General features: G+C 45.2%; 10 protein-coding genes and 1 long non-coding RNA gene across 58 annotated transcripts; 5 read left to right on the top strand and 6 right to left on the bottom strand.

The window, feature by feature from the left end:
- Positions 1-16840: 16840 nt before the first annotated feature.
- Positions 16841-27509, bottom strand: LOC129046565 (uncharacterized). Its single transcript, XR_008508201.2, has 3 exons — positions 27354-27509; positions 17926-18055; positions 16841-16980 (listed from the first exon to the last, which is right to left on the bottom strand). It is a non-coding gene; the product is annotated as an uncharacterized LOC129046565 (long non-coding RNA).
- Positions 27510-28688: 1179 nt separating this feature from the next.
- Positions 28689-95333, top strand: HNRNPC (heterogeneous nuclear ribonucleoprotein C). 15 transcript variants are annotated; one of them, XM_064570766.1, is made up of 11 exons: positions 28695-28844; positions 29476-29521; positions 33346-33509; positions 33839-33864; positions 55369-55646; positions 61137-61251; positions 61850-61897; positions 80510-80670; positions 81374-81487; positions 81729-81889; positions 81989-82359. In XM_064570766.1, the coding sequence occupies exons 5-11, from the start codon at positions 55406-55408 to the stop codon at positions 82070-82072; spliced, it is 924 nt and encodes a 307-aa protein (XP_064426836.1). In that variant the 5' UTR covers positions 28695-28844; positions 29476-29521; positions 33346-33509; positions 33839-33864; positions 55369-55405; the 3' UTR covers positions 82073-82359. The 15 variants fall into 15 exon arrangements, with proteins under 15 accessions (XP_045756453.1, XP_045756450.1, XP_045756445.1 ...); XM_045900486.3 differs by lacking the exon at positions 33346-33509; XM_064570769.1 differs by lacking the exons at positions 29476-29521; positions 33346-33509 and adding an exon at positions 34401-34574 and having other exon boundaries at positions 28700-28844.
- Positions 82737-202840, top strand: RNASE13 (ribonuclease A family member 13 (inactive)). 10 transcript variants are annotated; one of them, XM_064570784.1, is made up of 7 exons: positions 82737-85695; positions 179947-180157; positions 198041-199216; positions 200033-200345; positions 200589-200844; positions 200955-201024; positions 201310-202840. In XM_064570784.1, exon 7 carries the CDS (start codon positions 201315-201317, stop codon positions 201774-201776), a length of 462 nt encoding a protein of 153 aa, XP_064426854.1. In that variant the 5' UTR covers positions 82737-85695; positions 179947-180157; positions 198041-199216; positions 200033-200345; positions 200589-200844; positions 200955-201024; positions 201310-201314; the 3' UTR covers positions 201777-202840. The 10 variants fall into 10 exon arrangements, with proteins under 10 accessions (XP_064426854.1, XP_064426848.1, XP_064426845.1 ...); XM_064570778.1 differs by having other exon boundaries at positions 201307-202839; XM_064570775.1 differs by lacking the exon at positions 82737-85695 and adding exons at positions 95550-97878; positions 119423-119504; positions 155411-155538 and having other exon boundaries at positions 200589-202839.
- LOC123862381 (olfactory receptor 5AU1) lies at positions 104982-106506 on the top strand. The gene is given in 2 exon segments (XM_045901943.2): positions 104982-105948; positions 105950-106506. Coding segments are annotated over 2 exon segments (930 nt in total). The 5' UTR covers positions 104982-105096; the 3' UTR covers positions 106028-106506.
- Positions 126401-134375, bottom strand: TMEM253 (transmembrane protein 253). 2 transcript variants are annotated; one of them, XM_045900484.3, is made up of 7 exons: positions 134021-134363; positions 133758-133901; positions 133299-133409; positions 133149-133205; positions 132729-132839; positions 132478-132624; positions 126401-132115 (listed from the first exon to the last, which is right to left on the bottom strand). In XM_045900484.3, the coding sequence occupies exons 2-7, from the start codon at positions 133863-133865 to the stop codon at positions 132035-132037; spliced, it is 615 nt and encodes a 204-aa protein (XP_045756440.1). In that variant the 5' UTR covers positions 133866-133901; positions 134021-134363; the 3' UTR covers positions 126401-132034. The 2 variants fall into 2 exon arrangements, with proteins under 2 accessions (XP_045756440.1, XP_045756439.1); XM_045900483.3 differs by having other exon boundaries at positions 126401-132624; positions 134021-134375.
- ZNF219 (zinc finger protein 219) lies at positions 136080-144875 on the top strand. 5 transcript variants are annotated; one of them, XM_064570764.1, is made up of 5 exons: positions 136080-136135; positions 141322-141413; positions 141673-143094; positions 143411-143542; positions 143785-144875. In XM_064570764.1, exons 1-5 carry the CDS (start codon positions 136095-136097, stop codon positions 144384-144386), a joined length of 2289 nt encoding a protein of 762 aa, XP_064426834.1. In that variant the 5' UTR covers positions 136080-136094; the 3' UTR covers positions 144387-144875. The 5 variants fall into 5 exon arrangements, with proteins under 5 accessions (XP_064426834.1, XP_045756419.1, XP_064426835.1 ...); XM_045900463.3 differs by lacking the exon at positions 136080-136135 and adding an exon at positions 136581-136637 and having other exon boundaries at positions 141687-143094; XM_064570765.1 differs by lacking the exon at positions 136080-136135 and adding an exon at positions 137013-137047.
- Positions 145371-165446, bottom strand: ARHGEF40 (Rho guanine nucleotide exchange factor 40). 8 transcript variants are annotated; one of them, XM_045900459.3, is made up of 24 exons: positions 165176-165446; positions 162415-162612; positions 160559-161807; positions 160254-160421; positions 159992-160112; positions 159314-159410; positions 159127-159207; positions 158881-158997; positions 157188-157286; positions 156967-157082; positions 156516-156642; positions 154763-154885; positions 153236-153379; positions 152127-152737; positions 151771-152005; positions 151346-151432; positions 150572-150787; positions 149715-149885; positions 148350-148527; positions 147489-147593; positions 147118-147261; positions 146482-146612; positions 146030-146080; positions 145371-145899 (listed from the first exon to the last, which is right to left on the bottom strand). In XM_045900459.3, exons 1-23 carry the CDS (start codon positions 165176-165178, stop codon positions 146039-146041), a joined length of 4563 nt encoding a protein of 1520 aa, XP_045756415.1. In that variant the 5' UTR covers positions 165179-165446; the 3' UTR covers positions 145371-145899; positions 146030-146038. The 8 variants fall into 8 exon arrangements, with proteins under 8 accessions (XP_045756415.1, XP_045756416.1, XP_045756413.1 ...); XM_045900460.3 differs by having other exon boundaries at positions 145371-145894; XM_045900457.3 differs by having other exon boundaries at positions 145371-145781.
- On the bottom strand, positions 192096-193082 carry LOC123862136 (ribonuclease 7-like). Its single transcript, XM_045901765.3, has 2 exons — positions 193077-193082; positions 192096-192674 (listed from the first exon to the last, which is right to left on the bottom strand). Exons 1-2 carry the CDS (start codon positions 193080-193082, stop codon positions 192165-192167), a joined length of 516 nt encoding a protein of 171 aa, XP_045757721.1. The 3' UTR covers positions 192096-192164.
- Positions 202841-203250: 410 nt separating the features above from the next.
- On the bottom strand, positions 203251-206903 carry TPPP2 (tubulin polymerization promoting protein family member 2). The gene is made up of 3 exons (XM_045900482.3): positions 205126-206903; positions 204723-204876; positions 203251-203961 (listed from the first exon to the last, which is right to left on the bottom strand). Exons 1-3 carry the CDS (start codon positions 205296-205298, stop codon positions 203773-203775), a joined length of 516 nt encoding a protein of 171 aa, XP_045756438.1. The 5' UTR covers positions 205299-206903; the 3' UTR covers positions 203251-203772.
- Positions 206904-209061: 2158 nt separating this feature from the next.
- NDRG2 (NDRG family member 2) lies at positions 209062-218277 on the top strand. Of its 13 annotated transcripts, none has more exons than XM_045900467.3 (17): positions 209062-209144; positions 209718-209760; positions 211367-211433; positions 212157-212237; positions 212595-212636; positions 212909-213014; positions 213272-213392; positions 213577-213639; positions 214584-214644; positions 214853-214939; positions 215083-215139; positions 215322-215425; positions 215861-215905; positions 216197-216551; positions 216806-216841; positions 216994-217045; positions 217288-218277. In XM_045900467.3, the coding sequence occupies exons 4-17, from the start codon at positions 212163-212165 to the stop codon at positions 217452-217454; spliced, it is 1371 nt and encodes a 456-aa protein (XP_045756423.1). In that variant the 5' UTR covers positions 209062-209144; positions 209718-209760; positions 211367-211433; positions 212157-212162; the 3' UTR covers positions 217455-218277. The 13 variants fall into 13 exon arrangements, with proteins under 13 accessions (XP_045756423.1, XP_064426823.1, XP_045756427.1 ...); XM_064570756.1 differs by lacking the exons at positions 209062-209144; positions 209718-209760 and adding an exon at positions 210330-210423 and having other exon boundaries at positions 216197-216248; positions 216504-216551; XM_064570753.1 differs by lacking the exon at positions 209062-209144 and having other exon boundaries at positions 209392-209760.
- Positions 218278-224050: 5773 nt separating this feature from the next.
- Positions 224051-226501, bottom strand: SLC39A2 (solute carrier family 39 member 2). The gene is made up of 4 exons (XM_045901942.3): positions 226236-226501; positions 225926-226056; positions 225665-225715; positions 224051-225105 (listed from the first exon to the last, which is right to left on the bottom strand). The coding sequence occupies exons 1-4, from the start codon at positions 226348-226350 to the stop codon at positions 224476-224478; spliced, it is 927 nt and encodes a 308-aa protein (XP_045757898.1). The 5' UTR covers positions 226351-226501; the 3' UTR covers positions 224051-224475.
- Between the last annotated feature and the right edge of the window lie 40 nt (positions 226502-226541).

The following is a 226541-nucleotide window of genomic DNA, read 5'->3' as shown; positions in this document are numbered from 1 at the left end:
GATGGTGCCTCAAAAAGTTAAAAATAGGGGACGCCTGGGTGGCTCAGTCGGTTAAGCGGCTGCCTTCGGCCCAGGTCATGATCCCAGGGTCCTGGGATCAAGTCCGCATCAGGCTCCTTGCTCAGCAGGGAACGTGCTTCTCCCTCTCTCTCCCTCTGCTTGTGCTCTCTCTGTCAAATAAATAAAATCTTCAAAAAAAAAAAAAAAGTTAAAAATAGAACTACCCCATACTCCAGCAATTGCACTACTTGGTATTTACCCAAAGAATACAAAAATACAGATTCAAGGGGGTACATGCACCCCAATGTTTACAGCAGCATTATCAACAATCGCTAAATTATGGAAACAGCCCAAGTGTCCAGCAACTGAAAAATGGATAAAGAAGATATGATGCATATATATATATGACATTTATATACATACATACATACAATGGAATATTAGCCATCAAAAAAATGAAATCTTGCCATTTGCAACAACGTGGATGGAGCTAGAGTATATTATGCTAAGTAAAATAAGTCAGAGAAAGACTACTACCATATGACTTTACTCATATGTGGAATTTAAGAAACAAAATAGATGAGGATGTGAGGGCGATCTGGCTGCGACATCTGTCACCCCATTGATCACCAGGGTTGATTCGGCTGATCTGGCTGGCTAGGCGGGTGTCCCCTTCTTCCCTCACCGCTCCATGTGCGTCCCTCCCGAAGCTGCGCGCTCTGTCAAAGAGGACGACCTTCCCTGATAGAGGAGGACCGATCTTCGGTCAAGGGTATACGAGTAGCTGCGCTCCCCTGCTAGAACCTCCAAACAAGCTCTCAAGAAACAAAATAGATGAACACATGGGAGGGGGAAAAAAGAGAAAAGGAAACAAACCATAAGAGACTCTTAATGATAGAGAACTGACGGTTAATGGAGGAAGGTGGGTGGGGGATGGGGCAGATGGGTGATTAAGGTGGGCACTTGTTATGATGAGCATTGGGTGCTATAAGCAGTGAACCATTGAATTCTACTCCTAAAACCAATATTGCACTGTATGTTAACTAACTAGAACTTAACTGTAAATTTGAGAAAATAAATACTGTTGCTTCCAAAAATTTTTTTTTTAAAGATTTTATTTATTTATTTGAGAGAGAGAGAGAATGAGAGACAGAGAGCACGAGAGGGAAGAGGGCAGAGGGGGAAGCAGACCCCCCGCTGAGCAGGGAGCCCGATGTGGGACTCGATCCCGGGACTCCAGGATCATGACCTGAGCAGAAGGCAGTCGCTTAACCAACTGAGCCACCCAGGCGCCCTGCTTCCAAAATTTTTATCTCCAGCTCTGACTTTAAGATTTGTACATCTTCGGGGCGCCTGGGTGGCTCAGTTGGTTAAGCGACTGCCTTCGGCTCAGGTCGTGATCCTGGAGTCCCGGGATCGAGTCCCGCATCGGGCTCCCTGCTCGGCGGTGAGTCTGCTTCTCCCTCTGACCCTCCCCCCTCTCATGTGCTCTCTCATTCTCTCTCTCTCAAAAAAAAAAAAAAAAATCTTAAAAAAAAAAAATACCCCCTTTCTGCAGAAGCTAGCTTGACTTGTCAACTGAAAAGGCTTGTTTATAAGCTTACTTTGAACAAATAGAGAAATGTAATAGAGAAATTCTACCACTGGAAGAGAATATTAACATTTGTTGATCTACTTTCTAGACAATTTAACTTCAGTTGGACCATTCATATTCCATTCTGTAATGTCTCATTTTTTAAAAAACCGTAACAAGTGGAGAACATCTTTCTAATGACATAATTTTAAATGGATCTATACAGATTTTATAGCATACCTATTTTTTTTAAAGATTTTATTTATTTGACAGAGAGCGACACAGCGAGAGAGGGAATACAAACAGGGGGAGTGGGAGAGGGAGAAACAGGCTTCCTGCTGAGCAGGGAGCCTGATTCGGGACTCAATTCCAGGACCCCAGGATCATGACCTGAGCCGAAGACAGACACTTAATGACTGAGCCACCTAGGCACCCTACAGCATACCTATTTTAAAGAAACTAAATAATCACCCACAAGTGGATGTCTTTTCACATGTTAGACAATAGTCCTAAGATTAGAACAGAATGGAAGCAATCAAGGAAACCATTTTGTTTTAAAGTAAACCTCACATTCAAGGTAGCTTTTGCAAATTTGCTAAATTATCCAGTCTTCCCAGCCTCCTATTATAGAGAAGTAACATGAAGGAAGAGGTGAGGTGATTGCATTACAGGCCTTGTCCGCAGAACCTGAAGCCATTTGTAAAAAGAGAACTATAGCAGAAGAAGAGATCCTGTAGTTCCTTACTATTTGAGCCCAGAGAAGATTGTCCTCATTTCTGACCATTCCACAATACACCACCAAAGCTGTGTGGCACTGTGGAGCAACTGAAAAGTACTACTGAAAAAACAGAAGCTACAGAAGCTCCAATAAAGACATGAAGGCTGTCAGAATACCAGAAAAGAAAACCTAGGAGAGACAGTCAGTGGAGGCATGATTAAAGGAACATCCAAATCCAATGAAGTGGCCAGATTTAATCTCTCAGGGAAAAAGGATTGGAGAGTAGATGTAAGGAGGGTTTATCAATTGTTTTGAACTCAACGGAATGAAAAACTGAAAGAATTCCCTTGAAGTGATATTCAGAATTGCAGTGCACTGGGGCGAAGCTTGGGTGAGGGAGAACAAAGAATAACACTTTAATTGTGATAGATCCAAAAAGCCAGCTTGACGACAACAGCACTTAAAATTACACAGCCAGGGGCGCCTGGGTGGCTCAGTTGGTTAAGTGACTGCCTTCGGCTCAGGTCATGATCCTGGAGTCCGGGGATTGAGTCCCACATCGGGCTCCTCGCTCGGTGGGGAGTCTGCTTCTCCCTCTGCCCTTCCCCCTCTCATGCTCTCTCTCTCTAATAAATACATAAATAAATCTTAAAAAAAAAAATTACACAGCCAGCTCCTCTACCTCTGATTTTATACTCACCTCTGATTAAATCTGGAGAGAATGAACTGTAAATCGTGGCTATAATCAAGAGCCTAGGAATAAGAAAGACACGGATTCACATCTTTTCATCATGTGTGACCATGGACAAGTTATTTAACCACTTTCCTTAGCTTCTTGATCTATAAAACAGGGATGAAATACTAACCTCATATGGTTATGATGAGGATCAATTAATATAATGCCTATAAAAAGCTAAGCATAATAGCTGGTATTTAGTACAGTCTCCAAATTAGGTAAATGCTAGCTGTTTTTATTGTGTCCACTGAACTAGTCTCTGGCCAACTGATAAGTCTACACTGTATTTATCTGTATAAGGTACTGATTTATATTATGCTAGATATGATTTTCTCGTGTGTTGGTGAATATAAGTCAGTTCTCTATAGTGCTTGCACATCATGTCTCCTCACTAGTCCGTAAGCTCTTTGAGGACATCTTTGCATACAGAGTGCTTAGCACGGTGTCTGGTACCTGCAGATGTATAATAATTTTTCAGCAGATGCATTATTATGACATTGGCTCGTAGAAGAAATTGTTTTCCTTTTTGGAATTACTTTTAATGATTTTACAAAGTTTTGTATTAATTCCCGTCTATATCCAAGGACACAGGGAAGTGAAAGCCATAGTGGTGTCACTGATTGGAGTAGGAGAGATGAGGAATAAGAAAATTTCAAAAATCAAGTGGAAAATCTGCTCAAAGGAACACCAGTAGCATTTCAATAGTGCACAGGAAATGATGCTGCAAAAATATTCCCCTCTTTTAAAAATTAATGGATTAAGTACGCATGCATGACAAAATATAGAAGTAGGGTTTTAACTATTTCCAACTGAGTATGGATTAGGAATTCAAGTCTTCCCATTGTACAAGGAATTAACTCTAGCAGGCCCCAAAAGAGTCAAGTCCCTGAAAGGGGGGCTGCAGTGGGGCTACTTTGAGTTGAAGGTCTGTGGGCAGAAAGGAACAAATTATGAATAGACCTTTAAAAATATATATATTTTTTTATAGTGAGCAAGAGAACCCAGGAGGAGCTGATCTTATGTAAGAGAATAGAAGCAAATGAGATGTAAGTATTGAGAAAGAAACTTGGAGCAGAGATAAAGAGAGGCTGTGGAGAAAAGTGCAGGCTCTGTAATTGTAGCATTGGTTGTATGAATGCTCAGAAAAGATGACAGGAATTCCTGGAATTTGGATGGAACTTAATTTGACAAGTATTACTGTGTGCCCATTTTGTGCAGTTGCTACAGGGAGAAGAAAAATAGAGCCCTGGGCGCCTGGGTGGCTCAGTTGGTTAAGCGACTGCCTTCGGCTCAGGTCATGATCCCAGAGTCCTGGGATCGAGTCCCACATCGGGCTCCCGGCTCAGCGGGGAGCCTGCTTCTCCCTCTGACCCTATCCCCTCTCATGCTGTTTCTCTCTCTCTGTCAAATAAATAAATAAACAAAATCTTAAAAAAAAAAAAGAAAGAAAGAAAGAAAGAAAAATAGAGCCCTTGCTCTTAAGAGGTGAATAATTAAGAGGGGAAATGAGAAAAGCACATTCTTCACTGTAAGGTAAAATACAAAAAGTCAATCAGAGAAGAACAAAGCAAAATAAGACTGTAAAGGAAGACTCACATTCACTTGAAGGACCAGATAAAGCTTACTGGAGGGGGGATTGTTGGAGTCTGGCAGAGATTTTGGCAGGTGGAGATACAAAGTATTCCAGAGAGAGGGCAGTCTGAATGGACTGTGCAGGGGTGTGCAAAGAGCAGGGTGGTCTTGGACAGTAGCAGGTAGGCATGCTGAGTTTGAGAAAGAGAGCTGTGGGAATTTAAGTGAAAGGAGGCATATTTTGCAAGACCTTGCATATAAGTCAGAGGAGTTCTATTCATTCTGCAGATAATCAGCAGCGATTACATATTTTGAGCACAAGAGCAATAGAGTTAGAGCTGTGGAAAAGCTTTAGGAAGACTGATCTGGCATTAGTGAGTTAGAGAGACTGGCAGAAGGGAGGAATGTAAGGATATTGCTGGGGTTCAGGCAAGTGGCCTTGAACTAGGAAGGATGGTGGCAGTGGGATGGAAGAATGGGATGGATCACAGAGACACTGAGGAAGGAGAATGAAAAGATTTGCCACCTAGTTAAATATGGAATGGAGTCAAGAGGGTGACAGGATTAAAGATGACCTAGTGATGTGGTGCCTGGATGCCAGGGAGAGGGGCAACACAGTACAAAATTAATAAACTTATTTCACTCTTCTCAAAAACACCCTAGGGAAAGAAATGGGGGACTATGTGTGTTACATATAAACTTACAGTTCTTGCTTCCTCCAGAGAGCTCACTCTAATTCTTTTCTGACTGTTCCGGTGTCCTCTGGTCCTCTAGAATCCTCTTGTCCTCCTGGCTCATTAAGAGAGGAATTAATACAGTTCTGTTTAGCTCTTAAGATATTAACTCTTTGTAGATCTGAGCTTAAAGGCTGTGCTTTTTCTCTATGTGTGTCATAGTTGAAGAAAGTGCAGCTACAAGATTCCTTAACGTACCAGTTTCTCAACTAAAACTAAAGCTGAAAACATTTATTTGATTTGAGATAATAAAATTTGTTGGTATTGGGAGAATGATCTTTAAATCTCTTCCTGAAGGGCAACAACAGTGGGAGCCCTGAGATCTCTCTGGAGAGAACAAACCCTGATCCATTGGTGGAATCAAAGTGCCTGCTCAATCCACATGTGCCAGAAAGTAAAAGGATGTCTATCTCCCAGTTCAGTGTGACCATAGTTTCCAAACTGAACACTGGGCTGTAATTATGCAACAGAACTTGATATTTGAAAATTAGATGTTCTTAAAAATTCTGCATGGGTGATCACTGCATTCATACCATATATTAAATGGCAGACGGTCTCAACTGTCATATAAAATTCTCTCCTTTATGCACACTTGGTGTGTGCATTGGGAAACTCCATTCTGGTTACTGCCATGAAGTACAGATATTCCCAAGAGGGTGAGCACATGTTTAATGGGCCTCAGGTGACTTCCCCTCTATCCTATGAAATAATTAAAATAAAATAAAAATGAGGGAGATAAATAGGAAGTATATAAATGACCTAGAACACATAAATTTCCCAGTGAAAATAAGAAAATCAACATGTTTTCCCAAGTTTAAGTGACAGAAGCCTTTTCTGCACCTAAAATTGCTTCTTGCTCAAGCTATCTCACAAGAAATCTTAGGTCTTCTCTCCTTTTTTAGATGATCTAACTAGAGAGAGTGCTGGGCAAAATTTTGAAGTAGGCCAAGTTTGTATTTGGCGATCTTTCTCTCTCTTTTCTTTATCTCTGATTTAAAAAATTTTTTAAACATTTATTCCTGCCCCTTTCAGGCCTCCAGTTACCTCTTGCTTTTCTCCTTGCTATCCTCATTACATCTTAGAGTGAATTTAGACCATCTGATATTTTTTTCACTAGGCTTAATGTACTTTTTTATTTTTTAAAAAAGATTTTATTTATTTAAGAAAGGGGAGGGGGAGGGGCAGAGGGACAAGCAGACTCACGGCTGAGCAGGGAGCCTGACACAGGGCTCCATCACAGGACCCTGAGGTCATAACCTGAGCCCAAAGCAGATGCTTAACTGACTGAGCCACCCAGGCACCCCAGCTTAATGTACTTTTAAATGTGGAATGTAAGGCTTTGTTCCATGTTAAAGTCATTACAAAGGAGTTGGGAGATATCATAACATTTTTCTGATTGCAAAAGTAATACATGTTGATGGTAGACTTGAACAGAAAAATTTTTAAAAATGAGGTGTACTAGTAATCGTATCACACAGAGATAGCTAATGCTATCATTTTTGTTTGCATATGCATAAAAGGATATATAATATTTAAAATAAAAACAGGATCATTTATCTTACTTTTTAGTATTAAAAAATTCTAATTCTAGTAAAATACACATAAAATTTGCTATCTTAACCATTTTTAAGTATACAGTTCAGTAGTGTTACGTATTATTAAAAAACAAAACTCAACTGGGTAAATTTTAAAGATCTTACCGGCTTTTCTCAACAAGTCAAGAAACAGGCCACATCCAATCTTTTTGCTTGTGTATTTGTTCTTCGTTTTTTTTTTTTTTTAAAGATTTTATTTATTTATTCATGAGAGACAGAGAGAGAGAGAGAGAGGTAGAGGGAGAAGCAGGCTCCCAAGGAGCAGGGAGCCCGATGTGGGACTCGATCCCAGGACCCTGGGATCATGACCTGAGCCGAAGGCAGAAGCTTAACCATCTGAGCCACCCAGGCGCCCCCTTCCTTTTTTTTTAAAGTAGTTTCCACCCCCAGCCTGGAGCCCAAAGTGGAGCTTGAACTCGTGACCCTGAGATCAAGACCTGAGCGGAGATCAAGAGTCAGACACTTAACTGACTGAGCCACCCAGGCACCCCAAGCTATATCCCATCTAAAAGACAGAAAGGAGCTGCAAGAAGCTGTACAAAATGAAAGACTTTTATAGGCAAGAGAAAACAGGAACAAGGAAGTTAAACTAGACAAAAAAAAGCTGGTTGGTTATTATAAGGTCATTTTCCTACTGGGGATGGCAGGGGTCTACCAGACAGATTAACCAACTAGTGCTAATTAGGGGATTCCTGACTGGTTTAAGATTGCATTTCTGGGAAAGACAAAACTCTAATTAAGTCAAGTCTCAAGTTTGGTGACATGGGGTTTAGCATAAGTGGCTCCATTCGGGGCCCGTTTTGTTTTTAACAGTATATTCATACTATTGTACAACCAATCTCCAGAACCTTTCCATCTTGCAAAACTGAAACTCATTACCCAACCACTCAAGTTGAAACAACAACTCCCCATTTCCCTCTCCCCCTACCTAGCCCTTGGCAACCACGCTTCTACTTTCTGTTTCTATAGGTTTGATTACTCTAGATCATTTATCATCTTCTATTTTTAAAGTCATTATTTTTCAATACCAGTATGCAATGAACAAGAAACGTTTATAAGTGTTAAGTAGTCTACTATATGACTTTAAAAGGCTGCTTAATATTTCTATAAATACATAACTTATTTAATCATTTTGACTTTTTTGTCATTATAACCATATTGCATTAAAAACTCTCATAGATAAAACCTTGCTTACATCCATAATTATTTTTCTAAGATGAACTACTAAAATTAGGATTGCTAAGTCAAAGGGAATGCCTATTTTTAAGGTCTTTGGTACTTATTTCCAAAAGGTCATACCAGTTTACACGCCTATCAGCAGCATTCATTTCTTCTCTATTAGAAACATCTTTTTAAAAAAATATCTACTTCATAAGTGAAAATATGAATTCACTGTTCTTTTAATTTGCATTTCTTTGCTATTTGACTTGAACTTTAAAAATATCATCACTGTATATTTCATTTTTTAAACATTTTTTTTGAGTATAGTGACACAATGTTACATTAGTTTCAAGTGTACAACATAGTGATTCAACATCTCTATTACCTTATGTTATGTTCACAAGTCTAGCTACCATCTGTCATCATGCAAGGCTATTACAATTCTATTGACTACCTTCCCTATACTGTACCTTCTATTCCTGTGACTTATTCATTCCATAACTGGAAGCCTATTTCTCCCATCCCCCCATTATATATTTCTTTTAAGAGTCCCCGATATGTTAAGGATATTAATTTTTGCATGTTTTCCATTTTGGCTATTATATATATCTGTTGTAAGTATTTTGAAACAGATTTAAGAAAGTATTTTTTAGGGCGCCTGGGTGGCTCAGATGGTTAAGCGTCTGCCTTCGGCTCAGGTCATGACCTCAGGGTCCTGGGATCGAGTCCCACATCGGGTTCCCTGCTCAGTGCAGAGCCTGATTCTCCCTCTCCCTCTGCCATTCCCTCTGCTTGTGCTCTTCTGTCTATCTCTCTGTCAAATAAATAAAATAAAATCTTAAAAAAAAAAAAAGTATTTTTTTTTTAAGATTTTATTTTATTTATTTGAGAGAGAGAGAATGAGAGACAGAGAGCATGAGAGGGAGGAGGGTCAGAGGGAGAAGCAGACTCCCTGCCGAGCAGGGAGCCCAATGTGAGACTCGATCCTGGGATTCCAGGATCATGACCTGAGCCGAGGCAGTCGCTTAACCAACTGAGCCACCCAGGCGCCCAAAAGAAAGTATTTTTTAACAGCATGGAAAAGTTTTATGTACTAGACCTATGCTGTTCAAAATGGTACTGACTAGTCTCATGTGGTTATTAGGTACCTGAAATGTAGCTAATGTGACTAAGGGACTAAATTTTTAAATGTTATTTCCTTTTTTCCTTCCAGTTTCATTTTTTTTAATTAATTTTTTTTTTAAGATTTTATTTATTTATTTGACAGAGAGAGAGATAGTGAGAGCAGGAACACAGCAGGGGGAGTGGGAGAGGGAGAAGCAGGCTTCCCGCAGAGCAGGGAGCCCGATGCGGGGCTCGATCCCAGGACCCTGGGATCATGACCTGAGCCGAAGGCAGATGCTTAACGACTGAGCCACCCAGGCGCCCCTTAATTTTTTTAAAAAGATTTTATTTATTTATGTGACAGAGAGAGAGACAGTGAGAGAGGGAACACAAGCAGGGGGAGTGGGAGAGGGAGAAGCAGGCTTCCAGCTAAGCAGGGAGCCCAATGCGGGGCTCGATCCCAGGACCCCCAGGACCCCCAGGACCCCGGGATCATGACCTAAGCTGAAGGCAGACGCTTAACAACTGAGCCACCCAGGCGCCCCTCATTTTTTTTTTAAAGACTTTATTTATTTCTTAAAGATTTTATTTATTTATTTGACAGAGAGACACACAGCGAGAGAGGGAACACAAGCAGGGGGAGTGGGAGAGGGAGAAGCAGGCTTCCCACGGAGCAGGGAGCCTGATGCAGGGCTCGATCCCAGGACCCTGGGATCATGACCTGAGCCGAAGGCAGACGCTTATCGACTGAGCCACCAGCCAGGCGCCCCTAAAGACTTTATTTATTTGACAGAGAGAGCACAAGCGGGGGGGAGTAGCAGAGGGAAAAGAGGCTCCCCACTGAGCAGAGAGCTTGCCACTGGGCTCGATCCCAGGACCCTAGGATCAGGACCTGAGCCAAAGGCAAAGGCTTAACCAATTGAAACCCAGGCACTCCTTTCCTTCCAGTTTCAAAAAACAACTTTTTTGAGGTATATTTTACATACGGCCATTTCGGGGGTTAAATACAATGTTTTTTTAGTAACTTCACTGACTAATGCAGCCATCACCATAGATCAATTTTAGGTTTATTTACTTTAAATTTGAGGGGTGCCTGGCTGGCTCAGTCAGAAGAACATGGGGCTCTTGATCTCGGGATGGGGATCATGAGTTCAAGCTCCACATTAGGTGTAGAGATTACATAAACAAACAGATTAAATTTGAATTTGAAAACTGATACTTGATTCAGTTATTGGGAACCTTCTCAGACAAGCTTAATAAGGCTTTCTTTTGCTTTTGAGGAGTCAAATAAAAGAGAAGGGACTTTTGCCTATTTTTAAATTGGATTATTTGGGGTTTTTTTTTTTTTTTTTTTTTTGGTGATGAGTTGTATAAGTTGTTTATATATTTTGGATACTAACACTGTACTGGATATGTCATTTGCAAATATCTTCTCCCATTCTGTCAGTTGCCTTTTAGTTTTGTTGCTTGTTTCCTTTGCTGTGCAGAAGCTTTTTGTTTTGATATAGTCCCAATAGTTTATTTTTGCTTTTGTTTCCCTTATCCCAGGAGACTTATCTAGAAAAAAATTCCTAGGGCCAATGTCAAAGAGGTTACTGCCTGTGTTCTCCTCTAGGATTTTTATGATTTCAAGTATCACATTTAGGTCTTTCATCCATTTTGTGTTTATTTTTGTGTATGGTGTAAGAAAGTGGTCCAGTTTCATTCTTTTGCATGTTGCTGTCCAGTTTTCCCAACACCATTTGTTGAAAAGACTGTCTTTTCCTCATTGCATATTCTTGCCTCCTTCCTCAAAGATTAATTTGTTACGGGGCGCCTGGGTGGCTCAGTTGGTTGGGCGACTGCCTTCGGCTCAGGTCATGATCCTGGAGTCCCTGGATCAAGTCCCGCATCGGGCTCCCTGCTTGGCAGGGAGTCTGCTTCTCCCTCTGACCCTCCCCCCTCTCATGTGCTCTCTCTCATTCTCTCTCAAATAAATAAATAAAATCTTAAAAAAAAGATTAATTTGTTACAGAACCTGGACTGGATCGCCTGATGGAAGAACCAAGCAGCATCCAGAGATCTTGGAGAATAGGAGGTTTATTTAACGCCGGGGGGCTCAGAGGAGAGTGGTTTCCAGAGGTCTGAGCCCCGAGCACACACAAAGGGGGCAATTATACACTTCTACTTCCACATACTGGGCACTCTTGGCGCGTGCGTGAAGCGGGGCAGGGAGAGGAACCCGGATTGGCAAGCTCGGAAAGCAAAGCCGAGAGCCCCGGGGCAGGGGCTGGGACTCCCTTGCTGGCTTGGTTGGCCATCTTAGGACACAGATTTTTCCTTATCAAATTGATGATATGGTGTGCCTGGGTGGCTCAGACGTTAAGCGTCTGCCTTCAGCTCAGGTCATGATCCCAGGGTCCTGGGATCGAGTTCCGCATCAGGCTCCTTGCTCCACGGGAAGCCTGCTTCTCCCCTTCCCACTCCCCTTGCTTGTGTTCCCTCTCTCGCTGTGTCTCTCTCTGTCAAAAAATAAATAAAATCTTTTTTTTTTAAAGATTTTATTTATTTGACAGAGAGATAGAGCACAAGTAGGCAAAGCGGCAGGCAGAGGGAGAGGGAGCAGACTCCCCGCTGAGCGAGGAACCTGATGTGGGACTCGATCCCAGAACCCTGGGATCATGACCTGAGCCGAAGGCAAATGCTTAACGACTGAGCCACCCAGGCACCCAAAAATAAATGAAATCTTTAAAAAAAAAAATTTGACCATATAATTATGGGTTTATTTCAGGACTATTCTGTTCCATTGATCTATGTGTCTAATTTTGTGCCAGTACCATACTGTTTTGATTACTACAGCTTTATAATACAACTTGAAGTCGAAACTGTGAAACTGCCAGCTTGGTTTTTCTTTTTCAAGATTGCTTTGGCTATTCGGGGTCTTTTGTGGTTCCATACAGATTTTAGGATTGTTTGTTCTAGTTCTGTGAATAATGCTGGTGGTATTTTGATAGGGATTGCATTAAATCTGTAGATTGCTTTGAGTAGTATACATTTTGACGATATTTGTTCTTCCAATCCATGAGCATGGAATGTCTTTCCATTTCTTTGTGTCGTCTTCAATTTCCTTCATCAATGTTCTATAGCTTTCAGAGTACAGGTCTTTCACCTCTTTGGTTAAGTTTATTCCTAGGTATTTTAGAAAGACAAATACCATATAATTTCACATATATGTGGGATTTAAGAAACAAAACAGCAGGGGTGCCTGGGTGGCTCAGATGGTTGGGCGTCTGCCTTCGGCTCAGGTCATGATCTCCAGGTCCTGGGATAGAGCCCCATGCCGGGCTCCCAGCTTGGTGGGAAGTCTGTTTCTCCCTCTGCCTCTCCCCCTGCTTGTGCTCTCTCTGTCTCTGTCTCTCTCTCATGAATGAATAAAATCTTTAAAAAAAAAAAAAAAGAAACAAAACAGCAAACAAAGGGAAAAAAAAAAAAGACAAACCAAAAAACAGATTCTTAACTATAGAGAATAAAGGGATGGTTACCAGAGGGGAAGTAAGTGGGAAGGAATAGGTAAAACAGGTGATGGAGATTAAGTATACACTTATCTTGATGAGCACTAATATATGGAACTGTTGAATCACTATTTGCACATCTGAAAATAATATAACACTGCATGTTAACTACACTGGAATTAAAATAATTTTTTTAAAAAGGGAAGGGATTTTAATGATCAGTCCTCCATTGCTCAAATCTGCCAATTCAAATGCATGCTACCTTTCTTTGTGATATTATCCCCAATTTGGCATTTCTTTTCATTCCCCAAATTCACCACTTTTTAACTCCTACTATTCTATTTTCACCACTCTTTAGAAGGGAACAGTACTCAGGGTTCTTTGGACAATGAAGTGAGCAGGAGAGTACGTTCTGAATTTTAGGTTTCTGAATATAAATTGAAATGACAAAAAGGCAGTATCCTGGGGGAGGAATTGTGGAATAGGATAGATAAGAATAGGATACGATAAGAATCATTCTATTGAAATGTTCCTAAGACATTAAGACAGGTCTCAAAATTGTGTTTAAAAAATACCTGGGTAGGGACGCCTGGATGGCTCAGTTGCTTAAGCGTCTGCCTTCAGCTCAGGTCATGATCCCAGGGTCCTGGGATCAAGTCCCACATCAGACTTCTTGCTCAGCAGGGAGCCTGCTTCCGCTGCTCCCTCTGCTAGTGTGCGTGCTCTCTCTCGCTCTCTCTCTCGCTGACAAATAAATAAATGAAATCTTTAAAAAAAAAAAAAAATAAATAATACCTGGGTAAACTTTGTAATGGTCAGTCATGTGAAAGATAATTACTACATAAAATATAATTTCATATTTGAAAGGATCTGAACCAGTTCACATAGTAGTTTTATAACATTTAGATGTGTGCTCAAAAGGTCAATTTCTACCATAATAGAAATGTAAGGCTTGTCAACTGAAAAGCACTCTGTAAGCTGTATAAAGATTAGCCTAATGAAAAATTACCAGAGGATAAAATCTTGTTCTTCAGAGCCAGAAGAACAGATGGCAAGTGTGTTAAGAGGGCTTAACGTACAAGAAACCAGATTTAGGTCAATGATGGGATGAAAATTAGAAGAGGAGCAAAGAAGACAAAGGAAAAGATGGAGAAACATTTAGTAGGAAGGGGGAAAAAGAAATTAAGGAAATAAGAAATAGAAAGTTTTTTTCTGAAAGTTCTTTAAATTAAGTCATTTATTTTCACAATATTTCCTTGAAGGGGCAAGGGCCTATATTATACAGGCTCCACCGCACCCCATACTTATCTTTAGTAGCACTTAATACAATTTACTATAAGTAATTAATTATTCATTTAATACTTGACTATTCTGAAGGTCAGGGACCACAACTATTTTGTTTACTTCTATGTTCTTATGACCTGGCATAGTACTTGGCATAATACTTCTTACATAGCATGCACTTCATAAACATTTGTTGAATAAATGGATAGGATTTTCCATCTTGGCAAACTATTAATAGCTGTACAATGGTTATATGCACACACTCTAGAATCACACTTCCTAGCATCAGAATCTTAGCTACCTCAAAAACTGTGCCACCTTAAGCAAATTACCTAACCTCTCTGTGGTTTAGTTTCCTCATCTTTAAAATGGGGATAATAAAATCACCAGATAAACTAATTTGCATAAAACACTTAGAAAAGTGCCTGACACATAGTAACTGTTCAATAAAAGTTATCTATTATTATTATTTTTATTTATTTTTTTCCTTTGGTGGGTAGCAAAGCAAGGCTTATTGAGGAGAGTACAGTTTATTGAATAACAGTACAAAACTCCTGAGGAGGGAAGGAACCTGAGACGGTTGCCACCGAAGTTTCTAAGTCCAGGGGTTTAATGGGCTTGTTATCGGGCTGTTTTAATCTGATTTACCCTCCCTGCACCTCTCATCCAATCAGGCTTTTGTCACCCATCTATCACATGGGAAAGGGTGGAGGGCTCCTTCCAGGGTGGTGTAAAATCCTTTTAAGGATGGTTTCCTCTTAGGGCGGGGGCCCCTTGTCCCTGCCTGCCTGCCTTCCAACTATCCTTCATCAGTATTTGAATACTCCTATTCTTTTTGAATGGTTACCCACTCTATACTTTCCTCAAGTGATTAGAATCCTCTTCTGATCCCTGGGGTTTTAAACTTTCCCAGTGAAAAGTCTTGGAGTGAATGTGTTGGAGAGGGTGGGTTTTAGTCTGGAGACTCATAGTGCCGGGAATGGCCAGCAATCTCTGTACCCACAGATGAAAGATTACTCCAAACTTTGCCGTGAAAGAGAGAAGGCAAGGGGGTCAATGCTCAGAGACATGTCTATCTTAATTAAACTGACAAACTTAACTTAGTTCAAACACTGAATTATGTTCCACCTGGATCCTCTCCATTGTCAATTTTTACCTGAGACACTGGTGGGGAAATCTAGAGTGGGTGGTGTTAGGTCCAGGGGGTGTTCTTCTTTGCTCCTTGACAGTGAAAGGAGGAGCCATGGTGCCTGAGGCACCAAGGATGGTCTGGAAGCCAGTTATGCAGTCCACACCCAAGGTGGTGCAGAAACAGGAGAAGGGGGAGGGGGAGACAGAAGAGGCAAAGTGCTGTCAGAGGGCAGAGAAAGGGTTCCTGATTCTATGGAGCTCATCAGCTCCAACAGGGTAGCAGAGGTCATGTTTTCCCGCCAACAAGGAGGAATAGGTAGTCCATGTCAGGCCAGAGAAGACAGGGAATTTCCCCAAAACAGAGAGTTCTAGCAGCTGCTTGGGAATGTTCCTTAAAGTCCCCATCCCGAGGTAGACTTAATCACAGTTGGCTCCAATTACAGCCATTAACCCCGGAAATGAGTGAGGGAGAAGCCCCCACATCTATTAAGAACAGTTAGTGAGAGAGAGAGAGACAGGAGTCCCCTTTGTCTGGGATGGCCTGTGTTTCCTCCAGTAACCTGGGTTTACTTGGAGAAGGCCTATTTAGATAATTATCATCCAATATGTCAGGAGGGAGTTTACTAGCCAAACACATTCGGTAGAACATTCTGCAAGGCCCTCAGGTTGGGGTCCTGATGTAGAGCAATGAAGGCCTAGGTACAAGCAATGGGTACCTTAGGTCTATTTACCTTTTCTTACCGAAGAGAGCTGATAGTCCCACTAAGGCCATGCAGTGTTACAGGAGATCAATCCTTTACTAAATTTTGCAATCCGAATTGTTTCCAGTGAGTTAAAAGGTATCCCAAGGGAGAGTCCTTGGGAACTGAAGAAAAGAGAAGGTCCATTACCTAGAAAATTGGGGCACCTGGGTGGCTCAGTTGGTTAAGCGACTGCCTTTGGCTCGGGTCATGATCCTGGAGTCCCTGGATCGAGTCCCGCATCGGGCTCCCTGCTCAGCAGGGAACCTGCTTCTCCCTCTGACCCTCCCCCCTCTCATGTGCTCGCTCTCATTCTCTCCCTCTCAAATAAATAAATAAGATCTTAAAAAAAAAAAAAAGAAAATCCCCTTGACTCCCAGGTGGTGTCCCACGTGGGATATGTCAGAGGTTCCTGGTGTCAAAGCAACCTGAGGTGTCCCCCGAACAAAACTGCTATGACTACCGCCACTGATACAGGCCCCTGTAGGAGGGAGGCCTGCCCTACCCCTCGCTTCCCCATCGCATTCTAGACTAAGATGGGTGCCGGTGTATGGACTGAAATACCGTGCCTCGAAGGTCACACCTTATTTTACCTTGCCTTGAAGGTCATGCCATAGAAGGTCATGCCTTCCTTATGTTACCTCGCCTTGAAGAACCGGCCATTTTTTTTCGTTTTTTTTTTTTTTTTTAAAGATTTTATTTATTTATTTGACAGAGACAGAGACAACGAGAGCAGGAACACAAGCAGGGGGAGCGGGAGAGGGAGAAGCAGGCTTCCTGCTGAGCCGGGAGCCCGATGTGGGACTCGATCCCCGGACCCTGGGATCATGACCTGAGCCGAAGGCAGTCGCTTAACCAACTGAGCCACCCAGGCGCCCCCGAACCGGCCATTTTTAACGCAGGAAAACACTAGAAGTTTTACAAGGGGAATTATCCAATTTTGTAGCTTAAGTAGTTAGTAGAGGACATTGAAAGAAAACAGTAAAGGGCACCTGGGTGGCTCAGATGGTTAAGCGTCTGCCTTCGGCTCAGGTCATGATCCCAGGGTCCTGGGATCGAGTCCCGCATCGGGCTTCCCGCTCCTTGGGAGCCTGCTTCTCCCTCTGTTTCTCTCTGTCTCTCATGAATAAATAAATAAAATCTTTAAAAAAAAAAAAAAAAAAGAAAGAAAGAAAACAGTAAAGATAGAAATCCATCATGGTCTAAGCAACATTCCAACACACGTAGTCTTTACTGCCTAGGAAACAGTCCCCTTCAAGTATCGCTTCCCAGATGTAGCCCCCAGTAAGGGTCAACTAAGTGGGGGGCAAAGAGGGGAAGGTGGTGGAATTTCTTAGTTGGTGGGGAGGATGGAGCTCTTCTTCTTTGTTGGGTCTAACCTGAGAAGGGCTAATTTGGGGAGCTGAAGGAGTCATAGGTTCCTCTTCTTTTTCTTTAAAGACGTTTGAGGTGTCCTCAGTATGTAAAGAGGCCAGGGCAGACCTGACTAGACCCCACATAGTAAGGGAAGCAAGGGACACCTTTTTACCTTGTTTATGGCAATGTTTCAAGCTCTTTCCAATTCTCTCCCATACTTCTAAATCTAAAGTTCCCCAGTCAGGGAACCATGGGTTCTGCTCAATAACACCTGTAACAAACCCTGAAGTTGGTCCTCCATTACAGTGGCCCCGCTCACCTTAAGGAGCTGTTTCTCATTTATAGTAGCCCTGTTAGCCTTTAAAAGTTGCTTTAAAACCTTAATATATTGGGGCGCCTGGGTGGCTCAGTCATTAAGTGTCTGCCTTCGGTTCAGGTCATGATCCCAGGGTCCTGAGATGGAGCCCCACATCCGGCTGCCTGCTTGGCAGGAAGCCTGCTTCTCCCTCTCCCCCTGCTTGGGTTCCCTCTCTCTCGCTGTGTCTCTCTCTGTCAAATAAATAAATAAAATCTTAAAATAAATAAATAAATAAAACCTTAATATATTGTCTCTGTTCAAGAGAGAGGTTTTCTCCCCCCCATATCTGGAGTTCTTAGAGACCTTTTAATTCCATAAAAATACCCAAGACTGAACTTTCCCGAACTCGGCCATGAGCCGATGTCAACTTACTGTGCGCAGACTTTTTGTTTCCGGGCAGTCTGTACGATGTCCATTGCAAAATGGTCACACCAGGGTCACCACTTGCCGGGAATGGCCAGCAATCACTGTACCAATGGATGAAAGATTACTCCAAACTTTGCTGTGAAAGAGAGGAGAAGGCAAGGGGGTCAACACTCAGAGATGAAGACCTATTATTGTTTTTATTAAATTTTCTTAAGATTTTATTTATTCATCTGAGACACAGAGAGAGAGAGAGAGAGTGAGACAGCATGAGCAGAGGGAGAGGCAGAAGCAGACTCCCCGCTGAGCCAGGAGCCTGATGTGGGGCTCGATCCCAGGACTCTGGGATCGTGACCTGAGCGAAGGCAGACGCTTAACCATCTGAGCCTCCCAGGTGCCCCTACTGTTACTATTTAATCTGAAGGTGACCAGTAATACTCACAATCAAATACTACTCAAATTTAAAACCACTAAGTGGATGTTAGGATTCAAAAAAAAAATTTTTTTTTTTAAAAGATTTTATTTATTTATTTGACAGAGAGAGACACACACAGCGATAGAGGGAACACAAGCAGGGGGAGTAGGAGAGGGAGAAGCAGGCTTCCCACTGAGCAGGGAGCCCCGATGCAGGGCTTGATCCCAGAACCCTGGGATCACGACCTGAGCCAAAGGCAGATTCTTAACAACTGAGCCACCCAGGTGCCCCAGTATTCAAAATTTCTTTAATCTGTAACTTTTTCAAGCTTCGTGGATAAACATTTTTTTATTCTTTATTAAAATTTTTTTTTTAAGATTTTTATTAACTTGACAGAGAGAGACACAGCGAGAGAGGGAACACAAGCAGGGGGAATGGGAGAGGGAGAAGCAGGCTTCCCCCGGAGCAGGGAGCCCGATGCGGGGCTCGATCCCAGGACCCTGAGATCATGACCTGAGCCGAAGGCAGACGCTTAAGGACTGAGCCACCCAGGCGCGCCTTTATTGAAAAATTTTTAAGCTCAGGGTTTTGTTTATTAAGAAAAAGAGATGAAGGGTGTCTGGGTGGCTCAGTAGATTAGGTGTCTGCCTTTGGCTCAGGTCATGATCCTGGGGTCCTCAGATCAAGTCCCTGAGCTTCTTGAGCCCAGGGGCGGGCTCCCTGCTCAGGGGGTGTCTGCTTCTCCCTCTGCCCCTTCCGCCCATTCGTGGGTGGTTCAGTCTGTTAAGCAGTTAAGCATCTGCCTTCCGCTCAGGTCATGATCCCAGGGTCCTGGGATCGAGTCCCACATCGGGCTCCTTGCTCAGCAGAGAGCCTGCTTCTCCCTCTGCCTGCCACTTCCCCTGGTTGTGCTCTCTCTCTCAAATAAATAAACCCCTTTTTAAACAAAAGAGATTTAAAAAAAGCCCCTGATTACAGATTATGATAATATTTAGGTAAAAATAAATCCATATATTTTTTAAAGATCTTAAAGATGTACACTAAGTAGTTAAGAATGGTTGCTTTTGGAGGATGGATCAAATAGAAACTTTCACTTCATCTGTATTTCAAATTTTTACAAAAATCACATATTATTAGAAAAAAGAAAACAGCTTATTTTCATAGGGAAATCTTTAAAATAATGAAGGGGGAACCACTGGAAGCCTTAAGAAGGTATGTATCCAACCAGAGTGACCAATAATTTTACTGGCAATGTACAAGGTCTTTTTTGTAGAATCTGTACTCTAGAAACCAGATCATCAATAATCTATTCATTGGAGTCTAAATTCCAAATTTCCCTAGTATGATTTTACCCACTGCCAAAGGCCTTTGGAACGAAAACAGAAATAGGTATAACAAAATGCCATGTCAAACAGTGAGTCAAATCATCAGCCTATTAAATTTTATGATTTACACACATACACCAAGTACAAAATGGGATCCATAAATAAAAGGATTACAGAAAAAAAAAAAACAGTACTATCTTGTTAAAGGGTAAATAATAACTATGAAATGAGCCTGAGAAGGGGTACAAGGCTTGAGTACTGGAATTATGTTCTATCTAGTTTTGTGAGTAGAGAAAACAAAGTTAAAAAAAAACCCATGGAGTATTGGTTGATTGAATAAGCAGTTGAAGCATCTATATTCTTTAAAAACATTAACTGGGACTTGAGTTGGGTTTTAAAGAATAGTTGGACTGTGGGGAAAGAGAATGGCAGTCTGGCCTGTTGCAGTCCAAGGACGGCAGGTGCTGGCTAGGCGCAGGGTCTTGTGTGGGGTGGGTCAGCGGGGCGGGGAGAGGAGGATAGCATCGATAGGTAACATTGATAGGTAAGGCGGAGCCAGTCACGGAAGAGCTGTGAATGAAACAATGAAAATGTAGGACTGCAATAGAGAGCTATTATAGAATTCTAGTGTGGGAGTCACACACAAAAAAGTGAATACTTTCAGATGATTACCATGACAGTAATTTGCAGAATCAGCATGGGGGACAGCCTCAGTGTGGGAGAAACAGAAGGCAGTAAAAGAGGAAGGGTCTTGAAAGTGATGTGTAATATCTTTATCATGTTATTTTTCACACAGAATAAAGTTGCCTGTAGAAGATAGATTGCAAACATTGGGAAGGTTTCCAAATGACTGCAAAGAATTATAAAGTACTGTTGGGTACATCAGAGAGCTCTGTGAAGTTTAAATTAAGTGCTTTGTCTGGATTCATCAGAAACCACCTCCTCACTCTCCAATAGGAAGAACATCCTTGGCCAATGGAGGATGCAGAGGAAAAGAGGCAATGACAATTGACTAGTATAGTCCCATTTGACTTGTTGAATGGAATAAGGTAGATAATTAAGTACAATGAGGGCATGTAGGATGACAGATACTAGTACAACATTCAGCTAATAACTTAGGGAAAAAGTACATTATGTATTTCACAGCTATTGCTGCTTTTCCTTTCTTCTTCTTGGCAGGTGGCTTGGAATTGGGAGGAGGGAAGGTTGCAGGGGATACATTACCCTGGTAATGTATTTATTAAGGTAACTATTACCCTGGTAATAACTCCAAACCACATAAAGCCTTCTTCAAAGATAATTACTTCTTGAATTAAAAAACAAAAGTTCAGTTTTGCTCTGTTTTTTCTTTATCGCAAGGTAAGGAGTTACTGCTTCTCTGTTCCTTACCTCTTCCCCCACTCCACCTCCATTATTGGAGTCTGGCTCATGGCTTTCTATTATACACAACCACCAATAGAAGCAAGCATTCAACTTTAGAACTGTACGGTGTTTAGAGTAAGCAAAAGAGATCAAGGGCACTTCCTACTTTCCAACTCGCCTACCTAGGTTTACAAAGCCTTAAAAGAATCATAAATATTTGTCATCAACATGGTGCTTAGCATTCTGTCTTGTATTATGCTATTTTTTCACTTATTTTCCCATCCTTAGTAAATTCTAAGTTATTTGACAGAGGGATTGATTGTTAATTCTTCCTCTATCTTCTACTTCTACACCACCTAGCTAAGAAACAAACTCCTTGAAAATATAAATGGTCTCTTAAGTACTTCTCTCGCATCAAATACAGTGCTGGTTAATAAATAGGTCATGACAAAGATCACGCAGTAAAACAGATTTCTGGTAAAACGAAAGTAAGTAGGTTTCATTAATATTTTATAGATATTTTTATTCTACAAGAACAATGAGTAATAAAACATGTTAGTGTTGTTAAAAAACAAAATTCAACTGAGTAAATTTGAAGATCTAATTGACTTCATTCAATGATTCATGAATTGGGCAGCATCCTGTCTACAAATAGAAAGGAACTCCAAAGAGTTACAGGAAGGACAGGTTTTCAAAGGCAGAGAAAGGGTGAGATAAGGAAGACATACATGGGGGGGAAAAAGGATTATTTCAGGCTAGGTCACCTTCCTATGGAGGACAAAAGGGTCTATCAGGTGGATTACCTCACCAGTGCTGATCAGGCAATTTCAGACTGACTGGTTAAGATTATACTCCTGAGGGAGAACGAAACTGCAATTAGGTTAAGTATTAAGTTTCAGTTTGGTGGTGTGGGCTCAGCACAGGTGATTCCATTTGGAGACTGCTGTCTTTTTTTTAATTTTATCTATTTGTCAGAGAGAAAGAGGGCACAAGCAGGGGGAGGGACAGTGGGAGAAGCAGACTCCTGCTGAGCAAGGAGCCCAATGCAGGACTTGATCCCAGGACCCTGGGATCATGACCTGAACCGACAGGAGAGGCTTAACCAACTGAGCCACCCAGGGATCCCACATTGTCTCTTTTTAAACAGTGATTATTTCTGTTTACTTCAGTAGTTACATGAATTACAGGTCAACCAAGCCTCTGGTCCCTCTGAGTAAGTGCTATATAAAATATAATAAAGAAAGGACAGTTTACCTGTGTGTCCTGAGAAAATAACAATTTCTCCTGATAAATAAAAGTTACTGATTAATACAAATTTCAAACACTCTGTGTAAGGCCCTGGGATATGTAGTAAGTAAGGGGAATACAGAGAGTAATAAGAATTAAATCCTTCGGGGCGCCTGGGTTGGCTCAATCAGTTAATCATCTGCCCTCCGCAGGTGATGATCCCAGGGTCCTGGGATCAAGCCCCGCATCAGGCTCCGTGCTTGGCGGGAGTCTTCTTCTCCCTCTCCCTCTGCTCCTCCCCCCTGCTCATGCTTCTGCACTCCCAAGTATGCTCCTGCTCTCTCTCTCTCTTTCTCTCTGTCATGTCCTCTCTCAAATAAATAAATAAAATCTTAAAAAAAAAGAATTAAAGTCTGCCATCCAAAAACTTACCATCCAAAACCAAACAAAGCCCAAAGTTAGTAAAAGGAAGGAAATAGTAAAGATCGAGGTAGAAATAAATGAAATAGATTGAAACCAGTAGCTGGTTCTTTGAAAAGATAAACAAAATTGATGAACACTTAGCCAGACTCATCAAGAAAAAGAGGGAGGACTCTAATAAATAAAACTGGGATTGAAAGAGGAGAAGTGGGGCACCTGAGTGGCTCAGTTGGTTAAGCGACTGCCTTCGGCTCAGGTCATGATCCTGGAGTCCCTGGATCGAGTCCCCCATCGGGCTCCCTGCTCAGCGGGGAGTCTGCTTCTCCCTCTGACCCACCCCCCTCTCATGTACTCGCTCTCTCTCATTCTCTCTCTCTCAAATAAATAAATAAAATCTTTAAAAAAAAAAAAAAAAGAAAGAGGAGAAGCAACAACTGACACCACAGAACTACAAAGGATTACAAGCAACTACTACAAAAACTTACATGCGAAAAATTGCGCAACCTAGAAGAAATAGATAAATTTCTTGAAACCTACAATTTTGCAAAACTGAATCAGGAAAAAATAGAAAATCTGAACAGACTGATTACTGGTAATGAAATTGAATCAGTAATCAAAAACCTCCCCCAAACCCAAAGTCGAGGACCACATGGCTTCATAGGTGAACTCTACCAAACATTTAAAGGAGAGTTAATACCTATTCTTCTCAAACTATTCCCAAAAAACAGAAGAGGAAGAAAAATGTCCAGATTCATTCTACGAGGCCAGCATTACCCTGAGACCAAAACCAGAGAAAGACATCACAAGAGAAAAAAACTACAGGCCAATATCCCTGATGAACATGGATGCAAAAATTATCCACAAAATATTGGCAACCAAATTCAACATTACATTTAAAAAAATCATTCACCACAATCAAGTGGGATTTATTCCAGGGACACAAGGATGGTTCAATATCCACAAATCAGGGAGTGCCTGGGTGGCATAGTAGGTTAAGTGTTGGACTTTTGGTTTCAGCTCAAGTCATGATCTCAGTGTCCTGAGATCTAGCCCCACGTGGGGCTCCATGCTCAATGAGAAATCTGCTTAAGTTTCTCTCTCCCTCTTCTTCTGCACCTCCCCTCCCCCACCCAGCCATGTGCATCCCCTCACTCCCTCTCTAAAATAAATATTTTTTAAAAATCACAAATCAATCAACATATCACAATAACAAAATGAAGGTTAAAAACAATATGATCCAAAAAAACCCCCAAAAAACAATATGATCATCTTAACAGATGCACAAAAAGCATTTGACAAAATTCAACAGCCATTCATGATAAAAACTCTCAACAAAGTGGATTTAGAGGGAATATACCTAAAAATAATAAAAGCCATATTTGACAAAACCACAGTTAACATCATACTCAATGCTGAAAAACTGAAAATTTTTCCTCTAAAAATAGGAACAAGACAAGAATGTCAATTCTTGCCACTTTTGTTCAACATTGTCCTGGAAGTCCTAGCTGCAATAATCAGACAAGAAATAAAAGGCATCCAAATTTGTAAGGCAGAAATAAAACTGTCACTATTTGCAGATGACATGATATTACATAGAGAAAACCCTAAAGTCTTCACCAAAAAAACTGTTAGAATAAATAAATTCAGTAAAACTTCAGGACACTAAATTAATATACAGAAATCTGTTGCATTTCTATGCACTAATAATGAGCTATCAGAAAGGGAAATTAAGAAAACAATCCCATTTACAATTACATCAAAAAGAATATTGTGGGGCGCCTGGGTGGCTCAGTTGGTTAAGCAACTGCCTTCGGCTCAGGTCATGATCCTGGAGTCCTGGGGTCGAGTCCCGCATCGGGCTCCCTGCTCAGCGAGGAGCCTGCTTCTCCCTCTGACCCTCCCCCCTCTCATGTACTCTCTCTCATTCTCTCTCTCTCAAATAAATAAATAAATCTTTAAAAAAAAAAAAAAGAATGTGATTAACATAACGTAATAAAATTTTAAAAAAAGAATAAAATATCTAGGAATAAACTTATCCAAGGAGGTGAAAGACCTATACTCTGAAAACTGTAAGACACTGATGAAAGAAATTGAAGACATAAATGGAAACATATGCCATGATTGTGGATTGGAAGAATTACTATTATTAAAATGACCATACTAGCTAAAGCAATCTACAGATTTAATGCAATCCCTATCAAAATACTAAGAGAATTTTTCACAGAACTAGAACAAATAATCCACAAAAGACCCTAAGGAGCCAAAGCAATCTGGAGAAAGAAGAACAAAACTAGACATATCACTATCCCAGATTTCAAGATACACTACAAAGCTATAGCAATTGAAAAAATATGGTTACAGGGACGCCTGGGTGGCTCAGTCGGTTAAGCGTCTGCCTTCGGCTCAGGTCATGATCCCAGGGTCCTGGGATCGAGTCCCGCATCGGGCTCCCTGCTCCGTGGGGAGCCTGCTTCTCCCTCTGCCTCTGTCTCTCTCTCTGTCTCTCATGAATAAATAAATAAAATCTTTAAAAAATATATATATATATATATGGTTACAGATGCATAGATAAATGGAACAGAATAGAAAACCCAGCAATAATCCCATAGTGACATGGTCAATTAGTCTATGACAAAGGAGGCAAGAATATACAATGGGGAAAAAACAGTCTCTTCAATAAATGGTATTAGGAAAACTGGACAGCTATATGCAAAAGAATGAAACTGGACCACTGACTTACACTTTACTTACACAAAAATAAACTAAAATGGATTAATGACATAAATGTGAGACCTGGAACCGTAAAACTCCCAAAAGAAAATACAGGCAGTAATCTCTTTGACATCAGCTTGGGCAAGGTATTTATGGATAATGTCTCCTCAGACAAGAGAAACAAAAGCAAAAATAAACTATTGGAACTACACCAAAATAAAAAACTTTTGCACAGCAAAGGAAACCATCAACAAAAGGAAAAGGCAACCTACTGAATGGGAAGAGATATTTGCAAAACATATATCCAATAAGGAGTTAATATTCAACATATATAAAGAACTTATACAGCAGCATGCTTTGCTGGCTCAGGCAGTAGAGCATGTGACTCTTGATCTCAGGGTCATGAGTTCAAGCCCCTTGCTGGTCACGGAGCCTACTTAATTAAAAAACAAAAAACACTTAACACAGCTCAACACTAAAAAAACAAATAATCCGATTAAAAATGGGGAGAGGACCTAAACAGACCTTTTTCCAAAGACATACAGATGGCCAACATCACTGATCATCAGGGAAATGCAAACCAAAACCACAATGAGATATCACCTCACACCTGTCAGAATGACTAAAATCAAAAACACAAGAAATAAGAAATGTTGGTGGGAACATGAAGAAAAAGGAACCCTCCTGGCCTGATGGGGGAAAATGTAAATTTGGGGAGGGCGGAAAATGTAAATTTTTGGTGCAATCACTGTGGAAAAGAGTATGGGTGTACCTTAAAAAATTAAAAATAGAAATACTATATCATCCAGTGATTCCACCACTGGCTATTTACCCAGAAAAAACAAAAACACTAATTGGAAAAGATATATGCACCCCTATAATTATTGCAACATTATTTATAATGGCCAAGATATGGAAGCAACCTAAGTGTTCATCAATAGATAAATGGATAAAGATGATATATATTTTATATACACACAACGGAATATTTCTAAACCATTAAAAAGAATGAGATCTTGCCATTTACAACAACATGGATGGGCCTAGAGGGTATTATGTTAAGTGAAATACATCAGAGAAGGCAAATGCTATATGATTTCACTTATATGTGGAATCTAAAAAACAAAACAAAACAAACAGAAAAAGACTCATAAATACAGAGAACTGGTGGTTGCCAGAGGGGGAGAGAGTGGGTGGGATAGGTGAAATGGGGAGAAAGGGATTAAGAGGTACAGACTTCGATTTATAAAAGAAATAAGCCACAGATTCTAAAAGTATAGCATAGTGACTACAGCCTATAACATTATAATGACATTGTATGGTAACTACACTTACTGTGGGTGGTGAGCATTGCATAATGTATAGAACTGTGGAATCACAAGGTTGTGCACCTGAAACTAATATAACATAGTCAACTATACTTCAATAATAAACATTTTTTTTTTATAAAACCTTACCATCCAGGAGGAGAGATGAGTGTAAAATTAACCATAGAGCTGTGAGTTTCCAATGCAATGTGGCGACTGAGCTGGCATTAAGCACCTGGAGGATGATTACTTGTTCAGAGTTGACAATTTGGAAAATACAGAAAAGCACAAGCAAAAAAAAAAAAAAAAAAAAAAAACAAAAAGCACCTAATTCTCCCACAAAAAAAACCACTATTAGTATTTCGGTTTTTTTTTTTTTTTTACATGCTTTTGTTTTTGCTTTTCAGGTTAGCTTAAAAACAATACATGCATATGGCAAAAAAAAAAAATCTAGCAGTATAAAAAGGCATACCACTTAAAAAGGTAAAAGGTCCGCTCCCCAGAGGTACGTTAAAATAAATTTCTAGGTCCAAGATGGAGTCCCTCCTGCCAGGGGTCACGTCCCGGAAACCAAACTTTGGTGTTCATTTAAATTCTTCTTGACCGGAAACACTGTATCTTGTCAGCCAATCCCCAAAAGCCAAGTCAACGCTGGGCTCCCAAACTTACTTCCTTGCTCCTTGACCTTTATAAGTAAGGTCAGATATGCAACTCCAGGCCTGTTTTGATTTGCCGCGTCTAGCGTCTAGTGCTCTGTAAAAGTCGCTGTTGCCCAAACGCCCTCTAGTAGAAGGCTCCATTGCTTGTGAGGCACTGTATTCTCCTAATCCGTGGATGGTTTTCCCTTGGGAAGAAAGGACATCAAGCTAGTTACAAAATTGTTTGTTTTGTCATTTGACAGGTAACAGACAGCTTCGTTGTGAATCTATCTGCAATTCAGAATTAATGCAAAACTAATGCATAAAACTGCATTCACATATACATTTACCCCTTAAAATGGATACAGATGTAATCACGTTATCAGGTGTTCTGCATCTTCCTTTCCTTAACGGCACAAGGCAATCTCCCTCCTTCTTAGAAGAGCTAGACCTATTTCTTACTGCGTTCAGAGCTGCTGCAATATAACCAGAGGGACTGGGCAGGTGGTGACCCCACCCAGTAGACAGTAGGTCATTTCGGGAGGCGGGGGGAGACAGAGGGGTAAGCCAATTTGGTTGGCATGTAGGGTATCAGCAGGATGATTGGAGGCCAGAGGGTGGGCATGGTATTCCAGGCCAGCACTTTAGACTTCCTTTACTTCTTGTAGTGGAAAGGAATAAGTAAGTCAGTTGGTTTGGGTGAGATACGGTTTGTATGAAGGGCTTGACGGGCTGACAAGTGGATCCAGGAGGGAGCTGACATTTGAGTCTAGAACTGAGAAGGGATCTAGGGTCGGGAAAACTGTAGGGTTGGTTAGTTTTCTGCAGCCTGGTCTTCACTGCTCCCTCCCCTAAGAAAAGTCCTCTCTTTAGCTACATTCGGTGGAGGATTCACTAAACGCATCACCTTTTTCCTAGGCCGGGTGCTACAGCAGATCCTTCGAGCCGGTACCTAACAAAATCCCTCAGTCCTTTCCCCGTCCCCGGGCCGCGGGAATTCTGAGATCTGGGCGGGCCTTCTGCTAGGCGCTCTATGGAGCAGGGATAGGAGAATACAGCCGCCAATCAGACCTCCCAGATACCCGGATGCGAAGCGATGCGCGATACAAAGGCGCGTTACCACCCAGCGCTTCGTCAAGTACAGTGGCCAATAAGCACGTCTCTGGTGATAAATGACAGGAAAAATAGCCATTTACAAACTAGTTTCTCTCACGCATGTGGAAATTCTCCTGCATAGTCTAACCCACTACTGATTGTGATTGGGCAGAATTGTGAAGAGCGGTAGAACTGTCTAATTAGAAGCGGGAGCGAGAAAAGTCGCAGCCAATAGCACGATTCTCGGGAGCGGGGCGGGGGCTAGGCCTTCGCCTCGGCGGCAGAGGAGACTCGGGGGCCATTTTGTGAAGAGACGAGGACTGAGTGGTGTGGCCGCGTTGTCGACCTCCAGCAGCAGTTGGCTTCTCCACGTAGAACTCGGGAGTAGGAGATTCAGAATCGAATCTCTTCTCCCTTCCCCCTCCTGGTAAGTGGAGGGGGCAGAAGCAGGGCAGGCGCTGGGTTCCTCGGCGAGCGCGAGGGGGTGTGGGAGAGAAGACGAGGGAACCTTACCCTCGGTAGAGTAACCAGGCCTCCATTTATTCTCTTTACGTTGGGGCATTAGGTTTTATGCAGAGAGAGTTTTATAGGCCTCAGCCCTTGCGCAGATTTAATCTAGTGTCCTCTAGGCCACGATCGGCAGGGAAAACGTCCTTTTCCGCTCTATTTCTGTGTTAACGGCTGCTTTCCTTTCATTTTCTACGACCATGAGGACTCCAGGAGAGAGATGAAAGGGAAGATCGAGATGCTCATTAATACAGTTGGAAGTTCACGTAGTGCTGATGCCTTCTGTTAAATTTAAAAATTGGGCGGGGGATGGGTAAGGGTTACCAAGTAGATACTGTACCGCGAGCCTCTCAATTCTGGAGCGTACCGCAGGGCGTAAGTGTTGTAAATATTTTAACAATAGATTTAATGTTTTACTGATCATTTTTTGTTTTACACCTCTCTGAGCAACGGCGGACCTCGAAGTAGTTATTTTCAATTCTATTTTTTTAATATTGTAATCTCACTTACATATTAACAATAATTAAAGCTGGCTTACTTTTTATCTGCAGGTTACAAATCACTTGAAATATATAAGTTAGTGGAACTTTGCTTGAGGTAGGTACTACTATCTTTCTCAGACAAACTGAGAGGCACAGTGTCGGTTGCCAGGGTCATAATAAATCAGTAGCGGAACTAAGGAATTTGACTCTACTAGGTTAGTCAAGTGGTTTTTACCTAGCTTTTGGAATAGTAGGTTTTGATAGTACTGTATTTGAATTTTTTACGAGAACCTAATTACAGCAGTCACTAGCGGTAACTGGAAATTCCCAAACTGCACTTGGGAAAAATAATTACGAGAATTGGCAGTTGTTATTAATTTAACATTCTAATACAAACTTAAAATTTGACTTTCAGGGTATTCTGGCATTGATTTTCCAAAATATCTATCTGAGAAGTATGTAGTTAACCATACTTTTTATTAAGAAAGTAGTATTGTGCCCACTATTTGCTAAGTCCTGAAATTGAGGAAAATTTTCGCTACGTTTATAAAAAATTACATAGGTGTTTCTAAGTAGTATCACATTCACTTATCCAAGAAATCGCCTTTTTTTTTGGATACTTGGGGAAGGGGAAGATTTCTTTTTTCATAGTGTGTTCTCTCACAAAAACTGTTAGGCAAAGTTTAAACCAATACTGAAGGATAAAATCATCCCTTAGGAAACAGATACAAGGTAAAAGTACTTTTATCCGGAATGGTGAATGCATTTGTCAACTCCCTCACCATGTAGATAATGTAATAGGGATTAAAAGCATTGCTCTTTAGGAAAAACATAAACATGTATATTACTACATGCGCTTAAAACTAAAGTTTGTGTCACTGCAGAACTGTTAGAAATGAGATAAGGGCAGTGATTAGTTGATTTAACTCGTAAACGTAATAAAAATATCGTTGGCAAATAGAAATGTAAGGAATTAATATTTAATAACAGTAGATAAAAATTGAAAATAATTGGGCACTTTTCTTGCCTTGACCTCTTAGAAATACTGGGTTTCCTGGGATCAGCATGTACGAAGGAAACCGTTCCTTTGAGTTACTATCCATCTGGAAAGATCGGGCCCCAGAAATAATGTCTGAAACAATTTTAGAAGGGGTTTTCAGATAGGCTTTAATAGCATTTTCATGTGGCTAAAGAGGAAGGACTTAAGAAGGTTGCCTAAGTTGCAGGTCTTCCGACCTTTTTGTGTTTCCCACGCTCGTTGCACTGGAATGCTTGGTGTTGGTTGCTATTCCTTCTGTGGAGAATTTAAACATTCCTTATATTTGTGATTAGGGCTTTAGTGGGTTTCACATAGCACGCATCTTCGTTTTGGTTGGAATTGCTGTAAGAACAAGCAAGGAATAAATCCAAAATCGTTAATTCTAATAAAAATTATATTAGGTAGTCATTATCTAAGATGTTAACTGGGGAGTGACAGTTGAAAGAATCTTGGCCTGAGAGAAGAGAACTGTATCCCCATCTCCCTTACCCCCCCCCGTTATTGTATTAGGCAAATCAAAAGTTATGGATTTCAGTTTTATACTTAGAAGAGGGCTTAGACATTTTACCTATTTTAATTTCTGATTTCTACTCAAGTCATTTGTCAGAAGGCTGAAGTGTATAAAGTTTTATTAAAAGCAGTTTTTATATATTAATATCTAAATAACAGTCTTGAAATAGCTTTGTAATTGTCTTTGGAGATCATTATTTGCTCATATTTAATATGTATATTCATTCTGATTGGGGTCAGGGAAGATGATGGTTATTACATATTAGATTTATTAGAGAATTGACGGGTGAGAACCAGCACTATTTGATGTAGCATAAATGCAAGTGTTCTCTTAGATATTAGAAAGTTGGGGCTTATAAAGGGGAAAAAGGATTACCATAGGGTTTTTAAATTCTCTTGGTGCATTTACTATGGTAAGTCATGATCTTGGATTTACTTTATACCACTCTTAACTATGGGATAGGGGTTCCCCATTGAACTCTCATAGTGGTTCTTAAATGTGAACCAACCTTAGAATCAGTAACGGGAATAGTTAAAATAGATTGCTGGGCTCCACCACCAGTTTCTAATTAAGTCTGGTGTGGGCCTTGGTAATTTGCATTTCTAATAAGTGCCGCTTGGTGCTGGTTGGCAACCCACACTTAGAGAATAGTGCTTTAGAAGAAGGGATCCAAACCTCCCAGAGGTATAACAAAGTGTAACTTAGGTACACTGTTAATTGCAAAGTATTATAATTGGGCACTAAAACTGGTCTTTTTTTTTAATGAGTTGGTAGCTCATCAATTTAACGTAACTTTTTGGAAGACCTCTTGATGACTTTCAGAAATGTAAATGTTTCTTTTCATCTTCTTGGTGAGCGTTTGTCTTGCAACACGTGCAAAGGCTTTATTTGTAGATGAGCCACAAAGTTAATTAACGTACCCTGAAGATTTTGAGTACCGGGTTCAAGCTGTGACTTAAGAAAATTGAAAGTTTCACCATAACTGGACATCACAAACATTGCCGTAGAGATAATATTCAAATGTGTACGTTTTCTACAACTTTTTTTTTTATGGTTTGTATAATTTGTTTTGAAGATTTTATTTTTAAGTAATCCCTACACCCAACATGGGGCTCGAACCCACAACCCTGAGATTGAGTTCCACACTCTCGGAAAAATTTACAGTTAAAATTTTAGAGGTTTAGTACCTGTTATGTTGCTGTAGTCATCCACACATAATTGACTCAAGGAACACTTTTTAATTTTAATTTTATTATTTTTTTAAGTTTTTTTTTCTTGAGGGGGAGGGGCAGAGGGAGTGGGAGAGGATTCTTAAGCAGGCTCCAGGGCCAATGCAGGGCTCAAGCTCACAACCCTGAGATCATGACCTGAGCTGAATGAAATCAAGAGTCAGACACCTAACCAACTAAGCCACCCAGGCTGCCCTGACCTTTTTTTTTTCTCCCCTGCTTTTTGAAGTAAGCTCTACACCGAACGTGGGGCTTGAACTCATGGCTCTGAGATCAAGAGCCACATGCTCTACCAGCTGAGCCAGCCAGGTCCCCCTAGTTTACTGACATTTGTAAAGGAGAATAAGACCATTTGGCTGAATATTAAAATATGAGGGTGGTGATTTCCTTATTTTCTCAAAAAACCTACGGCCTAATTGAAAATCTTGTAGCTGATGAAACAGCCAATTTGTCATGCATGTTATTTTTTAGTGTGGTGGTCTGAGTCAGATTCTTAAAATTCATATCTTGAAATTAGCTCTGTATACTAGCTTATAAACAGACCACAGAAACAAATCCATTAAGGACCATAATTTTCACTTTATGACATTATTCAGTAACTAGTGAACTTTTCTCCTTCATTTGTGGTTTTTCATTCTGTCACTGGAATGATGAGCTCCTTATTTATTAATTTTTATGATGTGCTCCTTAAGTAAACATCTTTTCCCCCTATAGAACTTATCAGGTCTTGTAGTCTCATCACTTTACAGGTTTTGAGAATAGATGTCATCTCTAGTGTGTATCTTCATGGTAGACCATTCCCCTTCATAATCTTGATATTTGATACTTGCTCACTTCATCATCTCTGTTGGCCTGGTTTTTCTATAATTTCTTTGTCCAAACTGCTGATTATCAAATGAATGTTTGTAGATTTTTGTTTTTAAGACCCTTGTGGGAATGTAGGCATATATTTAGTAAATTTTTGTCACCTACTGATAACTGAATTGTGAAGACAGTCACTGGTAGAGGTGATGGTTCTATAGAGGCTCTTCCCTTCCCAGTGTAATGTTATGCTTTACCAAAATGTGTTACATGCATTGGACAGATGTTTCTGTCTTGGGGGTTTAGGGCACAACATTTCTGAGGAACTCTGACTCAATCTGTCCCTTCTCCTTTCACAGGGCAGCAAGGCGAACCCCATCCCTACTCACTGGAGCTCAGCTTTGATTTTTAACCTCCCTTCCCCACCCTTCCAGAACACACACATTCCCATTCCAAAATTGATTTTATAAAGAGATTTTAAACATAATGATGCAACTTGGTGTGCACTACGGCAAATTTACAGGTGTTTTTTTTTCAATTGTTTCCAAAAACGGGACTTGGATTTAAGATGTAATTTTTAAAATTTCTATTCTATTTTTTCTGCAGCAGTTGGGTTAGAGGAGGAGGAGCCTTTTAGCCTCTCATAAACTGACCTCTCTACTTCCTCGTGTATTTTTAAGATTGATTGATGATGTGGAAAGGGCTTTGCTTGTCTGCTACTGAGAACTTTACCCTTGCGGTTTTTGTGGAAACTGCTTTTGGAAAAAGAAAAGAAATGAACTTTACTGACTTGACATTTTTGCACCTCCCGTTTTTCTAATCTGGGCTATTTTTATTTTTGTTTTTTTACAGTGAGATTTTTTTGATCTTCAGCTACAGTAAGTTATTCCAATTTTTTTTTTACATTTTTCCTGACTTTCCGCTGATTTCCTTTTTATTGTTGTTACTAGTTACTATTATTATTTATTATTATTATACTTAATGATGGTGATGATGATGATGATAATGACACTGATGATTTTTAATCGGATTAAAATCGAGTTTTTCTGAATGTTCATAAGAATTTCTCCGGCCTCCTGATTGACTTTGGAGTTTTGCATCTTGGGAGAGAAGGTGAAGGCATTAGCATTTTTAAGTGGATTGATCACATAAACCTTTTCTCTCCCAACCCCACCCTTGCCCTCATCCCCTTCCCCAGGCTCGAAAGAATTTTACTGGCTGTTAAGTCTGTGACCTTATTTTTCCTGATCTTTAACTTAACTGTTTAAGAGCATCTCTGGACGTCTGTATTTTTTATTTTTTATTTTTGTTTTTTTTATTTTTAATCTTTCATTTGTTAAAATTTTTAAACTGTGCTGCAATAAAATGTGTGTGGTACTACTTAACACCTATGATGGTGATGGCATTTTCCCAGAAAGCCATTTTCCTCCTGTTTCCCTTGAAATCCCATCCTGCTTTTCCTGTACACTACTACCCCTCACAAACCACAAGCTGCAGCAACATGGATGCCCAGCCTGGAACAGCAGCAGCCAGGATGACCTGGAGCCAGGGGGCCTTCGGAACAGATGCACACCCTTCCTGGGTGATGGTAAGAGGTGTGAGGTCCACTTGGTTTCATTGCAAAGACTAGGAAATACACCCATTTAAGTCTAGTTGATACAGTGTAGGTGATAGCTTCTGGTAATGTTTGGGTTAAGATTTTTGTGTATCGAGATGTTTCCCAAAGGATGCCAGCTCAGTTTTTTATAAGCTAATGGAATTATGAGGTTGTAACTAACTTGGGCTGACTGAGAATTTTTGATAATTGGAAAGAGCAGCTGAAGTTTACATATACTTCAGAACGAAAATGGTTTGTTTTAAATAGCAACAAGACAAGGACATATTAGATGGGTTTATTCTTAGATTATTGCAAATTAGTAAAAATTTTCTGTCATTCAGAGTAATCTTCCTTGGGTTTGTAACAGTAGTTTTTGATTGTACTCCAGTTAGACTATTCTTACTGAAATTTAACATGAATCAAATCACAAGAAACATGCTGTAATATTAAATGCTATCTCACTGGGAGGTTTTTTTTTGTTTGTTTTAAAGGATAGGTAGATTTTTAATCTCAGAAAGCAGTGAAATCTCTTCAACCTGTATCCAAATCAGGAAAGGTGTAGAGTTGCTCTCTTTTTCAGTGGTGACTTGTGACCCAGCAAATGTTGGGGAATCTAATGTGTTCCCAATAGTGATAAGAAGGAATGAGTACCTAAAGAATTAAGAATTTTAGCAACCTGTAGTATTTAAAAGATGTATTCATTTTAGAAGGTAGGGGCAGAGGGAGAGAGAGTCCTAAGCAGACTCCACACTGAGTGCAGGTCTTGATCCCACAACCTGAGCCAAAACCAAGAGTTTGATGCCCAACCAGCTGTTCCACTCAGGCACCCCACAGCCTGTAGTATTTTACTGACTACAGTGGAATATTTTGATAACTCACTCTAGAGTTGCTGTAGATTTTGAGCTGAAAGAAAAAAATGATTTTTTTAAAGGCATATTCAGTGCTGTGTGTTACTAGGAGAAATCACATACTACTTCTTTATTTGTACCAAATGAATAAAATAACACTGAAGGCATCCTCAAAGGAAAACCGAATGGGAGAAAGTTATATAAAATGTCCTGAGGTTATCTGGAAGAGGAATGGAAAATTTTCTTTTATAGGTCCAAGTATTATTGATGTCCTCTGTTACATGAAAGCTATTTTTACCTGTTAACTCATCTGTCATAGTGTGGCTGCTGTTCACTATCGGTCCGTCCTTGTTAATTTTACAAATTCTTGTGGGTCATGTTCTGGTTTGGGGAGACACAAAAAGGTATGGTAGTTTTTCAGGGACTTGGAACCTTGTGAGGGAGACAGATGAATGAGACAATGTCATCATGTGATCAGAGGTAAACATAGAACCTATAGAAGCATGTAAAAATGAGTACCTGATTGACTCTTAAAAGGGCAGGAAATGCTTCTAAGAGAAAGGGAACTGAATTGAACCTTAGAATTAAGGCCAGATTATAAAAATTTTAATGCCATGCTAAGGAGTTTGTATTTTATTCAAAAACTATTGATGAGCTATTGAAAGGTTCTAAACCAGGGATTGAGATCAGATTTTCATTTTGGAAATGTCATTCTGATGGTGTGGAAATGGCTTGGAGGAGGTAGGTGATAAGGAAGATAGTAAAATACACAGAAAAATAATGAGCTGGCCTGGTCAAAAGCAATGGTATTGGGACTAGAGAGGAACTGATAAATTTAGGAGGATTTGATGGTTACTGTGATAATGAGGAGCAAGGGATTCAGTGTGACTCCCAGGATAGATGAAGGGAGCAGATTAGGGTAAGAATAGGAGAAAGCAATTTAAACAATTGGTTTTTTGAGGCGCACGTGGAACATTCAAGTAGAGATGCTTATGCATTAGACGTTTGAGTGCTTATTCTGAAAATCACCAGTAGGGTGGGGCATAGGGATGAAGAAAACATACTGTCCCCTGTCCTCTCTTGGACAGATCATTGAGGGGTGAAATTGAGTGACAGACCACTATATCTAGAAGGAAAGAACAGTAAGATTATAGAAAGGGAACCAAATTTAGAATATGGAGGTGGTAGGGTGCTTCCAGTGAAGTGACCTTGAATTGATGGTGAAATTAAGATCTAGAAGTGGGTTGTCCTACCTGAAAGCACAGGTAATGGAGGGAAATCTTGACTTCAGAGCAAAAAATACTACTGGAGAATAGTCACCAAGAATGCATAGAATAAGAGACAAAGTTGGAAAGATAAGCAATTAGCAAGCATGGTATACAGGTCCTTGTAGGATCCTTATTTAATATCTAGGTTGTCTTGGGAACAAAGGGAATCTTTTGAAGGACCTTGGAGGATGCTGAAATCCTATTAACTTTGGAATTTCCTTCCGGCTATTGTCTGGGGAATGTTAGTAATGAGGACAGAGTTCAAGGAGGACAGTATATTAGACCTATCAGACTAAGTCACTATCTTCTAATCTTCTAGAAAAAAGTAGTAATCCTAGGCCTGGGGATACTTGCCCAGTTGTTTCAAATGAGTTTTTTGTGTGTGTATTAATGAGCAGATGTAATTAGTTTGAAGAGGACAGGTTGATCAGACTCTAGGAAACTACTAATCACTTCTCTGTTTGAAAGGAAAAATGAAGTAGACTCAATTTTTTCCTTTTGGAAGTAATAATCTGGACACCTTATTGTGAATATGTCTGTCATTGTTAATGTTCCTACAGCTTTTTTAATCATCATAAACTTTGTGTATTATCATTAGAATTTTGGAGATGAGAATATGGAAACACAATTTTAAAAATTTGCTCAGTTAGACCTACCTAATAAATGAAATGGTGACACATGGATTCAACTCAGGCCATTAAGCCTACAGATTTCAACTCTTAATCATACTAGATTGTTCTTTATTTGACATAATGAAGTATTTTCGAAAAATCTTCAGTTGGGCTACAGTTACCCCTCCCCCCCCAAAAAGAAACTGCTTCAGACTTCTATTTTTAAAGAGTTTCCAACTAAATATCATCATTAATATATTTAGCTTAATTCTTTTTTTTAAGATTTTGCTTGTTTATTTGACAAAGACACAGAGAGAGGGAACACAAGCAGGGGGAGTGAGAGGGAGAAGTAGGCCTCCCGCGGACCAGGGAGCCTGATGCAGGCCTCGATCCCGGGACCCCTGGATCATGACCCTAGCGGAAGGCAGATGCTTAATGACTGAGCCACCCAGGCGCCCCTTGTTGTTTCTTCTTATCACTTTATTTTTTTTAAAGATTTTATTTATTTATTTGAGAGAGAGAATGAGAGCACATGAGAGGGGCAAGGGTCAGAGGGAGAAGCAGACTCCCCGCTGAGCAGGGAGCCCGATGCGGGACTCGATCCCCGATCCCGGGACTAAAGGATCATGACCTGAGCCAAAGGCAGTCGCCTAACCGACTGAGCCACCCAGGCGCCCTGTTCTTATCACTTTAAATGACACGATGAAGAGTTCAAGGTAATAACTTAGAGGTAGCTTTGTGGTATAATTTCATAAAATGTTTGGATGTGACCATATTCTAGAGAACTAAACACACTTTAAAAGTGAGTTTTAGTTGAAGAAATAAATAATTGCACTTGTGGTTTTAAAAAAATACACATCCCAGAGTGGTGTATTGCCAAATCCAGCAGTTGTCTTGTAGTCCTCATCACACTTGACCAGTTGGTGTGATTTAACCAGTTGGGCCACTTTCCTCCTCGAAATATTTTTTATATAGTTTTAGGTTTTTGTTCTGTATCTGGCTTTTCTTCAGCTCTGTTGGAGTACTCTGTGTTCATTCCTTCCACTTCTCTTTTTTACATTCCCTGGGTCATTTCATTCAATCAGATGATTTTCTATACCATCTATAAGCTAATGAGATTCCCACGCTTGCATCACCAGCCTGGACTTTCTCGAATGACATGCCAGTATGTCTAGTTACCTAGCTGACGACTCCTTGAATGTTAACTATTACCAATTTAAAAGTCCCAAACTGGGCTCCTGCTAGTCTCAAACCAGTGTTTCCCGTTTTGGTTAATGCCTGTTTTGGTTGCTGCTTGAAAATCAATAGCTTCCTATTTTCAACGTTAAAATTTAAAAATTCACTGTGATTTAATACCCTTCAATGATGTTGTGCTCCTCCTCCCTTAATAATACACTTAGTATATTCTGCTCTAGCCGCATCGCCTCCTTATTGAGTCTTGAATGCTAGATGGTCCTATCTCAACCTTTTCTTGGAATTTTCTTCCTTAAGACATTCCTAAGATTACTTGGTTGCTCATTTCATTTAGGTTCTTATCTCAAAGGTCATGGCCTCACCGATGGCTTCCTTCACTTAGCCCTTCAAGTTTCCCCCTCCCTATGGATACTCTAGCACATTGCACCATCGCACATATTATAGAAGTTTATTATCTATGTAAAGGTATAGGGAAATACCTTGAATGATACAGGTATAACAACATCGTTAGGGTTGGAAGGAAACTTGCTGTGTGCTTGAAGAGTAATATAACGAGCAACACGGTATTCTCATTTAAGTAAGACAAAACTTAGATCTGCTTCAATTTTTCTGTGGCTGGGTGTAAATGGCTACAGCCTATGTACTAGGGGTTTAGTAAATAGTTTTATAGTTGAAAAACAGCTTTAAAACAGGTCTGGCTGTGGTGGAATGGATCAAGTTTTCATTTGAGAGCATAGGCTATTGTGTTTCCTGTGATAGGGCTGCAGGCAATTTGGAAGAACTTCATTTTTTTTTAGTTACTCTCGTGAGTATGCATATAGGCTTTTCAAAACATACACATTCAAGTACAGAAAAATTTTTTACTTAATGTGAACATAATAACAAAATTAGTAGAAATCTGAAAATTTAAGTAGCTACATACATAGCATCTTTGTATAATATTTTACTTAAATAGAACTCTGTCTTGGGCCCTTAATGTTTTCCCATTTTTCCCTTGTATACATAATTGAACAGTCTAACAAATAAAATTTTGTAAATACCCTTAAGTATTTTATTTCTGGATCTGTGTATGCATAAATTTGGTGCTATTTTCATTTTTGTGGAAAACTTTGCAGAGGAGTATAATCTCCCTGAACTTGTCCAGCTTTAACAGTCCTTGGGTAATCTTGTTTCATCTATACCTGCATCTACCCTCTCTGCTTCATGTTATTTTGAAGTAAATCCTTTATATATTTTATCTGTAGATATTTCAGTATCCTATTTCTGAACGGTAAGGACTTAAAAATGCAGTAATTGTCACACAAATATTTAAGACCCTAAAATACTGTGGGGACTGAGAAAGGCATTTCCCAATTGTGTTTCATTTTTGTGGGAGTATTAACAAGGATGATTGATTTTTGCTTGCATGTTGTTTTTTGTTTAGTCTTTTCTGGACTTTGAGAAGTTCTTTTCTTAGAGATAAGTTTTGTTTTTTTAAGTTGAGAGAATCTTGGCATGTTTGTTCTCATTGGTGATAAAATTGAGGTCAGGGTAACAAAAGATGGGATTCCTCTCTATATTTTACTGTTAATTTGCAGATTTAGGTATAATACTATGTTCTAGCTGTTTAGGTCTGAGTAATGGAGAATGTTGTAAATTTAAGTTGGATTTCCTTATTAAAAATAATTTCTTTATACAAAATAATTTTCCTCTACTGGTCAGAGATCTTTTATTTACAATTCAGAAATCTAAAAATTTATGGGAAATTTTTTCAATAGTTTGACACTTAGTTTGGTGACAGCCTGACCTCAATTGACAGGAAATCATTTATGGTCTGTTAAATTAAGTGACTATGATTATGCATATGATTGCAGAAATACTAATATATTTGATTTGACAGCTGTGTGCTTCTCCAGATCCCACTGGGGTGTAACACAACAAAAAAGCACAGTATTGGTAAATTCTGTGGGAAACGCTGATTTTCCAAACATGTCCCCATGATAGACTTTTTTAAAGATAAAAGTATATTTTGTTGGAATTCAATGAAAGATAAAGATAAATAAAAATTGAATCTACTGTCAGTATTGTTGACCCTTGCTATTCAGAATATGGTCTGTGCTCCAGCAGCAGCATCATCACCGTCATCATCATCATCATCATCATCATCTGGAAGCTTCATAGAAATACACAATTTCATGCTCTGTCCTAGAACTGTGATGGGTAAAAAGAAACTGGTATAGACCACTTGCACTCTTTTTGTTGCTTGCTCGTGATTTAGAAATTTTGATGGGCTTTCTGGCAAGGGTTTTTGGTGTTGGGGGGGGAAGTTGAGGATCATGGTATGGCTCCATTTTATGTAAATTTGAAATAATGCAATGTAAAAACGGTTTTATGTGTAAGATTTGAACTAATGACTCTCACCAAATTGCAAATAGGATTTCAAGTAATTTCGGGCACCTGGGTGGCTCAGATGGTTAAGCGTCTGCCTTCGGCTCAGGTCATGATCTCAGGGTCCTGGGATCGAGTCCCGCATCGGGCTCCCTGCTCCTTGGGAGCCTGCTTCTCCCTCTGCCCCTCTCTCTCTCTCTCTCTCTCTCATGAATAAATAAATAAAATTAAAAAAAAAAAGTAATTTCAAATAGGCAGACTGGGTAAATGGTGATACCACTTAAGCTAGTAATCGAAATGAATGCCATCCTGAAATAGATGTATTTTGAATTATCAGAGCTTTTAGGCAAATCATATATCTGGTATAATGTGACCACTCTATAATTCTTGGTGGTATATGATAGCTGAAGAGAGTAATATTTTAAAAACATAATTTTGCAGGTCAGTGTAGATCTGATTATAATACTGTGAACATAATTTTCCGTTTCCCCAACATTTTTTTCCCCCAGTATTTTAAAGAAAATATTCAAACATACAAATAACAATGTAATTTTCTATATACCTTCCACCTAGATTGCCATGGTTCCATTTTCTTCCAGTGTCATTTGCTAAACCATTTAAAGGAAATTCCTGATTTAAGACAGACCCCTAAAATTTAAAGCATGAATCTCAAGTATAAAGATAGTGTTCTAACCAGGGGTTTATACAAATTAAACCGTATATTCTCATTCAAAAAATTTTAGTGTTAAACTAGAAATAAGGCCTTCCTGTATTTTTTCACTTACTTTTATATATTGCATATGTTCTTGATGTTTTAGTTCCCAGTCGAAATTTATTGACTTTACTGAAGTCATTTTGAAATGTTGATCTTAATTCTTTCCCTGTTAATAGCATTCTTTTACATTTTTTTAAAATATTTTTTTTGAGAGCGAGAACACAAGTGGGGGGAGGGGCAGAGGGAGAGAGAAAAGCAGACTCCTCACAGAGCAGGGAGCTTGAGGTGGGGCGCCATCCTGGGACTCCCAAGATCATGACCTGAGCCTAAGGCAGCTGCTTAACCAACTGAGCCACCCAGGTGCCCCTTAAATATTTCTTAATGCTTGATACTTGTAGATTTGGGAACCTCTTTTTTTCGAATGGCTTAAAATGTTCCCAGAGTAAATAGAAGTTTGTCAAGGGGAGTTTTGCTATATAGAAGCTGCTCTGGTTAAGAATATGATAGGCTGGGGCGCCTGGGTGGCTCAGTCATTGGGCATCTGCCTTTGGCTCGGGTCATGGTCCTGGGATCCAGCCCTACGTCAGGCTCCCTGCTCTGTGGGAACCCTGCTTCTCCCTCTGCCACCACCCCCCCCCGCTTGTGTTCCCTCTCTCGCTGTGTCTCTGTCAAATAAAATCTTTAAAAGAATTATATAGGCTTCTGAAATGCTGGGGTTTTCTTTTCTTTTCTTTTTTTTTTTTTAAGATTTTTTGAGCGAGCACAAGCAGAGGGAGCTGCAGAGGGAGAGGAAGCCCGATGCAATGCAGAGCTCGATGGAGAGCTGATCCCAGGACTCTGAGGTCATGACCTGAGCTAAAGGGGGGCACTTAACCATCTGAGCCACCCAGGCGTGCACCCCCCCATTTTGTTTTTAATTTTTTAATTTTTTTTTTAATTTTTAGGTAATCTCTGCACACAGTGTGGGGCTCGAACCCACAACCCCAAGATCAAGGGTCACATGCTCTATCAACCCAGGCAGCCAGGCCCCCTCTCCCCTCTTTTAAGTCTCATGTAATACTCTGAAGCAGACGAATACCGTTTAGTAATGGCACAGTTGAGTATGAAGGTTGAGACTAGAGAGAAGTGTCTATATTTGGTGGGACTACCAATGAGAGACCCCCAGTTTATGAAACAATATCCAGTGAAAACTTTGGTATAGAGATGACCATTTTCTTGTTATATAGTTTTTTTTTTTTTTTTAAGATTTTATTTATTTATTTAACAGACAGCGAGAGAGGGAACACAAGCAGGGGGAGTGGCAGAAGGAGAAGCAGGCTTCCCGCGGAGCAGGGAGCCCGATGCAGGGCTTGATCCCAGGACCCTGGGATCATGACCTGAGCCGAAGGCAGACGCTTAATGACCAAGCCACCCAGGCGCCCCGATTTTATATAGTTTTGAATTGCTCTTGTGGAAGGGAAGCACTCAACCTTTACAACCTCTGTTTAGAGGGTTATAGAAATCCTCACTGATTCTAGGCCAAGCTGTGTATCACAATCATTAAATCTCAAGGTAGCGTTAAGCTATCTTTGCAAAATGAAAAAATTATGAAAGCGGTGTGGTTGTTGAGGAAAAAGTACTTTACTACTACATCCTGAGATGTCTTACTTAATGATTTAGATAGCTTGTACAGTTGACTCTTAACACGGGTTTGAACTGTATGAGTCCACTTTTGTGGGATTTTAAAAATATATAGTACTGTATGTATATTTTCCTTAAGATTTTAATAATTTTTGTCTTAATTGCAAAATGCAGTATATAATACATACACAAAATATGTGTTAACTTACTGGTAAGGCTTCCGGTCAACAGTTTCTGGGGAGTCAAGTTACATGGGGGTTTATTTTTGACTGCACACTGGGGAGGTTGGTGCCCCTAGCTCCCTGTGTTGTTCAGGGGTCAGCTGTATGCTCCTTAGCATCTTGAACATCTCAGTGTCAATACATTGTCATTTTTATTTATTTTTTTAAAGATTTTCTTTATTTGAGAGAGAGACAGCGAAAGAGAGAACACAAGCAAGGGGAGTGGGAGTGGGAGAGGGAGAAGCAGACTCCCCATGGAGCAGGGATCCTGATGCGGGGCTCGATCCCAGGACCCTGAGATCAAGACCTGAGCCGAAGGCAGACGCTTAACGACTGAGCCACCCAGGCGCCCCAGTACGGTGTCATTTTTAAATAATTGTTGCTGCTTGTATTCAGTTGGATTGATGCACTGAAGTTCATTTAGCCAGTCCCATATTATCATACACTTACTTTCTAAATGTCGACATCCTTGTTTCCTTAAAATGAGTTCTCAAAAATGAGATTATAATAGAGTCAAAGAATATTCACAGCGTTAAGGCTTTCGATAAAAGTCCAATTGTCCTATAAAAGTAAGGTACCAATTCATAGAAATAATACATTAAAATGACTTTTAAAAATGTTTTTCCTTGTTTGGGAAGTGAAGTATGATAATTGATTTAATTCCTGTTATAGTGATGTTGAATTTTTTTAAAAATCTCCATGGACCTTTAGTATTATTTGCTAATAACCTGTTTGCATCCTTGCCCCATTTTTTTGTTGGTATTTGCCAATAATAGTAAATGATGTAGTAATAGCAGCAGCTGCAGCAGCAATACTTGCTATATGCCAGGGACCATGTACTTGATTTATGCCTCATATCTCACCTGGGAGACTAATACTGTCAATGATATTCATTTTACAGTTGAATCTGGTTTTTGAAGGAATTGGCTTCCCAAAGGATAGTGTACACTTTTCATAGGGGTTGAGTTCAAAATTGAAACAAGTCTGTCTCATCCTAAAGTCTCGGACCTCTTAATCATTAGGTTGTATTAATATTTTCATGCATTTTTGTATACATTACTAAGAACTTGAATTGTGAACAAATGTGTATTGCAGACATCGGGGGTTTTTTTAGTTTTTTTGTATTTTAGTGTGGGGATGTGTTGAATTTTTATGTTCAGAAAGTTCTCTTTAGTCACTATTTTAAGCGAAGTTGGTCATGGTGGATATGGCTTGAATTTGTGGGGATAGGTATTTTTTTTATCTTCCTTTGTGGTTTAAAATTGTTTTTTTAAATAGGCTTTACCTAAATTTTGTTCTGCAATTTTTTGAGTTATTAACCCATGTCCTGCTCAAAACTAAACCCGGGTAGGACTTTTCAGTATACAGAAAATATGCGAAAAGACAGTTGGGACTGACTTTGTTGGTTGTCATTGTTTTAAAACTAGTATATAACAGGGGGAAAAAATTTTGTTATTGAAGGAAAATTGTGTTAATAATATTAAACTTTTTAAAATGATAAGGGTAAGACTCCTCAGTATGGTGAACAAATCAGTGAAGAATATATAATTGTAAGAGATTGTTAATACTTAACAAAATCAAAATCTGAAACTTTCTTCATGCTGGAACTAGGGGCAGTGAACTATATGTAGGAGGATGAAATGGTATTTGAAATGTAAAGCTCAGGCGCCAGGGTGGCTCAGATGGTTAAGCGTCTGCCTTGGGCTCAGGTCATGATCCCAGGGTCCTGGGATCGAGTCCCGCATCGGGCTTCCCGCTCCTTGGGAGCCTGCTTCTCCCTCTGTTTCTCTCTGTCTCTCATGAATAAATAAATAAAATCTTTAAAAAAAAAAAAAAAGAAAAATGTAAAGCTCTATACTAGATGTAAAGAAACCCAACAAAGTAGTTGTCCCAATACAGGAAGTTAGCATTATATTAATAAATGTGGAAGAATTAGGGGTTTACTTAGTGAATTCTGCATGTGTTGACAATGCAAAAGTTACCAGAAACAGTAGCATCGGAGAGCATCCAGAGTGTGTTCCATTCATTCTTTTTTCTTTACGATTTTATTCATTTATTTGATAGAGACAGCGAGAGAGGGAACACAAGCAGTGGGAGAGGGAGAAGCAGGCTTCCTGCTGAACAGAGAGCCTGATGTGGGGCTTGATCCCAGGATCCTGGGATCATGACCTGAGCTGAAGGCAGATGCTTAACGACTGAGCCACCCAGGCGCCCAATGTGTTCCATTCTTGAAAGAGCAACCAAATTTGGATTGTTACTGTGTTCAAAGGGACATTGACAGATTAAATTGTTACAAGGCACCATTTTTTATTTTCGTAGAAGATGGTGAGGATAGGGAATGGTTTGAATAAGATGATTTACGTTAAAGAAAAAAAATTCAATACTAATGAATGGACACTAAAGGAAGGGTGGAACTAAAGGAAGAAATTAGTTAAAAGCCAATTAAGTTTTAGAATTGAATATCGTATTGTGAATTCCTTGACTTTGGTGGCAGTTCTCAGGAGGCTAGATTATTAGTGAGCAAGGATGTTGTAAGGGGATTCTAACATCCTCTGAAGATCTGTGGGGCAGTTGAACTACATGATTCAGTTTTTCCCTCTTTGAGATTCTGGGAATATTGAAGACCTTCATTTTAAAATTTGTCATAATATGTTTATACTTTGGCAGGAACAATCTTTTATGATAAAAATGCTTATTAAGGAAGACTTGAAGGAAATATGTATATAAAACAAAATATATATATATATTTTTAAAGATTTTATTCATTTGAGAGAGAGAATGGGGGAGAGAGCACGAGAGGGGGGAGGGTCAGAGGGAGAAGCAGACTCCCTGCTGAGCAGGGAGCCCGATGCAGGACTTGATCCCCGGCCTCCAGGATCATGACCTGAGCCGAAGGCAGTCACTCAACCAACTGAGCCACCCAGGTGCCCCAAAATACATTTTTTTAACCACTTAATATTTTGGTGTTTGGGTTCATCTCTTTATTACAGCTATAGGTGTACCTATATACCTGTATTTTCTGATACATTTTTAGCGAAATGGAATCATTACCATATGTGGTTTCAGAGTCTTTGTATTGTAAACATTTTTCACGTAGATTTCTATAGTATGTTTTTGTTAAGTGGTTATGTAATGTTTTTTGTTAACAGGGATTTTTAGAACTTAATAGATGTTCAGAGTTTTCTCTTTCAATTCCAAACATAGGATGACCTGAAATTCAACATTGCCAATTGCTTAATTAATGCAAGTATGTAGGCCTGCCCATTGCTTGGCACTTTTTAAGAATTTTCAGAGGAACCTACAGAAATGTGCTGGTTTACTTAGTACAGTCGTGGGAGTGCCATGTCTTTTAACCCCATTGGATGATCATTTTTATATTAGAAAATACGACAAAAAATACAATTTGATATTTTGTGGGAAGTGCTAAAGCGTGTGACCTGGTATGTATCATTTTTCCGTTTGCTATAATAGGAGCTTTAATAAACTTTGGAAAAGGTAATATTACATACGTAAAATACACCATCCGTTTTCCAGCCTTCTTGTTCTGGTAGCTACTGTGGATTGCTATGTTTGCTCTGTGTGTGGTGTTTTATTTTGGTTTTTTTCCTTCCCGAATGATGTTAAAGTTTTAGGCATGATACTTAGGCACTTGAACATGCCTGCATCTCCTCGAAGAATAAAGATAAGCTATATCACCAAAATAATTATCAAGCCAATGAAAATTAACACTGATTCAATTTAATATTCTCTTGTATACAGTCCATAATAAAATACCCTGTCACCAAAAAGTTGTTCGCAATCCAGTGTCCAGTCAAGGTTCACACATTGCTTTCTTAATCTAGAAAAGGCCTCTACGTTGTATGTATGTATGTATGTTTGAGGAGTCCCAACCAGTTAATATTGTTGTATAATGTCTCTACAAACTTGAAATTGTCTGTTTCCCTATGTGCAGGTTCAAATATTTTACCAAGAATATTGCATAGGCAATGTGTGTTTTAATTTTGTCACACCAAGAGGCATGTAATGTCAGATCAGTTGGTTTAAGTGGTGGCATTTATGTTTCCATTGTAAAGGTACATTTTTTCCCTTTTATAATCAGTATTCTTTTGGGTAATATTTTGAGATCCTGTAAATCCTTTTCTTCCCAACAAGCTTTTCCCCAATGATAATTAGCATGTATCGACAGTTGTCTGAATTAATTCTTAACAGTATTAAAATTTTTCATGTTTATGATTTGTTTTGCATTTCCTTCCCCTTTTCTTGTTCATATTTGTTGGGACTGTTGGATGTTTTCTGTTATTTAGGTTTTGACAACTGCGTATGTAGTTTTTTACATTTACATTTTGATCCGTCTATTAATTTATTTTTGTATACTGAGTTATGTTTTTCGAGGTTTTTTTTGGTTTTTAATAGCTATGTGCTACCATGGAATTATCTGTTTCTCTCTGTAATTTGTAGTATCTTGAGTATTCTCTTAGTTTTAATTCTTAGGCAAAGCAGTTAGAATAGCTTATCAAAAAATTGACCAGCACCTGGTTCAGTTGGCTAAGCGTCTCACTCTTGATCTCACCTCAGGTCTTGATCTCAGGGTCATGAATTCAAACCCTGTGTTGGGCTCCACCCTGGGTGTGGAACCTACTTAGAAAATAAAAATGGCGGGCGCCTGGGTGGCTCAGTTGGTTGAGTGACTGCCTTCGGCTCAGGTCATGATCCTGGAGTCCCGGGATCGAGTCCCGCATCGGGCTCCCTGCTCAGCAGGGAGTCTGCTTCTCCCTCTGACCTTCCTCCCTCTCATGCTCTCTGTCTCTCATTCTCTCTCTCTCAAATAAATAAAAATCTTTAAAAAAAAAAAAAAAAAGAAAAGAAAAATGGCCGACTTAGCTTTTTATGTCCTGAAAATGTCCTAAAGGTACCACGATATTCTATTTTTTCATGCTAGTAGTCTTGACCTTGATATCATATCTGTGTTTTGATGTATAATAAGTTTTGGGGATGGAGCAAAGTATACTCTTCTTTTTGCAGACACATGGACAGTTCATTTTAGCCAGAGGGAAATAATTGATGAATGCAATAAAGATACATAGGTAGAAAACAAAGGAGGGCCAGATAGAGTAATGTGAAAGAGTACCTAAATGGGCAAAATAGGAACTTCAGTTTGTTTGAGTGCAGATGATGATGCCCTAAGTAGAAGGGGAAATTTATAGTATCCAAAAGGTACTGACAAACTTTTGACATGTTGTGAAAGAAAGGCAGTGCGAAATAGAAAACCTTGGACTCCAGATTGTCATTTTTTTATAAAATTGCCAACTCGTTGCTGCCATCTAGTGATACTTTGCTTTTTGTATTCTTCACAGAAAGATGGGAAATAACAGCCATAATGGTAGTTGCATCTGATTCAAATTGAATGTATAGGCTAGTTAAGGGGTAGTAATGAAAATTCTAAGGTAGGGTTCTGAATTTTCTTGTCTGAGGCAAGTTATTTCCCTTGTTCTCTAGTTAGTATGATTTGACATTTCATAAGCCATAGAGATACTGTATTTGATTTTTTTTTTTTTCCTGGACTAACATAATGTGGTATGAGTAAGTATAACTGTGAGTAGCCTAGGTGAATAGGGTGAACAGGTAGAGGATTGGCTGAAATCTTCATTAGAAACATCTTGTGGTTTGTTACCTATTTTCTCTGATGGGCTTTTTTGTTTGTAGTAAATGTGCCTACATATGATACTGAACACAGTCTGAATAAGTGGCACTGTTTATGTCAAGTATTTGTCTTTCCAGTTAGTTTCCACTACAGGTGGAGTTTACTGCCCTGCAAATAAAGGAAAGGAAGCTAAAGGCTTGATTTCAGTTATAAATTGAATTTGGCCCTGCACCTAACAAAATCCAACACCTCTCATAATAATCAGATCATGCAGTCTGCCTCTCCCACCTTACTGCACCTCTTCCCAGCAGAATTTACTTGAGATTTAATGCTAACTTAAACGGGGTAGTTGTTACATTTACCAAACTTTTACCTAGATTGCAAATCCAAGATAGGTTTGTCTCAAGAGGGCAAAGAATGAGAATAGCACGAGCTTCAGAACGAACAGTTAAAAACAAAATTTTGACAGGTTTGACATTCTAACCAGATGTAGATTTTATTTACTGGTTTTAGGATGTAATTGGAATGGCAGGAGTGGAAATGGAAACATTTCTTTTTTTTATTTGTCAGAAAATGAACAGCAGGGGAGTAGTAGGCAGAGGGAAAAGCAGGCTCCCCGCTGAGCAGGATGCTGGGATCATGACCGAGCCAAAGGCAGGCACTTAACAGACTAAGCCACCCAGGCGTCCTCAGTTACTTTTTTTTTTTTTTTTTTAAGATTTTATTTATTTTTTAGAGAGCGAGCAAGAGAGAAACAGCATGAGAGGGGAGAGGGTCAGAGGGAGAAGCAGGCTTCCCGCCAAGCCGGGAGCCTGATGTGGGACTCGATCCCAGGACCCTGGGATCATGACCTGAGCCGAAGGCAGACGCTTAATCATCTGAGCCACCCAGGTGCCCCCCTCAGTTACTTTTTAAAGTAACTTAAATTCAGGGGCACCTGAATATATCCACAAATCTTAAGCATTTCTTGTCCTTCACACTGCTACTAAAATCTCTTAGTTTTACTTACTATTTAAGATCAAGAGAGAGCAGAGCAGGGGAGAGAACAAAAGGGAGCAGAGGGAGAGGGAGAAGCAGACTCCCCGTGAGATAAGACATGCCTTAGTGATCCTTTGATGATAAAAATCATGGGATGAGGGGCTCCTGGGTGGCACAATCAGTTAAGCATCCAGCTATTGAGCTCCGTTCAGGTCTTGATGTCAGGGTCATGAGTTCATGCCCCATGTATAAAAAAAAAACCATGGTATGAAAACGTGTATATATAAATGTAAAATATATAGTATACAAACACCTGTATTCATATGCACCCATGGACTACAGTTTTGAGTGCTACTACCCAAATAACCATTAGGAAAATGTTCATTTTATTCCATTGTATTGTGTTCAAATTCTGCTTTGCTGGAAACCAGATTCACTTAATCATCAGTAGTGAATTAAACAGGATGCACACACACAAAAAAATAGGATGCACAGTATCAATGGAACATAATCATTTCAGAAATCTACCCTCTTTATTTTTTTTTTTCTTTTTAGAGACAGAATGAGTTGGGAGGGGCAGTGAGAGAGGGAGACAGAATTTTAAGCAGACTGAACACCCAGCGTGGAGCCCAAATGTTGGATCCCACAACCCTGAGATCATGACATGAGCTGAAATTGAGTCGGAAGTTTAACCAACTGAGCCACCTAGGTGCCCCAGAAATCTACTCTCTTGATTTTTCTCTTTGAAACCAATTTTAGGAAAGAAACTTTTTTTATTCTGTGTACAAGTAGAATGAATTTGACTTAAAAAAATTTAGGGCATCTGGCTGGCTCAGTTGGAAGAAAAGGCAACTCTTGATCTCTGGGATGAGTTCAGGTCCCACAATGGGTGTAGAGATTACTTACATAAAGACATAAACTTTTTTAAAAAAATGATTTTTCTATTAACACCTGAAACTAATATATATTAACTAACTGGAATTAACATTAAAACTTTTAAAAAGGTTTTCTCTGAGAAAACTTAAAAGGATATGACTGGACTAATTTCGTCTGTGAGGAAATATTGAGTGTTCAGAACGTGCCAGAAACTTCTGGTTGTGGAATTTATAAACTGGTTTGAGGAACTGGACTTCTTGAGGAACTATAGGTAATAAGGATTAACCAAAAGCAGAGTCTTGCTCTTTCCTAAGTATGATTTTTATGTGAATAGTTTATGTATGTCTCCTGTTCCTGAACAACTGTAATACTGCTTTTTGACTTAAACATTTATTTAAAGATTTATTTATCTATTTTAGAGACCCCTTGATTATGCATGCACAGGGTGTGGGGGCGGGCACAGGGAGACGGGAAGGTAATTCCAAGTATACTCCCCACCAAGCGCTGACTCCAACAAGGGACTCAGTCCCACAACCCCGAGATCATGACCCAAGCTGAAACCAAGAGTCAGACACTCAACCATCTGAGCCACCCAGGCACCCTTTGACTAAACATTTAATCATAATTCCCACATTATTTAAAGTGATTTGCAGTTATTTATTTTTTTATATAGTAATCTCTTATAACCCTGAGATAAGAGTCGCATGTTCTCCTGATTGAGGAAGCCAGGTGCCCCTAAAGTGATTTGCAGATTATTCTAAAGACTGTAGTTGTTGGTAATTAGAATACCAGGTTGTTAAAAATTAAAAATGCATGTAGAATGTAATACGCTACAGGGGTAAGGTAAAAAGCAAAAGTTAACCCGTTTTCTTCTGAAACTTGCTTTATTCTTATTTTTTTACTTGTAAATTTTTTTAAAGATACTTATTTGAGAGAGAGTGAGCTCGAGCAGGGGGAGAGGCAGAGGGAGAGAGAAAGGAAAAAAAGCAGATTCTCCGCTGAGCATAAAGCAAAAACCCTGTAACTACTAAAGCCTGTAAAAACAATTTTGTCAGCAAGGTTTACAATTTAGAATGACCCTGTGACAGTTTGGAAGTAAATAGAATAATAACATATTTAAAGAAAGAAAATGCAATGCTAAATTTTATACCCAGCAAAACCAACTTAGAACCGACTCTAGAAATAAGAGGGCACAGGCAAACTGTTACCAACATGCAAGAGAAACTTGTTCTAAGTAATAGATTAGAGATAAACCCTAAGAAACTATAATACTTAAGGTGTAGAATTTAAGCATTAATAACCACAAAAAGACAATGTCATTTATATATAGTCTTCCAAAAGATTCACACATGGATCTGATCAAGGCTTTGGTCCCAGGTTCCAATTTCAGGGAAAAAAAACAAGAATATGTGGAATTGTACTAAGAGTATGAAATTGTGGAAAATCCAGATTGGGAAACTTCAGGTCGTGTACCCTGTATTCTTCAAAGAATAAATTTGAATTTAAAGGGATGGAAGGGAAACTTACCTAAAAGGGGTGCTTGGGTGGCTCAGTCAGTTAAGTGTCTGCCTTCGGTTCAGGTCATGATCTCAGGGTCCTGGGATCGAGTTCCTCATCTCTCTCCCTGCTCAGCCCTTCCCCTGCTTGTGCGCCTGCTCCCTCACACAGGTAAAATTAAAGTGATTACTATAAAGTTAGAATAATAGTTACTTTGGGGGTTGGAAAGGTTTTAAGAATGGAATGCTGCACGTGCGGCTCTGAGTTTTGAGATTTTAGAGACTAAGCTGCTCTGGCACCTTAAGACGTTTTTATGAGTACCATTGGGGTTCCTTGACACCCAAGTTTACTATCTAGTTGCTTTTATGTGGGGATTCAGGAACATTCAAAAACTGCTTTGCTGTTGCTTTTTCTTCTAGGAAACCCAGGGGTTCCCCCTGCCCGCAGTAGTTTCTTTGCATTTAGGATGCTGGCCATTTTACACCCCCCCCCAGCAGATATTTCATGGGTAAGGTGCCTTAATGATCAGAGGTAGGGTGAAATGTGACCTAAGCTCATTTGGTTATTTGTAAAATTTTGGGAAATATGTTCCTTCTTCAGTAAAATTTTAAACAGTGGTATCACTAGTGTGTAAACTCTGAGGAATCCTGTCTCTTCCTATTTTTCCTCTGAAGTGGCCTTGGTGTACCTAGTACTCAACAGATACTCAATAAATGTTCAGGGAAAAATTTATAAATTTGTAGTAATTTATTCTTTAGAAGATGTGTTCCTTGGAGCAACATTAATGGACCTTTGTGGGTTCACTTGTTTTTACTGTTGCTCAGATCTTGATTAAATTCTTAGAGTAAGTATGGGCATTGAAAGCTATTCCACTGACTTTAGCCAAGCTTTTGAGGTTGAGGTCATTATTATTTTTCTGTTAACAATTCATGATTCTTGTAGCAAATTTAGTAACCACATAGAATTGGAGAAAATAGATTATATACTTAAATTCAGAGATGGCAACCATTGTTAGCACCTTTTTACTTGTGTATCTGGATGTTTCTTTACCAGCCTTTCCAAATGGAGTTCCATGGGTATTAATCCTTAATATCCTAAGGCATTCTTTATATGTAATGAGTTGTCTACTTCTAGATTGGTACTAGCTATGTACCATCTTTGTAAAAAGTGAGAGAATAGTCCGATTTCCGTTCTGTGGTTCCAAGGAGTATATTTGAAGAGGACGTTATTGTTTGGTGTTTTACACTCTTGTTCAGTTTCCTGATGTCATGTAGAACCATCCTCTTTCCCCTCACAGGTAATTGCTAATTCAAATTAGGAAGATTTTTCCTATACTTATTATTATTTACTGTAATATGTAGAATATTTATTTTTGGTGAAAATATTTGTAGAAAATTGGCTTAAGTTCTCCCCACTTAAAATAATAGCATACCTTAACCAGCAAGTAATATTTGAAACCAGTTAGGCCTTTCACTACATTTTTTTTTTTGACATTCTAAAGATGCTTTCTGGGACTCAGAGTTGAAAGGGTGTTGGTGACTCTGTGCTACTGTTCAGTAAATTTTTATTGCGTAGTCTAAAAAAATTAACTATTGTTTATAAAGCTATAATTCAGAAACAAATCAAGTAAAGACAATTTCTTGAATTTTAGAAAGGCTAGGAGGGAAAAGCAATTGTTAACAGCTTTAAAAAATCTGGGTACTAGTTGTGAAATGAGTAGGTGTTTTAAGGATCAGAATATTAGTCTGTATAAATGATGTTATGCTACCTCTTTTGTCACATATATATGTATATAGAAGGTATTTTTACATAATCCATGAACTAGTTTGTCATTCTCCTGGGGATTGGAAAGATAATATACTAGACACTGGTACCTCATTTGAGTGTCAAAGGGATGGATGGGAAATAAATCTTAAGAATGCGGGCCCATCTTAAACTCTGTTTAGTTTTGGTAGTTGGAGTGGGAAGGAGCAGCAGATACAAAAGCTAAAAGAATGTCAAAATGTTTCCACTTGAAAAAGACCTAAAAGATGATAGTATCATGAATCTCCATGTAATTATGACTGAACCTTCATATACATAAAAAATTTTTGTTTTGAAACAATCTGAGGAAAGTTGTACTCTTAGTTCTCCTGGTCCTCTTTTGATTCATGCAGTGTTTTATCTGCTAGTTTTATCATCATCACCATCTAGTATTAACAAATATCCTAGCTGTATTTTGTAGATTATCACATAAAAAGTAGGTCAAGAGTCATTGCATTCTATAAAATGATGGTATTGTTACTTAAGGTATCTCTGGCATATTATAAATCAATTAATGTACCAGAAATATTTCCAGAGTGAATGATTTGGGTCTATATATTGCCTTAGTATAATAAAGTTAATTATACTTGAAGGGGAGAGTGTCTGTTGAACAAATTTAGCTAAAGAATGGTTTGTGGGCAGAATTTGGAGTTTTGTAGATCTTTGGAATAGGTGAGCCTCATTTTAATAATAGCAATGTATAAGAACGTGGAATTCTTGATATATGGCAGAGAATGGTTAGGTTAGTATGACAGGGAAGGTTAAAAATACAATGAAAAGTTGGTGGTAGAGAGCTTAAGGGATTCTGAATTGCTTGAGGACTTTAGAACAAAGAGGGCTCATTTGAAATGAATAATATCCTTAATTGTGTTGCTAGTCTTCCCCACCCACTGTCCCGTGAAATGGTAGTCTAGTGCTGCTGGAATAGACTAGGGAAGATGGAGCCTGAATGTGTATAAGGATGCATATATTCAGGAGCTCTCCTCTCTAAAATAGTAATGTACTTGCTGCCGTGAGAGCTCTTTATGTTCACTGATACTCTAGTTAGTCACAGTGGTTCAAAATAAAGAGTAGAAAGTTTTATCAAGGAGTATTTTGATTTTATCTTTTTTTTCCCCACCTGAATGCATTTTTTTTCCCTTCTAGTTTTTCAGCTTTGTGAGGAACCTTACCATCAAAGAAAATGGCCAGCAATGTTACCAACAAGACAGATCCTCGCTCCATGAACTCCCGTGTATTCATTGGGAATCTCAATACTCTTGTGGTCAAGAAATCTGATGTGGAGGCGATCTTCTCAAAATACGGCAAAATTGTTGGTTGCTCTGTCCATAAGGGCTTTGCCTTCGTTCAGTATGTTAATGAGAGAAATGCCCGGGCTGCTGTGGCAGGAGAGGATGGCAGAATGATTGCTGGCCAGGTTTTAGGTAAGATCTGGGTTGAATTTCTTCGTTGACTGTTTGAGATACAAGGTTTTCCTGTTCATGCTTCTGTTTTTCTCTCCATTAAGCTAAGTAAAAAAAATTTAGGTTATAGGTATAACTGGCTAAATAAGGATTTTATTCCTTTTTGTGTAGCAGAAACTGGATAACGAGTTGGTGGTCTTGAGTAAGGTCAGGAGGATAGGAATGATAATACTACGTCAGGTACAGTTACTGCCTAAATAGCTGTCCTCCCGCTCACAGTAGAATGGGCAGACTATAGCTTAGTCACTCATGGGCTGTGGAGTCAGATTACTTGACACAACTGTGTGTTGGGCAGTCCACCTAATTTGGTGAGTCTTCTCATCTGTTAAAACAGAGGTAGAGTACGTAGTCTGTTTTCTGTTCTTACCTGAGGTAATAGTACTTTGGTGTTACCAAGAATTTGGATTAATTAGGATGATTCATGAGAATCTTCTAATACAAGTCTAACATGTTACGCTCAATAAAAGATACTGTTGCATATGTTTTAGCATTAGCAGTACAAGCTGGTTTTGTCTTAGGTGTTAGTTTCCCCAATAAGGGGTCTCCTGATCTACCATGTTCAAATGTTTGGAAGATGAGATCTGAGCTCTGCTCAGATGTTTATATTCTAATCTTTAGAAAATCTCATTACATGTTAAGACTTTAGAGCACATAAGTATGTTCTTGATGATTGTAGAATTTCATCTCCTTGAATAGTCTTCTAACCACGTATCAGTTGCTAAGATTTGCTGTCAGAATCATAGTTAATTTTATATAGCTTATATTTTCCTGGGTGTGAATATTAGGGAAGCTGAAAGGTTTGTAAGACAAAAGTCTATTTCTTTTTGCTTTTTATGAATAAGAGAGAATAAGCACACAAGACCTCTTGAGTGCCAAAGAATGGCTAGTTCCATTGTTGATAAGGTATTGCTTAGCAGTTAAACAGAATTACTACTTTAGATTTATAAAGTTTATAGCAATTCATAATTGAGACTTTTTTTAATTGAGAGTTTTCTGATTTTTCCTGTGGTGGCTTATTTAAATTTTCATTTTGTTTTCAGCATATTCAGGAGTTTGTATTTGGTTTTTTTAAATGCATAATGTTCAAGTTTAATTCCACCTTTAATGTTTTATTTTCTACCTGGCTTCCTCTCTTCAGGTTGCAGTGGATTTTTGTCCCCTTAAGTGTTTCCATGTTGGTGTTTCCCTATAGTACTACACAAAACTTCAGCATTTCATAATGTTTGTAGCATTTAATAAATACTTCTTACATAACATGATTTATTGTAAAGTTTCAACAGTTCTTTTTTTTTTAAATAAGTGACAGCTCCATTCTTGTAGTAAACAGCATTACTCTTCATAGCAGGAGCAGCTCTTCTAAGATTTTTTGTTTTGTTTTTAATATTTTTTTATTTGACAGCACAAGCAGGGGGAGCACGGGAAGAGGGAGAAGCAGGCTTCCCACTGAGAAGGGAGCCAGATGTGGGTCTCCATTCCAGGACCCTGGAATCATGACCTGAGTTGAAGGCAGACACTTAACTTGAGTTCCCCAGGCTCCCTCTTTATTTTATTTTCGTGAGGGGGAGGGGGCAGAAGGAAAGGGTAAAAATCTGAAGCAGGCCCCCCTGAGCACGGAGCACGATGCCCTACGGGGCTCCCATCTCATAACCCTGAGATCATAACCTGAGCCAAAACCAACAGTCGGATGCTTATCTGGCTGAGCCACCCAGGCGCCCCTCACTTTTTATACTATTTTGAATGTTTGATTATGGTCTCTCAGTGGCTCTTTCATGCTAGAATAAAAGTTTTGTGTAATTTGTAAACACTTCTTAAATACTATTTTTAAAAATCCTAACCATACTGGGGGCACCTGGGTGGCTCAGTCGTTGAGCGTCTGCCTTCGGCTCGGGTCGTGATCTCGGGGTCCTGGGGTTGAGCCCCGCATCGGGCTCCCTGCTCAGCGGGAGGCTTGCTTCCCCCTCTCCTACGCCCACTGCTTGTGTTCCCTCTATCGCTGTGTCTCTCTCTGTCAAATAAATTTAAAAAAAACTTAAAAAAAAAAAATCCTAACCATACTGGATTGGGAAGGAAAAATATTGGAAGAGAGCCTTGTAATCCTTGACATTGAAGATACATAGAATAGTTGTAATTGAGAATACATAAGAAATTTTCATACCCATTTGTCCTATAACCAAAGAACAGGAAAATACATGTATAAAATTTGGGCATCTGTAAAATGGCTGCAGTGAAAATGAACTAAAACAGGAGTTTTGCATCATAAAGACAGGGTTTTTTTGATACTTGTTTTTTTTAAACTGTCATGGAAATGTAACACAAAAGTAGAATTTAATGAATCGTGTATAAGTACATCTCACCTAGTTTTATTTTTTTTTTTTTGTAAGATTTTACACAGGGAACACAAGCAGGGGGAGTGGGAGTGGGAGAGGGAGAAACAGGCTTCCCTCCTGCTGAGCAGGGAGCCCAATGCAGAGCTTCATCCCAGGACCCTGGAATCATGACCTGAGCCGAAGGCAGACGCTTAACAACCGAGCCACCCAGGCAACCCACATCTCACCTGGTTTAACAGATACCAGTATTTAAATTGTTTTCATCTGTTCTTTCTATTGGTTTTCTTTTAAATTTTGTTAGAGTAATTTTAAGACGTCGGCATATATCCAACCAGATAAGAAATTTTAACAAAAGGCAAACCACACTGCTCTTACAGCATATTAAAAAAACCTCACAGTAATTCCTTAATACCATCAAATATTTAATCCATATTTAGATGGCTTTATTGTCTCAACCTTTTTTTTTTTTAAGATTTTATTTATTTATTTATTAGCGAGCGAGAGAGAAACAGCATGAGAGGGAGGAGGGTCAGAGGGAGAAGCAGGCTCCCCGCTGAGCCGGGAGCCGTTGCGGGACTCCATCCCAGGACCCCGGGATCATGACCTGAGCCGAAGGCAGTCGCTCAACCAACTGAGCCACCCAGGCGCCCCACCCCTTATGTCTTTTAAATCTGAGTTTCCCCATCCCTTCTTTCCCATTTAAAAAGTTTGACATTTAATTTGTTGAAGAAAGCCTCAGTGTCTTCCATACTGTGTACTGATTTGATCCTTTGTGGTGTCATTTAATTTGTTCTTCTCTACCTCTGTTTTGTGTAATACTGCTAGATCTAGAGCAGTGCTGTCCAGTAGAAATATAAACATGTATACTTAAAATGCATCTGAATTGAGACTTGTGGCTAGCAGCTTACTATATTGGACTGTGCAGATCTAGAGGCTTGATTCAGTTACAGTGGATAATGTTAACGTATTTTATATTGTATCACACCTAACATGATTGCAACCTAACATGGTTGCCCATTTTTAGTGATGTTAAGGATATTTTGGGTTCAGGTTTTAGATCTTGATCCATCTGTGATAAAAAGTTTCCCATCAGTTTTTCACCTTAATGGTGATCATCCATTGATGATCATTGATTAGATATTTCATTAGGGGTTGCAGAAGAGTAGGTTTCTAGTTTCCTTCTGCATAACTTTTCTGAAATGAACAACTCACTAATATTTGCTTTTTCTGAAATACCATTTATGTTGGAAAGTTTTTAGCAGGGGGGTGGGGTAGGAGGGGCAGCAAAGCAAGGTTTATTGAGCAATAGCAAAGTGATAGTACAAAGCTCCCAAGGAGGGAAGGGACCCGAGGGGGTTGCCTAGCCTTTTTTTTGTGTGTTGTTTTTTTTTTAAGTAAGTTCTGTAAGCTCTTTCCCATCATGGGCTTGAACTCAAAACCCCTAGATCAAGAGTCACATGCTGTACTGACTGAGCCAGACAGGTGCCCCCATAATATTAATTCCTCTAATAATTTAAATTGATGTGTTTTAGTACATTCCATATCCTTCTTTAGAGCTCAAAATACTTCATCTGTGGCCAGTGTAACCTGTGTCCTTGAGACCTTACTTTTATAATTTCATTGCATCCTTGCTTTCTGGCACCACAAGATACTCCAGGTGATCTGATGTATTTTTTGACCTAAATCTCGATTTGCCACTTACTGAAATAATGGGAATTATATAGAAGCCACTGTCTGTACACCAGAAGTATCTATAATTCAATTTTAATTGCTTCTGTCTAGTTTTCAGGCAGAATAGGAAGCACTTTTTTTTTTAAGAAAAAATTGTGTGTGATTAGTACCACAGTTTCAAAATAACTATGCCTTTTTGTTTGTTTTTTTACTAAAATTAAGATTACTAAATGCATTTTTAGATTTGAGAGTGGGCCTGCTGGGAGTAGGGCTGGGGGACACTGCCTGGAGCCTACTTAAAAAATAAAAATAAAAAATAAAAAATAAAAATAAAAAAAGTCAACTGTAAAGGCAAGGTTGTTAACGTTGGATGCTAAAAATTGGAAATGAGTTTAGTGAACCAAGAACTCTGCAGATTCTTCATAAATGTAATGGTGTTCAGCAAATAGTGTACTAAAAATCTGTTTTTTAGTTGGTCATTTGATGAACTAAGTTTTGGAGAGCTGGCTTTTGACCAACGGATTCTTGTTAGAACAAGAAAGAGATATGAATTCTTTTGTTTGGTAGGCAGTGGGTGGCAGGGTTATATAGCTGGCCATGTTGGAATAGTTGTTTTTAATAACATTAGTTGTTTATGGAAACTAGGACTTTTCCTTTGTTCCCTTAAGTCTCCCTTGGTGTGTGTGTCTGTGCGTGTGTGTGCACACAGACAAGTGCACACACAAATGTGTATGTAAAGGTTCAGCAATTCACTGAATAGTATTTTTTTTAATGAAGTCTCCATTTTTTTTTTCTTTTTCAAAGATTTTATTTATTTGACAGAGAGAGAGACAGAGAGGGAACACAAGCAGGGGAAGCAAGAGAGGGAGAAGCAGGCTCCTGGCTGATCAAGGAGCCCGATGAGGCGTGGGACTCGATCCCAGCACCCCCAGGGTCATGACCTGAGCTGAAGGCAGACGCTCAACGACTGAGCCACCCAGGCGCCCCCTGAATAGTATTTATTAACTATTTTTATTCAACTTTTACAGCTGATCCTGTTTGTAAGGAGAATGAAAATTCGCCTTTGGGGATAATTTGAGGGTATCAATAATTCGTGAATTGCTATATATTTTATATCTCTGAGGTCATTCATTGATTCCTAATATATGCTCTTAATAGCAAGTTTCATTTAGCGGGAGCTGAGGGTAGAAGGTACCAAAGAGAAATGTCGTGTCTTATATATGAGTGTGTGTGTCTTATATATAATGAGTACTTTTTACGTTAACAGTACAGAGGACAAAGTATTGAAATACTAAGTACTAGCCTTACATAAGGAAGGATGAGATACAGTGTTCGGCCTTTGTTGATTTATATACTATGTACACCTTTAAATACTGTAGTTTAAAATTCTACCCTGTCCCTGCCCCAACAGAGTTGTCATTAAAAGTTTTTGTCTTCATTTTTGTTTTTTCAGATATTAATCTGGCCGCAGAGCCAAAAGTGAACCGAGGAAAAGCAGGTGTGAAACGATCTGCAGCGGAGATGTACGGGTCAGTACCAGAACACCCTTCTCCGTCCCCTCTACTCAGGTCCGGAACTTTATTATTTATAACTGCATTGTGTCCATCAGTGGGCATCTTCTCTATCTGTTTTCTGGATGTGGGGAGGGTTAACTGTAGTATGTTTTATCTGTGTAAAAATGCTTTATTAATTTTGTATTAGTATACCTCCTTTTCGCCCATTTCCCAGAGAATTACTAGAATTCCCTGAGATTTTTTACTTACTAAGGAGCAGTTTGCTATTTTTAACATACAATGAAATCTTTGAGAGTTGTTTAGTTTGTATAAGAAGCTGGGAACTATGAAAGGGAAGGGAGGGTAGCATAAGAATGTTTGGTTTACTGTTGTATTTTTCAGTGTTCTTATATTAGCTATTATGTTTTATGTTGAAATTGTAGCAGATTTACGCCTAAATTTGCAAATTAGCTGCTGCATGTCCAGTGGCTTCTAAGATGATTGGAATTTTAGTGATTTGTTGCTTAAATGATTGGGGATTATTCCATGCTAATCTCTTGATCTATTTGTTATGGTTGGTTTTGCATGGTTTTTTGTTTTTGTTTTTCCCATCTGCTATTGTCAATTTACATCAACAGCTCCAAATTAATCCTCTTCGGTATTTCTTTTTCAGCTCCTCTTTTGACTTGGACTATGACTTTCAACGAGATTATTATGACAGGTATGTTAAAGTTGTTTTGTCTATTCTGGTAAAAAGCCATTTAGTAAGAACCATTTATTTTTCTGTTTTGTAATGAACATTCTCTTTGTAGTAACGAACAACAAACATGTTGTCAAAGTCCCCCCCCGATAAACAAAATGAAAAATACCTTCCTGCAAATTGTCTGGGTTATACTAGGGTGACATTTCTGTTGATTTCAAAGAATCAGTTTATATAGTGTCAGGGCATATGGGAACATGTCCAGTATTATATTTGAGTTTGTGTGCCAGACTTGCCAAATGACAAAATAGGACTGAATTAGCATTTCCATGTTCTCTTCATTATTTCCCTATTGCATACTTGCCATTTGGCTTTGCATTGTAGGGCATTACAGCAAAACTACTTAAAAAAAGATCCGTAAGTCTCCCTTGAGCAAACCAACTAATAGAAAATAGGATACAGTAAGCATACATAAATGAATTAACAATATAAATTGCTTTAGGGTTATATAAAGTGTTGAAGACTTGTAGATTAGGGGTGGTGGTTGACAGCATTCTAAAAGCCAAGGTGGTAGGAACAATGGTTGATTTGTGTGTGTGTGTGCCTTCAGAAGAGCATTAGTATTTGTTGAAGAGACTTGAGAAATCGGAAGATGTGTGGATAGGGATACATTATGGACAATTATGAATTAGAGATTTAGATGTGATGATATAGGAGTTATTGTGGAATGACATAATACACAAAAGATACTAGTAACATTGGCATTCTGTTAACATTAGTCCTCGTGAACATTAAGAAAATACTAAGTTTATTTGGTTTCCTGCTTTTTTAATTACGCATTATATGGAGGTATATGGAGCATACCTCCTATATTGGACTTGATCTAGTATGAATTTTCCTTTGCTTTTTCATCTTAGGTTTTCGGTATTCCAATCATAAGTATGATGTTAATATATATAAGAATTTCAATTAGATCAATTTTTGCTTTGGAAATAAAAATAATGTCTTGATTTGGGAATGTTTCCCTAAACTAGAACTTTTGGAACTGAGTTGATTAGTCACGCCAAGGGAGTCGGGTAATGGAATCAAGTCAGTCAGTAAACGCTATGAGTAAGGCCTGAACATGTATACTTTTTGTGTTTGAGAGAGATATGGACTGCAACAAGCTAGTAATTAATAGGCCAAAAAAATAAGACTGGAAAAATAGTTTGGACCTACATTGTTAAGATCTTTAAATGCCATATTAAGGTTGCATGATTGACTATTCTTCATGCATCATCAGAATGGTTCTTTCATTTGTCCTTAGAGATTTCTTCACATATTTGTGTCTATTTATGTTTGAATACATATATTGAAAACTGGTGATTCTCATACTTTGAAAATATTAAAATATAAAATGAGAACAGATCTGGGCATCTCTTTGCTACTGAAAATGTGATCATTGGGTGAGTGACTTGAAGGCACTGAGACCTACTAAGTTAATCTGAAGCAGCTACCCTTCACCACACACTCTGCTTAAAAAATACTCATGCCCAGGGCGCCTGGGTGGCTCAGTTGGTTAAGCGACTGCCTTCGGCTCAGGTCATGATCCTGGAGTCCCTGGATCGAGTCCTGCATCGGGCTCCCTGCTCGGCAGGGAGTCTGCTTCTCCCTCTGACCTTCCTCCCTCTCATGCTCTCTGTCTCCCATTCTCTCTGTCTCAAATAAATAAACAAAATCTTTAAAAAAAAAAAAAAAAATACTTATGCCCAACTATACCTATAGGGATTCTGGTATACATGGTATATAGGTAGATTCTTCAGTATTGAGGTGTGTGTGTGTATATATGTATGTATGTATTTATTATTATGTTAATCACCATACATTACATCATTAGTTTTTGATGTAGTGTTCCATGATTCGTTGTTTGCATATAACACCCAGTGCTCCATGCAGTACGTGCCCTCTTTAATACCCATCACCAGGCTAACCCATCCCCCCACCCCCCTCCCCTTTAGAACCCTCAGTTTGTTTCTCAGAGTCCATAGTCTCTCATGGTTTCTCTCCCCCTCCGATTTCCCCTCTTCATTCTGTCCTTCCTGCTATCTATATATATATATTTTTTTTTTGAAGTTTTTCAAGAAATTTGATGTCAGAGTCGAGAGTAAGAAGGGATGGGGAAGTAGTTTCATTTCTGTAATTCTTAGCCTGTATCTTTGTTCATGGCCCCCTTTAGAAAAATTCTAATACATTTATATATATATATAATAAATAATTGGGGGTGTACCATAGACTGTCACACAAACTCCTGTTTCCTGTTTTAAATTGAGTGATAGAGAATTTTAACATGTACAATCCTACCTTTTTCATGAGAATAGCGATCTAAAGTTTTACTTTTTAGTTGTCCTGTTGAGGCAGCAAAACTTTGGACCGTCCCTACCATCATCCCACTATAAGTTCGGAAAAGATTGTTTTGAGTGAGGACTTCTGAAGGGTTAATTGAAAAGAGCTGTAAACAGCAGGGAATAGAGAAGAAATTTAGATGTTTGCAGAAATACCTTCAAATTTCTTTCCACTGCTATCTGATCCTAAAAGTTGGTGGCAGTGCCACTATTGGCCTCGCTCTTTCGTTTTTCAAGAGGCAAGAGAATAACTTTAGTCAGTCTGATGTATTGCTTGATTTTATATAGGGTTGGTGAAAAGTAATGTCTTTCTCCTTCCATTCTAATCTCAGCCAGTAGAAAAAGACTTCTGATAACTAATCGAGCAACAACCAGGCAGTATCTGGGAAAGAGCCGATTCAAGTATATTACTAAGGTCTGTGATGGGAAAATGAACCTGTTTGGTCAAAAAAAGAACTAGTCAGGAAAATTGCATTAGTTTCTTCTCAGAAGTCATTCTGAAGATAATTTGCAAGGTTAAGACTTTTGTTATTGTCTTTGTTGCTAACATAATGATCCTAAATCAGCTGTGTTGGATTCTTTATTAAAGCAGAATGGAAAATTGGCTCTGAGATGAGCTGAAAGCTCTGGGTCTTCCTATGTAAGTGGGGTTAAATCAGTGTCTACCTAATCTCTTTAGTCATACCCTTAAAAACATAAAATTCACATAAATGTTTCAAGACATATATGGCATTTCTTTAGGTTTGGGGGGTTTTTTTTGTTCTTTTAAGATTTTATTAGAGAGCTTGAATGAGCTGGGGGAGAGGGAGAAGCAGACTCCCTGCTGAGCATAAAACCTGACGCAGCCTGATGACTGGCTCCATCCCAGGACCCAGATCATGACCTGAGCCAAAGTGAGATACTTAACCGACTGAGTCACCCAGGTGCCCCAGATCATTTCTTTGTTATCTAGCTTTCTGCGATTTTGAGTTCTACTTATTCTTACGGTGGAGAGGCAGCTGATAGAGGGCCTAGGAAAGAAACAGTTGAAGAATCTAAAGGCGTATTTAGCAAAGAAGTTTATGACCGAAGTCATATGTAATCACAATTTTCTTATCCCTAAAATGGAAATAATGCTTACTAATAGAGTGGGTATGAAGACTAAAGGAAACCTGAAAGATAAGAAATTGCATTTTAAGGGCGTCTGGTGGCTCAGTCGATTAAGCGTCTGCTTTCAGCTCAGGTCATGATCCCCGGGTCCTGGGATCAAGTTTCACATTGGGTTTCTGCCCCTTCTCCCCTACTTGGGCTTTCTCTCTGTCTGTTTCTCAAATAGAATCTTTAAAAAAAAAATTAAAAATTGCATTATAAATGTAACAACGCCCAAATATTGTAACTATTAACAACCAATCAGTGAAGACCTTGAGGATTCATTCCTGTTGATTATCAAGATTTCTTACATGCTAAATTTGCTGAAAGTTATACTTCTGAATTAGTAGTTTTATTAATCCTATTAACACTGACACATACTATTTTGTTGACACTTAGTAAAATGAAGGGACTATGGATACCCCACCAGTGCTCTTCCCAAAAAACTGACATCTGTAGCATAACTTGTTCTTTATGTGTGACAGTAGTCTTACCAACTAATGCATAGTAAAATGAACAATGGTTAGTGTTTGTTTTCTAGACACCTTTTTATTTTAACTCTGTCTTCTAAAACATCTCAATTTAAATATATGTAAAAGAACAGATGGGGCACTTGGGTGGCTCAATCAGTTAAGCATGTGACTCTTGATTTCAGCTCAGGTACTGATCTCAGGGTTGTGAGATTGAGCCCCTCCTTGGGCTTCACACTGGGCGTGAAGCCGGCTTAAGATTCTCTCTCTTCCTCTCCCCCCACCCCCCAAAAAAGAATAGTGCACAGTAAAAGATAAAGACTGCTTTTATAAACATAATCCCAGTACCATTTATAGTTAAAATAATATTTCTTAATCTCATCTGCTTTCCACAGACTTGATACTGTGGGTTATATTTTAGCATGTTTCTCTGCCACCTGTATTTTGTCTGACCTGCTGGATAGATTTGCAGGCTTGATAAGATTTCAGGTTCTATTTTCTTTTTTTTTCCTTTCCTTTAGGGATGAGGGAACATGATGGGGTTGTGGGAAAGAAGAGCAGAATACTTCATTAAAGGCATTATGCATTTTAGTTATCATTAGCCTGATTTTTGACAAATTTTAAGAATGCAGGAAGCATTGGGTGTTGTATAAGGAGATATACTTTAGATATCAGGAAGTATGTAATTAACAGTTGTTTTCTTAGGAGAGTTAGAATGACCTGTATTTTTGTTTGGGGATGAGCGGGCATTTTTGATCAAGTCCCAAGGATTGTAAATACTTTACCTTTAAAACTGGAGGGTAATCAAATGTTAAGACTTAACCAAGTCACTTATATTTTAGTATGTTGTCTACTGAGGAGACAACGGGATCAGATTCTGTAGCTTTATGCTACATCCTGCAGTGATTTTAATTCAGAGTATAGGCGGAAAAGTTAAAACTGTTACCTGTGATCATTAAAGATTACCATAGTTTGGAAGGATTCTCAGTACAGGGTGCTGTTCTTCCAAAGTTAAATAAAGGTATTTCTTAATATCTTAGCATTATTACAGTGATCAGATTGTGCATTTTAATGATGTAAAAGTCAAAATGATTATTAGGTTTTTTCCGTAAGTTACCTTTTTCACTGATTACCTGAATTAGGCCTGTCTTGTTTTTGTTCCTAAGGCCATTCCTAATTTTATAGGTGTTGGACATTTTGGGATGAATTTTAATAAAAATTGCTGATATATGTTAGATGTATTAATATTTTGACAAACTGTCCACTCTGTTTCACATACCAGATTCATTAACCAAAACATTTTTTTCTGGTAGGATACAGCCCCATAAGGTAGTTTTTGTTGTTGTTTAATGATGACCATTGATGGGCATCTATGCATAAAACTAAGGGAGTTGCATCATCCCTGTGTGCAAAACATTACTGTTTGTTGATGCTGAAAGCCTGAAAACGTGTAAGCTTCTGACAGAGATCCAATTTCAGTTGTGTCCTATTGCGAATCTTGTTGCTTTTAGGAAAATTGTTGCTGTAGGACCTTGTGTGAGCAGTTGCTTTGAAATACTGAATTTGAAATTTATTTCTAATTTAATTAAAATCTCCACATTGAGTTTTAGTCATTCACTTTTGAAATTATGGATCATTAGAAGGCTGTATGTGTTTTCGTGCCAGAAGTGTTGTAATAAAAATATTTAGCTCTGGGCGCCTGGGTGGCTCAGTTGGTTAAGCGACTGCCTTCGGCTCAGGTCATGATCCGGGAGTCCCTGGATCGAGTCCCGCATGGGGCTCCCTGCTCGGCAGGGAGCCTGCTTCTGCCTCTGACCCTCCCCCCTCTCATGTGCTCTCTCTGTCTCAAATAAATAAAATCTTTAAAAAAAAAAAATATTTAGCACGTTATTGGAGATACACGGGCATTAAAGCTCTGTTTTTTTGAGGAATCTTAACCTTTCAAGCAAAATTGGAATATACTACAAGTAGATCTGAAAGTTCTTAGGCTGACATATGCACGGAATTGATGTTTGCCATACTTATACTGGCATTATTAAAATCATATTTGACTTGTGTTTACTGTTTGTGCACAAATATTTAGTGTTTCCTTAAGTAAAAAACCATCCATTTTTAGAAAAATACTGAGATTCTGTGGATTTTAATCAGTTGTGGTCCCACTTTTGTTTCCCTTACAAGATAACCCATGAAATTGTTCTGGAATTACATAGTGATAATGGTTGCACAAGTTTGTGCGCATTTATTCTATGGTATGAGAGTCATATGTCAATTTAAATGAAAAGGAAACTACCCAGTTATGGACAGCCACGTAATTCTCCTTATTCTATTGAGAACTTGAGAGCACAGGAAAAAGTGTCTTATTTGGTTTGACAGTAGGCTATAATATGAAAGCTGAGACACAATAAACATCTGGTAAGTGATGGTTCAAAAAGATCCTGATTTTAGTTCAGTGTGATCTGAGGACTTTATAATAAAAATCACACATTGCATATGGTATGTGAATAATAATGTAAACAGTGTATAAGTGATTGGACTGTAAAAATTCTTCCATCAGAGCTTTTTCAGAGTGCTATTTTTATTCCATATCGAAGTATATTAAGTAAATATGCCGGCACACCATGAATAAAAAGAATGGAATACATCAACTCACATATCAAATACAGTGCGTGTATGGCAAGCCATATGTTATTTAATGAAGAAACTGTTGTAGCAAGCATTATATGATACAGTGAAGAAAGTGATGTGGAATTAATATCAGCTGCTGTGTTCCCTTCATTGTATAGGATTGTGTCATAGGAAGATGAGTAGTGTTTCCTTTCGTGGAGCTCCACGCTCTGGTAAGATTTAAAGAGCCCCCAGGTAGTTTCACAAAGTGCTATATTTCAACTTGCTTTTGATACTAAGTAGGAGGTTTTGCCACAGATAGGGTAAAGGTACAGAGTTGTAAATACCCCTGGTTGTATTTGGGGAGCAGCCAGTTGTAATTGGAAAGAGTGTTGGTTGGGTCCCTGGGTGGCTCAGTAGGTTAAGCATGTGTCTGCCTTCAGCTCAGGTCATGATCCCAGGGTCCTGGGATCAAGCCCCACATCAGGCGCCCTACTCAGTGGGGAGCCTGCTTGTCCCCCTCTCTGTCAAATGAATAAATAAAATCTTTAAAAAAAAAATTATTGGTTGTAGAGGGCTTTGATGGCACGTTAGGCATATGTCCCGTAGGCAGAAATAACTTAGAAACAGCTTCATGGCTAGAAAAGAGAAATTGGAGGGGAAAAAAGATGTTTTAAGTAGTTAACATTGTAAATGTTGGAATGGAGAAGGAGGTATAGGAATTTCTGAGGTAGACTGGTCTTGGTGTGATTGAGTTAAAGTTATGAGAGTAAGTGTTTTGAAGGGAGAAAATAAGTATAGCTTAGATTTTTATCTTTTATGACTAAGATTATACTAGTAAAGGTTACATGAAAGGTTTAGAGGGCTTGAGTTGTTTGAATTTTGGGAAAAAATTTTGTTGATATTTCTCTTACAGCTTTTCTAGAAGGTATCCTAGTAGACAGTGGAGAAAAGTAGTTGAGGTGAAGTACAGTGGTAGAGAACTCTCCATTGAAATGCAAGACAAGGAAAGAGGCTAGCCATCATATTAAACCAGTATTTAAGCCCTTATTTTGTTCTAGGCACACAGAGTTTTAGGTTTTGGATTAATAAATTACAGAAATAGTGACTATAGATCATAGCCCCTCTCCCCCATGTTACTGGGATTAGTGGGGCTATCATCTTGCCTCCCCCTTTTTTTCCATTTTTCTGATATTCCTGAGTAGCAGTGGCCCTAAAGGAAGAGCACATAAAGTATTTAGGTTTTGAAGAATTGGGTGAGACCATCTGCTTGGAAAGGCATGTGATTCAGACCAACGCGGTTCTTAGCTACTTGGGAAAGCTAAGTGATGCCTTCGTAGATGTCATTTTAAGCATAAGGTGAAATTTTGGATTTCTTCTGAGCCCCTCTGATGGTTTTATTTTGCATTGAAACATGATCATGTCATTGTTGCTAGGAGGATTTTAGTTAAGGGCATAGTTTAGTACAAATATACTTTCAACATAAACCTGGTATTATTGACTTAAAATTTTGACAGTACATTCTTTATTTCACTTAGCATTCATTTTGGGCTGTTTGCTTATTTTTCTGTGTGTCTTGGACTCTTGGTAAGTAGGAGGGACATACTTTTTTTCTTGGGAAAACATTTGACCCTCAGTTATGGACAGCCAAGTAATTCTCATTCTTCTGTGGAGGACTTGGGAGTGCAGGAAACAATAGGTAATTATTAGATTTGACAGTAGGCTATAGTATGAAAGCTGAGACACTATAAACACCTGATAAGCAAATGATGGTTCAATAAGACCCTGAGAATCTACTATATGATTCTGAATTAAATGCTGTTCTAGTTATAACCTCTAATTGAAAGATAGCCTCTGCTGTTTTAGGATTCTGTTTCAGGATACTTTTAATTCAGGTAGATTTTGTCATTCTCCTTGACAATTTTTTTTCTTTTTAAAATTTAGCTTTATTGAGAGAGATGTATAGTATATATACATATTACAAAGTTTTTATTTTTAAAAAATTTTTAAGAGATTTTACTTATTTGAGAGTGAGAGCTGAGGTAGGGGAGGAAGAGGGAGTAGCAGACTCCCCACTGAGCAGGGAGCCCTAAGTGGGGCTCAATTCCAGGACCCTGGGATCATGACCTGAGCTGAAGGCACTTAAATGACTTGAGCCAGCCAGGCACCCCTATAAAATTCATTTTAAAGTATACAATTCAAATTAGTACACTTAGAGTTGTGCAGTCATGACCACCGTGTTCTAATGTTAGAACATTCCATCATACGAAAAATAAACACTTGTTAACAGTCATTCTTTATTCTTCTGTCCCTGGACCTAGCAACTACTAACCACTTTCTATCTATAGATTTGCCTACTCTGGACATTTCATATCAGTGGATTCGTACAGTATTTGTCTTTTATGACTGATTTATGACTCTTAATACTTAATGGTTCATCCACGTTGTACCATTTGTTAGTACTTCATTCCTTTTTTGTTTTGTTTTGTTTTTTAATTTTATTTGAGAAAGAGCATGAGCAGGGAGGGGGTGGGAAGGGAGAGGGAGAAGCAGACTCCCTGCTGAGCAGAGAATCCAGTGTAGATCCCAGAACCCCAGGATCATGACCTCAGCTGAAGGCAGAGGTTTAACTAACTGAACCACCCAGCAATATAATTGCTGGATTATATTCCATTGTATGGATGATACTGTGGATAAATATGGTTTATCCATTCATCAGTTGGTGGACATTGGAGATGTTTTCACATTTTGAATGATGCTACTGTGGACATTTGTATACACATTTTTTTGCGTAGCTAAGTCTTGTTTTCATTTCTCGGGTATATACTAAGAGTAGAATTGCTGGGTCTTAGGGTATTTCCATGTTTAACCTGAGGTACTGCCATACTGTCTTTCAAGGCAGTTGTACTATTTTACATTCCCATCAGCCACGTATGAGGGTTCTACTCTCCATATACTTGCCAGCATTTGCTGTATTATTATTTGTCCTTGTTATTTAACTACTAGCTCGAGGGTGAGCAGTGTTATCCCATTGTGGTTTTGATTTGCATTTTCTTAAAAACTAGTGATGTTGAGGGGCACCTGGCTAGCTCAGTCGAAAAAGCATGCAACTCTTGATCTCTGTTGTGAGCTCAAGCCCCACATTGGATGTAGAGATTACTAAGAAAAATAAACTTAAAAAAAAAATAATGACTTTGAGTATATGTGTTCTTACTAGATACTTGTTTATTTTTGGAGAAATGTGTTCAGATCCTTTGCTCGTTTTTATATTGGGTTTTCTTGTTGAATGTAAGGCTTTGTATATTGTAAATACACGTCTATGGATACCATATCTGACACTGACATTTTTCAGGTTTATTACTGTTTTCAGGTTTTTTTTTAGTTTCACCATTCTGCCTTGTGTTCACAGGAGATGTGTTAACTGTCACTTTATACTAAGGACATTTACTAGTTTATAAAGATTAAGGTTTTATTATAGACTGAAAAATTCTAGAATTCTAAGCTGTGTTTGGAAATTATATATAGGCAATACATACCTATGGAAACAAAATAGAATGGTGTCCGATAGAACTTTCTGTGCTGATAAAAATATTCTGTATCTACAAGGTTAGTGTGGTAGACTTTAGTCAGATACGGCTTTTATGCATTGAAAATGTGGCTAATGTGACTAAGGAACTGAGACTTTAATTTGAATAGCCACATGTGGCTAATGATTACTCAGCTTGACACTGCAGGTCTAGGGTGCTGCAAAGTTAAGCCTTACTGGGTCTAATGAATTTTGAGTAGTTTTGAGTATGAGAATTGTAATGACAGAAGACTTCTCTTCAAGCAGGAGGTTAGAGAACTCAGACTGCAGTTTTAGAACAAAGCTGACAAGGAATATTGATGGGTTAGGGTTATCCAAGAAACTAAATTTCCAGGGAAAGAGAAGGTACCCTTTGATAAATAGGATAAGATTATATTTTGATATGCCCTCTTAAGAACTGCAATCCAAGGAATGAAAAAGTCCAACAAATAGAATTTGACTTACTCAGGTAGATAAACTTTTTTTTCTAGAACCTTTATTACCTTACAATAATAAATGTACTTACTGTCAGATTAGTGGAGTTTAGCAAGGTAAAGAGATTCTTAGGGTACAAAATATGTAATAGCAGGAGAAACTTAGCAGTGGAAATTTTGTTTGTGATTTCCTTAAGGCAAGTATGACATGATAGTCTCATCACATCCATTATTGGAAGATCTGATTTTTATTTTGTAATAGCTTAGAGAATGATGCAATTTTGTGGTAGTTTATTATATTCAGCTTATTTTTGCCTGATTTTCCTAGGGGGAAACTCCCAGTAGTCTTTATAAAGCTAGGAAAAGACAAGGTCAGTCAGTGCTCCTGGCTTTCCAGCTATAAAGATAGTTTAGTGTGTTGTGTTGATAGTGTTGTTTGTGACAATTTCTTTCCTAGAGGCCACTTTAGGAGAGACATTGTTGTGTTCACCAAGGGTGCTGCGGTGGAAAATAAATGGTCTCAGAGAAGATGGGTTGGTTGAACACATAGCGAGATGGGAAGCAGTTGGAGAGTTCTGAGGTAATCCAGACAGATTTGCTTTACAGATCAATGTGAAGGCTGAGAGAGGAATCAGATGTCACCAAAGTTTTGGCCTGGACAACCAGAGACTTGGAATTTACAGAAACAGTGATAGGAGAACAACATGGGAACTAGATTGGAGAGTGAATATTCACAGATTGGTCATGGATATGTTTATTAGACATTCATTTTGAGAGATGTTAATTAGGCAGTTGTTTATACAGAGACACAGTAGTATCTGCTTATAGGTTGTAAAACCCACAATATTGGATGAATGAAGATAGAAAGTAGAGATCCCTGGAACACTGCAACTTTGCAAGACTGGGGAGGGGGGAATCAGTATGGGTAATTGAGAATGCCATAAAGGAAGAAACCTGGAGAAAAACCAGAAGCTTGAAGTGTCCCAGCTCTGTGAATATTAATACATATTAATAGTGTATTCTATTAATACATATTAATAGTGTAAAGAGTAGAGGGATGAACTGCAAATGTTAAGTAATACGAAAAATTAAAAATGCGTGGGGATCATTGGTGACTTCAACAAGGGTAGGTTTTGATAATGGTCGGGCAGAAACATTACAGGGAGGTTTCAAGAATGGAGAAAGATAAAGATAGGACACCTTGTTACATACAGCAGAATTTACTCTGTACAGTTTTAACATACATAGTATGAACAAGGTATAGTATCTACCAGTATAATCAAGATAGAGATAGTTCCATCCTTCCCAAAAATTCACCATGTAGCACTTTCCTAGTCAGTTTCTCCACCCTAGCCCTTGGCAAACCACAAATCTGTGTTCTCAGACAACTACTTAAAAGAAATTTTATTGTAAGCTAAAGAAGTGTACTCGTCTGGCCTGGCTTGGTAAAATGAGAATATAGGAATGAATGTGCTTACATGTTCTTAACATACGGTCTGTAAACAGTATTCTCAATAAATACTCTTTTAATTTTGGCTTTATAAAAAAAATAAAAAATTGTACCACACTTGACAGTTTTTAAGACATTATCTTTGTAAAAGACCCAATGGGGAGTAGTATATATGTTAACATTATGACAAATGAATAAGGTCATAATTCTTGGGAAATTGTGTCTATTAAAGATTGTCACCTGGATGTAAAGTTTGATATAAGCAGAAGCAGATTTAAAAAAAAAAAAAAAAAAAATTTTTTTTTTCTCCCTGAGCATAGTCTTCAATCCAGTACTGTTCCTGAATGGATTGATCAAAGCAACCCACATATTTTATCGCTCAGGTTATTTTTTGTTTAGAAAATTCTCAATTGAATTTTCAAGTTGTCTTTTCTGGAAACCCCTGATTTTGTGTTAACATAGCTTCCTAGATGAATCTGTCAAGACAAATCACTATATTTTCTTAATTTTAAGATGTATTTTTTTAAATACATAAAATTGGGTGCATCTTAAAATGAGTAGGTATAGTTAATTTTTTTCCCTCTCGCAGAGTTGTAAATAAATCAGTGAGGCAATTTTCAGTTGTATGTATTGAAATTTCAAATTTTATCTTTGAATTTGCAAAAATACCCCTAAATACTAAACCAACAGTTCTTTCTGAAAGATTGTAGAACCATTTATTCATTGGCAACATTGTTTCTACATCTACAGGGGCTGTTAATTCCTTCTTTTTGTCAGCAGGAATGCATGTGCTGTTCCCAGCCTTGATCATTGTTCTTTGGGCAGTGTTCTTAAACCCACAAAGGTGGCTAGGTAATCTTTGTTTTTCCTTTAGTTAACAACATTGTTTTTTCTTTAAAATTTAACAGTTTGGGTGCCACTATATATTGAATGATCCTTTGTAGCATACTGGTTTGTCCTTTAGTCCCTTTATCATAAAGGGTGAGCAGGGCTTGCTCAAGTTTTTCAGTCGTATAGATCATCTATATCTTTAATGGACCATTGGATAAAGTCAACACAAAGGTAAGGAACATAAAGTACAACTCTGCAAATTTATATTGGTAATTAGCACTCTATCCATAAATTGCATTAGCAAAACAAGTTTAAGTTCACAGTTTCAATTCAGCTTCTCCCAAGAAGACTCACCAAGGCAGCATGTTTGTGGAAAAATACCTGCAAATAAGGCTTAGAAATTGTTTCTTTAGAAATAAAACACAGGGGCGCCTGGGTGGCTCAGTCGGTTAAGCGACTGCCTTCGGCTCAGGTCATGATCCTGGAGTCCCAGGATCGAGTCCCGCATCCGGCTCCCTGCTCGGCAGGGAGTCTGCTTCTCCCTCTGACCCTCCTCCCTCTCACGCTCTCTGTCTCTCATTCTCTCTCTCTCTCAAATAGATAAATAAATCTCAAAAAATAAAAAATAAATAAATAAATAAAACACAAATTATAAAAATTTAGCTAGTTGATTTATTTTTTTTTAAAGATTTTATTTTTATTGGAGAGAGGGAGTACATGAGAGGGGGGAGGGTCAGAGGGAGAAGCAGACTCCCCACTGAGCAGGGAGCCCGATGCGGGACTCGATCCAGGGACTCCAGGATCATGACCTGAGCCGAAGGCAGTCGCTTAACCAACTGAGCCACCCAAGCGCCCTAGTTGATTTATTTTTAAGCACAACAAGCATTTCGGCAACATGAAAACAGGTTTTTTGGAATCCGTTTTTTTTTTTTTTTTTCATGAGTTTCATATTTACATTTTAATGTAAACCTGAAGTAAACATTACATAGACATTTTAAAGCTCCCCCCTTTATTCTTATATAAATAAAGCAGAATCAGTAGCCTACTCCTAAATCTTTGAGATTTAAAGAAATACTATTAAAATTACATTAGGGTGAACTTAAAAATTTTTAGTTTTGGGTGCCTGGGTGGCTCAGATGGTTGAGCGTCTGCCTTCTGCTCAGGTCATGATCCCAGGGTCCTGGTATTGAGTCCCGCATCGGGCTCCCTGCTCGGAAGGGGGCCTGCTTCTTCCTCTCCCTCTGCTGCTCCCCCTGCTTGTGCTCTTTTCGCTCTGTCAAATAAAGAAAGAAAAATCTTTTAATAAAATTTGGTTTTTAGTTAAGCATTTGTCTACATGTTAAAATGAACTTTATACCATAATCTTTAATTGTGCATTTAAGGTAATTTCATTGTGTTACTTTTACTACATTAAAAATGAATGACATGATTTTTTAAAAAGTCTGAGGGGTTGTACTATCTCTATGAAAAAAGTTTTGGTAGTTTTAAAAGATCATGGAAAATAGTTATCTAATCATTCAAATACAGTTTCTTAGAAGCTTTTATAAGGAATGGGAAAGAACTATCCAGAAATATTTTGTAATGTTCAGAGATATTAATTACTGAAAGCCTTGATTCTTGAATAGTATATAAGGAGTGCATGCTGAAGGTTTACCCTGGATGGTATGGTGGGAAACCTGTAGTTGAAGTTGTAGATTGTCACAGGAGAGTGAGCACACTGACAAGAATAAAACTTAAAACAATTGCAGTAGCAGAGAATCTTTACTCGGGGCTTTAGTTTCAACTCTTTAATTGTTGGTGCACTGGTTTATGTCTAGAGTCATGGTGGCTAGAGTTTGAGGTGAGTATCTCATCAACTGGGAGTTTATTTAACTAGTAAATACTGGAGATAGGATGCTGCTCTTTGACTCTTAAACTCTGTACATAATTTTTGCTATTGTTTCCCATGGTTTCCTCTAGATGTATCCCACAGACTACATTTTACTGATACTTCCTGGGATTTTGTTCCTATCACTTTCTTAAAATCCTTCTTTTTGAATCTCATGAATTTGTACTTAGTTTTGTCTGGACTTCTCTAAATTAAAGCACATTTTAGGTGGCTGGCTTAGTAGAGCATGTGACTCTTAGGTGGTGAATTCGAGCCCCATGTGTGGCATAGAGTTTCGTTTCTGAGAAATGAGCACTCATTCTAGATTTGGTCTTGTTCCTGCATCAGTGATTTTTAACTTGACTGTGAGTAGGTACGTTCATAGTATTTTAGCAGTTTGAGAGATCCTCACACATTCTAAAGCCCAAACAACATGGTAGCCTGTAAAATCAGTCCTAGGAAAATCAGGGGTAAGCAGGGAGAAACAACATCTTGAAATTTCATTGTAGATAAAAAATAATGAAGAAGAAGAAAATACTTCCTGACACTTGAATGAAATTATAATGGGATTGCATATTTAAACTGAATTTGATAAACCATTGTTGTACAGGGAGGAGGGAGTAATCTTACTAGATTGCTCTTACCTATAAATTACAGCATGTAGCTTTTTATTTTTTTTTATGATTTATTTTAGAGAGAGTACACAAGTGTCGGGGGAGGAGCAAAGGGGGAGAGAAAAGCAGACTCCCTGCTTTAGCCTAGAGCTGATGTCATGACCCTGAGATCATGACCTGAGCTGAAGTAGATGTTTAACCGAGCCATTATTTTATTTTATCTTATTTTTTTAAGTAATCTCTACACCCAACATAGGGCTGGAACTTAAAACCCCAAGATCAGGAGTTGCATTCTCTACTGACTGAGCTAGCCAGGCACCTCTGTAAACTTCTATTTTTAATAAATGACTTGTAATGCTTATGTTTTGCTTAGAGATTAGGGACAGTTTGTTTTATCTGTTCAGATAATTACCTAGCTAATGTGCTTCCAGAAGTGTTTTAATTTCTTTAAAATGGTATTTTAATGACCTTTTTTATTCGGGCTAGATTTTATACCAACACTTAAATGTCCAGATTTCTGATTTAGGGTGCAGTCGTAATTCTCTTAGGATTTAGTGCTTGTTCCTTTGGTAACAATGAAACTTTCATGAAGACTTTTTAATGACTTTGGCTTTATCACTAGGTAATCAGCATATGATACTGATCTTTTTTTTTTTTTAAGATTTTATTTATTTATCTGAGAGAGAGAATGGGAGACAGCATGAGAGGGGGGAGGGTCAGAGGGAGAAGCAGACTCCCTGCCGAGCAGGGAGCCGGATGCGGGACTCAATCCTGGGACTCCAGGATCATGACCTGAGCCGAAGGCAGTCGCTTAACCAACTGAGCCACCCAGGCGCCCCGATACTGATCTTGATAAGCAAGGTTTTCTTGTGGGGGAAAATGATTACTTAATTTGTAACTAGTTCTTGAAGCTGTAGTATTTCCTATCCCTTTGACCTTGAGTGTTGTCAGAGTAGGCATAGTTTTCTCTTCGTGTTTTCACAATTGTGCAGTTTGACATTTTACAAGGAAGATCTGCTTAAACTTCCTTAGAGGAACCTTTGTGTGAGTTTTTCAAGAGTCCATTTTTTGCTTGAGCAGCAGTTAAATTTCATGGCACTAAAAGCCCTTTAGCACTACCAGTTGGTCTTCTGAAACTTTTTTTTCTTCTGAAAACTAGAGCATTTGACTTCCTATTTGTATTTGTGGGACCATTACACAGATTTAAAACTGCATTTCTTGCCTCATTTTCATTGTGATGATTTACCTGCATCAGGTGAAATTGTATGGTTCAAAAGGAAGTTCCAGTGCCTACAAATAGAGGGAATCTGGAATGGCAAGATAATTGGTTTAGAGACTGGTGCCCTTTCCAGTGAGTGGGTTGGTTGGAAAGAGGTGGGTAGGTAGTTTAGATCCAACAGTATTGGGTCATGAGATGTTTCATGCCCAAAGATACAGATAACTCACCTTCGTTTACCTCCAGAATTGCTTTTAAAATATCATCATCTTGCACAAAGGAGAGTGGTTTCTGAATTATTTTATATTTTATTTTATAGTTTTGAATTATACTGTGGGACATTAATGGGCCAAAAGAAGAAAAGCTTTATGTATGGAAAGTAGTGATAATAAAATGTTATTATATTTTTTGCTTGTGCTAATTCCCATAAACCAATTAAAATTGACAAATTAACAACTCGTTTACAATTTGATGCAGGACTCCTGGGTGGCTTAGTTGGTTAAGCATCTGCCTTTGGCTCAGGTCATGATCCCAGGGTTCTGGGATCAAGTCCCACATCAGGCTCCTTGCTCAGCAGGGAGCCCGCTACTCCCTCTGACTGCTGCTTCCCCTGTTTGCACATGCTACCTCTCTCTCTCTCTCTCTGGCAAATAAATCTTTTTTTAAAAAATTTGCTGAGAAAAAACCTGTAGAAGCATTAATAATACTTTCTTACTTTCTGAATCCTACATTTTCTTATTTCCTGGGACTCAAAACTTACAAAGTGTTCCTTAATAGAACTTAGAACAAGAATTATGAGTGCTTTAGTAACTTAAACCACATCGTTGGTTCTTTAGTACTTGACAAATTAATAACTCCTGTGCTTCAAGGGGAAAAGTATTGGGTGGTCTTGACGAAAAACTGCTTGACTGAAAATTACTAACTTGTACCCTCACTTGTTCAGCAGTGTACCATGTGCTCTTTCTTAATTTAGGAAAATGTTCCTGTCGTAGCTACTCCTAGAAAAAAATGAGCTACTAGTATATTAAAGTAGGATGGAAAAAACATTGGGTTGAGGAAAGTTAGCTACTAAAAAGGTGCAGAACAGAATTAAAAAGATTTTTTTCCATGGTAGGTCTTACCTTCTTATGTTACCAGTCTATTGTAAAAATAAAAACATGGAATGTAGAGGTTTTCTAGAACTATTATCCATGTAAGTTTTTTTTGTTGTACTTTGAATTTTCTCTTTACAAAAATGAAAGTCATTACCAAGCCATCACTTCGAGGTGTATCGTTAGCAGTTACTGGGATACTTCTCCACTGGAAGCAGCAGTTAAGCAACCAGTGGTTTTGTGTTTGGTTTTTTTTTGAGAGCTGAATGTATGCTGCACAGTGGATTTAGGCACTAGTGAACAGCGAACAAAACAGACCGTATTCTCCATCCTGTTGTAATTGGAACTATGAGTGCATCCTCTGCTTAAATGTTGTTAGAATGGATCATGGCTTTTTATACAAAGTTAACACATATGAATGGCCCTTTGTTTTTGTAGGCCAAAACTGGTTAATACTATCAGTTCTATAGGGTTCAATTTAGTATCGCTAACTAATGGGATTTAACTCACAATAAACACCACTGTTTGCAGACTCCGTTAATTGCAACCCCTTTTTGTATTTTATTTGGGATTGTTTCTGTGTTTTATTAATTTATGAATTATTGTAGCATATAGAGAGTAAAATCACAAAATATGTATATTTTGTGTATATATATGTATATTTTGTGTATATATATATATACAAATACATATGTAGGCTGTTCATTGTACAAAGTAATGTTTTATTAATACTGCCAGAGTACAGAGGAATCTTTTATGTCCATCCCTTAAGGCCAACCAACTATCATTGGATATGCGTGTGTGTATGTAGTATTTTGAGTAGCTGCTGTATTCAAAACGGCAAAGAAGGTAGGTTTTTACTGGACTTTCGAATGAAATTAGCAAAAAGATACAAGTTGAGGGACAATGAACATTTACAAGGTCACTGATCGATCTTGCTGACTTAGTTGTGAAGGAATTCTGTTTTCCTTTTATCCAATAGGATGTATAGTTACCCAGCACGTGTTCCTCCTCCTCCTCCTATTGCTCGGGCTGTAGTTCCTTCAAAACGCCAGCGTGTATCAGGAAACACCTCACGAAGGGGCAAAAGTGGCTTCAATTCTAAGAGTGGACAGCGAGGATCTTCTTCCAAGTCTGGAAAGTGTATGTATTATTGCAGCTTTGTGATTCTGCTATTTCTTGTGTGTTGAAATAGGGAAATTGGGGTGCCTGAGTGGCTCAGTCATTAAGTCTTCAGCTCAGGTCATGATCCCAGGGTCCTTGGGATCCAGCCCTGCGTTGGGCTCTCTGCTCAGCGGGAGGCCTGCTTCTCCCTCTCCCACTCCCCCTGCTTGTGTTCCCTCTCGCTGTCTCTCTCTCTGTCAAAATAGATAAATAAATCCTTTAAAAAAAAAAAAGATTAAAAGAAATAGGGAAATTAATGTAGTTAATAATGTTCAGGGTTTGTACAAATGGCTTTGTATAAACAAAACAATGGAAGAGAAGATAGTGATTAAGGGGCCAATTAAAGTTTTAGACTTTAGGGAGCTAAGTACTTGTGAATTTACAAAATGTGTAAGTCAGTCAAACAGTACAAAAAGTGCTTTCAAATATAATTGAGGTCTTCAGTGGGCCTACGAAAGTACGAATACTGTTGCTAAGGGAGTAGACACATTAGATTTAGTTTTTAGCTACCAACTAAAAAAATGAGGATCCCCATGACTGGGACAGTACATGATCCTGGCTCCATTTCTCCCCCCGGGATCTCCTGCTGGCTATTGCCATATGGTTTAGTTGGAAATGTGTTTCAGCATCTGGTAGCTTCTGGTAGAGTTGATTCTAATCTAGAGTTTTGTTTGTATTAAAGTAAAAGGCGATGACCTTCAGACCATTAAGAAGGAGTTGACCCAGATAAAACAAAAAGTGGATTCTCTACTGGAAAGCCTGGAAAAAATTGAGAAAGAACAGAGCAAACAAGGAGGTAAATGGTCTTGCCGCTTGTTGGGTGTAAAATTGGGTTAGTTACCAAAGGTAGTTAAGGTATATGTTGGAATAGTGGGATATAAAGCAATTGAATATGAAACTTGGGGAATTTGAATTGGGAAGGGCATTTGTGCGGGAGGATTTAGATTTGTGCTGCAGTTCTCTGATCTTTAGTGGGGATTGTCTACATCCTGTGGACATTACTTGCCCCTAGACAGACTTGTCCTTCTCATCCCCAGTAGAGATGAAGAATGATAAGTCAGAAGAGGAGCAGAGCAGCAGCTCCCTGAAGAAAGATGAGACTAATGTGAAGATGGAGTCTGAGGGGGGTGCAGATGACTCTGCTGAGGAGGGGGACCTACTGGATGATGATGATAATGAAGATCGGGGGGATGACCAGGTGAAAACCACGGGAAAGGAAAGAAAGAGGTGGTGGAGGGGGGAGCAGGGACACATGGAGTGCCTCTAACTCCATCCTGTTTGTGTCTGTTTCTCACAGCTGGAGTTGATCAAGGATGATGAAAAAGAGGCTGAGGAAGGAGAGGATGACAGAGACAGCGCCAATGGCGAGGATGACTCTTAAGCACATAGTGGGGTTTAGAAATGTTGTCCCATTATTTCTTTACCTAGGCGCTTGTCTAAGATCAAAATTTTCACCAGATCCTCTCCCCTAGTATCTTCAGCACATGCTCACTGTTCTCCCCCTTCCTTGTCCTTCCCATGTTCATTAATTCATACTGCCCTGCGCCTAGTCCCATTTTCACTTCCTTTGACGCTCCTAGTAGTTATGTTAAGTCTTACCCTGTAATTTTTGCTTTTAATTTTGATACCTCTTTATGACTTAACAATAAAAAGGATGTGTGGTTTTTATCAACTGTCTCCAAAATAATCTCTTGTTATGCAGGGAGTACAGTTCTTTCCATTCATTCATACATGAGCTCCAGTAGTTGCTTCCCTAACTGCAGAGGCAATCGCATTAGTTGAGTAGCACCTGAGAGCAGCTTTGAGTTAGAGGTATGTGTGTTATACCCCACATAAGAGTGCTATGTGGGGCTGTTCAACACAAATGTAACATGTATTTTTGTGAATGAGAGTTGGCATGTCAAATGCATCCTCTAGAAAAATAGTGTAATAGTCTTAAGATTTGTTTTCTAAAGTTGATACTGTGGGTTATTTTTGTGAACAGCCTGATGTTTGGGACCCTTTTTTCTCAAAATAAACAAGTCCTTATTAAACCAGGAATTTGGAGAAAAAAAACCTGGTTTTTTATTTTTGTATTTTATAATTGTTTACTTTAAATTCTTTGTTTTGCAGCGGCCTCCACAAAAACCCTAGAATGTACTAGATATATTTTTCTTTGAGTCATAGTCATCACTCATACCAACATACACTACTCAAATGATGTGTCATTGGGGTGGGTATTGCATTAAGGAGACAGTAACTTTGATGTGGAGTGGAGATTCTTGGCAGAATAGCTTTTTTATCCTAATGAAAAGGTTTGGGAATTATATTAAGCTTTTTCATTGATGATTTGTGGTCCAGTTGGCACCCCTTTTGAGGTTTTTTTGTGTGTGCTAAATCGTTTTGTCCTTAAATGGAAGAGGTTCAAACATACCACGATTTTAGGAAAATTGGAACAACTGGAGAATGAAACCTCTGTTTTCTTCCACTTTATCCTTTTAATTGCCATTTAGAGTCCCAGTTACTTTCTGGATTCTGAGTCTGTGCCTCCAAGTTGCCAAAAATAGGAAAGCTCTTTCTTCCCTGCTCTTCTGTAGTTCATACCTTCCCAGGTGACTGAGAACATTTACTTTCAATTAGTTTAATCCATATAAATAATTTTTGTCCCCTCCCCCTGTGTGATTAATTTCAGGTTTGGTTTTTTTTTTAGGCATGATACTAATTAGCACCTAGACTTCCAAGGATGGATTTATTAAACAGCTTCTAGATTTGTTACGCTTCCCTAATCCTGAAAGGTCTGGTTTATTTATGTTTTATACTTGGTTCCAGCAGAGCAGGACAAGAACATCGTTAGTTTGGACTATTACCATTCACACAAACCTTGGATTCCCCAGAAAGTTGCTGTGTTTCATAGCATGCAACAAAGACATTTATATCAAACCTGTGAGCAGAAGTCCTGTCCTATTAGGATCTCAAAAATCATTTTATATAACAGATGACAAAGCAGAATAGAAGGAAGAGGGTGAACTATGAACTACCCCTTTGGACCCGACATCCATAGTATGAAAGTAGCTTTTGTGGGTTAATTTGGTCAGAAATATTTCTACCCACCCTTTCTTCTGATCTTACATGATTTCATGTTACACAAACTCACTTTCAGCACATAATCCCAAAAAGAAAATAAGCTGGATGCTTAGAAGAAAGGGTAAATAAAGGTTCTAAGATGTTAATAAAAACCATTTAAGGTTGTTAGCCATCAGTACCTCTAAGATGCTGAACCAGTTAGACCAGGCATGAAAGTGTCTACTTTTTTAATTTCATATGAAACCAAGTATTGAAAGAAACTGTAGAAAGCTTAGAGAATGGTCATATGCTCTTGGAAAATGTATACACACACAGACGGTTATTGATAAAATGCCAAGACATTTGTGTCATGATGGGGATTGATGAGGAAGAGTAATTTCACACTCTAGGTCTCAGGCTATTAGGAGTTAAATTTCCCCACGGAACTAAGAGAACAGTACTGTAGATTTCTATAATCATGGGTTATACTCTTCTAATACTTTGGAATTCAAGCTCCTAGGCCAAAACTTACAGAAAAGGAAACGACTGAAATAGCGTATAGTTCTGTATCTTGCAAGCTGATCAAATGCAGATACTAAAAGCTTTTTAAAAAAGAGGCCATTGTCTTAAAGACCATTGATCTAATGAAGGCTTATAGTCACTGTTAACATGATTTAACTCTGGGCCCCAGGAAGAGATTGGAATGGGTTCAGTAGAAATAGAGGCAGAGCAAGCCGCGGGCTCTTTGGGTTAGCAGTGGGTTGGCAGTGCAGGTGGGGTTGAAAAGCTTGACAGTTTTAGAGTCAGCTAATTGTTTAGAGGGAATTCTGGGTAACTTTGACTAGCTCAAAGACCAAGGCTTTAAGCTATTTAGAAGTAAGATTTAAAACAGTAAAATATGGTGATGCATTTGTTGGGTATTATAAAATTCAGAATAATGGTTTACCCAATATGCCCAGGAAATGTAAGAAAATAGCCTGGAAGCCTTTAAGATTGCAGTGTCCAGCCAAGATTGGATGAAGAAGGTGGATGACTTAAATGAAATCTCTTTGGAACATTTCTGATGCTACATAATTTCTAATGGGGAGACTTCTATGGAGTTCACTGGCAAAGGTACTTTTCTAATTTGCTATTTCACCAGTGAAAGGAGCTAACTTAAAGCTGTTGGATTGGAATGGATGACATCTGGAATGCTTGAAAAGAGGGTTCCCAATAGATTTCAGTTCACCTGTCACCCCAACATCTGAAACCTGCAAGGATTGGTAGTGCTAGGCAGTACATACATGTTTTAAAGTCTCTCTTAACAGACTGAACTAGGTGTAAGAGAATGGGAAAATGCAAACAAGAAAATAGAATTACGGTAAATTGGAAAGGAATAAAACGAAGTCAAATGAGTATTGAGAATGTAATGGAAGGAAGGGATAAATAAAAATAAGCATCATTCTATCCATATAGTAACTATAAAATATCAATAAAGGAATCTAGTGAATAACTTAGCAGTAGTATGTTGATTCAAAAGAATAAGCTAGGGGAAGCAAAGCCTGCAGGTATGATATGCAAAGTAAAGAAATGGAACTGCTGAGAGACTATACTTCACAAACACTGGTGGTTTTAGGTAACCTGGATGATAGGGTGGGATGTGTTGTGGAGGTAGTTGGGAAATAGGAAATTGTTATGTGTTTATTTTTAGGAGAATCAGAAATCATCATCATTGCCTATGGCCTGGGAGAAGAATTTAGCCATAGAAGTTGACCTTCTAAAGTGAGGGAAATTCACCTGTACCACTGTCAAATGGGGTTTGAGTTTCTGGACTCTAGATCAGATCACATTGGCCAAGGAAATGCATTCAGTTGAGTTTTAGATGGAAGAAAAAGAAATACCTTGAAGCCAATTAAAAATCGTAAACATATGACAAAAATGAGAGTGACCAGTACATGAGCTACATATGTATAGAATGGGCTGGTAAGTAAGTAACCGTAAAGAACCTCGCTTTATCAATGCTATATCTCATAGAGAACAGGTATCATTTATACTGTGGTGTTTATTTGACGAATAAGGGGCACTCTCTTGGAGAATTTTTTAGTTTTGGAAAGACCTTGGGATAAAGTAAGAATTGGGCCACCTACACTGTACAGAAAAGGCTAGATTTAGATGTATACCTGACTGGGATGACAGAATTCCAAATGTTTAGAGAGGAGAATAAATTAGGGTGTTGGAAAATTCCATGTTTGAAATTTAATCAAATTAATCCTAATCAGGAAGGCCTCAAAAGAATATGTGGTTGCATTAGTAACAAATTAATTAAAAAACTTAATTATCCCAATTTTGAAAAGCAGGACCTGTGTAGAGAGTTGGGAGTTAAAGCCCTGTTTGAGCTGGGGTGGGCTTCTCCCTTAAGTCAGAACTACAATAGAAGGGATAGTGTAATGGGGTGAATGCCAAAAAGACAAGCAGCTAACTAAATATTAGGAGTAGAAGCCCAAGATTTTTAGGAGTCACACAAAGAAGTTGAAGGAAATAAAAATGTTCTGTGAAGATTTGACAAAAATTTGCTTGTGCAAAATGACTCTTACAGGCCTTTCATAAACCCAAAGTGAATAAAAATATTTTTATAGTATGTTAAATTTGTTGTCGAATGGATCTCAACTTTGGTTGTGCATTAGAATTACTAAGGGAGCTTTTAAAATCCTGGCACCCAGGTGTGTACTCCAGACCAATTAAATCTGTGCAGTTGGGACTTGACAGTAATTTTCAGTTTGCTAGCAACATGGGGAACCCGTGCACCAAGAAGCAAAGTGTCCTTTCCAAGGTAAATAAGGTAGAAGGGAGGAATTAGGGCTTTTAGAGAGGGTGTCTGGGTGACTGGCTAATAAGGAAGTTGGTAAAAGAATGTTCATGTCATATGTTAAGTGGGTTAAGACAAGTGCTTAAAGTAAGAAAGCATGATGGTGACACTTCATTTAAAATGACAGCATCTGGTGAGAGGGTGAGCGTGTACCTGCCTTGAAATCTATGGCCCAAAGTATAGAAAGCACTGAAGGGGAGGTGTCTGGATAGGGTTAAAAGGTGAGATAAGCTAGGGTTGAGGGAGAGACAAAGTCTTTGTTCCCTGAGGTTACAAGAAAACATGTTAAAGTAAGCCCAATCTTGCCCACTCACCACTCCTAAACTATTGCACTGTCCAATAGAACTTCTGTGATGGCAGTGTTTCATAAACACATTGACTAATGTGCTAGCCCTATGGTTGCTAAGCCCTTGAAATGTGGCTAATGTGACTGAGTAGTTGGATTTTCAATTTTATTTTTAATCTGAATAGTGTGGCTCTCTTACTGGATAGTGTAGTGCTACAAAATGAACAGTTTTAAATAAAAGTACAGATACTGATACGTTAGCTGTAACTTAAGTGAACCAAATGTGACTTTCCGAGGTGTTTCATGTCCTGAGGTCATTGAAAATAAATATTTCTAGGCCCTAGACCTCTAAAGACTTAGAACATCCCTAGACCAACATGGAAAACTTGACTGGTAGGACATCTACAAGCCTTGTGCATCCAAGAATGATGCTGGGCAAGCATTTAAGATAAAATCTTAGATGATTTTCACACAATCCTATTACATATGTATGGAAGTAATTCCTAAGTTTCAAAGAGTGCCCTGTTGAAAGCCCCATAGGTATTAAATGGTAGAGCCAACATTTCAGCCTGTGATCTGGCTTATCCATTGGATTTTGGACCTAAGGAGAGGAAATGGTATCTTTTAGCTTACATCCTGAATCAAAAAATGACACAACTATTTCCAAAGCACGATAACAGACTAGGGTCCCAGCACCTTCTCTCTCAAATTTAACAAGAGGAAAAAGAACCATTTTTCTCTTGATTCTGTACACTGAATACTAGAGTGGTTCATAGACCTAACAGTTGCTAACACATGTTGAAAAACACCTGGCTAAGAGCAGAAACTACTGGGTTATATGCAACGTGGTTGGGCTTTAGAAATGTAGCAAGAATACAGAGAATAGTCTCCCATTCATTTTCCTTAGCTCTTCCTGGGGAACCCAGGGGTACTATTATAAATTATTTCTTCTATCTCAAACTTCCAAATAGCTTGTAAAAATCATTATTTGTCTAGATAATAATACCCTGATCATACAACTTCCGACCCTGTACCCGTGATGCCTGCATGTCCATTAGAAGCACCTGGCAATGTCATTGCAAGAAAAGTCCTAAAAAGGATTTGGTCTTCCCCAAAAGGAGTTATTAATGTGAAAGGGGTTCAGTGACACAGGTTGAGTCACCTTTGCAGATTCATACAAACCTCGATAATGGGTTTCTGGTATGAATGTGGGACATAAGTGACCAAAAAAGTTCAAACCTGAGAATCTGTCAAGTTCAGTGACTCAGAAACTCCCACCCATTTACTGCTTGGTAAAAAGCTTTAGTAGTTCCCATCCAAGAAATCTTCCTATGGACCATAAAGTCTTACATTTTTTGCCTTTTTTGTCCCTGCCCTAAACAATTATGAATGAGATCCTTAAAGCCTCTCCTGACCCTACTTGGGGGAAATTACCCACCCAGAGGGCTTGTAGTGGAGCCAGAGGTCTGCTAGATAGCTAGAGCCAGCTGCCTGCCCACCTCACTGAGTGTTCCTCTCCCTACTCAGAACGCCGATACTCCATTTTGTTAGTTTCCTCAGCCAGCCAAACCTGCCCTTTTCCCAGAACTTTATATGGTCTCCGCAAAAGCTGTTCTGTAGCAGGTCATTCACAAAGTGACAGAAGCTGCTGGGGTTTAGTTGCCAGAAAGTTACCTGCTAGAAATGCTGCAGTGGTCTGCTCTCTTGGGCAGTAGGAGGAGCAGCCTTTATTAGAATCTACGGGGGTGGGGGTTGGGGGGAAAGCAGCATCCTAACTTGCTCACTGTTATCTGACCACCTACGGAGACGGCTTCAGTGTTTGCTGTCAGGTTTTCATTCCCTCTCCTGGGCATACAATCCTGATTCATTCCCCTGGTGTGGGACCCAGCAACTGCCTGGATAGATACACTGGTCCCTACTATCTCCCTTTCAGCCTGTGAATGAGGCACATGGCAGTACTCCTACTCTGAAGTTTATCCTGTCTTGTCCTCATAAGCACTCACCTAAGTGTAAGGATATACATCTTTCCTTCAAAATATTAACCCTCCAGCACAGTCCCTCACTTGGCCAAGTAGTCTGCAGTCTTCACACAAATGACTTGAAGGTTTATTTTCCCTAGATCTCTACAGACCCAGGGAAACTGTATCTGAGGAATGTTTTAACTTTTTCCACCAAGATGGCAGCCTCCTGCCTGCCCTGTATACACTGGTTTTTCTTTTTGCCTTCCTTGCAAAGCCTTTTGGGTGTCCGTGTTTCCATAGCCATGTTTCCCTCCACCCCGCCCTCTTTTTTGCAACGTTTTGGCAATTTTCAGTCCTCTCCTTGAGTATTTATACTTAACAGCTTCAGAATATCCTAGGCACAATTCAGTTGCAACATAACCACACACCATTTCCCTAAGAAGAAATATCCTAGTGAAAGAACAACCACCAAACTTAACATAATCCATACTCCTGTATCTAGCTGATGTAAACACTTGATTATATTTGCTCTGTTCAGAAATAAAAATGACATGCCACTTTTATAGCTACTGTTAAAGCTTCTGTGCCTCCTAAAATGTGTGTCCAATCATTTTTATTTTCTCCCAATCTTCACGGGCACCATTCCAGTCCAAGCTATCATCCCTTTGCTCCTGGTTTACTGTGATACCCTCCTGTATACCCACACCCACTGTGATCCTTTTCCAATCACTTCTCCACACAACAGCCTTCGTGATCTTTTCAAAACACATACAGTGACAAAACTTCTTACCACAGTGCACATGGCATACACGGTCTTTCCTTACCTGTCTGTCCAGCCTCTCTATCATGTGCTCCTCACTTCCCTTGTTCGAACTTTGGTGCCTCTCACTCCCCATGCTCACTCCCTCCGCCTTTGTCCATTTGGTTCCCTAGTGAACTTAGTTCACCCTTAAGAGTTCAGCTCAAGTATTGCTTCCTCCAGGAATCCTCCCTGCCCTGCAGGCTCCCCTAGAACCAAGAATCTCTTTGTAGCACTAATTACAGCTACCGTCAGCAGTCTATATGATTACTTGATAAATACTGTTTTTCTTATTAGAGTGGAACTCAATGAGAGCAGGAGCTACATCTATTACTGTTCAATATTATCCCAAGTGTTTCAGAGTGTCTGATACATGAAAATATGTTGAATGAATGGGCCGGAAAGGAAAAAGTACAGGAGGGCCAGCCCTGGGTGAGGCAGTCTTGGAAACAGACTGAATGCCCAGCAAGGCTGAAGAACCGGCTGTGCACACCTGGAGGAATGTTGCAATGCCTTGGGCCTGTCTCAAGGAGATGCATTCTTGCAGGTGAACTTCAGTGCCCCTGCTTTCACTGTAATATTTCACAATCCTTACCCAGTGCCTCCAACAAATCCCTAATAATCCATGTCTGATTGCCAAGGATGAGAGAGACCGTGCATTATCCAAAAAAGATGGATGTGCTCATTGAAATTAACCTCTTTCAGGGCACCTGGGTGGCTCAGTCGGTTAAGCATCTGCCTTCAGCTCGGGTCGTGATCCTGGGGGTCTTGGGGGCCTGGGATCAAGCCCTGTGTCAGGCTCCCTGCTGAGCAGGGAGTCTGCTTTGCTTTTCCCTCTCCCCCTGCCCCTCTCCTGTTCATGCTCTCTCTCAAATAAATAGATAAAATCTTTTTTAAAAAGAAAACCTCTTTCAATACCTGTAAGTCCAATTTCCCTTACAAAGCCCACTCTCCCCTTAGTGGGCAGTTCTACCCCTCAACACCTGCATTCTTCTTAATATTAAAGTATACATATATACTATAAAATGCATGCACTTTAAGCATACAGCTTCATGAAGATTTACAAAAAGAACATGCCTGTGTAAACACCACCCTGATCAGGATATGGAACATTACCAGCACCCCAGAAACAACCTTCATGCCCCCTCCAACCATTAACCTCCTCTAGGTAACCACTACTCTGACTTCTATCACCATAGATAGGTGTCCTCTGTCTGTGAACTATACGTAGATGGAATAGTAAGTACTATTGATGTTTGGGCTCCCCGTGGCAGACACTTGGATGTAGTTTATTTGGGGAATGATTCCAGGAGACAGGACTTGTGAGGAAGTGGAAAAGTGAGACATTAAGAAGAAAAAGCCAGTAGAAAGGTGTGTGACTGAGATTGGGTACATAATACTTCTCCGAGTTTTCTAAGGATGGGAGAACAGGAGGCTGGAATATATTCATCCACTGGCTCCTGTTCCCCACTGACTGAGGGATGCCACAAGGAGGTTCACTTCTCTGCAATTTTGGGCTGTAACTGATCTGAACTGGCTCCGGCGGCATCGATGGACATTTAGATTGTTTTTGGTTTGAGATAATATTTTCCCATGAGCATTCTTGGACATGTCTTTTGAGAACACATCTGTACACATTTCTGTTATGTATGTATATAATTGGGTGGAATTGGGCATAGGGTATGTGTATATTCAGCTTTAATAGATACTGCCAAACACCTCTCCAAAGTGATTGTACTAATTTATACTTTCACTAGCTGTAAATGAAATTTTTAGTTGCTCCACATCCTTGTCAGCACTTGGTATTGTCAGTCCTTATAATTTTTTTTTTTTAATGAGTGTGTTTGAGCTTGTCTCACTTTGCTCTTCGGTAAACTTTTATTGTATAATTTACATAAAGAAAAGTGCACAAATCATGTGTACAGCTGTTATTTTTGCACACTGAACACACAAAAATTAGCAAGAAATCAAGAATTGGAGAATCACCAGCACTGTAGAAGTCCCACACATGCATGCCCTCTTCTGGCCACTTACACCACCATCCCAAGGACATCTATTATCCTGATAGCATAGATTCTTTTTGCCTGTTTTTGAACTTCAAATAAGTGAAATATTACATAGTTTTATATGTCTAGCTTCTTTGATTCAACATTGTCTTTTCAGTTCATCTATATTGTTGCATGTTGTAGTTTGTTCATTCATACTATTGTATAGTATTACATTATACAGATATACTGCAGTTTATTCATTCTGTGAATAGGCATTTAGACTTTTCAGTTTTGGCTATTATGAATAAAGCTGCTACGAACATTCAAGAGCATGTCTTTTTTTGAACAAATGTGTCTATTTCTGCTGGGTATAAGTCTAAGAATGAAATCACTGGATAAAGAGTATTATCTCATGCCCTTGCATACCTACTATTTTCCAATCTTAGCTACTCTGGTAGGTATCCTAGTGGTGTCGCTTTAAAAACTTTTTTTCTTAAGGGGCACCTGGGTGGTTCAGTCAATTAAGTCTCAGACTCTGGATTTCGGTTCAGGTCATGATCTCAGGGTCGTGGGATCGAGCCCCATGTCAGGCTCCGTGCTCTGCTGGGATTTGGCTTGAGATTCTCTCTCTCCCTCTCCCTCTGTTCCTCCCGCCCCACCCCGCTCATGCTCTGTCTCTCCCCGTAAAATAAATAGATCTTCAAAGCAAACTTTAAGAATTTTTTTCTTAAGAATTTTTCTTTCCTGGAACACCTGGGTGGCTTAGTCAGCTGAGCGTCTGCCTTCGCCTCAGGTCATGATCCCAGGGTCCTGGGATCAAGTCCCACATTGGGCTCCCTGCTTAGTGAGGAGCCTGCTTCTTCTGCCTGCCTCTCCCCCTGCTTGTGCTCTCTCTCTCTCTGACAAAATCTTTAAAAAAAAATTGATCGGGGTGCCTGGGTGGCTCAGTTGGTTAAGCGACTGCCTTCGGCTCAGGTCATGATCCTGGAGTCCCTGGATCGAGTCCCGCATCGGGCTCCCTGCTCGGCAGGGAGCCTGCTTCTCCCTCTGACCCTCTCCCCTCTCATGTGCTCTCTCTCTCTCTCTCTCTCATTCTGTCTCAAATAAATAAATAAAATCTTTAAAAAAAAATTGATCTTTCCTTTTTAAAAATCAGCTTCTAGGGGCACTTGGCTGGCTCACTCAGAAGAGCATACGACTCTTGATCTCAGGATTGTGAGTTCGAGCCCCACACTGGGTGTAAAGATTACTTAAGTAAATAAAACTTAAAAAAAAAAATAAGCTTCAGGGACGCCTGGGTGGCTCAGTCACTTAAGCGTATGACTTTGGCTCAGATCATGATCCCAGCGTCCTGGGATTGAGCCCTGCATCCAGCATCTTGCGCAGGGGGGAGCCTATTTCTCCCTCTGCCTGCCACTCCCCCTGCTTGTGCTCTCTCTCTCTCTCTGACAAATAGGTAAAATCTTAAAAATAAATAAAAATAGCTTCGGGCGCCTGGGTGGCTCAGTTGGTTAAGCGACTGCCTTCGGCCCAGGTCATGATCCTGGAGTCCCGGGATCGAGTCCCGCATCGGGCTCCCTGCTCAGCGGGGAGTCTGCTTCTCCCTCTCCCGCTCCCCCCTCTTGTGCTCTCTCACTCTCTCTCAAATAAATAAATAAAATCTTTAAAAAATAATAAAATAAAATAAAATAAAAAATAAGCTTCCAAAGTTGGAGTAACAGATTTTCAGAAAAGTTGCAAAGACAGTACAGAGAATAAGTGATGAATCACTGAATTCTACTGAAACCAATATTGCACTGAATGTTAACTAACTAGAATTTAAAATTTTAATAAATAAATGCAAGCCTCATCATAAAAAAGAGCTCCCTATATGCCCATCCTCAGTTTCCCCTAATGTTTTTGTGGTTTGTTTTTTTTTTTTAAGATTTTTAAATTAATTTATTTGAGAGAGAAAGAGAAACAGCATGAGAAGGGAGAGGGTCAGAGGAGAAGCAGGCTCCCCGCCGAGCTGGGAGCCTGATGCGGGACTCAATCCCTGGACTCCGGGATCATGACCTGAGCTAAGGCAGATGCTTAACAACTGAGCCACCCAGGTGCCCCTCACCTAATGTTAACGTCTTAATGCTTTTGTCAAAACTAAGAAATCAACACTGGTACATTACTATTAAACCCCAGACCTGGGGCGCCTGGGCGGCTCAGTCAGTCAGGCCTCTGACTCGTGATTTCAGCTCAGGTCATGATCTCAGGGTCCTGAGATTGAGCCCTGCATCAGACTCCACACTGGGCATGGAGCCTGCTTGAGATTCTCCTTTCTCTCTGCCCCTCCCCTGTGTTCACACTCTCTCTCATGCATGCTCTCTCTCTTAAAAAACTCCAGGGCGCCTGGGTGGCTCAGTCGGTTGAGCGTCTGCCTTCAGCTCGGGTCGTGATCCCGGGTCCTGGGATCAAGCCCCACATCGGGCTCCCTGCTCAGTGGGAGGCTTGCTTCTCCCTCTTCCACTCCTCTGCTTGTGACTCCTCTCTCTCTGTCAAATAAATAAATAAAAATAAAATCTTTAAAAAAAAACCCAAAAACTCCAGACCTTATTCAGACTTCAGCAGTTACTACATTCACTCGTGTGTTTGTGTGTTTCCACACAATTTTATCACACATATAAATTCATGTAACTACCACCACACTCAATATACAGAAATGTCCCATTACCACAAAAGAACCCTTATACTACTTACTGTCATACTATGTCCCCCATCCTCCTACAACCATTCTTAACCTTTGGAAACCACTAATCTGTTCTTCATTACTATAATTTTGCCGTTTCAAGAAGTTATATAAATGACATCACACAGTGTGTAACCTTTTGAGAATGGCTGCCGCCCCCCCCCCCCCAACAAACACGCAGCACAATGCCCTTAAATTCCATCCAAGTTGTTACATGTAACAATAGTTTGTTCCTTTTTGTTGCTGTGGATGTACCAGTTTGTTTAACCATTCATCTGTTGAAGGACATTTGGGATGTTTCCAGTTTGGGGCTATTACAAATAAAGTTGCTATGAATATTTGTGTATCCGTTTTTGTGGACATACGTTTTCATTTCTCTGGGATAAATGCCCAGGAAGGAGTGTGGTGGTGGGTGAGTAGGGTGGTAAGTATATGTTTAATTTTATGAGAAATTGCCAAACCATTTCTCAGAGTTGCTATGTTATTTTACATTCCCACCAACAAGAACAAGAGATCCAGTTTCTCTGCATTCTTGGCAAGATTTGGGATTGTCACTCCTTTTTTTTTTTTTTTTAATGTAATCTCCCCATCCAACGTGGGGCTCAAACTCAAACCCTGAGATCAAGAGTCACATGCTCCACTGACTGAGCCAGTCAGATGCCCCAGGATTGTGACTAGTTTTTATTTTCACTTTTTTAATAGGTATTGAGTGGGGTTTTGTTCTTGTTTGCTTGTTTGCATTTCCCTAATGGCTGATGATACCATCATTTCAAGTGGTTATCTGCCACTTGGTAAACTGTCCATGCCTTTTGTCCATGTTATAATTGGATTTTTTTTTTTTTTTAAGGTAAGCTCTTTGCCCACCGTGGGCTTGAACTCATGACCCCGAGATCAAGAGATGCATGCTCTACTGACTGAGCCACCCAGGCGCCCCTAAACTGCTGAATCTTGAGGGGATTCACCATGTTCGGTGTAGAGCTTACTTAAAACAAACAAAACAAAACAAAACCTACTGATTTTGAGAGTTCTTTATATGTTCTAGATACAGATCCTTTGTCAAATAGTTTGCAAATATTTCCTCTCATTTCTGTAGCTTGTATTTTCATCTTAACAGAACTTTGTAGAGCAAATGTTTCTAATTTTGATAAAGTCCAATTTATCAATTTTTGTCTTTTATGGATCATGCTTTTAGTGTCATTTCTAATAACTCTTTACCAAGAACTTTACCTGACCTGATGATTTTCTCTAATAAGGTTTTTTATGTAAATTCAATTTGCCAACATATAGTACCTTATTATTTTCAGATGTAGAGTTAAATAATTCATCAGTTGCATATAACATGTAGTGCTCATCACATCACATACCCTCCTTAATGCCCATCATCCAATTACCCCATCCCCCCACCCACCTCCCCTCCAACGACCCTCAGTTTGTTTCCTATAGTTAAGAGTCTCTCATGGTTTGTCTCTCTCTGATGACTTCCCATTCAGTTTTCCCTCCCTTGCCCTATGATCTTCTGTGCTGTTTCTTACATTCCACATGAGTGAAACTACATGATAATTGCCTTCTCTGATTGACTTAATTCGCTCAGCATAATACCCTCCAGTTCCATCCACGTCAGTGTAAATGGTAAGTATTCATCCTTTTTGATAGCTGAGCAATATTCCATTATATATATATATACCACATCTTCTTGATCCATTCATATGTCGATGGACATCTTGGCTCTTTCCATAGTTTGGCTATTATGAACATTGCTACTATAAACATTGGGGTGCATGTGCCCCTTCGGATCATTACATTTGTGTCTTTGGGGTAAATACCTAGTAGTGCAATTGCTGGGTCATAGGGTAGCTCTAATTTTAACGTCTTGAGGAACCTCCATACTGTTTTCCAGAATGGCTGTACCAGCTTGCATTCCCACCAACAGTGTGGGAGGGTTCCCCTTTATTCCGCATCCTCGCCAACATTTGTTGTTTCCTGACTTGTTAATTTTAGCCATTCTGACTGGTGTGAGGTGATAATCTCATTGTGGTTTTGATTTGTATTTCCCTGATGCCGAATAATGTTGAGCATTTTTTCATGTGTCTGTTGGCCATTTATATGTCTTCTTTGGAGGAATGTCTGTTCATGTCTTCTGCCCATTTCTTGACTGGATTATTTGTTTTTTGGGTGTTGAGTTTGATAAGTTCTTTATAGATCTTGGATACTAGTCCTTTATCTGATATGTCATTTGCAAATATCTTCTCCCATTCCATAGGTTGCCTTTTAGTTTTTTTGGCTGTTTCCTTTGCTGTGCAAAAGCTTTCTATCTTGATGAAGACCCAATAGTTCATTTTTGCTTTTGTTTCCTTGCCTTTTGAGAGGTGTCTAGCAAGAAGTTGCTGCGGTTGAGGTCGAAGATGTTGCTACCTACCTGTGTTCTGCTCTAGGATTTTGATGGATTCCTGTCTCACATTTAGGTCTTTCATCCATTTTGAGTTTATCTTTGTGTGTGGTGTAAGAGAATGGTCCAGCTTCATTCTTCTGCATGTGGCTGTCCAATTTTCCCAACACCATTTGTTGAAGAGATTGTCCTTTTCCCACTGGATATTCTTTCCCACTGGATGTCCTTTTCCCACTGGATATTCAACTAACTAGAAGATTAGTTGACCAGAGAGTTGAGGGTTCATTTCTGGGTTCTCTTCTAATAAGTTTTATAGTTTTATCTTTTACATTTAAATCTATGATCGTTCCAATTTTAGTATATGTGCTGCCAAAGCGAGCACTAAATCTATGATCCATTAAAAAAATGTGTGTGTGTGTAATATGTAGGGTTTAGACTGAAGGGTTTTTTAAAATTTGTTTTTACCTATGGCTGTTAAACTGCTCCAGCACCATTTGTTGAAAAGACTATCCTACCAGTGAATTGCTTTTGCACCTTTGTCAAAAGTCAGTTGGGCATACTTATTTGAGTTCTATTTTTGGGTTCTCTATTTTGTTCCATTGATCAATGTTTTTATCCACCTGTCCATACCATATTTTTGTTAACTGTAGCAATATAGTCTTAAAATTGGGTAGAATGATTCTATTTTATTCTTTTATTTTTATATCTTGATCTTGTATCTTGCAACCTCACTTGTTTGTTTGTTTGTTTGTTTTCCCCATGACTGAGTGTTGAATTTTGTCAAGTGCTTTTTGTGCATCAGTTGATGTTATTGTGTGACTTTCTTCTTTCGCCTATTAATATGGCGGGTTCTACTGACTGCTTTCCAAATGTTGAAGGAAACTTGCATCCCAGAATCAACCCCACTGAGTCATGGTACATAATTCTTTCTTTTCTTTTCTTTTTTTTTTTTAAAGATTTTATTTATTTATTTGAGAGAGAGAATGAGAGAGAGAGAGCACGAGAGGGAAGAGGGTCAGAGGAAGAAGCAGACCCCCCGCTGAGCAGGGAGCCCGATGTGGTACTCGATCCCGGGACTCCAGAATCATGACCTGAGCCGAAGGCAGTCGCTTAACCAACTGAGCCACCCAGGCGCCCTACATAATTCTTTCTACATGCATGGTTAGATTCTATATGCTAATATTTTGTTGCAGACTTTCATGTCTATATTCATGAGACTTTTTTTTTATTAGTGTGGTCTTATTCTGGTTTTTGGTTTGGTTTGATTTGGTATCATAGTTTGGAAAAGTTTCCTTCTATTTTCTTGAAGAGATTATGTAGGATTGGTGTGATTCTTTTTTAAACATTTGGTGGAATTATCCACTGAAACCATCTAGACCTAGAGATTTATTTTTAAGAATTTTTAAAATAGGTAACTCAGTTACTCATTATCTATTTTGTATTGAGTGATTTTAGTACTTTCATATAAAATAAAGAAGAGTTCTGTGGGCAGAACCATGATTTCAGAGGTGGAGCCAAGAGCCATGGACAATTATTTCCAGAACTTGAATCCTAATCAAGGAATTGCCATCAAGCACCCTACTGGATTTCAGAATTTCTATGACTCAATGACTTTTGTGTGTCTACCTTCCCCATCTCCCCTTTTTATTCTATAGTGGTTATCCCATACCTGTCCTGCCATTATATGTTGTGAGTGTAGAAGTCAGATGTAACTTGTATGTTCAGCTCATCAGACTTATGATTGAGTGACATTGTACTGGAGAAATGCTATGTAACTCTGCCTAATGAGTTTCATCCTTACCTGTACCTAATTTAGATGATGTGATCATGGACTTGAGCTGACACTGTAATGGGATGTGACCGTGGAGGGCCTTGGGAGGGATTATTTTGCATATAAGGTGGACATGAATCATTGAGGGCCAGAAGGCAGACTGTGATAGCCAGTCTTCAAGATGGCCCCCAAGATTTTCACCTCCTGGTATTGATACCCTTGTGTAGTCCACTCCCACAGTGAATAGGGCCGATCTGTGTAACCAACAGGATACTGTGGAAAATATAGTATGTCACTTCTAAGAAGGATAATATAATCAATGTTTATTGATTTATTTTTTTAAGATTTTATTTGACACAGAGAGAGAGAGAGAGTGTGAGCACACAAGCAGGGAGAGCAGCAGAGGGAGAGGGAGAAACAGGCTCTCTGCTGAGCAGGGAGTCCAATGCAGGACCCTGAAATCATGACCTCAGCCGAAGGCAAACACTTAACCGACTGAGTCACCCAGGCGCCCCTCAATGTTTATTGATTCAAACTACTAAATTATGGGAGAATTTATTGTATGGCAATAGAGAACTAATCCAGTGACTAATTAATTTACTTAAATATCACTATGAACTCGGGGTCCCTGGGTGGCTCAGTCGGTTAAATGTCTGACCCCTGGCTTCCACTCAGGTCATGATCTCAGGGTCATGAGATCCAGCCTTGTGATGGATTCTGAGCTGAGCATGGAGTCTGCTTGAAATTCTCTCTCCCTCCCCCTCTGCCTTTCCTGCTTGTGCTCTCTCTCCCTAAAATAAATAAATAAATAAACAAACAAACAAATAAACAAATAAATAAATAAATAAACCTTTTAAAAATATATCATTATGAACATATTTGATAAGCATATTTGATAGACTTAAATATCATTGTTAAATATTTAATGATAGCTACTAATAGAAATAAAAAAATCAGTAGAAGGGGAAAAAAGCATATTGAAAAACAAAGAAAATTTAATCCAAAAGGAAATAAAAATAAGGCCAGAGAGTGGGAGAGGGAAGCAAATTGTAAAAAGTATGATAAATGGAAAAATCAAAGTGAGATGTAAAAATAAATTCAATATATATCAAAAGTCCCCCAAATTGTAAAAAAAAAAAAAAAGCCAAAAATCAAAACCAAAACCCCCAAATCTCACCAAACATAAAAACAGAGATACTCTGATTGGCTAAAAGAGAAAATTCCAGATATATGATGTTTACAAAAGCCACACCTAAAATTTGGGAGTGTTGGTTCTCAAAATGATTTTAATGAGTAGCAAGCTAACAGAAACAAATAAAGGACATAGTAAAGGATATGAGGGACTAACCGAATAACAATACCCGCATAGAGAAGAAGACACAGCTGCACTCTAGCAATGGAACAACTATCCCCGGCTTTCAGGTCTCCACAGGTCTCCACTGCCTAGGATAGCATCTGATCAGGGTGAGGATCTTGTCCCCTTCTTCACAAAGTTGCCTTTCACTGTGTTTGTTTGATTTTTGCTTCGTCCATACCAGTTTTTCTAGTAAAGCTTCAAAACATTCCTGAATATTTACTGTGTGACAAGGTACATCTGAAATCAGTTTTTCAGGCCTATCATCATCCTAAAAAGACCCAGATTTCAGGTCTGCTTGGAGAAATTCTGCAAACATAATGGCACAGAAAAGTTGAAAATAAAAAGTTAAGAGTAAAGGGATGGTAAAAGATCTAAGATCTACCATGCTAGTAGTAATCAATAAAATTGTGGAGACAGTATTGCTAAAGAAAGTAATTTTATACTGATAAGTGGGTAAATTTATCAAAAGGGCCTAACAATCTTTACATGTTTATTTGCCTAATAAAGGAACTTCAGAATACCTGAAGCAAAAAGTAAAGAACTGTAGGGAGAAATAAACTCACAATTACAGTTAGAGATTCATTATACCCCTCCTTCAATACTTTATGGAACAAGTAGCCAGAAAATCAGAAAGGATATAGTAGACTTGAACATCACTACCAAGCAACATGACCTAATTGGTGATTATGGAACACTCTACCCAAGAACAGCAGAATATACATTCTTTTTAAGTGAACATGGAGCATTCACCAAAACAGAACATATTCTGGGCCATAAAACAAGTCTCAATAAATTCACAAGCATTCAGGGGCGCCTGGGTGGCTCAGTCGTTAAGCGTCTGCCTTCGGCTCAGGTCATGATCCCAGGATCCTGGGATCAAGCCTCGCATCAGGCTCCCTGCTCCGCGGGAAGCCTGCTTCTCCCTCTCCCACTCCCCCTGCTTGTGTTCCCTCTCTTGCTGTGTCTCTCTCTGTCAAATAAATAAATTAAAAAAAAAAATTCACAAGCATTCAAGTCATACGAAGTATGTTTTTTGACCACATGCTATTAAATTAGAAATCAAGAACAGAAAGATCCCTAGGAAATACCCAAATATTTGGAAACTAAGTATATAGCTTTAATTTTACTATGACCTTGGGCAGGGAGGTCTTAGGTGTACATTGGCTAACTGGCATACAAGAAAGAAAAGCTACAAAAACGTGGTTTTCCAGTGGAGCAGAAATACAACGTAAGAGTTAAGTTGAGGGTTAAGGGAGAGCAGTCCTTTGAGGCTAATGATGAGCATATTGACTGGGATCTCGTGTGGATCCATTCTCTCTATTTCCAGGTTCCCAGTCACCTTATTATTCTTCTGGATAGAGCCTCTTGGAGATGCTACTAACTTCACAAAAACATTAGTGGGTCTACCTGGGGCCAATTATTCTTACTTCCTCAGCTGCCTCCTAAACTCTCATCAGTGAACACATCATCCTCCCCAGCTGTGAGCTGCTGGGCTGCCCGGGGGAAAGGATGTCTCTCCCCACCCTTGAGGATCAGTTGAGAGGATGTCTTGGGGAGTGGGGGCTGTTTTCTTCCATCACCACGTGAGAGGTTAAAGTCAGTAGCGGTCTCTGATTTCCATATTCAGTCTATGGACCCAGAGTCTGGCTTTGTTTTTATTGTTTTTCTACTGAAGGCTTGTGTTCTGATTCCCAGAGTAAGAGCTTTGCCATCAAGTCATATGCTTTACTAGAAATAAATGATTTGTTTAACGACTGAGCCACCCAGGCGCCCTGAAATAAATGATTTGTTTAAGAACATGTCAAGCAACCTTTGAAAGAGGAAGTTCTCTGGTGTTTGATTATCACAAGGTTTATCACAAGAAATCTGAAATATTCAGATTTCTGGAAATTGTTGATATTGATACACATTCGGGAAAGAAGAGAATGGCCAGGACAACCATCCTACTCACAGGCTGATTTTCCAGGACATGGAGAATTCCAGCAGTTTAGAAAAGGATGTTTATATGTGGCTCAGGAAGATCTGTCTGCTCCTGCAGGTACCCCATGGTTTAGTGTTTCTCAAAGTGTGGTTCAGAGATCCCCTGTTTCAGAATCACTGGATTTGGGGGCCCAGCTATAGACCTGTTTGATCAAATTTTCTGAGGTTGGGACCTGGAATCTGCACATTTAACAAGCTTCTCCGGTGAACCTTGGGCAGGGCACCTTAATGCTTGAGAACCATTGTTTGGGGTCACTATTGCTCAAGACACACTAGCTGCTTCCTTGGCTGCCTTCTCTCTGTCTGCGCTCCCAGTCCGCTATTCCTGGGAGGAGGGCGAGGAGGCAGCTGTAAATAAAGCCCCTTGCCTACTCCTCCCTCACCTACAGGCCCCAAGCATCGGTGATCACTCCTAGACGCTCTCCTCCCCAATCCATTTCCATGTGAAAAGACCACCCTTAAGTTTTCTTCCTAGATTTCATTCACAGGTACAAACTTCAGCCAACAGAAATAGTGGTTATTCCAGTGTCCTTTGAAAAATTGACAGAGATGTCAGTTTCTTCATCCCTTGCTTGGCTTACTCTATATTCTGAATAATTCTGAATTGAGTGCAGATTGGAGAAGAGAGATGAGAGGGGAAAGTGGAGGAGAAGAGAGAGAGTGGATTTTTTTTTTTTAAGATTTTAAAAAATTTATTCATTTGAGACAGAGAAATACAGAGAGAGAGGGAGAGGGAGAAGCAGGGTCTCCACTGAGCAGGGAGCCGGATGTGGGACTTTATCTCAGGACCCTGAGATCATGACCTGAGCCGAAGGCAGAGGCTTAACTGACTGAGCCACCCGGGTGCCCCGAGAGTGGATTTAAAGCGAGTAATGAACCTGGAGCCTCTGATCAGCTACCCGCTGTATTCCCTACCACCCTATCCTGTCCCTTCCCACCTCCCCGCCTCATCGACGCTATCCTGACCATTGACCACATTCCCACTTTTCTCAGCTGTTGTTCACTCTTTTCATGAGAGAGATACCTGCAGTCCAGTTACCCACACTGAAACAGTCTATTGAGGGAAGACGTGAAGTTGGGTCTCAAGAAGTCCTGTTCCACTCTTAACAACCATTTCTCAGCATCCTTGAAGTTCCTCTAAGTTATTCCATCCTGGGATTTTTAGTCATTTCTCTGAAGGCCTTGTAATTTGCTTTGAAGTTGGGTTGGCTTTTGAAACCAATGGAGCCAGTGACATTTGCAACCCAAATCTAGGGCTGCCCACACCCCCACAATAATGGGGTTTATTATAAACTAGCAGCTATTAGTTTAAGAATGGCTGAATGGGGGCACCTGGGTGTCTCAGTAGGTTAAGCATCCAACTTTTGATTTTTGGCTCAGGTCATGATCTCAGGATCATGAGATCGAGCCCCACATTGGGCTCTGCGCCTAGTGCTCAGTACAGTGTCTGCTTGGGATCCTCTCCGGCTCCCTCTGTCCCTCCCACTGCGCTCATGCATGCTCTCTCTCTCTCTCTCTCCCTCCTTCAAATAAATAAATAAATAAATAAATAAATGAATAAATAAATAAATAAATATTTAAAAAAAAGAATGGCTGAATGTTACATCTCAGTGACATCAAATCACAGAGTTATGCTTCATGTGCTTTAAAAGAAGTTACCAAGGCTCTGTGTTCAAATTTGCCCTCTTATATTTTGAATATCTCAACTTTAGTGGGGCATGTGACCTCTTCGGGCATTACAATGCTTTCTGCTTGTCACCAGTCACAGTGCTCTAGCAGTAGCCATAGTGCCTTCGTTATCTACTTGACAGTCGAATTTAGTTATCCATGTGTTTAGAGTCTTCTCCTGCCCTGGTAGTTTGATGATTCTGGAAACTCTGCCAGTGGGATAAATTAGAAACTTTGCTCAATCCAGCTCTCCTCTCCCAAATCCTCCCAACATCATCCACAGCTGTGTCATTCACTTACACTCCTGCCCTGAGGAGCTCCTTGAGGAGCTTTCATCCTACCCAATCACATCTGCTGGCTTCAAAGTCTTTGCAGCTGAGGGTCCTCACCAAAGAGCATGGAGTGCTTAACTGACTCCAGAACCCAGAGGTAATTCAGCAACATGGGCAGCACAGCAGCCAATGGAGTGGAAAAGAGTATGGTGTTTAGGTGGTGCAACCATGGCCTTGTTCATTCTCCGAATAGGAAAGGCATTTACAAAGCCCTGGGGAAGAGCTGTTCCTTCCCCTCTGGCCCCAGTGGCCTTCGAGTTCAGGGTGAACCTATTCCTTGGAAATGACTCGAGACTCTGCAAAGGATGCTTCCAAGAGCAAGGTCTCGGTTTGCTCTTCATGGCCCTACACCATCCCCATCTCTCCACATCCCCAACCCTCATCACTGTTAGAACTCACAGTAGTGCTTAACTTGTGCCAAGTTCAGAGGCCATTTTAGAGCTGAGCCAATAAATCGCCTTCAGCTCCTCTAGAACATTCCTCTGAAGGTCTCTTCAGTCACGCTTGCTCAGCATACATGTCTCTGTCTGTGTTGTTTGGTGGTGGGTTGCTTGCCAAATTTTGTCATTGTTTCATTTTATTGATCATATTTAGTTATGCACTAGGTCTGTCTCTCCAATGAGAGTAATCAAAGCTAACATTCTTTGAACTTTCTTAACACGCCAGGCTTTGTTCAAGTGCTTTATGTGTATTAACTCATTGAATTGTTACAACAATCTTTTGAGATTAGTGCTATTATCCCTATTGTACAGATGAGAAAACTGAAACTCAGAGAGGTTAAATAACATTCCCAAGGTTACACAGCTAGTTAGTGGTGAGGTCCCAGCTTGGAACCTTGGCAGTCTGATGCCAGGGCCTGTGTGCTTTAACACAAAATATACTATCCCTAGAATGTAAGCTTCCTAAAGACAGACACTTGAATTTCTGACAGGAAGAACACAGAGCTCAGCATATGGAAGGCCATCAACAAATATTTCCTAACTAACTGTTCCATTATTTAGAACTTCTTAAGGTCATGGAGAGACCAAATTGTATACATTTCTTTTCTGTTTTTTACTACTGCTCTAGTAATGCTTACAAACTAACCAAACAACCAAGTAGAGAAGACCTTCTCTATGAAAGAGTTCTACCTACAGAGGACCTCCACAGTGAGACCAATCTTCAGACGGCTGCCCTTGGCTAAAGCAGAACCAAATCCAGTGAGAGCCCCTGGGTGTTCCCCCTCATTTCGGGTGGTACCCTCGTTCCACACACCAGGGCACTGGAGAAATATGGAAGGGGCAAACCTGAGCCAAGGGATGGAGTTAGAGCTCTTGGGCCTCACCAGTGACCCCCAGCTCCAGAAGCTGCTCTTCACCATGTTCCTGGGCACGTACACCATCACTGTGCTGGGGAACCTAATCATGTTCCTTCTGATCCGCATGAGTGCCACTCTGCACACGCCCATGTGCTCCCTCCTGAAGAGCCTCTCCTTCTTGGACTTCTGCTACACCTCCACAGTTGTCCCGCAGACCCTGGTGAACTTCTTGGCCAAGAAGAAAGTGATCTCCTATTTTGGCTGCATGGCTCAGATGTTCTTCCATGCAGGTTTCACCACCAGTGAATGCTATCTCATTGCCGCCATGGCCTATGACCGCTCTGCCACCATTTGTAACCCCCTGCTCTTCCCACTCCCTGTGTCTCCTGAGATCTGTGTCTCTTTGATTGTGGGCTCCTAGGGTGCAGGATTTCTCAATTCTCTTATCCACACAAGCTGTATCTTTAGTCTGAAATTCTGTGGTGCTCATGTGGTCACTCACTTCTGTGATGGACCACCTATCTTGTCTCTGTCTTGTGTGGACACCTTGATGTGTGAGATCCTGCTCTTCATTTTTGCTGGTTTCAACCTTTTGAGCTGCACCCTTACCATCTTGGTCTCCTACCTCTTAATCCTCATCTCCTTCCTGAGAATAAGCTCAGCCCAGGGCAGGTTCAAGGCCTTTTCCACCTGTGCTTCCCACCTCACTGCTGTGTCCCTCTTCTATGGCACACTTTTTATGTACCTGCGCCCCAGGTCCAGCTACTCGTTGACCCAAGACCGCACAGTTGCTGTGATCTGCACAGTGGTAATCCCAATGCTGAACCCCCCTTATGTACTCCTTGAGAAGCAAGGATGTGAAGGAAGCTTTAAGAAAGGTTTGGGGCAGGAAAATAATGGAATGATCCTCTCAACCCATTACCACATATCTTTAGAAAGCCAAAGGAGGGGCTCCTGGGTGGCTCAGTCGGTTAAGTGTCTGCTTTCGGCTCACATCATGATCCCAGAGTCCTAGGAGTGAGTCCCTGTGTTGGGCTCCCTGCTTAGCGGGGAGCCTGCTTCTCCCTCTCCCTCGGCCGGCCCCTCTCTCCCCCCACCTCAAATAAGTGCCCCCTCTCTCTCAAATCAATAAATAAAATCTTAAAAAAAGCAAGCAAGCCAAGGAAACTACCTTATGTGGTGCCAGCCCAAGTACATGTCCGTGCTCCTCCCTGGGAATAAACGGCATAAGCTCTGGTCGCTGGTGCTTCTGCATCCACCTGCCACAGAAAGAACTGGTGGTATCATAGAGACTAACCAGAACTGAGAAGGGAGTGTCTGCTTGTTGCAGAATTTGACCCATTGGCAAGATTTAGCCGTGCCTTTGTTCAGATGCTTTGCTCGTATTTCCACGTTTGTGAATACTTTATTTTTAGAAACTGACGTTTATATTCTTCATAATAAAGTCTCTCATTAACTAAGGTGAACACTTTGACTGCTTGGGGAACTCCTCCCCTTCTGTACAGTCTCCTCTTTGTAAAAACTGACTCCTGATTGTCTGATTATTTGACAATTATTATATTGTCTGATACTGTAACAATGTCAAAAGCTCACGTGATGTTTTATTGTCTTTGTTGACCTTTCCCCCCCACTCCCCGGCCAAATAGCCACTTGGTCACTTTCAAACTGGATAAACTCGGGCAACTTACTTAACTTTTCCAAGTCACAGACCTTTCCCCTTTTAACTGGTGTGAGTTTTAAATTAAGTGTTCAGTGAAATATTGCAGGTAAATCGTTCAGCACATGGTCAGCATTTGTATGCTACCTCACCTTTTCCTTTACAGCAGACCCTAAGCTCTCACAAAGTGAGAGAGAGGACATGTTTTGCCTTTCTCAAAGGCTAGCTCTCTCTGCTAGCGTTCGATTCTTGGTAACTTGTAAGGTGTGATTGAATTAAGTTAAACCTATTTATTTACTTATGTATTTGAGAGAGGGGGGTGGCGGAGAGGCAGAGGGAGAAAGACAAGCAGACTCTGTGCTGAGCACAGAGCCTGACTGGAGCCCGATTTCATGACCCTGAGATCATGACCTGAGCCAAAACCAAGAGTTGGATACTTAACCAACTGAGTCACCCAGGGGCCCCTACATTAAACCTTTTTATTTATTTATTTTTTTAAGATATTTATTTATTTACTTATTTGAGAGAGAGAATGAGAGAGAGAGAGAGAGAGCATGAGATGGGGGAGGGTCAGAGGGAGAAGCAGACTCCCCGCTGAGCAGGGAGCCCGATGCGGGACTCGATCCCGGGACTCCAGGATCATGACCTGAGCCGAAGGCAGTCGCTTAACCAACTGAGCCACCCAGGTGCCCCTAAACCTTTTTAAATAAGAAGAATCACTTAGAGGGAGTTCAATCAAACATGATGTTCCTGGGATCTCTGTACCCATTGATAAATGTGAAGAAAATAAACCAGGAGTGCTTGGCTAGTCCCCTCACCAGGCCCAGTGCATCCATCTGGTGCTGACTGGTCAGCAAAGTCCGCCTAACTCTGCAGTTTAGCTTCATAAAGACCGGTTTCCCACAGATGCAATCCATGGACTCTGATCCAGACTTTAATAGCTTCCCATCTTATTATATTTTATCCTTTCTCTAACGCGTTCAGAATTAGGAGGGAAGATGGTGCTGTATATTGATAGATCCTCACAGAGATTTGGACACTGAACTTGTTCCTGAAATTTGGCCTTTTATTTATAAAGTTTACTGTTAGTTTTTCATAATATTATTAATGTTGATCATATTTAAGTATAGTGATTTCCTTTTAGTGCTAACCAGAGATTTTGTTAGAAGCAGCGCAGTATAACTCAGTTTGGGTTCGGGAGCCAATCTGCCTTGGCTCACATCCTAGCTTCAACATTTCCAATATGCGTGACATCATTTCACCTCTCTGAGTTTCAGTTTTCTCTTTTGTAAAATAGGAAAACTAATAATTGTAGCAATACAGTTGTTGCTAGGAGAATTAAGTTGATGCCAGCAAAGCACTTAGAACAGTGCCTGGCACAGAGCAAGCACTTAGTAAACATGAGCTCCTATTATTGGAAATGGCTGCTAACTTTTAGCAAAAGCCTTTCAGTAACTCTTGATATAATTGTGTGATCTTCCTCCTTTATTTTGTTCCTGTGCTGAACTGGAGACACGTATTTCCTAATGTTAAACCATTTTTGTTGCCTGGAATTCTACCTGGTCGTGAAATGATTTTCTTTTAATAGATGGTTGGATTTGATTTGCAAAGTCTAAAATTTGATTTGCAAAAGTCTAAAATTTGATTTAGACTCTTGGCATCTATATTCAAAGATAAAGTTGGTCTGTTTTCTTTTTGTATCATATTTATTATGTTTTAGTATTAAGAGTAAACTAGGCTTGTAAAATGTATCAAAGTTCTTTCTTCTTTGACTGTAGTGTGGAATAATTTAAGTAAGATAGGAATATCTGTTCTTTAAAAATGCTGTATACTTTGTGGTGCCTGGGTGGCTCAGTCAGTTAAGTGTCTGATTCTTGGTTTCAGCTCAGGTCTCCATCTCAGGGTCATGAGTTCATACCCCACGTTGGGCTTCATGCTGGGCATGGAGACTACTTAAAAAAAAAAAAAGTAAAATAAATAAAAATTCTGTATACTTAGCTATAAAACCATCTGAGACTGATGCTTTCTTAAAAGGTAGATCATTAATTAACTTTCTTATTTCTTATATGATTATTGGTTTCATTTTAGTTTTTTTCCCCTGCTTATTAAGTCAACTTGATCATTTGTATTTTGTTCAAAAATTATTTCCTTCCGGGGCACCTGGGTGGCTCAGTTGGTTGAACGTCTGCCTTCGGTTTGGTTCATGATCCCGGGGTCCTGGGGTAGATCCCTGCATCAGACTCTGTGCTCTGCAGGGAGCCTGCTTCTCCCTCTACCTCTGCCTGCCACTCCCCCTGCTTGTGCTCACTCTCTCTCTGTCTGGGTCTCTCCAGATAGTTTCTTCCATACTTAGGACTCTCCAGATAGGTCTCTCCAGATAGTTTCTTCCATACTTAGGACACTATAGAAAAGAAATCCTCTTCCATAAAATGAGAGAAACGGAGTAAGTGGTCTGGAAGGGTCTTCTGGACTCTAACATTCAACGAGATGTACATTTGAAGAAAGGCAGTGCTGAGAAATGACTGAGCACATAGCCTGAAGTGCCTGGCTGCCTAGACTCCAGTCCCAGCTCTGGCACTCACTAGTCACGTGAGCTTCGGGAGGTCCTTCTACCTCTCTGTGCTATGTTTTTTCCATCTGAGAAACAGGGATATCAATAAACTTATCTCAGGTATGGAACTGTTGTTGCAAAGTCAATGACATAGTATCTAAAACATGGCTGGCACATGGTGACTCCTAAGCATTGGCTTCTTTTGTTCCTTTTGTTTGTATCTGTGTTTATATTCCCTTTCTCATTCTTCATATTTTTGTGGTTTTCTTTTCCTTAGTAACGCTTGACAGAGGATTTTATCAGCCTTTTAAAACATTCTGTTTTGGGGCTTTTCTTCTTTCTAGAGCATATCAGTTTCCCATTTTATTGGTTTCAGGATTTTCTTTATTAATTCCTTCTTTCTGCTTTCCTTTTATTTATTCTGTTTTTCTATTGTCAAGTTGTTATTAAATACTGAAAATCTACAAAAGAATATATATATTTTAAAGATCTTATTTATTCCAGAGAGAGAGAGAAAGTGTACAAGTGAAGAGGAGGGGAGCAGAGGGAGAGGGACAAAGAGACTCTGAGCTGAGCTGGGAGTCTGATGGGGGGCTCATTCTCAGGACTCTGAGATCACGACCTGAGCCGAAACGAAGAGTCAAATGCTTAACCCACTGAGCCACCCGGTGCCCCTACAAAAGATTATTTTTAACGTCTGTCTGTCTATCTATCTATCTATCTATCTATCTATCTATCTATCTATCTATCTATCCTTCCTACATTGATTAAAAATAAAATGCAATTACTCACAATTCACCTAAAGAGACAATATTGCCAATCTACTAGGAGCTACTCTTGGTTTATCTTCCCGAGATGCTTGTTCATAATTCATGACTTTTTCTTTTTGATTTGTAATATTTTTGTATGCTGAAAACTGATCTCTTGGTAGTTAAATATGTGGGAAATACCTTCACCTAGTCTATGTCTTTTAAAAATGTCATTTATGTTTACTTTCTTTATGATGTCTTCATTAACAGAAAATCTTAATTTTAATATCCACAAATTTACCAGTCCTTTCCTTTCTGGTTTGAATTTTTAAAACGTGTGTCTTAAGAATCCTTCCCGGGCGCCTGGGTGGCTCAGTTGGTTAAGCGACTGCCTTCGGCTCAGGTCATGATCCTGGAGTCCCGGGATTGAGTCCCGCATCGGGCTCTCTGCTCGGCAGGGAGTCTGCTTCTCCCTCTGACCCTCCCCCTCTCATGCTTTCTCTCTCTCTCAAATAAATAAATAAAATCTTTAAAAAAAAAAAAAAAAAAAGAATCCTTCCCAACTGTAATCATAAAGACAGTCTATACTGTCCTTCTGAATTAAACCAAAACAAATTTTTGCCTTTACATTTGTTTTGGTGTTAGGTTGGGATTAAGCAAAAAAAATTTTTTTCAAAATGGGTACCCAGTTGTCCCAGAACTGTCTCTTGCACAAGCTTTCAATACCCTACTGACCTCCAGTACCAGCTCTGTTGTAAATCAAGTCCCTCACACACATATGTGTGTCCTTTTCTGGGTTCTTTATTCTGTTCCATTTGTCCATTTGTATTTCTTGCACTGAAAGTGCACTGTCTTAATTACTGTTTCTTTGCCATAAATCTATCTTGTGGGGCATATCCCCCTCTTCCCTCACCTGGCCTCTAGCCTAGATCTCTCTCTTTAGGTGTATCTTGGTAATTCTTGGCCTTTTGCTTTTTTTTTTTTTTTAAGATTTTATTTATTTATTTTGAGAGAGAGAGAGAGAACATGTGTGAGTGGGGGGAGGGGCAGAGGGAAAGGGAGAGAGAGAATCTGAAGCTGACTCCACACTGAGTGGGAGCCTGCCACGGGGCTCCATCTCACAATCCTGAGCTCATGACCTGACCTGAAATCAAGAGGCAGATGCTTAACCAACTGAACCCCCAAGCACCTCTTGCTTTAAAAAAAAAATGTATTAGCCTGTTAAGTTCTATGAAAAATTTTGTTGGAATTTTTATTGGAATTATTCTAAATGTGTAGATCTGTTGGGGAGAATTCACATTTTTAGGATATTGAATCTTTCTGTCTATGAACATGCTCTATCCTTGTAATTATTAGGTTTTCTTTGGTGTCTTTTAATAAGACTTTAGGATTTGTTCATAATTTCTGCATATCTAGAGACCTTGTACTTTTGCAGATCTATGTAATATATAGTATTTTTAAAAATAACATTATCTGGATATTTACTGCGTGTGTACAGAAGTAAAATTGCCTTTTATATATTTACTTTTTTGTCCAAACACACTGCTACACTTTCTCTATCAATGCCAAATTTTATCTATAGACTGGGAGGGGTTTTCATGTAGGGAATATTATCTTTTTCCTTTCCAATCCTTATGCTTAAAATAATTTTTTTCTTGCTTGGCTGCACTGATTTGGAACTTCAGCCTGATGCTGAATAGAAATAATGAAAGAAAGACTTTTCTGTGCGTCAGGAATCTGGGCGTGGCTCATCTGGGTCCTCAGCTTCAGGGTCTCATAAGGCCGCAGTCAAGGTGTCAGCCAGGACTGGGTCTCATCTGAGGCTCAGCGGGGGAAGGATACACTTCCAAGCTAACATCCTTGTTGTCAGGAGTCAGTTCCTTGTGCTCATGGGCTGCCAGCCAGAGGCCATGCTCAGTTCCTTGGCATGTGGGCCTCTCTGTAGGGCAGTTTACTTCATGAAATCTAACAAGAGTGAGGGTCAGTAGAGTCCGTAGCAAGATGGAAGTTACAATTGCATTTAACATAATCACAGAAATGATATCCATCACTTTTGTTGTATTCTATTTTCTAGAAACATGTCTCAGGCCCCATTCATACTCCAAAGGCAATGGACTACACATGAGTGTGAATATCAGGAAGCAGGGATGACTGGAAGCATTTTAGAATCTGTCTGTCACTACCTCCTACTCCAGATCCCCAGTTCCTATTTTCATGGGAACAGCTCCTCTTACCTGTTCCCTTGCAAACCCATCCAGAAATATTCTATGCATCTATGGGAAATCACACCTCCAACACACACTCAAAAATGTATACACTTGTATACACAGTGCTCAGCACCCAGATTTTTACATTTAACAATACGTATGTTTTAAAAATTAGTCCATGTTAGTAGTTACAGATCTCCTGTTCTTTTTTAGGAGTATATACTCTTGCATTGTTTGGATATCCCACCATTTATTTTACCAGCCCCCTCTTTCATAGATATTTAGATTGTTGCAAATCTTTTGCTATTACAAACAATGCTGGAAGGTATGCTGCAATTCCTGACCAAAAAGTACATACATTTTAAGTTTTGATAGTTATTGCCAAATGGCCTTCCTAACAAGCTGAAGAACCAGTTTATACACTGATCAGCATTGAATTAGAGTGCCTGTTTCCATTTCAGTTTACACTCTAGAAATACAGATCTATTTGTACATCCCAGAGTATACCACGCTTCCTTAAGCTTTTTCCCTTGGCCTCATACTTGTACACTGTCTGTAACATTTTTCTTCCATTTGCTTTCTTGGAAAAAATCCTACACATTCTTCAAGTTCTCTGCTCATATGTCACCTTTCTGTGAAGCTCCTTTTGCAGAAGATCCTATGTTCCCAACAACCTTGTGCGTATCTTTATTAAGGGATGTGATTATTTTGATTTACAATATTATAATTATAATAGAATCATTTCTCTCCTTCTCCACTAGAAGGTAGGAACAATTTCTTTTCATTTTTATTTCCAGCACATAACACCATGCTTGGCTTGTAACCACACAAGTATTTGTTGAGTTTATTAAGACGAATCTTAATCGACAATGTAGTCCAGATCCCTTCCCCAGGTGCTAATTATGGCATTGATGACACTAAATCAGCCTTCTATAAGTTGTGCAATTTGCGGGTTAACAATATCTGCAGGCCAACCCCTCCTCTCAATAACAATGCAGTAACCTCCTCCAGGAACTGCAGGAACTTGTGGTGAACCAGAACACACCAGAAACCATTCAGATGGCAAATTAGCTCAGGTTGCTGGCTCCTTCCTCGAAAATCAATCCTGGGGAAAAAAGAAAGTAAGAAGAAAGCAGAGAATCCAGGAATGAACCACCATAACCACTCCCTCTGTGAGAAACTCCTGGGGAAACCAGTCTGTCTTGAACTGGAATGTGTGGGAAGAGATGGCAGAAGATGGGGGTTGGGGGTGGAGAGTAACAGAGTCAGCAGGCTCTGCTCTGGGAAGAGGGTAGCAGTGAGAGAGTAGGCAGAGAAAAGCTTCCTGAAGTTCTGCTCTCCGGTACAAACTTCCAGTTACAAAATAAAGTCACAGAGAGGAGAAGTACAGCATAGGGAACATAGTCAATAATATGGTAATAACGTTGTATGGTGACTGCACTTCTCGTGGTGAGTACTAAGTAATGTATAGACTTGTCAAATCGTTTTATCGTACACATGAAACTAATATAACATTGTATGTCAGCTATACTTCAATAATAATTTGAGAATATCCACTTGCGCGGTGCCCGGGTGGCTCAGTTGGTTAAGCGGCTGCCTTTGGTTCAGGTCGGGATTCCGGGGTCCAGGGATCGAGCCCCGAATCAGGCTTCCTGCTCGGCGGGGAGCCTGCTTCTCCCTCTCCTCCCCACTCATGCTGTCTCTTGCTCTCTCTCTCAGTAAATAAAATATTAAAAAAAAAAAAAAAAAAAGCTCAGCTCTTGCCTTTCTGCAGAGTTGTTTTGGGACAGACAGTTATTCCTGCCCCTTCACTGCAAAACGAGTGGCAGCACCCTAGACCCTTGGGGATGGTATCCATGGGAGTTGTATCTAACAACTGCAAAATACTCCATAATTTTATTGGTTATTCTGTTATCCACTCTACCAGAGCTGCACACCAGTTTGCCTCCAAATTCCCTGCCACAATTCTATTCCCTTAAATTGTTCTTTTTCTGTTTCTATTTATTTGTTTGTTTATTTTTAAAGTAGGCTCCACACTCAACGTGGAGCCCAACATGGGGCTTGAATTCATGACCCTGAGATCAAGACCTGAGCTGAGATCAAGAGTTGGACGCTTAACCAACTGAGCCACCCAGGCACCCCTCTTTTTCTGTTTAAACCATCCAGTTAGTTTATGCTATTTGTAACTATTAACCTCGACCATTAGTGGAAACAAGTCTGGAAGAAAGGAAAGTGTCAGGAGGTTATTATAATAAACCCGATGAGAGATGTATGGGCAAGAATGTTGGAGGAATAAGAGGTTATTGGATTGGGGATATATTTTGGATATAAAGGAGACAGAACTTTCTAAAGGATTGGATAAGGAAGAGGAAGAAAGTAAAGTAGTCAAGGATGACTTCTAGGTTTTTGGCCAGCACAACTGTGTGACTGGTAGTGCCATTAATTGATATGGGAAAGACTGAGGGAGAAGGTTTTTCTTAAGGGTGGAAATTAGAAGTTCTGCTTTGGTCATGCTCCAGTCCAGATTCCTGTTAGACATCCAAGTGGAGATGATATATGAGTTGGGCTTCCACACAGAGATATGGCTGGAGCTATAAACTTATGGGATCAGCAGCAAATAGAGAGAGTATTTAAAGTTGTAAGACTGGTGTGCCTGGGTGGCTCAGTCAATTAAGCATCCGACTCTTGGTTTCAGCTCACAGCATGATCTCAGCATCATGGGATCGAGCCCCACGTTGAGCTCTGCATTCAGCTGGGAGTCTGCTTGAGATTCTCTCTCCCTCTGTCCCTCCCCCCACTCGTGCTCTCTCTCTCCAAATAAATAAAAAAAAAATCTTAAAAAAAAATAAAGTCATAGCATATAACCTATAACATATTTGTAGGCTGGTGGGAATAATTATATAGAGAAAGAAATTGATGATGCAGAAGAGAGATGAGACCATTAGGAAAATAGTGTATATATATATGAAGAAGATGTTCATGAAATGAAGCCTGAGGCAAAGATACTTAGATGTTGGGAAGAAAAGGTGGATCTAGCAAAGGAAATGAGAAAGAAGCAGCCAATGAAATACAAAGAAACCAGGAGAATGCGGAGTCTCTGACGCCAGATGAAAGCACTCTTCCAAAAGGAGGGAGAGATTGGTATGTCAACATGCTGCTAAGAGTTCAGTAAGCTGAGAACAGAAAATTTATTGTGAGATATGAACAGATAAAAGTAATCCGGGTACTTGGCAAAGGCATTTTCATACAGCGCAGTGTGGAGAAAAGCCTGGGCTTTGCTTTCTTTTTCCCTCCATCCAACGTTCTCTTTCTTCTTGCCTGGAACCTAGATAAAATGGCTGAAACTATCGTAGCCATATTGGGTCATGAGGTGAACTTGAGAATGGAAGCTTTGTGCTAAAGATGGCAGAGCAGGAAGCCAAAGGGCGCCTGGGTCCTTAGTGACAACATGGAACCATAATATCTATGTCTGAGCTTCCTTCACATAAAAGAAAACAAACCCTGTCTTATATATATGACTCTAATTTGGGTTTTCTATTTCTTTTTTTTTAAGATCTTATTTATTTATTTGAGAGAGAAAGGGAGAGGGAGCATGAGCAGGGGAAGGGGCAGAGGGAGAAGCAGACTCCCCACCGAGCAGGGAGCCCGATGTGGGCCTTGATCCCAGGACCCTGAGATCATGACCTGAGCTGAAGGCAGACACTTAACCGACTGAGCCACCCAGGTGCCCCTAATTTCAATTTTCTGTTATGTGTGACGAAAACTAATTCACACTGACATGGGAGAACAAAGAAAAGAGGCAGTGTGCTGACAGAAACAAATTTTTTTTTTCCGTTGTGTGTGTGTGTGTGTTTTTAAAGATGGGAGATCCTAGGGGCGCCTGGGTAGCTCAGTCGGTTAAGCATCTGCCTTCGGCTCAGGTCGTGATCCCGGGGTCCTGGGATCGAGCCCCGCATCGGGCTCCCTACTCCACGGGAAGCCTGCTTCTCCCTCTCCCACTCCCCCTGCTTGTGTTCCCTCTCTCGCTGTGTCTCTCTCTGTCAAATAAATAAAATCTTTAAAAAAATAAATAAAGATGGGAGATACTATAACATATTTGTAGGCTGGTGGGAATAATTATATAGAGAAAGAAATTGATGATGCAGAAGAGAGATGGTATAATAGAGGACCAAAGCATGTGAGGAAGGAAAAGGGATTGGAGTCCGGTACACGGGTGAGGGGATTGGCTTTCGACGGTAGTGAGACTAGTTCATCCATTATAAGGAGAGAAGGCAGACAAATACAGGCCCAGATAGCTTGGTAGCTTTGGTGAGGAAAAGGAAGTAGTTTTCAACTAGATTCTTCTATTTTCTCAATCCAATATGAAGTGAGTCCTGAAATTAATTACGGTTTATCTGTAAGATGGGGATAATAATAGTGTTGCTTCCAAGGGTTAATTTGCATGCATGTACATCCCATACGGTATATAGGCCATGCTAGCTTTGCTGTACTGCAATCTCTGGGAGACCTGATTGCACAGCAAGAAATGACACTTGCAAGTAGCTAAGTTATATGAAGTGATGCCTGTGGATTTCATGACTGGGTTATATTTTTACCGCACAGGATGAACCTAGAACTCAGGTGTTAGTTGGGGTAACAGACATTCTCTCCCAAGCCTCAAAATGGAAGAAAGGTCTACTGTTCTTGGCCCTTATGGCTGAGGTCACTGGACTTTGGGTGCAGCCCCATGAGAAACAAGGGAAGGGCTGGGAAGCTCCTTCAACTTTGTCCTCATTCTCAAAGTCCTCATTCTTTCATCCTCCAAGTCCTTGAACTTTGGCCAACCCTTGTAGTCTGTCCTAGCCTAAGTGTTCACTTTGGAATTTGTATTATCATCTGAGTTGACGTAGTTTGTTGGAGAAAATAAGTGGCTAAAATAGTACACTAAATCATTTATGCCTTTTATCAACCCTCCCTTTTGGTTCTTGTACAATTCTCTCATGCTTAGAGGTCATATAGAAAAATGTCATGCCGGGGGCGCCTGGGTGGCTCAGTCAGTTATGAGGCCACTCAAGTCATGATCTCTGGGTCATGGGCTCGAACCCCATGTTGGGCTCCACTGTCCGTGGGGAGCCTGCTTGGGATTCTCCCTCTCCTTCTGCCCTTCCCTCCCCACCTCGCGCATGCTCTTTCTCCTCCTCTCTCTCTCAAAAAAAAAAAAAAAAAAAAAAGTCATGCCGAATGTGAGAATCCTTATGACAATGTCAGTTGGCACTCTAGCCAACTCAAACTTGCAGTTGACTGCGAATTCTGCCTTACCTGATAGACCCTTGCTACCTAATATTAGATGGAAACTTGCCTCCAGGTTAGCTTTGACCTACTGGTATCCTTTGTACTTTCTGGAGTCACACAGGTCTTTATAGATGGTGATCACTTTCATTTCTGCAAGTTTTCTTTTCAAGCTAAACAACCACCAAACCAGTGTTTTTCAATGTGTGGTTAGTGGGTCTTTTGCTTCAGAATCAACTTTTCAGCTTAAAAAAAAAAAAGAACAAGAACAAGAAAATTCCTGAGTCCTATTGTCTAAAAACTAAATCGGTATCTCTTGAGGTAAAGCCCCAGAATTTGCACTTTTAATTAATTTATCGAAGGATTCCCATGCACCCTCATGTTTTAGGACCATTGCTCTAAACTCCATGAGTCAAGGGACTATGCTACTCTTGCTCACCGCCATAGTCCCCGCACCCGGCACACCACCTACAGTGTAGCGCTCAGCAACGATTGAATGAATGAATGAATGAACAAATGAATAAATTATGGCAAGCAGCCTTGATTATTCCTTCAGAAACCATGTTCCCTTTACCTTAGGTCAGGCAATGGTTCTCAAACATCTTGATTTGAGGATCCAAAGAGCCTCACATAGAAAATCCTAGAAAATGCAAGACTGTACAAACACATTTTTTTATTAGCCATTAAAGTTGACATCATTGGGGCACCTGGGTGGCTCAGTTGGTTAAGCGTCTGCCTTTGGCTCAGGTCACCATCTCAGGGTCTTGGGATCGAGCCCCACATTGGGCTCCCTGCTCAGTGAGGAGTCTGCTCTCTCTGCCTCTGCTTCTTCCCTCACAGTCCCCCAGCTTTGCTCTCAATTTCTCTCTCATAAATAAATAAATAAATAAATAAATACATAAATAAATAAATAAAACCTTAAAAAAAATAAAGTTGATGTCATCACACTTCCTATAGCCTCTGGAAAGCTCTGTATACTCTTAAGAGAGTGAGAAAAAAAATTTTAGCGTTATTATAGAAATAGTTTTGACCTCCTGGACTTCCTGAAAGGCCTACCCTTAGCGAACCACTGCTGGGGGGAATGTTTTGGCCATGGGGCTGGTAAAACGTCACGGTTAAGTGCGTGAACTCTAGAGTAAGGATGACTGGATATGAATTGGCTCTTTCACTTACTAGCTGCATGACATTAAAGTGTGACACTATGTGACCTTCCTGTGCTTCCTTCGTCTCTGTAAAACAGGGATAACAGTGCCTGCTTCTTAGGGATGTTGGGAGAATTCAGTGAGTTAAAACACCGTAAGTGCTTAGGACAGCCTCAAGCACACAGTAAGCAGGACAGAGGTACATGTAAATACTATTATTAGAAATGAAGGTATCATTAGCAGGAGTTGTCCTAGTATAAATGCTACATGATTGCTTATAACTGCTATGTTCTCAGGCCCTTCCGAATGCTTTCTCACGGATACAAACCACATTTGCAGCCCATCTGCCCTGCAACCCAGTGGCCAGCTATAGTCAGAGGTCACGGGTTTGGACTACAGTTTTCTAACTCCTTCTCTGACTTGTTTTTAAATCCCCAGGTGCTGTTTGTCACATACTGTTGCAAAAGCAATTTCTAGTCTGCACCGCTTAGTGTGATTCGGTCGCGTCATTTTCTTTGCTTGCCTTTCCCTTTTAGAAAAAAGGTACTTCTCCCTTACAATAATAATGTTTATGAGTCTGTTAGCTCTGCAAGACGGTTTTTTTTTTTCTTTCTAAGCACATGCTCATCTCTGAATATTCTCTTTCTTTTTCCTTTTAATAGTGTCCAGGTTCTTTGGTGTTATTTCCCTTTAAAACTTTATCTTTCATTTTTTCCCCAACTAAAGGTTTCATTTAACAAGCAAGGAGAGTTTTTGGCGCAATATAAGGAAAACTTTGAAGTATATATTTAAAACGCAGATTATGAAGGTAATATATATTCACTGGAGGAATTCTGAAAATGTATGTATGTATGTATGTATGTATTTTATTATGTTCAATTAGCCAACATATAGTACACCATTAGTTTTTGATGTAGTGTTCAATGATTCATTAGTTGTGTATAACACCCAGTGCTGAAAATGTATTTTTTTTTTTAAGATTTTATTTATTTATTTGACAGAGAGAGAGAGACAGCAAGAGAGGTAACACAAGCAGGGGGCGTGGGAGAGGGAGAAGCAGGCTTCCCCCGGAGCAGGGAGCCCGATGCGGGGCTCAATCCCAGGACCCTGGGACCATGACCTGAGCCGAAGGCAGACGCTTAACGACTGAGCCACCCAGGTGCCCCTGAAAATGTATTTTTTTTTTAAAGATTTTATTTATTTGGCAGAGAGAGACACAGCGAGAGAGGGAACTCAAGCAGGGGGAGTGGGAGAGGGAGAAGCAGGCTTCCCCCGGAGCAGGGAGCCCGATGCGGGGCTCGATCCCAGGACCCTGGGACCATGACCTGAGCCGAAGGCAGACGCTTAATGATTGAGCCACCCAGGCGCCCCCTGAAAATGTATTTTTAAAAAAGTAAATAAAATTCACCTATAATCACTCCACTGAAATATAACCATTAATATGTTGGCACATGCTCTTCCAATAGGTTTTTTTTTTTTGCAGTAGGTGTATTTTTACAATAATTGGGACCATTCAAATATACTATTTTGTTTTGATAGCATATAAATATATGATGAACACTCACTCCTCTATTTCATTACATATTATTTTACAGCATTTTTAAAGAGATTTTTATTCATTTATTTGTGACAGAGAGAGAGAGACTGCGTGCGCACAAGCAGGGGGAGCGGGGCAGGAATGGGGAGAACGCAGAACTTGATCCCAGGACACTGGGATCAGGGCCAGAGCTGAAGGCAGAGGCTTAACCAACTGAGCCATCCAGGCGTCCCCCTACAGTATGTTTTAAAAAGGACTCAAGTAATCCAAGATTACTGTAGAAAAATTAGAACATTAGTTCTAAATGACCATCAAAGGACAACCAGAGTAATTTGATATTTATTCTTCTACACTTTTTTTCTATGCATGTTCTTCTAGAAAAACAAAACTAACTATACCTTCTATTTTGTAATGTACTTGTTTTTATTGTGGTAAAATTCACATAATATACAATTTACCATTTTAACTATTTTAAAGTATTCAATTCAGTGGCATTTAGTACTTTTACAATGTTGTGCAACCATCCCCACTCTCTAGTTCCAGAACATTTTCACCATTACAAAAGGAAACCCCATAGCCATTATGCAGCCACTCCCATTCTCTCCTTCCCCCAGGTTCTGGAAACCATTAATATACTTTCTGTTTCTATGGATTTGCCTATTACTGCATATTTCAGATAAATGGAATCATACAGTATGTGGCCTTTTGTGTTGGTTTCTTTCACTTAGCATAAAATTTTCTGGGTTCATCCATGTTGTAGCCTAGTGGAATAAGAAATATTCCATTTTACAGATATATACCACATTTTGTTTTTCCATTTATCAGTTGATGGACACTTGAGTTGTTTCCCACTTTGGCTACTGTAAATAGTACTGCTAAGAACATTCATGTGCAATTTTTCATTTGAACATCTGTTTTCTGTATACCTATGAGTGGAATTGCTGGATCCTCTGGTATTTTATATGCTTAATGTATTGAGAAACCACCAAGCTATTTTCCACAGCGGCATTTTCCATTCGTACTGGCAGTACGTAAGAGTTCCAGTTTCTCCTCATCCTTGCCAGCACTAGCTGCTTTCCATTTATTGTTGTTTTTATAGCTATCCTAGTAGGTGGGAAGCAGTAAAGTGGAATCCTACTGTGGTTCTGAATTGCATTTCCCTAATGACTAATGATGCTCAACATCACTTTCATGTACTTACTGGCCACTTGTAAATCCTCTTCAGAGAAATGTCTCTCCAAGTCTTTTACCTATTTTTCAATTGGGTGCAATGTGCTTTTTTTTACTTAGAATAATACCGTTGGGCATCTTTTACTCTTTATCATTTTTGTGCCAGGGTAATGTAGTATATTTCATTCTCTAGGTTTATTACACTTTAGAAATCAATTACCTTACCTTTAGATATTTAGACTGTTTGCACTTTTAAACTTTTTTTTTTTAAGATTTTATTTATTTATTTGAGAGAGAGAGAATGAGAGAGAGAGAACACCTGAGAGGGGATAGGGTCAGAGGATGAAGCAGACTCCCTGCCGAGCAGGAAGCCCGATGTGGGACTCGATCCCGGGACTCCAGGATCATGACCTGAGCCGAAGGCAGTCGCTCAACCAACTGAGCCACCCAGGCGCCCTGCACTTTCAAACTTTTTAATTGATGCTGTAGTGAACATTTCAATAGGTGACTCCTTACACATGTCCAAGAGTATTCCTGAGAAAAACTCCTTGAAGCAGAATTGCTCAGCCAAAGGTAGGCAATTCTTTTTTTCTTTTTTTTAAAGATTTTATTTATTTGACAGAGAGACACAGCAAGGGAGGGAACACAGGCAGGGGGAGTGGGAGAGGGAGAAGCAGGCTCCCCACTGAGCAGGGAGCCTGATGCAGGGCTCCATCCCAGGACCCTGAGATCATGACCTGAGCCAAAGGCAGACGCTTAACGACTGAGCCACCCAGGTGCCCCAAGATAGGCAATTCTTAATCTGTAGATAAAACATGTTAACTTGCTTTCCATTCTGGTTGTATCAATCTACAGCCCTACCAGAGGCATTAGAACATGTCTATTTCCTTGCATATTCATCAACAATGGGTTATATGTATTTAGCAATATTAATAATGTGATTGGCACAAAATGGCATCTTATCATTTTAAATTTCATTGATTTAACTACTGTAAATATAAATCATCTTTCATAGATTTATTGGCCATTTCAATTTCTTTATTTCTTTTTGGTAAATTGGTTGTTTTGTCTTTACCAATTTTTAAATTCTTTTCAATATTAATACTATCAATCTTTTAGCTATATGTCACTTTCTGTCATCCTCCCTTAACTTTTCATTTTTTTTTCTTTTTAAAAGATTTATTTATTTATTTGAGAGAGAGAGAAAGAGAGAGAGAGCAGGGGGAAGGGGCAGAGGGGAAGGGAGAGAGAATCTCCCGCAGACTCCCTGCTGAGCACAGAGCCTGATGCAGAGCTTGATCCCAGGACCCCAAGATCAAGACCTGAACTGAAGGCAGATGCTTAACCAACTGAGCCACCCAGGTGCCCCATCTTTTTCAAAAAAAAATTTTTTTAAAGATTTTATGTATTTATTTGAGAGGGAGAGAAAGAGAGACAGAGAGCACGAGAGGGAAGAGGGCAGAGGGAGAAGCAGACCCCCTGCCGAGCAGGGAGCCCGATGCGGGACTCGATCCCGGGACTCCAGGATCATGACCTGAGCCAAAGGCAGTCGCTTAACCAACTGAGCCACCCAGGCGCCCCCTTTTTCAAAATTTTTAAAAAGTAAGTTCTACACCCAACTTGGGGCTTGAACTCAAGACTCCCAAGATCAAGAGTCTCATGCTCAACCAACTAAGCCAGCCAGGCATGCCTACATGAGCTCTATTTTTGACTCTCTTCTGTTCCATTCATCTATCTGTCTATTCTTGTGCCAATACCACACTGTTTTAATTTTTTATCATCTTCATAATATACATTAATAGCTGATAGACCAAGTCTCACCTTGTTACTCTTGTTAGAGGCTCTTTCTCTTTCTTTTTCTTCCTTCCTTCCCTCCCCCCTACCCTCCCTCTTTTCCTTCCTTCCTTTCTTTCCTTATCATGTGTTTATTCTTCCAGATGCACTTTACAGTAACTATCGAGAACAAGGTGAAAAAGTTGAAGTAGCAGCTATGGGAACTGAGAGCTGCCAGTTATAGTGTTATGGGGTAGCCTCCAAGATCTCGTTGCAGTTTGTGACCATGACTTTGTTGCTGCAGCTGCTGCCACATTTGAATGATTTTCTCCAGTGGCACCATTATTGTTAATGTTTTAGCTGACTGAATAAGGCAAAAGACTGCACAGGACTTTATATGTCACATAGAATGCCTTTTAAGGTTCCTTCTGGGGCGCCTGGGTGGCTCAGTGGGTTGAGCGTCTGCATTCAGATTGGGTCTTGATTCCGGGGTCCTGGGATCAAACCCCGCATTAGGCTCCCTGCTCGGTGGGGAGTCTGCTTCACCCTCTTCCTCTGTCTCTCCCCCTGCTCATGCTGTGTCTCTCTCTCTCAAATAAATAAATAAATAAATAAATAAATAAAATCTTTAAAAAAATAAGGTTCCTTCTGACTTAGTCTATTTATTAATTTATTCAGTAAATATTGGATGTTTCCTATATGTCATTCACTTGGCTAAATTCTGGGGCTGTAAAGACGAATAAAACAGTTCTTGCTTCAAAGATGGACACATAAATGATAATTTCAATTGTAGGGGAAGAAAAAAACTTTTCTCTATCCTCTTAGGCTTAATAGCTGGAGCTTGCAAATTAAATTGACAAGAGTCAAATTAACAGGAGAAGGGGCGCCTGGGTAGCTCAGTTGGTTAAGCATCTGCCTTCAGCTCAGGTCATGATCTCAGGGTCCCGGGATGGAGCGCCACATTGGGCTACCTACTCGCTGGGGAGCCTGCTTCTCCCCCTCCCTCTGTGTGCCACTCTCCCTGCTTATGCTTTCTCTCTCTATCAAATAAACAAATAAAATCTTAAATTAAAAAAATACAATCTTTTAAAAAATAAATAAAAAACTTGGACCTGATCTTATAGGTGATGGGAGCCACTGAAGGGCTTTTAAGCAGGGAAGCCGTGTGGTCACATTTTCGTGGCTACGTGCAAGACGTATAGCAGAAGGACAAGTCTGGAGGCATAGAAATTCTTTCAGAAGCTTTTCCTGTGGCCTAGGTGAAGGACGGTGAGGGCCTGACGTGGGGCAGTGGTGGTGGAGAAAATTGATTCAAGCAGGAAGAGAATCTATAGAACATGGTGAGCATTTGGCTACAGGAAATGAGGGAGAAGAGCTTAGCATCCAGCTTGTGTGACCAAATAGCAATACCGGTTAAGAAAGAAAATTCAGGGAAAAAAAAAGATAGAAAATTCAGAAGGGGAAAAAAAAAATCAGAAGGGGGAGAAAGAGGCAGACAATAGGGGTAGGATTTCAGGCTTGGGATGTGCGATATGGTTCTTGTAGGTCTTTATAGGTCTCCTTCAGTATAAGAATCTTGGAGAAGTTAGACATTAAGTTCATGAAATCTTTCTTATTGTAGCTCTCTGAGGGACTGGTTTTCAAGGAGGAGGCTATTTTGCTCCCCAGGGGACATTTGGCAATGTCTGAAACATTTTTGATTGTCACGACTTGGGGGAGGGCTGCTACTGGTATCTGGTGGTTAGAGGTCAGGGCTACTGCGAAGCATTCTAACATTCCCCAGGACAGCCTTTCACAACAAAGAGTTATCTGGCCCAAAAGTCAGTAGCGCCATGGTTGATAAACTCTGTTCTAGGGACTAGAGGAATACTTGACACCTTACTTTACAATTGTGCCCAGGGCCAGTCATTCTGATGAGAGGGTAGGGATGGGTCAATTAAAAAACATTATCCCTGCTGAAAAGCCAAATACTACTGTTGGAAAAGAAATTAGAAGTCCTCTATTCTGATCATTCAGCTGATATTTGAATAGTTGCTTCAATAATCTATCAGTGCAGAAGTACATAGCACAGAACACCTCTAACATATCCAGAGGTTGAGAGCCAAATTCAAAGCAGATCATTTTTTTTAAGACTTTTATTTATTTATTTGTCAGAGAGGGAGAGAGAGCATGAGCAGGCAGAGGGAGAAGCAGTCTCCCCACTGAGCAAGGAGCCCGATGTGGGGCTCGATCCCAGGACCCTGGGATCTTGATCTGAGCCGAAGGCAGACACCCAACTGACTGAGCCACCCAGGTGCCCCAAAGCAGCTCATTTTTTGAAAAGTGTTCAGTTTTTTCTCTTTTTTGATCTAAAATTGGCTTCTCTGTAACAAGTAACCACTGGACCCAGCTTCGCTTCTTAGGTTCACAAAGAACAGTTTCTCTTCATCATAATTATCTTTGAGATTTATAAAGACATCAATCCTGTTTCTCCTAGGCCATGACTTTAAGTCCTCTAGCTTTATCTAAAGCATAAGTGTGGGTGTATAGCATTTTCTTTATACGTAAAGGGAACAAATAATTATAATGAAGCAAAACAAATTAAATTATATCTTGGGGGAAAACATTTCAAACAACAAAACTTTATAAAGGCAAGGAAAAACAACCAAGAATCAGTGAAGACAACTCATTAACTTTGGGCAGAACATAGGAAAAGTTTCTGAAAAAAATAAACCAAAGATTCATATGATAAGTAGAATCAAGAATAACATGCAATATAAAATATAAATGAGGGGCACCTGGGTGGTTCAGTCAGTTAAGTGTCTGCTTTGGGCTCAGGTCATGATCCCAGGGTCCTGGGAATGAGTCCCACGTCCGGCTCCCTGCTCAGCGGGGTACCTGCTTCTCCTTCTCCCTCTGCCTGCCGCTCCCCCGTTTGTGCTCTCTCTCTGTCAAATAAATAAATAAAATCTTTAAAAATATACATATATAAATGAAACAAGGCAGAAAGATATATACAAAGAAGGAAAAACAGAAGAAACAGAAGACAACTCCCATTAAGTAAATAGCATCTGAATTTTAAAGAGAAGCAATACACACAGGCTTAGTAGCAAGCTATCCCCAGCCTGAGGCCCTAGGAAATTAATTATACAATTAATTTCTTCTCTCTGAAATTTTTAAAAAAGATTTTATGTATTTATTTATTTGAGAGAGAGAGTGAGTGCACGGGGGGGGGGGGGGGGGGGGGCGGGGCGGGGCAGAAGCAGAGGGAGAAGCAGACCCCTCACTGAACAGGGAGCCCTAGGCGGGGCTCAATCCCAGGACCCTGAGATCATGACCCAAGCCCAAGGCAGATGCTTAACTGACTGAGCCACCCAGGCAACTCCCCCCCCACCCCGCCCAATTTTTATGCAGGGAAAAGCTGGTTAAAATAAACATCAAGGGTGGTGGTTTCTCCTCCTCCTCTTTCCTCCTCCTAGTCCTCCTCCTCTTCTGGGGTTCGGGGTAATGGGGTTGTGGTACAATCAGTGCTCTCCATAAAATGGTGAGCATATGGAAAGTATATGGGAGGGGCTAACAACTAAGGGACAGTTCTACAAATTTGCTTTGGCAACTAGAAGGTTTTTAACACAGTAGTATAACGAAAAAAAATTAGCACCAACTGAAAATGTCTTCTGCCTTCCCCTCTTGCGGAGTGACTGCTCAGTCACCAGTAGCCCAGATTCCCTGTACCCTGGAGAGGGACCTCTGGTCAGTACAGTGCACAGATCCTGTCGTATTTATAGGAAACATGGCCTCACCGGGAGCACACTGGCAACTGTCCTGCTCAACCCATCAATCAAATATTGAACTTGAGGGCGCCTGGGTGGCTCAATCTGTTAAGCATCTGACTTCAGCTCGGGTCATGATTCCGGGGTCCTGGGATCCAGACCCGGATGGGACTTCCTGCTCAGCGAGGAGCCTGCTTCTCCCTCTGTGCCCCCCCTCCCCCATTCGTGCTCTGTCTCTCTCTCTCTCAAATAATGAATAAAATCTTCAAAAAAAAAAAAAAAAAACAAAACCAAAAACCAAGTATCAAACTTGAGGAAGCATGGGCTGGGCAAGCCAAGATGAAGGCCGTGGACACAAAGCAACGCAAAATGGGCCTACACAAGAAAAAGAAATCCAGAAGTCCAACAAGCGAATCTCTTCTCGCTGAGATGAAGAACATCCCAGGCCTGGGTGGCACTGGCAAGAGGCTGCAGGCCAACCAGGCTCCGAATACTCCTGGATCCTTGGGTTTACTGACGTCGGTGGCTCAAGTCCGGGCCCGCACGACAGAGGCCCACCAGGGCGACGCGGAGGGGTCCCCGCGCCTCCCGCCTGCCGGCCGCGGCCGGGGTCCGCGCCACGCGGCGTGCGCCTCGGCCCCGGTGGAACCACTGCAGGGGAGGCATTTGGGCAGCGGCCGCAGCGTGCAGAGCTTCTCCACCTGAACCACTGCCTCACGCCGTTCCCTGGTGGAAAGGCTCTTTGTGAGACCTCCACCGGGGCAGCCGAGAGGCCACGAGATGGCAGCAGAGGACACAGCCCAGGACAGAAACCCTGAACCATTGGCAAAAGCAGATCTTTCATTAGGGAGATATATGGTCAGTTGCCTATAATCTTGTATTCAAGGCCAGAATAAATTTCAAAGAAATGAGGGCAAAATTCATCAGCATGGAGAATTTCCCAACCACCACAGAATTCAGCGGCACATGAAGCCACGTATGAATCGGATATTTCTCCAGGGCTTAAAGCAAGCGATAGGGGTCAAGGCCTTGAAAAACTGACGTCAGCAGGAACCTTGTCACAGTCACTTCTTTCTGTGAAGTTCCAATAGGCCGTAATTCAAGTATAATACGAGTGACTTCCACAGAGGCTGCCAAACTGATGAAGGGGCAGATAAGGGTGGTTGCTGGGAAGCCACGCAGCAGAGCAGAATGCTTTCACGGAGCGTCCAGGGACTCGGGCAGTAGGCAGGGGCGGGGGCAGATAATGAAGATCACAGGACGTGTCAGACAACCTTCACTCGCAGCTGGGGGAGGACGATGCATAGTGAAGGGGCATTAGTAGCCCTGGGACTTAATCTCTGATCTTCTGACTTGTCATCTAATCATCTAATGCTCCTTCCATTATAAACCCCACCCCCAACACCCAGTTGTTACAAGCCAAAATATCTCTAGACGTTGCCAAATAACCCTTAGTGGGCAAAATACCCCTCCCTGAGAATCAATGCCATAGAGAGATACTGATTTAAAAAAAAGGTTAAGTTCGTAATGTTAAACCTCTCTAAGACTCTTGGATTTCAAGAGAGGCCTCAAAGGCCTACAAGAGGTATTGCACACTCAAAACCTGAATTCCTATCATATGTTTGAATAGGAAGAGATTATAATTGAAGGGCGACAGGCTGAATGTGGTCCACAGTTTAAGAAAAATTTGTTCTCAACATTTTAAAATCAGAAGAGTTCACATTTAAAAAGTCAGAATTTCTGAGGTCCCTGAGTGGCTCAGTCAGTTAGGTGTCTGCCTTCAGCTCAGATTATGGTCTCAGGGTCCTGGGACTGAGCCACATGGGACTCCCTGCTTGGTGGGGAAGTCTCTTTTCCCTCTCCCTCTGCCCCTCTCCACTCCCCCCTCCCCCCCATCGCCCAGCTCATGCTCTCTCAAATGAATAAAATTTAAAAATAATTAATTAAAAAGTCAGAATTTCTGACTTGTCTAGGAAAATTGGAACTATGCCAATACCAGGCCCACAGTCCCACATGGCAATAACTGGGTGGAGTTGAGTGGGGGTAAAGTCTTGAAGTAGAATGTGTGTGCTCTAGCTTCCCACAGTTCCCACCAGTCCCTGTTACATCACACCCAATCTGTTTCACTCATTTACACTACTCCTCATCTCTGTAAGCAATTTATTTTCAACTTCTGAAGTGGCCTTAGAGTTTCAAAGTATTTTCCCATGTATGATTTTATTTTAGCCGGGTACTCCAGTAAAGTAGAGAGGATAAATACTATGATTATAATCTCCATGTAAGCAAAATCTACTTCAGAGAGGCTGACTTGCCCAAACCTACACAACAAAACCAGAATCTGAATTTCCCAACTCCTAGTCCTATTATTTTTCAAGGAAAAGTTTCTTTTTTTTAAGACTTTATTTATTTATTTGAGAGAGAGTGAGAGAGAGAACAAGCACATGAGCAGGGGGAGGGGCAGAGGGAGAGGGAGAAGCAGACTCCCCACCTCGCAGGGAGCCCGGACGCGCGACTCCATCGCAGGACCCTGGGATCATGACCTGAGCCAAAAGCACACCCTTAACCAAACAGAGCCACCCAGGTGCCCCTGGAAAAGTTTCTATTAACAACTGCATTTAGTGGTTCAGGGAAAACCGAAGAGGTAGATATGGGCATAAATGCTGGAAAAGATGAGTTCCAATTACTAAACTTTTCAAGAATCACCACAAATGATTAACATTTTTTCTTTTAATATTTCTGCTTCCCTTCTTCTAGTCATTTGAAAAGATTGCCCTTCTAGCGGTCCTGAAGTTGGGTGTGGCTATATGACTTGCTTTGGCCAATGAAAGTGCTATGTGTTCTGTTGAGGCAGAAGCATGGAAGAGCTCATGAACAATTCATGCTTACTTCACACAGGAGTGGGGGGTGGGGACTCTAAGCCTCATGGTGATTTAGGTAGGATCTCAAAATGGTGGAGCTCCATCAGCTTGGGTTCCTGAGTAACTTACAATGAGCAAAGCCCACTGCCAGACTAGACATGTACTGCTGAGACCAACATGTGTGGTTTAAAGCCATTAAGATTTGGGCATTGTTGGGGGGGCCTGGCTGGCTTAGTAGGTAGAGCATGTGACTCTTAATCTCAGAGTTGTGGGTTCAATCCCCATGTGGGTCACAGAGCTTACTTAAGGGGGTAAAAAAAAGATTTGGGCATTGTTACAAAGCATAGCCTAACCTAACCTGACTGATAAGGTTCATTTGTAGGGTCACTGAACTCCAAGAACTAGAATGCAATTCTTAGATTTCTGATCATATCACTAAAAGCTGTTGATCCTATCTAGAAGACAGAGTGAATTGTTGATTTTTTTTTTTACCCCCATTTCCTTATCCACCACCATCTTCTCACTTTGAAGAAAATTATTTTCCGAGTCTTGCACACAGAAGCTCTGCATTATTCCTCCGGCAGTTAGACTGGGAGGAGAAGGGGGAGGCCCAGATCTTGTTTTCTCTATTCAAGAGTCTAATTCCACAACTGTCTCCACCCACTAGTACTCACACAACTTTGTCATAGGGCGACTATTACCACTCCCAAGGTGTCACAAACAGGAGCTCTCCCGCGGGCACCACTGCAATGTCAGGGCAAGGCAGCCAGGCTGCGCTCTTTCCTCACTGATGCCTGGGCTTGGCTAAGTCCGGAGAAGCAGCATTCTCTAGGGAAAGAAGCCTTCTCAAGTGGGAACAAAAATGAGTGTGAGGCGCACACCCATCCCGGGCACTATGTGAATTTGGGGTGAGTTCTCTTAGTACTCCAGCTGTGGTCAATTTCTAGTTTCTCTAGCGGCTAGTAAGCTGCCCGGCTGGTGCTACTGGGTCTCCCAGTTTTCCTGGGCTTTTCGCAAGCCCACTCGAGCTTGTCATCTTTGCACACGTGCAAAGGTCATAAACAGTGGGGGTTGAGCCCAACCAGAGCTTCAGGACCAGACGGCAGCCGGGATCAAGGGTCGGCGGCGCAGCCGAGAGGCTGAGCCTGCGCAGTCCCGCTCCCGCCTTGGAGAGAAAGGGTGGCGGCAACGCGGGCTCGTTACACCGGCGTGCTCGCAAGAGGCGGGAAAGTCTTAGCTCGGGTCGCCGCGTCCCCTCCTCTTCCTGCCCGGTCCACCCGTCTGCCCAGCGAGCCTGTCCTCGTCCGGCACCTGGGCCCCGAGGGAGGGGGACGACAAGGGCCCCGGGCTTCTGACTCATCATCTCCAACCCCTTTCTCGCGCGCGCTCCAAGTCTCAGGACTTTGGATTTGGGCTCTGGGGGTGGGTGGGGGGGCGCGGCGGCAGCATTTGGGAAACCCAGCCCTGCCGAGGGCCAGCCCCCAGCCCGTGCCCGTCCCCGAAGCTGCCAGAGGGAGGCCCGTGGCCCCACAGTCAGCTCTCGTTGCCGTGGGTGGGGCGGCGGCGCCCCCGCGCAGGATAACCCGCCTGGCGCCTCCCCGCACGCGGGGCCAGTGGTCGCGTCCGAGGAAACTCTCGGCTAGGCCCCGACTTCCAGCGCCTCGCGTCACTCAGCCGATGCACAGCGCCCCCATCCCGGAGGGAAGGCTCTTTATTTCCCATCAGGCCACGGGGCAGCGGGGGCAGCCCGGGACTTGTAGTCTTCGCTAGAGTAGACAGGAACCGGATCGAAGGGAGGAAAAACTAAAGCACCCGTGAATTGATTGCCGAGAATGGGCTTGTACGGGACCCCGGGCTTGGAGCGGATGGGCTTGTGAAAGGTGGAAAGAAGAGAAATAAGTGAGATGAGGCAGATGTGAAGCTGTATGGGGAGGCGACGGGTAGGGAGGGGAAGGATGGAAGGGAGGAAGGGGGTACAGCTGAAAGTTGGTTTAAGGATGTCCTGCAGGAGGGCAGCTTTCCAGGGCAATGAGGCGAGGGAAGACTCTGGTTCAGGTATAGCTAGGGGTAGCGGGGAAGGGAAGAGCAAGGGGCCTAGTCTGCATGAAAACTGAAGGCGCTCCTCCGGACTTCATGTAGGTCTCAGAGGACTCCATCTAGCTTCTGAGTTCTGTGGAGTGGGGGCAGGAGGGTCTGGAGAACGCTCCTATCGGGTTAGTGGAGCAGGACTTGTCTGCCTCCGCTTGCCAGCTCACTCATTTGTTGCATTTGCTGTGCTAGCCACTGTAGGACCATTCTCCAAGGCAGCAACTTCCTCCAACTCAGAGAGACCCTAAAAGCCAGACAGTTGTGAGGGGAGCAAACTGTAGGGGTGAGAAAGGAGGAATCCCAGACAGAAACAACTTCCTCCTTTTCTTCCATTTTTTCTTGTTCCCATAGTTCATCCGATATTTAGGCAGCTTCCTAATGCTCTCCCGCATTTTTAGTCTCAGCCATTTAGATACCCAGTTCCCTCTTACTCAACACTACCGAAGAAATGTCTAAAACCAGAAAACCAGTTTCCGCTACGACCCCTTCTCTCCCTCCGCCCCCACTAATCCCATTATTTTCTCTTAAGTGCCACTGACCACAATAGCCAGTAAAAAAATCAGCTGCTAGCTCACTGCTCCATACTTTCCTCCATGCCCTGAATACCTCCTCGAGCTCCTGGTAGTGCAGACTCTGGCTCCTGCAGCATCCTGGCTTCCTCTGGCTCAGCAGGAATAGCGAGTATGCAGAGACCAGCACTCCCCCTAGGGTGAAGGCCTCAGTGCTGAGCTCCACCACCAGCAAGCCAGCCAGCTGCGGGTAGACAGGGCTGAGGATGCTACAGGGAAACTGTTTGCCCCTGCCCCTTTCCCTCTTCATCTCCTCATCCTCCCGCCTTCTCCTTTATTCACCCATACCTGGGAAGGGGCAGCTGGGGCAGGCCCCAAGGCTGTCTTCATCACCTCGACCACCACCACGATAAAGCCCAAGATCAGACTGAAGATGTTGAGTATCATCATGGCCTGCACCTGCCAGTGAGCCAATTCAGCCCTGCCCAGCCTAGGGGACTCATTGCCACCCCAAGCCCCACCTGCAGCCTAGCCCCAAAACAAAACTCAGCTCCTATTCCTCCACCTCCAAACAGGGCCATGAGCCCTCTGATTCCTTGCTTTCCCTCCTCAGTTTTTGAGTCCAGTCAGGGGCAGAGAGCTGGAAGGATTAGTTAACATTTAGTCACTTCCTGGGCTGATTGGTTTGTGTGCGTGGACGTGTGTGCATGTGTGTGTGTGGGGGTGGTGGTGGTGGGAGAACAGTGCTGCATTCTCTTCCCCTCCTACCTTCCAGAGGCGGGGTGCTCTGCGCAGCTCAAGGGTGACAATCCCAGTGAGGAGACCCTGAATGGTGAGAAAGGCAAGTGTTGAGCTCTGGCCCCATTAAGGAGGGGCCTCCAGGACCTTCCTTCCACCCTTCCTTGTGGTGGGTCTTACCAATGCTCCAGGCCCAAGTGGCAGTGCTGTGGCCATGTGACAAGCAGAGTTCAGGCAGGCAACGGAGACAGCAAAGGGCACCACGCCCACTGCCAGCCATAGCTGACTCACCTGGAGGCCAGACACAGGGTAGTTGAAGGGGATACAGAGATCAGCAATTGGGAGGAATGCACGTTGGCAGAAAGTAGTCAACCAAGGGCAAGTGAGGGAATGGGATATTATTTAATTTTTCTGTCTCATGTCCAAGTTTGGTTACTTACCTATGTGTTTTCCCCACACGATGGAAGCTAATTGGGGATTAAGGGTCTTGCTTCATTAGTCTATGCTTTCTCCACCCTCCTCCCACTCAGAGGCTAGCACAGTTTCAGGCACGGAGTAGGTGCTCCCTAAACACGGATAGAATTGAATTGGGGTGCAATTGGACATGCTGAAGGTTGGGGTGGGGCAGCCTGGCCTCACCGCCAGCACCAAGAGGTGCCCACTCTGCCTGTGCCTTGCCCAGTGCTGTAGTTTTTCCAGACGAAGCTTGGGTCTCTTCTGCTCCCACTGAGCAGCTTTCTCCTCCATGGCTCCCTTGATCACTGGAGTTCAGTGCTTCCTAGGCTGGGAGAAATGCATTATGGCACCTATCAGGGGATAGGACATGCAGAAACATCTCTTTCCGCTGTCCCTTTGCCCACTTCCAAAATCCAGGGAGTTGAGGCTCAGGGCCTCAGACCTACCTAGTCTGAAGGTGCTACTCCAAAGGGATGGGACCCAGCCAAGCCTGGAGCTCCTGGCAGGGTCCGGTAGCTCAGAGCAGACGACGACAAACTTGTTTTGGCAGAGACAGGCTGTCAGGGCCGGGTGTGGTGGGGCAAAGGTCCCCATTGAGAGCCTAAGGATCCAGGGAGTGGCCATGGGCAGACACCAGCCTCAGTTCATTCCATAAGACCGCCCAGCCCTGCCTTGCTCTGTCCCTCTTTCCCGTTGCCGCCCTCTCTGCCCATCCGGGGTCCTCTTCTGATTGCTCACCTCATCCCAATGGACACTACCACCCTGGGGTCCCAGTTTTCCCCCATTTCCGTCTAATCTTTCTCCTTTTTTTGTTTCCACCTCAGATTACCTGCTGTTCCCTAGGGAAATCCCATGGTACTGTCTGAATTGGTCCCCTGTCATTACCACTTGCAGTGTTGTCTCAAGACCAGGCAAGGTTTAATTCCCCTGGCTTCCTGTCTCTCACTTCTGGACAGTTTCTCCTCTCTTCTTCCTTTCTTGAAGGATTTACTCTGGATTGGACACGAAGTAGATTAGAGTGGGGATTTTTTAATGTTATGGTGTTAACTTGCAGCAAGATATGTATAGAAAATAGTCCTCAAATGGTCAGTCTTGGGAAGGACACTACCGCACCAAAGGATATTTTTGAGAGATACAGGTTGCCTTGCAGTCAGGCTGACTTGGACTAGAATCTCAGTTCTGTCACTTTCCCAGCTGTGTGACCTTGGATACATTATTCTACCTATTTGAACCTCAGTTTGTTCAAACTGAGTGATAAAAACGGGGCTAATAATATGACTGTGAGGGGTTGTTGGACTCACGGTGGGCACTTAATAACCATCGGTGGTGCAGTGAGGTCACACTGATGTGCCTGATGCCCATATATTAAAGGCTTATTCAGAAGCTAAGCTGGGGACATCTGTTTCTACAGTAAGAAGCAGAACCAGCTGGGCCCGAATATATACTCTATGGATCAAACATAGGAAAGGTGCAGAGCCCGAGATCTGGAGAAAACCAGACCTATGTTCAAATCCAAGATCTACCGGGGTGACCTAGGGCAAGTTGCTTAATCTCTCTGTTTCCTTATCTATAAAGGGAAGTTAATAATACTGATCTCAATACAATACTCAAGGGGTTGCCTTGAGTATTAAAAGAGAAAATGCAATGAACTAGCTCAGCCCGGTACCTAGCACTTAAGTGCTCAATAATTGTTAGTGACTATTATCATTATTATTACTGAAGGTATTAGAAGACTGAGCCAGAAGACTTCTGGGAGTTAGTACTGACAGGCAGGGTCCTGGGAGGCAAGTGGTCCTTTGTAAGACCCTTCCGTCCTGCTTCGTGCTGGGCCAACACTCATTGGAGCACTGTGTCCACTCTTCTTTCCTGGGGAGTGGGAATCACATTTCTCCAGAAGTTGTGTGTCTACTCCTGCCTCAGTCCCCATGTGCATTAATTTTATTTGGTGGCCATGGCCTGGCAGAATGTGAAATGTTCGGCTTGCTCTGAGGATCCCTGAGCTGGTAGGCCAGTGGAAAGAGACTCTTTAGCTTTATTTTCCTTACCTGTAAATGCAGACTGATTATATTTCAGAATGTTATTGCAAGGATTCTATACTATTAAATAAATGAACAGGCATTCCGTCAATATTGATTAAATCTGAATATACTACTTACAAATTTGTAGCCCCTGTCTAGATTACAATCTGCTCATGGGAGGGTACTACAAGCCCCTCATCTGCTCATCCCCCACAGTGCTAAGCATAGTGCCTGGTACTCGGTAAGCAATTAGTAAATATTTGTTGTATGGAAGAGCCATTAAAGTGACTTAGGGAATGGAAAAGAGAATTCGAGAGGAAGGAGTAGGATTTGTTTATCAAGAACAGAAAGGACCGAAGAGTAACTTTAATAATGTTTCTTATACGGCAGACATTAACTATCTCTATTATCGCCCCTCCTCCTCCTCCCCAAAAAGAGAGACAGAAATTGTAAGGGAGAGGCTTTGAGATAAAACCCCAGGAAGAACTTCCCGAGTCTGTGCATGTTGGGGCAGAAAGAGCGGCAGAGCCAACTCCTTCCCTGGTATGTCCGGGTTTAGGGTGGGAGGGGCAGTCCGGCTTGGAGGCTGGGGGAAGGACGAGATGACCTTTCAAAATCTCTTCCAGTCTCCTGTTGGAATCGTCTGTGCGTCCCACCCCCGCTCACTCCCTCCCTCCCTCCGACAGCGCCCCCCGTCTCCAAACTGCCCGTACCCCGCCCCTGGCGGCCGCCTCTCGCGGCTCCCGGGGTCCCTAGCTCCCTGTCCCCGGAGCCAGAGCCCCGCTCCCGCTCCCGCGCGGCTCCCAGCCCCGCCGCGCCGCCCCCCGCATGCTAATGGCCGGGCCGCCTCCCGCCGCACACAATGCGGGCCAGGGCCGGGGGCGGGGGACCGGGGAGGGGGCGGGGGCCGGGCCGGGGGCGGGGGGGGCCGGGGCCCGGCGCATCTCCCCCGGCCCCACGTAACGCTGACGCCCGCGCCGCCGGCCCGCCGCCCGCCGCCGCCGCCGCCGCCGCCGCCCGCTCCGCCGCCGCCCGCCCGGGGCTCGTGAGTAGCCGCTCCCCCCACTCCCGGCCCCCCCCCTCCGCCACCCGGCCCCCGCCCCCGGCCCCCTCCCCCCCACCCGGAGGGGGGGCCCGCTCCGCGCGCCCGGCTCGGAGCAGGTGCAGGGGGCGGGGGCGGGGGAGGGGCGCCGGCTCGGCCCCAAGCAAACTTCGCCCAGAGCTCCTGGGGGGGCGGGGTGGGGGCGGCGGCCTCGGGAGCCGAGAGAGCTGGGGGGCCTCGAGGGAGGGGGGGCCAGGTGGGGGAGCCTGGAAAGCGGACACCAAAGGGGAAAGGCCAGCGGGTGGGGGGGGGCGCGGACGTCTTTGTAGGGGCCCGAAGGCAGGGCGCGAGGGGCCTGGGGGTGCAGGGCGGCCGAGCCGGGAGCCAGAGTGGATGAGCGCCCCCCGGCTCAGGTAGGGCTGATAGAAGAGGGGGAAGGGACCCAAACTCTCCCGGAGCGGGGGTGGGGGAGGGGAGAGGATGGGGGGTGCTTCCCTCTCTGCGTCCCAAACAAAGTGTCACAAAGAGCTCGGCCGGCGGCAGCGGCGGAGGCGGCTGCAACTCAGCTTTTGTTCTCCCGGCCGGGGTAGCTGAGCCCTGGCCTCCCAATCTCCCAACCCTGCCCCCCATCATCCTTCTAGCTTATCTTCCCCGGGAGGGGACTGGGGTGCTGCTGGAAGAATCTCTTGTGCAGGATCACAGGTCCTGCCCTACTTGCCAACCTACTTCTGGGAGGGAGATTTTCCTAGAGGCTCTCCTGCCCACCCCCCACCCCCTAATCTGAGGACTGAGGCTCATATGGGTGCTAAGACTCTGACCTTTCTAGGGTCAGCTCCAGTTAAGGGGACTTAAGGCTGGTGCCGTGCCCCCTCCCCCAAATCAAGGTCCTCTAGAACTTTCAGAAGAGGGGTCAAGTTGGGACATGCCTGTGGAATAAGATCCACCATGGTGGGGTGGCAGTAGGTCAGCAGGTGTATCTTCCACTTGTCTCCTGCTGCACATTTGGAGTCAGTGACTGAGGTGCCGTGCCCCCAAATCAGGACAGTGAGGATGGAGGGAAGGAGGCTTTACCAAGAACTCAGTGTAAAAGATGGACATGCTGTGATGTGGGGTCAGTTTAGAGGAACTCCCTGAGCAGTGAGGTTCAGAGGGCCATGGAGAGGAGACCATAAAAGTGAGCTACTGACACGTGCTTGTGATAAAAGTGGTCTTGACTCTAGACCACCTAAGAAGCCCCCTTTCTTTCTTACCTCATCTTGTGCAGCGTTAATTGTAATTGGTAGCCGACTTCCGAGGTGTGGGATTCTTAACAGAGGGAAGAACATCAAGTATTAGAAATGACCAGTGACAGAGGCTTAGCCACAACTGTACCTCAGAAGTCCTGAATCCTTGCCCCTTACACTTTGACCCTAAAAACTTTTGAACCACAGGTTTGAGGGACAATCTTTGAGGTCCTTCAGGCAGCAGATGCTTCTGTGTACCCGTCCTTATTTCTAAGTCTTCTCACCAACCCTTCCAGCCCTCCCTAACGCAGTAAGATTTGACGGTCCACATCCCCTTCCCCGCCAGCTTTTCTAGCACATAAAAATAATTGGCCAGTTGCTTTGGAACGATTTCCGATCCCTATCCCTGGCTCTGTATCCCTATAGGACCCAAAGAAGGACCAGATAACCCCTGATTCCCGGTGGGGGTGGAAAGTAGGTCATTACTACTGTCTGGCCAAGTCTCGTGGATGGTGTTTAGGGCCTAACTCTAGAAAACTCTGTGATTATTGCCCACAGGCAATACATGCATGCTGTGGGGTCCAAGCCAGTTCATAGATCTTGGACCCTGTGGGTGCTCTCTCCTGTTGAAAACAAAACAAAACAAAACAAAACAAAACACTCATGGGATCAGGTGCGTGGGGCCTCCTTTGGTGTGGAGATGATTCAGGAGGTCTTGACTGGGCCTGGGAAGGTGTCTAAGTGGGTTTTGTTGGTTTGAGGCTACCCTCTAGGGAAACTTTCCCTGCTTGGGAATTCAGCTTCAATTTAGGCCTCCTTGTATATCACTTTTTTTCATCCTGGAAAATGCTATGTGCAAAGTAGTTCTTTTGTTTTTGTTTTGTTTTGGCGGAGGACGCTTTGCCCTGTTCCTACTCTACTAGCTTCATATGTGAGGTCAGCCTCCCGTGAGGTATTTTGCTTGCTGTCCTACAGGCAGTTTTAGGGGCCCTAGAATCTTCTCAGAATCAGAATATGTGCCCATAGGTTAGTCAGCTATGACCATGCAGTATTCCCAGCCTCCCCCCTCCTCCCCCACCATCTGCTTCCTCTGAATATACCAGATTGGCTGTACACCAGGATGTTCCGGGAATCCCCAGGAGAGCAACAGAATGTGATGGACCCAAATACGATGCCTCAGTAACTCATTCCAGGATGTACAAACTGTAACTGTCAGGACACTCCTTATAGCTAATTAAAATTCTTCTAGTTACATCTATTTTCTATTACATTTATCTATTTTCAGTGACATCTAAAAGGCCAAAATAATCCCTCTGGTACCACAGTTCTCCCCCCCCCCCCCCCCGTGGTTCCCAGATAGGAATTTAAAAAAAATCCTCCAGCTTTTCTCAGTGCTTTATCTGTGGTGCTAAAATGGCAAATGTGGCCCCTCTAGGACTTCTAGCTCTTTCTATGGTACCGAGGTGGCCAAAGTGGCTCCTCTGGTAGCCCACTGCACTCTCCATGGTACTGAAGGGATGACCATTTGTTTTTAACATCTCTCTGGGGTCCAGAAGAGTCCTGTGACTCAGAACCACAAATTTTCAAGCTGGAAGGGACCATCAATATAAATTAGTCCAACCTCCTTATTTTACAGATGAGTAAACTGGGAGGTTAAGTGATTTACTGAAGGTTGCAGGGCTATTAATAGACTAGGCCCACAATAGCCTTGCACTCCTCAGCCCTACTCTTTAATTCACCTTTCATGACACTACTCACAGAGCCTAGCTGGGCTCTTGGTCTCAGGAAAGGGGTTTGTTTGGAGGATCCAGAAGATGACAGTGGATGCCCTAATTTGGAGCTACAGAAATACAAATATTAAACGTGGTGGTGGAGGTTGTTTAGTGACCCTTGGATGAGGACACTTTGTCAATCAACCAACCTCCTGTTAATAAAATTCCCTTAACCCAGATTTCACATGTAACAGGTACCTGCCCCTTCATGGAGTCTTACCGTATTCACATTCATTAAATGTCAAAAATTAAAGAAGCCTTGGACCTCCAGAGCCTTTTCTCTTCGCTGATAAACAGTGCTGACTCCTGGCACAGTTCTCTTCTGTTAAAGATCCTTAAGCAAAGTAATGCTTGAGTCCTTTTCTTTCTCAGTAACCCATTTCAGTTTCACAAAGCCTATTGTAAGGAAGTTCTTTATATCTCAAATATTCTTTCTATCTCAGGCAAAAAAATAGGTTAGGCCCACATTCATCTAGTGTCGACCAGATACAATTCTAAATGTAAGCTAGGCTGGCTGACTTCTCCTCGGGCTCCCCAGGCCTATTTCCATGAATGTTAATTCTGGGGTTGCTTCTAAGTCCTAATGCTAACCTCTGCAGCTTAGAATCAGGAGAGCCCCCCCCCCCCCCGCCCCAATCTTCTCAGTGCTCTTCTCTTTCCTCAGAACTGGAGCTCTGCACATCCCAGGCCCAGGGAATTTCAGCCTGGAGAATTTTAACCCTTTCCTGCTCAGAGCATGTGCTGAGCCCCTATCTGTGCAGATGGCCCAGCCCCGCCCCCCGTCCCTCACTCCAGCCTCTTGAGCTCAGAGCCAGTGTAATCCTCCTCTTGTGTGAGGGAGCCTCTCCCCTGCAGAGAGGAGGAAAGCCTGCCTCGGAACAGCCCTGGACAAAGGGGCTGAGATGCCCCATCAAACTGCAGGCTCCAAGGTTTGAAACATGGGGATGAATCCTATCTGGTATTTGCAGTTTTTAACCCCTTCCCCAGGCCAGGAGCACCCCTTAACTTCCACTCCTCCCCCAACTCTCTCTTCATTCCCTCTCCCTCTGGCTCTCTCCCCCTTCATGCCCCTCCCCCTCTGTCTGTCTCCAGACTCTCTGCTGCTGGGAGGTGTTTCTCTCCCATGCATGAATGAGTCTCTGTAATGAATGGAAATGAATGGATCAGGAATCCAGGCGGAGGGAGGGAGAACGAGGGGGAAGAGACAGAAAGACAGGATAAGGGCAGAAGGAAGGACTGTGGAGTGTGGAAGGATGTTTGGCTGGCGGGTCAGTTAGGGGTCTGAGAGCAACTGGTCTCACTTGGACAACTGGGGAGCATGGCAGGCCCACCCCGTTTGCTCATTAAGCTGCACAGCCTAACTTAAACGAGAGAGGGGTATACTGTGATGGTTTCTACCACCAGGGGGTGGTGGTGGTGGTGGTGATGATGGTGGTGGTTTTGGACTAGGCATTTAAAATGAATAATTTGGGGGAAGACATCTGGGTTATCAGGGAGCCTGTGGGCTGGGCAAATCAAGGAGTACAAATTTTGAAGACGGCAGCCCCCTCCTGTCTCAGGGTGCAAGGAAGGGTAATGAAGGGACAGGTTGCAGGAGTAGGGGCTGCTAAGAGTATGGGGTTGGGGGTGCCTCTTTCCACTGCTGAAAACCAGGGCTCATCTTTCCCTCCAAACCTGTCTCTCTTGCTTTAGCTCTTCAGCACCTGTTGCCTTCACTAGCAGCTTTTCCTCCTCCTCTTCCCTGCACTCCCCAGAACCAAAGAATGTGAAGGGGGTCCATGGAGGTGAGTGAAGAAGCCCTGGCCTGAACCAACCAGCAAGTACTTAACAATTATACTCCTTCCCCTCCCTACCCCTCTTAGAAGTTATGCCTGTGGCCCCAACAGCTCAATTCCCATTCATATCCCACTTCCCCAAGGTGAGTGGGAAGGGCACTCGGTGTTCCTGATCCAGGCCCCAGCCCACCCTCCCTCGAGTTCTTCTGGCCTTCCACGCCCTTGCTTTCCCCACAGCTGTCCCTTCTCCATCCCTTGCTCTACTCAGGTCTTTCTCCACAGGGCTCACGTCCCCGCGCCCCGGGCGGCCACTTAGCGCCCTCGCCGCCCGCCTTCGACGGCGAACTGGATCTGCAGCGCTACTCCAACGGGCCAGGCGTGAGCGCCGGGTCTCCAGGGATGGGAGCGGTGGGCTGGTCCGAGAGTCGTGCAGGCGAAAGGCGCTTCCCCTGCCCTGTATGCGGGAAGCGCTTCCGCTTCAACTCTATCCTGGCTTTGCACCTGCGGGCGCACCCAGGCGCCCAGGCCTTCCAGTGCCCGCACTGCGGCCACCGTGCAGCGCAGCGTGCCCTGCTACGCTCGCATCTGCGCACGCACCAGCCCGAGCGCCCGCGTAGCCCCGCCGCACGCCTGTTGCTGGAGTTGGAGGAGCGCGCGCTACTGCGCGAGGCCCGGCTGGGGAGAGCCCGAAGCTCAGGGGGCATGCAGTCCACCCCTGCCACTGAGGGCCTGGCGCGGTCCCAGGCTCCTTCGTCGTCCGCCTTCCGTTGCCCCTTCTGCAAAGGCAAGTTTCGCACCGCGGCGGAGCGCGAACGCCACCTGCACATCCTGCACAGGCCCTGGAAGTGCGGCCTGTGCAGTTTTGGCTCCAGCCAGGAGGAGGAGCTGCTGCATCACAGCCTGACGGCCCACGGAGCTCCTGAGCGTCCCCTGGCGGCCAGCTCGGCTGCACCCCAGCCTCAGCTTCCACCCCAACCTGAACCTAGCTCAGTCCCAGAGTCTGAGCCGGAGCCTGAACGTGAGGCAGCCCCCGCCCCCGCTCCTGCCGCTCCCGAGGAGCCCCCCGCGCCCCCGGAGTTCCGCTGTCAAGTGTGTGGCCAGAGCTTTACGCAGTCCTGGTTTCTGAAGGGCCACATGCGCAAGCACAAGGCCTCCTTCGATCATGCGTGTCCCGTGTGTGGCCGCTGCTTCAAGGAGCCCTGGTTCCTTAAGAACCACATGAAGGTGCACGCCAGCAAGCTGGGCCCGCTGCGTGCCCCGGGGCCTGGTTCCGGGGCTGCCCGGGCCCCCCCGCCTCCTGACCTGGGCCTGCTGGCCTATGAGCCGCTGGGCCCCGCGCTCCTCTTGGCCCCGGCGCCCACTCCCGCTGAGCGCCGTGAGCCTCCGAGCCTCCTGGGCTACCTGAGCCTGCGAGCTGGCGAGGCCCGGCCCAATGGTGAGGGTGCCGAGCCTGGGGCTGGCCGCAGCTTCGGAAGCTTCCGCCCATTGCCCTCCGCTCTCCCGGCCCGGGCTCGCCGGCATCGCGCCGAAGAGCCAGAGGAGGAAGAGGAGGTGGTGGAGGCGGAGGAGGAGACCTGGGCCCGCAGCAGGGCGTTGGGCCCTCTGGCTTCACTGCACCCGCGCCCAGGCGAGGGGCCAGGGCACTCTGCGCCTGCTGCGGGGACCCAAGCAAGGTCCACCGCCACGCAGGGTATGTAAGGGGTCTTTTCCCTCCAAGGTTTCCACATTCTGGGCCCATCTGATGCCACCACTGCCCTCCTGTCCCCTCCTCTTTAAAAAGGACCTATCTCTTAATTCTCGATTTTTTTTTTTTCCACCCCTGGAGGCCACTTTTCAAGGGCATAGCACAACTCACAACAAATCCAACCCCTCAGGTTCCCTCAAACATACTGTTTCCTTCTGGGGCCCTGAGGGGAAGCAATCCTAAGGAGTGGGTGTGGGGCGCATGGCCCTGATAGGGTTAGGGCAAAGGGCCTTTTTGACTTCCCTTAACGTGTGTGTTGCAGAAGAGAATGGGCTATTGGTTGGAGGGACCCGGCCTGAAGGGGGCCGGGGAGCCACAGGAAAGGATTGCCCCTTCTGTGGAAAATCTTTCCGCTCTGCGCATCACCTTAAAGTGCACCTGCGAGTGCACACAGGTGAGGGGGGCAGCCTCTGGGGTGCGGAGGGACCTGGAGGGCGGGAAGAGACCTGAGAGAGCTACCGGAAACGCAGCTTCAGATTGGCCAGTTGAGATGGGGGAACGCTGCTCTGTTGAATGAGACGGGGTGGGGGTGGCAGTGTGTTTTTCTGGTCCAGAGGCGCTTGTACAGAGAGCGAAATGCGGGTGGGGGCGGGTGGTGATCGTGCCTCTGTGACCCTGTCGCACCCCTTTCTCCAGGCGAGCGCCCCTACAAGTGTCCGCACTGCGACTACGCGGGCACCCAGTCTGGCTCGCTCAAGTATCACCTGCAGCGCCACCACCGAGAGCAGAGGAGCGGGGCGGGCCCCGGACCACCCCCGGAGCCGCCACCCCCTTCCCAGCGGGGTTCGGCACAGCAGTCGGGAGCCAAGCCGGCTCCGCAGCCTGCGACCTGGGTAGAGGGCGCGGCGAACCCCCGGCCTCCTTCGAGTGCGGCGCCGGGGTCCCGTCGGAAGCCCGCCAGTCCCGGGAGGACCCTGCGCAACGGGCGAGGCGGTGAGGCCGAACCCCTGGACCTGTCCCTGCGGGCGGGGCCGGGAGGCGAGGCTGGGCCGGGGGGTGCCCTCCACCGATGCCTCTTCTGCCCCTTCGCCACTGGAGCCCCTGAGCTCATGGCCTTGCACCTGCAAGTGCACCACAGCCGCAGGGCTCGGGGCCGCAGGCCGCCCCAGGCCGACGCGTCTCCGCCCTACGCCCCTGCACAATCGGGAGAGACCCCTCCCAGCCCTCCGCAGGAAGGGGAGGAGGGCCCCGGGCTGTCGAGATCGGGAGAGGCGGGGCTGGGGGGACAAGAACGGTAGGGAGCCCTCTTAGGGGCGGTTAGCTTAGTGAGCTCACCCCGCGGGAGCGGGGGAGCGCTAGAGGTAGTTGGGTAGAGCAGCCAGCAGGGGGCAGCGTGGGACCCATATCCCAGCCCCAGGCGGACCAGAGGTGGAGGGGGTGGAGGGCGTGGCGGGCGTAGGAGGGTGGGCGGGCGCTACCCACCCAGCCCAGGGGAGAGTCACAGTGCCTTAGAAGTGGCAGGGGTGAGGATCAAAGAACGGGGTCCCAGGGCTGGCAGAGGGTTGTGTCCCTGTTGAGGAGCCGCTCTGCCAGTCTTTGCTGGTCCATAGGCGTGAGAGTTTATTTTTGTACAATGGGTGGGGGTGGGGGGCACTGTACCCTTCTAGCCCCTTCAGGGGCCCTGTAGACGTCGCTATTTTTGGTACGATTCCTGTCATCCCTGTCGCAGAGTTGTGTCCCCAATAAACAGGTGTCTTGAGGCACAGGGCGCTGTGTCTGTCTGCCTATGTCCTGTCCTCCTTGGAGGTTTTGTCGGAAATACTTCTGCAGGCGCTTAGTGATCACCCAAAGAGCTTAACGAGGAATGAGAAATCTTGGGCTTTACCCCCAGACTTCGGCTTCTGTAGCTCTGGGGATGGGCCCAGGAATTAGCATTTAGCAAGCAGCCTAGGGGACTCTCACGCCCTGTGGTCTGAGGACCTCATCCTGAGAAGTGCTGGACTGTGCTGGATCCAGCTTGAGGGTGACCACCTCAGCCTCCGGAAGTGGGTGCAGTGGGACAGGAGGAACTTGGCAGAGTGCATTGAGCCTCCGAGAGCCACCGTGGAGGAGGCACATTCTCCCGCACCCAGGCTCAGTTTGGGGCCAGGAAGGGGTACTGGGTGCCTTGAAGCCTTGGTTTTTATTTTCTGTGTTCCAGTTAATGGTTGGGTGAGGGGAAGTTCTCAAGGTGGCAGTGTCACTTCAACCCAGAGGTCTGCTCTAGCTCTTCCGACACAAAGTGTGAGTAAATATGTTTAATATAACAACAGTATTATAATAACAGTAATTACATGTATAAAGTTTGCAGTCCCCCCCCCATAATGGTTTGCATAGCTCCATTTCCTATGACACCCCAGAGTGGAGTCACCAGAACTACAGCTGACCTGGCAGAGATGAGTCTTCTCAGGAAGAGTCCGGGTAGCACCGGACGGAGGGGAGGACGCAGGCTGTTGGGGGAGGGCTGACACGGAGCAGTGTCCTGGGAGTAGGCAGTGGCCCGGGATGGGGAAGGACTGGATGAGGGATCATTTCTCCACCTCCAGGGCACGAAGGCAAGCAAGTGTGGCCACGCTGGTTCCTGTAGGAAGGCACCCGGCTGGAGAGAGCTAGGGACAGCAGCAGGGAAACACACTGGTCCTGCGACCTCCTCTCTGTCCAGGAAGCAGAGAGAAGGAATTCAGTGCTCTTCAGTCCTCCACTATGTCCCACTGCCATCCTGGCCCAAAATGTGCTGATAGGAGGGACTGCAGCTAAGTTCTCCCATCTTCTCTAGAAGCCAGGAGAGAAGAGGGAGATGGGTTGGGAGAGGGAAGAAGCTGACTTGCAAGCAGCTGGGGGAAGGAAGGCAGTTGATGCAAGAAGTTAGGAGTGTTGGATATAGTGGAGAGGGGGTACTGACCTACCCAGGTCACAGAGGAGTGGTGGGGTCACTCAGGGCTCGGGCATGACTCTGCAAGGAGATGAACTGCAGTGAACTTAAAGGGCAAGGAAATGTCCTCGTTCCTATATCCACCCCCCGCCCAAGCCTACCAATTCACCTCTCTCCTCCTCCCCCAAATTCCTCAATTTGGTTGATTTAATCCAAGTCCAGATGCTGTTGGCATTGCCCCCTTTCCATCCGCTCCTGCACTGTGTTCCTTATTAAAGACTCCTTTTCACTTCTGACCTTGCTGCCTCTCAGTCAGGTCTAGGGGGAGAGGACAAAGGCAGACTGGACAATATATCCAACCTGTGGTCTTGCTGGGAGCACAGGCTCATTGGTTCTCCCTGCCCCCGTGGGTTGGAGGAGAATAGCCCACTCAGAAAGCGGCTGAAGAGATCACCCCACTGCTAGCCCTAGTAGGGACTTACCTGCCGGGACAGCCCTAAGATCCCTCCACTGGCCAGAGTGGGAGGGCTGCTCCCAGGGTGGGGGGGTTGCAGGCTGGGGCTGTTTCTTGGTCCTGGGGACACATCTCCAGAAGAGTCAAGTGTTTCTGGGGCTGGAGGGGAAGCTAGGGTGAGAGCACGGTATAGAACCCCTCTAGATTACCTTAAGCAACCAAGCTGCTCCATCGGGGAAGAAAAAGCTCCATAGCAACAGGAAGCTGTGAGTCAACATAGCAATCCAGTTGCAAGAGAACCCCCCTACCAAGAGGCAGGAAATTGTCAGCAGCATCATTAGAGCAAACCAGGGAAGAAGCGACAGGAAACTATAAGGATTGCCGTGGTGAACCAGGAGGGTACAACAGGAAGCTGAGCAGTTTCCATAGAAACCCAAGGAGAGCTAGAGAGAGAGGTACAGAGGAAGTGCTTCTTAGCAACAGGCTGCTGTAAGCATTATCCTAGCAACCAGATGGACGGCTCTTTTAGCAATGGGGAAGCTGTACATAGTTGTCATGGCAACTGGGCTACTTGGCTAGAAAAAGGAATTGCTTAGCAGCAAGCAGCCTGAACATCACCACGATGACCCAGCTGTTGGGAGCCACCCCTTGAGAGGTGCCTCACCCAGGGAAATTTGCTTGACGTCCAGATCCCAGGCCTCCTCCTCGACGCGGGCAGGCAGGGAGCAGGCTCCCGGTGAGAGGCCGGGAAGGGAAGGGCCGGCATGCTCAAAGGATGACACGGCCACAGAAGCCCGGGTGCGGGCGGCTGCAGAGAGGGGGCGGGGTGGGGTGGGGTGCTGGTGTGGGAAAGCCCTCCTGGCTCTCTGAAATGACCCTCAGTCTTGCAGAGGGCCTCCCAGTCAGTCCCACAATTTCTGGGAAGACATGTCCACTCATTACCCTTCCTCACTTTTCCACCATGCCTCCCCACTATGCCCTCACTCTCAAGGTCTTGACTCCTGGGGGCCGCCCCCCCAGCACTGTGGCCCTCACCTCTTCCAGTGAGCAAGGCACTCAGTGTCCGCTCCCCAAGGGCTTTGATGTCCAGGAAGGGTTTATTCCCAATGCCCATGGAGACCATCTGCTGCACTCGGAGCTCTAGGGAACAGAGACCCTGTTACCAACCTCCTCCAGCCACCCCCCTTTGCTCCAAGCACTATCATGGTGGACTCTTCTGCTCCTTGCCATTTCTCATTCATCTGGTATCTCCTGTTACTCTTGCTCCAACTGTCACAACTTGGATGGTGATGGTGGGCCTTGACTACCTCCTCAGACAGCTGTCTCTTGTCTCCTACATGTTGCATTCTGCCCATTTGGCATCCCAGCCACCTAACTTCTAATACTCACCTTCTGCCCTTTATCTTGGGCATTAAGAGCAAAGCCCTCATTTTTACACACCTTTATAGTTTATCAAGTGCTTTGATAGAAAATCACCTTATTTCATCGTCCCTATCACACGAAGCTGTCACTTTCCTTTTTTCAGATGAGTGGAATGGGGTTCAGAGAATTAAAAACAAAAACCCATCCCCCAAAAAATCCCAGAACAAAACACACAGAAACTCTAGTCCAGGTCACACAGCAAGTAAATTCTGGAACCCGGGTCCCTCACCCTCTTTTGCCCTGCCATTTGCTCTTGCTTTTCTGAAATGGGTAGCTTCCTCTTTCCTTTTGGTATACCTTAGACTAATTTCTATGCCAGCAATCTCCCTCCAGTCAGATCCGGAATCATCTCCTAAGTCATTCCTTCTCCATCCCACACCCTGTTTTCCCAAATGGTCTCCACACGCTCCGACTAACCTCCTCCCATAACCTGGACCTTAAGCTCACCCCCCTCCCCCCGGCTCTGCCTGGTACCCTTGTTGTGAGCTGCCTGTCTCCACAGCAGCTGGGCAACAGAACTGGTCCACTTGAGCTTGATCTCTGGCGAGGCTGCCTGCAGTGTGTACGCTTCTCGAGTACGCCGCCGCCGGAACCACAACTCAAAGCAGAGTCCACTGTCCCCGATGTTTTCTGTTAGCCCCATGTCAGCAGTCTGAGACAGAGCGGAGGAGAGTGGGTGAAGACAGAGTGAGGCATGGCTAGATGGTACCACATGGAAAAGCACTACACTTAGCTTGGCATCTGGTAGATGTTCAGTAAATGTTTGCTCAACACCTACCATATGCCAAGTGTTCTACATTTAGTCTTCATAACAACCATAATTTACAGAAGGGGAATGCCCAGAGACACGAAGCAACTTGCCCAGGGGCTTATCATAGCTGAGTAGAGAGAGAGGGTTCAAATCCACGTCTACATTATTCCAAACCTAGGTTTTTTTCTCTATACTGTACTCCCTGTCCCCCTCCTCCCCCCATAGCTGGAATGAATGTAGGGAGACAAAGTTTAGAAACCCTTAGGGGATGCCTAGGTGGCTCAGTTGGTTAAACGTCTGCCTTCGGCTCAGGTCATGATCCAGGGGTCCTGGGATAGAGCCCCACATCCAGCTCCTTGCTCAGCAGGAACCCTGCTTCTCCCTCTGCCTGCCACTCTCCCTGCTTGTGCTCTCTCTGTGTCAAATACATAAATAAAATCTTAAAAAAAAGAAAGAAAGAAACCCTTAGAATCACGCCATACTGCCTGATCTAGGACTATAGGTCCCTCTCTCTCTCTTTTTTAAGGTTTTATTTTTAAAGTGATCTCTACACCCAACGTGGGGCTCAAGCTCACAACCCAAGATCAAGACTCAGACACAACCAACTGAGCCAGCCAGGTGCCCTGAGGACTATAGGTCTCTACTGATGTTTATCTGGATACCAAAGCGGTTTCCCTGAAGCAAGGCCTCCCTCCTCTCGTGTTGTCGGTTCCATTGTTTCCATCAACTTAAACTATTGATAGATAGATAGATAGATAGATAGATAGAGTCCTTTCTCCTCACCCCCAGGGACCACCCCTAATTCAAAAAGCATATATTCTTAATGGGAAAGGTCCTCAATTCTGGCTTGGAATGCCTTGTGAGTATCCCACATGAATGATAGGGAAAATCCCAATGACAATGACAGGAATTTCTATCACCTCTGACATCCTAACCTGATAGTTGATTAAGGTCAAAACCTGTTTTAGATGATTCAGATTCTGAACCTGGGTGTTTGGAGTTGAATTTCCAGAACATCTTGAGTTCTCAAGAAGAGCATGACTTCCTGTTCCGTCCCTGCCCCCATCCCCCCAATCCCAGCATTGTACCTTAAAGGCCTGCTTGTAAACAAAGGTCTCTGAGCCCCCCTCAGGGCCCTTGAGCTTGCTGAACAGGAGGAGATGCTCAAAGAGAAAGACATGCCGAAGGCACTTCTTTCGGCCACAGATGACGGTGAAGGGGTCCCGGTGTAGGAGTTGACCCTGCTCCTTCAGATCTGTCTGGGGAAAGGAAAAGGAAAGATAATTGGTCCTCAAGCCCTTTGGGTATATTTTATGGGGAGTAAAAATGGGATTTATAGGGCAAGGGGCCAACTACTGGTTCTCAGGCTGAGTCCAGAAATCAGGGAAGGCCTCAGCCGAGAATCCGTCCACCAGTCACCATGCACAGCACACCTTGCCTAGCCACGTAGTCCTGCCTCTCCAGAGAGAAGGCACCCTGCACAGTGGGGTTTATTGCCTCCCATGGGGAAGTCTGTAGACGTTGGAGATCAAGCACCATTCTGACCCAGGAAGAGAATCAGCAAAGAGCCGAAGGGGAAAGAGGTCTATCAGAGGAGGTAGCTTCCCCACCTGTTCTGGACCTTCTGGGTTAGAAAGAGGCTAGGTAAGGGAGAATAAGGAATGTGTTGGGCGGCGAGGTGCCCGAGGAAGTGCAGAGGAGATAGGGAAAGAGAAGCACTGGGAATAGAAGAGGAAAGCACAGGCAGAGGTAGGATCATGGGATGTTGGGCAGGACATAGCTTCTTTACTTATAGATGAGGACACTGAGGCCCAGGGAAGTTCAGTGACTTGATCAAGGCCATCTAGCTGATTGGAAATTAGAGCTGGGTCCTCTGATTTTGAGTCTGGTTTCTAAAGCCACAGGGCTGGACAGTTTGAACCGGAGTGACGAGCCATGGCCTCACCTCGCAGCCACGCACAGCCTCCACGGCCAGCAGGTCTCTGCCACGGGCCTCCTGTTCCCGGAGCAGCTGCATGGCAGCCCCAAGAGCCTGGCGCTCAGAACTCAGCTCAGGCCCAGCTTCCCTTAGGAGCTCCTCCAGGAGCCGCCCATACCGAGCTAGCTGCTCCAGGGGCTGCTGCAAGGCCCGGGGCAGGGGGGCGCCGCTCTCTGCTGAGCCCTGGTTGGGGAGAAGACAGACAGGGATGAGGGGAGGGGCTGGAGCTAGCGGGGGCCGAGCTCTGTCGGGAAGGCAGATGGCATTCCAGGCTTTTGGGGGGTAGAGGAAGCCCAGAGACTGCTGAAGGTGAGGTGGAAATTTCCCCAGAAAGAAAGCAGGTAGGAGGTCTGCAAGAGATTCTACCAGCCTCTGAATCTTGAAGGAGAGGAATACAAATAATCCCTTATAGTCTCTGGCTTTTAACTCTTGAAGTCACTTTCACGTAAAGTCTTTTGATCCTCACAGCACTCTGTGAGTTAGATGTAGTGGACAGTGCCCCCATTTACCAGATGTAGAAACAGAGGCCCAGAGGAATCAAGAGTCTTGCCCCAAAGGCCCTCAGGATAAAAACTCAGGCTCAATTGGCTCCCAGTCCAGTGCTCGTCCCACCCTCGGCACTTCGGGGAGATTATTGGACGCATTCAGGAAAGCTTTTCTTCCCCGAGAGACTTTGAGGTTGGGTGCGTTTTAGGGATTCCTGGCCCCTCTCCTTCTCGTGGGGGTTGGAGCAAAGTTTACCTTGGTTGGGGGGCCAAGTGCAGACAGACCATTCTCCAGTTTGTGTTGGTGCTTCACGTACTGGGCGTAAAGGCTGAACTGGTCCCCCTGTGCCAGTGGGGAAGAGACAAGCCATCACCTGGTGAGAGACAAGCCTCTCTCTTTCCTCCTTCCCATCCTCACTACAGCGCAAAGGAGAGACAGGCCATTCAGTCTGCCTGGGAAATGACAGGCTCCCACGCAGAGAGTGAAGGCCAGGCAGCACTTGAGGACAGGGACACAGGCTGAGTGGATCCAGAGGGGCCCAGAGAACAGCCCTGGGCCCCAGAGTCTCGGACCACACACTTCCGAGGGGACGGGGAGCAGATACTGAGAATGGATACAGGTGCATGGGGCTGAGACGTGAGAAGGGAGAGGAACTAGAAGAAGTGTTAGGGGTCACTCACATGGCGAAGGAAGCAGGCCCCAATGCGCAGGGGGTGGGTGGCGCAGCCCTGAAGCTCCCGGAGAAAGTGTGTCCGATGGAAGCTGCGAAGCTTCTCCCGGGTACTCAGGGCGGCGGCCCAGGTGCCCCTCAGTTCAGGAGTCAGCTCGGGCCCTGGGGGCGGCACTGGCTCGCTCAAGGTGGCCACGTACTCCTGCTCACAGGCGATCAGCTCCGACACCAGACGCTGCTGGGCGCTGCAGGGGCAACAAGGAGTGTCAGAGGAGGCTGGGGCACGGGACCTCCAACAACACCGGATTCTTTTCCTGCTGGGCACTTGGGCCTGCCTCTTGGGCAGTAATTGGCCTGGGCTCTTACCTGATGCTTCGCTTGCGCTCCATCCGGGGTGTGCCTACTCCCCAGGGTCCATCTGGACCTCCAGCCCGGCCAAGCAGCACATGTTCTCGGGGCGAGCACGTCCTGTCTACCACCTCGGTACTGGTGACTTCCAGGCCTCGGATCAGCACGGTCCTCGGAGGCCTACCCTCTGCTTCTGGAGCCGAGTTAGGGCCCTCCTCTTCACAGTCCTCCCCACAGGGGGCCAGGGAGCAATGGGATGGGGCTGCACGAGGCCCAGGGCTGCCGGGGAGCAGCAGGGAGCTAAGGCTGGGCGAGGGGCTGTGGGGGCCCCGGGGGGCCCCTCCGCTGCTGGCACTGTCTGCCCGCCGCCGCCGGTGGCCCCGCGGACTCGCCTCCTCTCCCAGCTGCTGCTGAATCCTCCTCTCCAGCTCTTGGCAGCGGGCCCGGCAGCGGCCCCACTCTCGCAGGGCGGCCGGGCTGCCCAGGTCCAAGGCCAGGGCCCGCATCTCCTGGAAGGTGCCGGCGCTCGGCTCCGGGGCCCGCCGCAGGGCCAGGGCTGCCAGCACGGCCTCCCTACCGGGCCCCGCTCCTGCCAGCCGAGCAGAACCTTCGTTCACCCATTCGTGCGCCTGCCGGGCCGAGGGGGCAGGGATGCGGAGAGAAAGAGTGAGGTCTGGTGCCACTCACGCATGCTGCCCAGTGGCAGCGCCTGTCCTTTTTTTGCTGACGGCTTCCCAGTGCCCACCCCCCTCTCAGTCCTCTGAGAACACCCTCTTTCCTATCCCAGTGCCACCGCCTAACCGTGTCACTCTGAGCTGGTATGGAGACAGTGGGGCCCGGATGAAAGAAGAACCAGTATTTACAGAGAATTTATCAGTGGCAGGCTCTGTACTAAGTGCTTCTTACATACTACCTATATCATTCTCGCAGCAGCCCTGTGAGGGGGGTGTCTATGGAGGCATGCTCAGGCTTAGTAACTTGTCCTAGGTCCTTCAGCAAGTAGGTGGCAGGGCCAGGCATCAAAAGAGATGGTCTCCTGAGTCCCTGCTTTTAGCAACTACCTGATCAGCTTCCCCAGGCAGAAGGCAGGCCGGGATGGGCGTGGAAGGAAGAGGCTTTGCACACACCTGCTGGAAAAAGCGCTGTAGCCGCAGGGCTCGATGGAGGCCACTTTCAGCCTGCTCCAGCCGCTGTTCAAAGACATCCAGAACCTTCTGGGAGGTGGTGTCCTCCTCCAGGGCCAGGGCCTCCCGTGCCTGGGCCAGGCGCTCCTGGAGAAGGAAGGCTGCACTCAGACCTGGTCCTCAGCCCCAGTCAGTTTCCTCCTCCTTCCCACCCTGTGCCTCTTCTCCCCTGCCCCTCTCCCCCTTCTCCCCCGCCCCTCTCCCCCTTCTCCCCCCCTTCTCCCCCGCCCCTCTCCCTCTTCTCCCCCACCCCTCTCCCCCTTCTCTCTCTGCCCCTCTCTCCCTTCTCCCCCTGTCCCTCTCCCCCTTCTCCCCCTGTCCCTCTCCCCCTTCTCCCCTGCTCCTCTCCCCCTTCTCCCCTGCTCGTCTCCCCCTTCTCACCCGCCCCTCTCCCCCTTCTCCCTCTGTCCCTCTCCCCCTTCTCCCCTGCTCCTCTCCCCCTTCTCCCCCGCCCCTCTCCCCCTTCTCCCCCTGCCTCTCTCCCTCTTCTCCCCTGCCCCTCTCCCTTCTCTCCCTGCCTCTCTCCCTCTTCTCCCCCGCCCCTCTCCCCCTTCTCTCTCTGCCCCTCTCCCCCTTCTCCCCTGCCCCTCTCTCCCTTCTCCCCCTGTCCCTCTCCCCCTTCTCCCCTGATCCTCTCCCCCTTCTCCCCCGCCCCTCTCCCCCTTCTCTCTCTGCTCCTCTCCCCCTTCTCCCCTGCCCCTCTCCCCCTTCTCCCCCGCCCATCTCCCCCTTCTCTCTCTGCTCCTCTCCCCCTTCTCCCCTGCCCCTCTCCCCCTTCTCCCCTGCCCCTCTCCCCCTTCTCCCCCGCCCCTCTCCCCCTTCTCCCCCGCCCCTCTCCCCCTTCTCCCCCGCCCCTCTCCCCCTTCTCCCCCGCCCCTCTCCCCCTTCTCCCCTGCTCCTCTCCCCCTTCTCCCCTGCTCCTCTCCCCCTTCTCCCCTGCTCCTCTCCCCCTTCTCCCCCTGCCTCTCTCCCTCTTCTCCCCCGCCCCTCTCTCCCTTCTCCCCCTGCCCCTCTCTCCCTTCTCTCCCTGCCTCTCTCCCTCTTCTCCCCTGCTCCTCTCCCCCTTCTCCCCTGCTCCTCTCCCCCTTCTCCCCCTGCCTCTCTCCCCCTTCTCTCTCTGCCCCTCTCCCCCTTCTCCCCTGCCCCTCTCTCCCTTCTCCCCCATCCCTCTCCCCCTTCTCCCCTGATCCTCTCCCCCTTCTCCCCCGCCCCCTCCCCCTTCTCTCTCTGCCCCTCTCCCCCTTCTCCCCTGCCCCTCTCTCCCTTCTCCCCCTGTCCCTCTCCCCCTTCTCCCCTGATCCTCTCCTCCTTCTCCCCCGCCCCTCTCCCCCTTCTCCCCCGCCCCTCTCCCCCTTCTCTCTCTGCTCCTCTCCCCCTTCTCCCCCGTCCCTCTCCCCCTTCTCCCCTGCCCCCCTCCCCCTTCTCCCTGCCCCTCTCCCATTTCTCCCCTCCCCCCTCCCCCCTTCTCACCTGAACCTCCGTGCTGAAAGCCCGGAATTGCAGCTCCGTGTCCTGCAGGGCAGACAGGGAGTCGCCGGGTGCAGCGAAGCTGACCAGCTGCTCCTCCCCTGGGCCTGAGAGCCACTGCAGCACCTGAGGCAGACAGGGCGGGACAGCAGGGCCGTGAGGGAGGAGACCGTGCCGTGGGAAGGAAAGCCGAGATGCAGCTCCAAGCCCACCACCCTGATCCATTGACCCTTGGGAGAACCATTTCCTGTCAGCTGTAATGTGGGAATGGTTAACAGTGGTCGGTGGTAGTTTCCACAAGGGTCAAGTGAGAAAGCACCAGAATGGGAAGCTGGGCTGGCAGGAAGCACTGAGGGAGGCGGGCGAGGGTTCCAGGGCTCTGCCCGGAGGGGACATAGATAAAGCTGGTGTGAGCCTGAGGCAGGATGAGGATCGTCTGGATAACCGAGGAGGAGAAATTTCACATTCACTGAGTCCATTGATGGGTGGGCAGGGATCCCAGGGACCTGGCTTGAAGAGACAAACCAGTGTGTGGTGTGTGTGTATGTGTGTCCCCAACTCTAGTTGCCTATTATGGTGATCTAAGGACTCTCATGTTGGTTCTGGGATATTTGACCAAAAAGGGATATTAATTTTTTTCTCTGAATTAAGGCTGGAAGCTGGGGTAGGACAGCTTGCGGACGAGAAGCCTGAGAATGTTCCCAGTAATTAGGGCCCGACCATAAACACTTGCACAGTCCTTTGCTGAATTCATTTGGTCATCCTAACACCCTTGTGAGGTAAGTGTCATTATGATCCCATTCTACAGATGCGGACTTGGGAACTCAGAGATGCTGCAAGATTTGTCCAACATCTCACTCCTAGCAGAGCTAGAACTCAAGCTGAGAACTGTAGACTCCCAATCCTGCGTGCTAACGGTTTTGAAATGGGGAAAATGGCTAATAAGCAAGCAAGCAAACAAATAGTAAGAGATACAACCCCTTGGATACTGGGTTGGAGGAAGCCAGTATGTAGAAACCCCAGAAAACAGAGAGCCCTGCCCCCCACTTTGACATTGACCCTAAGATGACCCTTCCCCTGATGCCCACATGTAGGTCCATGAGGTGCTCATTCACTATGCTTGGGGCTCTGGGGGAACAATCAGATTGCAAAGCCCCCTGTCCCCCTACCCCGCATGTTAGGCTAATCCCTGTGGGGCTCTTAACCCCAGGAGAGAAGAATCAAGGTTCAGAGAAGCCAGCCTTATCCCCAAATCTTCCCCACAAAGAGGCCTTAGCATCTTCCATTATCTTCTCCTTCCAAGGTGGAGGAAGGTGGGACCTTTCCAGCCTCAGGTTTGGGGATGACATCATAGAAGGAGTTGAGGGAACATGGGTGGCCGTGTAGCTAAAAAGCTGGTATTAATAGACACGTATTATTTTAAGTTATAGGCACCCTAGAGTCAATCAGCTCCTCCCCAAATCCCCTAGGGCACCCACGCACCTCTTCTGATCTCACAACCTCTAAGGATCCTGGATCAAATATCGCCGGTGGGGCAGGGGAGGTCTGGCTTCTCTGCTGGGGCTGAGATGCTGTGTCCCTCTTGTTGAATCTCACACCCACCCGCCCAACCTCCAGGGTGGGGCGAGGAGAGAGGGAGAGCCACCCAGTGGAGCTGGGAGGGGAGAACACCGTGAGCTGTGGGGGTCAGCAGCTAAGGGGGTGCTGGGGCCAGGTGCCCAGGCCACGTAAGCGCCGTCTGCGGGTCCTGCCTCACCTGCTCCAGTTGGTGCAGGCGTTGCCGCTGCTCCTGCCGTTGCACGTGCAGGTTGGAGAGGCGCACGAGCTGGTGAATGGCCTCGTCCACCTCCTGGTACAGGGCGGCTGGGCCCGGGCCCTCCAGCCTGGGGAAAGAAAGGGGCAGAATGATCTACTGCCCTTGTCAAGCCCTGCCCCCCGCCCCCCCACCGCATTCCATCCTTGCACAGCAGGCCTGGATTTGAATCCCGACTCTCCCATCCACTGACTAATCTTGGCCAAGGCATTTAACACTTCCGATCCTCCAGATCCCTGTCCGTAATGGTAACTAGCACCTAGGGACGTTATGCGAAGGTTATAGGAGGTGGAAAAGCACGATCTCCTGCCCAGAGGCATGCTCAGTAAGAATGACCTGGCGCCTAAGGTTTATTGACGGCTCTCTGCTGTGTCTCCACCTGCCCCCCTCGTACTTGCTGCTGTGGGTGGAACGCAGCCTCATCAGGATGGCTCCCCCGTCCCTCTGCAGCTCCGTCAGCCGGGGATCTGCCCGCACCTTCTGTAGGGGCTCAAGCATTCCTACAGCCTCCTGGGGGCAGGGGGCAGCCGGCAGTAGGGGCTCCACCAGAGCATCCCCATCCCCCCCCCCGCCCCATCCCCACCCCATCCCCTTCCATCTGGTCTCATGTCCTACCTCTCCCTCCTCCGGCTCTGTGGCTCCCTCCAGCTCCTCAATGGCTTGCCTCACGGAGCACAGCACCCCTTGGCATAGGCGGCACAGCCTCGCCACTTCCTGAAACACACACACACACACACACACACATACACGTGCGCGCGGATGGAGGCGGGGCAGCCCCAGAGACTTTTATGGAAACAATGCTCTGTTAGTTTCTGACTTTGTTGTTTACTAATTGTATGACATTAAGCAGGTCCAGAAACCTCCCACATCTCAGGTTTCTTCACTGTAAAGTCAGGACAAGATACACAGAATTTTGGGGCGCCTGGATGGTGCAGTCAGTTAAGCGTCCGACTCTTGTTTCGGTTCAGGTCGTGATCTCAGGGTCGTGAGATCGAGCCCCGCATCAGGCTCCATGCTCGGTGTACAGCTGGCTTAAGATTCTCTCTCTGCCCCCCAAAACCCCCATTCATGCTCTCTCTCTCAAAAAAAGATACACAGGGGCGCCTGGGTGGCTCAGTTGGTTGAGCGGCTGCCTTCAGCTCAGGTCATGAACCCGGAATCCCGGGATGGAGTCCCGCATCGGGCTCCCCGCTCAGTGAGGAGTCTGTTTCTCCCTCTGACCCTCTCCTCTCTCATGCTCTCTCTTACTCTCTCTCTCTCTCAAATAAATAAATAAAATCTTAAAAAAAAAGATACACAGAATTTTGTGAGGTTTAAAGAGATGATGCCAGGTAAGCACTTAGCAAGGACTGGCACAGTAAACAGCTTAATAAATGCAAGTCTCCTTTCCCCCTGTCTGTACTAGGTTTTCACCCTATAAAACCCTCCTCTCTGGCTGTTCCGATCCACTTCAGATCCACTTCCCCTCTGATGTATAGTTTAGTGACTATGTTACAGACCCCCTTTAATACTTAGCTCAGATCGTGTTCATTTATCTTTTCTTGAATATTCACAGCACTGAGATTCATAGACTCAGCTATTACTGTACTTACTGTACTTACTGTACACTTGCTGTACTTTGTGGGTGAGGACCCTGAGGCCTGGATGTTGGTGCAGGGGACAAGTACAGAAAGGGTACCATCCCTGGAAATGGGGTACAGTACCTTGTCCAAGGTCACAAGGAACTAAAACCAGCCTTCCTGACTGTCAGCTCTTTACAGAACCCCAGTAAAATTACCTTACACTCTTCTTTTTTTTTAACTTTTTATTTATTTTTTTAAAAGATTTTCTTTATTTATTTGACAAAGAGAGAGAGAGAGGGAGAGCATAAGTAGGCAGAGAGGCAAGCAGAGGGTGAGGGAGAAGCAGGCTCCCCGCAGAGCTGGGAGCCCGATGTGGGACTCGATCCCAGGACTCTGGGATCATGACCTGAGCTGAAGGCAGTCGCTTAACGACTGAGCGGCCCAGGCACCCCTACACTCTTCTTTAATAGCTTCTGACTTATGTCCTACCAAAAACCATATGCTGCTTGATGTCATATTAAGAACTTATTGAATATACTCCTCTCATCTCCCCAGTAGCCCATGGTACATGCATAATATTCTGCTCATGGGTTGTGAGCCATAAATATATATTGAATTGAATGGAAGGGAAATCTCTTTTTCCTAACCCCATGGTCATGTCTCAGATCTGCCCTCTCTCTCCCAGAATGTCCTCAGCTGGGTCATTTCTGGGTCCCACCGTCCTGGGTAGGGGAGGAGAAGCTTACCTGGTGTGTCTCTACCCAGTAGCTGGGAGAGGGTTCCCTGTGACCTCCCAAGTCCCACGGCAGCTCCTCTGGCTTGGCCACTCTTTTCAGATCACTCTCTGATAGCAACTCAGCGCCCTGGAGACATGTGAGGGCAGGGGGTTTCTGGCCTGGCCACCCAGGGGTTCAGGGACCAGCTTGGGGCTCCAGTCATCCTCTTCTCTCTCCACTACTGAAGGGGACTAGCTGGGAGTGAGGAGCTCAAACCTGAAGTTCATAGAATTCAGTCAGAGGATCATCATGAGTGAGAACCAGCAGTCGCTGAACGAGGGGAGGGTCTCCTGAGTCCTGAGGGCAGAGAAGAATAACACTAAATGGTGGGCAACTGGGTGGCCTAGAATGGCCACCCAGGGAAGAGTTAGGGTCAGAAGTACCTGTGTCAAGGGCTGGTTACCTGAAGTTGACTTAGAACAGGAATGAGGGCTGGGGGCAATGGGGGTGCCTTTCGAAGGTCCAGCAGGATGGACAGCCCCAATATCTGGAGATCAGGCCTGTGGGGGCAGAAAGAGCCAAGGGGGCACTGTGTATGCACATGTGTGTGTTGAGGGGACGGTGGCACAGGGTCTGGTTTTAGTGTTACTAGTGCTGGAGAAGTTAGTGCCTGGTACTTTCAGGAAGCAATGGGCAAAGGGCCAAAATGTGGATCTGTGTCCAAGAGGCAGTGACCTAGCATTCAGGAGTCTATGTTCAACGATACTAAGTCACAGGATCAGGGTCTGGAAAACCAGGACCGCTATGCTCTGGAAAGGTGTGAATTCCATTCCAGTATATGGCATGGTGCCTACTAGGTTCTTGGTGCTCAGTAAGTAGCTGCTGAATGAGTAAACCAATACCCTGATAATCTAGATAGTGTCTTAGGATATTAAAAGTTAGCAGTGTTGATTTTGAACATTGATGAAGATATCCTGGAGGTCAGAGGTCAGCAAGGTCAGTGGTCAGTGCCTTAAAAATTGAGGGGTGAGGAAGTCAGTATCCTAGAGGTCAGGAAGTCAGTGTCCTGAGAAGAAAGGAGGTCAGGGCCCTCATGAGCAGGAGGTTAATGTTCAGGGTGCCAGAGGTGGTCCTCGGTTACCTGAGCAATGAGTGGAGGTAATGAAGAGCAGTGCTCAGCATGTCTCGGGAGGGTTGGCACTCCTCAGGAGGGCTCGGTGGGGTAATGGTCAGCAGAGCTCGCCCACTCTGGTCCACCCCTCCTGAGGACACAAAACGGCCAGGCTGTCCTGGCTGCAGGCAGGCCTTGGCTACCTCCCAGCCACCCTGCCTCCCTCAACAGCCCACCCTGATCGCTTCTCTTTCCTTGACCCCCGTTCCTTCAAACACTGATGCCCACTGACCAGTCAGGACAAGGAATCCAGATGCCATCAAGTCCCAAGCTACATCCGGGTCATCGGAGTTGGAGACCAGAGAGGCCTCTTCTGGGACACTGTCCCCTCCCACTTCCTGCACCGTCTCCTGGGGTGGTGTTGGTGGGTCTGGCAGGAACCCTTCTGGACCTGTGGGTCCTGCACAGACACAAGCAGAGCTTTAGGCCTGAGGTGGGGAGGGTTCTGGCTATGGGGCTCCCAGCTCCTCCTCCAGCCCCCTTCTCTAGACCCAGCCTATGCTGGCCTTTGCCCTCCTGGCTTCGGTGTCATCTCACCTGCCACCACGCATGCCAGGCTGGGCTCCTCTGGATCCTTCTCTCTGGCCATCTCGTCTACAGGTCCACAGGCTCCTGGGGGCTGAGGCTCTTTTTTGTCTGCTGGTTTGAGCTCCTCCTTCAGCGCCGACTCTGGCTTCCCTGAGCCTTTGTGCTCCTCCTCGACCGGGCTGCATCCTGGGAGCTCGTGCTCATTTGGCGGGGGCAGAGTGACAAGGACTTCCTGGTGGCTGGCTTCTTCCTTGTCCCCGGGGCTCAGTGGAGCACTGTCCCCTCCTCGGCTAAGAGCCCCTCTGCCTGCAGCACGCTTCTTTCTCCTGTTTCCTTTGCCTGTTCTCCGAGGGGTGCCGGGTGGTCCTTCAGCCCCCTGGCCTGCCCCTCCCCCAGCCTCCCCCGGCCTCAGGAGACAAGATTCAGAGGCTTCCCCCAATGTCTCTGCTGGAGACTCAGACACCTCTAGCGCTGCTGCTTCCGGGAGAGCCTCGGCTCCTGGGGGTGACCCAGGGGAGGCTCCAGTGCTGCTTCCCTCACCCGGTGGGCGTGCCCCATCCTGGTCCCGCGGCCCCAGGCCCTTCTGGGGCATCCAGGCGCGGTGTCTCCTGTGCCGGCCCTTCCCTCCAGCACCCTTTCGGGTGGGCACTGTCCGGGTCCTGGAGAGGCCCGAGGAGCCCTCGGCATTCATGGGGCTCCCCCTCACAGGCAGCGTCACCTCCAGCAGCTCCACGTACTCGCCTTCAGGTCCTTCAGCGGGGGCATTGTGCCCGTCGCCAGGACTCCGGGTGCCCAGGGCCTCCTCAGGGAGCGGAGGGCTGGGGAGCCCTGGGGGTCCGGGGGGCAGTTCGGGGGGCAACGTGCTTGGCCGGTGTCCAACCATGAGGCCCCCTTTATGCACAAATCGTGGGCAGATGAGCTCTGCCCAGGGCAGCCGCTGAATCCCAGAGGGCGCAGAGAGCAGGCAAGTACTAAGGCGACCTGTTGGCCGGTCCTTATTGATGCCTTGCAGCCACTCAGGTGTGAACAGGTAGGCACAGGCCTCATTGGGCACAGGCAACTCCTGTACCCGTCCACCCCCTGGGGCCAGGCACTTGAGTGCCAGGCGGGGTGCTTGGGCTGCTGAGGGCACTACTTGCAGGTAGAAGTCTCCTGGGCGCAGCAGTTGCCAGGGCAGGGCTGCGAGCTGCACCACGACCTGCTCGTGCAGGCAGAGGGGCCAGCCCTCATGGAAGAAGAGGAAACCGCTGTACTGGGCCTGGGGAGAGAGGTGGGACGCCGCGCTCAGGCTTCTGCTGATGAAGCCCGCGGGAGAAGGCAGTTAGAACGGGACCACCCGAGGCAGGGCTGCCCTGTTGCCTGGTGGGTTATAATCCCAGGGGAGCCAGAGGGGTATCTTGGGGTGTTCATGTAGCAGAGGGAGGGATTGGGACTGGCCGGTTTTCTGGTAGTAGGTAGCTTCTCTAGGAAACGAGTTCCATGCGTGGGAGGGGAACAACTGAGTCATTACAAAGACACGGTCAGCAGATGCCGTTGTCTGGAGGGGTCAGGGACTCTTAGAGGAGTCTTTATAGCTGCAGGAGTGAAGGATCTCTGTTGAGTCATGTCTGGGGGAGTTAAGTATCTTGAGAAATCAATATGGGGGGGATGTCTGGAATTGGGTCTGGTGGGTCTGGGTCTTTGGGAGTTGATGTTTCTTAGGGGGGCAATATTTGGGGAAGACGAGTGTCTTTGTGTGTGTTAGTATCTGAGTGGCCTATGCCTGGTGGGGGGGCGGTCAGTGTGGGGAGGTGGCATCTCTGGGGAGAGGGAAGTGAGTCTGGCTAGTCTCTGGAGTGAGATAGAGGATCTTAGGGGCCACTCACACAGGCTTCCTGCTGGACCTTGGCAAGCAGGTGCTTGGCGGGCACCAGGAAGTCCAGCGTGTACCTCAGTGCATCCTCCCGATAAGTCCTCTCCACCACCTGGAACACCTGGCCCAAGAGTGTGGGGGCTGTCGCCTCGAAGGGTGGGTACAGGGCGGCAAGCGTGCTCTGCACACAGTCCTCCACTGGCTCGGGTTCCTGGGAGGGATAAGACCAGCTGCAGCGCCCGAGAGAGCACGGCTCTGGGTGCAGGGCTGGCCGTGCCCCCCAGGGGCCACATGGTGCGCCCTGTGTGTGCTCAAAGAGGACACTCGGGAAATGCTGGCTGCATGAGCCTGGGATGGCCTCCGTGGGGCTGGGGCAGCCAGAGTGCCCAGACCTAGCGGTGCCCTCCACGCTGGAGCCCTGAGACACTGGCCCTGGAGAGCCAGGGAGAATTTGTCGTGAATGTCTCTGATCTCAGGACCAGCCCTGCTTCTTGTGAGGTGGGACCACTGCAGAGTTCCTCCTCAGGAAGAGACAGTCCTCTCGGCCACCAGAAGATTTAGCGATGGCTGAGAGAGCTGGGGGGGTGGAGGGCCATCCTGCAAGCCCCTCCTCACAGGATGTAAGGGCTACGGACCTCCAGCTTAGGTGGAGGTGCCACCACCTCGAACAATCGTATCCTAGAGATAGCTGTTGGCTGAGGAGGAGGAGGACTAGGAAGAAGGAGGGAGGACTAAAGGGCTGTCTGACTTTCTAGCAACCTTCTCTCTCCCAGAGTGGCTCCAGAGCAATCACCCACTCCCAGAGCATGTGGGATTGGGTTACAAAGAACTGGGTGGGGGCAGCCGAAAGAGGAAAAAGTCACAAAAGGAACATGTGGGGAAGGGAGGAGGCCTTGATGGTATGGATTTTTCCAATTCCAGTAGGACCTCTCTGCCAACTCCACCTGCCACCACTGTCTCAAAAAGACAGCCCTGCTTCCTCTGGATTTGCCTCCCTAAGTGCATCACTAGGTCTCTTTCTCCATCTCAGATGCTAAACAAGCACCCTCAGGCTATTCCTTTGCAGACTAATTTCTCTTTCAAGATGGCTTTGAGGCTCTTTTTATCAGGTTTCTTTGCTGTCAGTGGGCAAGGGGATGCTCTGCAGTATTTATCTAAAGTTCTCTCCAGCCATCCTCCACCCCCAGTCCTGTCTTTGCCCTGCAGACAAAACTGCGTATTTTACCAGTTGCCCATCTGTCCTGACCCTCTGAGAAGCTAGGGCAGCCACTCCAGAGAGGGACATTCAGTGCGTCAGCACAGAGACCCAGCCCCAAGGTGTGTGGGCGAGCAGACAGACCCCCCAGTGTTCCGGGGACCCGGCTAGCTAGCGGCTAGCTAGCGCGGTGAGAGTGGGTGGGGGGAGGGCGGGGGGAGGCAGAGTGGGCCGTCCGATCGGAGGCCAGGAGGGGGGAGCTACAGCTTGAGGAGCGAGGCAGCTGCAACCCATTAGGGGCGGTGAGCTCATGGCTGAGCGAGAGTCTCAGCCACAGGAAACTGCAGCGGCAGGAGGGGAGGAGGGGTCTGGGGTGGGAGGCGGCGGGCAGGAGCACAGAGACCGAGCCTCCAGTCGGCCAGGACCAAAAAGGAGACCAGAGAGACTGAGTCAGCTCTCCCTGGCCCAGTTCCTCTTTTTTCTTGCTCCAGCCTCCCTGCCAGGGGGTGCCCTTCCTTCTGTAGAGGAGCAGCCCCGGTAGTGCTCCTCCCCCCACCTCCTGGCAGTGAGCGCCCCCTGGCAGGGCCTCCCCCCTCCTCCACTCTGCAGCGAGAGCCCCCTTAGCCGTGCCCCCCCCAGCCCCCTGCAGTGGGCGCTCTCTCTGGCAGTGCCCACTCCTTGCGGTGATTCTTCAGAGACAACTTCTGGCGTGAAAGTTCCCAGAATAGTGTCCACTCCTGGTGGTATGGACTTCCCCTTAACAGTGCCATTCTGCTTCCTGTGTCCTAAGCTGCCGCTGCCAGAGTCCCCTACCTCCTGCAGGGAGCTCCCGCTTGTGCTCCCTCCCCTCTGCAGCGGGAGTACTCGGAGACAGAGCTTCGGCTCCCTGCAGCGAGAGCTCTGGGGCACTCTTCCCCCCATCCTCAATCTCTGGTCTGCTCTGGCAGCGTCACGCCCCCTGGCACTGTGAGTCCCCCTCCTCACTCTGTCCACTCTCCTGAAGCAGCCCCTCTTTCTCCGCGGGAACTTCCCTCTTTGGCCATGTCCCTGGCCCCAGCCCAGCCACAGCTGTGGCCGGTCCCCCAGGGCCGGATGGGTGGGCCCAGCTCACCGGGCTGGGGACTGGGATGGAAAATGGTGGTTCCAGGCAGGTCAGTTCTCATGACCCGAGGCCGGGCCCCTTCCAGGGCCACTGCAGCACCAACCCGCAGGAGTCTCCCGCGGGTAAGGAGCTGGGACCCGCAGGGGGAGGGAGGATCCTGCAAAGGAAGGCACAGGTCGGGACAGAGGAGGGCGGGGGGAGGTGTGTGGATTGGGGGAGCGACCAGAGGGAGGATGGGGGAGGGGGCGGAGAAGAAGGGAAGAAAGAGTGAGGGCAATAGCCGGTGGGGACAGAGCCAGACAGTGAGGCAGACAGACAGACAGATCAAAGAAAAGAAGGGGGGATGGGAGGGAGGAGAGTTCCAGGAGCGCTCAACAGACCGAGGCGGGCGCTGGAGGCACCGGGCTGGGGGCTGGCGGCCCCGAGCGGGCTGCGCGAAGGCGGAGGGGGACACGGGGGCCGCGAAGCCGGACTCACCATGGCTCGGCGCGGGGTCGCGTCCGACGCTCGGGCGGGCGGGGCCGGGCGCGCCGCCGCCTCCCTCCCGCCGCTCCCGTCTCGCCGGGTCTGGCTGGGGGACAGCTCCGGCCGCGGCGGCGGATCGGCCGGCTGGGGCTCCCAGGCCGCGGGGCCCCGCCAGGGAGGGCCGAGACGGCCGCCCCTCCCCGCCCCGCCCTCAGTGCCCGCCTCCGCCTCCGCGCCGGACCCCCTGCCGGGACTCCCTCTCCCGCGCCCGGCCTCTCCGCGGCTTCCCGGCCGCCCACAGCGGATCAGCCTCGCTCGCCCGCAACCCTCTTCCTCCCCCCGCCCCGCCCTCCCGTGGGTAGCCCCGACCCTGGCCCTCGGACGCCAGCCCTGCCGACGATGCGCCTCTTTTCCCGCCACCGCCTCGCTCCCTGCGGGATCAGTTTAGCCTCCACGAGGGACACTCCAGAGGCTGCGGCGTGCGTGAATTTTCTGGGGTACCCAGCCTAGGACTGGGATCGTTCGGCGGCCGGAAGCCTCCCGTCTCTAACTCGCTTGGGAACCTGTTCTCCCCGCGGTTGCCAGACTTGGGCAGCACCTGGAGCTCAGAAGAGACCCCCGGGCCCCTGCCCGACTCGGGTGGAGCTGAGGGCAGGGAAATCAGGGGATTCCTTCCACCCTCCAGGGGCTCGCCCGCCCTCTTTCCCTCCCATCTCCTTCGGCTTCTAGCCTCCTGGCTCCGACAATGGGCTCCTCTGTGCGGCCTGGGGAGGGCGGGGGCGGCGGTGGGGGGAATTAGGGAGCGGTGAAAGGCTTGGGGTGGGGGGTGGGGGTGACCGTCGTGACTGAAGAGGGGCCGGGTCTTAGGATCAGGATCCTCCTATAGGGGCGTGCACTTCGGCAGACGTTTTCTGAGTTCTTTACTCGCTGCCCCTTCCCCTCCGCACCGCGTGTCTCCATTTTCGGCTAGCGGAGGGAAGGCATCAGACCACCCCCGCAGCGCCCCCCCCCCCCGCCCCGGGTCAGACCCCATGATTCGAAACTGGATGCCAGACCCTTCCTTCTTACGGGGTGGCGATAGAGTCTCCCAGGGTCGCTAGGGCTCATGGCGGTGAGGATGGCTATCTGACGCAGAAGACAAAGGGGGGCAGGCTAGTTAAGAAAGTTCTAGTCTCACCCATCCTCCACCGCGTCTGGATGTGAAATGAAGCCCAGGCGAGGGTTTCCCCGGGAGGGCTCGGAGGCTTAGGCAGGAACGGGAGATGCCTTGTTCCTCCTCTGAGCAGGCACCGGGAAGCCCTGCAGGGGCTGGGGGTGGGGGGGTGGCACTTCCAAAGGGTGAACATTTGAGAGGAGATCGGAAAGCCAGATAGTCCCCAGAGAGGGGCGTGTAGGCATGTGCCACTGCGGGTGGGGGCTGACGTTTGGAAAACATCCTGCCAGTGGGTGCAGCACCTGCGAGGCCAGGAGGCTGGGGCCCCTTGGCAATCGTTAGCCCCGCGGGAGAGGAGGGCGTCGCCTAGGTGATGGGCTCCTCTGTCACCTCCTCAGAACGCTAAACGCCACCCTTTCTCCACTCCACTGGGTCTGGAAAAGAAGAGAGAGAAAATGCTCATCCTTCTTGGAGACAAGAAGATCTCTCTGCTCCATAGTGTCAAAGAAAAAAAAAAATCTAGGGCGGCCAAGTCCAGTGACCATGTTCTCAGCAGAGTTAGAGGCAGGGAGCTGGAACTCTTTTTCATCAATGGGCTATGGGCCCCGGAGTCACTGAGGCTCTCTAGCCTCCTTGTAATTAGTGCTGGGGACCTGGGAGAGTGAGATTTTGCTACCCCCTGGTGTCCACTCTATAAATGCTGCCCAGTAGCTGGTTACAGAGGCCAGCACTTAGGAAACTTTCTTAGAGGATATGTTACGACTCTTACTCACTTGTTTCAAATCCAGCTAACCCATTTCAAGTGTTGAGAAAGAGTCTGAACTTTCCCTTACTGGGTCTTACATTCCTTATACTCAAGCAAATTGTTTGGGAAACAACTGGTAGAATCCAAGGTTCCTATAATTAGGAAGTGGAATATAAATTGAGCTGGCTCCAGGAGTCCATGAACTCCTGGAAAAAAAAGGAGTGGATCATTTTTTTTTCCCTATGGAGAAATGGGAGCCATTGAAAGTTTTTGAACCCGTAGGGGGATGGAGTTTGGATGCAAGGTCTGGGATCCAGTTACTCCTTTTCAGGAGTCGTTTTAATTTGTACTAAGTGAGAAAGGTTTATTAAGTAAAGTGACATGTATACTTATAATGGTTAAATACCCTCTCTCCCAGAATGCAGGTTCTTACCTAAGAGTGTGTGTGTGTCTGTTCAATAGATTGTATGTTGATGAGTGTGTTTTGGGGAGATGTGAAGGGGAGAGATTATAGGGGAGGAATTGGAGCTTGGGAACAGCCCAGGCTTAGAAGCCTTCTCTTGCATTCACAAACCGGCCTCACCATAGTTCACCGATTTCAGAGTCTTTGGAGCTTGCCAAACTCCCATTTTACAGGTGAAATTCTGACTTATTGAAGTTAAGTAACTTGCTGGAAGCTACACAGTAAGTAGAAGAGCCAGGATTTGAGCCCAGGCAGTCTGACTCCAGAGCCTTCACTCTCGGCTACTAAGTTACAGGGTTTCATCGAGGCTGTCAGAGTCCATAAAAGAAGCACTTTAAACACTACCTCACCTTTTCTACCTTTTCTACCACCTACCCATCATGTTAAAAAGCGTTTATTTTTGTAACAGCCAGTGCTGAAAGAGCTTCTAAAAGTGACAGATATGTCCCCGTGGGTCCGACAATAAAAATCTTTTTTTTCTAGACTTGTTCTAGAAGAAGTAATAGTTAAAATAATCCCCAAGAAATTTCCAACATGGTTTTGCTAGGGAAGGAGTGTTATCCAAACACGAGAGAAGGTGGGTGGAAGAAACATTTGGATCTGTAATGTTTTTTACCTGGTTTCTGTGCACCAAGAGATGCAATTGCTATTCCGTGTAGGGCTGGGGCTGTAGGCTGCTCACTATTGGTCCACTTGGAGCATAGCAGTGACCAGGACCCCGCTTTGGTCCCATGCCTCAAGGCAAGGGGAATTAATGAAGGACCACAAAGGAGAGTTTTAGAGACAGGAAGGGATGGACTTGAGAGAACATGTTCTTGTTACCTGTGTCTTCCAAGGAAACTGGGGCCAAAGCCTTAGTTATTTATAGGATAAGAAATCTGTGCAGTATTATACAGTAATATATGTTAATTCTATTTTTTGTTGAATCCCCCCCTTAGTTTTGGCTTTATTTTATTGGTAATCTTCCTTTAAAAGTGTTCAGTTGTTATCTGAGCTACGTGTCATCAGAGTCCACACTGCCACCACCATCTTGCCTGTGGTGGTGTATGAGTTTCCATACTGGTTTCTCTACTCTACTCTTACCTCCTAAGAAGCTGCACCCTCCCCAGAGCGTCTTCTAAAAACTCCAGTCAGGGATGCCTGGGTAGCTCCGTCGGTTGAGAGTCTGACTCTTGATTTCGGCTCAGGTCATGATCTCGGGGTCATGGGATCGAGCCCTGCGTTGGGGTCCGCGCTCAGTGGGGAGCCTGCCTGAGGGTCTCTCTCCCTTTCTCTCTCCCTCTGCCCCTCCTCTCGCACCTGTGCTCTCGTTTTCTAAAAATAAATAAGTAAATCTTAAAACAGCCACGACAAACTCCAGTCAGATCCCCTGCCTATCTCTCCAGCCCGTTCTCTCAGCCCCCCCCTTAGGCGGGAAGCCACTACCGGCCTTCTTTCAGTTCTTTAAGCATACCTTGCTTATTCCTAATTTGGGGACTTCTTCTTCTCTTTTCCTTCCACCTGGATGCTCCCTTTCACAATTCTAGGGGCTGACTCTCATCCTTCGGGATTTTACTAAAGTGTTGTATTTTCAAATGTCTTCCATGACCACCTGATCTAAAGTGGTCTCTCACCCATCGTCCCTCCTAATGATGTTATTTTGTTTTGTTGTCTTCATAGATTTATCTCTATTTGATTATGTACTTGTTTAGTTATGTCCTGTCTCTCATAATAGGCCCGCCCACGCCACCATATATCATTTGAAAATAAGCTCCATGAAGATGAGGACCTTTGTCTATTTCATCACTGCTGTATCCTAGATAAAGTCTGACCAGGTCCCAAAAGATATCCCTAATCCAGCTGAAAACTGTAAGGGAAGCAGAAACCCCCATAGAACAGGAACAGTGGTGGGAAGAAGTGAGAGGTGGAAACTAGGAGCAAGTGGGGCCTGATGCCTGGGGTCTGCTGCTTAGCTTTGCTTTCTTCCTGGACTTAGCCCTCACAAGTTCTTTGGTTGCGGTTGATATTTGCATGTGGAAAATACACAGGACAGAATTAAAACCAAATGTGGGGTGCAGCCACTGTGGAACACAGTATGGAGGTCCAATTAAGAATAAAATTACCAGGGGCGCCTGGGTGGCTCAGTCGTTAAGCGTCTGCCTTCAGCTCGGGTCATGATCCCGGGGTCCTGGGATCGAGCCCCGCATCAGGCTCCCTGCTCAGCGGGAGGCCTGCTCCTCCCTCTCCCGCTACCCCTGCTTGTGTTCCCTCTCTCGCTGTGTCTTTCTCTGTCAAATAAATAAATAAAACCTTAAAAAAAAAAAAAGAATAGAATTACCATATGATCCAGCAATTCCATTTCTGGGTATTTCTTTGACGAAAACAAAAACACAAATTCGAAAAGATATCTGTGCCCCTACGTTCATTGTAGTGTTATTTACAAGAGCCAGGGTATAGAAACAACCGAAGTGTCCATCAAATGCACAAATGAATAAAGGAAACGTGGCATGTGGGTATATAAACGATATATTATTCAGTCATAAAAAATGAAATCTTGCCATTTGCTATAACACGGATGGACCTTGGGGGCATTATGCTAAGTGAAATAAGTCAGAGATAGACAAATACCATATGATCTCACTTATACGTGGAATCTAAAATACACACACACACACAGGAGCACACACGAGAACAGACTGGTGGTTGCCAGAGGTGGGGGGTGGGCAAAATGGGTGAAGGGGGTCAAAAGGTACAAACCAAAAGGTACATGCTTCCAGTGCAGCATGGTGACTATGGTTAATAATACTATATAGCATATTTGAAAGTTGATAAGAGCAGATCTTAAAAGTTCTCACCACAAGAAAAAAAATTTGTACCATTTCTGGTGGCGATTGTGAACTAGACTTGTGATCATTTTGCAATAAATACAAGTATGGGATCATTATGTTGTGTACCTGAAACTAATATAATGTTGTATGTCATTTATACTTCAATTTAAAAAAAGAAACCAAAGGTGGAATGTCATCTGGATCCGTTGTAGTTTCACTGGGGGGCTAGGTGAATCTGGAGGAGGCATGGTTTGGAGAGGATGTTCTGGAAGGTTTCCAAAATCACTTGCAGACTTTATTGGTGGGCCAGGCCAGAGATTCTTTTACATAGTTGTAGTTCATTTGAAAACACAGTTTTATATTCTGGTTTCTTCACAGAGCATTGCCCGTCCACATTCCCATACATCAATATACTTTTTGTACATTTGTCTTCAGCTGGAGTGGTAGCTCAGTTAAATCACTAAGCACTTGCCCGTCATCTGTTTAGTCGCTCTCAATTTTGAGGAGTTCGTATTATTTCTCACTTTTCTCCGTTACACAGAGTGTTAACAGATACGCATACATTTATTCCTCCCCAATTTGAATTATTTCCATTTAGCATATTTTGCCAAGTGGAATTATTGGATCAAAGAGTAGGAGCCATTTTATAGCTCTTGTTATTGTCTGGCGAGGCAGTCTTTGGAGGGCAAGGGTCACGAAACTCCCTTAAAACACTTAAGAGATTGAGTGTGAAGAAGCATTGGATTTATTCTGAATGGCTCACAGTGACTGGGCATCGGCGAGTTGCTGCAGTGACAGAGATGTAGATTAGTTTCTATATAGGGCAATTTGGAATATTTAGAGCTGCCAGAAAATGGCGCAGGCTGCCTCCACAGGTAGAGATTCCTCCTTTCCGGGAAATTTTAAGCATGAGAGAGTTTTTAAAAAATTGTTTTATAAGCTTTCCAGATTTGCAGTCTGTGTATTTTCCTAGCCCCTTTCCTTTGCTCTGAAAACAAAGTTCGTTAAACAAACACTTATGAAGGCCTAACGTGTGCCAGGGATGTCTAGAGGCAGCTGGAACCCTCACTGGCAGCCTCCCAGCAGAGTCCTCCAGGAGCCCGCAATCTGGGAATTACAACAGCATGACGTCAGGCTTCTACCCCACCCCCAACTTCAGAACTGCTAAGCATGTGGGTTCAAATTTGTCTCCAGTTCCTTGACATCTCCTGTTCTGTGCTCATTGTCTACTTCCAGGTCTCTGCCCATATGCCACCCATTCTTAAGACCTCTTATTCCAGAACTTTCTCTCTATGCTGTGCCATGCCTCCCAATGCTCCCAAGCCAAACCCAGTACCTAAGTTGATTCTAAGTAATTGTTACGTTGTCTTGTTTTTTTTATTCTGCCAAAGGATATTTGTATTTAAAATTAGGTTTTTTTTTTTTTTTTTAATGTGGAGGTTTTGTCCCCAGAGTACCTGTAATTGTTGGAATATAGTAGTCCTAATTCCACTAATATAACTTCACCTCCTCACCATGAACATACTGGGTGTTTCTCTCTCTCTCTCTTCCAGGCAAACAGCCTGATTTACTGAAGGAACCAGTTGCTTAACAATCTGTTGGTTTGGGGTTTTGTTTTTTTAAAAGTCACCTACCTAGTAAAATGTAGTTTTAAAACTGCAGACTTGGCCAGGGAGGAAAAGCCCCTATTGGCGATGAAGACTCAGCCATAGTCCCTGAGTTTGACTTTTTCTTGGAGGGTATTTTGCTGAATTTCTCTGCCAATGCCACACTGGCCTTGCGGAAGTCCTGCTCCCCTTTCGCAGTTTCTCCAGAATGCAAGTCAGCGGAATGACCCACCCGGAGACAGCACAAGGCAGAGGCAGGAGGGCAGTGAGGAGAGACACGGTTCCGGGTTCAGCGCTGGGGCCACCACTGCGGCAGGAGGCCTTGAGCTTGAGCCTGGGCCACTGTGTCGTCATCAGTGACCACCTTCCTTCTGAGGGCTCAGTAAAATCAGCAAATGTGGGAACACCAGCAAATACAATCACCAAAGCTCACTGTTCATTGTGTCGATGCAAACAGTGCAGAGAACCGGCTGGTCTTGTAGTGTCAATGTGAATTTTTTAAAATGTCCTTTTGGTTCCCAGAAAAAATATTCAGAGGGCTACCTTGATTTTTTAAGAATTTTGAATTTATGTTCCCTATATGAAAGATGCAAATCAGAAGCCCAGTTCTTCCCTAAGGCTTGATGGGTTTTTAAAATTTTATGTATGTATGTATGTATTAAGTAAACTCTACCCCCAATGTGGGGCTTGAACTCACAATCCCAAGATCAAGAGTTTCATGTTCTACCAACTGAGCCAGTCAGGCGCCCCTTTAGGCTTTTACGTTTAACTTACAAACAAGTACATTTTAATAATCACTTAAAGGATTGTATTTGATGACGATTTGGTACTATTTATAAATGTAGTTAATAAGACTATTTTAAACATTAAAAAATATATTTTATACATTTGACATATTCCATGTCCTTATGAAGTAATCTGACAAACCAACAAAGCATTCCTGAATACCTAAAACACTAAAATCTAAACAATTTATAAATATGGTGATTCAATTCTTGTTTCCTTCAATGTTCCCAAACTAATTTTATTTTATTATTTTTATTTTTTTCCCAAAGCCCACTTTATTGTTTTTTTGTTTTTTTTTCCCAAAGCCCACTTTAAAGGAAAGTTCTACTTCAAATCACACATCTAGAGTGCCTGAGTGGCTCAGTTGGTTAAGCGTCTGTCTTTGGCTCAGGTCATGATCCCAGGGGCCTGGGATCGAGCCCCGCATCAAGCCCCGCATCAAGCCCCGCATCAAGCCCCGCATCAAGCCCCGCATTGAGCCCTACATGGGGCTTCCTGCTGCCTGGGGAGCCTGCTTCTCCCTCTCCCTCTGCCTGCAGCTCCCCCTGCTTGTGCACGTGCCTCTCTCTCTCTCTGTCAAATAAATAAATAAAATCTAAAAACAAAACAAATCACACATCTAAACCAATTACACATTTTATTTTTTTTTAAGGTTTTATTCATTTATTTGAGAGAGAGAGAGAGGGACAGGGAGCAGGAGCAAGGGGAGGGGCAAAAGGAGAAAAAGACTCCCCGCAGAGCAGGGAGCCCGATGCGGGGCTCCACCCCAGGACCCTGGATCATGACCTGAGCCAAAGGCAGACACTTAACCGACTGAGCCACCCAGGTGCCCCCCCAATTACACATTTTAAATTAGAATTGTAAGGCCAATTAATTAACAGATGAAAAATTTTTTAAAATACTGCAAATACCTAAAATACCAAATACGCACAAATTTCTTAATACAACATATTAATGCTATGTGTTTGATTGTTTTAAATATTTCTATCCTTAATTTAAAATTTTCTGGATGTTAGGGCGCCTGGGTGGCTCAGTTGGTTGAGCGACTGCCTTCGGCTCAGGTCATGATCCTGGAGTCCCGGGATCGAGTCCCGTGTCGGGCTCCCTGCTCGGCGGGGAGTCTGCTTCTCCCTCTGACCCTCCTCCTTCTCATGCTCTCTGTCTCTCATTCTCTCTCTCTCAAATAAATAAATAAAATCTTTAAAAAAAAAAAAAAATTTTCTGGATGTTAAAACAAACTTACCTACTAAGGGAGAACTGTGTCATCCTAGATGCCTGGGAAGCCCCTTCCCAAGTACCTTTTTGGAAACATGTTCTGAGTGGCCCAGCAGAGATTTTGTCCCAAGACTCTTGGGTAGCTCTTCTCAGGCCCCCAACTGCCCCACGGAGCACTCTTCCATGGATGCTGTATCATTGCTCTCTGAATGGGCCAGTTCCACAGTCCAGGGCCCCCTAGGTTCAAGTTACGCTTCATCTAATTCTTCAACCTACACACACGGATGTCAGAAACTCCTACCCAGGTTGCTATACAACTTGTTTGGATATAATTAATCTATTGAAGGATTTAGTCTATTCTGAATTCTTTCCACACTCTTTTCCAGTTTCTGGGGCCACCACTCTTACAGATATTGAATGGTCTGATTTCTTGTCATGGTGCCTGACTGGTTATAGCCCTGGGGGTATGCCGGAAACATGTAACAGGATTTGTGGTTTTTTTTGTTTTGTTTTATTTTTTTAAGATTTCATTCACCTATTTGACAGAGAGAGCGCAAGCAAGGGCAGCGGCAGAGGGCGAGGGAGAAGCAGGCTTCCTGCTGAGCAGGGAGCCCGATGAGGGACTCTATCCCAGGACCCTGCGATCAGGACCTGAGCCGAGGGCAGCCACTTAACTGACTGAGCCACCCAGGTGCCCCATGTAACAGGATTTGTATTTAACAGAGAATAGGTTTGCTTAGTTGGGATGAATGAAACCCTAGGAGAGGTGGGACAAAACTGTTCTCGAATCTATTTCACTATACTTTCTCTACTTTCTATATCATTGTACTTTCTGTTATCGTTAGATGGTGTTTCAAAGGTATTGTTTTCACTTGCCTCCCAAGCTAGATAACGAATCCTTGATTGCAACAACTTAGGTGTGTTTGTCTAACTCCAAATCACAGCCCCCTCCAAACCCTCATGTGTGTTGGGCATACGTTAGGAACCCAGCATATTTGGAAAAAAGAAAACCCAAGAACTTTTGCGCCCTCTTAAGGCAGTACCTGGGATAGATGGTGAATTACCGGAGAAGCAAAGGAACGAGAAAGAATGAGTTCATACAGGTGTCTCTTAGACGAGGCCTTTGAATGATTGGGTATGATGTTTCCACCAACCAAGACTGGGAGATTGCAGGAAGAGGGGCAAGTGTGGAAGCCAGGCATATCATGAGCTCAGTTCTGAGTGTTTTTCTTCAGACGCTTGCAGCCCCAAGGAAGGGGCTGGTAAGGGCAGGTGGATGGCCTGGCATTTGGGAGATGGGGGATGGAGGTATGCTCTTGGGAGCAGGTAAGTGGCCTTTGAAGCCCTGGGCGTGTATCAAGTGCCTCTTGAGAGCGTTGTTGTGAGAAGAAAAGAGCTAAGAATAGGCCCCTGAGGAACACCCTCACTTAAGGTGCAGACAGAGGAAGTGGAGCTGCCCACGACGCTGGGGAGATGCCAGGGGTGTAGGAGAATGTTGTTTTTCTCTCACTTCCAGCACGTCTTCTTTGGTTAGAAGCAGAGGGGTGGCCAGACAGCGATAGTTATGGGCAGAATGTGGTGTGGCAGGGCGCTGGGATGTTATGGGGGTGGGGTGGGGGGGTGCTATATTTGGGGTGGGCCAGTGTGGGTGTGGTAGGTCATGGGGAGCTCTGCCTTCACTCTCTTTCTCTAGGAAGCAGGGAAGAGGGCTGGGCGTCAGAACTGTTGGATTCTCTGCTTTCTCTGCCACTTCACGTCTCCCCAAACACCCTTGGCTTATTCGGACCTCTAATCTGTGTAGGAAAATCTCCTTCTAAATACGGGAAGGAAGCAGAGTTGGTGGAGGGAAGGAGAGGGGCTGCTTCGCTGTTGAGTGTTGGTGTGTGTTGTCCACACACGTGCACGTGTATGAATGTGTCCCTGTGTGTGTGTATGGATGTGGATGTGTGGGTCTCATGTTAGTATCTATGTGCCCATATGTGTATAATATGTGCATGTTTTTCTCTGAGCGTCTCACAAGAAAAGTATAGAAACTGAGAGGAAGCATCGAGACACTTTTATGCCAATTTGGTAGAGTGCTTTTATGTTAATTGAATCTAAGAATGAGAAATTCGGCCTTGTGTTTTCTATATGTATATGCTCTATTTCATTTTTCTAGTAATTCACTTTATCGTGTTTTGTGAAGACATTGGTCGGTGGCAGACTGCCTACAAAACTGCTCCCTCCTCATAGTTAGAGAAGCACTAATTGGGACCAGGTCAACATTCTGGGAAGGTCCTAATTCTGAAATTCCCCAGGGAGAGAGAGACTCACTTCAGAAATCTGAGGTTCCTGCTGTGGGTCGTATCAAGGAGGCATGAGGACAGACAAAGGGGTGGAGGTCAGGCCTCAGATCTGACTGGCATCTGGGGGCACAACGTGCTCTTCCTCCCCTTCCTTTCCCCTAAGTGAGAGAGGACCACCAGGCAGTTCTCAAGTGGGTGGGAGACCGGCCCTGCTGGGCCTCCAAGCCCGCGCTGGCTCAAGGTGCTGCCCTCCCTCCTGCCCACAGAGCAGGTGAAGCTGATGCCTGAGAGGCAAGATGGGGTTTCCAAACCTCCATACTTTCCCCAGGATAGTAACGCACACTCAGTGGGGAAGAACAGAGTCTTTCATTGCAGCAAAACGAGACACCTTGGTCCGGTACAGGGAACCCAGGCAGATCTTCCTGCCTTTCTTTCTTAGATAATCTTCCCGGCCTGGGTCCCTCTGAACTGTCCAAACACAGCCCTCCCAAGGCCCTAACCTGGTTGGCATTTGCCATTTTATATTGCTTTTCTTTACGAAGGTCTCCAAAATTATACACGCCTTAGGCCCCACAAAACTTGGATCCACCTTCGCTGAGATCCTCAGTGCTTGACCCTGGAAGGGGCCACACAGTATCAAACTCAGAAACAAATAAGCGACAGTGAAGGGCTAAAGAGAATGACTCCTCTTTCCTCATCCATAAACCCCCCCGTGGAATTAAGAGTATGTGAAGTTGGGTGTGTGGGAGGGAAGCGGCATTTGCAAAGGGGAAGGATTAGTCGAGAACGCAAGGGTGGAAATTCAGCAGCGATGTCCGGAGTGTGCAGAGCTTGGGGTGGAGATGGCGGCGGGGGGCACCTGGCTATAGATAGTATTATCCAAGTGCACAGGGACCGCTGATACCAGCTGGAACCAGGCCATCCTTTTCTGCCATGGAGGGACACAGGCCATGGTGTGAGGAGTGGTCACCTGCTTCTTCTTGTACAGCAGTCTGGACACTCCCTGAGATGAGCTCACATGTAAAGGACACAGGCCCTTGGCCCAGGTGGCCCAGTTCTCATGGCTGTCCTTGCAGGCTACGCTGCCGGTCTGACAGGTGGCATCTCTCCTAGGGGAGTAACGACACAGAGGAGGAGTACGACACCACGGGGGGAGCCCTGCTCACCCCTCCAAGAATTTCGTACCCTAAGGCAGTTATTGCAGGGCTTCTATGGCCTCAGACATTTAAGACCACCACTGACATTTTATGGTTCAGTCCCAGCAGAGAATGTGCCTTTTTATGCCCCCCAGTAAATACTTATATTGTTTGTCCCTCGTAAGAGTTTTATGAGGCAAGTATGATTACTTTTTTTAATATATGAGCAAACTGAGGCTCAGACAAGTTAAGGAAATTGCCCATCACCACACAGCTAAAGAGAGTCAGATACAGGATTTTAATCAACGCTTCTTGGTTTCCAATGCCCCTGTTCTTTTCCACACTCCCAGGTTTCTTGTTTGAAACACTGAGAAGTCAGACCACAAGGGTACGAATCTTGGAAGAAAAATGGGCTAAGGGTCCACACTCCACTCCCCCAGCCTAGCTCAGGCGTTCCTGAGTCAGTATTAAGGTTGTGTAGTGAGGCTGATTCCTTTCTGTTCTGTGTCCTACTTGCTCACTGAAGCTAGAAAAACAGTCACTCCCAGTAAGAGAGTCACTGCTCCAGCTGGTCAAGCAGCATGGTAGTTTTGGGTTTTTTCTGCAGCAGACATTTTCCCTGTTGGAGAAAGTCCTGGAATGATAGAGTGTCAGAGCTGGAAGAGTTCTTAGACATATCTCAGTCAACTCCTTATTGTACAGATGAAGGAGCCGGAGTTCGTGAAAGAGGCCACCTATGAATGGCAGAGCTGGGGCCAGGAGCTTTCTGACTTCCAACCCAGCCCTTTGGTGTGGTGCCAGGCTGAAAAGGGAGGGAGAAAATGGTTCCCATAGGGGGAGGGCACAGTGAGTGTGTCTCTGTTTGTAGTCTTGGGTGGTGCAGGAACATTGCCTTCAATAATTCTCTTCTGATCCTTGTGATAACATTTAGGAGGAAGTCTCCTATTAGAGCAAGGAGGTAAATTCTTTCTCCCCCTTTCCAATAGAGGCCACAGATCTCAGGCTGAGTCTTTGCCTGAAAACAATATCTGGATAGAATTTTTAAAAATTGGATGACACTGGGGCACCTGGCTGGCTCAGTCGGTGGACCCTGCGACTCTTGAGCTCAGGGTCGTGAGTTTGAGCCCCACGTTGAGCGTAGGGATTACTTAAGAAAATATAATAATTGGGGCACCTGGGTGGCTCAGTCGTTAAGCGTCTGCCTTCGGCTCAGGTCATGGTCATGGTCCTGGGGTCCTGGGATCGAGCCCCATGTCGGGCTCCCTGCTCCGCGGGAGGCCTGCTTCTCCCTCTCCCACTCCCCCTGCTTGTGTTCCCTCTCTCACTGTCTCTCTCTGTCAAATAAATAAAATCTTTAAAAAAAAAAGAAAATATAATAATTAAAAAATAAAAGGGGCACCTGGGTGGCTCAGCTGGTTAAGCGTCTGCCTTTGGCTTGGGTCATGATGTCAGGGTCATGAGATCAAGCCCCACGTTGGGTGTAGAAATTACTTAAAATAAATACATAAATAAAACTTAAAAAAATTCTAAAAAACCAAAGAATTTATATATATAGATATACATATATCTTTTAAAGATTTATTTATATATCTCTTTTTTTTATTTTTAAAGATTTTTTAAAATTTATTTATTTGAGAGAGAGAAAGAGATAGAGAGCATGAGAGGAGGGAGATTCAGAGAGAGAAGCAGACTCCCCGCCGAGCAGGGAGCCCGATGCGGGACTCGATCCTGGGACTCCAGGATCATGACCTGAGCTGAAGGCAGTCGCTTAACCAACTGAGCCACCCAGCACCCTATTTATATATCTCTATAACTATTTATTTTATATATCTATATAAATATTTATTTATATATCTATATAAAGATTTATATATATATCTTTATAAATTTATATATATATAGATATAGATATTTTTAAAAGATTTATTTATTTATTTGAGAGGTGGGGCGGAGAGAGTCTCAGGCAGACTCCACACCCAGTGCAGAGCCCCACGCAGGGCTCAGTCTCACCACCCTGAGATTACAACCTGAGCCGAAACCAAGAGTCGGACGCCCAACCGACAGTACCACCCAGGTGCCCCTACGTATATATTTAGTAAGTTTTAATACCGGCAGTAAGAGGATATTGCAACAGTTGTCAAGGGACGAAGCAAGTGACTGCAGTTGGGACACTTGCTCTGGGCTACAGCTTCTCGGGTCCGTGTGGCTGTGTTGGACCCCACCTAGGATCTCAACCTCTGGGATTTGCGTGACTTCACTGCCTTGAGATAAAATGCTCCTCAAAGAAGCACAAATCCCTGAGTCTCCTAGGATCTGCGTTGCCAGAGGGGAAACTGCTGAGATGTTTGTCCCTCTGCCACCAGGGTGGAGCCTGGTTCACCAACACAGCTCACCTTTTCCACAGCAGGGATCTCTTCATGCTCTCCTCCCCACAAAGCTCACAAAACATTGATTTTTGAGCCCAGGAGAACATTATCCAGCCAACAGCTGACTTGGGCCCCAGGGAGCAAAAAAAAAAAAAAAAAAAAAAAATATATATATATATATATATATATATTTATCCAGGAAGTCATTTCTCTTTTGCAGGCCCTCAGCTGAACCTCTCCCATGGGGTTGGGAGGATCACCAAGGGATTATTCATTAACAGTTGCAGACCCAAGCCTCCAGGCTTTGGAGTGACGGTGGGGATGGCGGCGGGAGCCAAGGGCTGGCATGAACATTCGTGCTGACCAAGATGATTGACCACAGACTTTGCAAGCCCTGAATCCAATTAAGTTGCAAACATGCTTTCCCTCAGGTAAGTGCTGAGCCTGCAGCTGGCCAACCCCACTCAGGCAGGCCTGGGAAAGGGGTTCTTTCTATTATGTGTTTGATCCTAGTCATTCGTCATAACTCTTCCCAACTGCCACAGTCTCAGGGCCCTGTTATCCATTAAGCACTAGAAGCTCAATGTCTAGGGTTTGGGAAGTTTTCAAGGGCCTATGCTACCGGAGACTGGGAAGAAAACAATATAGGCTCCGATCAAGGAAAAGTCAACTTCAAATCAACTGTAAAATATGTACTTACCTGTTACCACAGTAACAAAGTTGACTTCATTTATTTTGAAATTTGGCACTCATAAAAATTTACTACATTGCAAAGCAATCTTAGGTGAGATTTTCTCATTTTATGGGAATTCTCAAGTACTACGGTTGCAGAAGGAGCGGTACCAATTGCAAAGTACTTGTAGTCAATTTCAGAAGTAAATCTTTAAATATCATTTCAGATACATTTCTGCAAGAATGATACTGAATGAGGAATATGTATATTAAATATATTCAATGTGATGAAGTGTTAAGGTGTCTAGCATGGTATGGTGGTACTAAATACGGCCCTCCTTATGGGTCCAGTCAGCACAGGCTGTGCCAAGGGATACCACTAACCACCATTCCGTGAAGGTCTGCTTGGCACGGTGATAGGTACTTTGTTAAGAATTCTAGCTATCGGGGCGCCTGGGTGGCTCAGTCGTTAAGCGTCTGCCTTCGGCTCAGGTCACGATCCCAGGGTCCTGGGATCGAGCCCCACATCGGGCTCCCTGCCCAGTGGGGAGCCTGCTTCTCCCTCTCCCGCTCCCCCTGCTTGTGTTCCCTCTCGCGCTGTGTCTCTCTCTCTCTCTCAAATAAATAAATAAAATCTTAAAAAAAAAAAAGAATTCTAGCTATCATATAAAGAAGTATTTACTGGGGCACCTGGGTGGGTTTGTTTTTGTTTTTGTTTTTTATCTGTGTAAATACTTTTTTCTGTTTCTACATAGGATATTGAAATTTACACATTATTTTTAAGACAACTAATTTAAGACAACTAATATACAGCTAACTGAAATAAAATATACAAGAAGCTTATGAGATATGAGATACAGATGAGAAAACCTGAGAAGTTTTTAATTTAATTTGCCCTACTAGGAACATCAGAACTCCTGGACTTGATATTGGCCTTATGTATCAAATATTTTTTTCTGTAAGTACTAGCTGGCACCCTCCCAAAGAAGTCGGTTAAGCATCCGACTCTTGATTTCAGCTCAGGTCATGATCTTGGGGTCCCGGGATGAGCCCTGTGTCAGGCTCTGCGCTCAGTGGGAAGTCTGCTTGAGATTCTCTCTCTCTCTCTCCCTCTGCCCCCCCCCACTCATGAGTGTATGCACACTCTCTGTCTCTCTTAAATAAATAAATCTTTTAAAGAGTGTTTACTGCGTGCCAAGGCATTGTGCTTTATATGTAACATTATCTACAAAGCAATTATGTGGTCCATGTTATTACCCCCATTTTACAGAAAAGAAAACTGAGGCTTGGCGAGGTTAAGGTTACAGATTTAGTAAGTGAGATTGAAAATGAGGTAGGTCTGGCTCCAAAGTTATGTTGTTCCTTTCTGCCACACTGCTTTCCCGTTTATTGAAGTTACCTTATTGGCTAAGAGTCACCTGGTCACCAAATTCTATTCTAACAGATTGGTCTCCCTTTTGTCTCCTGGGCATGTTTTGCTCTTTTCAACTGTACTTCTGTTTTGTTTTGTTTTTCTTCCCTGAGAGCCCTCCCTCAAATGTTAGTCATTTTTCAGAGCTCAGCTTGATCACATGTGTGAACACTGCCGGTCAAGTCCACCCTAGGCTAATCCCTCCTAAACCTAACGTCCTTCAGCATTGCTTCCTGGTACCACTCATTTGAGTCCTTAATCGTGTGCTACCTTGTTTTGTTATTTGATTCTCACATGTGTGTCCAGTCTTCCCAGCTGGTTGGAAAACTCGGACAGGAATCGGGTCTTCCCCCTTCGCTAGCCCAGAGGGGACACTCAGTGCCTGTGTTGCCTCTCAGAATCCTCGTCATTTCTAACACAAGGATGCATAAAGTTGCATAACTTCTAAAATGCTCCCTGGCACTAAGACTCTATGAAACAAGAAGAAACATCCAAGTGCTCGCAGCCAGACTAGGACGTAAGAGGCTCCACGGTTAGACCCTGAAGGTAGCTCAGGAGAGGAAAAGCAGAGAATCCGCAATGATCCCCTAAAAACCAGTGTTTTCCGGATACCCGAGGAAGGGTAGGTAGAAAAGTCTGTCTGGGTCACCGGTGGGAAGGACAGCAGCAGCATGAGGATAGAGGGCAGTCCTTGACCTACAAGTGCCACCCTCAGTATGGGTCATCAGGCTTCCCCCTGCGAATGGACTCCTGGTGGGTAAGAGGCAGACTCTTCAGGAAGAAGGGGGTTCTGGAGGAGCGGGGTGGTGCAGGAGGGGCCGGGGCCACTACCAGTGACCAGGAGTGGCTAAGGGGGACACGGGGCTGTGCATTTTCTGATCCTGTGCTTGGGTCCTGAGTGAGATCGTCCAGAAGCAGTTCCCGGTCCCTCAGCAGAGGGCAGTGGTAGGATCCGTTCATGGAACTTGTGTACGAGGTCCAGCGGTGACTACAGAGCTGGACGTGACGTGCTCTGATAAGTTCCTCGTGACAGGGTGTGAGAGGAGATGCTGCTGGCGGCAGGCGCCAAGGTGGAGACCAGCTGGGGTGCAGAAGGCTTGGAATAGAATCCACCCAGAGGCAAGCCCGATGACGGTAGAACATTAGCTGCTGGAGGCAAGTGGCTGCTGACAGGGCTCCACGTAGCTTTTCAGCTAACTTTCTGCCAAACCGCTTGACACATCCGCGGTGGACCCCCTGGAGCCAGGACAGGTGACAGGAAGGAGCACTTACTCCTGACAGGGATCCCCGCCATCCTGGCCCTTGACCCGCTCCCGCCGTGCAACCTTGCTGCAATGCTGATTCAAAAATGAGACCGACATTGTGACTGTTTAGCTCCCCAGTGATGTCCTGAGTACATATAATGATATCCCTGAGAGAGACAGAGAGCGAAGAAAGGAACAGAATAGTGCAAACCAAGTGAACGTCTAAGAAACTGGGTAGAGGCGGGCTCAGGCTGGAAAAGCCCAAAAGCGAACAAGAAGGATGAAGAGACTTCAGGGCAGCAGCATCCTGCTCTTGAGCAGCTCTGGAGGAAAACAAGCCTACCGTGCCCCGCTCTTCCGAATATCCTTCTTCATCTCTTTGCTGGAATCCAGGATCTTGGCGATGAAGTTAACCACCAAGGCTGGGGGAGCTGGGTTGGTCTCACATAACAGGGCGCCTGGGTGGCTCAGTTGGTTAAGAAGCTTCCAACAGGGAATCTCTCCAAGAGAGATTCTCATCCAAGAGGGGGTGCTTGGCTCTGAAGACCCATGGCCATGACATATCTTGGATCCTGGTTTCTGAACTCTGAGCCTTAGAGTTCTATTACAAGGAATTCATTGCCATACTCCTTCTAAAAAGCCTCACTCTGTTCCCAGTGGCTGACCCTGTCTCCTGCCAGGTCCATTTCCTCTTTACTGTGTAGCTCTTCGGGGCCTTCTCAGGGAGCCCAGTCCCACCATGATCTTGCCTCAGCAGGTGGACTGTCTCCCTTGTTCCTGGCTATAGGATCTGTTCTCAGGAAACACAGCATGTAATCTTCAGCCTAACCAGAGCTGAGGCAGGGGGCTCCCCTCACATGCGTTTTATGGTCTTTGACTTACTACAGGCCTGTGTGCAGCATTTGGACCTCCCAGCGGTGACAAAAACAACAGTGATAAAAATGATCATAGCTAATATTTACTGAGGGGTTTCTATGTTCCAGTCACTGTTCTAAATGCTTTATGTCTGTTTTCTCTCTCTCTCTTTTTTAAGCACGCGAAGGACCTTCTTACTGCCCTTGCCCCCCCATAACTATCTTATCTTTCTCACCCAGTTCTTGAAGAGAAATACTGGTCAGAGACTCAGACCCACAGAGAGCAACTTAAGGAAAACCCCACTAAGACCAGTGTACTCCTATCTTTGACTGAATACAAATATGTGAGTGGTGTACAAAGACACAAGATAGATGTCTTCTTTCCCAATTTTCCTGAAATTATTTTGGGGGAAGAGGAAGTAATTTAAAATATTATTTTTACATAAAATAAAATGATATGGTGGAGTATATTGAAAAATTCAAATACATTACAGGGTATTTATTTTACAATTTAAAATATTTTTGCTTTGAAGTAATTTCAAATTTATATGTAAGTTTCAGAAAGAGTACACAGAGCTCCCCTGTATGCTTTGACCAGATTCCCCAATTATTAACATTTCTGAACTATTTGAGACTAGGTTACAGACATGATGCTCCGTTACCCCTTAATACTAAAGTGAGTATCTCCTAATTACAAGTTCCCTTGCCTACATCAGCACGGCACAGCCATCCAAACCAGGAAATTAGCTTTGATCTGTTATTACCCGCAAATGAAATTTTAAGATAACATATAAAACATCTTTGCACATGGCTATTCTAAAAATATTAGTTAAGTGAAAGAAGGAGGCTTCAGAGAGGGCTCATGCTTGCTGGGCATGACTTCAGGTGTTTTAATGAATTCCCCTCTGCCATTACTAACTTTGAGTAGTCTGAGACACATCGCTCTGTGTCTAGTTGACCACGAAAACCCAGCCCTGGATGCATCAACTTTGAAAGTAAAGAATAGTGACCCTTACCAAAGATAAAATGTCTCGGGATGTCTCAGGCCCACCTGGAGGTCTGCCAAATGTTTTCAGCCTGGCCCCAAATAGCAGATGGAAAGTGAACACCTTTGTTCTTGCTGCATGCCCTTATTCATGTCTCCAACAGCCAGTGGTACGGCCTAAGGATATGCTTGACTAGTTCATAACCAAGTCCTTGGGTGCTGTTTTGTCCTCATCTTCACCGACACAATATGAACATTCAGGTGAAGGGGATGTGCTCCATGGGTGAGAGGCAGAAATGTAAACATGTCGGGATTACGGACACTAAACCCTATTTTGAATGAACATGATTTTGTCTCAAGTCCGGGAATCTGCCCATTTGCAGATTGATTTGCCAGTCCATGGATAGTGAGTTTAACCTTGGAAAATGTCTGAGATCCATCTGAGACAATTAATCAGAATGCCAGTTTGGAAATATCACTGGACTGGTTCAAGAAGCCTGAGTACTTATTTAAACTAGCCATGTGATCTTGGACAAGGTGTTTAAGTACTCTGGGTTTTATTTTATTCATTTGCAAAATGGGGAAGGCTGGATTAGATGATCTCTGAGGTCAGTGGACACAATCTCTTGTAACATTTTAATTTTATGAATATCTGCCGAAAGAGCCTAAAGCTTTACAGACGTGTAGATCTGTTTTGTGCTAAATGCCACGGCCCGAGCAGGAGTTTGTACTAATTTACACCAGGTCGGTTTATGCTTTAAATGTGTAAGCTCAAGTAAGTTTCTATGTGAAGACCATTGAAAGTGAGAGCTATGGTGCTTTCCCACTGCAAGCAGTCTGTTGGAAAGCACGGAAGGACCAGGAGCCACGGGCACAGGGGGCACTTTTGAGTGATGGAAGACCAAGTAGGAAAGGGAGCTGAATCTGGGAGTGGGAAGAACATGAGAGTCCATGCTGGAGGCCAGGGCATAGTAAGCTCACCTGAGGACTGATTTCAGTGTCAGGAGGGGCAGTTGGAAATGTCACTAGGGCTCTCTCGCCATTAATTGCTGTGATACTTGAACCCTTTGGAGAGTAGCTGGCGTGGAGGACACCCTCAGAAGTTAGTGGCCCTAAATCCTCTGCCTTCTTTTTATATCTTTTGATTCATGGAAGGTAGAGTTGGGAAAACAAAAAAACCTTTAAGTAGTCTTAACAGAAATACTCAATTTAGCACCCCCCCTTTTATTCGCTCCAACTGAAGCATTGTCCCCTACCACACCCCACTCCAAATTACTTTACCTAGAGCGATAATGCATATTGTCCTTTTTGTCTGACCTTGAGCCTTACTTTATCCGCTCTTGGCTAGGGACTACTTTTGGCAAAGGGAGGCTAAGGAGGAGTTTGGCCTCTGTTTAAATCCTTTGTTTTTCTGTCACGGAAGTCAGGCCTGTTCCATCCATCACAGGTTTGGTCCCCCAACATTTAACACCACAGCAATAAATATAAATGATAACACCTCTTGAACTTTTCCTACAGGCCAGCCACTGTACTAAGTGCTTTAAATATATCGTCACATTTAATCTATCTAATACTCCTACGAAGTAGCTTACCTTTATATAGATAAGGATTTTCCATCATAATGTGTATTTCCTTTATGCGTAAACATCTTTCTTTACCTCCCCTCTTGGGAACTATGGGCTTCCTACAAGGCCCCATTAGTGATGTTTTCTCATGCTTCTGTGGCTTCATGGATGCTCCCAGGCTGACTGATTTGGAGTCCTGCACAGGTAAACATCCTGGCAAGAGTTGTACCTGCTCTTCTTTCTACCTTCCATGGTGGGATAAGGGTAGGTGGAGACCTTTAAAAGAGAGAATCTAAAGTCTTCAAAGTACTTTTGGAAGCTCAGTCATGCAGGAGCATAAGAATGGGCCAAGGCTCTCTCAAAGGAAAGGCTCCCTGGATGTTATTGCTATCGGTATGTTTTCTGCTGCCATAGCACTGGGATTATCCCTTAGAGCCATGGATACTATGAAGAAGGCCACTGACACTATGAATCAATGTGTGGAGAAGGGTCTTCATCTCAAGGGCATTTCCTCTTCTCACATTCTCCCCTTGAGATCAGGACACTTCTCCTCACATTGACTCCGTTGGCCTTCTTCATAGTGTCTATGGGTCATTTACTTCAGAGTATGGAGACTTTGGGAAACCAGGGTCATGTAAAAGATTCTCCTACCTAATATACCTCAGTTCTCACTTGTAGGAAAGTGAGTGAGCTCTAGCACCAGTTCTTGGGTTGCTTTCTTTACTGGATTCCATTTCTTTTCTTTCTTTTCTTTTTTTTAGGGAGAGTGTGCATGGGTGAATGGGTCGGGGGGCAGAGGGAGAGAGAGAATCTTAAGCAGTCTCCACGCCCAGCGTGGACCACGGAGCCCGACATGGGGCTCCATCTCACGACCCTGAGATCATGACCTGAGCAGAAATCGAGAGTCAGATGCTTAACTGACTAAGCCACCCAGGAGCCCCATACTGGACTCCATCTCTGCTCCTTAGGTCCGGGTTGAAACAATTTTCTTTTTTTTTTTTTAAAGATTTATTTATTTATTTATTTATTTATTTATTTATTTATTTATTTATTAGAGAGAGAGAGAGCATGAGGGGGGGAAGGTCAGAGGGAGAAGCAGACTCCCTGCCCAGCAGGGAGCCCGATGTGGGACTCGATCCCGGGACTCCAGGATCATGACCTGAGCCGAAGGCAGTCGCTTAACCAACTGAGCCACCCAGGCACCCCTGAAACAATTTTCTTTAAAGACACCTACACAAGGCTGGGTAACGTTCCCCTGCACACCTTCCTCCCCTCTCCAAACTCCCACCCCCAGAAACAGAAGTGTTTAATAACTAATCAGCCTCCTTTTCCCATCCTTCAAGTTTTAGGTAGGAATGCCTCAAGCTTCAGTCAGCCTTGGTAATTGGCCCAAACCTGTTATTCACTTTGGACCTCACATTTGACCTTTGGAAAGCTGAATAACCAAATGCTTATTTCAACATTATTCTTGGCATCTGTCAACTTGGCTGTAATCAAGGTCATGTGAAGGAATGGGTGACTGTCAAGCAGTTGAAGCATCAGTAATGAGAACAATGCAAGTCATTTGGATTCACTGTTAATATCTGAATCACTTTCAAATATTAGTGAGCATTCTAGATGTAACTTGGGAGTGAAATTTTCCTTATGAACTTTTTTAAATGTCGAAATTCTATCAGTCAGTAGAAGTATAAATGCACATTTATTATTTTAAGAAAAATGCTATAGGGCTTCTGGGTGGCTCAGTCGGTTAAGCGTCTGCCTTCGGCTCAGGTCATGATCCTGGAGTGCCGGGATCAAGCCCCGCGTTGGCCTCCCTGCTCACTGGGGAGTCTGCTTCTCCCTCTACCCCTCACCCTGCTCATGTTCTCTCTCCCTCTCATTCTGTCTCTATCTCAAATAAATAAATAAAATCTTAAAAAAAAAAAGGAAAAGAAAAGCTGTAATAATGGTTGTCAAAACTTATACACAAAGCAATGAAGAATTTTCACATAAAATAGGAAAATTAGCTGACAGTTAATATTTAATAAGAGATAGTATATTAGTTGGATAACTTTAAAAAGAAGCTTATATACTTTTTGAGCCAAAAGTATTTATAACAATTTAATAAATAGTATAAGTACTATTAAATTCAAAACATAGTATAAGGCATAACAACAGAAATTAGATTATATCTTAATTCTACCTATGATTCCATGATATCATAATTGTTATAGAATTGATTCATGTATTAGCATTTATCATGTTAAATAAAATAATTCTTTTTTTAAAAAATTTTTATTTATTTGACAGAGAGAGACACAGCAAGAGAGGGAACACAAGCAGGGGGAGTGGGAGAGGGAGAAGCAGGCTTCCCGCTGGGCAGGGAGCCCGAAGCGGGGCTCGATCCCAGAACCCCAGGATCATGACCTGAGCTGAAGGCAGATGCTTAATGACTGAGCCACCCAGGTGCCCCCAAAATAAAATAATTCTTTTTTTTTTAAAGATTTTATTTATTTATTCATGAGAGACAGAGACAGAGAGAGAGAGGCAGAGGGAGAAGCAGGCTCCCAAGGAGCAGGAAGCCCGATGCAGGACTCGATCCCAGGACCCTGAGATCATGACCTGAGCCAAAGGCAGACGCTTAACCATCTGAGCCACCCAGGCGCCCTAAATAAAATAATTCTTAAGAACTATACATTCAGGGCGCCTGGGTGGCTCAGTTGGTTAAGCGACTGCCTTCGGCTCAGGTCATGATCCTGGAGTGTCTGGATCGAGTCCCGCATCGGGCTCCCTGCTCAGCAGGGAGTCTGCTTCTCCCTCTGACCCTCCCCCATCTCATGCTCTCTGTATCTCATTCTCTCTCTCAAATAAATAAATAAAATCTTTAAAAAAAAAAAAAAATAAAAAAAAAAATAAAAAAAAAGAACTATACATTCAGGAGGATTTTTTTGTTGAGGTATAACTTACATACAGTCAGGTACACAAATCTTAAGCATACAGCAAAATGGGTTTTCCAACAAAGTAAACATATCCAGACCAAGAAAGAACATTTCCAGCTTACCTCTTCCCAGTTAGTGCTCCCCAAGATACCACTATTCTGAACTCCACCACCACAGATTACTTTTGAATTATGCTGAATTTTTAGTTATTTAATACTATTTAGGTCATGAATCTTTTTTTATCTTTTTTTAAGATTTTATTTAGTTATTTGACAGAGAGACACAGTGAGAGCTGGAACAAAAGCAGAGAGAGTGGGAGAGGGAGAAGTAGGCTTCCTGCGGAGCAGGGAGCCCGATGTGGGGCTCGATCCCGGACCCTGGGATCATGACCTGAGCCAAACGCAGACGCTTAACGACTGAGCCACCCGGGTGCCCCTAGGTCATGAATCTTTCAAGAAAAAGTTTTATTTGGAAATTCTTCTCATTTTGAGAGGATGCATTAAAAGTATCATTTTAGCCACTTCAAAGTTTTGTGAGGAGGATGTCTTCAAAACCATAATATCCATAAGAAAAAAATCAATATATAAAATTTATATTTATATGCGATAAATACCAATTTATACAATTTATGTTTATATGAATATATAAAGAGTTATGAAAAAAGAATAAAGGGAAAAAATCAATACCCCTAAGTATCTTCTTTTCTATGCATCTCAGTCAAAACCATCTGTTGAAGTGATAAATGTAGAGTATAATGACCATAGGATATATAGATTTACACTCAGTCATTTGGCATTTGGCTACAATGTGTATTTAGTGCATCTCTACTTCCAAGACTCATCAATGTATTGGTCCCATACTCTGCTTGAATTGTTCAATGTTCTGCTCTTTCTTTGACCATCCCTTCCCTAGCTTCTCTCCTCCTCTCAAACCAGCCAGCCCAGCTAGCAGGACTTTGCTTGCAGACTTGTCCTTCTAGCCTACTCAAGAACATCTCTCTAGCAGGAGAAAGCCCTCAAGGAAAACTGAGTGGGGTATTTGCCTTCATCTGCATGCTTGCCAAGGTGAATATGGCTGGACTGCTATTTGCTGCTTCCAGTGATCATTATTGAACGCCTACCAGTGCTGAGGGCTGATTAAGGCTACCTAAATACCATTTCTAAATCTTCCTGCAATCCCGTTGGGTAGGTGGGAGTACTCCCATTTCGCTGTATGGAAACACAGCTGCAGAGAGGTGCCTTAGTTTGCTCGAGGTCACATAGCCAGGAAGACCGAGCCAACCAAAGTTTACACCCAATTTTATCTGGCTCCAAAGCTGACTCTGACTCTGGTAAGGAGTAAAGGAGCACTGGCGGTGTCGGGGAGGGACAGGAAGAGAAGAGACGCCCCAGCTGGGAAGGGAAGGTCTAACAAGGTAGCTGGGCAGTGAAGTAGGGCAGGCATGGGGCATCGTGCAGTTTGTCTGGGACTGAAATAAAGGAAAGAACGAACAGGCTGGTGAAGGTCAGGGCTGCAGGCAATGGGGGTGGGGCGGGGCGTGTGCACCTCAAAACAGAGCCAAGGTAAAGCCGTAGCTTCTCCAGTTCTGCTCACTAGAGATGGAGCAATGGTGTCTGCAGCCCAGGGGGACAGGGAGATGGCATTTCCACATCTCAAGCCCTCGGGCCTGGGCAGACTGCCAGAGTGCGGAGCCAGGGAAACACCGAGGCAGGACGGATCATTATCAGAGGAAGGAAGCTCTGGCAGCTCCCACCAGCCTGTTTGTGACCAGCAGGCTCTGGGCCACGGAAGTCCCTTGAGGTCAAGGGAAATGTGATCCTGGAGCAGGGGGATGAAGCTGGGACACTCCCCTGACCCTATGCCTTCAGGCCAAAGGGATCTAGCCAGAGCCAGGCCCTGGGCCCAGGTGGGAAGAGCAGTGGGCTAGAGAAGGGGGAGTCCAGTTAGAGAGGCAGAGAGAGAATGAATTCGATCCCTGGAGCACCTCATAAACAGCTCTTGGCTAGAGAGCTGGTGACCTTGATGCAGCGGGCACAGGGTAACTGGCTCCTAAAAGCTCTCAGGGCACATATCTTCATGGGTGAACTCTTACCCAGTTCTCTTGTCCCTGCAGAGCTCTCTCCTTTCTTACCCAAGGGACAAGAACAAAGTGCACTGTATTTAGAATAAGGAGACCTAGGTTCAAGCCCAGGTTCTGCTACTCACCAATTTGACAAGCTCTTTAATTAATTACTCTTTCTGAAAGCTCCATTTCCTCCCCCAAAGAAGGCCCACAATCCTTCTCAAGTCTGTCTCCCAAGGGACTCATGTGGCAACACCATGAAAAACCTAAAGTGCTATATAAATATGGAGTGGTACCTCGTTTTCTTTCTTTCCAGCCGCCTCTCCTCACAGAGGTCATAGCACTACCACGTTAGCCAGGGAAGTTTCCTAGCTCGGGAACAGGAACAGCTCTGTCCATAAATCTCATGCCCTTCTTGTCCTTTCATTTCCTCCTCTTGTCAGGCTGCCGTGAAGATGGGGCAGGGGAGAGATGTCCCAGGCACAGACCGGGGAACCCACACCCCTAGCTTGCTCAGCCCCTCCCTTGGGGATAAGCTCCTGGGAAAACAGCCACAGAAAGAGGAAGGACCGACCCTCTCTTCTGGAGCTCAGCCCTTTCAGAAGAGGTTGAGCTAGGAGGGGCCCTAAGACACAGGAGGAAGATAACCTGTGGGCCATACGAGGACTGGCCCAGGGGTCCGGACAGGGAAGTCAGGCACAGAACGAGAGGGAGGAAGTCCAAAAACCTACAGGATTTTGTCCAAGTGCACGGGAACCAGCTTGAATTTCCTAGAGTCCCCTTTCTCAGGAGGGTCACAGGCCACAATGTAAGAAGCGACCTGTCGCTTCTCTTTGTACTTGCAGCCTGGGTATTTCTTTGAGGTGAGCTCACATGTGCTCAGGGAGACAGGCTCTTTGCTCTGGTGGCAGTTTCTTTGGCCCTTCTTGCAGGCTATGCTGCGGGTCTGACAGGTGGCGGCCACACTGGAGAAGGATTGATGCAGGAAGGTGTTGAAGGGTTTGCAGTGTCTTGTGTACTTGTTGACCTTGCCCATCGCCATGTTGCATCGCTGGGGCCTGGGCTGCACGTGCTGAATTTTAAACCACTGAGCCTGGGTCACGTTGCTGGGCTTGGCCCTGACGGGGACCTCAGCCACCCACAGCCCCAGCAGCAGGAACAGCAGTAGGCGGCAGGATCCTGCTCTGGCTGCGACCCTCTCTAGCAGGGGAGCAGTGAGGATGGAGGGCTGGGGTTGCTGGGGACAGACAGCAGGGGGTGAGAAATTAGTCTTTCTGTATGTGTCCTTCTATCTCATCACCGTTACCCTCCCCTAGGTCTCCTTCCTCCCTCCCCCTGTGTCTCATCCCCTCTTCCCGCTCTGTGTGCCCTCCTCACCCACTGTGACCCCCATCCCCTTCACCCCGTATGCCCGTCTTCCCTCATTCTGTCCTTATTGCCTCCTATTCTTTGTTCTATCTCTTCTCCCTCGAGCCCGATTCCCCCTGTGTCCTTATCCCCTGCTCTGTGTCTCATCCCCTCCATGATACCACACTTGTCCCCCGTGTCCCTAGTCTGTGCCTCCATCCCCCGGCATCATTCTCCTCTCTCCCCTATGTGTGTCCTTATCCCCTCCTCCTTTGTCTGTCATATCACTCACCTGCATCAGATCCCGTCCCTTCTCTGGCCTCTCTCCCGACCCAGGTCCCGCCACAGGCTGCACCTCCTCACTGAGTCCGGGGCTCAGGATGCCCTTACTTGTCACTGGCCTCAGATCACTTGCCTTTTAACTCCTTAAGAGCTGGCCTGAGCTATGTTGTTTCTGTTTGGGGCGGGCCAGGGAGCAGTCGGGAATCAGGAAATGAATCAAGTATACGTGCCTTTCCACCTACATGTCCCAAATAAGGATACCTAGGGAGCTAGTGTATCTGCCTAAACAGGTTCAACAATGAGGAAACTTCACTCCTCACACTCAAAGACTGGATTTGGCCTCTGGCCACATGATTTGACTACTAAAGCACCTGACCCAGGTGTCAACCGCAAATGAATTTCAGGGAGAACTGCCATTTTTCTCCTATATACATCTCTGGTTCATGATTCTGGGAAGAGCCAATCACTGTGGCCATAAGAATAGCTTTTTCTCTAACCTGAGATACAGAGGGAATAGCCTAGAATATTGTTTTGTATGATTTCTTGTCATCAGGACTTCCTGCTTATCTTTTGGAGGAGATGGAGGAGTCAGGGAAGCGGATGAATCATCCCAGTCATGATGCCCAACACCACCCCAGCTCAGCTATTCTGCAGTGATTCACTCCTCTGGGCCCCTCAGTGCCAGGTGCTGAGCAGGGCCACCTGGCCTTACCTGGTGAAGGCACCTAACCCCTTTCATCCTTCACTCTTTTCCTCCCTACTTCATTGAGATCGGCAAAACTTAAACACTGTCCAAATTTGAAAATGCCGTTGGTGGTGGTGGTTGCTTCATTCTGCCTTAGGCCTTGACCTTGCATGGCCTGCTCCTTGCGGTAGTTATAGGTGTATGGAGAGCCCGAGTTGGTACTGCTCTGGGGGCTCTAGTGAGCTTGCCATATGGCCCTCAGAATACCCGAGACACCGAGGAGTAGAAGCATCACTACTTGTGGGTGGGAAGTTTGGAAAACTGAGATGAACAGTCCTTTTTTTTTCAGGATTCAAATATTTCTCGAGCATCCACTATGTGCTGAGGTGCTTGGGATAGATCAGTGAATAAAAGAGACAAAAATCCCTACCTTCGTGGAGCTTACATTCCATCAGGAGAAAGACAGTAAAAAATTAATATACCCTTTGCTTGAAGTGATAACTGCTAAGGACAAAGATAGAACAAGAGGGAGGTTGGTAGGCAGTGATTTTTAAATAGGGACATTTAAAGTAGGGACAAAGACCTGAAGATGAGAAAGTGAACTTGTGCTTGTCTGGCGAAGAAGGGTCCAAATAGAACAGTGCTGTGAAAGCCCTAAAGCAGACAGATGCCTGCATGTTGGAGGGACAGCCAGGAGTCCAGTGTGGCTGGGGCAGGTGCCGGACGGTGGGATCGGAGAGGGACCAGAGGCCAGATCATGGAAAGCCTCTGAGACCAGTGAAGACCGTGACTTTTACTCCAGCACACTGGGGAGGCCCTGGGGCCTGTGGGGGGTGTGGGGGCGGTGCGGGAAGACGGTTCTAAGCCGAGGAGTGAAAGGCCCTTGTGTAGATTGTAACTGTAGCAAAGCCATGCACAGGGTCTGCGCCTGGGCGGCTCAGTCAGTTAAGCACCTGCCTTCAGCTCAGGTCATGATCCCAGTGTGCTGGGATCGAGCCCCATGTCAGGCTCTCTGCTCCGCTGCGTCTGCTTCTCCCTCTCCCTCTGTGCTCTTTCTCGCTTTCGCTCTCTTTCAAATAAATAAATAAAATCTTAAAAAAAAAAAATGATCTTGATTGTAAAGTTTGTGTTCTGGTCCAGAAGTCAGAAGTTTGAGCTGGGAAGAGGACGTGTTTGTTTTTGAGGCTTGGGGGACACCATTTTAGTAGGTGGAGTGCCCAGGATGATTTTTGGAAGAAAAAGTGGTGTTGGAGATGGGAAGCACCACTAGATGGGGACAGAGAACCGGGAACAAGTTCCCCCAGGCCTCTGGCGCCTCTGTTTCTCAGTGAGGCCTTGGCTATGGGAACAGCATTCGCTGCTTTGTTAAGGTGCTGGAATCTCTGCAGTTTGAACTTCTGGATAGAGAATTATGCCCCTGCTGCTGTAGAAATGCAAATGTTTGGGAATAAAATCCATGGTTTAAAGCGGACTGTGGACAGAATGCGGATCAGCACAGGCCTGTCCAGCCCCGGACCAGAGGCTGGGCTCAGGGGATGGGGTGGGAGGCCAGGAGCTCATTTGAATTCTTAGCCAGGACTCCTCACTTCTCATTATTCTGGAGTGAGATGTTTCCAAACCACGACTTGCACTGCTCTGTGCTCTTGTGTTTTCCTGTCATTATAATTATCCTAGTTTGCTCTTCAAGGCCATTATCCTGAGTTCTCCAGAAGCCGGCCTGAGTGCTGTGTGAAAGTCAAATACCACCCTACTGTCTAGGCCAAAGGGGAGAAAGAGTAAAGGTTTAGGTTTCCATACAAAAATTAAAGAGTTAAAACTACCACCTTCACAACTCAAGCTGAAACCCTTACTTTGCCTCAGTTGTTTGGATAAGGCAGGGGATTTTATTTATTGATTGGTTTGCCCCAACTCTCCAGCTTCCAGGATCTGCTTCCCTTTGCACTTGGTAGGATAATTTTGCCAGTTTTCCTTCGCCCTGTGTAAGGGGTAAGAGGAAAAGATGGAGGAAGGGGGACAAGATTAGGGAGAACAAAAGGGGTCAGGCAACAGGCCAAGGACTGATCAGAGAGTCTGGCAAAGGGGAAAAGAGAAAAATTAGAAAGGGGTGAGCAAGAAGACAAAATGGGAGGAGAAGATGGGAGGGAAGAAAGCCCCTCATACAAGTAGCCTCTGCCTAGGGAGATGAGGTAGCTACCCCCACCTCCTCCTTCTATGGCCATAATCATACCTCTTGGCCCAACCCCTGCCAGGCCACTACCATGCATGTGTGTGTGCGTGTGTGTTTAAAGTCACTGGGGCGGGCGTTGTGAAAATCCCAGCAGTGCCAGGTGGACCTCTGCCTGTCTTCCCCACAGGACAACAGCTGTTGCTTCCTCTGGCCTGCACTGAGAGGGGTGAGCGGAGCTGGCTGAGAGGAGGGCCGGGCCTGGATTGGTGCCCACCCTTCAGAGGCCAGCCTCTCTCTCTTCCGGACTTCCACACAGCCTCTGGATACCGATGGAAAGCCCATGAGAGTTTCCCTCCAAGCAGGAGCAGATCCAAATTCTGTTATCCTAATTTTGTTACTCCTAGGATAAATAAAGGTAATGGGCTCATTTTTATAGACGGGGAAAGTGAAACAAACAGCAAGTTGGGGTCAGACGTGGGACTTGCTCTGGGTCTTTGAATTCTCATGACCTTTCCTGGAACAGCTGTGGGTCTGGAGGAGGCAGCACGGACAGAAGGTTGGAATCCTTGGCTCCCAAACCAATGCCTTTAGACAAGCCAGGATGTAGGAGAGGGGGACCTGCTCCGGGGTTGAGAGGCCTCATTAGGTCATTCTATCTCAGAAGCCATTGTCAGCTCCCCCTTTAGCTACAGAATAAAATTCAGATTCCTTGGCCTGATAGTCAAGGTCTGCCGCAGAAGCGCCTCAATTCTAGCCAAGGTGGTTTTCTATATTTTCTTAAACACACCTTTCATAATCCTCTTTATCTCTACTCAACTCTTAACTGTTCCTTGAGATCCATCCCAAGGTCCCAGGATGACCTGCCCCTCACACAGAAAATTTGCTCCGATGCCCCCCAATTCAGAGGGATCTTCTCCATCTCTAAATTCCTACAGTTCTGTCTTCAAGATGTACAATTTTCTGCCTTGAATTGTTGGTTTTTCTTCATATGTATTTATCATTTTCCTCCAACTTAGACTATCGATCTTCAGAAGACAAGGACCACCTATATAATACTTTTTTCCTACTTCCCACAGGGATAGCTTAGTGCCTTGCATATAAATGATTCTTAACTGATTCAACTTCTGGGTTAGAAGGCATTCATTGTGCCCCTGAATGATCCTAGTCCCAGGTGGGACCAGCAGCAACCTCAGCACTGGTTAGCAAATGGAGGAAATGACAATACAGCTCCTGGACTTCAACCCTGGGGTTGAGGTGAAGTCATGACAAGAAGGTTGAGCTGCATGAAGCAATCCTTTGGGTTCAAGGACAACCCAGGAACTGCCCATGACATGCTATGCTGGTTGGATCAATTTGGGTTGGAGAGGGCAAAAAAGTGACCCCACTGAGTTTGTGGTAAGCTCACTCTCGGCAAAATCTTGGGGTTCCCCTCCATCATAAGGAATCACCCCTGCACCTGCCATGCTAGCCACTTGTTCTGGGAGGAAAAGAGGGAGAGAATGTGTAGAGGACTACAGGCAGAGGGTCAGCCTTACAGGAAAAACAACTCAAAAGTTTCAGTGGTGAACATTGGTGAACATTCTTACTGGTAGAAAAACCTCACTACTCAAAGCAAAATCTAGCACAAATATTTCTAAGTTCTGGAGATTTGCCAGCCCTTTTCAATATATAAGGCATAAGTAATTCTGCCCTTGTTAGGAAATTTGATGCACTCATTAGACCAGGGTTTCTTTTCTTTTCTTTTTTTTTAAGTGTACTTATTTTTTTTAGTAATCTCTGCACCCAACGTGGATCTTGAACTCAAGACCCTGAGATCAAGAGTTGCATGCTCTTCTGACTGAGCCAGCCAGGTGCCCCAGACCAGAGTTTCTCAACCTCAGCACTTTTTACATTTGGTCTAGATAATTCTTTGTTGTCGGAGCTGTCTTGTGCAATGTCGGATGTTTAATGGCATCCCTGGCCTCTACCCAATAGATGCCAGTAGCCCCTCCCAGTTGTGACAACCAAAATTGTCCCCAGACATGACCAAATTGCCTGCCCCTGCCCCCGTTGAGAACTACTAAATTAGACATATGACCTTGAGCAAACTACTCTCTCTCAAACTTAGTTTCTTCATCTCTAGGGTAATTCTCATGTATGTAAAGCCCAGTGTAATGAGGCAATGAATTCCACAAATCTCAGATCTTGGGAGCAGATGAAACCATGACAAGGATGTCAGCATGGAAGCAGCAATGCTGTGGATCAGCACCTTGAAGATAGGATTTTAAAGACCGGGCCACTAGAATTGCAGTCTGGAACCCGAAGGTCCATTGCACACTCAGCACCTTTCTTGGTCCTGTGCTCAGGCCTTTGTAACATGCTTATACGTGTGTCTTTCTTGCTGAATTATACATGTAATCTGGGCTGGAGCTGTTTTATTTACCTTTATACTGCCCCCAACATTTGTCCTAGTGCTTTTCAGACGGTATTTAACAACTTTAAAAAAATAAATTAAAAAAAAAAATTTTAAGGTAATCGACACAGGGCATGGCTAATAATAGAAAGCTTCATGAAGATGAATTTTAAGTCAGGTGTCAGAAGGGGCTCTACGTTAACAGAGCAGGGATGGGGGAGGTCACTTGGATCATCTGGGGAATAAAAGAGGCTTTGCTGATGTTGAGTTGGGGAAAAAAGCGAGTTGGTGTAGAACCTAGGAGATCAAATCTAGTTATACGTTGTTTATACACCGTGTGATGGTTGAAATTCACGTTCATACTGACCATCTCATTTTCTTCTTGCAGCCTCATGAGGTAAGGAAGGTATTCATCCCATTTTATAGACGAGGAAGCAGAAATTCAGTAGGTTATCTGATATCAAGTCCTGAACTCTTTCCTCTATCAAGCGCTGTTTCATTTCTGTAACTGTGTGTGCAGAGCGGAGAGGTGGTAGGTGGGCATCGAATGAAGGAAAAGGAAGACCAGGAGCCTTTCATGAAAAGCCCCTACCTCTTCTCAGAGAAGCTGCAGCCTTGAGCAAATAGGGAAGAAGAAGCATGCTTTGAGGTGGGGACAACAGCCAACTTCTTCAAAACCAACACTTGAGTCAACCAGGCTTAGGCACCTCCCTGCAAGTCTCCCACTCAGTGTTGGCCTATAGCCCCAGCCTGAAGGATACAGATGAGCCACCAGCCTGTGTGGGCTTCACCTTCACTTGCTTGGCCGTGCACACTTCCCTGGGGGTGGTCTTCCAAGCAGAGCCTTCTTAAACAGGATTTCCGGGTTGAGACTTCACATGAGCTAGCTCAGTGGAGGTGATGGGGGTAAGAGTGGAAGGAGGTGAGGAACAACATCCTGGGTAAAGGGGGTGGCATGAGCCAGGTTGAGGAGGTGGAGGGTGGCACAAAGGGGGAAACAGGCATGGATGGAGATGCAGTTGGAGACAGGGCGGGGGTCAGGTCATGGAGAGTCTTCTGTCCTGCGAGGTGTAGAGCCTTACTGGAGTTGGAGAGCATGTGGTGTCCCAAAGAGGGGAGAGCCTGAGCAGGGGAAGAGACAGGGACGGAAGGGACAGTTTCAGGAACAGTCTTAGGTGTCAGGGCTGTGTGACTAATGGACTCATGCTCATCATAAGTACTCACCAGGTGCCAAGCACTGGGCTAAAAGCTCTTGATCTACATCGTAATGAATTCTCATAGTGCCATGAGGTATAAAAGATTACCCCCATTACTAGATGAAGGAATTGCAACTTAGTGTGTTTTTAGCAAACTTAGATTGGTGATACACAGCCTGTCAACAGCAGGGCCAGGATTCAGCCAGGATTTCTGGTCTATTTGACTCAAAAGCCTTGCTCTTAACCACCTTGTAGCCACTGCCTCCCCACGGTGGGGTTAGGGAGCGGCGAGGGCCTAGGATCACAGATTTCTTGCATAGGTCACTGAGGAGCCCGGAGACAGGCAACACAGGGGGAGAAGCAAGTTGTGGGGAGGATGGGTTCAGTGTTGGACCCCAGTTCATACCGGCAGGAAGAGCCACACCAGTACCCGCAATGCCTCCGTACTCTGCACCACCCCCAGACTACACACTGGCCTCGGAACACGCGGGGCTCTGTGTTCTGACTCCTGGCTCCCATTCCCCAGGACACAGATGGAGTAGGCTGTCCTACGAGGAAGCCCACCAGCCGGACAACACCCTGCAGGGAGGCCAGGCCGTGAGGCCTGTGGAGGTCAAGGGCTGCGTCTGGCAGGCTCTCTAGTTCTCATGAAGCAGCAGGTGTTGACGAAGAGAGTTAGGAGTCCGGCCCTTTCCCCACATGGCAAACTACAGTAAGAATCTGATCCTCTGGGCTCACGGGCCCACACTTCCTCACGTCCAGGCTATGCTGTCTAATCCCACCTGACAAGCTGGAGGTTTCCGGGAGTGCTCGGACTCTGATAGGGCCTGAGGTCGGAGGTGAGGGAGCCGGTTGATAGTGTGATTGGGACCGGTGTGGAGGTGATGATGGGGACTGTGGGGGTCCACGCTGAGGTCTCTGGTTCTCGACCCAGCACTCAGTGGGAGGCCCTTGTGTGCGTGCGCGCGTGGCCTCCGGGGCGAGTGGGTGAGCAGCAGACCCTTTGTTCTCTGAGGGTCAGGAATAAGCAGCACTTTGTCCCTCAGAAACATGACAGTACTTTCCTTCTCACCTTTCCACAGGAGCACAGCCTACGGACCAGAGAAAACATCAAAGAAAACCTAAGAACTTCGAGCCTTCTGCCAAGGAGCTGGAACTAAGTGTTCTGATGACAGCAGAAAGGAGGAGACCAGACAGCAATGTCTCTATCCTCCCACCCATCCAACCCCCTCAGCGCGGAGGCTCCTCAAACTCAGGGCACACTCCCTCCTCCCAGACCGGTCTTTGTCCAGAGAGCTCTCTAGCCTCTTCCCACCTTTGGGCTGTCTTTGGCCTCAGGCAAGAAGAATTCCTGCCCCTGCTCAGGCCCCGCTTGTCTTCCAGCCCCGTCCTTTCTCCACAGCAGTAGTTCAGCCTGTTCCTTCTGTCCCCTTTGCATTTTTTACCAGAAAGGTTGACCAGAGCTGGGGATAATCGGGAAGAGTCCCTCACCCAAGGACCGGTTGGACCTCTTATTCTGTAAGTGTTACAGTTCACAGACTGGGTGAAGCTGAGACCCCCGGGTGGACCAAAGGAGTGGGGGGAGTGGCTGAAGGTGGCCGGCCAGCTGAGTGACTTTGGGCAAGTGTCTCCTCTTTCTGGGACATGAGGACCTAGGTTAGATTATCTCTGAAGTAAAGTCCAGCTCTTAGGGTATAGGGGAAGGCCCATGGCGAAGGCTGGGGGAATGCTGGAGGCTCTGGGAAGGGGCAGACAGCCACTCTAGACCCACCTCTGCCTCCAACCACTTAACTCTACCAGCAGGAAGAATGGCACCAGCTGTGGCCTGGCTCCTGTTTCTCCAGCTCGTTCTAGGGCCAACTCTGGTTGTGGACATCAAGGTGCAGATTGCCATCAAGAACTTCCGCATATTACACATCGACTATCCCCGGGTTAGCTACCCAAAGGGTTTCCAGGGCTATTGTAATGGTCTCATGGCCTATGTGCGGGGCAGAAAACAGAGCTGGTATTGCCCCCAAATCCATTATACGGTGCATGCCCCCTGGAGAGAGATCAAGAGGTTCTGCAAGTACAGCGATAGCTTCTGTGAGAATTACAATGAATACTGTACACTCACAGAGGACTCCTTCCCTGTCACAATCTGCTCTCTGGCCCCTAGACAGCCACCTACGAGCTGCTACTACAACGACACCCTAACCAACCAAAGGCTCTACCTGCTCTGTTCTGGAAAGCATGATGCTGAACCGATAGGTATCATCGGCCTCTACTAGGAAAGGCAGGCTTTCATTCTGAACTGGCCCCTACGGCCACCACACATCAGCCTGTCCCTATTCCCAGACCTCTGATCCCTGGTATAAGGCTTCCTCCCTGACTTCAAAGGCACGCAGGATCCCCTCCCAAGAGACCAGGGAGGTAGGACAAATGTCTCGAGCTTCAGTCACCATGCAAAGTCATACTGCCTGGTAGCCTCTTTCCAACTTGTTTACCTCCTTTCTTCCTCTACCATCCTCCCTCTCCCACAGACAGTCTTACCCACCCAAGAAGCTGACTGTGTCCAGTTGGGAGTGACTGTCCATCCACTGGGCCAGATCCTGATTCCTGGACGGAGGCCCAGAGCCTCAGCTCACACCATGGCAACCGGCACCCAGCTCCATATCTCAATTCCCCATCCCCAACACCCTTCTCTTCTCAGCCTTCCCCATCTCCCTTAGGACTCTCCACTCACTCACCTTTGCAGTAGGTACCTCTAGCTACAGGGACCTCCCTGAGACCCTTAGACTCATTCTAGCCTCACTTCTCCAGAAACCCTCTCAGTTCCCCATCTGCTCCTCTCTATGAAATCACTGATCTTTTCTCCACATCACCTGTTCTTTCCTTTCTTCTCTACCACAGAGCCCAGGGTAGTCGCTCCCTGACATTCCCAACCTCCTGTAGTCACCCTGTCTTCCTTTCTCTGACCCCTTTTCCTTCCATCCTTCTCATTGTGGCTCACTGGAGTTTCAAGTTACCTTCTCTGACCTGTTCCCTCCAAGATTACTGCATCCCTTTCCTTCCCAAAGCTCCTCCTGACACCCCCCAAACTCCAAGATCTCCTGCTGACAGGACAGGGCTGAGGTGAGCCTGGCTGTAGTCACAGAAGGTTTTAAAACCACATCTGAGTGATGTAAGATATAACCACTGGGTGAAACTGGGGTGAAGGGTATGTGGGACCTCTCTGTACTATTTTTGCATCTTCCTGAGACTCTATAGTCATTTCAAAATAAAAATATAAAAACACATCCGAATCAGTTTCTCATTTCATTCCTTTTTCCTCAGCGCACCAGAACTCCTACTCTTGGAGTCCTGGAGGCCACCCATCTCTGGCTGTCTTCCTGGGCTACCCTTAGCAGTGAGTGGGATCTTCTGTTCCATGTGTACCACGATGGAGGTGGGGTGGGGCAAAACTCAGTTCTGGGTTGGGTGTTAAAAATGGATTCTCTCGGGCGCCTGGGTGGCTCAGTTGGTTAAGCGACTGCCTTCGGCTCAGGTCATGATCCTGGAGTCCCGGGATCGAGTCCCGCATCGGGCTCCCTGCTCGGCAGGAAGTCTGCTTCTCCCTCTGACCCTCCCCCCCTCATGTGCTTGCTCTCTCTCATTCTCTCTCTCTCAAATAAATAAATAAAATCTTAAAAAAAAAATCATTAAAAAAAAAAAATGGATTCTCTCCCCCACTCCCCCAGCTTGAGCACAAACTCGTAATAGGAGTCAAGCCGAGTAAGTCCTTGGCCCATTCTAGCTGGTTTCTATTTCTCCAACAAAACCTGGACTACAACAGATGAGGAAGGTAGAGGGACAGGGAAGCATCTAGTTGGTGGTGTCTGGGTCATACTATGTCAAATCAGGAATTGCTACTCTCCTCTGGGAGATAAGATTGGTGGATACCAGTAACGTATGAATGCAAAGGAGCAATACTTTCGCCTCCACATCTGGTTTGTCTCTTACCCCCAAATATATTCCTCAGCTCTGTTCTTAGAACCAGTTGTTGAAGGGAATGCTAACTTCTGGCTGGGAGGCATGAGGCTAAGTAGAGAAAGGGTGCGGAACTGGAAACCCTGACTCCTCGGGCTCTCTCTTCTCTCTGCACTGGGGGGCCCATCTATCCCTCATCCTGACGGAAGACAGGGCTCATTGGCTGCTGTACACACAGATGTTTATTGTTCCCTATGCTCCCTGGTGTTTACGATGCCAGGCTGAGGACTAATTGACCCTAGTTGTTGAGGCTACTTCTTATTTGCTGCTCTTCTTGTCATAGGTGCCAGCACCCTTGTAGCCACTCACGTAGCCTGAGTTGTCAGTTGTCTCTTCCCGTCCTGTGATGCCTTTGCCCTTGCCACTCTCATCAAAGCGCTCCTTGTGCGTGCCCGTGTACTTGCTGGTGTCCGTCAGCCGGCTCACCCCACCCACTGTCGTTGCTTTCTGCAAGCCAGAGGAGGACGGGTCTGATCCCTCTCTCTTCCCCTTTGCTGTCACACCCCTTCTCTAAAGATGGCCTCTGATTCTGCTAGGACGCTGTGCTCTGTTCTACCATTGGCATGGGCCTACTTTCTCTAGGGCCCAGATGCAGCCATGGGTGGGAACTGTGGCAAAAGCCATCCACTCCTGAGAGTGGAAGAGTTTGGTGTATGGGAAGGCATGGGGGTGTGTGTGGATTTTTCTATGTCCAAGGGAGTTATTGTGACCAGGCTGCAGCCAGAGGACTTCAACCCCAGACCCAATATGCAAGGTCCCTCCTACTGGGAGGGCCCTATTTGAAACCTAGAGTAGAGGGAACTTAAAATAGAGAGGGAAAAATAGGGAACAGATGGAAGGTGAGAGGCAGGAGGTCAGAGATTACACCTTACAGAAGATCAGGAAGAGGAGTGGGAATCAGGTACCAAGTCCTCTGCACTCAGCGTTCCCCACCCAAAGCTATCTGGACACTTGGGAATAAGTCTAAATTTTGCCATTAAAATAGATGTGGACCCCTCTCTGGGCCACAAGTTTCTCATCTCTGAAATTACTAGGTGATCTCTAAAGTCTGTTCCAATACCAACAGGGCACCGGAGGCTTTCTGCCTTGTCTCCCTACAGTATTACTAATGGCAGAGGTGAGGGACAGTGGAAGGTGGGAGGGGAGATAGGAGCAGCAGGGATCTGAGGAAGTCCGGTCAAGGGTGAGGGATGAAGCATGTCACTCACAGTAACACCAGTGGTAGCTGGATCCTTGCCTTCCATGAGTTTATAAATGTTCTCCAGAGCTTCATCTGGGTTCTTGTCCTTGAATCGTTTCTGGCCCAGTTCCTTCATTGCCTCCTGGAACTGCTGAAATGTGATGGTTCGGGCATTCTTGGCCCTGGTCAGTCAGACAGAAATCCAAAAACTCTGGAACATGAACTCATCACCTTCCAAGGTCCAACCTTCCCCTCACTCGGATTTGGCCTCTTGACACTGAGTGTCCTGAGGACAGGGAATAGCACAGGGCCAAGTACCCGGTAGGTGCTCAGTAGATCCATTATGCATGTTCTGCTCCATGTACCCTTCCGTGTCCCACTGCCTTGTTGGTTCTACTCACCATCCCTACCTCCCATCTCTGGTCCCTTACTTGACTTTGCTGAATATGATGTCCACATCAGTGGAGGTGACTGTCTTGCCATCCATGATGCCACAGTCTTTGCATAGCTTGGAGAAGTTTTTGTTGTTCATTTCAGTGGCACTGCTCGATGATTCTCCAAAGACAGCAAACCTCTGGAAAGTTTTCCCTGCTTCTGATGCCATGATCAACTGGAGGTAGGGGAGGACAGCACGGGGGGAGACTTGGGGGTGAAGGAGGAGGGGATGGGAGGACTGAGGAGTAATAAAGATGGGGGTTAAGATAAAATCAGGATCAGTAATAGGAACAAAGCCCCTCTTCCCTGTCCCTCTCTTTCCTTTTCCCCCCTCACTCCCATCCCACCTACTGTTTCTAGCATTGGGGTACTAGTGTGGATCCTACATACTGAATAATCACACTACCACCCACTTCCCCACCACTTTTGTGCACCTAAGAGTACCCGAATGGTGTCTGACCCTTCCCAGCCTTTGTTTATGTGTGTGCAGGTATGTGGGAGCCAGCTGAGCGGAGAGACTGTGTGGCAATAGGGAAACAGACAGGGGAGGAGAGGGAAGCTTCTATGACCTCAGCAGTGTTTATGTGACATCACCTCCAGCCCCAGCTACAACCCTAGTCTTGGGAGTAGAGTCCTTTCACTTCCCCACTTTGCATGCTACATTGAGCAAGTTGCCAACCTTCCGATCTCTCCAGTTGATCAAGCTCTCCCTCATCATTCCAGCCCAGCCTGACCCAGTCTTCTGGGTCCTGGTCAAATTGGTTTATGCTCTGCCTCCCAAAGCTGAGAGGAGCCCAGGGAAGGGGTTAATGAAAACAGTCTGGCATCAGCCCAACAGTGCCCTCCTTTTTAGTCTCAAGCCCAAGATAGTGACCGACATGGAGAATCCCAGTGGCTTTGGCAGACCAACCTCAGTGAGAACTTTAAATGGTTTCCAATGTTGGGCCCAACATGGAAAGAGCACAGGCCTTGGAGTATAACAGATCTGGGTGGGTCAAGGTGAGCGAGGTCAGGGTGAGGGTGAGTCTCAGACTCTGAAAATATTCCATGTAAGTTTCTGTGGAGGTCAGGGATGTTCCTTAGGGGTTTCTCTTTGGCCTGTTCTCTGGTCAGAAGCCATATAGATGGATGAACTAAACAGGGCAACTAGGTTGGTGACTTCCCTCCCCTTCCCTTCTAATCAGTCACCAATTCCTATGAATGTCACTTTCTTGTCTAACAAACCCTTTCTTTCCATTCCTATTGCTCCCACAGTTACTCAAGTCCTTGTCATCTCCTATCTAGTTGATTTTCCTGGCTTCTAAAGGATCTCTCTCCTAGGCGCACCTGGATAGCTTAGTCAGTTGATTTGAGTGTCTGACTTTTGATACCAGGTCAGGTCCTGATCTCAGGGTTGTGAGATTGAGCCTGCCTGTCGTCGGGCCCCTCACTCCGTGGGGAGTCTGCTGAAGATTCTCTCTCCGTCTGCCCCTCCCCCTAAAATAAATAAATCTTTAAAAGAAAGAACGAACGAAAGAATCTCTCTCCTAAATGGAATGTTCCCCCCCATAATCCATCTTTATCACCCACCCATCAGATTAATTTTCACAAAACGATTTTTTATCCCTTAATCCTGCTCAAGGGGTGCCTGGGTGGCTCAGTCGGTTGAGCGTCTGCTTTCGGCTCAGGTCATGATCCCACGGGGTCCTGGGATCGAGCCCCATGTCGGGCTCCCTGCTCAGAGGAGAGCCTGCTTCTCCCTTTCTCTCTGCCTGCCTCTCTGCCCACTTGTGCTCTCTCTCTCTCTGTCAAATAAATAAAATCTTAAAAAAAATGTTTAAAAAAAAATCCTGCTCAAGAATGCTGTAAGTATCTTCAGTACCAAGACTCGTTGCCTGTCATTCAAGGACATTCACACTAGGCCCACACTTTTACCAAACAACACCCAGTTCTCATCCATGTTATTCTTCATCTGGAACCATATGGCTTGATAGGCTACCTCATAGTGGCAAGAGCGTAGCCTTGGAGAGGAATGAATCTGGGTGGGGATTTGAGTCCTGGATTTGTTATTTACAGCAGTAGTTGGTTGGCTTTGGGCAAGTGACTAAAGCTTCTATTTAAGAAATCTCTGAGCTTCCTTGAGTCCCTCATCTGTACTGGGAGGACAATAACAGTATTGCGGGATAATACACAGGAAGTACCTTGCACATAGCAGCTAATATTGAATTCTTCAAAGTAACTTGTGTATTTCTGCCCTCAAACTTTCCCTCATGCTCTCTTTCTTCCTGGATAGAATGTTCCTCTCTCCCACTCAAATACACTGTGGTTGTACTCCTCACAGGGTGGTACATTGTAGAAACAAAACCCTTTTCCTCCTCTGAATTATACCAAGATAATGGTTCCTAGTCTGTAGGCTGTAGTCTCCTGGGAGAGGATTTCTGAATTATTAAGGGCCCCTGGAATCTCTATATACACAGAACACTGATCATCAACTAAATAAATAATATGCTTTGCACACGTAAGTATTACTAAAATACATAGGTGTTATGATTATCAGAATTCTATACAAACTGGGGTGCCTAGCTGGCTTGGTCAATAGAGAATGTGGCTCTTGATCTTGGCGTTTAAGTTCGAGCTGCACATTGGGTGTAGAGATTACTTGAAAATAAAATCTTAAAAAAAAAAAGAATTCTCTACAAACTCATTTAAAAGTATTGCTGAATTCATGGTTTGTCTCCATCAGAAGATACTAAAACCATGAAGTGGGAATGGAGATCTCTGATCTCCCACATGAGAAAGGTGCAAAATGATTGCCATAGGATTTATTGCCCAATCTTGTATAAGCATCATTTTTCTTAACTTTTTCTATATTTATTACTTCTCCCACCTACTCCACCATAAGCTTCTAGAGAGGGTAGGACTACCCATCACACTTCTTTGAATTGCATGCATACAGTGGCTCGCACAAAATAGGTACTTAAAACTGTTGCTTCATTGAAGGTATAGTTTGAAGCTGCCTCTGGCCCAAGGGAAGGAAGTTAGACAGAGATTACCCTGGTTGGGTCACTTACAGTAGCTGGGCTGCGCTGGGACCCCCCTGACGGAGAACCCTACCTTAGGGCTTCTGCCTCATTTCTGCCTCTGGGAGGCTGAGACCCCTAAGCCGCGGAAGCAAACAGATCCCAATGGAAATTTCCCACCTCCTGCCCGCCACACGCCCCTGCCTAGGCCCCTTATCAGGTTCCCCCTGAGTCATCCTGACCCAGAGACGAATTTAGATGCTGGAACCTCCAGGTCCCTCCCTCCCCCACTCCAAGTAAGACTACTTTAGACACATCAGAGATTGCGGCAGGCAGGCAAGGCAGAAGCTCTTGCTCTGGGCGTCCTTCCTTCCCCAGCTCCAGGAGGGCTGGTGAGATCTCTTTCCTGTCCTACACAGCTTCATCTATGATCCTAGATGAAAGCATGCCGGCAGGCTTTTCCTCGTCCAGCAGAGTGTTAAACTGGCATCCAGAGGGGAGAGGGGACTAGGCAAGCTGCCAGGGTGCCCAGCTTCTGGGCCAGTTTCTGAGGGAAACAGTTATGAAGAGAGTGGGGGAAGGGAACTGAGGAAAACTTCGGCGCTCCAAATTGGGAGAAGGTATCGGGGTCCTTTAGACGTGAGGCTGTTGAAAGCCAGGTTTAATCCTGCACAGTTCTCCTACTCTGGGTCACCTCCTCCCTCTTGGCCCCTCCTTCTTTCCAATAGACCCTGCCAAGTGGGGATGAAAGGGGCATTGATGTTCCTTGGATGGGAGGGGGTTGTGGGTGGTGAGGGTGGTGGTGGTGGGGGGTGGTTCCCAGGCAGGAGGGGGGAGGGCTATTTGGGGGTCTTGGGGGGGCAGTCTGTGCTGGTGTTGCCGTTGGCAGCTCCAGTTCCATTGGCCATTGTTCCTAACTGGCCTGCCGCCCAGCCCCCGAAACAGTAACCCAGGAACCAAGCTGAAGGAAGATGGAGTGAGGACCCTGGTGGGGAGGCGGCGCTGGAAGGGTGCAGGTGGGGAGAAATTCAATCCGGTTTCCTTGTGCCTAAGACAACTTCGGAACCCCACGGGAACCCCACCCCCCAACTATCCCATTCCGGGCGGGCTTCCTCTAGGGGCACAGGGAGAGTGCATCTGGGGGGGGGGGGGAGTAAGACAGGGTGAGTGAGGAGTCTAGGACGGCAAACCCACCCCAGGCCCTGAGAGTGACACGCAGCAGTCCCTGAGAAACCACGGCCTGGGCACTGAGATTCAGCCGGGCAGAGCTGGTCTCACCCTCCTTCTCTGGGCCGGACTAGGAGGGGTTAGCGCCGAAGCCACAGGGTCTCTTGGGTTCCAGCCCGGGACACAGCGTCCTCCCCAAGCCCCCACTCCACCCCCGCAGAGTTAACTCCGCCTCCGCGCCTGTTTACCCTAGAGTCAGAGCCCCTGGGGGGTCCCTGGCCCCTCCTCCGCCCCCCCCCGGGGGCCTTGACCCGGGAGTTCCCGTCGGCCATCCTCTCCCCCCCGCTCTCCTGCGATCTCCCTCTATTTATAGCGGCCCCCCGCATTCCCCGCCCCCCCCGCCTTGTTTTCCAACTTCTCAGGGAGCAGCCGAGAGCAGGCGTCGGGACGCAGCAGAGAGAGGAGGTACCAGGACCCTGGGCACCCCGAAGTTGAAACTCCTGCGCCCCCGACGGTCCCCCACCCCGGCCCCGCTCCTTTGGTGCTGGCATACCTGCCCCTCCCAGCCGGCGAGACCCTCGCCCCCTCAGCGGCGATCCCCGCCCACCTCCTCCTTCCTCAACCTAGCTGTGTTTACCCGCGAGCCCAGTCGAAATCATGGGGTGTCAGCACCCTGGGTTCGTCTCCCCATTACCCGTCCCCACTACTGAGTCTGGGGGCGAAGGAAGGAACCACAGTGCGATAGGCAGATCCAGGTCACGGGTGGGGGCGGTGTTGAGGGCGGGCGTGGGGATCCCCCGCAGGACTAAGGGATCCCAGCACCCCCCACTACAGCCCGGTTGCGGGGGGGATGTTGTGGGGAGCGCGAGCGGAGCGAGGAGGCACCCCGCCGTTTGCTTCCCTTAGAGGACCCCGCGGGCCCCCAGCACAGCCCCTCCCTGAGCGGCAGACGGCCTGGGGCGGGGTAGAGGGGAGGCGTGTTTACGGGGGGTCTGGGGCGGATCTGCAGGGAGCTGTCGGCCGGTGGGCGGGCTGGGGCGGGCCGGGGGCGGGTCTGTGGGGAGCCCAAGCCGGGCGGGCCGGAGAGTCAAAGGCAAGTGAAGGTGGAAGCGGCCGCGGCGGCAGCAGGTAGGGGGAGGGGCGGGCGAGGGGCCGCAGGGCCTGGATGGCGCCAGCCGCGCCGGTGGGCGGTCGGATCCCAATCCCTCCGAGCTGACCGCTCGCGGGAAGAGGCCCGCAAGGAGGGGGCGCTGGGCTGCGGCGCACAAAGGCGGAGGATCCGCGAGCGGCAGGGCGTGTTTGGGGCGTGCGCGAGGTTGTGTCCAGGGTCCAGGGCGCTCCTCGCCGGCCGCGCGAGGGTGTCGGTCCCCACGCGGACGGACAGCGTTGGGACTTGTAGGGACAGGTCCCGGGTGCCGGGCCCCGTCGGTCCCAGCCGTCCTACCCATCCCTTCCCCGCTGGCGCTCGGCCCTTGCGGGTCGTCGGGGAGGCTGGGAGGAGACTGTGGGGGCCGCCCTCCCTCCCCTTCTCCGCTCGCGGGACCCACACCGAGACTGGGTGGAGGAGAGACGCGATGGCACGAGGCTTTTTAAAAACGTTTAACTGGGACACAGTCATGCTCAGCTATCCTCATCTCACTCGAGAGCTGTCAAAAATCTTGAGGATCTCCTAGTCCCCACTTCTAGTTTGCAAATAGGAAATCGAAGCCAAGGGAAGTAACTGAGTGGGCCAAGGTCACACCCTTAGCAGCAGAGCCGGGACTAGAATCCAGAGGTTCCGACACAAGCCACGCTCTTTCCTCCACATCAGCACTTCCTTCTCTCCTCCCCCAGCCTGGACTGATGATACCTGCTCTCCATGTTGCCCCGCAGGCCCCTCCAGCCTGTATTGATTCTAGCTGAAGCCTAGAGAAGACGTGTTCATTGGACTCAGGGGTACAGATTAGGGAGGGTTAGTGACCCGGGGAGGGTTGGTGACCCAGGTAGTCTAGATCTTGGCTGAGGCTTTCTGCCCCTAAAAGACCCAGCGTCTGTCTCCCATGTCATTCACCTCATTGCCTTGTTTTCTCAGACCCCAGAGCCAGGAGAAGAGAGAACCCTGACCCCTAACCACACTGCATCCAGCCAATAGGAGCCCAGTAAGTGACCCCACCCCCAGGCTGCAGGCTCTTAACTGCCGATCTGCACAGGTGTTCTGCTCCTCACCAGCCGCACTAAAGTTGAATGTATGCTAATTTATGCACAGTCGGGAGGGAGAGTCTTGGGAGGAAGGAAAGGAAGCACTGGGTCAGTTGGACACGGGTGCCCCTTGTTCTTTTTGTTTCCCTCTCCCCCTCTTGGTCATGGTACTCGGGTCATTTTTAGCCCCTTTCCATTTGAGCTGCTGACCTTGAGGCTTAGTTGAAGGTCACAGTTAATTGTGAACTCTGACTACTCAGTCCCTCAGTATCTTTGGAGTACCCAGTCACTGGGCCACAAGCTTCATCCCTAGCTAACTCTGGGAGTGTGGGGTGGCCCCTAAATATAGCCTGGGAAACCGGAGCTGCACTCCTGCCCCACCCTGGTATTTCCATCCAGGATAGGAGAGGGGGGTCCGGCGCTGTGGGTGTTGAGGGGCAGCCATGGGGATGGCCAGTCGGAAGAGAAGTGGTATCCTGAGGCCTCTGCCACCAGCTCTCCTTCCCAGCGGCCTGGACATGGAGCTGGGGGCAGGAGAGGCTCTGTGTGGGTCCGGATGTGGTCTTCAGCTCTGGGGCCCTCTGCACCCTGCACTGTCCCGGGTTGAGAGAGGAAGCCAGGTGTACGAGATGGGCGGGCGTGGAGGCCACCTCCCCAGTCGAGGTGTTTCCTCATCCTGCCAGGCCACCATGGCGGAGCTGCAGGAGGTGCAGATCACCGAGGAGAAGCCGCTGTTGCCGGGGCAGACGCCCGAGGTGGCCAAGGTTATTAGTACCCCTGACTCCCAGGCCCGAATTCCAGACCTGGAGGCATCCCCCTCGCCTCCTGCCTTCCCAAACCCATAATCTCATTCTAACCCACAGCCCTGTTTTCTCCACCTATACCCATGTCTCTCCCCCGTAGACCACAACGGGAGTTCAGGCCTTTGTCCTGTCACTGCACTAACTGTCATCCTCTCCATGTCTCTTTTTGTCATCTCTTTCTGTCGTTCGTCTCGGTTGGTCTCTTTGCCTACCTTTCTTTATCTGTGTCTGTCTCTCCATCTGTGACTCTCCATGGCTGTGTGTCTCTGTGTGTTCGTGTGTGTATGTGTGTGTGTGTGTGTGTGTGTGTGTCTCCAGGAGGCTGAGTTAGCTGCCCGAATCCTCCTGGACCAGGGACAGGTAACAACTTGGGGGCAGTCCCAGGGCAGGAGGAGGGCTTCTCCTCTCTCCCAGTAAGGAGAGGGCTGCTACCGGGCTCTTTCTCCTCTCTCTGCTCCCTTTCCTTCCATTCCAGTCCTTTCCCTTCCCCATCTCTCCTTTTCTAATTCTTTGTTCCCGTCTCCTCTCTTTGCCCCTCCGCACCCCAACTCCCCGACTTTTGTGGGACTTTTGTGGGCGTCCTTCTCCTGCCTCTTTTTCCTCTCACCTGATGGTGACCTGTTTTTCTGCAGACTCACTCTGTGGAGACACCTTATGGCTCTGTCACTTTTACTGTCTATGGCACCCCCAAACCCAAACGTCCAGCGATACTCACCTACCACGATGTGGGACTAAACTGTAAGGACCTGAGCTTCCCCTCCCACTCCTTTCTGGGAAGAGGCTGGTGGGAAGGGTAAAACCCCAAGGGAAGGGAAGGGTCAGCACGGGCGGGAAGGAAGGGTCAGCACGGGCAGGAAGGGAGCCATGTGGCATTTCAAGGGGGAGTTCTGTCCTGGTCTGACTATGGCATAATAAAAAGAAAGAGGGTGGGTTCTGACTTGGGGATGCTTTTCCCTGGCTGATTCTACTGTCGGGATGGTGGGGATTCTCTTTAGATAAATCTTGCTTCCAGCCACTGTTTCAGTTCGGGGATATGCAGGAAATCATTCAGAACTTCGTGCGGGTTCATGTGGATGCCCCTGGAATGGAAGAGGGGGCTCCTGTGTTCCCTCTGGGGTGAGAATTAGCTCCCTCCCTCCTCACGAGGCTTCGCGGCACAGGGCAGGGGCAGGGAAGAGTGGACCAGGGGAGGAGGAAAGGGGGGACAGTGGAGACTCTGGTAGAGAGTGGGTAGGGCACCCTGAAGTGCAGGGCACCGGGGGCAGCTTGGTGTTTTCCTTAACGTTCTTCTCTTTCCTAGATACCAGTACCCATCTCTGGACCAGCTTGCGGACATGATCCCTTGCATCCTGCAGTACTTAAAGTGAGAGGCCTGGGAACCCCTCCAAACCAGAGTCCTCTGCCCGGCACAAGGGGGCCCTTAGAACTCCTGTGTCCACCAGGGTTCCTGGGCAAGTTGTGGTCTCTGGCCTAGATAGATCCTTCCTCCTCCATGCCTCCACCTGACTGTTGAGAAGAAGAGGGGTAGGTTTGGAAATGGACTTGAGTCAGCAGAGTAGTCCTGATGGAAAGAGGCAGGAAAAGGAAGCGGGCTCTGCGTGGCCCTGCTTCTTGGATCTGGAAGGTAGAGAGGTAGAGGAGAGGTGACAGAATCCCAAGGAGCCAGATAGACTTGTTTCTTTTCCTCCCACTTCCCCTCCTCCAGACACACACCTGGTGCCCGGGAGCCCTGGGTGTGAGGGAGAGAGGGAGAAGGAAGGGAAAGCCTGGTGAGCCTCCGTGGTATGCATGCTGCGAGCTGATGACTCCCGGGCTCTGGCCCTGGCTCGGCTTTTCCTGGGCACCCGGACCCTGGGCAGCTCGGGTTCACCTTGTTGGCTCTGTTTCCCCCGTTCTCCCTATTGTTCACTGAAGTTGTGTCTTTTTTTTTTCCCCATCTTGCTTCAAGTTCCCTTCCTCCCGGTTCCTCACAAGGAACCAGGAACTAAAACAGAACAAGTTGAACTAGCTCCTGAGAATTGAAAATGGACACAGAGCTATGTAGGAAAACAGTGTCTGTTTGGTTGGTGGATGGGTGTTTCCTTTCAAGACACTTGCTTCCCAAGAGAGAGCTGAAGTAGATTTCGGGGACCTACACTGGCTACCAGTGTCAACGGTTAGCTCCTCGGCACCTTCCATTTTCGCACCCCTCCAGGGAGGGTTGCGTTCTGTCCTTTGTGCATGTGGCCGTGGGAGGGAGGATGAGGATTCTGAAGGGCCCAAGTTTTGGACAGCAGGGCCCATTAGATACACACGTCTCTTTCACAGTTTCTCCACGGTAATTGGAGTCGGTGCTGGAGCTGGGGCCTATATCCTGTCACGATATGCTGTAAGAGATTAAAAGAAAAACCCAGACAAGGGAAAGGCAGGTTTAAGGCCCATGGCAGACTGAGTAGGAGAATATTGTTTGCTAGTGTGTGTTTGTGGGGAGGACTTGGGTATAAGGGTGGGGGGCAGGCCCCACTGGCTGGAGCTCAGCGGGAAGGGAATAAGACCCTGCCCAGCCTCTGATTTCCCTTCCTTCTGTTACTCCTCAGCTTACCCACCCAGATACGGTCGAGGGTCTTGTCCTCATCAACATTGATCCCAATGCCAAGGGTTGGATGGATTGGGCAGCCCACAAGGTTCGGAGGGGCCTGTGTGTTGAGGCCTAGGTTGGGGGGCCCCCTTGGGAGGGGGAGCGGAACAGGAAAGATGGGTCACTTTTTAGCCTGGGTCTCTTCTCCTCATAGTATCCTGAGCTTGCTCATCTGTCCTTTTCTCATAGCTAACAGGTCTTACCTCTTCCATTCCGGAGATGATCCTTGGACATCTTTTCAGCCAGGTAAGTGGTTGTGGAAGGTGGAAGAAGTGGAGGGGACCGGCAGGAGCCGGCAGGGGCTTGAATGCTTGGGGTGACTTCCTTAGATGGGACGGGATCTGGGCAGGGAAGAAGGCTTGCTTCTTCTCATCCAGTAATTGGTGACTTCTTTTCTCAACCCTGTCTCTCCCTTGGCTCTTCTTCAGGAGGAGCTGTCTGGAAATTCGGAGTTGATACAAAAGTACAGAAATATCATTACACACGCACCCAACCTGGAGAACATTGAACTGTACTGGAACAGCTACAACAAGTGAGTGCGTGGCGTGTGTGCGTGCACATGGGAGAGAAAGGTGTGGGTCACGGGGAGGCGAGGAGGGGAGGGAAGTCTGGGAATCACACGGAGCAAGGACGGCAGGGTTTGGTGTGCAACTGGGGCAGCTGTGGGCCAGACCCCCAATGGGATGAATTGTAAGGAGCTGTTCCCCTTTTTCTTATTTACTTCCCTTGGGTTTTTGGATTCCTTTCCTCTGCCTTCACTGCCCTCCGGCGAGGGACCTGGGGTCCAAGTGACCACAGGGATTTGAGGCCTGCCTGCCACCTTCCCCTTTGGTTCCCACTTTTAATTATTAATAATTGACTATAATTTTTGGGAGGAAGACCGCTTCCTCAGGGAGGAGATGGCTTCCATCCGGTTGGATAGCATGGCCTGCCTAAAATTCCTGCTCTTCTTTGAACCCCTTTCTAGCCGCCGAGACCTGAACCTTGAGCGTGGAGGTGCTGTGACCCTCAAGTAAGACTTTACGAGCTAAAGCTTTGCCTCTCTCCCTGGATCTTGCCTAGGTGCTTACATTCTTTAGAAGAAGGAAAGTCTTTTAATAGGGAATTTTCTCGTCACCTCCCACCCTATCCCATGAAGCAAATCCCACCTTCTAGTCTTCCCCCTTTGGGTTGTCTTGGAAGGGTCAAGGGGTTCAGAAGCCTGTTTCCTCTTTGGAGGCGAACATTTTCCAGCTGCTGTTCTGGGAGGCTGGTGGGGGAATAGCAGGGGCTCACCGTCTTCTCCCTGACACTGTGCCTGTAGGTGCCCTGTGATGCTGGTGGTAGGAGATCAAGCACCCCATGAAGATGCAGTGGTCAGTAGAGAATTTTGGAGTGGGCGAGGGAGGGTTGGAGTCCTCGGGTGGTGGTCAGAGGGGTATCTTGCCAAGAGGCAAGCTCTGTTTGGAACTGGGAGAGCGACCGTGGGGCCTAAGAGGTTGATTCCTGGTAAGAACGAAATGGGTATAGGGCTGATGGGAAAGGAACTGGGATCTGGGTCCCTGGGTCCCTTGGAGGGGAGAGGTCGCAGGGAGTATAACGTCATTCATTCAGCCTCCTGCTTACACCAGGTGGAGTGTAACTCAAAGCTGGACCCCACCCAGACCTCTTTTCTCAAGGTCAGTAACCCTACTCCAGGCGCTGCCTGACTCCTGGCCCCCTCCCTGTCCAGAGCCAGAGATCCTCTTTAGATTCAGCTTCTAGGCCTTCAAGGTCCTGCATAGGAAGAAGTGGGGTGGATAAAGAAAACAAACCCTTAGGGCCTGGAGTGGGGAAGCTAGGGAAGAGAGACCCTTTCCTATCCCTTGGCATGGCTGCTTGTATTTATATCTGTATCACTTCTTCTGGATGGCTGTCTCCATCTCCTGGACAGATGGCCGACTCTGGAGGTCAGCCCCAGCTGACTCAGGTGAGTACCACTGTCCTCTATGAGATGGGATATTAATGGCACTGAAGTATACACTTTTCCCCTCACCCCACCCCCAACCCGCCATGGCCTTGGGCTCCAGCTCAGCTTCGAACCTCATCTCACTGTCCCCTCTGCTCATCTTACTTCCACAGCCAGGCAAGCTGACCGAGGCCTTCAAGTACTTCCTGCAAGGCATGGGCTACAGTGAGTATGGGGGTCAGAGGCTATCATGAGAGCAAGCAAGAGATTGCTGCACAGTCGGAGGGATGGGCACTGAGGGGGAGGAACCATTTCAGGCTAGTTCTGGGACTTACCACCGTCTGCCAAATCACTGACCCCCTCCCCGCCGCCAGCCCCATTTGTCACTCTCGTCTCCCCACTCGGAGTTGCCAGCCTCTCTTTCCCACCGCTTCTCTGCCTGCCTGCTTATGCTTCTGTCTCCACAGTGGCCTCATCCTGCATGACTCGCCTGTCCCGATCGCGCACAGCCTCCCTGACCAGTGCAGCGTCCACTGATGGCAACCGGTCCCGCTCTCGCACCCTGTCCCAGAGCAGCGAGTCTGGGACTCTCCCTTCAGGGCCCCCGGGGCATACCATGGAGGTCTCCTGTTGAATGACCTTTGTTGCCCTGGTGTAGGACCCAGCCCTCACCTCCCCCAGCACTAACCTGGGAGGTGCATAGGGCACTGGGCCAGAGGAAGGGAAGATGGGCAGATCATGTGGGGAGATGACCTTGATCTTTGATTGCAACCCTAACCTTGACCTCTAACCTGTGATTCCCCTCAGATCCTGGGAGAGATGTTCTAATATCTCTTAGGGACCCAGACCCCTAAATTATCCCTTTCCCTCATTTTGGTGTTAAGGTGGAGAGGGCCTGTGTCCCCTCTCCCTAATCTAGGTGTCCATAGATAAGGGATAAGAGGTTGTTGTAGTTGCCCCATGGTGCCTCCATCAGACTCTCCCTACTTATCCCATTGCAAGGGTAGGGGACTTGGGGCTGGGACTCCATTCACCAAAGCTGATAAGGCTTTTCATTAACCCTTCAGATCTCTGAAGAATATGGGCCTAAATGAATGTGTGTCAGAGGAGGCTTGCTGGTGGGTTAGTGGTCCTCAGGATGGGATAGAAACATCTGGTGTGTGAAATGGAAGTTGGAATGGGAAGTGGTGGGCAATGAACAAGTACGAGGGAAGGATTGGAGCTGGGGCAATAGGAAGGGGCCTGGGGCCATTGGCTGCACTAACTTTGGTAGCTGTCTAGACAGTGTGTGTCTAGAGTGGGAGGGGGAGGGAGCTAAGCTGGGGCAGGGCTGCTTGGGGCTTGGCATAGGGGTGGGAAGGGCTATCTTGGGGCTCTGCCCACACTGTGTTTTGTGTGGAGGGTGCCTTCCTGTGTCCCACAGCTTCTGCTGTAACAATAAACTGTAGAAGAACTGAGCACCAGTCTTCTTTGTCTGAATATGCCTGCATCGTGCCCCTTTTCCCAACCTCCCCCATCCAGCTCACATTCTCTTCTCAGATATGGCCTGGATACTTCACAGAATGTGACCACATAGTCAAGGGCCCCTATTCCAATAGGATGGTATTGTCCTTGATATTGATAGTGTTTCCAAGTTTGGGGAAGAGAGGAGCTACTTAGGTCTTACAAGACTTCCTTACTAGTTATGGATCCTTGAGAAATGCCGTAGGATTTCAGAGATGGCACCAACATCATGATCTTAAGAAGGAAGTATAGAATGCTGACTTAAGTGTCCAAGGATATCTTGTGATCACCTTCCTGCAGAATCCTCCCTAGGGAGCACCTAGATTCCATTTTAGATGGTTCATTGCAATGAGTAGACCAGGCCTCACACAGTGACTAGAGAGGTTGGATTGCTCATAGTTGGTCCCAATCTGAAGACTCCTTCAGGAGAGTAACAGCACAAAGGAGGATTTCCTCTAAGGGGTCTTCCTCCCCCATGAATCCAAGACTTCGGGGTGTTCATTAGACTATGTTTGCGGTTCTCTGAGAAGCTTTTCAACAAGTATGCACAATACTCATCAAGAGGACTTCAGATACTCTGTGGCTGTTGCAGGCTGATTCTTGGGCTCTTGGGGCACAAGAAGTAAAAAACGAGAAGGCACTTTAGATTGTTATTGATAAGAGTACCATGGATGGAGTATTACAAGGTCAATTGCTGGATTACTTTATAGAACCTCCCCAGACAAGGACATGCTTTCCTCAATGAAACTGAGCTGAGGACTAACGTGGCTTGATGTCTGGTGCTGACACACTGACATGGAAGTGAGGCATGGAATATGTTATTGACTCTTGAGCATTTCATCACTCTCATAGGACTGAGTCTATTTTAAATGCAGTAGGCCAGGATCAGAAGGGGGCAGGGGTATTAGGTGACTCGCAGAGTTCTAGAGCTAGTTATTGATGGCAAGGGTGTTGGGTGACCACATGCAGGGCAGGCAGCAAAGAGTGCTTAAATGCCACCCTAAAGAAAAGGAATAGCATAATTGGAATCACTGGACCAACTAGCTCCTAGTTAAACAAAACATGAGGAAAAGGCAAAGAACTCCAACGAGCATCAGCCTTGACCAGCAAGAGGTGCTGTTGTGAGGGGCAGTTGGCTGGTTCAGTCCACAGAGCTTGAGACTTTTGATCTTGGGGTTGTGAGTTCGAGCCCCATGCTGGGTGTGGAGCCTACTTAAAAAAAAACAACAAACAGAGGTGTTGTTGTGCATTATGGAAGGGAAGGCAGGTCTTCTCAGCACATTTGCCTGCACAGAGAACACTGTTGGCAAGGTAATCTTCAGAAGAGGGAGGGAATGATATTTATGCGTACACGTGTGAGTGTGTGTGTGTATCTGGCGGGAGCTGGTGTGTGAAGTGGGTGGTGACTGGTGTCTGTCTCTTATAGATGTGTCAGCACAAGAACCCCAAGAGTCAGGAAGAGGGAGAGATGCTCTCTGCTGGGAGCAAGGCAGAGGGGGTTTGCTGTCCTTGACTGACCTCTTTACAGTGTTGGCCCCAGACATTCCAGGCTAGCCCATGGGGATGCAGTGCCCTCCTGTGGTTGGCGTGGTTCTTCCTAACGTCCCCCAGGTCCCGCTTCCCTTCCTGTATCTCTCAGTGTTCTTTGTGAGTCTCTGTGGTAGCTACATAAGGAGGGAGTGGTCTGTGGCTCCTGCCTGTTCTCAAGATCAGAGCTCAGGGAGAGGTGAGCGGACTTCATAGAAGCAGAACCACAAACTCCCTACTTTTTGTCTCTGCTTCAGCCTTAGGACTCCTGTTTCTCTCTTACTCTCATTCTCAAGAGATGTATCGTTTTCCTGACTTCAGGGACAGAAGCCCAAGATAGCTAAGACAGGGTTCACTGGGAAGGAGAATAAAACTAGAAGAATACGGTGATGAGAGCCTGGTGGGGTCAGTTTGAAAATTCCAGAACTCATGAAGAGATTTTAACGAGTGATTCTTTGAAGGTACACACAAAACAGTGAAACTGCAGCAGGAGGGATAGATGTCAGTCTTTAAGGGCGCTCCTTTACCTACTCAAGGGAAATGTCACAGTGGGAGACTCCACCTTTCTAGAGAGATCTGGGGACTAACAAGAAAGTGAGAATCAGTTCTGACTAGAGGCCAGGGGTGTGGTCAGCGTAAATGGTGCCCAGAGCAATTAGGTTGTTTGCACCCTCTCTCCTCGCCCACGTTAGAATTTTCCCCAAATGGGATAAATATATAGTAAAAGTAGAATGCATTCTGTATTTGACATTCAGTACATCTAAAGGTAGTAATTCTGAACAAAATTGAAATAAGAAGGAACTCATCAACAACTGGCCTCTTTCAGCATCCCTGCAGACTGGGGCCTGAGGGTGTCACCCCTGTCTACACCCTTTTTGCTTCACCTTTGCTGGTGGCCACCGGCTCCTCCCTGAGATGCAGGGGCGGGGAATATGAGGCTATCTGGCCAGCTGGCACACTCACATTCACACATACCAACCCACTCCAATTCTGGCAACTGTTCTTTGTACTCCATCACCCAAAGCCAGGAGCCACGGCACTGTTTCCTATGAGGGAGGCAAGATACTGGAAAACTGTCCTTCCGGGGAGGGGTAAAGTGGGCGAACTGTCTCAAAAGAGTTAGCCTGGAGCTCTGTGGTTTTGTTCCCGGGTGCCTCTTGTTCGTAGGTGCTGGTCTTTGGCTGGCCTCTCACCCTGCCCCGGGATACTCACTAACCTCTATTCTCTTTGCTGCTGTGCCCCATCTCCTCTCAACTACAAAAACCCAAGCCTGCGCTTGTATACAAAGGAAGGTGGGGGAATTCCAAAGGTTTACTTCAGGGAACCATTTATTGGTGCAAGAATGGAAAGCTGGTTCTAGGTGAGAGGGCAGTTGGAGGTCTCATTCTTCTGGGGTTTTTTTCTATTTAAATATATAAAAAATACATGTGTGGGGATGGGGAAAGGGCACAGGGCTTCAGGAGACTTGAAAACTGCTCCACATAAATTCTCTTGTGACTATTCCAAATAGCTTCTTCTCTTATCCTTTTTCCTAACCTGCGTCTTTCCTCATATTTTTTTCAATTCTCATGATTCTAAATGTTTTCATTTACAACCTATCTCTCAAGGCTGAGTGAATAAAGGTTCGCTCCTGACTCTGGCTTCCAGTTACCATGGCCCAGCTACCTTAGCTCTCCCTCCTGTCCATGGCTCTCATGCCCGTCCTCATTCCATCCTTCCTCGCTGCAGGCTCACTTGAAATCACATCCGTCTGCTCCCTTACAGCCCTCTCCGACTCCTGGCTGGGGATTCAGAGCTTTGGAAAATGCTCCGATGGCTCCTTTTTCTGACTCTGATGTGTTTTTTATTGTATTGTATTGTATTGTATTTATTTGAGAGAGAGACAGAGAGCATGAGCAGGTGGGAGGGGCAGTGGGAGAGGGAGAAGCAGGCTCCCCGCTGAGCAGGGAGACTGACCCCAGGACGCTGGAGGACGCTGGGATCATGACCCGAGCCAAAGGCAGATGCTTAACCGACTGAGCCACCCGGGCGCCCTGATCCTGATGTCCTAAGGAGCCATTCTCTAGCTTTATTGCATCTCTTGCTACGAAATGGTTTGAACTACAGACGGTTCCTGCTGGGGTTGGTCAGGTGCTGGGAGAAGGAAAGGAAGTGCTTGCTCATGGGAAGGAGAGAAAGCACTGATGGCTGAAAGCAGAGGTGGCTGAAGGCCAGTGTAAGGGCTCCCGGGATGGGAGGAGGCAAAAAGTGCATGACTCACCCATGCTTGCAGTCTCCTGACCTCTGCTCATTCCCCTCAGGTGCTGATAGCATCAGTGACCCAGAAACATATGAGGAGCCCCAGAGTCTGATGTCCTTCTCCTCAAGTCTCCTTTCTGTAGTCCTACCAATCCTCCGTACCGGAAATAGCCAATGTCTGTATGATTGTGTCCCTTCCAATTCACCCTTCCAAAGTCCTGACGGAAAGCAGCAGAGAGGGGATGGCAGGCTGGCTTTGCCCCTCTGGATTTCTTGATGTGCCTCACCAGGCTGACCTATCTGCCGGGCACCGTCAGACGTTTTTGTCCTTTGGCTTCAGTTAGCACGACCAACGGGAGACGCCGGCGGTAGGGGCCAGAGCAGAAGGAGAAGGAGCGGAATCCTCTGGCTTCCTGCTGGTCGAGTCCCTGCGGGCTGGTCGTATCCCTCCGCCTGAGGCCCCAGCTCTTACTGGGCGGCCCTCTCCAGTTTCTGCTCCCTGCTCCCTCCTCTTCAGCCGGGGAGCAGCATTGTTCCTGCTCACTGTTCGCGGAGCCGGCTGGCGCCGCGCTCCACCTCCGACCCAGCATTGTTGTTGCTCAGCCCCCGGGGATTGCGCCACCGGCTGTGGCTCTGCCAAAACCCTGCCCACACCTCCCCATAGACTCCCTTTATTCAACTTGCCTCAGTTCTCCAATGTGCTGCCCGCTTCTTCTGAGCCCCTGACTCCTAAGATGGGGAGGTAGAGGTAAGGGAAGGGAGGAGAGAAGCCGTGTATTTGAGCTTTTCTTAAAACCAGAGAAACATGGGTTTGAGGGCCAGCTAGCTGGGTGATCTAGTAACTTACGCCCCCCGCATGTGCTTCCCCGACTCCCGACGGGAACAGCATCTCCGTGGCAGGCCCGGCGAGGCGAGTAGTGTCAGCGCCTGCCTGGCGCCGAGCCGCGGGGAGCCTCGGCTAGGATTATGACACACGAGCCACTGTTTGGAGAACGTGTCCCCTTACTTCATGCCGAAGGGAAAACAGAAGAGGATGGTGCTTCAGGGAACTTGTTTCCTGTATCAGATATTTTGATTTAGCTTTGCCTAAAGCTTGCCTTCTCACTCGTGCCCGGGTGCGTTGGCTGGGCTTGTGAGGAGGTCTGCGTATCTTAGTTTGTGGGGAGGGGAAAGGGATGGACAGGAGACAACTGCGACAAGAGGGACACTCAGGAGACCTTGTCCATGTGAAGGTGACTTGGGCTTCTGCACTGAGAAGATCAGAAGAGGCAAAGTGGGGAGAGCGATGGAGCTCATGGGGCGCACCTTCTCTCTCCCTCCTTCTCCACTAAGTCTGGGATACTCCTCCATTTCATGGGTCAGGGGGCTGGGCAACAGCCAGAAAATCAGCTTTGTATTTGTCCTTCGTAGTGTTTAAGAGAAGCAACCATTGTGGGGGTTACTCACACTGAAAGACAGAGGGCCGAGTGGGGAGGGGCTGGAGGCAGAGGGGCAGCTAAGCAGGCAGAACGAAGGCCACTGAGCTGTGCCAGAGCCCAGGAACCACCCTAGGCATTTCTCTGGCGCCTTTCTCCCTCTCCGAACACTCCGATTCTTAATCCCTCAGCACAAGGCAGCTGGATGGAGACAGAGGCTCAAAGAAGAGCCACAGCATCCTCGAGCCTACCCAGGGCTCAGTGTGAAAAATAGGAACCAGATGGAAGGAGGCTCTATTTAGCCTGATCTCAAGAGTCTGCTGGACACACCGTGGTTGGCTGATAATAGGCACTGGGAGCGGGGTGGGTGTGGTTACTGTAGGAAAAAATCTAGATCGCATGGTTTCTGTTTTTACACCTCTTCTCTCTAAATGCTGGGAACTCTGGCTCAGTTTCTCAACACCTGTGGGCAAGGCAGGAGTAGTCTGTTGGAATTTCAGCAATGCTCCCTTTTGTGGAGGGCATGGCCTACAACGGACAGAATGGCTAGGGGCCTGGATTCCAGAAGAAAATACAATATCCAGTATTCAGCCTTTCCACTCCCCACTCCACCACTTGCTGTACCAGGCAGCTCCTAGGCAACCTGGAGAAATGAAGTATAGCATGGCTGAAGGCGAAGGGTAAAAGGGACATTTTATTATACACAGTAGCACAAATGGGACAAGAGTCAAATCTAGAGTGATGGTCTTCATATCAGTTTTCCAATTTATAGGCACTCAACCTAAACGCCCTTTTCTCAGTCCTGGAGGAGAAATGGATTCTCATGTAGGAGAAAGCTGTGGTCCAGTTCATGAGGATGATGCCTAGTGAATGTCGCTTAGTCTCAGTGGAGGGCCAAAGCCATTTGGGAAAGTGTCTCCCGAGGGCAGGAAGGCCATCCTAGATAGGTCCATCAGAAAAACCAGCAATCTCTTAGGCCCACAAGGCAATAAAGGCCATGAAGGCAAAACCAGCGGCTACGCAGCCCCACTTGGCCAGAGGGGCCTCAGGGCCAGCTAGCTCCCGGGGCAGAATTTCCAGGAAGGTGACATACAGAAAGGTGCCGGCTGCCACACCTTCTAACACAACCTGGGCTAAGCCCTGCCCCCCTTTAGAGTCCCCTTGGGTCACAGCCAGCCCCAGGATCAGGCCCATGGGGGACATGAGAGCTAATGACAGTATGGACAACATGGCCCATCGTGAGCCAGTGCCTATCTGCACCAGCCGCAGTCCTACCCCGAACACTACGAGCCCCTTGTGAGCCAGGACAGCAAGACAGAGCTGCACGGTAGTTGCTACTGTTGGCTGCAGCCCCACGGCTAGCCCTTCAAACACTGAGTGAAAGGAGAGTGAGAGCAAGAGGACGAGGGCCCGGAGGGGACCCTTTGAGGGTGAGGGTGGAGGTCCATGGCTGTGGAGTTCTAGGACATGAGTCCCGCCCCACTCCTCCCGCACTGTGGTTCCTCCAGCGGCCTGAGGACAGCACTGCAATGCCAGCGACTCCAAAAAGAAGATTAAGAAGAAGCCCAGGGAGATGATGAGCTCTCCGTAGGGATACTCCATCTAGGAACAGAAAGAGGGGCTGTGAGGTGGGAAGGGAAGAGAAGCGAGTACACCGGGTGGCCATGGGAGTGGGAGACTGAAGAGAATGGGAAACATGGGACTCTGCCCAATTCCTAAGACTTGGCCGCCTGTTTGCCCTGCTGGCACTCACTCTGGTCTGTGACCTTATTCCCATCTGCTTCAGATGCTTCCAGATTGATGCAGCATATTGGGCATAAAGAAGGGCAAGGGAATGAAGCCAAGAGCAGGCATGGACAGCAACAAGAAGAATCCCTGAGGGACTAAGGGACACCAGAGTGACAGGGTTAGAAATATGGGAAAAGAATGTTAGGCCTGTCAAAGGGCCAGAGAAAGAGTGAAAGAGTAAAGCAGAGATTTTTCTGGGGTTCCACAGACCCAAGAGGATGGGGTGGGCTCCTTTCCTCGGTGCTGTCTGAGCTGAGGAGCAGAGGGGATCCCTGGTTTCCTCCCTCACATACTCCCCTCAAAAGGGCCTGGCAGTGAAAGGAGTCTCTGGTTCTCCTCCCCCTCCAGGGAGGGACTGGCGGGAGATACTTACCTGTGCTGAATCAGCATCATCAGAAGCATTTCCCTCCCTTTCTGTCCTGTTCTAGGGAGAGAAAAGCAGAAATCAGGTAGGGGATGGAGCAGCTCAGCTTCCTGTCCTGCCCCTTCAGCTCCATCGCTTTCCTTAAAGTCCAACGTGACCGGTTTTCACCATGCCACAAAAGAGCTGTCCTCTTCCCTGTCCTTCCACCCTTGTCCTCGGCTCTGCCATTTCCCCCCCTCATCATTCTGGCCTCACAGCCCTGCTGCTCACCTGCATCTTAAACTTCTGGATCTCTGAGTCAATTCCCTCCAGGGCTTCAGCGGTCATGTGCATGAGCCCCGCTCCCAGGAAAACACCAGCAGAGGTGCAGCCCAGGAGGCTGAGGACCCGGCGGTGACGACCTGAAAAAAGGAGTTACAATCCAGTTGGCAATGAGATAGAAAAGGCGACAAAAGAGCAAGCAGGTAGCACCCCATGTCCCCAGCTCGGGGATGGTGAGAGCCTCGGAGCAAGGCATCGGGATAGGTGATAGGGCCATAGTCAGGCTGAGGTTATGGGGCCGGAGGCGGCAGGGCTGTACCTGTGGCAGCATCAATCTGGAACCACTTGAAGCAGATGGGAATAAGGCCACAGACCAGGGTGAGAACCAGCAGGGCAAACAGGCAGCCAATTTTCACTCCTAGGAGTGTTTCCATCCTTGGGGCACAGGATACGCAGATGGCTCAGAACAGTAAATGGGAGTTATGACCTTTGGAGCAGGAGTGTGGAAGTAGGTGGTCAAAGCTGGAGTAGCCACTCTCCTGAGTTCCAGGAGGCCGTTGGGATCCTCCTTCTGTTCTGTGTTGCCTCTGCTTGCACAGCCTTGCATAGCTGACTGGGCCCTGCC

The sequence above is a fragment of the Mirounga angustirostris genome, unplaced genomic scaffold, assembly GCF_029215605.1.
Source record: "Mirounga angustirostris isolate CCGP_5_RB_7025 unplaced genomic scaffold, mMirAng1.0.hap1 SCAF_9, whole genome shotgun sequence".
In the NCBI taxonomy this organism is placed as follows: Eukaryota; Metazoa; Chordata; class Mammalia; order Carnivora; family Phocidae; genus Mirounga; species Mirounga angustirostris.
This window is presented reverse-complemented; position numbering and strand designations above follow the sequence as displayed.

Bases quoted from the DNA above. Each gene is read 5' to 3' on its own strand.
- NDRG2 (XM_045900467.3), top strand. From the start codon at position 212,163: ATGGCGGAGCTGCAGGAGGTGCAGATCACCGAGGAGAAGCCGCTGTTG. The intron at 212,637-212,908 runs GTAACAACTTGG...GTTTTTCTGCAG, and splicing joins TCCTCCTGGACCAGGGACAG to ACTCACTCTGTGGAGACACC. The intron at 217,046-217,287 runs GTGAGTATGGGG...CTGTCTCCACAG, and splicing joins CCTGCAAGGCATGGGCTACA to TGGCCTCATCCTGCATGACT.
- RNASE13 (XM_064570784.1), top strand. From the start codon at position 201,315: ATGGCACCAGCTGTGGCCTGGCTCCTGTTTCTCCAGCTCGTTCTAGGG.
- ZNF219 (XM_064570763.1), top strand. From the start codon at position 140,182: ATGTTAATTCTGGGGTTGCTTCTAAGTCCTAATGCTAACCTCTGCAGC. The intron at 140,559-141,321 runs GTTTGAAACATG...CTCTTGCTTTAG, and splicing joins ATCAAACTGCAGGCTCCAAG to CTCTTCAGCACCTGTTGCCT. The intron at 141,414-141,672 runs GTGAGTGAAGAA...TGCTCTACTCAG, and splicing joins TGTGAAGGGGGTCCATGGAG to GTCTTTCTCCACAGGGCTCA.
- SLC39A2 (XM_045901942.3), bottom strand. From the start codon at position 226,350: ATGGAAACACTCCTAGGAGTGAAAATTGGCTGCCTGTTTGCCCTGCTG. The intron at 226,057-226,235 runs GTACAGCCCTGC...TCCTTTTTTCAG, and splicing joins CCAGATTGATGCTGCCACAG to GTCGTCACCGCCGGGTCCTC. The intron at 225,106-225,664 runs GTAAGTATCTCC...TTCTGTTCCTAG, and splicing joins ATGATGCTGATTCAGCACAG to ATGGAGTATCCCTACGGAGA.
- TPPP2 (XM_045900482.3), bottom strand. From the start codon at position 205,298: ATGGCATCAGAAGCAGGGAAAACTTTCCAGAGGTTTGCTGTCTTTGGA. The intron at 204,877-205,125 runs GTAAGGGACCAG...CTGACTGACCAG, and splicing joins ATCATATTCAGCAAAGTCAA to GGCCAAGAATGCCCGAACCA. The intron at 203,962-204,722 runs GTGAGTGACATG...TCTGGCTTGCAG, and splicing joins CAGCTACCACTGGTGTTACT to AAAGCAACGACAGTGGGTGG.
- TMEM253 (XM_045900483.3), bottom strand. From the start codon at position 133,865: ATGGAGGAGAAAGCTGCTCAGTGGGAGCAGAAGAGACCCAAGCTTCGT. The intron at 133,410-133,757 runs GTGAGGCCAGGC...TCTGGCCTCCAG, and splicing joins GGCACCTCTTGGTGCTGGCG to GTGAGTCAGCTATGGCTGGC. The intron at 133,206-133,298 runs GTAAGACCCACC...CTCACCATTCAG, and splicing joins CACTTGGGCCTGGAGCATTG to GGTCTCCTCACTGGGATTGT.
- ARHGEF40 (XM_045900459.3), bottom strand. The intron at 153,380-154,762 runs GTGAGAAGGGGG...TTCCTTCTCCAG, and splicing joins CTTTCAGCACGGAGGTTCAG to GAGCGCCTGGCCCAGGCACG. The intron at 152,738-153,235 runs GTGTGTGCAAAG...TCGGCCCGGCAG, and splicing joins TACAGCGCTTTTTCCAGCAG to GCGCACGAATGGGTGAACGA.
- HNRNPC (XM_045900489.3), top strand. From the start codon at position 55,406: ATGGCCAGCAATGTTACCAACAAGACAGATCCTCGCTCCATGAACTCC. The intron at 61,898-80,509 runs GTATGTTAAAGT...TTTATCCAATAG, and splicing joins CAACGAGATTATTATGACAG to GATGTATAGTTACCCAGCAC. The intron at 80,671-81,373 runs GTATGTATTATT...TTTGTATTAAAG, and splicing joins TTCTTCCAAGTCTGGAAAGT to TAAAAGGCGATGACCTTCAG.